This window comes from Bubalus bubalis, chromosome 8, assembly GCF_019923935.1.
Source record: "Bubalus bubalis isolate 160015118507 breed Murrah chromosome 8, NDDB_SH_1, whole genome shotgun sequence".
In the NCBI taxonomy this organism is placed as follows: Eukaryota; Metazoa; Chordata; class Mammalia; order Artiodactyla; family Bovidae; genus Bubalus; species Bubalus bubalis.
Genome location: NC_059164.1, coordinates 21,502,533 through 21,737,362, shown reverse-complemented (window position 1 = coordinate 21,737,362; position 234,830 = coordinate 21,502,533). Strand labels below are relative to the sequence as shown.

The following is a 234,830-nucleotide window of genomic DNA, read 5'->3' as shown; positions in this document are numbered from 1 at the left end:
AGTTATGCCTATAAAAATGCATAAAAATAAAAATTCACACAGCTGACAGTGCAGAGCAGTTTCCTCAAATTATAGAAAGATCTTGGAGGTCATATACTTGAAGCTCCTTTTTACAGATTTTATCAGTTTCATGTTGATGTCATAACAAATTGCCACAAATTTAGTTACTCAAAGCAAGCAGATTTACCCTCTTATCATTCTAGAGATCAGAAGTCCACAGTGAGTCTAAAGGGGCTATAGAAAGATTCAGGGAACAGCCCCACCCTGTTGTCATTTCTGTCTCCTGGCTTTGCCACTCCAGTTTCTGCTTTTGTGGTGACATGTCTTTCTCCTCTGCTGTAGTCAAATCTCCCTCAGCCTGTCTCTTGTAAGGACACCTGTGATTACATTTAGGGCCCACCCAGATAACCCAGGGTTATCTCCCTATCTCAAGATTTTTAACTTAATCACATTTTTCAAGTCCCTTTTGCCAGGTAAGTTATTCACAGGGATCAGGGGGCGGATAAAGGATATGGGGGGAAAAGGGTGGCTGTTATTCACTTTATTACACAGAAGAAGACATGGTGTATTAAAAATACTGATTGACTTAACGTATGGATAAAAATGTTTTATTGATCTAGGATTAGAAATTACTAAAGATCGTTGTTTTTTTTACCATTGAGATAGTCTCACTATACTCTTTATAAAAGATAATGAGAACATCTTAGGTTAAAGTTCACCTACTCTAATAAAGTGTCTGGTAATCACATAGAGCTTTTAGATTATTTAATCCCCTCTTGTGTAAACATTATGTAATGAGAGAGAAAAATTAAAAAGTGATAATTACAGAGTCATAGCAGAATGAATTAGATTGCCCAAGCCAGATCATATTTTTTAATAGAAACTTCTTTTGGTGAGATTATGAGTTATTACTGTACAATCTTAACATTTACAAGCTATTACTGTTTAAGAAATAATAATATATAGAATATATCTATTACTCAAAAGGGCAGTTCTAAAATATGAGTCAACTCATGTTTATTTGACAAGGAAGAAAATCTATTACCTGGTGTATAGCCTTTGGCTAGATCATAGATGTTTCCAAAAGGCATATCCTTATCAGGCAGCATTTTCAGAGCTTATAATGACAAAACATTACAGAAAGGAAGACCACCTGAATGTTTCTTGGTATCTTAAAAGAGAAAAACTTGAATTTGAAAATAAGAAATAAGTGATATTTTCCAGTTGCAGTTTGATATGAGGAAGGGGAAAAACAGAATTGTAAGAAAAAAGAAAAGGTAAAAAATAATAAAAGGAAGTTAAAAAAGGCGAATGAACATATTAAGCAATTGTGATAAGAATTGCATAAAAACTAAGTTTTCCTAAGACACCAGTGTTGGACATGATAATTGGTTCAATTTATTCAGAACTTAACTAGTACTTGTAGGACTTAGCTGTTATTTTTTTTTTCCTTTAATGTGAGATTACTTTAGAAAAATGTATTTATTTTAAAAACCCAGTTTATAGAAAAATATAGCTTAAGAAAAGGAGGATTTGATCAGGGTAGTGGATGCCTTTATAGAAAAAAAATACTGATGATTTTTAGAATGTTCTATTAAAAGTATATATAAAATAGCTATGGTTTATAAACCCATGTAAAGTAGGATTATTTTCTGTTTTTGCATATAGACTCCAATATTCTTATTTAGTTCTATTCTAAAATGTTTCTATGGAGAAGAAAATTTTAATTCACTTGGATGTATTAAAATTACACATACAGTTTGAGAAAACATTCTATGAAATTTATGTGATTATAGCAAATAAATATGCTCAAATTTTAAGTCTAAAATAAAAGCCCAGAAACTGAAAATATTGCACTATCGTGATCACTCTGGAAGGTGGCATATGTAAAACTGATAAATATCATCTGAATGTTTGACTTGCTTTTGAATCATTTTAATCATTTAATTTATGGCCACAACACTTGAATTCTGTAGCTTCAGTCCTGTCCAACTCTTTGCAACCCCATAGACTACAGCCCGTCAGGCTCCTCAGTCAATGGAGTTTTCCAGGCAAGAATACTGGAGTGGGTTGTTATTTCCTCCTCCAGGGGATCTTCCCGACCCAGGGATTGAAACAGATTCTCCTGCATCTCTTGCAGGTGGAGAAGACCAGGGAGGTCCTTAGGTCCTAGGACACCTGATAAATCTTTTTCTTGAACTGTGTTCTATCTCTTTAAATGCATTTTTCTCTTAATCTGTTCAACTATATTAGGAAGAAATTCTGGGAAAGGAGCTGTCTAAATTATTTCAGTGAGTCTCATGTGCCAACCAGCACGCATGCATGACACGTTACAGCTTTCATCACATTGGCTTTGTCTGAGAAGCTGAGGCTAACGAGAAAACCAGAGTCTTTGTGTTAAGATATCACAGGCAAGTGATCCCAGACACGTTTATAAACCCTTCTTTTTTCTGTAATCTTAACCTAGCTACTTTCTTGATTTAAACTTTAAATAACAAAAATGTATGTAACAATGATTCACATTTTGCTGAAACAGGTGTATTTAAAATGTATTTCATTAAACATTTTTCATTAGTCTTTATAGAAAATCTGAAAAAGAAGTCAAGTACTACTTAAACAATAGCAATATCAAAACATGAATTTTTTTTTTTTTTGAGTCTTTAAGCTTTTAGAAATCAAAATGATTGAAGTATCACTTTGGTTTTTCCACTGGAGAAGGATACAGCTTAATGATTCCAAAAGAGACAGGTCAACTTCAGGATGTTGTAAACACTGCCCCCATAACTAATGCCATTAGACATAATTTCTGAAAGTAATAGATTTCCCAGAACACTTTTAAAGCGTGGTAAAAGTCATGTGATTTGGAGTCACGTGATTCAGAAGATGCAACAAATGAGTGGAATGAATTGGGAGATTGAGATTGTAATATACACAATACTATGCATAAAATAGATAACGAATGAGAACCTACTCTATAGCACAGGGAACCCTACTCATTGCTCTGTGGTGGACTAAATGGAAAGGAAAGCCACGAAGGAGGGGATATCTGTATAGGTACGGCTGACTCACTTTGCTGTACAATAGAAACTAGCACAACACTGTAAAGCAACTATGAGAAATGAAAGTGTTAATCGCTCAGTCATGTCTGACTCTTTGTGACCCAGTGGACTATAGCCTGCCAAGTTCCTCTGTCCATGGAATTCTTCAGGCATGAATACTGGAGTGAGTAGCCATTCCCTTCTCCAGGGGATCTTTCCAACCCAGGGATCAAACTCGGGTCTCCTGCATTGCAGGCTGATTCTTTACCATCTGAGCCACCAGAGAAGCCCTAAACTCCAATAAAGACAAAATAAAGTAAATCAATACAACACAATTAAAAAATAAAATAGTAGAACTGAAATCACAGCAACTATTTTTTCAAGGAAATCTGAATTTTTAAAAACTATCATATTGTTTCAGAGGGGACTATGATATCTTATGTGTGTTTAAATTTTATGAACAGCCCATAAAACTATTTGTCCTGTAGAAAACTTTATGTGAATTTAATTGAAAGAAGAAAAATATGGCATCAAAAAAGTGGAGAAAATAACGTAGTACATGTGGTATTACAGTTTAAATTGCAAAATGTTATCTAATTCTCAAGAAATATTTTACTTTATACTTGAAAATATTTTAAAATTTAAAAATTCTTTAAACTTTTTCTGTTTAAAAAAGTTATAGTAAAATATAGGTAACATAAAATTGACCATGTTGAGTCTTCACTTCAGTGATATTAATTGCATTCACAGTGTTGTACAATCATCACCGCTAGTATTTCCAATCCATTTAGATTATTTTATTCCTAAAACATTTTTAAAAAATATAGGAAATACTTTGTTATATATTAAAAATGTAAAAATGCAATCTTATGCTTTCTAATAATTCACATGTTATAGTTCCTTTATTAATATGTTGGCCTTGATTTCATACTGTAGTTTAATAACATTATGAAAGAAAAAAAAAATTTATGTATAAAGACTATTTCTAGTAGCCAGGACATGGAAGCAACCTAAATGTCCATCAACAGAGGAATTGATAAAGAAGATGGAATGAAGGGATAAATGTATACATCTAGCTGATTCACTCAGCTGTAGAGCAGAGACTAACACAACATTGTAAACAAATATATTCCAATAAAAAATAGTATGTCTACAAATTCTCTACGATTGCAGGGAAAAAAAGTTCACTTAGATACTGAGTTTATTAAATGTTTGAAAATAACTCAGTAATTTATCTCTATATTAAGAAGTAAAACAGCCCAGCACTTTAAAACAAACCACATCAAACAGAACTGACAGGTTGCACTCAAGTTTCTTTAGTTTGAATGGACAGATCTGATTAACATCATAAAGACACAAAGATACAAAAGCTACACTTAAACTCTTTAATACAGTGATAGTTTCAGATAACAATTTTTAAGGAAAAAAATCCCAAACAGAAACATGATAGATTTAATAAAAATGTATTTTATTAATGTATAATCAGACTAACACAATACACTGGGCACCATGCCATCATCCTTCACAATATTTTTAGTTTAAACACTAAGAACTTGCTAAATTAAAACAGAAATTGAATATTTTTCTGTGACTTTTGAAATCTCATAGATTCCTTTCAAAACCTGTCTTCTGAAATATGGTACTTAATCACAAGATGACTTGTTTAGAATCATTCACTTATGGATTAAATTTTGCTTTATTATTGAAAGGACAGCATCTGAAGACAGAAGATTCTATTATTCATTTTTTCTCAGATATATAATATCAGGCCCAACTGTGATAACATTCTAAATTTGTTTGTTGATTTTTGTTTCATGAGGAGCTTGCCTTGCAGGTGTAACAAATAACCCATAATATTTCCATTTAAATTATTTCACGAGCTAACCTCTGAAATTCAGTATCAAGAAAATTGTGAAATACAATCAACTGAAAAAGGAATTCTTCCCTAGAATTTACTGTTTAGTTATTTTCATAACAATTTGTGATTGAGTAGAAACTCTGAGGCAGTGTTTCTAAAACCAAAACAAGGAGAAATATGAAAATAAATATTTGGATAATTTCTATCTCAAAGGAGAAATACATCACAAACTGATTTATTCATTGAGTGAATATTAATTCACTCATTAGAACAGATTTTGAGTTATTCATTTCAATTTGTTCTTTGTTGGGAAATCTATTGATTTAATCCCTCAAAATTACCAATTATAAATCTTCTACAAACTGATATTAAACATTGCTATCAAATCAGTTGGGCTTCCCCAGTGGCTCAGTGGTAAAGAATCCACCTGCCAGCACAGGAGACACAGGTTCAATCCTTGGATGAGGGAATGGCAACCCACTCCAGTATTCTTGCTGGGATAATCCCATGGACGGAGGAGCCTGGTGAGCTACAGTCCATGGGGTCACAAAGAGTCAGACAACTGAACATACATGCACACATAAAATCAGTTGGTTTTCTACTTTGTTGTTATTGTTATTCAGTGGTTAGGTCTTGTCCGACTCTTTGTGGCTGCATGGACTGCAGCACACCAGGCTTCCCTGTCCTTCCCTGTTTCCTGGAGTTTGCTCAAACTCATGTCCATTGGGTCAGTGATGCCATTCAACCATCTCATTTTCTACCACATGCAATTTAGGTATACCTCCCCACAGGAAGACTCTATAGAAGATATAGTAGGTTTATCAAAGTGATCCTTTACTTCAAACTAAATAAGACTAACCCACGTGAATCCAACCCATCCTTAGAGAACTGCATATGGTGTATCAATAATCCCTTATTTAATGCCTACACTCTATGGAAAAGGAGTATGATTTTAAAAAGTGGACTTAAGAATGCTTGTGACAATAGAAGCAGGTATACTTTTATTCAAATATAATGTGTACGCGCATGCATGCTAAGTCGCTTCAGTTGTGTCCAACTCTTTGCGACTCTCTGGACCGGAACCCCACCAAGGTTCTCTGTCCACAGGAATCTCCAGGCGAGAACACTGGAGTGAGTTGCTATACCCTCCTCTGGAGGCTCTTCCGACCCAGGAATCAAACCCGTGTCTCCTGCAGCTCCTGCATTGCAAGCAGATTCTTTACCACTGAGCCACTGGGGAAGCCCAAAATATAATGAGTGTTTCAGGTCAACAGTGCCTGTTACTATAAAATGAAGCATTCAATTAATCAGAGACTTGCACGCAGTCTGTGTGGCCCATCATGGAGAAGAATACTGAACATTTAACTAAAAATCAAGGCAGAGCAGACAACTTATTTCATTAACTTCTGGGCTTCCATGACCCTGAACATCTTGATTAACAGCATTTATCAAATGCCCACTTGCTGTTTTATGTGTACATTCCTAGTAGCAAGAAATAATCATCAATCTATTCAGGTCACCATTGCTAAAATCCATGATTACCAACTGTCTTTCCATTCTTGCATTACTTTACCCAAGACTCAGAGTCCAGGAGAGCACAAGGGTTTGCCCTTGGATTGTGTCCTCACTCCTTGCCTGTAAATGGGCACAGATCATACTGTCCCATCAAGCCCCTGAATGCTGGATGAGAAGTAAGTCCCTCAAGTAACTGGCAACTTAAGAAGTGAAACTGCCTGCTGGTGTCGTCTTTCTCAAAGCCCCCCAAAATAATATTATCATCCATCTTCAGAAAGGGAAAACTGCTGAATATAGCTTGTCCTTTTTGTTCTTTCATTTCCTTCAAGAGTATTTTGATTCCTGTGGGTTTTTAAAGCCTGCTGACATGGTAATGTGCATAAAAGCAGTGAGTAACAATTACTGGATGTCTTTACCAAGTTCTCTAAGAATATAAGAGGAATAATGATGAGAGCAAAACAATATGAGTTTAGGATGGGTACTAGTTTACTGGGGCCACCCGAACAATGTATTTAGTACCAACAGGGTGGTTTAAAATGCAGAAACCTATTTTCTCAAGTTCTGAGGCTAGACGTCCCAAATCAAGGGTTTTTGCAGGATTGGTACCTAGGGCTCGATCTGTTCCAGGTCCCTTTCCTTGGCTTGTAGCTGTTCTTCTTTTTCCCATTTTTCTTAATCTTTCCTTTGAATCTGCCTCTGTGTTCACTTTCTCCTTTTTCAGAAGGATACTGATCACACTGAGTTAGGGCTAACCCCAACGACCTTATTACTTACCTCTGTAAAGACCCTGAAACCATGGTTAAATCCATTTCACCTTCCTTCACCAATCAAGGTTCATTAAAATTTGCATGTTCTCCAAGCCGCACATGGCCTAAACTATAAGATGTGTTCCCGTGTTGTTATCTAGGAACTTGGAGTCAGCTCTCCCTAGATCAAACTGCTTCTGTTAAAGCCTGATTAGGACCGCTGACCATACAACTAGGCATGCGCTAGCCGCAGACGCCTTAGCTTAGTGACACCTGCGCAGAACCACACACCTTTCCTCCAATCACCTCTCCTTGCTTTCCTATGGGGCCTCAAACCATCCTGCTTTCTTATTTGTTATCCTATCAGTACCCAGGACCCCTTGCGTTGGGGAAGGTGGCTTTGATACTTTTCTCCTGTCTCCTCACCGGGCTGCCTTGCAGGTAAGCCCTCTCTTACCTGCAAACCTGGGCGTCTCCCCTGCTTTGACTTGACAGGAAAGGCAAACCCGGCTCAGTAGCAACCTCATCTCCAAATAAGGTCACTTTCTGAGCTGTTGCAGTTAGGACTTCAGGTATCTTTTTCAGGGAGGACACAGTTAAACCCATAGCAGGTACTTAAGTTAGGCTTGAACGAAAGAGTCCATTAAAATGAAATGATTATTATCCATTACGTATAAGATTTAAGCTTGAGAGAAATTACAACTGTATGTGTCTTATATTACATGACTAATGTAGACAAAGATATTGCATAAATATAACTGAGGCATTGCCCTTGATTCTCAATGAGAATGTTTAAAATAAATTTTATTCTCAGTCCTCTTCCTTCTACCAATGAACACTTTTCCTAAAAAGATGTTAGAGGGAAATAGAAATGAAGGGATTACTCACATAATATAATGAAAATCTAATAAGGGATTGTAGGATAATAAATGGGAAAAAGAAACCATATAAAAACAAAAAGAAAACAAAAAGGAAAAGTGGCAACCCTAATAATATCAGTACACTGCTTCTGGTCTCTGTTTTTTAGGACCTATAAACTTCCTATGTGCTAGGAGAAAAATCCATGAACAAAAACACTATAGGCTTTTCTGAGCTAAAATGAGAAGTTAGATGAGGAAATTTGCATTGAGCACTACTTATAATTTAAGCACCATTGAGCAATAAGCAGCCTGGGTTTACAAAGAACAAATCATGCCAAACAAACCTGATTGCTTTTTTTATTGAATTACAAGATTAGTGGATGAATGCAATGTGGGAGATGTAATACATTTGGGTTTTAGCAAAACATTTGATAGAGTATCTCATGAACTCTAAAATGAATTTAAAGAGTCAGGAATATTAACACCATGATAAGGAATGGAAATTAATGAAGGATTGCAAAGAAAAGGAAATAATAATCAACCATGATGTGGCAGCCTGGGAACACATCATTATAAGGTGCTACAGTGATCACAGGATTTATTCAGTCCATATTAACATTCACACAGCTTTCTCGGGCTTGATAAAAAGAAATGGAATGAAGAATTCAGAATGCACCTTTTGGTTTCAGGCTGTATATAAAGTCAATGCAGATTTAGGGGAAGGAGAAAATAGACTTGAACTCACGTATTTTTGATAGCTTTAAAAATATGTGTCGCTGGATCATTGAATTCACTTAGTGCTCTGAGATTTTGTCATGATGCTGTTCTTTGATTTTTTTTCTGTGTCTCAAGACTAGCCCATTTTTTATGTCATCCGTCTTCTTATATGGGGTAAATCATACTATAATTTACTGTAAGTCTGCCTGGCCTTATACTAAAGATCACTGAAGACAATGCAAGCTCTCGGTTGTCCAACTTTTTAGTGTTCAAATGACTCGAATCCCACCACTCTGTCTGGACTTCATGGTAGATACTGCCCTTAAGGTGCAAGTTCAAAGGATACCTATTAAATAGAAAGTAGTAGAAGCATTCCCTCTTCCTGTGGGAAGCTGGCTGGTTGGTCTACAGGGTACGATTCTTGCCTGAGGCAACAAGAGGTCCCAGATTCAGGTCCGGGATGAGCCCTTTTCTTTGGGGCTTCCCTGGTGGCTCAGACAGTGAAGAATCTGCCTGCAATGCAAGAGACCTAGGTTTGGTCCCTGGGGTGGGAAGATCCCCTGGCAGAGGGCATGGCAACCCACTCCAGTATTCTTGCCTGGAGAATTCCAGGGACAGATGACCCTGGAGGCTACTGCCCATGGGGTTGCAAAGAGTCCAACACATCCAAGTGATTAACATGGGGCCTCCCAGGTGACTCTAGCAGTAAAGAACCAACCTGCTAATGCAGGAGACAGAAGAGATGCATGTTGGATCCCTGGGTCAGGAAGATCCCCTGGAGTAGGAAATGCAACTCACTCCAGTATTCTTTCCTGAAAAATCCCATGGACAAAGGAGCCTGACAGGCTGCAATCCACAGCGTTGCAAAGAGTCGGACACGACTAACTTAGCACACACAGAAGCATTCCAATAAAATCCGCAGTTGATACTAAATCGGGAGGTGCTGCTAAAAGCAGTAAGACCAGTAAAATTATAACTGGTGCCCTGGCACAACTGGGAAATGTATATGTCAAATGCAAAGTGCAGGAGTCACTTGGAAAGGAGAAAGACTTTCAGCAGTGAGCCGGAGCATGCCAGGAGGCGACAGGAAACAGCAACTTGCATGTGAGTTTACAATATCCGATACCACCCAAGAGACGTAACAGGATGTTTGATCTACTAGATGAGTTTATAAAAGATCCATCAGTTTCTAACACAATGCTCAAGTCCCTTCTGGAAGACTGAGTTTATTCCCTTTGGAAACATCCTTTCCAGAGTAAGAAAAAGGTACAGAGAGAAGTCAGAATACAGCAACAAAAAAATGATTATGAAGTGGAGGATAGCCTCACAATGAAAGAAAAAAATATATATAGCATTATTGAAAGGGAAAGGAATTATATATATATGTATAACAGATGTATAATATCTGTTAGGCTGAGTAGCAAAAGAAAGTATTTTCTAAAGAGGGAGAACACTCAACTGAAAAAACTTAGAATTCTCACAATGAAAGAAAAAAATATATATAGCATTATTGAAAGGGAAAGGAATTATATATATATGTATAACAGATGTATAATATCTGTTAGGCTGAGTAGCAAAAGAAAGTATTTTCTAAAGAGGGAGAACACTCAACTGAAAAAACTTAGAATTAGTAAGTTTATAGCCACATTAATAAAAAATAAAATCCTGAGAAAGGGAGATACTATATGTCTGAGAAAGTCTTTAGATTTTACCCTTTGATTAAATAATTGATTTGAGAATGTACCAAAATGTACCTTTCTTTTCTGTTAATGATTTTTTAAATTGAAGTATAGTTGATTTACAGTGTTGTTAATTTCTGCTGTATAGCAAACTGATTCAGCAATACCTATATAATAAATGTATATACATTATTTTTTTTCTTAATCTTTTTCATTATGGTTTATCATAGGATACTGAACATAGTTCTCTGTGCTATATGGTAGGACTTTGTTGTTCAGCCATTCCACGTATAATAGTTTACATCTGCTAACCCCACCTTCCTTCTCTATCCATCCCCTAGCCCCCTCCCCTTTGGCAGTCACAAGTCTGTTCTTTATATACTTGATTCTGTTTCATAGATAGGTTCATCTGTGTCATATTTTAGGTTCCACATATAAGTGATATCATATGGTATTTGTCTCTTTCTGACTTCACTTCGTATGATAATCCCTAGTTGCATTCCTATTGCTGCAAATGGCATTATGTCTTTTTTATGGCTGACTAATATTCCATTGTATATGTGTATCACCTGTATGTAACACCTCTTCTTTAACTATTCCTCTGTTGATGGGTATTTAGGTTGTTTCCATGTCTTGGCTATTGTGAATAGCACTGCTATGAATGCAGAAGTGCATGTATATTTTTGGATTAGAACTTTGTATATATGCCCAGGAGTGGGATTTCTCGATCATATGAAATTCTATGTTTGGTTTTCTAAGGACCCTCTGTACTGTTTTCTGTAGTGGCTGCATCAACTTACATTCTCACCAACAGTATAAACGAGTTCCCTTTTCTCCACATCCTCTCCAGCGTTTGTTATTTACAGAGGTTTGAATGATGACCATTCTGCCTTGTGTGAGGTGATACCTCATTGTAGTTTTGATTTGCATTTCTCTAATAATTAGTGATGTTGAGCATTTTGTAATTCTTCTTTGAAGAAATGCCTATTTGGATCTGCCCATTTTTCCATTGGGTTGTTTACTTTTGTTGTTGTTGAGCTGTTTGAGCTGTTTGTATATTTTGGAAATTAAGCCCTTGTTGGTCACAACATTTGCAAATATTTTTTCCCATTCTGTAGGCTGTCTTTTCATTTTGTTTATGATCTCCTTTGCTGTGCAAAAACTTATAAGTTTGATTAGGTCTCATTTGTTTATTTTAATTTTTATTTCTCTTGCCTTGGGAGACTGATCTAAGAAAACAGTCGTATGATGTACGTCAGAGTATGTTTCACCTCTATTGTCTTGGAAGAGTTTTATGGTGTCATATTTAAGTCTTTAAGTCATTTTGGGTTAATTTTTGTGTGTGGTGTGTTCTAAGTTCACTGATTTATATGTGGCAGTCCAGCTTCCCCCAACACCACCTACTAAAGAGACTGTCTTTTCTCTATTGTGTATTCTTGTCTCTTTTGTCTAAGATTAATTGATGGTAGGTGTGTGCTTTGTTTCTGAGTTATGTATTCTGTTCCATTGATCCATGTCTGTTTTTGTGCCAATACCATGCTGTTTTGATTACTGTAGAGAAATGCAATGGCTTTCTGAACAAAGGTTTGCCAAGAACTTAAGAATCTTCTTGACAAACTGATATATTCAATAATTTATTTGAATAAAAATTCAAATCCCAGTACATATTTTTTATATATCCATTATGACCGTAACTGTTGGATCTGCATGCCCCTTCCTTCCTTCATTCCTTTTTTTCTTGTATGGTTAACCTGTGTGTTTCTCAGTGGTTTGTCTGGTCCAGTGCTTTCCTAGCAGAACAGTTGGCATTTGGGCCAGACAATTCTTGAGCAAGATTCTCGTGCTTTGTAAGATGTATGGCATCTGCAGGTCCCAGACATTACATGCCAGTATGTCCTCTAGCAACAACAACAGTCAAACCCTTACATACACATACACACAATTTCTAACTGCCCTTAACATCACTCTCTTCCCCAGAAAGTTAAAAAAATAATTTTAAAACACACTCACCATAGAAATCTCAGTAACTAAGTTTTCCATATTTAAGGGTTTTGTCATACTTGCTTGGAGAATTCAAGAGTCTAGTGTCACAGGAATCTTGCATCAGTCAAGATAAATTAGCTTGTGTTGAGTGACTTACAAAAACAAAGTCTATTTTTCTGTTCAGCTGCAGTCTCATCCCAGACTTTTTTTGATGGTGCAGTCTTACGGCAGAACATTGATGGCTCTTATAGGGAAGAAGAACATAGCTCTTGGAACTTCTGCTATGAAGTTACAGTATCATTTCTGTTCATACTCAGCCAAAGAATGTCACTTCCCTAAGTTGAGTTCCAAAGAATAAGAATGTACAACATTTTTTCTGGGGGAGGGAGGGCATTTAATATGAGTAAATAAACTTTCTTTGGCTCTTAATATTCGTTTTGAATTTCAAGGAAAATACCATTGGAATTCATCATAAAATTTCCCAATGGGAAAATGACATCTTTAAACAATGTGATGGTTGCTACACTGATATTCATAGTTAAAATTTTAGGGAGTCATGGAATAAAACTGCTTTGCATCTGGCCACACAGAGTTTTCTAGAGATGAGAGGGTCAAAATTGCCACACTAGAACTGGTCTCACTGACTTCCTTACTACTGTTACCTGAGACACTTGGTTTGTTGTGTCTGTAAAAGAAGAATTCTTAATTACTTCAACATATATTTATTGAATAAGCTCTGAAAATGACAAAAAGAAAGAAGCTTCCTCTCTTGAGGAATTCAGTCTTGCAAGCAAGAAAGACACAGATCACTGACTATAATTCAGTGTGGGAAATTTTGTATATGAATATCTAATAAGTATCTGAGTACAGTTATGAGAGCAGTTAATCTTGCTTGAATGTGGATATGGAGACATCTTTATAGATGAAATGATATATAGCCCAAGCTTATAAATTTGGTGGAAATTTTCACGTAGATAACAGGGACTGGCAAGTGAGAAGAAAGAGAAAATCTGGGAATGTCAGAATCTTCTTGGAAACTTTCTTAAGCCATGCATCCCCATCCCCCAACTCCCACTGACACAACAGACAAAAAGCAGGAGACTTGCTTGTGCTGATAAAGTTTCAAAGATAATTCTAATGAATGCACAACCCATACAAACACCACCACCACTCAATACTTGGCTCTACTCTCTAGTAGGACAGCCACCTACACAACTGAGTTCTTTAACACTGGAGTCACTTGGGACTTTGATTTTAAATAAAGATTCCCAAGTTTCAGATTCAGTAAGACTGGGATTCTTGTTGTTATTCAGTTACTAAGTTGTGTCTGACTCTTTGAGATCCCATGGACTGTAGCACACCAGACTTCCCTGTCCTTCACTATCTCCTGGAGTTTGCTCAAATTCATGTCCATTGAGTCAATGATGCCATTGAACCATCTCATTCTTTGCCACACTCTTCTCCTTTTGCCTTCTATCTTTCCCAGCATCAGAGTCTTTTCCAATGAATCTTAATCCCATGTGATTCTACTGTACAAGGTCCATCAACCTCACTTATATGGGATGGAAAATACAAGGAAATGTACCTAGAGTTGAGGTTATTGGGAGAGGCTGAAGCTAGAGCTTGAAATTCTCCTGTGGAAAGATAAGTGTTCATGCAGTCTGTAAGTATGGGGGTCCACTATTCTGCCTACCACAATATGTAGGCATTGAGCTACATAAAATTCATATAATTACAAACCAGTAGGAAAATTTTTAATTTTACTGTTTGTTAATTTAATTCATAAAATATCAGTCAAATTAAGAGGCTCAAGTGATTATTTTTTTAATGGGTTTTTAAAAAAACATTTATTTATTTGGCTGTGCTAAGTCTTTGTTGTGGCACACAAGATCTTTTTTTAGTTGTGGCATGTAGGATCTAGTTCCCCTACAAGGGATCAAACCCAGGCCCACTGTATTGGGAGTTCAGAGTCTTAGCCACTGGACCACCAAAGAAGGCCTCATATGATTGTTAATATAAAGCAAATTTTAGAAACTCAGCTTTTGGCCAAAGTGAGCCATAAGAGTCCCTAAGCATAAGTATAAAGATGTTGCTGCTGCTGCAGCTAAGTCGCTTCAGTCGTGTCTGACTCTGTGTGACCCCATAGATGGCAGCCCACCAGGGTCCCCCATCCCTGGGATTCTCTAGGCAAGAACACTGGAGTGGGTTGCCATTTCCTTCTCCAATGCATAAAAGTGAAAAGTGAAAGCAAAATCGCTCAGTCGTGCCCGACTCTTGGCAACCCTATGGACTGCAGCCTACCAGGCTCCTCTGTCCATGGGATTTTCCAGGCAAGAGTACTGGAGTGGTTTGCCGTTGTTTTAAAAAATGTTCTTTTATAGATATGTGCAGATATATTTGAGGATACAGCATGGAGACAAGCTCATCAATTGGAATGCAGCTAGCTGAGTCAAGAGATAGATGAGGATCATAATTAGACCCTAGAAGCTCATTTTCTAGGGACTGTGAGCTCCTCTGGGAAAAACAAGAGAAGGGTGCTGGGTTTATCTTCTCCCTTTCCCCTACCCAACAGTTGTGTCTGCTCTCCATGTTAAAAACACAAGAAAATTGTGAAGAATACAAAGTTATCATCTTCACATCTGTTCACAAGAAGCTTAAAATCTGGCATTCCCAAATGATAAAAAGAAATAAACCTAGAAAAAAAAGGTGCAGTGGAATGGAGGTGAAGAAAGGGCGTGGAGAACAGTGATATCCTGCTGTGGAGAGATTGCTTTTAAATATTCAGCACTTTACAGGTAATGCTGGGGAGGTCAGCATCACACTCACATCTGCACAAGTTGGTTAGAAGGTCTTTTAAATTCTGCCCCAAATTGCAGCTCAGTAGTAGCATCCTGCCTCATTTATAAATGACAGAAGAAACTAAAGGAACAAGTCTATCTGAATAATTTTTCAGTGTTGCCACTTGCTGCAGAATACTGTGTGAGCTTCAAGATTGGAAATTGAATGGGTCTTTAACCCTTCAAAATTCCAGGGTGGGTTTTGGGGCTTCCAGCTTGAGAAAGTGAACTTTTATGCATTACTGAATAGAGTGTCTTTGAATGTACTTGAATATATATGTATTTAGGCTAGTGAATCAACCTGGCTTCTATTACCAATGCTCCCACTCACAGGTACTAAAGAGCAAAAGATTGAAAACAGCTAAAAGAGCAAAAATAGCTCTGTCTAGCTCAGGCCTCCATCACTTAAGGCCTGTTAGAATAATTGGCACTGAGAAACAGAGGGTAGTTGAAAACTTTTGATGCCAGTAGAAACCACAGAATAGGTAGACTCTGGTCTGGTAGCATCACAGCGTGAACAGGAGTGGGTGGGGACTGGTCAAGGGCTGAAAGAAAGTGAAAGAAGTAGCTGGGCAAGGCCCATCTTCATGGTGCATGCTAAGTCGCTCAGTTGGATCTACCTCTTTGAGACCCTACATACAGTAGCCTGCCAGGCTCCTCTGTCCATGGGATTCTCCAGATAGATTATTGAAATGTGTTGCCATGCCCTCCTTCAGGGAGTCTTTCCAACCCAGAAATCAAACTGGTGTCTCTTATGGCTCCCACGTAGGCAAGTGGGTTCTTTACCACTAGTACCTCCTGGTAAGCCCTGTCTTTAAGGTGACCAGAAACCAATTCTATAGGAAGGATCTTAACAGGACCTAAAACGTTGAATACAGTCAGAGTCAGCACACATATCAATAGGTAGCTTACACCAAGGAAAACTGGAAGGAATCTTCTTACATGCAGTAGATTCTTCTGATCAGAAGGGGTAGTTTCTCCTGTGCATGTTATAGTGAAAAGAATGCTAGTATTTATAGAAGTTTGAGTTCTAGGTTGTCTTGTAGGGGATTTAGAGACAAATAAAGCCTTTTATTGGTAGTAACACTTGGCCACTATCTCTATCTTTAAGGCATTTCCAGGTATCGTTCTGTCTTGCCTTTGTGGTCATGCCTGTCAGTCCCTAGTGTATTATTCTTGCTCTGCTAGCATGCTTTGCCATTTTATAGTGTCATTTTGTGGATTCTCCGTGGATTCTCTCTTTGAAGCCTATCGTTCCTATCACCTCTTATTCTGATGTATTCTAGAAATCTAATTCACAACTCCAGCTCCAGATCTTAATTTCAAATTTACTACTGGACATCTCAACCTGGATATTCCACAACACTCTTGAATGGAATGTGTCCCAAACCAGCCCAACAACTATCCTGTCACAGGCCCTTTGTTCTCCTGCTGTGGCCCCTTACCTCACCCTATAAACATTTACTCTGGAAAATCTAAAACTTACCCTCCAACTGTATCTCCTTGCTTATTCTATGTATGTTTTGTATTAATGTCTCATGGCTAATTGAAGTAGTATGTTGTTTAAATTTGATCTTGTGTGACTTGTTCAGTTCAGTTCAGTCACACAGTCATGTCTGACTCTTTGCGACCCCATGGACTGCAGCACGCCAGGCTTCCCTGTCCGTCACCAACCCAGAGCTTACTCAAACTCATGTCCATCAAGTCTGTGATGCCATGCAAAACCATCTCATCCTCTGTCATCCCCTTATCCTCCTGCCTTTAATCTTTCCAAGCATCAGAATCTTTTCCAATGAGTCAGTTCTTTGCATCAGATAGCCAAAGTATTGGAGTTTCAGCTTCAGCATCAGTTCTTCCAATGAATATTCAGGACTGATTTCCTTTAGAATGGACTGGTTGGATCTCCCTGCAGTACAAGTGACTCTCAAGAGTCTTCTCTAACATCACAGTTCAAAAGCATCAACTCTTTGGTGCTCAGCTTTCTTTATAGTCCAACTCTTACATTCGTACATGACTATTGGAAAAACCATAGCTTTGACTAGATGGACCTTTGTTAGCAAATGCTGTCTAGGTTGGTCATAACTTCTCTTCCAGGGAGCAAGCTTCTTTTGATTTCATGGCTGTAGTCACCATCTTTAGTGATTTTGGAGCCCAATAATTAAACAAACACTGAATAAATGGGCCTAATTGTTGGTTTGATAAATACTGCAAGGACAATGGGGCAATGGAATTCCAAATATCTTATATCCACAGACATGAAGATAACCATGGATATTCATGAACTGGGCATGAACTAGAGCCAAACTGGGTGACCCATGTGACCCAACAGGGCACTGTCCTCTGTCTCTGTGCTCTAGAAACAGAAGATAGAAGCCATAAAGGTCATGTGCAGAATCATACTGGACTGTGTTGACTGGGTTTGTCAGACCCAGAGTAAGAAATCTATATAAACTCAAGTTTTCCTATCAAATCTGGGAATAATCCTAGAATAATAAGTTTATAACCTGATATATTGAACTGGTTGACTTTCTGTTTCTTGGGTATAGCTGTCTATTATAGCTTTTTAAAGTTATGTAATGCTTAATTGTAGGAGCAACCCCACGTCAAAGGAGCAGTGGCTGCGTGGGCACAGGAGGGCCGAGAGGAGCTACTCCATGTTCAAGGTCAGGAGGGGTGGCCGTGAGGAGATACCCCTCATTCAAGGTAAGGAGCAGCAGCTGCACTTTGCTGGAAGAGCCATGAAGAGATACCCCACCTCCAAGGTAAGAGAAACCCAAGTAAGGTGGTAGTTGTTGCAAGAGGACATCAGAGGGCAGACACATTAAAACCATAATCACAGAAAACTAGCCAATCTGATCACACAGACCACAGCCTTGTCTAACTCAATGAAACTAAGCCATGCCATGTGGGGCCACCAAGACGGACGGGTCATGGTGGAGAGGTCTGACAGAATGTGGTCCACTAGAGAAGGGAATGGCAAACCAGGTCAGTATTCTTGCCTTGAGAACCCCATGAACAGTATGAAAAGGCAAAATGATAGGATACTGAAAGAGGAACTCCCCAGGTCAGTAGGTGCCCCATATGCTACTGGAGATCAGTGAAGAAATAACTTCAGAAAGAATGAAGGGATGGAGCCAAAGCAAAAACAATACCCACTTGTGGATGTGACTGGTAATAGAAGCAAGATCTAGTGCTGTAAAGAGCAATATTGCATAGGAACCTGGAATGTTAGGTCCATGAATCAAGGCAAATTGGAAGTGGTCAAACAGGAGATAGAGTGAACGATGACATTCTAGGAATCAGCGAATTAAAATGGACTAAAATGAGTGAATTTAACTCAGATGACCATTATATCTACTACTGTGGGCAAGAATTCCTTAAAAGAATTAAAGTAGCCATCATGGTCAACAAAAGAGTCTGAAATGCAGTACTTGGATGCAATCTCAAAAATGACAGAATGATCTCTGTTCATTTCCAAGGCAAACCATTCAATATCACAGTAATCCAAACCTATGCCTCAACCAATAATGCTGAAGAAGCTGAAGTTGAACAGTTCTATGAAGACCTACAAGACCTTTTAGAACTAACACCCAAAAAAGATATCCTTTTCATTATAGGGGACTGGAATGAAAAAGTAGGAAGTCAAGAAACACCTGGAGTAACAATTAAATTTGGCCTTGAAGTATGGAATGAAGCAGGGAAAGGCTAATAGAGTTTTGCCAAGAGAACGAACTGGTCATAGCAAACACCCTCTTCCAACAACACAAGAGAAGACTCTACACATGGATATTACCAGATGGTCAACACCGAAATCAGATTGATTATATTCTTTGTAGCCAAAGATGGAGAAGCTCTATACAGTCAGCAAAAACAAGACCGGGAACTGACTGTGGCTCAGATCATGAATTCCTTATTGCCAAATTCAGACTTAAATTGAAGAAAGGGAAAACCACTAGACCATTCAGGTATGACCTAAATCAAAATTCTTGTGATTATACAGTAGAAGTGAGAAATGGATTTAAGGGACTAGATCTGAAAGACAGAGTGCCTGATGAACTATGGAATGAGGTTCATGACATTGTACAGGAGACAGGAATCAAGACCATCCCCATGGAAAAGAAATGCAAAAAAGCAAAATGGCTGTCTGAGGAGGCCTTACAAATAGCTATGAATAGAAAAGAAACAAAAAGCAAAGGAGAAAAAGAAAGATATTCCCATTTGAATGCAGAGTACCAAAGAATAGCAGGAGAGATAAGAAAGCCTTCCTCAATGATCAATGCAAAGATATAGAGGAAAACAAAAGAATGGGAAAGACTAGAGATCTCTGCAAGAAAATTAGAGATACCAAAGGAACATTTCATGCAAAGATGGGCTTGATAAAGGACAGAAATAGTGTTGACCTAACAGAAGCAGAAGATATTAAAAAGAGGTGGCAAGAATACACAGAAGAACTGTACAAAAAAGAGCTTCATGACCCAGATAATCATGATGGTGTGATCACTCACCTAGAGCCAAACATCCTGGAATGTGAAGTCAAGTGCGCCTTAGGAAGCATCACTATGAACAAAGCTGGTGGAGGTGATGGAATTCCAGTTGAGCTATTTCAAATCCTGAAAGATGATGCTGTGAAAGTGCTGCACTCAATATGCCAGCAAATTTGGAAAACTCAGCAGTGGCCACAGGACTGGAAAAGGTCAGTTTTCATTCCAATCCCAAAGAAAGGCAATGCCAAAGAATGCTCAAACTACCACACAATTGCACTCATCTCACATGCTAGTAAAGTAATGCTCAAAATTCTACAAACCAGGCTTCAGCAATACATGAACTGTGAACTTCCAGATGTTCAAGCTGGTTTTAGAAAAGGCAGGAAACCAGAGATTAAATTCCCAGCATCTGATGGATCATCGAAAAAGCAAGAGCATTCCAGAAAAACATCTATTTCTGCTTTATTGACTATGCCTAAGCCTTTGACTACGTGGATCACAATAAACTATGGAAAATTCTGAAAGAGATGGGAATACCAGAGCACCTGACCTGCCTCTTGAGAAACCTATCTGCAGGTCAGGAAGCAACAGTTAGAACTGGACATGGAACAACAGACTGGTTCCAAATAGGAAAAGGAGTACATCAAGGCTGTATATTGTCACCCTGTTTATTTAACTTATATGCAGAGTACATCATGAGAAACTCTGGATAGAGGAAGCACAAGCTAGAATCAAGAGTGCCAGGAGAAATATCAATAACCTCAGATATGCAGATGACACCACCCTTATGGCAGAAAGTGAAGAGGAACTAAAAAGCCTCTTGATGAAAGTGAAAGAAGAGAGTGAAAAAGTTGGCTTAAAGCTCAACATTCAGAAAACCAAGATCATGGCATCCGGTCCCATCACTTCATAGGAAATAGATGGGGAAACAGTGGAAACAGTGTCAGACTTTATTTTTCTGGGCTCCAAAATCACTGCAGATGGTGACTGCAGCCATGAAATTAAAAGACGCTTACTCCTTGGAAGGAAAGTTATGACCAACCTAGATAGCATATTCAAAAGCAGAGATATTACTTTGCCAACAAAGGTCCGTCTAGTCAAGGCTATGGTTTTTCCCGTGGTCATGTATGGATGTGAGAGTTGGACTGTGATGAAAGCTGAGCTCCGAAGAATTGATGCTTTTGAACTGTGGTGTTGGAGAAGACTCTTGAGAGTCCCTTGGACTGCAAGGAGATCCAACCAGTCCATTCTAAAGGAGATCAGTCCTGGGATTTCTTTGGAAGGACTGAAGCTAAAGCTGAAACTGCAATATTTTGGCCTCCTCATGAGAAGAGTTGACTCATTGGAAAAGACCCTGATGCTGGGAGGGATTGGGGGCAGGAGGAGAAGGGGACAACAGAGGATGAGATGGCTGGATGGCATCACTGACTGGATGGACGTGAGTCTGAGCGAACTCCAGGAGTTGGTGATGGACAGGGAGGCCTGGCGTGCTGCAATTCATGGGGTCGCAAAGTGTTGGGCACAACTGAGTGACTGAATTGAACTGAACTGAATGCTTAATTGTATAGGTATTCTATGATGTATTTAGCCAGTTTTTAAATATGGATACTTAGTTGTTTCTAGGGAGTTTTCCCCCCTTGTATTTTAAAAATTTTAGATAGATTTATCTTTGTATGTTTATCTTACAATTTTGTTGTTTAGTTCTTAGGAGTGAAGCACCGGGTTACAGAATGTGTTGTTGTAGCATTATTTTAACTTTTGCTGAATTTTAATCAACCAGTAGGAAATCCATGTCAAGGTCATTTTTGAGAAAATAACAAAGCCATATTCCTGAATAAAAGGTAACCATGCAAAAAAAAAAAATCAATGAAATTTTTTCAGTTAAGGTAAGTGATTGGAAGTTCAGGGTAGTTTATTGAATTTTAGAGTAGTTGACTAGCTACAGGGAGATGTAAATTTTCTTCGGGTTAGGAAGAACATTGGAAAAGACCTAGGAACATTATCTTCTTTTTCTTTCTGAAGAAAAAAAAATTTTTTTATTATAGTGAATAAATCTTATGGCCATTGTATCATAGAATCCTAAAGTATATTCATGCAAACCTAAGGCATAACTGTTGACATCAAAAGGGGATAAACACAGTACTGTAGCTATTTATAGCAAAAGAAAGGAGGAAACACCAACTGCATATTTAGATCTAAAAGATGCAACACAGGGAAGGAATAACAGGAGAAAATAGTAGAAGGCAACAAGACAAAGGAGATACAGAAGATAGATTATCTACCATGGTACACAAAAGTTTAGAAAGTATAGGATTAAAAGGAGTATGGATAGTAAAGAAGATTGTAAATATCCAACATATTTGTTAAAATGGTTAAAAATATTGAGATAATTGATCAAATTTGAATATGGACTATATATTATATAATAGCATTTTATTGACATTAAATTTATTGATCTTGATTATTAGGTTATAATGTATGAAAGAATGTCCTTGTACTTAGAAAATGAGTGCTGAGTAGGGAAAGGCAATGATGTTTGCAACATATTTTGTGATGGGTTAGAAACATAAGTGCATACACACATAATGAACAGTATGATAAATTTTTAAATGTGACCAAATGTTGACAATTAGCAAATTTGAGTGAAGGAAATAATGGAATTCCAATAATTTTTATGAAAATTTGAAGTTATTTCCAAATAAAAAGTTGAAAGAGAAAATAAGAATACTCTCTATTCCCTAAAGTTATTAAAGGATGGCTACAATCCATGGGGTCGCAAAGAGTCAGACACGACTGAACGACTTCTGTGTGTGTGTGTTTATGTTAATTGTTCAAGGATGAATTTATAACCCCAAATGGACCAATCATAACTTTTTAATAGCTCTACTATTCTGATCCAACATCAAAATCTGTCTTTGAGGGTCATATAGCTGGAAGATGGAAGTTTAGAATTTCTTATGTAGTCATATGGCACATTTAATTGGCAACTTCCTCTGCCCATGTGATTTTAGTGGGGCTGTTATCGAGTTAAATATTTCATCCATTTCCAGCCCTCAGTGTTTAATTGAGAGATTAACATGAGACTGAATCCAGGTTAGTCAGAATACTCCCCATATTTTTTATGAAGTACCACTGCACCTGGAGCAATAGGCAAATTTTGGCTGGAGTACAGAATGAAGCAGGGCAAAGGCTAATAGAGTTTTGCCAAGAGAATGCCTTAGTCACAGCAAACACCATCTTCCAACAATACAAGAGAAAACTCTATACACGGAACTCTACACACGGACATCACCAGATGGTCAACACCGAAATCAGATTGATTATATTCTTTGCAGCCAAAGATGGAGAAGCTCTATACAGTCAGCAAAAACAGGACCCGGAGCTGACTGTGGCTCAGATCCTGAACTCCTTATTGCCAAATTCAGACTTAAATTGAAGAAAGTAGGGAAAACCATTAGACCATTCAGGTATGACCAATATCAAATCCCTTATGATTATACAGTGGAAGTGAGAAATAGATTTAAGGGACTAGATCTGATAGACAGAGTGCCTGATGAACTATGGATGGAGGTTCATGACATAGTACAGGAGACAGGGATCAAGACCATTACCAAGAAAAAGAAATGCAAAAAAGCAAAATGGCTGTCTGAGGAGGCCTTACAAATAGCTGTGAATAGAAGAGAAACGAAAAGCAAAGGAGAAAAGGAAAGATATAAACATCTGAATGCAGAGTTCCAAAGAATAGCAAGGAGAGATAAGAAAATCTTCCTCAGTGATCAATGCAAAGAAATAGAGGAAAACAATAGAATGGGAAAAACTAGTGATCTCTTCAAGAAAATTAGAAATATGAAGGGAATATTTCATGCAAAGATGGGCTCAATAAAGAACAGAAATGGTATGGACCTAACAGAAGCAGAAGATATTAAGAAGAGGTGGCAAGAATACACAGAAGAATTTTTAAAAAAGAGCTTCAGGACCCAGATAACCATGATGGTGTGATCACCAGCCTAGAGCCAGACATCCGAAATGTGAAGTCAAGTGGGCCTTAGGAAGCATCAACTATGAACAAAACTAGTGGAGGTGATGGAATATCAGTTGAGCTGTTTCAAATCCTAAAAGATGATGCTGTGAAAGTGCTGCATTCAAAATGTCAGCACATTTGGAAAACAGCTGTGGCCACAGGACTGGAAAAGGTCAGTTTTCATTCCAATCGCAAAGAAAAGAAAATGAAGTCGCTCAGTTGTGTCCGACTCTTTGCAACCCCATGGACTGTTGTCTACCAGGCTTCTCTGTCCATGGGATTTTCCAGGCAAGAATACTAGAGTGGGTTGCCATTTCCTTCTCCAGGAGCTCTTCCCAACTCAGGGATTGAACCTGGGTCTCCCACATTGTAGGCATACGCTTTACCGTCTGAGCCACCAGGGAAGTATAAGAAAAGAATCGCAAAGAAAGGCAATGCCAAAGAATGGTCAAACTAATGCACAGTTGCACTCATCTCACATGCTAGTAATGCTCAAAATTCTCCAAGGCACGCTTCAACAATATGTGAACCATGAACTTCCAGATGTTCAAGCTGGTTTTAGAAAAGGCAAGGGAAACAGACATCAAATTGTCAACATCCACTGGATCATTGAAAAAGCAAGAGACTTCCAGAAAAACATCTATTTCTGCTTTCTTGACCTTGCCAAAGCCTTTGATTGCATGGATCATAATAAACTGTGGAAAATTCTTCAAGAGACTTGCATACCAGACCACCTGACCTGCCTCTTGAGAAACCTTTATGCAGGTCAGGAAGCAACAGTTAGAACTTGACATGGAACAATGGACTGGTTCCAAACAGGAAAAGCAGTACATCAAGGTTATTTGTTGTCACCCTGCTTATTTAACTTATATGCAGAGTACATCATGAGAAACGCTGGTTTGGATGAATTTCAAGCTGGATTCAAGATTGCTGGGAGAAATATCAATAACCTAGATATGCAGATGACACCACCCCTAAGACAGAAAGCATAGAAGAACTAAAGAGCCTCTTGATGAAAGTGAAAGAGGAGAGTGAAAAGTTGGCTTAAAGCTCAATGTTCAGAAAACTAAAATCATGGCATCTGGTTCCATCACTTCATGGCAAATAGATGTGGAAACAGTGGAAATAGTGTCAGACTTTATTTTTTGGGGCTCCAAAATCACTTCACTAGGTGACTGCAAGTGATGAAATTAAAAGATGCTTACTCCTTGGAAGAAAAGTTATGACCACCCTAGATAACATATTAAAAAGCAGAGACATTACTTTGCCAACAAAGTCTAGTCAAGGCTATGGTTTTTCCAGTAGTCATGTATGGGTGTGAGAGTTGGACTATAAAGAAAGCTGATTGCCGAAGAGTTGATGCTTTTGAACTGTGATGTTAGAGAAGACTCTTGAGAGTCCCTTGGACTGCAAGGAGATCCAACCAGTCCATCCTAAAGGAGATCAGTCCTGGGTATTCATTGGAAGGACTGATGTTGAAGCTGAAACTCGAATACTTTGGCCACCTGATGCGAAGAGCTGACTCATTTGAAAAGACCCTGATGCTTGGAAAGACTGCAGGAGGGAGAAGAAGGTTATAACAGAGGATGAGATGGTTGGATGGTATGACTGACTCAATGGACATGAGTTTGAGTGAACTCTGGGAGTTGGTGATGGCCTGGCGTGCTGCAGTCCATGGGGTCACAAAGAGTCAGACACGACTGAGTGACTGAACTGAACTGAACTAGCAATGACTATATCTTGCCTTTGGAATTTTCAGTTCAGTTCAGTCACTGAGTAGTGTCTGACTCTTTGAGACTTCATGAATTGCAGCACGCCAGGCCTCCCCGTCCACCACCAACTTCCGGAGTTTACTCAAACTCATGTCCATTGAGTCAGTGATGGACATCTCATCCTCTGTTGTCCCCTTTTCCTCCTGCCCCCAATCCCTCCCAGCATCAGAGTCTTTTCCAATGAGTCAACTCTTCACATGAGGTGGCCAAAGTATTGGAGTTTCAGCTTTGGCATCAGTCCTTCCAATGAACACCAGAACAGATTTCCTGAATAATATAAATTTAGAATTGCTTGGGTTGCTGTTACTGGGTCTCAAAAAGATTATTTACATCAGGAAATAATGGGATCAAACATGTAAAATTAAGCAGAACTGAGCTAGGAAAAAAATGCAAAACATCCATAGTGTATTTTCAGCCCTTGGTCAATGATGTCTGATTCCTGATGATCCAAGCATAGACTTCCTAGTTATAATAAATTATAGATTCCCTTTACCTTTAGCTTGTGTTGTGCTGTGTAGCTCAGTCATGTCCAACTCTTTGTGACCACATAGACTGTTGCCCACCAGGCTCCTCTGTCCATGGGGATTCTCCAGGCAAAAATACAGGAATAGGTTGCCATGCCCTCCTCCAGGGGATCTTCCTGACCCAGGGATTGGACCCAGGTCTCCTGTATTGCAGGCAGATTCTTTACCAGCTGAACTCCCAGGGAAGATGCCTTTAGTTTAAATTAGTTTATATTATGTGGCCACTGGTTTGGATATTTGTCAATTATGTCAAATTGATTAGTTATGTTGTTCAAGTTTGATCCTTCCTGATTTATCTGCTTGTCCCATCAGTCACTGAGAGAGTTTTTAAAACTTTTTTTAAATATAGTGAAATTGACTATTTTTCTTCTTGTAGAACTGTGAAATATTTCACTATTTATTTTGATGTTATGTTATTATGTATATACATATTTAGAATTATTCTAGTTTTACAGTGCTTTCACTCCTTTATCATTGTGAAATGTATCTTTGATCTTTAATAGTGTATCTTTACTTAGAGTCTGCTTTATGTAATATAAATATAGTTTCAAAAACTTCCTTTTATACTGCTCATTAATTCTTTTATTTTTAACTTTTCTGAAATTAATATTGAAACTATATCTCTTGTTTGAATTGAGTTGTTTTAAAGTATTGAAATTTTCATCCCTTATTTGTAATTTTATTTACATTTAATGATTTTACTTACATATTTGTGTTTAAATCTGCTATCTTGTTATTTGTTTGCTATTTCTTCTATTGTCCTATGTATATAGTTTTCTAAGTCTTCCTTTGTATTTAATTATTAAATTCCTTACACATTAGTTTGTTGGTTACACATTCTCGTACTATTTTTGCTCTTATAACATTCCTTGACATATCAACATCTGCCCTAGAGATCACAACACACTTTTTGACTTAAAAAGTCAAATATAACTTAATACCTTTACTATTCCAGTCAATACGATGACCTTAACAAAATGGTGGGGTAGGACGGAAGCTTAAGAGGGAGGGGATGTATGTATACTTATGGCTGATTTACATTGTTGAATAGGAGAAGCCAATAGGTTTGTCTATGGTTTTCCAAATGCATTGCTCTTTCAAATACTTTTTTGTCATTTTTATGCTTCCCTCTTTTATCAATTTCATCTGCTGAAAATCTCCCTTTAGAATTTATTGAGCAAAACCTATGGATAATGAGAGTGTCTGATCAGAGGTGAAATAGCCTTTCCCTGGAGATGCAGATCAGGATAACTTACAACTGTTAAATTTCAGTTGAAAAGTTGGCAGTAGTATGAAGGAGGTTGTTAGAGCAAACAATCTCATAGACCTCTCCTGGTTTTTGACTCTTCTGTCTTAGAATTTTGGCCTCAGTTCCTGACACTGTCAAACTTCTGGATGTTTCCTTATTTTGGGTACATAGACTGAGAACCATGTTGCTTTCTGTTGGGCAATCTACCTGACTTCTTTATGGGCAAAACATCCCCACAAGGACAAGATAAATCAGATATTAATCTGGTTAAACTCAAACTCATGAGACTGGAAGTTTTACTTAATGGTACTTACTAGCTGATCCATGTTGAACAAAGTTACCACCTAAATGATGTGTACTTCCCAATACCTTGTAAATTACAAAATATTTTTATGCTCATTAATATAATTAATTTTCCATGAAAATACTGAACTATGTATGTTGCTAATGTATAAAATCAAGACGGTTTAATGTATACATGTTCAGGCATGAAAAGTTACTGATGATTGTTCAATGGGTTTTGTATGAGCTATTCAAATATAACATTCCTTTGAGTAAAACAGCACTTCATATTCTCAACATAAAGTTCTTTGTTATGGAGAGTGCATCTTTTACTCATCAGAACAGCATGAATTGAGTTTTATTTTGAATTTTGTGCCTGGTTTAAAGATTATTGGCACACAAGTAAAGCTTTATGAAAATACATGGAGGTTGTAAATACCATTTTTTCTAGTTTTGAAATATATGTCTGTAAATGACATATCTTTATTGATTTATTGGTAGAAAAATACACAAAAACTACCAAGACCTCCCCCAAATCTCCACTCATATGTCTCTTATATTTAACAGAAAAATCACAAATATGATATACTTTTCAATCAGAGCTCTTAACAGTTGATGGTGTCATGGCTTCCATGTGTCTCTCCATTCTGATTCTTCCAACTAGTCTCATAAGTAGGTCCCTTATCAACTCTGCCTCCCTCCCCCCAGACTTTGAACTGGAAACAGGTAAAATGATACTTGAGAAAGGATTATACTCGACAGAAAAAAAACAACAGCAAAACTGTCCTTTAACAAGTTGATCTGCTGAAGGCAAACCAAACGCAACTTGCAGTAAAATACATCTTTATCTCTCTCAGTCCATCAGGGAGAGGAGAAATGGCTATTGTTTATACCTTTACCTAATCAAAAGCTTCAATCCATTCCCAGGCTTTACAGCCCAACCTTGTGCTATCGTATATTGATTGTGCCTGACGGCACCTCCTTGTGGAGAACAATTGATTTTTCTTTGCTAGCAAAGCGATTTTAATAGTCTTGCTACAGGCTGTCATGTTTCAAGGCCCCAGAAGCAAAATGCACCTGTTACTAGAACTTAGTGATCAATTGCTCAACCCACGAAAAATGTGCCTGTCTGCTGAGCTCAAACACCTACATGGCAATTACTCAGAAGGTGACTTTAACTTGTTTTGATAAATATGCAGCCTGGGAGTCTCAGGGAGGGTATCTTAAGCAGTTTTACCCCAAAGCGCTAAGTTAGGTGTTTTGTTAAACTACCATTGAGAGAGGGGAGTTGTAGGATCTGATTTTTGCTGTTTAACGCTACTTTAGCAGCTTCACGCCAAATTTCCTTGCCAAATCAACTAGTCCAAAGTAAAGGTCACTGCTTTGAAGAGTGAGTGATGATAATAGCTCTATTTGTATTTTGCCCTTGATATTTGAAAACAGCTCTTCTGACTAATTGTGCAGGGGCACTGAAAAGTCAAAGGTAGGCTCTGGAGCTTACTTCTGTACAATTGCTGTCTGTTCTCCTTGACCAGTAGTGACCACTGTTTCCTCAAAGTCCTACAAAGTATTCTTTTTTTATTTTTTTAACCTCTTCCTGAATCTGGCTCACAAAGTTTTTCTATGTATGAATGGAGGCCCCTCTGTGATCTATAGTCAGGCTAAGTTTTTTTTTTTTTTTTAATTGGAGGATAATTGCTTTACAATATTATGTTGGTTTCTGCATACAATAACATGTATTGTTGGTTTCTGCATACAATAACATGACCCAGCCACACATATACATATGCCCCTTTCCTCTTGAACCTCCCTCCTATCCCCCATCTATCCCCCACAACCCCACCCCTCTGTACTGTCACAGAGCACTGTGTTGAGCTCCTTGTAGTTATGCCAAATTCTTTAAAAACTTCTTGCAAGTCTTGCAAAATCATTTTAACACTTTAAGCTTGTAGCCTTCCTATATAATAGTATTATTAGCTACCATTGTTTAGAAAGCTGCCTGTAGTATCTGAATCAGTTTTCAGTCAAATTCTTCAAGGGATGGATTACAGGTTATGCTTCATAAAAGAGGACATTTGAGATAAATTTGTGAAAGATTAAGAAATATCATAAGGTTACCTATAATACATACTTAAGTGACAGAAGTGGTATTGAGCCTAGTCCAACCTCTTAATCAGAGTATTATGCTGTCTCTCAACACGATGGTGGAAATGTGACTGGGAGATGGAGAGCTCTTGCCTGGTTTCCAACCACAGAAAAACCCCTGCCTCCCTTAAGGGGGAGAAACAGATTATTCAATTCAGCAAATATTTGGGGGAGGTCTACTACATGTTGCAGAGCATGGTAGACTTTGGGGATAAAATAGCAAACTAAGAAAACTATAATCCCTGATTTCCAGAAACTTGTCGTGAAGTGGGAAGAGGGCTCTTTCCACTTATAATACTTCCTGAGCCTGGAGTCAAGGGAATGTTTAATAAAAGATAACTGCTTTCGTACAGCCTGGAAACACAAATGGAGCTTCCCTGATGGCTCAGCAGGTAAAGAATCTGCCTGCAATGCAGGAGACACAAGAAACTCGGGTTCAATCACTGGATCGAGAAGAGCCCCTGAAGAAGGGAATGACAGCCCACTCCAGTATTCTTACCTGGGAAATCCCATGGACAGAGGAACCTGAGCTACATCACAGAGTCTGACACAACTGAGCAACTAAGCATATACACTTGGAAATGCAAATAGGATTGTTAGGAGTGTAATTTTCCACCCTGCTCCCTTCATATCTTGAAGTCGTAACTCCCAGTACTTCACAACCTGATGTTATATGGAAACAAGGTTTTTGCAGATGTAGCCAAGTTAAGATGAAGTCATTAGGGTGGGTCCTAATCTGAAACGTGGCCTTTTAAAAAGGGAACATTTGGACACAGAAATACAGGGAGAATGCCATGTGGAGACTGGATTTACCTTGCCAAGGAAGGCTGAAGATTGTCAAACAACCAGAACCTATGAGAGTCTCAAAGATTCTCCCTTCCAGCCCTCAAAAATGAACCAGCTCTTTCAGATAGACCCCTAGAAATTTGCTGAGCTTGATTTTGGACTCTTAGCCTCCAGACCTGTGGGCTAATACCTGTCCATGACTTAGGCCCCCCAATCTTATGGCACTTTGTTATAGGCACCCTGGCAAACTGACACAGGGATATGTTATGGACCAGAATAATGGTAGAGGGAAACAGAGAGCTGTTATGTTGTTTTGGTAGTAGACAAAGGTGGAAAATAGCAAAATTTGAAAGTGTCCAGAGAAACAAATTCTATAAGTAAATGTGTTGCAATCACAGCTGTTTAAGGGAAATAAATACAGCAAATGGAAAAATGTCAGCGATTTAAAGGGAAAAAAAAACGAGAAGTTTAGGAACCAAGTGAAATTACAGAAACATCAGTAAAAGGTAGCTTAGAAATAAAAGGGAAAGAGGAAATGGACTGGTACAGGTGTAGAACAAGAGGAGTGTGAATGCAAACATGCAGCGTCTAGGCAATGAACAGGTGCAGCAAAAGAGGTGAAAAGATTAATGATTTATTATGGAAAATTCACATCAAGAGGCTGTTTCTAGCTCTGTTACCAAAGGGGACTATTCTCACCAAGTGAAACTAATCAGTGCTGATTAGGAGCCTGGTAGGCTGCAGTCCATGGACTCGCTAGGAGCTGGACACGACTGAGCGACTTCACTTTCACTTTTCACTTTCATGCATTGGAGAAGGAAATGGCAACCCACTCCAGTGTTCTTGCCTGGAGAATCCCAGGGACAGGGGAGCCTGGTGGGCTGCTGTCTATGGGGTCACACAGAGTCGGACACGGCTGAAGCGACGTAGCAGCAGCAGCAGCAGTAACAGCAGTAGTTTTACGGGGGTTTAGGGTAGAGGAAGAGAAAGAGGTGACATTGTCTTAAATGCTATTTTAATACAAATGCTGTTGTTATATGTGTGTTTTCATGACTGAACAAATCACTTGCCACAGCAGTTACAAGGAGGCAGGGGTCAGCAAACTATGTCCCATAGGCCAAATCTGGCTGATTTCTGTTTTTTGGATATAAGCATTTATTCAGGTATATCCATGGTCATTGTATATGTATTGTCTTTGGCTGCTTTATCACTACAATGGGAAAACTAAGTAGTTTCAACAGAGACCATTAAGCTCCCAAAGCTGAACATATTTACTATCTAACCTTTTACAAAAAAGATCTCTGACCTTTGCACTAAAAGGGTTTTTAACATGTATTTTGGCCTACATATTTTTTATTTGAAATATAGTTGATTTACAATGAGACATTACTTTGCCAACAAAGGTCCGTCTAGTCAAGGCTATGGTTTTTCCAGTGGTCATGTATGGATGTGAGAGTTGGGCTGTGAAAAAAGCTGAGCACCGAAGAATTGATGCTTTTGAACTGTGGTGTTGGAGAAGACTCTTGAGAGTCCCTTGGACTGCAAGGAGATCCAACCAGTCCATTCTAGAGGAGATCAGCCCTGGAATTTCTTTGGAAGGAATGATGCTAAACCTGAAACTCCAGTACTTTGGCCACCTGATGCGAAGAGTTGACTCATTGGAAAAGACTCTGATGCTGGGAGGGATTGGGGGCAAGAGGAGAAGGGGATGACAGAGGATGAGATGGCTGGATGGCATCACTGACTCGATGGATGTGAGTCTGAGTGAACTCTGGGAGTTGGTGATGGACAGGGAGGCCTGGCGTGCTGCGATTCATGGGGTCGCAAAGAGTCAGACACGACTGAGTGACTGAACTGAACTAAACTGAGCAATGTTGTGTTAATTTTGCTGTAACAACCAAGTGATTCATATATATATGTGTGTGTGTGTTTTCTTTTCTTCATATTCTTTTCCATTATGGTTTATCAAAGAATATTGAATGTTTCCCTGTGCTATACAGTAGGACTTATTGTTTATACATTCTGTATATAATAGTTTGCAAATCCTAAACCCAATCTAGCTCTCTCACTTCCCTCTAGCCTATTCTGTTCTTTGTCTATGAGTCTGTTTCATTAAAGTTCATTTGTGTCATACTTCAGATTCCACATTTAAGTGATATTGTATGGTATTTGTCTTTTTCTGACTGACTTCACTTAGTGTGATTATCTCTAGTTCCATTCATGTTGCTGAAAATGGCCTTATTTCATTCTTTTTATGACTGAGTAATATTATATTGTATATGAGTAATATTATATTGTATATATGTAGCACATCTTCTTTACCAGTTCATCTGTCGATGGACATTTGAGTTGTTACCATGTCTTGGCTATTGTGAATTGTGCTGCTCTGGGAACATAAGGGGGTATGTATCTTTTTGAACTAGAGTTTTTTCCAGATTATATGCCCAGGAGTGGCATTACTGGATCATATTGCAACTCTATTTTTAGTTTTTTGAGAAATCTCCACATTCAACATGCATTTTAGAGAATTCTCAGTTCTGGAAATTTGATTACTTGGGTTGAAATTCATTTTCTTATGCCTACTAATTCTGTAGTCTTGGATTGGACATTGCCACTGCTCAACTCTCAGTTTTCCTTCTGTGTAAAATGAGTATAATAAAAACCCTTGTCTACTAGGGTGATTGCTAGGACCAATTAAGTATATTCAGCATTGCAAGCACCACTGCTCCTGACTTTGGCTCCATCTATGCTCTTGTATTCCTTCCCTATTAATGTCTTTCAGGTACAATTTCAGTTTCTGTCACTCATGCTGACCCTTTCCTACATACATTCGTGACTACTAGTTGTCACAAAGGTCTTCAAAGTTTCACAGCTATTTGTAGCAGTTTAGAATAGAATGCCACCATTTTGCTTTAGAATTTTTTAGAGGCATGCCAAAATAATACATGTTGTGCTCCAAAGTTATAAAGTTTCCAGTTAAATTGTCCTTTAGTTTTGATCTCAGAGTCCTGTCTTTCTTTTAACACCCCGAGAGAAATCCATGCTGATAGGCCAGTAACAGCCTGGCATGAGAATCACTTTTCCGTTCTGAAAAGAAACATCTTGTAGGGAATCCAATTGGTCCTTGAAAACTCTTTTCCCTTGGAATGAGTTCATGCCCTGAAGGCTTCCCTGTTCCCCATGCAAATAGTCCTCTTCCTAGTTCCTCTTCATCCTTTTATAGACATTACCAGAATATCTGAACTTCAACAGATGACACAGTTTAGGCTAAAGTTGGTGATTACTTTGTCCTTCCTTACTATTTTACCCTTTATAGTATTCAAAGTAGAGATAGCTGAATATAATGAGAAATAGTTGATACACTTTAATATCAGTTGCTGATATTTACTATCATTCAGGTACTGATATAATCACCTCATATTTTATTTAATCCTCAAAAACTTCCAAGATATTGTCATTATTTCTACTTTATATGTAAAAACCAAGTCTTTTTAGGAAGATTAAATACATTGACTCAGGTCACAGTTAGTGGTGGTGATTTAGTTACTAAGTCATGTCCAACTCTTGTGACCCCATGGACTGTATCGCCCGCCAGGCTCCTCTGTCCATGGCAAGAGTACTGGAGTGGGTTTCCATTTCCTTCCACAGGGGATCTTCCCAACCCAGTGATCAAACCTGGGTCTCCTGCATTGCAGACACATTCTTTACCAACTGAGCCACTAGGGAAAACCCAGTTAATAGGATAGTAGGATACATACTTAGTAGGATAAGGTTTTGAATCCAGATCTCTTTCATTCCAAAGCCCATAATCTTGGGCATCACCCTGTGTCTCAATATTAGTAATTGTTATGCATTTGAATGTGTCTCAGGAAAACAGATGTGTTAAACTCTTAACTACAGAGTGTGACTTTATTTGGATTTAGGGTTGTAGCAGATGTTATTTATTAAGTTGAGTTCATACGGACTTAGGTGGACCCCTGATCCAAGGTGCCCGGTGTCCTTGTAAGAAGTTGGCTGTGGAAAGAGAAAGATACTCCATAGAACCCTATGTGACAAAGAGGGCAGATACTGGCATCCCCTGGCTTGCATTCTATAAATCCAAACATTACTAGCAAACCAAGAGAAGCTAGAAAAGGCAAGGAAGTACTCTACTATAGGTTTCAGGAAATACGTGAAACGCCATCCCGCCAACACCTGGATCTTGGACTTCCAGCCTTCAGAAGTATGAGACAATAGATTTACGTTGTTTTAAACCACGCAGTTTGTGGTACGTTGTTATGACAGCCCTAACAGACCAATAGTGTGATACAGATAGAGAAACTCTCAGGAAAAAGATGTTAGGATGCCATGAATAGAGAATCCAAAATATGATTAAAAAAAAAAAAAAAGAGGGATAACAGAGTTCAAATACAACAACTTTGTAAGGAGGAAGAGACTAAAATATAAGGTGTAAAGTGAAATCTCTGATGATATCTAATTTTAACAGGGCATCCATAAAGAATGAAAGCAGAGATGTAAAACCAGAGTCATCAATACAGATAACTGGTGATTACTAGGTGGCTTAAACTTGGTGGCTTGATGATGGTGACCTGGAATGAGGTAGTTACATGTAACTAAAGACCAAAGCTAAATGCAGTTTGAATTTAATGTAAACTTCTCAAAGTTAAAATGACATCCAAAAGTAGCATTCTGTAAATGGCATACAAAGAATAGAACATATTAGAGCCATAGTTTAGATCTCCAACCATAAACTGCATGATAAAAAAATAGCTAAAATTGCTCTCTATTGAAATAGTCTTATTATTGTTGCCTTTTTTTTAATCTCAGTTGAACTCTCACTTTTCCCAGTATTGGAATACAGCATCAGGGCGCCTCTCTTTTGCAAGAGACTCAAACAAATTACTGTGTTTCCTTGGGGTTGCAAATAACAGACACATCCTAATATGTAGATAGTTTCAACAATTCATAAAAATATAAATCCACTGAAAAACAGGCAGTATTTTTAACTGTACCTAGGTAACTTGAAAATGGTCAATCTGCTTACAGAAATTTGAGTGATGTGTGTAAGAAGCATGTGAAATATCAGATGTGAAGATAGTTTACATCCAAAGTCATGGGCCCTTTTTACTTTTTACCTTGTAGCTGCTTGGATTTCCTTCCCCTGATCTTGTCTACCTGGCCAATCCTGCTCTTCTTTAAGGTAAAGTTAAAGTAAACTTTCCTTTTTCAAGCCTTTGCAAACTGCCTTGCCATGAGCACATGTCACTAATCTCTCCTTTGTGCTAATGGTACACTTTAAAAATATTTTTATTATATTATCTGGCATACTTGTGTGCACGGCTATAGAACGGGGACCCCTTGCAATCATGGCCACCCTTTATTAACATTTATATACCTAACATCTAGTACAGAGTCTGGCAAATAGTAGCCACTCTCTAAGGAATGAGTAGATGAAAAAATGTAATTTGAGAAAAAATATTAGGGAAGATGCAAAAGAATTTATCAATCATATTCAGGTCTAGAGAGGATCAAGAATAGCCTCAGGACTTAGGCAGAGATAACATGAGCGAGAAGGCAAGAAGGCTAAATGCCTACTCTTTTTCCAGCTTGCATTTAAAGATGAATCCTCTTAAAGATGAAGTCAAGATCATAGTTAAGAGGATTTTTTTAAATTGATTTTTACTGGAATATAGTTGTTTTACAATGCTGTGTTGGTGTCTACTCTATAGAATGAGAATGTGAATAAAGTGAAGGTGTATGTGTGTGCATATCTCCCCTCTTTTGGATTTCCTTTCCATTTAGGTCACCACACAGCACTGAGGCGAGTTCCTTGTGCTATATAGCAGGTCCTCATTAGTTATCTCTTTTATATACAGTAGTGTGTATATGTCAATCCCAACTCCCAATTCATCCCACACCTCTAAACCCTCAGTATCCATACCTTTGTTCTGTACATTTGTGTGTCTATTTCTACTTTTCAAATAAGAGGATTTAAAATCGAAGATCAAGAAGGTGGCTATAAAAGGCACTGGACTGCCTTCAGTGAATATAAATCTCTAACATTAGATGAAAGACATTCTCAAGTTTTTTGAAAAAGATTCTTTCCAACTCACTAAGTTACTCTGTTTCTTCACAATGTTGACCATAAATCCTCTTTTGCCCCTTTCAGGGCTATCGCTGCACTTCGAATGTTGATTATCATCACTTTAAATAATACAATGGCCTAGTTTTTACCTTATTTCTGCCTCAGGTTTGTTCCCCCTTCAACTCATCTTGCAAACTGCCTTGTTCATGTCATTCCTCTGTTCAGAAGTCTTCACTTGTTCCCTTCATGCCTACAGACCAAAGTTCATCTTGCTTAGCCTCCAATGGTCTCTCTAAATACATCCAAACCATTGTTCCAATGTCATTCCCCATCATCCACAGGAAAATCTATACTCCATTTCATTTTATTCTTTGGAAAATACAGTTCATTAACTGTATCATTAAATATAACTTGATTGTTTTATTTTTGAATGACTATTGTGATGTGCTTGTTACCACCTGATAATGAAGGTTGTCCCGCCTTTGTGCTTCCAACAGTCTCTATTTTTTTCTCAATAAGCTGTCCATCTTCTGAAAAGTACCTAGCAAGCGGGGTCAATCATAGTTTGAACTGTGTCTGCTACTCTAGGGCATCACAGCTTACCCCAGCTCTGAACTGAATCAGGAGTATGTTTATCTTCTATATCACTGTTCTTCTCTCTACTTAGTCATGTCCAACTTTTTGCAGTCCCCATGGACTGCATGTAACCCACCAGGCTCCTCTGTCCATGGAATTTTCCAGGCAAGACTACTGGAGTGTGTTGCCATTTCCTTCTCCAGGGGATCTTCCTGACCCAGACATAGAACCTGAGTCTCCTGCATCTCCTGCACTGCAGGTGGATTTCGTTGAACCACCAGGATGCCCATCAAACTCATATTACTTACTTCTTAATATCCATATAGAACTTACATAATTATCTTGATAGTTTAATAATCTAATTTGGATAGAATATTTCATATACACTTAGCATCCTAACTATTCCCTTCTTTTACCACAGAAAAGAGGTTGGAACTATATTTACCATAATATTTCATATACACTTAGCATCATAACTACTCCCTTCTTTTACCACAGAAAAGAGGTTGGAACTATATTTACCATAATTTACTTCATTGCATGTCTCTGGGTTCAGTTCAGTTCAGTTCAGTCCCTCAGTCATGTCTGACTGTTTGTGACTCCATGAACCACGGCAGGCCAAGCCTCCCTGTCCATCACCAACTCCCAGAATTTATTCAAACTCATGTCCGTTGAGTCGGTGATGCCATCCAACCATCTCATCCTCTGTCGTCTGCTTCTCCTCCTGCCCTCAATCTTTCCCAGGATCAGGGTCTTTTCAAATGAGTCAGCTCTTCACATCAGGTGGCCAAAGTATTGGAGTTTCAGCTTCAACATCAGTCCTTCCAATGAACACCCAGGACTGATCTCCTTTAGGATGGACTGGTTGGATCTCCTTGCAGTCCAAGGCACTCTCAAGAGTCTTCTCCAATACCACAGTTCAAAGGCATCAATTCTTCTGTGCTCAGCTTTATTTATAGTCCAACTCTCACATCCATACATGACTCCTGGAAAAACCATAACCTTGACTACACAGGCCTTTGTTGACAAAGTAATGTCTCTGCTTTTTAATGTGCTGTCTAGGTTGGTCATAACTTTTCTTTCAAGGAGTAAGCATCTTTTAATTTCATGGCTGCAATCACCATCTGCAGTGATTTTGGAGCCCAGAAAAATAAAGTCTGACACTGTTTCCCCATCTATTTGCCATGAAGTGATGGGACCAGATGCCATGATCTTAGTTTTCTGAATATTGAGCTTTAAGCCAACTTTTTCACTTTCCTCTTTCACTTTCATCAAGAGGCTCTTTAGTTCCTCTTCACTTTCTGCCATAAGGGTGGTGTCATCTGCATATTTGTTATTGCTATTTCTCCTGGCAATCTTGATTCCAGCTTGCAATTCATCCAGCCCAGCATTTCTCATGATGTACTCTGCATATAAGTTAAATAAGCAGGGTGACAATATGCAGCCTTAACATACTCCTTTTCCTATTTGGAAACAGTCTATTGTTCCATGTCCAGTTCTAACTGTTGCTTCCTGACCTGCATACAGGTTTCTCAAGAGGCAGGTCAGGTGGTCTGGTATTCCCATCTCTTGAAGAATTTTCCACAGTTTATTGTGATCCACATAGTCAAAAGCTTTGGCATAGTCAATAAAGCAAAAATAGATGTTTTTCTGGAATTCTCTCACTTTTTTGATGATCCAGCAGATGTTGGCAATTTGATCTCTGGTTCCTCTGCCTTTTCTAAAACCAGCTTGAACATCTGGAAGTTCATGGTTAATGTATTGCTGAAGCCTGACTTGGAGAATTTTGAGCATTACTTTACTATGAGTGCAATAGTTCCCATAATTTACTTCATTGCATGTCTCTGGGTTAGAGTTTCCCAACATGAAACCCTTGCATGAGATATGACATGTGAATGGGGTTAGCTATTCTTCCTAGGCAGAAACAGCCAGACCTATTATTGACAGGCAAGACTCCCCTTTCACCTTGCAGCTCTAAATTGATGTCTTAGACTGCAAAAAAAAAAAAAAAAAAAAAAAAAAGCATAGGTGGCATGACTTAAACAGTAGAAATTTATTTCTCACAGTTTTCAGAACTGGAAAGTCCAAGATCAGAGTTGCCAGCATGATGAGGTTTTGGTGAAAGATTTCTTCTATCTTGCAGACAGCAGCCTTTTTACCATGTCCTCACATGGCTGTAGTTGTGGGATAGGAGTGGGTACTGGGGAGTGGGCATGAGAGGGAGAGTATGGTTGAGAGTAAGCGCTAATCTCTCTTCCTCTTATAGGGGCACTAATTCCATCATGAGGGACCCAGCCTTGTGTCTTCATCTAGTCCTCATTGCCTCCCACATGCCCCACCTCCAAATACCATCCCATTGGATTGGTTAAGTATTAAAATATGAATTTGGGGGGCACATAATTTAGTCCATAGCCATTGAGATATTGACTGGAAACATTCAGGAGATTCTTGAGAACTGCATCACCTTCCTGCAGAGTTACCGAGAGCTATCCACTTTGGAACTTTAGGTTGAGATTGAGAATAGTAATTTCCCTCATCTTAACTCCCAGTCTTCCCAGTGATTTCCTATGCTGAAACCCTTCACATTTGGAATGCAGAAAGTAGCTTGTGTTGAAGGGAGAGAGATTAGACTTTCTCCTTCAACCAACGCACAGCATTAAGAGTATTGAACTCTGAATCCTCTCTGATGTTGTGGGAAAGTCTGTGCACTCCTGCATGTCTTGGTGGTAGACCAAGAATGCAAGACCCTGATTGCTCTCTCTCAGGATTGTGTTCACAGAGAGCAGCTTCAACAGATTAGGTAGAGTCTCCTTCCATGTTGAGCAGCAGGTTTGCTTACTGCTTACTATGAAAGTAATAGATTTCCTAGTTCAGTGTTCCTTTGCTATAAAACAGTCTACTGAGGATACAGATATGTATCTGCAGCCCTCTCCATCACCCCCTGGACTTGGGTGTGGGGCAGAAGGAATTGACATAACCATGCTGATGCTCATGGTGCTTACTATGTCGTGCATGATTAACAAAGTCCTTAGTCTCTGAATCAGGAGTCTCTTGTCTTCTGCTGGTGTCTGTGAAGCAGAAATAGGCTAATGTACTAGTTTTAAATGAAATAGCATTAAATTACAAACTTGACATCTGGGATACAGTTGCATCCCGAATGCTAACTAGAGGCACAGAGCCCACACCTTTCTTCTTCTGCTAGGTGATGACCTTTTGAAGACAGAAATTTCAGTTTTATTCACATTTGTAGCCCCATAGCTCTGTATATTTTGCAATTATATTAGCATTCATAGTTACTGAATTAATTAAAAGATATAACATATTGCTTTTAATTCTTCTCAGCACTTATTAGAATATCTTGGGATCATTGTAGAAGCACAGAATAACATGGCGTCATCTCTGGAATTCTGATTAGAAGAAACTGATTTTTTTTTTTAAAGTGTGAAAATTAAATATTTATATATTGTAGATTCTCAAAATTAGTTATGTATTTCTCTACCTCATTTTTCTAAACCATTCCTTTTTTACCAGTTTTATTGAGATATAACTGACATATGTGCATGCTCACTTCAGTCATATCTGACTCTCTGAGACCCTTTGAACTCTATCTAGTCCATGAGGTTCTTCTGCCCATGGGGATTCTCAAGGCAAGAATACTGGAATGGATTGCCATGACTTCTTTATGTAAATTTAAAGTATACAGCATAATTATTTAACTTACATATATTGTGAAATGATTTCCCCAATAAGTTAACATTTTTCATCTCACATATATATATGTATATATATAATGGGTTTTTTTCTTGTAATAAGAACTCTAAAATTTACTTTCTTAACAATTTTCAAGCTTATTACACATTAGTGTTAACTACAATCATCTTGTCGTGCATTAGCACTTATTTATCTTCTAACTGGAAACTTGTACCTTTTAACCACCTTCAGGCAACTTTTCTTCCTTCCCCCACTTCAACCTAGTTCTGGTAACCACAAACTGATTTCTTTTATGATAAGGCTTTAAAATCACTGCAGATGGTGACTGCAGCCATGAAATTAAAAGACGCTTACTCCTTGGAAGAAAAGTTATGACCAACCTCGACAGCATATTAAAAAGCAGAGACATTACTTTGCCAAAAAGGTCTGTCTAGTCAAGGCTATGGTTTTTCCAGTACTCATGTATGGATGTGAGAGTTGGACTATAAAGAAAGCTGAATGCCGAAGAACTGATGTTTTTGACCTTTGGTGTTGGAGAAGCCTCTTGAGAGTCCCTTTGACTGCAAGGAGATCCAACCAGTCCATTTTAAAGGAAATCAGTCCTGAATGTTCATTGGAAGGACTGATGTTGAAGCTGAAGCTCCAATACTTTGGCCACTTGATACAAAAAGCTGATTCATTTGAAAAGACCCTGATGCTGGGAAAGATTGAAGGTGGGAGGAGAAGGGGACGACAGAGGATGAGATGGTTGGATGGCATCACTGACTCAATGGACCTGAGTTTGAGTAAACTCCGGGAGTTGGTGATGGACAGGGAGGCCTGGTGTGCTGCAGTCCATGGGGTCACAAAGAGTCAGACACGACCGAGCGACTGAACTGACTGACTGACTGACTGACTGTCATTGTTTTGTTTTGGTTTTTTAAATACCACATATGGGTGAGATCATAAAATATTTATCTTCCTTCATCTGACATTTTATTTAGCATAGTGGTCTCAAGATCCTTGGATGTTATTGCAAAAGGCAGAATTGTCTTCTTTCTATGTCTGAGTAATATTCCTGTGTGTGTGTGTATCACATCTTATATCCATTCGTAGTTCAGTGGACACAGAGGATGGTTCCATATCTTGGCTGTTATAAATAACAGTGCTATGAACTTTGGGGTGGAAATATATGGATTATAATTCTTTGAATATATGTATACCCAAGAATGGGATTGCTGGGATCATATCTGAGTTCTATTTTTAATTTTTTGGGTAGCCACCAAACTGTTTACCATAGTGGCTGTAACAATTTGTAATCCCACCAACAGTGCACAAACATTCCCTTTTCTCCACATCCTCACCAGTGTTTGTTGTTTGTTTGATAATAGCCATCCTAATAGGTATAATGGCATCACTGACTAATAGGTATAATGACTAATAGGTATGGAGTTGGTGATGGACAGGGAGGCCTCACGTGCTGCAATTCATGGGGTTGCAAAGAGTCGGACACGACTGAGTGAACTGAACTGAATAGGTATAAAGTGATATCACATAGTGATTTTGATTTATAGTTCTCTACAATTAATGAGATCAAATACCTTTTCATGTACCTCTTGACCATCTGTATAAATTTTTCTTTGGAAAAATGTTTATTCATGTCCTTTACCGATTTTTAAAATTGGATTGTCTGCTTCTTTGCTAAAACAAAAAAGTTACCTAAGTTCTTTGTATATGACTTCCCTGGTGGCTCAGATGGTAAAGTGTCTGCCTACAATGCGGGAGACCTGGGTTCAATCCCTGGGTCAGGAAGATCTCCTGGAGAAGGAAATGGCAACCCACTGCAGAATTCTTGCCTGGAAAATCCCATGGATGGAAGATCCTGGTAGGCTGCAGTCCATGGGATCGCAAAGAGTCGGACACAACTTTGTATATAACCCCTTATATTCTTTTGTATATTACCCCTTACAAATATTTTTTCCATTCCATAGATTGTCTTTTCATTGTGTGATCACTTCGTTTGCGGTGAAGGAGCTTTCTTGTTCGTTTGAGGTAGTTGCACTTGTGCATTTTTTATTTTGTTGCTTGTATTTTAGATGTCGTATCCAAAAAAATCTTTGCCAAGATCTATGTCAAATTGTTTCTTTCCTATCTTTCTTCTAGAAGTTTTATGGCTTCAGATCTTACATCTGGGTCTTTAATTCATTTCAAGTTAGCTTTGCAGAGTGGTATAAAGTAGAGGTCTAGTTTCATTCTTTTAAAAATGAATATCCAATTTTCCCAGCATCATTTATTGACGAGACTGTCTTTTCTCCAGTGAGTTTTCTTGGCTCCTTTATCAAACATAAGTTGACTCTACATGCTTATATTTATTTCTGTACTCTCACAAATGGTTCATTTTTTAAATGAATCATAAACAACCTTTGTTCTCTGGATGTTTTTTTACAAATAAAAAATTTCAGCTTAACAATGCTCAGAAATTGTTGCTTTTTTTTTTTTTTTTTAATTCCTGTCTGTCCTGGTAAAATCTGTGTGGAGGTGGAGTGAATTTAGGCATTTATAAGATAAATTCAAGTAACTCTTAGTTTTTGCTCTCTTAAAGTAAATGTATCATCACTATCAACTACTGTTTGCTGAGAACCTTGTATACTGAGTGATACAGATAGAACTTGTTCCATACCTTTTTTGGCATTACCATCTCTACTGAAATAAAACTACCTTTCACTTTATAATTAATGCTTTTTACACCAACTATGAAGGTTATGAGTTTTCAGATTAATATATTTTCCCAGACAGCCCAAAGATATGCTGTGGTTATCCCCAGAAATTCAGCAACTAAATATCCCTGGAAGTTTCTGGTATCTTCTTAAGCCTAATTACAGCCCAGTTTCTGGTTCCATAGCTGAGAGTCATAATTTCAGAGCTTTGCCTTAGAGAGCTGGCAGGAGGCCATAAGAATAAGCCAGTGGGTAAGAATCAAGTGAAATGGGCCAAGGTGGTGGATTTACCAGCCTTTAAAGTAAGAGCTTAGCTCTTTGGTTTTGGAATGGCAGAATGCATTTTGGTTTTAATTTTCTAATTTGTGGTTCCAAATGCCTCAAGATTTAGTCAAGGATTAAGCCTGTGGTTTAACTTCCTTTTTCCTGGGGGTATGAACTGTTTGAGTCAAGCCACCAACCCATATCCCTGCAAATGAAACATATTTGCATTTCTTGTGTGTGTAAGCCTAGTATAAATGTTGATTGCTTCCAGCTCACTGACACAGCACCCTGTGCTTTCCATTTTGTTACCAAATAATAAAACCTCAAACAGAGGCACCATCTCTGGGCTTAACAGGAAGCATGACTCACACCTCTTAACCACCATAGAAGAGAAACAGCAGTGATGCACTCAGTTGGTTTAAAATGCACATTAGCACTAACTTTGTAACATACATTAGAAACAGTGGTCTTCCCAGCACAATCTTTCTTCCTAAGCATAGTTAATGGCTGAAAGACAATCTTATTTCTATGAGGGAATGTGTGAAATACTATATATGTTCTACTTACCCCAGCAGAAGGACCCCAGCAAGGGGATTTACTAATTATACATTTGCTTTTCTGCATCTCTGCTTATGTATCAGTATTTTTTGTTGTTGTTGAATGCAAGCAACTCATATTGGCTGAAACTATAAAGGCCATATTTTGAATATTTTGGTTCACATCCAGGTTAGTGGACTTAGGCAATATTTGATGATCAGTATTTCTTTGAACCCACCTGCCAATGCAGGAGACATAAGGGACGCGGGTTTTATCCTTGAGTTGGGACGATCCCCTGGAGGAAGGCATGGCAACCCACTCCAGTGTTCTTGCTTGGAGAATCCCATGGACAGAGGAGTCTGGTGGGTTACAGTCCATGGGGTCACAAAGAATTGGACACAACTGAGGTGACTTAGCATGCACTCATGTCTTTTTTGATGACTGTATTTTATTTTTTCAGCTTGCTTCTTGTTTGTTTAGTCATGGTAGGAAAATAGCTGTAGAAAGGTTGGAATGTATATCTCTAACTACATCTCTAATAGTATATTGCATCTTTACTCAACTATTGAAAAAAAAATAGAGGGTAAAGTAGTTCAGTTGTGACCAACTCTTTCCAACCCCATGGACTGTAGCCTACCAGGCTCCTCTGTCCTTGGGATTTTCCAAGCAAGAGTACTAGAGTGGGTTGCCATTTCCTTCTCCAGGGGAAAAATAGTAGGTTTTACTAATTGGGCGAAATTGGATCACATCCCTACGTCTGACCCAACCTGCTTAGGCCTGCTCCCTGACTACCCTGAAGCTGTGGAAGAATGAAGGTGCTTCCTGGACTGTTCGCGGCCACTTAGCACTCTCTACTCATCCCCGGAGCTAAGACAGGGTGTAGCTTACAGGACCAGACAAACCTGGTATACACAGGGAGGAAATCCAGGGTCCACTACAGTGTGGAGCCAAGTTTTGGCCTGAGATTGGTGTTGAAGACTTAACTTTAGCCAATTATCTTGGTAATTTGTGCCAAGTCTTCTGGTCTGACTCCTCAATTGTATATTAATCCCTTTTATTCCTTTTACAGAGGATTTTTTTTTTTTAGAACAAAATTACTCTTGGGCTTTTGGTTGCGTTTTTGACTTTTTTTCTTTTCTTTTTTTTTTAGAAAATTCAAATCTAGTTCATGCAACCTCATTTCAAAACCAAAAATAATTCAGTCACTTTACATGCCATATGGAATAAATAAATGTTTCAAAACAAATCAAACTTAATTCCCTGTAAAAATCATCAGCATTGGTAAGTCTGATTAAATATGTGAGGCCAGCAAAGGCCAAGGTTTTTGGCAGGCCTTTAAAGGAGAAATGAAAGGAATTAGAGAGCAGGAGACTAAAGTCACTTTGTGAATTAGAAAGTGATGGCAGAATTGTTATTTTTATAACTTCCCAGAATAAAAAAAAAAAAAAAATGTGGGCTTGCAGCTGAAAATTGGCTGGTGATCACAGCCTGGCAGACTGAGCAAGGGCACACGAACCGTGTATCTGGATCATCCATTACATTAGCACACACTGAAAATAACCAAAACTGGAGGGAAATCGTACCACCAGTTCAATTCAAGGAACAAATATTGATTCAGCAAGCTTTCTGTCCCAGGCTTAGCCCTGAAGTGATAATAAAGAGGAGAAAGACACGGAGTCTGTCATCAAGGAATTTACTATATGAAAGAAATAAGGCAATCAGCCAACATTAACAAATAATTTTAAAGTGCAAACCCCATTTTAGAAGGATAGAATGGTTGTGTTTCATTGTGTCAGTAGTGATACTGTGTATAAAGAAACCCACCTATGCCAGGCAGAGTCTGGAGGAGGGTTCAGGATGGGGAACACATGTATACCTGTGGCGGATTCATTTTGATATTTGGCAAAACTAATACAATTATGTAAAATTTAAAAATAAAATAAAATTAAAAAAAATAAAAAAAAGTAAGCCATAGTTAAGCTTTATAATTTTAACTTACTGATAAAATAATGGACAAACACAACAGCTTACATACCTTGATCAAAGTCATCCTGCTCCCAAGTGGCAGAGCCAACACATGAACTGAGATTTTCTATGCCTCTAAAGCGAATCCCTTCCCCCAACATCATGTGGCCTTCCTAGGAACCTTCCCCAGCTTAGCAATCTGAGCATATTGGTCAAACATCAATGTCAGGCAGAAGTGAAGGGAAACTAAATTTCTCGCCTCCAAGGAGATGTATATTGTACGATCAATCTCTGACCAGATTTTAGCAATCTGAGAAAAAGAGATCTGTGAGATAGGCACATACAGAGTTTTTTTGGACTCTGTGGGAGAGGGCGAGGGTGGGATGATCTGAGAGAATAGCATTGAAACATGTATATTATCATATGTGAAACAGATCACCAGTCCAGGTTCGATGCATGAGACAGGGTGCTCAGGGCTGGTGCACTGGGATGACCCAGAGAGATGGGATAGGTAGGGAGGTGGGAGGCGGGTTCAGGATGGGGAACACATGTACACCCGTGGCTGATTCATGTCAATGTATGGCAAAAACCACTACAATATTATAAAGTAATTAGCCTCCAACTAAAATAAATAAATTTAAAAAAAAAGAATCACACAAATGTAAAAAATACTATACATACATATGTATTTTATATATAAAACATAAAATATGATATAAATACATGTTAAATGTATGTAAATATTTACCCTTCTTAGATTTTTCTTTTATGTTTTGTTTCTCCTATACCACTCAAGAGGGAAAGAAATCGACCCATCCCTACATCAAGATAGACAAGGAGACCATTCAATATTTATTCCACAGGTAATTCTTGACTACCAGGTTTGGGTTAGCCACCAGGGAGATGAAATTCACTGACTTTTTTTTTTTTACTCTCAAAGAATTAATAATCAAGTAGGAAAAACAAATTCATAATCAATTACAATACAAGATAGTACCAAAAAACAGACCTATGTATATAGTGAGATGGAAATTGCCAGTAGAAGAGAGAGAAATGGGAAGTAAGGGAAAAGAGGAATGGGAAGGTTCACAGTGGTTAAGGTGAGGATTGAAGAACTTAAAAACTTACTAAGCTGGTAAGAGGAGCTAGACGAGAATTTTAGGCAGGAAAAGTTCCTTTTGCTCTATACAGTCAGCAAAAACAAGACTGTGCTGACTGTGCCTCAGATCATGAACTCCTTATTGCCAAATTCAGACTTAAACTGAAGAAAGTAGGGAAAACCACTTGATCATTCATGTATGACCTAAGCCAAATCCCTTATGATTATACAGTGGAAGTGAGAAATAGATTCAAGGGAATAGATCTTATAGACTGAGTCCTGAAGAACTATGGATGGAGGTTCATGACATTGTACAGGAGGCAGGGATCAAGACCATCCCCAAGAAAAAGAAACGCAGAAAGGAAAATGGCTGTCTGAGGAGGATTTGCAAATAGCTTTGAATAGAAGAGAAGCAAAAGGCAAGGAGAAAATGAAAGATATACCCATTTGAATGCAGAGTTCCAGAGAATAGCAAGGAGAGATAAGAAAGCTTTCCTCAGTGATCAATGCAAAGAAATAGAGGAAAACAATAGAATGGGAAAGTCTAGAGATCTCTTCAAGAAAATTAGAGATACCAAGGGATCATTTCATGCAAAGATGGGCACAATAAAGGACAGAAACGGTATGGGCCTAACAGAAGCAAAAGATGTTAGGAAGAGGTGGCAAGAATACAAAGAAGAACTGTATAAAAAAGATATTCATGACACACATAATCATGATGGTGTGATCACCAACCTAGAGCCAGTAATCTTGGAATGCGAAGTCAAGTGAGCCTTAGGAAGCATCACTATGAACAAAGCTAGTGGAGGTGATGGAATTCCAGTTGAGCTATTTCAAATCCTAAAAGATGATGCTGTGAAAGTGCTGCATTCAGTATGCCAGCATATTTGAAAACTCAGCAGTGGCCACAGGACTGGAAAAGGTCAGTTTTCATTCCAATCCCAAAGAGAGGCAATGCCAAAGACTGCTCAAACCACCACATAATTGCACTCATCTCACACACTAGTAAAGTAATGCTCAAAATTCTCTAAGCCAGACTTCAACAATACGTGAACTGTGAACTTCCAGATGTTCAAGCTCATTTTAGAAAAGGCAGAGGACCAGAGATCAAATTGCCAACATCTGCTGGATCATCAAAAAAGCAAGAGAGTTCCAGAAAAATATCTACTTCTGCTTTATTGACTATGCCAAAGCCTTTGATTATGTGGACCACAACAAACTCTGGAAAATTCTTCAAGAGATGGGAATACCAGACCACCTGACCTGCCTCTTGAGAAATCTGTATGCAGGTCAGGAAGCAACAGTTAGAACTGGACATGGAACAACAGACTCGTGGTTCCAAATAGGAAAAGGAGTACGTCAAGGCTGTATGTTGTCAACCTGTTTATTTAACTTCTATGCAGAGTACATCATGAGAAATGCTGGGCTGGATGAAGCACAACCTCGAATCTAGATTGCCAGGAAAAATGTCAATAACCTCAGATATGCAGATGATACCATCTTTATGGCAGGAAGCAAAGAAGAAATAAAGAGCCTCTTGATGAAAGTGAAAGAGGAGACTGAAAAAGTTGACTTAAAACTCAACATTCAGAAAACTAATATCATGGCATCTGGTCCCATCACTTCATGGCAAATAGATGGGGAAACATGACAAACTTTATTTTTGGGGGCTCCAAAATCACTGCAGATGGTGATTGCAGCCATGAAATTAAGAGAAGCATGCTCCTTGGAAGAAAAGTTATGACCAACCTAGACAGCATATTAACAAGCAAAGTCATTACTTTGCCAACAAAGTTCTGTCTAGTCAAGGTTATGGTTTTTCCTGTAGTCATGTATGGATGTGAGAGTTGCACTATAAAGAAAGCTGAGCACCGAAGAATTGATGCTTTTGAACTGTGGTGTTGGAGAAGACTCTTGAGAGTGCCTTGGACTGCAAGGAGATCCAACCAGTCCATCCTAAAGGAAATCAGTCCTGAATATTCATTGGTAGGACTGCTGCTGAAGCTGAAACTCCAACATTTTGGTCACCTGATATGAAGAACTGACTCATCTGAAAAGACCCTGATGCTGGTAAAGATTGAAGGTGAGAGGAGAAGGGGATGACAGAGGATGAGATGGTTGGATGGCATCAGCAACTCAATGGACATGAGTTTGAATAAACTCCAGGAGTTTGCCATGGCAGGGAGACCTGGCATGTTACAGTCCATGGGGTCGCAGTCAGTCAGACACAACTGAGTCACTGAATTGAACTGAACTGAACACAGTTATAGAAAGAGCGTGTCACCTTGCTGAACTTAGGCAATCTCTAGGTAGAAGTGAAATTTAGTCTGGTCTTTTCTTCTGTATGTCAATGATCTCCAATGTGTTGGTTGCAAAACTCATCATTATATATATTTTTGAATATGAAAGTATTAGTCCCTCAGTTGTGTTTCACAGTTTGCCACCCCATGAACTGTAGCCCACCAGTCTCCTCTGTCCATTGGAATTCTCCAGGCAAGAATACTGGAGTGGGTTGCCATTTCCTTCTCCAGGGGATCTTCCTGACCCAGGGATGGAAACTGTGTCTCCTGCATTGCAGGTGGATTCTTAACCCACTGAGCCATCAGGGAATTAGAAAATCATTGACAGCAACAATAATAGTTATAGCAGTAAGTGCTACCATTTATTGGTCAAGGAACTTTTCAAACTATTTTAAGTCATTTTAATGAATTAATTTGTATACCCTTTGCAGCAACCCTATACAGTAGGTACTAGTAAGCCTTTCTCTTTATTAATGATGAAATCCAGGTATGAATAGGTTTTAACTTTTTCTACCATCTGCTTCACGGATCATTTTGCAGTAAATATTAAGAGAGCAGATGTGGTAGTGATATACAAGCCTTGATTGAATATCCCAAAGAATATTAGAAGTGCTTGAAAATGTGTGTGTATGTGTGTGTGTGTGTGTGTGGTGTGTGTGCAAGATTGGTAGGAGTCAATGTTAAAGGTCATTGAATGTTCCTCCCTGCTTTTGATTTTCCACAAAATAGTTTTTGCCATCCTGTGATTAAACAATAACTTTTCTGAACCTTTATTTCCTCTTTTCTAAACTTCACTTTATCTACTCTGATTGGGCAACTCCATATAGTTTTTTTCAGGTATTTTTCAAAATAACTTTTTTTTTTTCAAATTATAAATTTGTCATCTTTCCAATGTAGAAACTTTGGGAAAAAAAGAAAACTTGTGGATAAAATCATGGATGCATATTCCACTAACAAAAGAAAACACTGTTCACATGTTGGTTTGTATCCCTTACCAGTTTCAAGATATCCATCACGGGTTCTTGACGAGCTTAATCCTTCAATGAAGGGCTCCTTCCACCTCCGCACTCCTTCTATGTCAGCGCATTTTTCCTTTATACACGGTAATTTAGTTTACTCTTTGTCAGCTTTAAACACGGTAATTAAGCCAGATTTCATTTAAGACTACTTACTTACTGATCTCTAGATAAGAAGAAATTTCCAGCCCTTTGCAAGAAAATTTCTCATCATTTCCTTTGAAAGCCAACATATTTATGAGAGGGCTTTGCAATAAATCCCCTTCTTTTATATCTTCCAAATTAAACCTACATTGTGTTTTGAAGTCTTTGAAAGTTATAAACACAATGATTATTTCACCCATTCCACTGTACAGAGATGCCTGCCCACAAGAAAGGGAAACCAGTTATGTAAACAGTTAACTGGAGTAAAATGCACTAATATTCTTATAAAAGTGTGTAAGGGCCTCAGCACTGGGATTAGCATTAGAGATGGAAAGACCACCAAGAGAGTATTCAAAGGTCAATAGATGTGAAATGCATCTTCTGATATGTTTGCAAATGTCAGGACTGCAGACAGTACAGTTCTGGGGCCCTGAGTTGGGGCTATCTGGGAGTAGAGCCAGAGGAAGGCAGGGAGGGACACTGGAGACCAAATCTGATTACGGGGAGTCCTGAATGGCACACCAGGAGTGTAGGATTTTAAATGTAGGCACCAGCCGGCAACCCTGGATTGAAATGCTAGTCTATCAACTTCCTTAACTGCAGTTTCTTTATCTGGAATCATAATTATAGGTAACATTTGTAGTTTAGAACAACACAACTAATACTACAGTCAGATTCAAATCTTAGCATTCTAACTCCAGAGACCGTGTACCTGGAGAGTCCACCGTAATAAATCTCTAATGAGGGCGGAGAGTGAGTGTAAAATTAGGGCATGAGTTGTGCAGACAGGGCTTCCCTGGTAGCTCAGTTGGTAAAGAATTCGCATGCAATGCGAGAGACGTGGGCTCGATCCCTGGGTTGGGAAGATCCTCTGGGGAAGGGAAAGGCTACCCACTCCAGTATTCTGGCCTGGAGAATTCCATGGACTGTGTAGTCCATGGGGTTGCAAAGAGTCGGATGTGACTGAACGACTTTCACTTTCACTTTCACTTGTGGAGACAGAATGCCTAGCGTAGCTGTTCTCAAACCATTGTCTGTGGAGTCCTTAGGGTGATTGGAATGATCCCCAACATCCCTTTAAGGAGTTTGCAAAGTCAGAATCTTGTTTATTACTTATTTTCACTATTGGCCTTTGTGTTCATGGTACAGAAGCGATGGCAGGCAAAATTTCTGGTGTTTAGTGCAGCTAGAGGCCTTGGCATTAAATGGAACTAGCAGTCATTATGTTTCTTACCACTGTTTACTTATCTAGGAGGGAAAGCCGTAGAAATAGTGATCTTACTAAATCTCAATCTACGAGTTTGTGTCTGTTTGTTATTATTTTGTGTGATGAAATGAGAAGTACTCAAGGAATATCTGCTAAATATTAAGGTGTGACAGTTATTTCAAAAGCACTTGAGTGACTGTTTCAGGTGCAAGCTGAATTGGCCATCTTTTTCAGAAGCACAGGTTTTACTTGAAAGAAAGGCATATAGACAAAACTGTGGCCCTCCCACTTCAGTGGTAGACACATTTTATTGAAAAATGAACAAGTGTGAGCTTATCACTTGAAGAGAAACAGCTGACAGAGTTTGATGTCAGTGAAAAAATTTAAGTGTTCAAGAGATAATTAAAAATTTGACAAACATATCCACTACTTTGTAGTACAAAGAGGTTTTTCTGATGAGATTAATGGTGATATTAATTAACTTGATTTTTAAAATATTATATGATAAACTGGGTCATTATTTGGAAGATCAACATAATTTAATAAATTACAATTTTTGAACCAGTCTGTGTATGATTACATGATAACAGACACATTCAAAGTGCATAATAAACCAATGATTTTAATGTAACAGATTATAGAAAGTTTACTGATATGATTTCAGATACCACATTACAACTATTTTTTGAGAAACTGCTACCTGCTGAGTTTACTACGATTATCACGTAGGAATATTCACAATTATATGTAAAAGTTATTAAAATACTTCTCCTCTCCATCTTTACAATAATATAATAGTATGAAGCACGGTATCTCTTCACAGCTGCTCCAGCGAAGCGCAGCTGCTGCTCCTTACCTTGGACGAGAGCTGCACTTTGCTGGAGCAGCCATGAAGAGATACCCCACGTCCAAGGTAAGAGAAACCCAAGTAAGACGGTAGGTGTTGCGAGAGGGCATCAGAGGGCAAACACACTGAAACCATAATCACAGAAAACTAGCCAATCTGATCACATGGACCACAGCCTTGTCTAACTCAATGAAACTAAGCCATGCCGTGTGGGGTCACCCAAGACGGGAGGGTCATGGTGGAGAGGTCTGACAGAAGGTGGTCCACTGGAGAAGGGGATGGCAAACCACTTCAGTATTCTTGCCTTGAGAACCCGATGAACAGTATGAAAAGGCAAAATGATAGGATACTGAAAGGGGGACTCCCCGGGTCGGTAGGTGCCAAAAGGCTACTGGAGATAAGAGGAGAAATAACTCCAGAAAGAATGAAGGGATGGAGCCAAAGCAAAAACAATACCCGGTTGAGGATGTGACTGGTGATAGAAGCAAGGTCCGATGCTATAAAAAGCAATATTGCATAGGAACCTGGAATGTCAGGTCCATGAATCAAGGCAAATTGGAAGTGGTCAAACAGGAGATGGCAAGAGTGAACGTCAACATTCTAGGAATCAGTGAACTAAAATGGACTGGAATGGATGAATTTAAATTGGATGACCATTATATCTACTACTGTGGGCAGGAATCCCTTAGAAGAAATGGAGTAGCCATCATGGTCAACAAAAGAGTCCAAAATGCAGTACTTGGATGCAATCTCAAAAGCGACAGAATGATCTCTGTTCATTTCCAAGGTAAACCATTCAACACCACAGTAATCCAGTCTATGCCCCAACCAGTAATGCTGAAGAAGCTGAAGTTGAATGGTTCTATGAAGACCTACAAGACCTTTTAGAACTAACACCAAAAAAAGATATCCTTTTCATTATAGGGGAGTGGCATGCAAAAGTAGGAAGTCAAGAAACATCTGGATTAAGAGGCAAATTTGGCCTTGGAGTACAGAATGAAGCAGGGCAAAGGCTAATACAATTTTGCCAAGAGAACCCACAGGTCATAACAAATACTCTTTTCCAACAACACAAGAGAAGACTCTACACATGGACATCACCAGATGGTCAACACTGAAATCAGACTGATTATATTCTTTGCAGCCAAAGATGGAGAAGCTCTATACAGTCAGCAAAAACAAGACCAGGAGCTGACTGTGGCTCAGATCATGAACTCCTTATTGCCAAATTCAGACGTAAATTTAAGAAAGTGGGGAAAACCACTAGACCATTTAGGTATGACCAATATCAAATCCCTTATGATTATACAGTGGAAGTGAGAAATAGATTTAGGGACTAGATCTGATAGATAGAGCACCTGATGAACTATGGATGGAGGTCCATGACATTGTACAGGAGACAGGGATCAGGACCATCTCCATGGAAAAGAAATGCAAAAAAGCAAAATGGCTGTCTGAGGAGGCCTTACAAATAACTGTGAAAAGAAGAGAAATGAAAAGCAAAGGAGAAAAAGAAAGATATTCCCATTTGAATGCAGAGTTCCAAAGAATAGCAAGGAGAGATAAGAAAGCCATCCTCAGCGATCAGTGGGAAGAAATAGAGGAAAACAACAGAATGGGAAAGACTGGAGATCTCTTCAAGAAAATTAAAGATACCAAGGGAACATTTCATTCAAAGATGGGGTTGATAAAGGACAGAAATGGTATGGACCTGACAGAAGCAGAAGATATTAAGAAGAGGTGGCAAGAATACACAGAAGAACTATACAAAAAAGATCTTCATGACCCAGATAATCACGATGGTGTGATCACTCACCTAGAGCCGACATCCTGGAATGTAAAGTCAAGTGGGCCTTAGAAAGCATCACTATGAACAAAGCTAGTGGAGGTGATGTAATTCCAGTTGAGCTATTTCAAATCCTGAAAGATGATGCTTGAAAGTGCTGCACTCAATATGCCAGCAAATTTGGAAAACTCAGCAGTGGCCACAGGACTGGAAAAGGTCAGTTTTCATTCCAATCCCAAAGAAAGGCAATGCCAAAGAATGCTCAAACTACCGCACCTTTTCAATCATCTCACGCTAGTAAAGTAATGCTCAAAATTCTCCAAGCCAGGCTTCAGCAATACGTGAACCGTGAACTTCCAGATGTTCAAGCTGGTTTTAGGAAAGGCAGAGGAACCAGAGATCAAATTGCCAACATCTGCTGGATCATGGAAAAAGCAAGAGAGTTCCAGAGAAACATGTATTTCTGCTTTATTGACTATGCCAAAGCCTTTGATTGTGTGGATCACCATAAACTGTGGAAAATTCTTCAAGAGATGGGCATACCAGACCACTTGCCCAGCCTCTCGAGAAATCTGTATGCAGGTCAGGAAGCAACAGTTAGAACTGGACATGGAACAACAGACTGGTTCCAGAGAGGAAAAGGAGTACGTCAAGGCTGTATATTGTCACCCTGCTTATTTAACTTATATGCAGAGTACATCATGAGAAACGCTGGGCTGGAAGAAGCACAAGCTGGAATCAAGATTGCTGGGAGAAATATCAGTAACCTCAGATATGCAGATGACACCACCCTTATGGCAGAAAGTGAAGAGGAACTACAAAGCCTCTTGATGAAAGTGAAAGAGGAGAGTGAAAACATTGGCTTAAAGCTCAACATTTGGAAAAGTAAGATCATGGCATCTTGTCCCATCGCTTCATGGGAAATAGATGGGGAAACAGTGGAAGCAGTGTCAAACTTTATTTTTTGGGTTCCAAAATCACTGCAGATGGTGATTGCAGGCATGAAGTTAAAAGATGCTTACTTCTGGAAGGAAAGTTATGACCCACCTAGATAACATATTGAAAAGCGGAGATATTACTTTGCCAACAAAGGTCCATCTAGTCAAGGCTATGGTTTTTCCAGTGGTCATGTATAGATGTGAGAGTTGGACTGTGAAGAAAGCTGAGCTCCGAAGAATTGATGCTTTTGAACTGTGTTGTTGGAGAAGCCTCTTGAGAGTCCCTTGGACTTCAAGGAGATCCAACCAGTCCATCCTAAAGGAGATCAGTCCTGGCTGTTCATTGGAAGGACTGATGCTTAAGCTGAAACTCCAGTACTTTGGCCACCTCATGTGAAGAGTTGACTCATTGGAAAAGACTCTGATGCTGGGAGGGATTTGGGGCAGGAGGAGAAGGGGACGACAGAGGATGAGATGGCTGGATGGCATCACTGACTCGATGGACATGAGTTTGAGTGAACTCCAGGTTTTGGTGATGGACAAGGAGGCCTGGCATGCTGCGATTCATGGGGTCGCAAAGAGTTGGACACAACTGAGCGACTGAACTGCACTGAATGAAGCAGGGTTTTCTTCATTCCCTTCAATCAACACAACATATCAGGTTGATTGCAGGAGCAGATATGAATTCAGTTATATTTTATTAAGCCAGTCATTAATGAGATTCACATACATTTAAAACAATGGCACTTTTCTCAGTAGTTTTTTTCTGTTTGGCTTTGAAAATATAGTTATGTTTCATAAAAATGTTACTTATAAAATAATGAAAAAAAGTTTTAAGAGTAAAATAAGAAAACCTCCAGTTCTAGAAATGGCCTAAAGATCCAGAGTGGGATTCTCATAAGAGAGAAAGAGACATAATCTGAAGAAAGTCTTGATTGACTATATGAAGTATGGAAGGAGGGTGTTCAGTAGGTTGAATGCCAGTTTTCTAAATGTAGTGACTCTAAAAATGATGTTGCATTTTATTATTATAAAGAATATAGGAGGAACAGATTTGGAAATGGTGGGAGGGGAAATGCTAGTTTTAGTTTTGGACATGTTGATTTGAAACTTATGGTGGACATAAATTTAATGATCTTGATTAGAATGTTGGAAATATAAGTCTGTACCTGAGAGGTTTGACTGTGCAAAGGAGATGAGTTTGATATGTGTTAGCACTTCCATGTATGAATTAATGGGATAGAGAGAATTAACGAGGGAAGACATAATAATTAAAGAAGAAAACCAAGAACCAGCCCATTCTTCCAGGGACAGGTAGGGCAAGACAAGAGCAAAAAGAGCACTAAGAATGAGTTATGCGAGGAAGAAAGAGAAATGTTTAGGAGAAGAGAATGTTTTGGCAGAAGACAAGACAATGTGTAAAGAAGAGAATGAATGGATATTTGTGATGAAATTTAGAAGGAGTCTGTTTTATTTTTAAAATTTTTAAATTTTTATTGGAGTATAGTTAATTTAGAATGTTGTGTTAGTTTCTGCTGTCCATCAAAGTGAATCACTTACACATATACTTATATCCACTCTTTTTTAGATTCTGTTCCCACTTAGGCCACTGCAGAGTATTGAATAGAGTTCTCTGTGCTGTACAGTAGGTCCTTGTTATTCATCTATCTTATATAAGTAGTGTGTACATGTTCGTGCCAGTCTCCCAATTTATCCCTCACTCCTTTCCCCCTTGGTAGCCATAGTTCGTTTTCTACATTGTGACTACTTCTGTTTCATAAGTAAGTTCATTTGTACCCTTTCTTTAGATTCCATATATAAGTGATATCATGTGATATTTGTCATTGACTTTGTTCATTCAGTACAACAATCTCTAGGTCCATGCCTGTCACTTAAAATATTTCATTATTTTTTATGGCTGACTAATATTCATCGTATACATGTATCACATCTTCTTTAAAGGAAGAAGAATGCCTCAGAAAGAAAGTTAGACCAAAAAGAGCCCATTAGCTTAGGCCAGTGGTTTTTAATCATGGTGTAAGACAGTGGTTCTCCAACATTAGCAGGCATCAGAATGGCCTAATGGGCTTGTTAAAACAAAGATTATTGGACCTCAGCCCCAGATTTTCAGTAGGTCTATGGAAGGTCCCCGAAATGTGCATTTCTAACAAGATCCCAGTTGGCACTGATGCTGATGATCAAGGTAACACATTTTGAGAATCATTGGCTTAGTCAGTTGGAGCATCTCTGTCAGTCTTTAGAAGAGGAGCATGGTGGGCAAGGGGAACTACAGTGCAATGCAATCAGAAAGTACATTCAACACTTCCTCTTACGGGTTAAGAAACCTGACTCTGAAGAGATATGGCAGTTACTGCTAACGATGAAAGATTTGGGAAGGCCAATTTGGAAAACTCAGCAGTGGTCACAGGACTGCAAAAGGTCAGTTTTCATTCCAATCCCAAAGAAAGGCAGTGCCAAAGAATGCTCAAACTACTGCACAATTGCACTCATTTCACACACTAGTAAAGTAATGCTTAAAATTCTCCAAGCCAGGCTTCAGCAATACGTGAACTGTGAACTTCCAGATGTTCAAGCTAGTTTTAGAAAAGGCAGAGATCAAATTGCCAACATCTGCTGGATCATTGAAAAAACAAGAGAGTTCCAGAAGAACATCTGTTTCTGCTTTATTGACTATGCCAAAGCCTTTGACTGTGTGGATCACCATAAACCGTGGAAAATTCTGAAAGAGATGGGAATACCAGACTACCTGATCTGCCTCTTGAGAAACCTGTATGCAGGTCAGGAAGCAACAGTTAGAACTGGACATGGAACAACGACTGGTTCCAAAGAGGAAAAGGAGTACGTCAAGGCTGTATATTGTCACCCTGCTTATTTTAATTTGTATGCAGAGTACATCATGAGAAACGCTGGGCTGGAGGAGGAACAAGCTGGAATCAAGATTGCCAGGAGAAATATCAATAACCTCAGATATGCAGATGACACCACCCTTATGGCAGAAAGTGAAGAGGAACTAAAGAGCCTCTTGATGAAAGTGAAAGAGTAGAGTGAAAAAGTTGGCTTAAAGCTCAGCATTCAGAAAACGAAGATCATGGCAACCAGTCCCATCACTTCATGGGAAATAGATGGGGAAACAGTGGAAAGAGTGGCTGAGTTTATTTTTCTGGGCTCCAAAATCACTGCAGATGGTGATTGCAGCCATGAAATTTTTAAAAGATGCTTACTCCTTGGAAGGAAAGTTATGACCAATCTAGATAGCATATTAAAAAGCAGAGATATTACTTTGCCAACAAAGGTCTGTCTAGTCAAGGCTATGGTTTTTCTGGTGGTCATGTATGGATATGAGAGTTGGACTATAAAGAAATCTGAGCACTGAAGAATTGATGCTTTTGAACTGTGGTGTTGGAGAAGACTCATGAGAGTCCCTTGGACTACAAGGAGATCCATCCTGTCCATCCTAAAGGAGATTAGTCGTGGGTGTTCATTGGAAGGACTGATGTTGAAGCTGAAATTCCAGTACTTTGGCCACCTGATACGAAGAGCTGACTCATTGGAAAAGACCCTGATAGCAAAAATAAACAAATGGGACCTAATTAAACTTAAAAGCTTCTGCACAACAAAGGAAACTATAAGCAAGGTGAAAAGACAGCCTTCAGAATGGGAGAAAATAATAGCAAATGAAGCAACTGAAAACAACTAATCTCAAAAATATATAAGCAACTCCTACAGCTCAATTCCAGAAAAATAAATGACCCAATCAAAAAATGGGCCAAAGAACTAAATGGACATTTCTCCAAAGAAGACATACAGATGGCTAACAAACACATGAAAAGATGCTCAACATCACTCATTATCAGAGAAATGCAAATCAAAACCACTATGAGGTACCATTTCACACCAGTCAGAATGGCTGCGATCCAAAAGTCTACAAGCAATAAATGCTGGAGAGGGTGTGGAGAAAAGGGAACCCTCTTACACTGTTGGTGGGAATGCAAACTAGTACAGCCACTATGGAGACAAGTATGGAGATTCCTTAAAAAACTGGAAATAGAACTGCCTTATGATCCAGCAATCCCACTGCTGGGCATATGCACTGAGGACCCCGATGTTCATCGCAGCACTTTTTGTAATAGCCAGGACATGGAAGCAACCTAGATGTCCATCAGCAGATGAATGGATAAGAAAGCAGTGGTACATATACACAATGGAGTATTACTCAGCCATTAAAAAGAATACATTTGAATCAGTTCTAATGAGGTGGATGAAACTGGGGCCTATTATACAGAGTGAAGTAAGCCAGAAAGAAAAACACCAATACAGTATACTAATGCATATATATGGAATTTAGAAAAATGGTAACAATAACCCTGTATACGAGACAGCAAAAGAGACACTGATGTATAGAACAGTCTTTTGGACTCTGTGGGAGAGGGAGAGGGTGGGATGATTTGGGAGAATGGCATTGAAATACGTATAATATCATATATGAAACGAGTCGGCAGTCCAGGTTCGATGCACGATACTGGATGCTTGGGGCTGGTGCACTGGGACGACCCAGAGGGATGGTATGGGGAGGGAGGAGGGAGGAGGGTTCAGGATGGGGAACACATGTATACCTGTGGCAGATTCATTTCGATATTTGGCAAAACCAATAGTTTAAAAATAAAATAAAATTTTAAAAAATAAATTAATTAAAAAAATAAAATAAATAAATTAAAAAAAAAAGGAAAAGTCCCTGATGCTGGGAAAGATTGAGTGCAGGAGGAGAAGGAGACGACAGAGGATGAGATGGTTGAATGGCATCACCAACTCAATGGACATGGGTTTGGGTGAACTCTGGGAGTTGGTGATGGACTGGGAGGCCTCACGTGCTGTGGTTCATGGGGTCACAAAGAGTCGGACATGACTGAGCGACTGAACTGAACTGATTTGAAATATAAATGAATGAATAAAGTGGTAGTGACTTGAAATTGTCTATTACTGCTATTGAAGTAGGCAGCAGAGGGGTTATTGAAGCAAGAACTTATAGAAATGGAATCCAGAGTAGAGGTTTAGGAATTAACATTGAGCAATAATGTTGGTAATAAAAGGTGGCCCAATAGGACTACTGTATATCATAGGTGCTTTAGAAGGTGTTAGGTATTCATTATCATAGTTAACATTTTCAATAACCCTATGAGGTAGGTAGGAAAATGGATTTTTTTTCTAAGATCTATGGGAAGAAGGAAAGTATGGCTTACCTGTGGATAAATTAATTGGTATCAGGTCTTGAATGTAGAATAGATTATTGAAATCAGAGTAGAGCAATGTCTTGTAATAAACCAATGAAGAAGGGACTGATGTGGTTTAAGGAGCAATAGTAGGCAGTGATCTCCATTTCCTGATATTTACTCCCTTGTGTAATTTCTTTCCTTTGTGTGTGTGGACAGGAACCTAGTGACTTGCTTCTGATGAATATCTCAGAAGTGATGGGGTGTTATTTTCAAGGTTATATAGTATAAAGACAGTGGCCCTCTGTCTTGTTCTCTCTCAGATTGCTTGCCTAGCCAGAGGAAGAGACCAGTATTTACTGGCAGCCTGTGACCAACCGTTTGTTTCACTCGTTTAAACTACCTCTAGAATGTAATGCTATTTTTCTCAAAATATAAAAGAAAAAAAATCGGTTATCAGATTGTGAAATTTCATTTTGAATACACAAATCTAAGCTTTAAAATATATATGCAATTATATTCACTGCCTTAAGTATATCTGCCGCTTGGCTACTTATATTTACAATTATGAGAAACGCTTGTAAAATCTACTTGCTTACCGCTTTTTATATCCTATTGATAAAGACAACTCTGAATGCAGTTATAATGAAGATATATTTAGCATATTTCTCACCCCTCAGATTCAGAACTTTGAATCAGCTAATTTGATGGCTTAAAACTATATACTTGTTTTTTTCTTAGTTGCAAACCCAGATAAGAAAAGATGTTTTTCTAAGTTTAAAGAGGACTGCTTTTCAGTACAGAAACAGAATTTTACCCTGTTAGCTTTTAATTTAGCTTTAGATAGAATACAGTTAAATATATCTTTCTATCCATCCATCCACTCATCTTTCCATATATGTTCAACATATACCTGCTTCTTGAAATTCAGTTGCATTCAATGCACTTAAAAATGGACAAGTCCTCCTTTACAGTCATTTCTGTACCACTACTATCCTAAGAGAAGAAAAATATTTTTTATGATAAAGCATACATCTTTATGTATCAAATACTATTTAAGCTCTGTGTTTATTGGAAGTTTTCCGTGAAATATAAATATTAGTGAACTTTTCCCCTCTCTTCCTCCTTTTTTTATGGCTGTCAAATACAAGTAAATACTAAAAGTTACATTACAAATGTGTTCCTGAAACAAAGATTGATAGGAAAGTAAAGATAGACACTTTTTAAGAAATAAGTGAAACAAATTGCTATTCAAATGTTGGTAGCATTGAAAATAACATTCACATAAATTGTTTGAACAGGGAAATATATTGAACAAACATGCGTTTTTATCCACTGACTAAACCAAAGGAACTAATTTGTTAAACTGTTTTTTTTTCTTTCTTCAGTTCTTACTTGAGGCATTAAAACATACTAAGAAAAAGTTATAATGATCAAATTTATAGGAGGGGAAAAAATGGACATTTCTCTTGTTTACATCTCTGAAAAACTGCACAGTTACCTATGCAAAGTGGTTTCTCAGTAAATGGATTTACAAGGAGCCTCAGTGAGTAACTGGTAACTGGTAACTTTTGAGATAGCATGTGAAATATAAGGTAAATGATGCTAAAAATACGCTGCAATAGTACCGAGTGTCTTTTCCTATAATAAAGTGATCATAACAGTTCTTCCTTACCATCAAAGCAGATGGCTCTAATGATTTTTCAAGCCATTGTTAATTCATTTGCAAACAACAGAGATCGGTTGGCAAATGTGTACTGAGACTAAGACGTTACTGTTCATAAATGCTGCTAAAGTTTGTTTTGTTCTGTCATTACTGGAAAATGGTGTTTACCTAAGGGAAATTATTTGTGTGAAGCACCCCTGTGACAGTGCTGCTGTGATAATAAATCACCTGTGATGTGAAATGAACATCACCTGGGCAAAGTGGTGGCGGTGCTGAAATTGACCTCATGGAATAAGTGAGCACATCTGTGTCCTTTAAATTCAAATTTCATGAAAGAAACATTAGGTCTTTTCCTATTTTGAGAAGATCTTTACTGGGATATATTTAAGGTATCCTGCACATAACATAGAAAATACTATATACAATGTTAATAAATTCTGAGTTATACATTTTTTAGTATTATCATACAAGTTATTTGAATAGTTTAAATATCAAATAAGAGATTATTGAAAACTTCCAGCACATGTTATACAGAGTAAAGCCAATAAGCAAATTTACTGAGGCTTTTGTGACATACCAAAACATTTGTATATGTTGATTACCCATTTTTTTCCAGGTCATTTGTTAGCTCTGATTTTAACCAGAGCATAAGTCATAAATAAAAACATATTGTTGCTTGTTTGCTAATAAAAGCAATCTTCTGCACCTCAAATAGAGTTTTGAAACTTTTTACAAACTCTGGGTTGTTTTTATCAATATCTGTATGGCCTCAGGTTAGAAGGTGATTGGAGATTTTAATCTTGGCCATATTATACATTACAGACAGATCTGAGGGAAAAATCTTCTTTCCTAGAACAAGCATTTATCACTTATTGATGTGAGTAATGTTTCCAATTAGGGTACACAAGCTTTATTTTCTTTCTTAACTGATCTTACTTGGGTTAAAATATGTTTCATGATTTGTGATTGATGGTTTGCCAGATAAATCATTTAAAAGGTAGCAAGGATAGACAAAGGTGTTGGGATGCCTCTGACTATAATAAATAACATGAGATACGTGTTAAGAAAACTGTGAAATTAGATATTGAAGAGCATTCATGCTTGGGGTAGAAGATGCTTTGATTCAAGCTGGAATTATAAGTGAAATAAAGTTGTATTCCGAATTGCTTAGACCAAAGAAAGTTATAGGTGGTATTGGTGATGGTTTCTCATCTGTGTTTTCCTGTTGCTCTAACCTATTATTCACCAAACTTTCACCACCCAGAAAACGATTGACTGCTTTTAATAATTATTTTCAACTGAAGCTTGTCTATGATCCAAACTTCTAAATGAGCTGAACAAGTCATAGCTAATAGTATGGGCCTTGATTTTAATTTAATTTTACTTAACACATGTAAAGTGTAGTTTCCTGGCATATTGCTACAGCTAAGGAAATCAAAATAACCGCACAAATAACCCTTGTAACACCTCACTGTCCACATCTGGAGAAATATGTTTTACTTTCAATGCTGATCCTTCTTAAGAAGAGTCTCTTTAGGTCGTAAAATATCATTTTAGTAGCTGTATTTACAAAAAACCTGTTCCTAAAAATGTGCCCTATTTAAAGAAAAGTATCTGATTTTACTTAAAGCATAGAAACAAGTGTTTCTACCTGTAACCTTTGAAAAATTATATTGATCATAAATAGAATTTGGAAGTAATAGTTGTTGAAATGGAGGGATCAGTTGTTATTTCACTGTTTGGCTAGTATCTGTATTTTCACCTTGGGTGAGATTCTCTGTAAGAAATATCCTGGTCGTCTAAATAACTTAGAGAATAGATTTTCTTGGAGATTGCTTTCTAACTTTTGTGATTAATTAGTTCATTCAAAATTGTATATCAGACCCTTTATATGTGCCAGGCGTTGTTCTAGGTGTAGGAAGAAAATGGCCAAAAGGACAAAGTCCTGAGGAAATATAGCTCCATCCCTTCTGGTCCACAAAATTTCTATACCATCACATAATTTGAAAAGGTGTGTGGTTTTTTTCAATTTATTAAGCCCCTTTATGTAGCCTCGCATATGAGAGATGACCTACCAGGTTCAAATGCTGTCTGTACCCAACACTGATTGTTCAACACCAAGAATGTTATACAGAATATGATGTATGCAAATTCTGTGCTGTAAAATTGTGTTATTATATTTGAATTGAAGAGAAAACATAACCCTACAGAGAGAACTAGGAAAATGTTTAAAAGAGGGAAAAGAATTCAATATCAATTTAATGTCATGTTGTGCTCTGACCAATATTTTTAAATCTTGACTTTAACACCCATAGTGAAAATTGTAGTTAGGACCTAGGAGGTAGTGCTAGGTAACTTGAGCTCTTAGAATTAAGATTTCCCTCTGAGAATGAAATTAGACAGTCATCACAAAACAACTGAGCTCAGTCAGCCATATAAATAACTGAACTAAAGTAATAATATGTGACTAAGGAGTCTAGAAACAACTAACAACAAATTTCATAACCAGGTTGTTGGGTGGCTACTTTACCATGGCTAAAGCTGTCACATACTCAATTTTGTTTGCCACTATCTGTAAAAAAAAAAAAACAAAAAAGTATATTGTTATAAGAAAACTATAAAAGCAAGCAAAATCTCTGGTAGTTTTGAGTGTCCTCATCTTCACCTACATGTGCCATCCTATTTATTTTTTTCTTGCTCACCAAGGAGTTGCTTGGTTATTAATTTAACTTTTATGCCTATGGTAAGACAGGATGTGACCACATCTTGATCACATCTCTGATAGGTGTATTCTAATAGCTTTAGAGGCTGGATTGGAAGTTATAAATTGGACCTGGTTTAAGACAGGAATTTGTACACGTAAAGTATCAATCTATATACACAGATATATATATATATATATATATAGGCACACACATGTGTTTTATATTCATATCTACATATACATCATACTGCATATTTGTGTGGGTATGAGTTGTTGTTCAGTCATTAAGTTGTGTCTGAGTCTTTGCAACCCCATGGACTGCAGCACTCCAGGCTTCCCTGTCCTCCACTATCTCCCAGAGTTTGCTCAAAGTAATGTCCATTGAGTTGATGATGCCATCCAACCATCTCATCCTCTTGTCCCCTTGTTGCTGCCTTTTCCTCTTGCCTTCAATCTTTCCCAACATCAGGGTCTCTTCCAATGAGTCAGCTCTTCACATCAGGTGGCCAAAGTATATATATGTATATATGAATATATGTATGTGTGAGTACATGTATATATATGAATGTGTATCTATATTTATCCTTATATATTCCTTTGGTAACAACTTTGAAAAAAGCAGGATCATAGTTTACTCTTTTATCCTAGAGATAATATCAATGCTATCTTTTATTTTCTGTCTGACTTTTCACCAAACCAGTTGTTCAGGATAGTTCTGTAAACAGGTTATGTTGTCCTTGTCAACTTGTTCGGGAGATCTTGTACTTTAAAGACTATAAAGTATTTTAGGGCAGCTTGTGATTTCATTTCAGGAGTACTCTGAATGTGGAACAGGAGCTTAGCTTTGTCAGTTCTGAGAAAGCTCATTGATAAAGGTTTGCGTAGTGGGCAAAACTTTTTCAGAGCAAGGTAAAGCCTTTAGTAATTGCTAGGGATATGGAACTTGTGCTTATCTTGCATTTCCCTCAAAATCCCCCTGTATAGGAGCAAAGAGTGAGGGGTTGTTGTGGTACCCCACCTATGAATATGCCCAGAATGGCCCCGTCATGAAGATCTCCCCCCTCCAGCTATGTTGATTGTTTCAGAGAGCTCTAACTCCCCATGCTATCAGAGAAGTCTAGCTTTTCGTGCTATTCCCGTGTCAACTGAGTTGGTTTAAGGCTTCCCTGGTGGCTCAAAGGGTAAAGAATCTGCAAGCAATGCAGGAGACCTGGGTTCAATACCTGGGTCAGGAAGATACCCTAGAGAAGGGAATGGCTACCAATGCCAGTGTTCTTGCCTGGAGAATTCCATGGACAGAGAGCCTGGTGGGCTACAGTCCATGAGGTCACAGAGTTGGATATCCACCCAGGAAACATGGGTGGATGGTGTGCTATTGGGGAAAGAGAGCTCCTCACCTTTCTACGAGAGCTGGCTAGGGTCTGCAGCTGCTGTGTTTCTGCATGGTATGGCTTGTGGACATGGTCTTAGAACTGTGGCAACAACTGAGATCATCTCAGAATGAAGCTGATGCTAGGAAGTCAATGCAGAATGGGGGAAGAGGAAGTGTCTTAATGATACCCTTGAGCTTCTGAGTCAATCCCAAATCTGAAGCCCTATCTACCCCTGCTTGTCCCACATATATATACCAATAGATCCTCTTTTTGTTGAAGTCAGTTTGATTTTTATTTTCTGTTTCTTAAACTGTAGAGTTCTTAGTGGGGTGAGGACTGGTTTCTGGACACAGTATAAGCCTCCCCCTCACCCCATTTTTTAGACTCAGATAAGTGTAGATTAGGGCTTCCCAGATAGCGCTAGTGGTTAAGAACCCGTCTGTCAATGCAGGAGACATGAGAGACTCAGGTTTGATCCCAGGGTTGGGAAGTCCTCTGGAGGAGGGCATGGCAAGCCATTCCAGTATTCTTGCCTGGAGAATTCAATGGACAGAAGAGCCTGACGGTCAGTGGGGTCACAAAGAGTCGGACATGACTGAAGCATCTTAGCACGCAACTGCAGATTGCTTTGCAGTCATTGATCCTGTGCCCAGATACTCTTTCCTGTAGTTCAGCTTTGGCAAAGGACAGTGATCCTTGCTCTGTGGCATCAGCTTCACATTGTAGAGCAGTGAAGGGGTTGTATATTTTTAGCTGTAAAAAGAAGTGAACATTATTTGTCAATAAAACTGAAATATAAAATAAAGAAGTGGACATTGTGAAATACTTTTACTTCTGGAAAAATGGTTATAAAATACACAAAGCTAGTAACCCCCATACACCCGTAATTTACACCGAGGACTGCTTGAAAATCGTTCACAGAGCTCTGCTGTGGTAAAGAGACAGATTTCCAACAATACAGTGCCTTTGGTGTCACCTTGAAGATAAACTATTAATTCTCATTTCTTTGTGATTCGTTGAAGTACATCATTCTCATTATAGGGAATGTCATGAAGAAAAAGGCAACATGCCTCGGCATGAAGAGCTGTGAAATTCATTCCTGAATAATAACAATCAGCTCTTTTATCTGACACAGTGCCCACAAGAATGGCGCAGAGGTACAAGATCCAGGGAAAACTAGAAAAAAATCTAAAATGGGCCCAGAGGAGATGAGCCTTCCAACATAGACTGGTGAAAGAGGTCCGAGTGGTGCGTCTGGCACGATGATACCAGCGATGGTTGGAGCGAGGATAATTCGGCCTTAGTCTTCATGTCTGCTGCCAGAAAAGCAGCTGGCATCATGGAGTGTATCTTCTCCAATGAAGGAGAAAAGGAGATACGGCGGCATTTAGCACAGAAAGGTCTTGGTTAGCAGTTTTGCTATGGAATGAATGCAATGTGGCACTAGCTTGCTGTCTGGCACCCAAATGTTGGCTTCCTATTTAAAACAGCTCTTTGTGTCCCTGTAAACAGGGAATTTCAATGAGAAAAGCCAGAGCAGAATAGAAGCTTAAGAGAGGCAATCTGATCATACAGCTGATGTTTCATTGACTAATATGTGAAAAACCTTATATGAGATAAACATGTTGCATTGAAAATATATTATAAATTATGTTTTGCTGTTGGGAAAACCAGAGCAGGGCGTTTTTTGGTTTTTTTTTTTTTTTTTCAGTTAGGGAAAACTACTAACTGTCACCATAGTAGCTCTTTGGGAACCTTGGTCTCTGGCCAGCTTTCAGGTGATTGTTCTGTGTTTTTCTAAGCTGGGCTCTCCCTCCCTTGCCACACTGTTTCATAATGGCAACAATTTCAATTATAGAGAACTCTCTATATATTTGGCAAAATGGAGTTTTAAAAGCTTATTGCAGAATGTTTGTAAATCTAGAATACACACTGAAACAATGAAAAAAACAAAGGCCAGGAAAAAAAAAAATAGGGCTTAGAAGTATAAGCTAAACCCTTCATGGATGTAGCCTACCTTTAAATAGAAAAGACATGTCAATTATCCATTTAAAGATGAGACTTCTTTATATAATGTGTTTATACATTAATAAGTATATGTGTGTTCAGTTCAGTTCAGTCACTTAGTCGTCTCTGACTCTTTGTGACCCCATGGACTGCAGCACGCCAGGCATCTCTGTCCAACACCAATTCCCAGAGACTGAGCAAACTCATGTCCATTGAGTCGGTGATGCCATTCAACCATCTCATCCTCTGTCATCCCCTTCTCCTACTGCCTTCAATCTTCCCCATCATCAGGGTCTTTTCAAATGAGTCAGATCTTCGCATCAGGTGGCCAAAGTGTTGGAGCTTCAGCATCAGTCCTTCCAGTGAATATTCAGGACTGATGTCCTTTAGGATGAACTGGTTGGATCTCCTTGCAGTCCAAGGAACTCTCAAGAGTCTTCTCCAACACTACAGTTCAATAGCATCAATTCTTTGGTGCTCAGCTTTCTTTATAGTCCAACTCTCACACCCATACATGAACACTGGAATAACCATAGCCTTGACTAGATGGACCTTTGTTGACAAAGACATGTCTCTGCTTTTTAATATTCTGTCCAGGTTTGTCATACCTTTTCTTCTAAGAAGCAAGCATTGTTTAATTTCATGTCTTCAGTTACAATCTACAGTGATTTTGGAGCCCAAGAAAATGAAGTCTGTCACTGTCTCCATTGTTTCCCCATCTATTTGCCATGAAGTGATGGGACCAGATGCCATAATCTTCGTTTTCTGAATGTTGAGCTTTAAGCCAGCTTTTTACTCTCCTCTTTCACTTTCATCAAAAGGCTCTTTAGTTCTTCTTCACTTTCTGCCATAAGGGTGGTGTCATCTGCATATCTGAGTATATATGTGTGTGTATGTATATATACATGCATGTGCACATCTGTATGTGTGTGTGTGTTTGTGTTCAACACTCAGTCATGTCTAACTCTTTGGGACCCCATGGACTGTAGCCCTATCAGGTTCCTCTGTCCATGGAGTTTTCTAGACAAGAGTACTGGAGTGGGTTGCCATTTCCTTCTCCAGTACACACACACACATACATACACGTCTGAATTATACTTTCTATATTATTATTATTTTTTAAATTTATTCTCTCTGGATGAATTCTTGTTCTTAGATATATATATATATATATCCTTTTCTCACTGTTGTCTTCAACAGCCTTATTTTGGAATTTGATTTTGATGATGAATATGGCTCAGATCATGAGATCCTTACTGCAAAATTCAAATTTATGTTGAAGAAAGTAGGGAGAACCATTAAGCCATTCAGGCAGGATCTACATCAAATCCCTTATGATTATACAGTGAAGTTGACAAATAAATTCAAAGGATTAACTCTGATAGATTGCCTGAAGAACTATGGACTGAGACTCATATTATACAGGAGGCAGTGACCAAAACCATCCCAAAGAAAAAGAAATTCAAAAAGGCAAAATGGCTGCCTGAGGAGGCCTTACAAATAGCTGAGAAAAGGAGATGTGAATGGCAAAGATGAAGGGATAGATATACCCAACTGAATGCAGAGTTCCAGAGAAAAGCAAGGAGAAGAAAGACTTCCAAATGAACAACACAAAGAAATAGAGGAAAACAAGAGAATGGGCAAGAATAGAGACCTTTTCAAAAAAACTGGAGTTACCAAGGAACACTTCATACAAATTAGGCACAATAAAGGACAGAAATGCTATGGACCTAACAGAAGCAGAAGACATTAAGAAGAGGTGCCAAGAATACACAGAAGAACTATACAAAAAATGTCTTAATGACCCTGATAATCATGATAGTGTCATCACTCACCTAGCTAGACTTCCTGGAGTGTGAAGTCAAGTGGGCCTTAAGAATCATTACTACCAAGCTAGTGGAGGTGATGGAATTCCAGCTGAGCTATTTCAAATCCTAAAAGATGATGCTGTTGAAGTATGGCACTCAATATGCCAGAAAATTTGGAAAACTCAGCAGTGGCCACAGGACTGGAAAAGGTCAGTCTTCATTCCAGTCCCAAAGAAGGGCAGCGACAAAGAATGTTCAAACTTCTGTACAACTGAGCTCTTTTCACGTGCTAGCAAGTTAATGCTCAAACTCCTTCGAACTAGGCATCAACAGTGCATGAACTGAGAACTTCCAAATGTTCAAGCTGGGTTTAGAAAAGGCATAGGAACCAGAAATCAAATTGGCAGCATCCACTGGATCATAGGAAAAGCAAGAAAATTTCAGAAAAACATTTATTTCTGCTTCATTGACTACACTAAAGCCTTTAACTATGTGGATTACAACAAACTGTAGAAAGTTCTTAAAGTGACAGGAATACCAAATCACCTTATCTGCCTTCTGAGAAACCCACATGCAAGTCAAGAAACAACAGAACTGGACATTTTAACAATGGTTAAAAATTGGGAAAGGAATACATCAAGATTGTATATTGTCACCCTGATTATTTAACTTTTATGTAGAGTGTATCATGTGAAATGATAGGCTGGATGACTCACAAGCAGGAATCAAGATTGCCAGGAGAAATATCAACAACCTCAGATAGGTAGATAATGTCACTCTAATGGCAGAAGATGAAAAGGAACTAAAGAGCCTCTTGATGAAGGTGAAAGAGGAGAGTGAAAAAACTGACTTAAAACTCAACATTCAAAAAACTGAAATCATGGTACACTGTCCCAACACTTCATGACAAATAGATGAGGAAAAAGTGGAAATGATGATAGACTTTATTTTGGGGGGCTCCAATGTCACTGCAGATGGTGACTGTAGCCACAGAATTCAAAGACACTTGCTCCTTGGAAGTAAGGCCATGACAGACCTAGACAGCATGTATTAAAAACATCACTTTGCTGACAAGGTCTGTCTAGTCAAAGCTACGGCTTTTCCAATAGTCATGTATGGATGTGAGTTGGACTATAAAGAAGACTGAGTGTGAAAGAATTTATGCTTTTGAATTGTGGTGCTGGAAAGGACTCTTGAAAATCCCTTGGACAGAAAGAAGATCAAACCAATCAATCTTAAAGGAAATCAGCCCTGAATATCCATTGGAAGGTTTGATGCTGAAGCTCCAATACTTTATATCCACCTATTTCAAATCCTGAAAGATGATGCTATGAAAGTGCTGCACTCAATATGGCAACAAATTTGGAAAACGCAGCAGTGGCCACAGGACTGGAAAAGGTCAGTTTTCATTCCAATCCCAAAGAAAGGCAATGCCAAAGAATGCTCAAACTACCACACAATTGCACTTACCTCACATGCTAGTAAAGTAATGCTCAAAATTCTCCAAGCCAGGCTTCAGCAATACATGAACCATGAACTTCCAGATGTTCAAGCTGGTTTTAGAAAAGGCAGAGGAACCAAAGATCAAATTGCCAACATCCACTGGATCATTGAAAAAGCAAGTGTTCCAGAAAAACATCTACTTCTGCTTTATTGACTATGCCAAAGCCTTTGACTGTGTGGATCACAATAAACTGTGGAAAATTCTTCAAGAGATGGGAATACCAGACCACCTGACCTGCCTCTTGAGAAACCTGTATGCAGGTCAGGAAGCAATAGTTAGAACTGGACATGGAACAACAGACTGGTTCCAAATAGGAAAAGGAGTACATCAAGGCTGTATATTGTCATTGTGCTTTTTTAACTTATACACAGAGTACATCATGAGAAACACTGGGCTGGAAGAAGCACAAGTTGGAATCAAGATTGCCAGGAGAAATATCAATGACTTCAGATATGCAGATGACACCACTCTTATGGCAGAGAGTGAAGAGGAACTACAAAGCTTCTTGATGAAAGTGAGAGAGGAGAGGGAAAAAGTTGGTTTAAAGCTCAACTTTCAGAAAACTAAGATCATGGCATCTGGTTCCATCACTTCATGGGAAATAGATGGGGAAACAGTGGCAGACTTTATTTTTTTGGGCTCCAAAATCACAGCAGATGGTGATTGCAGCCATGAAATTAAAAGACACTTACTCCTTGGAAGGAGGGTCATGACAAACCTAGATAGCATATTGAAAAGCAGAGACATTACTTTGCCAACAAAGGTCCATCTAGTCAAGGCTATGGTTTTTCCAGTAGTCATGTATGGATGTGAGAGTTGGACTGTGAAGAAAGCTGAGTGCCAAATAATTGATGCTTTTGAACTGTGGTGTTGGAGAAGCCTCTTGAGAGTCCCTTGGACTTCAAGGAGATCCAACCAGTCCATTCTGAAGGAGATCAGTCCTGGGTGTTCTTTGGAAGGAATGATGCTGAAGTTGAAATTCCAGTACTTTGGCCACCTCATGTGAAGAGTTGACTCATTGGAAAAGACTCTGATGCTGGGAGGGATTGGGGGCAGGAGGAGAAGGGGACAACAGAGGATGAGATGGCTGGATGGCATCACCAACTTGATGGACATGAGTTTGGGTGAACTCCAGGAGTTGGTGATGGACAAGGAGGCCTGGCGTGCTGCAATTCATGGGGTTGCAAAGAGTCGGACACGACTGAGTGATTGAACTGACTGACTGATGCAAAGAGCCAACTCATTGGAAAAGACCCTGATGCTGGGAAACATTGAGGGCAAGAGGAGAAGTGGGTGGCAGAGGATGAGATGGTTATATAGGAGCACTGACTCAATGAGCATGAGTTTGAGTCAACTCTGGCAGATTGTGAAGGACAGGGAACCCTGCATGTTGCAGTCCATGCGGTAACAAAGTGTCAGGCATAACTTAACAACTGAACAACACTAATGCCATCTTTCAAGGATCTTGGAGCTATCTGGTTTCTGAGAAGATGCCAGTTCAAATTTAGTGATTTATTTCTTTAAAAATAATCAATAAGTTTTAATAACGCAAAGAAGACACTTTTTTTTTCTAAAACAAACTGAAGAGAACATTTTATCTGTGACAGTATCATAAGGAACTAAATTTGAAAATAAAAACAACTGAATTGATGAAAGTAATCAGCTAATTGAGCTTCATAGTAGATATTTGAATCAAATTATTAATGAATTAAAATTATTTCAACTTTATACATGGGAAAAACTGAGCAGTATTTGATTAAGATTAAATATTTGTGACCAGAATAAAGGAGACAGATATTTATGTGCTTTTAGTGTGGGTTGTGCACTATGAAAACTAAACATGTCGTGTTGTTTGATCCTTGTAGCAAACAAGTTCTGGAAGACAGTGGCGTAACTGAGTAGATGGTACATCTTATTTGCATTGCAAATTTGACATATTTCAATAGGGTTGCTTTACACCTATTCAGGAGCCCTTACTGATGAAGGAGCTTTACAGGAGCTTTGACAATTATGGAAACAGGGAAAGAAAACAGAAAGAATTGTCTGCTGGCTCTTTTTATTCCCCCAGGTTTATTGATATATAACTGTCATATAACTCCTTTAAGTTTAATGTGTACAGTGTGATGATTTGATACATGTATACATTAAAGCATGTTTATCAAAATAAGGTTAGCTAACATCTTCATTTCACATAATTTCATTTTTTGTTATTCTTTTGTCAGGGTGAGAACGTTTCAGGTGTTTCATAGCACTGTCAAGGATACAATATGGTATTGTTAACTATAGTCACCATGCTATGCATTAGAGAACTGGAACTTACTCATCGTTTAACTGATAGTTTATGCTCTTTGACCAGCCTCTCCCTATTTACCCAATACTCCAGTTCTTGGTAACCATTAATCCATTTTGTTTCTTTGAGCTCAACTTTGTTAATTTCCACATATAAGTGAAATCATGTAATATTTGTCTTTTGTCTGACTTACTTCACTTAGAATGTTGAAGGCTTTTTTTATTATAAAAGGTTGTTGATTTCCATCATATGATTTTTCTGCATCTCTTGAGATGATAATGACTTTTGTCTTTTATTTTCTTAGTGTGATGTATCACATTTATTTGCATACATTGAACCATCCTTGCATCTCAGTGACTAATATTGCTCAACAATTGTGTGTAGTCCTTTATTCTTTTAATGTGCTGTTGAATTTCATTTTTTAGTGTTTTGTTGAGAAATTTTGCATATACTTTCATGAGGAATATTATCCTGTAGTTTTCTTGTAGCGCCCTTATGTGGCTTTGGTGTCAAGGTAATGCTGGTATTGTAAAATGAGTTTGGGAGTGTTTCTTCCTCTTCAGATATTTGGAAAAGTCTGAGAAGAATTGGTGTTAATTCTTTTTAAAATTTTGGTAGAATCACCTCTGAGGTCATCTGATCTGGAATTTTCTTTGTTGGAATGTTTTTGATAACTGATTCAGTCTCCTTTCAGGTAACTGGTCTGTTCAGATACTGTTTCCTCATGCTTCAGTGTTCGTAGTTTGTGTGTTTTTAAGAATTTATCCATTTCTTCTAGGTTATCCAATTTGTTGGCATATAATTATTTACAGAAGTCTCTTATGATTCTTTGCATTTCTGTTTTTTCTCCTCTTTCATTAATAATTTTATTTATTTGAATCTTCTCTCTTTTTTTGTTTAGTAGTCTAGTTAACGCTTTGTCAATTTTGTTCATCTTTTCAAAAACTCAACTCTGAATGTCTTTGATTTTTTCCCTATCACTTTTCTATTATTTATTTAATTTATCTCTTGTCAGATCTTTCTTATGTACTGCCTTTGCTAACTTTGGGCTTTTGGCTGTTGAAGCTCTCTATTGAAATTGTATTGTATTTTGGTTCAGTCATTATAACTTTCAGTTTAATGTTTCCATTTGGTTCTTTTTTACATTTTCTGTCTCTTTGAACTTCTTATTTTGTTTTGATATTGTTTTCCTGATTTCATTGATTATTTATCCAGGTTCCCTTGTAGCTCTCTGAGCATCTTTAGGACAGTTACTTTGAATTCTTTGTCAGGAAATTCACATGTTCCCCTTTCTTTAGGGTCAGTTACTGGAAGTTTTTTGTGTTCCTATGATGGTGTCCTGTTTCCTTGATTCTGCGCAATCCCAGTAGCCTGGCATAGGTGTCTGCACATCTGAAGAAGCAGTCATCTCTTCTCGGCTTTATGAACTTGCTGCCCAGGAAAGCCCTTCACCTACTGGTGGGGGCATGGTGGAGCATGCTGTGGCCACAGTGACACAGGATGCCAGGTTCAAGAGTATATGTCCTCTCCATAGCTCAGGTCGTGGGAGTCAACAACTGTGTGGTCCTTGGTGAGTTCTATGAGGTTCCACTTGCATTCCTGCAAGGACTGTTGATGTCCTCAGCAGTGTCCCTCAAGGCCAGCAGCTGGGGACCAGGGCAGGTAGCAGGAGTATCTGGGCCAGTGGTGTGATACTCTTGGCTGTGGAGGCCAGCTATAGGTGTCTATGTAGTGACAGGGGCTGAATGCAGACGCTCACATAATGGTGAGGGCCCAGGGTCAGCAGCAAGGGCTGGGCTGGACTGCCTGTGCACTAGCAGCTCTGGGGTGCCCTGGCTGTTAGTGCACACTCCTGTTGCACACTCACACCTGTTGCTGTAGTCTTGCCACAGGGAGAAGCATAGCAGTGGATGCCAGCATTTCGTAACATGAAAACACGACCCCTATGGCCAATGTTATGAAACGCTGGTGCCCAACTGCAAGGGCTGACCTCAAGCAGCGTATGGTGGTTGAGTTCGGCCATAGGGGTCTCATTGTTCAGTCGCTAAGTTGTATCTGACTCTTTGTGACCCCTGAACTTCAGCACGCCTGGCTTCCCTGTCCTTCACTATCTCCCTGAGTTTACTCAAACTCAAGTCCATGGAGTCACTGATGCCATCCAACCATCTCTTCCTCTGTCGTCATCTTCTCCTCCTGCCTTCAGTCTTTCCCATCATTAGGGTCTACTGGCATACAACACTGGTGCAGCCAAAGAGCTACTGGGGATCCTAGAACATGATGGTGGGGGGAAGAAGTGTGGAGGCAACTCAGGCAGCTGACATCTGCAAATGCAATAGCCCATAGGCTGAAATATTGTGATATCTGTAGTGCGTCCATGGCAGCCGTGCTGGCTGGTTTCTTCAGTGAGAGTAGTGGCTGAGATCTTCTGCAGAGCAGATCATTGGGAACTGTGGTCCCTCCTGTAGCTGGTAGGGGTATCCCCTGCCTTTCAGCCTGACTCCTAGCTTTCTCTGTGTCTCAGCTTTGCAAATCTCCAGATATAGTTAAACTAAAGTGGGTTCTGTTTTGAAAGGCTAGGGTAACAAGTTGCTCACCTTACTCTTTTCCAATCCAAGGGAACTCCTTCCAGCTGGGAATTCCCTCTTAGTGTTTAGCAGCGCCAGCAGGGAGAATGAGACGAAGCAGACAAAATGAAGCTAGGCTTCCTTCCCTTTTTATGTGATTATTCCCAGGATTTTTTTTGTACTATGTTGCTGAAGTTTTTTTAAGTGGACTCTTGAGCTCTCCCAGAGCTATTTTAGTTCATGGATAACTGTTTGATTATTGATGCTTTTTCGGGGGTGAAGGCTGGGGTCTCTCATACCACCATCTTGGTGATGTCACTCTCCACTGACTCTTTAATCATCCATTTGTGACACATTTCATTGGCTACATGTAGCCGCACTCAGGGAATTACAATCTTACTGCGTGTTTAAAAGAAAGTCGGACTATATTTGTAGAGTCCTAAAGATCAACACAATCTTTCTAATCCTAAAAACAGTGAGAGTCAGAGGAGTCAGCGCGAACATGTTTTGTCATGTCTGACTCTTTGCCACCCCAAGGACTCTAGCCTGCCAGGCTCCTCTGTCCACGGGATTTTCCTCCAGAATACTGGAGTGGGTTACCATTTCCTCTTCCAGGGATCCTGGAATCCTCTTCCAGGGATTCCTGACCCAGGGATTGAACTCAAGTCTCCTGCATTGGCAGGCAGGTTTTTCTCAATGAGACACTGGGAAAGACCCTCAGAGAGTTTAGATAATTTACCAAAGACTAGTTACATATTCTCTGATGTTTCTCTGTTGTTCTTATCACTACCCAGACCCTCATCCCCTAATGATAGATCTGAAGTATGGCTTGAGGTTTATGTCACCCATAGTTGAAAAGAATAAAATAAGCAAGTTAAAGACAGTCACTGACAAGCCCAAATAAATGGCAACTGTAAGAAATTGGAAAAATAAGTAATTAAAGGATAAGAAAGTAATGGCAATATATTGAGGGAGAAATCCAAAGGCTGACAATCAAACCTCATTGTTGCTCTTCATTTAAAATGAAATTCATGATCCATTTCAATAGGACCTGGGCTGCTGAAGGGCTCTCACCCTTCCTTCCATTGCACAACTCATATTTCTTCAGGTAAAACAAAGGTCAAGGGAGATTTTATCAGAGCAAAGAATTTTGAGAAACAATTAATAGTTTAGTTCAGTTCAGCCGCTCAGTCATGTCCAACTCTTTGGGACCCCATGGACAGCAACATGCCAGGCCTCCCTGTCCATCACCAACTCCCGGAGTTTAATCAAGCTCATGACCATTGAGTTGGTGATGCCATCCAACCATCTCATCTTCTGTCGTCCACTTCTCCTCCTGCCCTCAGTCTTTCCCAGCATCAGGGTCTTTTCCAATGAGTCAGCTCTTCACATCAGGTGACCAAAGTATTGGAGTTTCAGCTTCAGCATCAGCCTTCCAGTGAATATTCAGGACTGATTTCCTTTTGGATGGACTGGTTGGGTCTCCTTGCAGTTGAAGGGACTCTCAAGAGTCTTCTCCAACACCACAGTTCAAAAGCATCAATTCTTCAGCGCTCAGCTTTCTTTATAGTCCAACTCTCATATCTACACATGACTACTGGAAAAACAATAGCCTTGACTAGATGGACCTTTACTGGCAAAGTAATGTCTCTGCTTTTTAATATGCTATCTAGGTTGGTCATAATGTTTCTTCCAAGGAATAAGCATCTTTTAATTTCATGGCTGTAATCACCATCTACAGTGATTTTGGAGCCCCTCAAAAATAAAGTCAGCCACTGTTTCCCCATTTATTTGCCATGAAGTGGTGGGACCTGATGCCATGATCTTAGTTATCTGAATGTTGAGCGTTAAGCCAACTTTTTCACTCTATTCTTTCACTTTCATCAAGAGGCTATTTAATTCTTCTTTATTTTATACCATAAGGATGGTGTCATCTGCATATTTGAGGTTATTGATATTTTTCCCAGCAATCTTGATTCCAGCTTGTGCTTCATCCAGTCCAGCATTTCTCACGATGTACTCTGCATTTTTGTTAAATAAGCAGGGTGACAATATACAGCCTTGATGTACTCCTTTCCCAATTTGGAACCAGTCTGTTGTTCCTTGTCCAGTTCTAACTGTTGCTTCCTGACCTGCATACAGGTTTCTCAAGAGGTAGGTCAGGCGGTCTGGTATTCCCTTCTCTTTCAGAATTTTCCACAGTTTATTGTGATCCACACAGTCAAAGGCTTTGGCATAGTCAATAAAGCAGAAGTAGATGTGTTTCTGGAACTCGCTTGCTTTTTCCATGATCCAGCGGATGTTGGCAATTTGATCTCTGGTTCCTCTGCCTTTTCTAAAACGAGCTTGAACATCAGGAAGTTCACGGTTCACATATTGCTGAAGCCTGGCTTGGAGAATTTTGAGCATTACTTTACTAGCGTGTGAGATGAGTGCAATTGTGCGGTAGTTTGAGCATTCTTTGGCATTGGCTTTCTTTGAGATTGGAATGAAAACTGACCTTTTCCAGTCCTGTGGCCACTGCTGAGTTTTCCCAATTTGCTGGCATATTGAGTGCAGCACTTTCACAGCATCATCTTTGAGAATTTGAAAGAGCTCAACTGGAATTCCATCATCTCCACTAGCTTTGTTTGTAATGATACTTCCTAAGCCCCAACTTCCAGAATGTCTGGTTCTAGCTGAGTGATCACACTATCGTGATTATCTGGGTCGTGAAGATATTTTTTGTATAGTTCTTCTGTGTATTCTTGCCACCTCTTCTTAATATCATCCTCTTCTGTTACATCCTAACTGTTTCTGTCCTTTATTGAGCCCATCTTTGCATGAAATATTCCCTTGGTATCTCTATTTTTCTTGAACAGATCTCTAGTCTTTCCTATTCTATTGTTTTCCTCTATTTCTTTGCATTGATCACTGAGGAAGGCTTTCTTGTCTCTCTTTGCTATTCTTTGGAACTCTGCATTCAAATGGGTATATCTTTCCTTTTTTCCTTGCCTTTTGCTTCTCTTCTTTTCATAACTGTTTGTAAGGCCTCCTCAGACAGCCATTTTGCTTTTTTGCATTTCTTTTTCTTGGGCATGGCCTTGATCCCTGTCTCTTGTACAAAATGTCATGAACCTCGTCCATAGTTCATCAGGCACTCTTTCAGATCTAATCCCTTGAATCTATTTCTCACTTCCACTGTATAAACATAAGGGATTTGATTTAGGTAATACCTGAATTGTCTAGTGATTTTCCCTACTTTCTTCAATTTAAGTCTGAATTTGGCAATGAGGACTTCATGATCTGAGCCACAGTCAGCTCCTGGTCTTGTTTTTGCTGACTGTATAGTGCTTTTCCATCTTTGGCTGCAAAGAATCTAATCAATCTGATTTCAGTAATTGACTGTCTGGTGATGTCCATATGTAGAGTCTTCTCTTGTGTTGTTTTAAGAGGGTGTTTTCTGTGACCAGTGTGTTCTCTTGGCGAAACTCTATTAGCCTTTGCCCTGCTTCATTCTGTACTCCAAGGTCAAGTTTGCCTGTTACTCTAGGTGTTTCTTGACTTCCTACTTTTGCATTCTGGTTCCCTATAATGAGAGGCGGCCTAGAGGAGCAACTCCATGTCCAAGGAGCATTGGCTGCATGGGCACAGGAGGGCCCAGAGGAGCTACTCCACGTTCAAGGTAAGAGAAACCTAAGTAAGATGGTAGGTGTTGTGAGAGGGCATCAGAGGCCAGACACACTGAAACCATAATCACAGAAAACTCATCATTCTGATCACATGGACCACAGCCTTCTCTAACTCAATGAAACTAAGCCATGCCAGGTCGGGCCACCCAAGACGGACAGGTCATGGTGGAGAGGTCTGACAGAATGTGATCCACTGGAGAAGGGAATGGCAAACCACTTCAGTATTCTTGCCTTGGGAACTCACAAACAGTATGAAAAGGCAAAATGATAGGATATTGAAAGAGAAACTCCCCAGGTCGGTAGGTGCCCAATATGATATGTTACTGGAGATCAGTGGAGAAATAACTCCAGAAAGAATGAAGGGATGGAGCCAAAGCAAAAACAATACCCAGCTGTGGATGTGACTGGTGATAGAAGCAAGGTCTGATGCTATAAAGAGCAATCTTGTATAGGAACCTGGAATGTTAGGTCCATGAATCAAGGCAAATTGGAAGTGGTCAAACAGGAGATGGCAAGAGTGAACATCGACATTTTAGGAATCAGCAAACTAAAATGGACAGGAATGGGTGAATTTGACACAGATGACTATTATATCTACTGCTGTGGGCAAGAATCCCTTAGAAGAAATGGAGTAGCCGTCATGGTCAACAAAAGAGGCCGAAATGCAGTACTTGGATGCAATCTCAAAAACGACAGAATGATCTCTGTTCATTTCCAAGGCAAACCATTCAATATCACAGTAATCCAAGCCTATGGCCAACCAGTAACACTGAAGAAGCTGAAGTTGAACGGTTCTATGAAGACCTACAAGACCTTTTAGAAGTAACACCCCAAAATATGTCCTTTTCATTATAGGGGACTGGAATGCAAAAGTAGGAAGTCAAGAAACACCTGGAGTAACAGGCAAATTTGGCCTTGGAGTAAGTAATGAAGCAGGGAAAAGGCTAATAGAGTTTTGCCATAAGAACGCACTGGTCATAGCAAACACCCTCTTCCAACAACACAAGAGAAGACTCTACACGTGGACATCACCAGATGCTCAACACCAAAATCAGATTGATTATATTCTTTGCAGCCAAAGATGGAGAAACTCTATACAGTGAGCAGAAACAAGACTGGTAACTGACTGTGGCTTGGTTCATGAACTCCTTGTTGCTAAATTCAGACTAAAATTGAAAAAAGTAAGGAAAGCCACTAGACCATTCAGGTATGACCTAAATCAAATCCCTTATGATTACACAGTGGAAGTAGAAATAGATTTAAAGGACTAGATCTGATAGATAGAGTGCCTGATGAACTATGGAAGGAGGTTCATGACATTGCACAGAAGACAGGAATCAAGACCATCCCCATGGAAAAGAAATGCGAAAAAGCAAAATAGCTGTCTAAGGAGGCCTTACAAATAACTGCGAAAAGAAGAGAAGTGAAAAGCAAAGGAAAAAAAGAAAGATATAAGCATCTGAATCAGATCAGATCAGATCAGATCAGTCACTCAGTCGTGTCCAACTCTTTGCGACCCCATGAATCACAGCACGCCAGGCCTCCCTGTCCAACGTCAACTCCTGGAGTTCACTGAGACTCACGTCCATTGAGTCAGTGTTGCCATCCAGCCATCTCATCCTCTGTCGTCCCCTTCTCCTCCTGCTCCCAATACCTCCCAGCATCAGAGTCTTTTCCAATAAGTCAACTCTTTGCATGAGGTGGCCAAAGTACTGGAATTTCAGCTTTAGCATCATCAAGGAGAGATAAGAAAGTCTTCCTCAGTGATCAATGCAAAGAAATAGATGAAAACAACAGAATGGGAAAGACTAGAGATCTCTTCAAGAAAATTAGAGATATCAAAGGAACATTTCATGCAAAGATTGGCTCGATAAAGGACAGAAATGGTATGGACCTAAACAGAAGCAGAAGATATTAAGAAGAGATGGCAAGAATACACGGAAGAACTATACAAAAAAGATCTTCATGACCCAGATAATCATGATGGTGTGATCGCGCTCCTAGAGCCAGACATCCTGGAATGTGAAGTCAAGTGGGCCTTAGAAAGCATCACTACGAACAAAGCTAGTGGAGGTGATGGAATTCCAGTGGAGCTCTTTCAAATCCTCAAAGATGATGCTGTGAAAGTGCTGCACTCAATATACCAGCACATTTGGAAAACTCAGCAGTGGCCACAGGACTGGAAAAGGTCAGTTTTCATTCCAGTCCCAAAGAAAGGCAATGCCAAAGAATGCTCAAACTACTGCACAATTGCAGTCATCTCACATGCTAGTAAAGTAATGCTCAAAATTCTCCAAGCCAGGCTTCAGCAATATGTGAACCATGAACTTCCTGATGTTCAAACTGGTTTTAGAAAAGGGAGAGGAACCAGAGATCAAATTGCCAACATCCGCTGGATCATGGAAAAAGCAAGAGAGTTCCAGAAAAACATCTACTTCTGCTTTATTGACTATGCCAAAGCCTTTGACTGTGTGGATCACCATAAACTGTGGAAAATTCTGAAAGAGAAGGGAATACCAGACCACCTGACCTGCCTCTTGAGAAACATGTATGCAGGTTAGGAAGCAACAGTTAGAATTGGACATGGAACAACAGACTGGTTCCAAAAAGGAAGAGGAGTACATCAAGGCTGTATATTGTCACCCTGCTTATTTAACAAAAACACAGAGTACATCATGAGAAATGCTGGGCTGGAAGAAGCACAAGCTGGAATCAAGATTGCCAGGAGAAATACCAATAACCTCAGACATGTCAATCACACCACCCTTATGGCAGAAGGTGAAGAGGAATTAAAGAGCCTCTTGATGAAAGTGAAAGAGGAGAGTGAAAAAGTTGGCTTAAAGCTCAACATTCAGAAAATTAGGATCATGGCATCTGGTCCCATCACTTCATGGGAAGCAGATGGGGAAACAGTGGAAGCAGTGTCAGACTTTATTTTTCGGGGCTTAAAAATCACTGCAGATGGTGATTGCAGCCAGAAATTAAAAGACGCTTACTCCTTGGAAGGAAAGTTATGACCAACCTAGATAGCATATTAAAAAGCAGAGACATTACTTTGCCAACAAAAGTCTGTCTCGTTAAGGCTATGTTTTTTCCAGTGGTCATGTATGGATTTGAGAGTTGGACTGTGAAGAAAGCTGAGCACCAAAGAATTGATGCTTTTGAACTGTGGTGTTGGAGAAGACTTTTGAGAGTCCCTTGCACTACAAGGAGATCCAACCAGTCCATTCTAAAGGAGATCAGCCCTGGGTGTTCATTGGAAGGATTGATGCTAAAGCTGAAAGTCCAATACTTTGTCCACCTCATGTGAAGAGTTGACTCATTGGAAAAAACTCTGATGCTGGGAGGGATTGGGGGCAGGAGGAGAAGGGGACGACAGAGGATGAGATGGCTGGATGGCATCACTGACTGGATGGACATGAATGTGAGTAAACTCCGGGAGTTGGTGATGGACCGGGAGGCCTGGCGTGCTGTGATTCATGGGGTCACAAAGAGTCAGACATGACTGAGTGAGTGAACTGAACTGAACTCCCTATAATGAAAAGGACATCTTTTTTGGGTGTTAGTTCTAGAAGGTCTTGTAGGTCTTCATAGAACCATTCAAGTTCATCTTCTTCAGCATTACTGGTTGGGGCATAGACCTGGATTACGGTGATATTGAATGGTTTTCTTGGAAATGAACAAAGATCATTCTGTTGTTTTTTAGATCACATCCAAGTCGTGCATTTCAGATTCTTTTGTTGACCACGCTGGCTACTCCATTTCTTCTAAGGCATTTTTGCCCACAGTAGTGGATATAATAGTGATCTGAGTTAAATTCACCCATTCCAGTCCATTTTAGATGGCTGATTGCTAAAATGTTGATGTTTGCTCTTGTCATTTCCTGTTTGACCACTTCCAATTTGTCTTGATTCATGGACCTAACATTCCAGGTTCCTATGCAACGTTGTTCTTTACAGCTTTGGACTTTACTTCTATCACCAGTCACATCCACAACCAGGTGTTGTTTTTGCTTTGGCTCCATCTCTTCATTCTTTCAGGAGTTATTTCTCCACTGATATCCAGTAGCATATTGGGCACCTACTGACCTGGAGAGTTCATCTTTCAGTGTCCTATCTTTTTGCCTTTTCATGCTGTTCATGGGTTTCTCAAGGCAGGAATACTGAAATGGTTTGCCATTCCCTTCTCCAGTGGTCCACATTTTGTCAGAACTCTCCACCATGACCCATCTGTCTTGGATGGCCCTACATGGCATGGCTTATGTTTCATTGACTTACACAAGGCTGTGGTCCATGTGATCAGATTGGCTAGTTTTCTGTAATTGGGGTTTACTATGTCTGCCCTCTGATAGAGGAGGATAAGAGGCTTATGGAAGCTTCCTGATGGGAGAGAATAACTTAGGGGGAAACTGGGTCTTTTTCTTATGGGTGGAGCCATGCTCAGTAAATCTTTTATCCAATTTTCTGTTGATTGGGGAGCTATGTTCCCTCCCTGCTATTTACCTGGGGCCAAACTATGGTGGAGGTAATAAAGATATTGACTACCTCCTTTAAAAGATCCTATGCACCCACAATTAATAGACTGAGCAACAACTCATGGTCAGGGGAGAGAGTCAAAGATCTTCTAATTCCTAGGATAAAGACTGTACTTGAATTTTAATTATGAATTTCCTGTGTCCCCCTTCTGAAAGTGAAAGTGTTAGTTATAAATAAAAGCATTTTAATTTTGGTCTTCAGTTCAAAATTTCTGTGGGACAAACTCCTTTCCTCTCCTTCACATTCATGCTCAGTTGCTCAGTCGTGTCTGACACTTTTGCAACACCATGGACTGTAGCCCACCAGGCTTCTCTGTCCATGGGATTTCCCTGGCAAGAATACTTCAGTGGATTACCATTTTCTCCTTCAGGGAATCTTCCTGACCCAGGGATTTAACCTATGTCTCCTGCATCTCCTGCATTGGCAGGCAGATTCTTTACCACTGTGTCACTTGTGAGGCCTTCCTTGCCTTGGTCTATGTGATTTATGTACACTGGTGATCCCCACTCATACCCTCCAGTCTCAGCATAAGCAAAGGACTGAGGCTTGGCCAAAGAGACTGTGCCATCCTCTGACAGAGCAGGTGGTTCAAGGAGGGATATTAATACCAAACAAAGTGATTAGTGTCATCTCTGAAAAACGAGAGGGAGTGTTTGCTGAATAAAACTTGCTCATTTCTATGAAATTCCCTGCTATAAAGACAATATAGAGTTAGAAATTTGAGTGGCTTTTTAAAATTCTAAATATTAAAATTTCTGAAAATATGGTTTCTACCCTGTAAGAGCGTTATGAATATTAAGTGATGTTTTTATAAACATCAACCCATGACTTTGTCTAGTTTACAATAGATATACATTAAGGAGTTGGTGATGGACAGGGAGGCCCTGTGTGCTGCGGTTCATGGGGTTGCAAAGAGTCAGACGTGACTGAGCGACTGAACTGAACTGAAATGTTAGATAAAGCTAAAGTATAAAGGTGCAAAGAATGTAAGAATTTATTATCCAAATAATTATATCTCTATAAAAATATTGCCTATATTGTAAGATTTGACTCTCTATTATTTCCAAGTATAGCTATATTTGGATTACTCAGTATTGAACTAATAAAAAAGTCACTACAAAAATATTCTCTTTGTAACAAAGGGTATGACAAATGCAATTAACTTTGTACATCTCTAGAGTGGTATTACATATGCTCATGATGACTTTGGACTTGCAAGTTTTAAAAGTTGTTCAATACACACTGAGGAAACCAGAATTGAAAGAGACACATGTACCCCGATGTTCATCGCGGCACTGTTTATAATAGCCAGGACATGGAAGCAACCTAGATGTCCATCAGCAGATGAATGGATAAGAAAGCTGTGGGACATATACACAATGGAGTATTACTCAGCCATTAAAAAGAATACATTTGAATCAGTTCTAATGAGGTGGATGAAACTGGAGCCTATTATACAGAGTGAAGTAAGCCAGAAAGAAAAACACCAATCAGATCAGATCAGATCAGTTGCTCAGTCATGTCTGACTCTTTGCGACCCCATGAATCGCAGCACGCCAGGCCTCCCTGGCCGTCACCAACTCCTGGAGATTAGATGCTAGTAATAATTACCAAATGCAAAATGCCTGCTATTAAGCCTATGAGCAATTTTTCTGATACTGATTTGCTTTTCTTCTCTCTTCCCCTAGAAGGCAAGTCTTCACTTAACCCCAAGAGTGACAATTTTACACGAGAGTCATGATTTAAACTGTGATCTCATGGCATGAGGGCTGTCAGCACTGGTGGCAACATTTTGAATATTTTCTTTTGAGTTTTTTCAGGGAGAGTAGGTGAATGATGTTGGAAGCCAGAAATTTTATCAAGTTAATATTCACACGTATTCTATAATTTAAACAGAGTGACTGGAATCCAAAGACTGTATATACTACCCATGAGAATTCTCTGGTTTTAACTCTTCATACACCACCACCATGGATTCTATGCATGCATGCATGCTAAGTCACTTCAGTTGTGTCTGACTCTTTGCAACCCTATTGTAACCCTCCAGGCTCCTCTGTCCATGGGATTTCTCAGGCAAGAATACTGAAGTGGTTTGCCATGCTCTTCTCCAGGCATGGATTCTATATAAACATTCAAATCAAGAACACTTTGTATCTATATACAGATCATCTTCTATCTAGTTCAGGCCCCATTATGACTAAGCATTCAGACTCAGTTTCTTTTGGTTTCTGTATTTTGAAAAGTTAGAAATGAAAGCAGGAGAGATCAAGTGGATGCCCTAAATACTAGGCACCAGATTCTCAAATGTCTCAAACAGAAATCCTTAACTTCAAAATGTGATAAAATAAGTTTTTAAAAAATAATTGCAGATGACATTAATGTTTTCATAGTGGCTGATCTTATGTCAAGCTGGGTCCTACAGCCCAGAAGGAGGACAGGAGGAGAGAGGAGAAGAAAGTAAATGATAGAGATTTTTTTAAAATTTATTTGTTTTCCATTAGGGCTTACTATGGCTTCCCTGGTGGCTCAGACACTAAATAATTGGCCTGCAATGCAGGAAATCCTAGTTCAATTCCTGAGTCAGGAAGATCTCCTGGAGAAGGGAATGGCTCACCTCTCCAGTATTCTTGCCTGGAGAATTCAATGGACAGAGGAGCCTCGCGGGCTACAGTCTATGGGGTTGCAAAGAGTCGGACCTGACCGAGCAACTAATGCTTTCATTTTTTCACTTTATGGCTTACTAGTGGAGAAGGCAATGGCACCCCACTCCAGTACTCTTGCCTGGAAAATCCCATGGATGGAGGAGCCGGGTAGGTTGCAGTTCATGGGGTCGCTAAGAGTCGGACACGACTGAGCGACTTCACTTTCACTTTTCTCTTTCATGCATTGGAGAAGGCAGTGGCAACCCACTCCAGTGTTCTTGCCTGGAGAATCCCAGGGACGGCGGAGCCTGGTGGGCTGCCGTCTATGGGGTCGCACAGAGTCAGACACGACTGAAGCGACTTAGCATAGCATAGAGGATATTGAATATAGTTTCTGGTGCTATACAATAGTGCCTTGCTGTTTATCCATTCTTTATCTAATAGTTTGCATCTGAAAGAGTTTTTTTTAATGGATGGTTCTTCTACAGCTTTTCTTTCCTTTCAGTTTTACCTTTGAGCTTGGCATTTATAGACCTAAATAACAGTATTAGGATTCTCTTGAGAATAATCCACTTTGGATCATCAAAACCACTGGATTCATGAAGACTTAACTAGAAAGATCTGAATTTAGCCAAAGTAAGCATTTTTCAAAGTACTTTTGACTTGGAAAAAGCTCTTCAGTGGAATGTGTAATTCCATCTTGTCTGTAGGGCTTTCCTTTTTAAAATAATTTTTGAATGGCATATAATAAATACATGTAAGTAAATATATATAGATATAGGTAGATAGCTTTCGATTAACACATTATCCAAAAATATAAAATATTTTAATGCTATCTTCAGAAGAGAAATAATACAAAAAATATAAACTGCAATCTTTTCCATTAAAAGTAAAAGCTTTTTATTTTAATTTCATTTAAAGGTCATAATTTATTGAAAAGTAAATTTAACAACCTAAGGGTACATCATATTTGGTTTTGTGAGTAAATAAATATCTATAAAATATTTTTAATGCATGTTATGAGAAAAAAGTGTGATTGTGACCAGATGTGTAGAGTTCTTGCCCTTTATAAAAATAAATGAGCTAATTTTTAATTTTTACATTTGTGCATAACTAAATAGATAAGAAATGAGATTTACAATGTTATTTGAAAAGTCTGTAAATAACATACTCTATGCAGTGTAATTATTTCCCATAATGCTAAGCCATCTTTAATACTCATTAGCTTATGCTTTTCAAATTGATTTTTAAAGTACTAAACATACACAAGAATTTTGGTCTGATGAAGGGAAAATTGAACAAAATTTGCAGAATTATATCATTATGCTTCTAGTTTCCTTATTGCATTTCAACATCTCTGTGCCTTGTGCTTCCTGCCTTTAACGAATAGTTAATTATGGATATAAATTAAACAATATTTGACTGAGAATTTTTTTAAAAAAAGCAATGTGCTGTTTAAAACTAATGTACTAGACAAGATAATCTACTGAATCAGAAATTAAGAGGCTGAGTCATGAGCCAGCTCATCTGACCTCCTCCAAACATCGAAAACCCTCACTTGAGGACACATGAAGAGTCTATTTCTTTTTAAAGGGAACATTTCTTAAATAATGACTCTATTTTTTATTCAAGGAATAGAAATTTCAGTAGAGATCAATAGTGTCTTGAATTTTAGGAACATTATACCTGTGAACCAACGACTAGGAAAACCTATTCTAATCCAAACCCATTAGTTTCTCCAGGAAAAAACCGAAGCCCTAAGAATTTATGTCTTTGCCAAATGTTTAAATGCAGTTAGATAAATACCTGAAAACAACTCAGAGATGTTTGTTTTATATCCTTACTATTGCCATTAATATTTTTAAATCATTTAACATGATTGATATTAATATTGAATTTTATGTCATATTATCTCTAGTATTGTCATTAAGTAGGAAAACAGAGAATATTCAGTTCCTCTCACTAGGATCATTAGATTATTATTAGTATCAAAGTTATAAATAAATTTGAAATTAAAAGGAAAATTACTGGCGTTTTCCATTTATGAAGATTAGAATATTGATTTTCTGCTGTGGAACTGTGCTAGGTTTTACACATAGCCTTTGAATCTTAATTACTTGACTAACTTGTGCCATTCCATGTAAAAAAAAAAAAAAATCTCAGAATTTCCAGCACTGATTTTTCAATAATACACTACTAGTAATTTGGACTCCAGAACTGATCTTAAAGTATAAAAAAGTGAAATAAGAATAGAGATAAATACTAGTAAAGTATCTAATTACTTAATTCTTTGCACATAGAACATCCTAGTTTTGGAGAGAGTTCACATTTTCCATTCTTCCTTTGTTTTGTTTAGTATTATGTGTATCAAAGTCCAAAACAAAATCGGAAATCACAAAGGATTTAAAACAGAGGGAACTCAATATGCAGAATGGGTTACACAGTTGATGGAAGAGCTAAGAAGCCAAACAGGATGGTAGGTAACACAGAGATCAGATAACACAGAGGGCTACTGCCCTCCCTGAAATGGAGGATAAAGGACTCTGAAATTCACGAAACGTGGCGGGACTGACTGGCCTGTGTGGAGCTGTGCAGAGCACATAGCTACTCTTCAAGACGCTGCCCAAGGCAGTGAGGGAAGGACAGAGATAACTGGGCTCCTGTGGCTCCTTCTGCCCTCCAATTTCCCACTGGAAGTTCACCTTGACCCAGCTCAGACAGAAGCACACGGATTTCCTCTTCCCATCCCCCTCCAACCTTTCCCCTGCCCCACCTGCTGCCGCAGCTTTGGGAAATGTTGCCAATGATACAGAGAAGAAATGAAGCCTCATGGAATTCTAATTTATTTTCCTTTTTTTTATGGACAATTGAGACAATGTTAGAGATCTCTTCTTCTAAGATGCCAGTGTACTTTCCACAAAACTTTTTGACACACATTTTGTCATAATTACTTACTTGAACAAGTGCCTTGCTCAATAGGTTGTGACCTTCTTGAGTAGAGAAGCCAGCTTTTCATTTCCATTGCCAGCAATAGCATCTCATACATACCAGGCCACCATGTATACCCAAAGGCATGGAACATTAATCTGCCAGCTCCCATAGTTAATTGCTGCCCAAATGACAAAAGCTAGAAATAGAAGAATAAATGTCTGAGGTAGCAATGCCTGTGCCTCATAGCTACACACCTTCATGCATCGAACATCTCCTTGCAGAGTTTTTGCTAATGTCACCACGGCTATCATATGTAAGGAAACCCTGAATAAGTGTAAATCTCTCCATCTGAAAATTGACACTAAACAGAACAATCTCTGTGGCTGTGATCATGCTGTGTAGGGTAGCTACTTCACACACACACAAACAAATAAAAGCTTTTTCTATATTGTTCATTTTAGATTTAGTTTGACTTTATTGTCTAAGCCAAGAGTTTAACTGCCTGCTCAATTAACATGGCCTAAGAAAGAAAGGGCAAATGTTGGCCCACATTTATATATGATTTATTAGAATCATGGCCTTCACTAGGCAGGCATCATGAGATTATAAGCCAGGGTATACTGAGGTTTCTTTCTTGCCTCAGTCTCAGGAAATATTTGAAAAGTACTAGGAACAAAGGGAGCTTCTCAGCTTCTCTGTCCTGGCTGGCCTGCCTGGGTGTGACAGGTGGAATGGTGACATTGAGGTTATTATTGAAGCGTGTATTCTATTGACTCTGGCTCCTGATTTGGAAGAGCTACAAACACTTTAAAGGCATATATCCTGCAAAAAGTGTCCCAAGTAAGCTCTGTAAATGTACACTGGTCCATATAGTTTTTCTCCCATGTATTTGTTTACCCCTCAAATGTTTTTTTCAGTGCCTGCCCATGCCCCATATTATGTGCTGAGAATACAAAGATGAAAAAATGCTTTTGCATCTGGTCTTCAAGAAGCAGAGGGAGTTCATAGTTTTGTGGAAAGGGAGCCACAAAAACAAGTGTTTAAATGGTTTAAATAGACTCTATATAAGCTATTCTAATGTATGGTGCACAGAAAAGATGGACTAGAGGGTGGGGGAAGACTTCACACAGGAGAATGTGTTTGAGTCAAAAGTGAGAAATATAAAGAAAAGGCAAGGTGAAGATTTACCAAGATGTGTAGGCATGGGAGAGCATGAGAATTTTCAAGGAATTCCATTTACTGCTTTTACTAGATAAGAAGTAGGAGAGGATGTTGAGGGGATGAGACTGAAGGGGGTGAACTGAAATAAGGATGAAGTTCTTTATGTGCCAGCTAAGGACTTAAGAGTTTTATCCTGTAAGTGATGATAAGCCATTGAAAATTTTTGAGCGTGGTAAAAATATTTCAAAGATTTTTCTGTTGTAGTGAAAGAACTGTTTTGAAGTGGAGATTAGGTTTAAAAACAGGAAGTCTAATTAGAAATAAATTTTAATAATCAATGAGGAGGCTTTCACTTGAAACTCATTAAACAGATATTATATTAAGAGCAAGCCAGCATGAGATGAGTCACTATGCATATACTGTGGAATGAAGTGGTCATGGGCCCTGCTTTTGTAGAATCACAGCTCAACAATGATGAAGTATAATGCTCCAAGGGCAATAATGGAGCTGGAGAGAAAGGAGTAAACACAAGAGAGGATTGAAGATGGATGAAACTGGACTTTGACACAGCAGTGTGGAAAGATAGAGACATCTGAGATGTTGAGTTGAATTGTGTCCCCTGCCCACCATCAAATTAGTATGTTGAAATCCTAACCTGTAGTACCTCAGAATGTGATCTTATTTACAAATAGGGTCATGGCTGAAGGAAAGTTACATGGCTCAAAATAGTGTGGAGTTAAAACTCTCCTCCAGGTCCTCCCCACCATTCTATGCAAAACAAAGAACTCTCTCACCCGAAGGAAGAAAAATAGATATTAAGGTTGATTACGCCCAGTTCCCAGCTGGTCCAGCCTCTGGCCTATCTCCAGAATTCTTTGCCCCAGCTGTTTAAGAGATGACTACTCCGAACAACCTTGGAGAAGAACAGGCCCCCTTAAGACAGTAGTTTTCCACATATATGCCTATATATACTTATTCTTTTCTTGGGTTAGTGCAGCAGCTCACTAATCTCACTGCTGCCCCTTCTCGCCTCATTAAAGGTGATCTGTTCCTGTAAAGTGCCAGTCTTGTTCTTTTTTGGAACCTCACCTTCTCTAATTCCCTTACCCTACAATGGGAGGTAATTAGTTAGAATGAGGTCATACTGGAGTGTGGTGAGTATCTAATCTGATATGATTGGTGTCCAGGTCATTAAGATTTTTTTTGTATAGTTCTTCTGTGTATTCTTGCCACATCTTCTTAATATCTTCTGCTTTAAGGTCCATTATTGTGCCCATATTTGCATGAAATATTCCCTTGGTATCTCTAATTTTCTTGAAGAGATCTCTCATCTTTCCCAGTCTATTGTTTTCCTCTATTTCTTTACATTGATCACTTAGGAAGACTTTCTTATCTCCTTGCTATTCTTTGGAACTCTGCATTAAGATGGGTATATCTTTCCTTTTCTCTTTGCCTTTAGCTTCTCTTCTTTGCAAAATTCACACTTAAATTGAAGAAAGTAGAGAAAACCACTAGACCATTCAGGTATGACCTAAATCAAATCCCTTATGATTGTACAGTGGAAGTGAGAAATAGATTCAAGGGACTAGATTTGATAGACAGAATGCCTGAGGAACTATGGATGGAGGTTCATGACATTGTACAAGAGGCACTGATCAAGATCATCCCCAAGAAAAAGAAATGCAAAAAACCAAAATGGTTGTCTAAGGAGGTCTTAGAAATAGCTGAGAAAAGAAGAGACACTAAAGGCAAAGAATAAAGCAAAAATACCCATATTTTTCCAAATATGGGTATATTCCAAATATATATTTTCCAAATATATCCAAATTCTGAATGCAGAGTTCCAAACAAGAGCAAGGAGAAATAAGAAAGACTTCCTAAGTAATCAATGCAAAGAAACAGAGGGAAAAAATAGAATGGGAAAGACTAAACAACCCAGTTTATCGTATTCTGTTCCAGAGTCCTCAGGAATCTAATATAGATGCTTCTTAGGTTCCCAGCTTGACTGATTTTATTTCATAGTGAGGAACATGATATGAACTTGATTTTTTTTCCATTATGTGTCAGCACAAAGGAAGCTTCTTTCTTATCTGCGTCCCTCATAAGTTCTGAGAATGCTGCTTTTATTATCGAATTTGTACTATTCTTATGAATTGTGTTTGAAGTTGGAAATGGATAGAACCATGGTTTCTCATGCCAATGTTGATTCCTTTTTCAGTTACTATAGGTTTAGTAAAGTCTAGCACTGAATCACTTGCAAAGCTAGCCTAAAAATTTGAAAAAGTTAAAAAAAAATAATTCATTTAGATTGTCCTTTTGGCTAGGACTCTTAGTTAGGGAATTAATGGAAGTATAGTATATTCCCTGCTAATACAGTTATACGAACAAAGCTACTTGTATAACCTGTTAAGCAACTCGATGATTTATTGTTTTATGATACTTTAAACTCCACCTTTAAAAAAAACCACCACCAGAGTCTGTTAGCACTTTTGCTTGATCTTTGTGGAATACAATGAAAATAATAATAAACCTCTAGGTAGAATAAACAATCTGTTTGTGACAATTGCCCAAGTGCCTTCTGGCAAGCCTAGTCCTTTCTGCTCTCTTTAAAGTTGCAAAGTGCAAATTGCTTTGCAGCAGTAATACATTCTGGCCAAAATAGGGGGAAAGTATGTACAAGTTTCACTTTAAATTTGAGACTGGTGATTCAATAATCTGAACTTTGTCAGTGGCTTTGTGAAATTGGCTCTTTTTTAAGGAAGCAGTTTTTGCCTACAAATCAGATTTTAAACTATTATTGTCTTGTATTACTGTTCAGTAAAAAATAGAATTGGGGAGAAAAATATGGTGGTATATAACTTATGGTCACATTTTAAAGGACACATTTGCTTAGAATGTAATGTGACTTAATCACTATTACCATTTCCATTCAAAATATTACCTGTCCCCAAAGCTGGCCTCCATTTAGTGTATAAACACGAAGCACTTCCTGCTAAAGTGACAGGTGGATAGAAATTGGTCATATGTGAGAATATAATGTGGACATTAGCCACCCTCCAAGCTCCAATTTTACCTTGTTTATTTTTCCTTTTCACTGCCGTTATTCCTAGGTGTCATTTCTGTTAAGTAGCCGTATGATCTGACTCCTAAAGTTGATATCTATTTGTTTTTCAAGATTCATTTTCTTATAATCAAATGTGCAATAAGCAGAGTCAGAGGTTCAGAAAATTATACCATATTGCCTGGTCTCTAAAAAAAAATAACTAGAAATGATGGCTTTTGTTTTCTTTTTACTGGTATTTGAGAATCTGCCCAGTAATTTTGTCTGATCATTATAATACACCACAGTGTATCATTGTTAGTCAGTCATGTCCAACTCTTTGTGACCCCATGGACTGTAACCCACCAGGCTCCTCTGTCCATGGAATTCTCCAGGCAAGAATACTGGAGTGGATAGCCATTCCCTTCTCCAGAGGATCTTCCCAATCCAGGGATGGAACTGGGATCTCTTGCTTTTCAGGCAGATTCTTTACTGTCTGAAGCACTAGGGAAGCCCTTCTCTCCTATTTAGTCTTTGATCCACTCAAATATCACTTCTAATTATTCCTAATTGCTAAGTGAGGCCTTTCCTATTATTTAGTTGTTTACTTTATCTGCTGTATTTGCCACTGTTGGTCCTTGGGTTTTTGTGATCAGGCACTATCCTGGGTCTTCTATATTGATACTGCTTCTTCATTGTCTTCTTATTAATCTCCTCCTCCACAGCAATTTCTCATGCTCATTGGAGTGTCTCATTTACTCATAGTTTCATATAACAAACAGTAATGTATCGTTTGAACCTCTTCCTGGATTTATATATCTCACAATCTACTCAGTATGATCAAATGATCCATAGGAAACTTACCTGTAATATGTCAAAAAGCAAATTTGTCTCCTCCATACCAAGTTTCTCTCCTTATCCCATATTTTCTAGCTCTATGAATGGAATCATGGCCAGGAAACTTGCCCAGTAATTTGTAATTAATTTATTCTTCCCCTTTATCCACTATCCATATATAATTAATTTTAGATTATTGCTGTGTGTGTGTGTTTTTGATGGCTTTTGGGATATTAGTTCTCAGACAAGGTATTGGACTGGGGCCCTTGGCAGTGAAAGTGTAGAGTCCTGACCCCTGGATTGCCAGGGAATTCCCTGGTTACTGCTGATTTTTAAATCCCAACTCATCCCCATGGTCATTACTTTAGCTCAAGTCCTTATTTTCTCTCTTCTGACTGCTTTCTCTTGATTAGTTTCTTAATTGGTCTCCTTTATCCATCCTTGTATCAGCCAAATCTATCTTCAGTCCATTTGCCAGAATGACCCTTCAGAAAATCAGATTTAAACATTTAAGACTCTTTGTTAAAAGCCTTTCAATTTCTTGCGATTTAGGAGATACATTCTTAAGCATCATAATTCAGGGCAAAAGCTCTCTCATCTGGTCTTGGTCTAATTTCCAGTGTACCTCTGGTTACCCAATGTCTTACACTTTTTACATCAGCAAAACCAAACTACTTGTGTTTTCGTCTGACACCATTCAGTTCCTCTGCCCTGTGTCTTTGCTCTCACTTTTAAGAAGTTGCTCTCCTTTTTCATCCTTGACCTAGCTAATTACTAAGAAATCACTTAGGTGTCATTTTCTTCATAATGCTTTCACTGCAAACTATCTCCTGTTCCCTATAGGGTAGAGGAGGTATTCAGTAAATGTTTGTTGAATGAATTACTCTCCTTCATTTTGTTGATCCAAGTGGAGAATCATCTGAAAACATGTCAACCTTATATTAGAACTACCAATACTAATTTTCAGGTCAATGTAAAATTAGTATTCTTGCATTGATTTATTCCATGTGGGGCTGTGAAAGTGGGACTGAGCTTTTTTCTCCTCTTGGAATAATTGTTTTCCCAAATTTTGTATAATTAGTTCCTCTTTATAGCATCAGAAGTTGGTTTCATATGCTACTATTTGAGTAAATAGAAAATATTTGTATAAAATTCCTATAAAACTACAAATTATGTATATGAAAGTGAAAATGTTAGTCATTCAGTCTTGTCCAGCTCTTTGCAACTCAATGGCCTGTAGGCTGCCAGGCTCCTCTGTGCATGGGATTTCCCAGGCAAGAATACAGGAGTGAGTGGCCATTCCCTTCTCCAGGGAATCTTCCTGACCCAGGGACTGAACCCAGGTCTCCTACATTATAGGCAGATTCTTTACCATCAGAATAGACCACTACAAATGTAAACAGGTAGGCAAATATTGTCAAAGTAAAAGCTAGTCACTCAGTCCAACTCCTTGCGACTCCATGGACTGTAGCCCACCATGCTCTTCTGTCCATGGAATTCTCCAGGCAAGAATACTTTGGTGGGTAGCTTCCCTTCTCTAGGGGAATCTTCCTGACCCAGGGATCGAACCCAGGTGTCCTTCATTGTAGGAAGATTCTTTACCATCTGAGTTATTACATTTGTTTAAATTTGGAGAATCAAAGATTAAATTCTTGCTGCAAGCTATAATTTACATTGTTTTTACTTAGTTCTGCAAGGCAAGTTAATAGCATTTTAGTATGTTCAATCTTGAGATGAAATTATAACCTGTAAACTGAGACAGTGACAGAAGTCACAAAGACACTGATAACTCTGGATTTATCCTCAATTACATTGATAGGTTCAGCAGTTTATTTTCTTACCATAGAAGAAAATGTTGATGGGCATTTGTGTTGTAATTTGCCTTACTACAAAGTTTATTCTTTGGATTATACTCTTGAAAGTCTTGGGTCATATAGACTGAAATGTTTATAGACTATCATTCTTCCAAGAAGAAAAACAAAAATCTTTATAGTTACTATGCCCACTTCAGCAAGAACCATGATCCTGACAAAATTCTTTCAGATTTGTTAAGTGAGTTAAAAGATCCAAATCATCACCTTTCAAAGTATATATATTTTTAAATTTGCCTTTTCCCTGTTCTTACTGTGAAATATTTGGAACACAAAAGAATACATGTAATGTATGTATGTGAGTCATGGTGCATATTATTAAAGCCACCATCCATGGCAAGGTGATTCTAATTGGCAACCAAATCCCTTTAGTACTAGTCCTAATTCCATGGACTCGTACAGTAACATACTTAGGTTTTTGTGTGTGTGTGTCTGCTGAAAAGTTTCAAAGAGAGCAACAAGGAGTTTTTCATTTCCTCAGTGAGTTATGATGTTCTTGTTACTTAACATGAGTGAAAGTGAATGCTGAACTGGAAGAGGACTATACATGTACTACTAATAAGTCCATTAATTTTTTTCACTTTTTCCTTGTCCTATTGTGTAAACTTTTTTTTTCCTGTAGAATGAAATTATCCTCAATATTTCCAACTAGTTGCCATCTGTCAATTATGGTCTCATTCTTTAGGGAGAAAAGTATCTTTGGGTTGAAGTAGAGGAAGACTGGTTGCACAAAAGGAGGAATTCTCATTATCAATGTAATATTGGAAAAAGATGGAAAAAAGTGGTGTTCCTGTGTCTCCTGGTTGTCCCCCTGGCTGATACTGACTTAAAACATAAAACAGGTGAAGCGCTGACTTGTTTCAGAATGATGCATGAAGTGGCAGATGGTGAGATTGTATTGGAACCAGATTTTTCATGCCCAATCTCATGCCCTTGTGCATTTCAGCTGCTATTTTTCATTTGTTATAAAAATGCCATTATCTTGACCAGTAATGCAGTTGCTCAGAGATTTTGAAATCCTTAAAGTCTTATTTTTTCGGAGAGCCTGTGCTGGAACACCACCGACTGTGTGCTGTGTGCGTTGTATTAGGCTAATGTAGGGTGGAAATAGCAAATTGACTTTGATAACGGATTTTCAAGTGTGCTCTTTGTGGATGAAATGCTGTTTCACTTATTATGATTTTTTCAGGCAGTAATTTATTTGTAAATGTCTTGACTGCACTTTAATGCCACTCTGTCTCTGGGGGGTGAGTCTGTGTTACAAACAGTCACAGAGATAACGAAGTTAGGAATACATCCTCAACGTGACATTTGTCTAGGGCCTGAAACTTTTTGTGTCCTAACAGCCTGACAGGAACAAATGATTCAACAAGATTTAGCAGCCTAAGGGTAGGAAGGCTACAGATTAGCATACAGTTGCCCAAAGGCATTATACATAAAAGTCCTTTTTATGAGGAAGTTAGAAGCTGACAGTCAGGCATGAAGAGGCCATCTTAATATATTTTCTCCTAATGCTTATTTGAAATACTGGTGGTGGGGGGTGGTACTGGGTGGTGGAGCCAGAGAAACAACATTGCTTCTGAGTGACCAGGGATTTATATTGAAAAGAACTGTTTTTTTTTTTTTTTTTTTCTAAAAGAGAAAGAAAGTCAAATATATGACTGTGATGCATAGTCAGTCATGTCTGACTCTGTGACCCCATGCACTGTAGCCCACGAGGCTCCTCTGTCCTTGGAATTATCCAGGAAAGAATACTGGAGTGCGTTGCCATTTCTTTCTTCAGGGGATCTTTCCAACCCAGGGATCAAACCTTTGTCTCTTGTGTGTCCTGCATTGGCAGGTGGGTTCTTTACCAGCTGAGACACTGAGGAAGCCCATGCTGTGCTTGGTCGCTCAGTCGTGTCCAACTCTTTGTGACCCCATGGACTGTAGCTTGCCAAGCTCCTCTGTCCATGGGGATTCTCCATGGACAAGAATACTGTCCCTGGACAGTATTCTCCATGGACAAGAATACTGGAGTGGGTTGCCATGCCTTCCTTCAGTGTATCTTCCCAACCCAGGGGTCGAACCCAGGTCTCCCACATTGCAGGCAGATTCTTTACCATCTGAGCCTTCAGGGAAGACCAAGAATACTGGAGTGGGTAGCCTATCTCTTCTCCAGGGGAACCTCCCAACCTAGGAATCGAGGGTCTTCTGCATTGCAGGTGGATTCTTTACCAGCTGAGCTACCCAGGAAGCCCATAGGCTACTCTTATTACAAAGTTTTCATGGACTTCTTGGATTGGGTGAACGTTCATGTTTGTGTGTAGATTATTAGGGTCAAATAGGTTTTAGACCAGAGTTTCTGACCCTTCTCTGTACAGGGTCAGAACAGTAAATATATTTCAAGCTTTGTGGGCTGTATGTTCTCTGCCATAGCTATTAATGCTGCTGCTGCTGCTGCTAAGTCGCTTCAGTCGTGTCCAACTCTGTGCGAACCCATAGACGGCAGCCCACCAGGCTCCCCCGTCCCTGGGATTCTCCAGGCAAGAACACTGGAGTGGGTTGCCATTTCCTTCTCCAATGCATGAAAGTGAAAAGTGAAAGGGAGGTCACTCAGTCGTGTCCGACTCTTAGCAACCCCATGGACTGCAGCCTACCAGGCTCCTCCGTCCATGGGATTTTCCAGGCAAGAGTACTGGAGTGGGGTGCCATTGCCTTCTCCGAACTATTAATACTACCTTCTGCTAATGTTGTGTGCAAGCAGCCATAGGCAGAAAACAAGCGAATCAGTGCAGCGGTATTCCAACAAAACTTTATTTAAAAACACAGGCAGCAGCCAAATTTGCTGCACAAGCCATCATTTGTTAACTTCATTTCTAGGTTAAGTGGCGGAGGACTGCAGATGCTTACACCACTGTATTGCTATCCTCTTAAAATAGCTGTGAGAACACCTTAGCTCACACAATCCAAGTTATTCTGTCCTGGGCCTCTTATCCATAGTTTCAAAAAGTTGCAAATTTCTACTTGTCACTGTCATCCTCCACAGTTGTGCCTTAAAGGTGATTTGAATTTAAGACATATCTTGAAGGACGTGGTATTAGAATAATCTTTTAGTGTTAACAATGATCGGATAACTACACTGCTTCGGAGCAAGAGTTATTACTGTTTTGGGCTAAACATTTGGGATGGAGTTTGATAGTGTTTTCAAATATATTTTGCTTGGTGGCTCAGATGGTGAAGAATCTGCCTGCAATGCAAGAGACCCAGGTTCAAGCCCTGGGTTGGGAAGATCCCCTGGAGAAGGGGATGGCAACCCACTCCAGTATTCTTGCCTGGAGAATTCCATGGACAGAGGAGCCTGATGGACTGTAATCCATGGGGTTCCCAAAGAGTCCAACATGACTGAGGTGACTAGCATGTTCACTTTGATAGTATTTTCGAATACTAGACTTCAAGAACTGAAGGTTTTATTTTGCAAGAAGGTTGACTGATTTTACACGCACTCTCTCTCTCTTTGTCTTTTCCAGTTTTTGCTCGGAATTTCTAGCTGTCCTCCCCTCTCCCTTCACCACTCCACTGCATCATACTGGGTTCCTAGTTGCCGAGGTGCTGCGTCACCTTCTGTAATGTTGCTTGATCTTTGATTTCCTGTGAAGCACAATGAATCTTACATTAGACTATTCTGAGTCAGGTGGTGCACCATCTGTTCCCAGGCCTGAAAAACAGGAGTAGCAGAGAACAACAGTTACCCTAGCTTTCAGCAGAATATTCGTATTCCCACAGTGAGAGAGAAGCAGACGATTCTGATTTTAGGCAGGGTGAACTTTTATTTTCCTTACAATCCCCTAATAGATTTGATATGAAACCTTTCTTAAAATCATTTGACACATTAGTACACTCATGGAATGGAATAGATTTGGACCTATTTGCCTTTGCTGTTCTAGGGTAATGTTAGATTTAAGTGGTTGGGAATGGTTGTGTAATTGTACATAATAGCTTCGTTGCGTGATGCTACCCAGAATACATGAGCGCAGCTGGCAAACCTGGATATTGAAGCTGATAGCAGGTAGCATCTAACAAATTGAAAGAATAGAGGCCAACCAGAGATCTCCTGGCTGCCAACTTGTGATAGCATTTAAAAGCCTGATCTAACCTTCTGTTAAGAAAATGAGAAACCCATTTACCACACAGCTTTAAATCTCTGAGCTAAATAATTAACTAAAGATAGAACTCTTTTAACTATACATTGCTCTGGTAGTAATGTATTCAGATTAAAAGTCAATCACTTTTATAGTACACCCATCAGTTTAAAGGCATGGCATACGCTGAAGTTGCTAAGACATATGTCTGTAATGCATTAAAAGTCCACCCTCGTTAAGGTCACAGATGCTGTCAAAATACTCTAATGACTTCCCTAAACATCACATGGATTATAAACGGGGGAAGGAAAAACAGGACATTTTTAGATCCTATTTAAAAGAGTTCATTGATCTTTCTGCTCAGTTTTTCCCAGGTATTTTTGAGAACTAGCATTTACTAGGAATCTAAAACACTGCCCCCCTCCAAAAAAAATCCTGCTAAATGAGAGACCGAAAGCTACCCAGGTAAATTTTAGGAACTGCTGGCCCCCTCCCTCAAATCTTGGGGAACCACTTGTGGAGTAGAAAGTTCTGTTGTATTCAGTTGTTGGAGGTTTTCCCTTTCAGTATTGACCAGGGCATACCTGATATCACAGTTTAATACAAAACTCGACAGCTTTTGAAAGGGTACTGAACAGTAGGGGCTTATACTGTGATAGGAGATAATGATCCGGTGGATTTTTGTTTCAGGTATAGATAAATAGGTGTCTGGTTATCAGGAACACTTTTGCAGGTCTTCTTGGCTTCAGGAAGATATATACTGAGGCAAATGCTGGACTGAGGCAGTAAGGGAAGGAGATGCAATTCCATATTATGCAAAAAGTGTGGTTTAGTCACTACACTGTGTGGACTTTTAACTCCATGGACTGCAGCCTGCCAGACTCCTCTGTCCATGGGATTTCCCAGGCAAGAATACTGGAGTGGGTTGCCATTCCCTTCTCCAGGGGATCTTCCTCCCCAGAGATCGAACCCACATCTCCTGCATGGCAGGTGGATTCTTTATCACGGAGCCTCCAGGGAAACCCTAGGGAAAAGGGACATGTAACGGTTAATTCAGTCCTGCTAAAACTTAAAAAACATATTTAATAGCACAGATTAGAGCCTTACCATATTTTTCTAGTAGAACTAAGAGAGTGGCAGTCCCAGTGCAGCCAGAGAAGTTTCTGATAATGAGATCAGCCTGCTTCTGGAACCCCAAATATCATCTCGACACATTTATAATCACCTTCAAGAAACTCAGAACACCAGCTCACTGTTGCTATAAACAGCATGTTGTTTATTTTCAGAGGTAGAAGTTTGGTATGGAAGTTTTTAAAAATCCATTCTGCTTGCAATAAGGGTATTTTTAGACTTCCAAAATTCATGCTGCAATTTTACGTGATTAATTTTTAATCTAAGCCTTTTCATTTCCACTTATTCACTAATATATGATCTTTCCAAGGAACTTCTGAACTGAAGGCCTTTGACTTCTCTCTATGCAGCCTTTATGTCAAAATCTATGTGGTTCTTGGACTAGGGAATTTTTCACAACATTAAAATAAAAATAGGCATTCTAACCTTTGATCTACACCCTGGTCTACGCAGCTGTGTTTTTCATGGATCTAACATCCACACTGCCAGTTGGGGCAGTCTGTCAGGCAGTTCCAAACCATTCCAGAGAACACACTGCTGATTTCTCTTTCTGATTTCACTCCTGTTTCCATTTACTTTACATTAATGAAATCCAAGGACTCCAAAATCTACCGAAAACTCACAAAATTGTGTATAGAGATTCAAAAATGAAGAACTGAAGAAATTATCCAAGCAGATCAAACAGGAAGATCACTGTGACCTCAGAATTTATACCCTGGCTCATTTTAAGATTATTTTTGCTTTGCTTTTTGTATGGTTCCACTGGTTTTCCAAATTTCTCTTAATCTGCTTTACTGTAGCAATGAAGAACTCACTGTACAATCTTTATAAATAATGTGATGAATATATTGTCTAATAGTTACCAAACTTTTAATAGTCTATACTACTTTGAAGTCCATCTAATCAGTGATGGATTTGCTTTGAGTACCATTGAATTGCTTGTTGTAGCATCTCTACATTGGTAATGTATAAACATAATTTTTTCTCTTAGTAAAATTTTTTTAACTTCCTTTATGCATTCTTCCAGGGGCTTATTGCTATTTAATATATTTAACTTGGGTCAGTTTGCAATTAGAACAATTGGAGTAATTCTACACAGTAGGCAGGACAAATCTCTATGCTACTCACTGCATAGCTTCAGCTTGTCCATGCCTCATCTCTTCATGCTTGTAAATCCATTGCTTTTTCAATATCTCTTGGTCCAATTTGAATTCTATGATCCATTGTTTCGGTAACTCTCTCACCCATGACCTAGCCTCTCTTACCCCTTTGCCTTTTCATTATATTCAGGCAAATAATCAAATCTGGTTAAACTTTATTGACCTCTTTATCTGTGGTAGTCTCTGGGTAATACAGCAAAGCTAAAGAAAATAATACAAGCTAGCGAACTGGTATCAGAGAAGGCAATAGCAACCCACTCCAGTACTCTTGCCTGGAAAATCCCATGGACGGAGGACCCTGGTAGGCTGCAGTCTACAACTGAGCGACTTCACTTTCACTTTTCACTTTCATGCATTGGAGAAGGAAATGGCAACCCACTCCAGTGTTCTTGCCTGAAGAATCCCAGGGACGGGGGAGCCTGGTGGGCTTCCATCTGTGGGGTCGCATAGAGTCTGACACAACTGAAGTGACTTAGCAGCAGCAGAGAACGGGTATGGTATTGTTTTACCTCACTGCATTCTTGGGGTTCCCATTCATAAACATGTCCTGTCAGTTTAACATGGTAATTAGCTCTTTAATCCAATCATGCATATTCATATGCACTATCATTATAGTTCAAACCATCATTATTTTCTCCTAGACTCCTACAGTTACCACCTGACTGATATTCCAGGATCTATGCTTGACTATCTCTGATATTTTTCCTTCCAAAAATCTTTCAAAAACACGTACCTGGTCAAGTGCCCCACCTTGGAAGTTGTTCATTGGCATTAGAATAAAAACCAACATTTTTAACACGTTCTATATGATTCTTCATAGTGTATTTCCTGTCTGCCTCTCTGCACTGTACTGTATCATCTTCTTGTGCTACCTGGTTACTACTGACCTCTTTCACTGCATATTTTAGGTCCTTTTATTTTCTAAGGTAAACATTATTCAAGCTTTTGATCTCAACTCAGGTATCTTTACAAAAGAAATGTGCTCCTCCAACTACCCCTACTCTATCCTTACCCAATGAGTGATCAGAATTGAAAAAGTATGCCTCCTTGCCTCAATGTGAGACCAACCCGGTGGTGCAGTTCATGCTCCAGAGATCCCTGTGGGGTCAAGCTCAAACTAATCTCCAGCCGAGTACCCATTCTTGCTTAAATTTCTTCCCTGTTGATCCTGCTTCTCTTACATCAGTCTTCCTGAGAACACTCTGTGAATAAGTCACTTAAACAAGAATCCTGATCTCAGGCTCTATTTCTAGGAAACCAACATAAGACAGAACTCTGTATTTTTCCTCTACTACACTATTCAAGCCTTCATTTGTATACTTGTGTCTTGATTATTAGTGCTTGTTTTGCTACTAGATCATAAATTCTTTACGGCAGGGATCATGTATGTTTTGCCCTTCATTGTATACACAGCATACACACAGAGTACCAGAAATATAGTCAACAGACATTCAATAAATAATTGTTGAATGGATGTTAAGTGAATCTAAGTGTCATTATCCTGCCTCATGGATGGGCAGTGTTGAACTGTAGGCTTCTGGCCAATTCCTTTTGGGTACAAGACTGCCCACAGTGAAGGGGAAATAGAGGTCACAGGTTTAACTCTTTAATCTTTTACTTCTGTAACCCTTGCCTAACTATATCTTTGTGCTGTGCTTAGTCGTTCAGTTGGAGAAGGCGATGGCACCCCACTCCAGTACTCTTGCCTGGAAAATCCCATGGACGGAGGAGCCTGGTAGGCTGCAGTCCATGGGGTCGCCAGGAGTCGGACACGACTGAGCAACTTCACTTCACTTTCACTTAGTCATTCAGTCATGAACAGCTCTTGGTGACCCCATGGACTGTAGCCTGTGGGACTCCTCTGTCCATGGGGATTCTCCAGGCAAGAATACTGGAGTGCGTTGCCATGCCCTATGCCCAGTTCCTGTGTCTTAGCTAAACTCAATGCATTTGCTCATTCTCATTGTCAATCCATAACCCAACATCTTCTCCAGGTTTGAAAGCACATGGGATGTTTTATATGCCTGTAATTTATATCACCCAAAACATGTTTATTGCTGTAAAAGTTCATCTTGCCTTGGTTTTTCTAGATTTTTTTTGTTTGTTTCTAACTTCCGCATTTCATTTGTTACTCAATTTTTTTTTAATGTGAGCATATATTTTTATTAAACTTTTCATAAAAATACTAAATAATTGCTACTCAAGATTACTTTCTATAATACTGATTATTATAGTTTCTCAGATTTGACACTCAGCATTTGAAAATAAAATTCTGTGTTTCCCTTAAATCGTATTCTTTGAATATCATTGTATTTGATTTTTCTATATGTTCATCTATATGTAAAGGTGAGAACACTAAATTAGCCCTTGGTTAATATAAACAAATTGCTTTCAGTAAGTACCTTCTCTGAAGTAATAAGTAAAAAACTGAGAGGAGTGTTACGTATTTTATTTTTTGGAGGTGGTGGTAAATTAGAGTTCCTGTGTCATAATTTATACTTCCTCCAAAAAATGTATCTTTTAACAGTATAATTACTGACTAGATGGATGATTGAACTTTGATCAGGGAATAGTTATCAGGGTCACAATCTGGTCCATAGAAAAATTTATATGAGAAAATGTGTGTAAAGATTATGTGAGAAATATCATCTCTTAAATCTGTCTTCAAGTTTGATTGTGAGCTTGATTATATGATAGAAAAGAGAAATAGAATTTCCAAAGGACTAGTGAACTTAGCAATGAAATGAAGCAGATTTTAAGTTCTGAAACAAATGTATTAAACTCAAACAATGCCTCACCTCACTTAAATCACTTTTTAAGACTAATTAGACATGGTTTGAGAAGGAAGATTTTATTCTCAGTTATTGAAAAGAGAGAAGAAACACACTGACTAAATCTGTCTTTGTTTTTTTTAAAGGCTCATAATTGCAGTTATCCTTATATTATGGGTATCACTGTGTGATAATTGATCTTCACTCGGCCCTCACTCATGTTGTGATCAATTATCAGCCAAAGGTAGAAGTTGTTGCTTAATTTCACACAAAAAAATGTCTAACAAATTCTTGGATTTTAATTATTAAAGGGTGGTTAGGACTGACGTAAATTTCCAACTTCCTGGTATCCTTTAGAACTGTTTTTTCAAAATTATATATTGGTAAAAGAAAAAAGTAAAAAGAAATTATGGAAAATTAGAGACATTTATTCAGAGAAGGCAATGGCACCCCACTCCAGTACTCTTGCCTGGAAAATCCCATGGACGGAGGAGCCTGGAAGGCTGTAGTCCATGGGGTCGCTGAGGGTCAGATGCGACTGAGCGACTTCACTTTCACTTTTCACTTTCATGCATTGGAGAAGGAAATGGCAACCCACTCCAGTGTTCTTACCTGAGAATCCCAGGGACGGGGGAGCCTGGTGGGCTGCTGTCTGTGGGGTCACACAGAGTCGGACACGACTGAAGCGACATAACAGCTGCAGCAGCAGTGACATTTATTATAAAAAAATCTAAAACTCCATTTGATTCAGCTTCATCTTTGGATAATTCTTAACTAAAGTGTGACTGAGTGGTCATTAAATGAAGAAAATGGTAAAAATACGTCTTAAGTAGTTGATGGCTATAATAGATAATTGTCTCATGTAAAGTGAGGAATAATCAACAAGACTGATTTCACTTATTGGAAGGAAAATATAATAAATACATAGTCAGAGCTGCTGCTGCGAAGTTGCTTCAGTTGGGTCCGACTCTGTGCGACCCCAGAGACGGCAGCCCACCAGGCTTCCCCATCCCTGGGATTCTCCAGGCAAGAACACTGGAGTGGGTTGCCATTTCCTTCTCCAATGCATGAAAGTGAAAAGTGAAAGTGAAGTCGCTCAGTTGCGTCTGACCCTCAGTGACCCCATGGACTGCAGCCTTCCAGGCTCCTCCATCCATGGGATTTTCCAGGCAAGAATACTGGAGTGGGGTGCCATTGCCTTCTCCGATAGTCATAGCATTTATATGTAAAACAAAGCTCCAGAAGTTTTAAATTTAAGCTTTAATTAATAAAGTGCTAGGGAAGGAAGGAGGCAGTCTGCTGTATTAAAAAAAAAACTTGTTTAATACAGGTGGTGTTGCTTATGTTGTTATGTCTATTAGGAAAATCTTTACTAAAATGCTGACTTGTGTTGGTAAATATGTAAACTCTTTCCTGTGACTCAGTGAAATTATTGATCTGTTCTACCTATATTTTGTAACTCATTGTGGGCTTTTTTGAGTTGTACTAAAATTTCATTTGCATTACTTTTCCACATTCATTTACTGCTTTTTTGTATTGGTGTCATAAAATATTTTGATTTCACTATTTTTATAAACTAGTAGATTCAACATTCAGCAGTTTTGAACCATTAAGGCTGAATCAGGAAACATGATTCTAAAAATAACTCATTCATAGCTAGATTAGATGAGTTGTGGGAAATTGATGAAAACAAATTTTTAAATGAAGACCTAATTAATTTTTAATTAGTGCTACTTTAACACTTTTTAATAATTGACTTTTTTTCCTCTAAGAATTCAAAACAAAACAGATTGTCTTCAAGAAAAACATATTATTTAACTAATTTCCTAATCATACTGACTGTCCCATTTTATATTCCAAATGGAGATTTTTTTCATTGCTATAAAAATAAACATTATTTTTTACTCCAAACAGAACGTTATAGAAAATGACTTCACAGTATGGGAAATCTATAAATTGATCCCAAACTTCAAATTCAGCTTCTCAATGTTGAAAGAAAAAAGAAATCTAGAAGAAGATACATCTGTTCTCAAAAACATGAATAGATCTGGAAGGATTTTCAGAACTGTTATGTAACATGCATGTCAGCATGCTCTGATGTCAGTTCCCCAGGTCGTCATGTTCACGAATGTCACTGGATAGCTAATTCCTCTTTTCTAGCATCCTAAGTCCTGGGTGTTCTTTGGAAGGAATGATGCTAAAGCTGAAACTCCAGTACTTCGGCCACCTCATTCGAAGAGTTGACTCATTGGAAAAGACTCTGATGCTGGGAGGGATTGGGGGCAGGAGGAGAAGGGGACAACAGAGGATGAGATGGCTGGATGGCATCACCCACTCGATGGACGTGAGTTTGAGTGAACTCCGGGAGTTGGTGATGGACAGGGAGGCCTGGTGTGCTGCCTCCCTGGGGAAAGAGGCAAATGGGGTTGCAAAGAGTTGGACAAGACTGAGCGACTGAACTGAACTGAACTGAAGAATATCTAAAATATAAGAAATACTTCCAATAGAGTATCTAAATGGAAACTTTTCCTTGTTTCCTCTCCTTTAGGGCATTTTTCAGACTCTTGCATTTCCTCATGCTCTATTATTTTATTTTAACTGGAACACAGTGACTGTTGGATGTCGTCAGGTACAAAGAAGAGTTGTCTTTTTGGAAAAAAAAATAGGATTTTAGACAGTTTGAATTAATATCTCTGGGCATAAAATGTTCCAATATATAGTATTCCACTTTACATTGATATTGTCAAATATATTGAGTAAATAACGAACAGTCTGTGTGTCTTGACTTATACATTGATTGGTGAAGGCTTTTGTGCCATTGTAACATATTACTGAGGATATAAATGGTAATTAAGTTTAGTTTTGGTCATAAAGTTATTTCTACAGTGATTTGTCAAATAAGATGTTATGGCTTACGGTTTTTAATTGATTAACAAATACACATTGATGACTGAGTATGTGCTGTGTGATTCAGTTCAGTTCAGTCGCTCAGTCGTGTTTGACTCTTTGCAACCCCATGGACTGCAGCAAGCCAGGCTTCCCTGTCCATCCATTACCAACTCCCGGAGCTTGCTCAAATTCATGTCCATTGAATCAGTGATCCCATCCAACCATCTTATCCTCTGTCATCCCCTTCTCCTCCTGGCTTCAATCTTTCCCAGTATTGGGGTCTTTTCCAACGAGTCAGTTTTTTGCCTCAGATGTCCAAAGTATTGGAGTTTCAGTTTCAGCATCAGTCCTGGATTCAATGAATATTCAGGACTGATTTCCTTTAGGATTGACTGCTTTGATCTCCTTGCAGTCCAAGACTCTCAAGAGTCTTCTCCAACATCACAGTTCAAAAGCATCAGTTCTTTGGTGCTCAGCTTTCATTATAGTCCAATTCTCACGACCATACATGACTACTGGAAAAACCATAGCTTTAGTTGACAGACCTTTGTCGATAGAGTAATGTCTCTGTTTTTTAATATGCTGTCTAGATTGGTCATAGTTTTTCTTCCAAGGAGCAAGCGTCTTTTAATTTCATGGCTGAAGTCACCATCTCCAGTGACTTTGGAACCCAAGAAAATAAAGTCTGTCACTGATGTTTTTCTGGACTTCTCTTGCTTTTTCTATGATCCAACACATGTTGGCAATTTGATCTGGTTCCTCTGATTTTTCAAAATCCATCTCAAACATCTGGAAGTTCATGGTTTACATACTGTTGAAGCCTGGCTTAGAGAATTTTGAGCACTACTTTGCTAGCATGTGAGGTGACTGCAATTGTGCAGTATTCTTAACATTCTTTGGCATTGCCCTTTTTTGGGATTGGAATGAAACCTGACCTTTCCCAGTCCTGTGGCCACTGCTGAGTTTTCCAAATCTGCTGGCGTATTGAGTGCAGCACTTTAACAGCATCACTTTTAGGCTTTGAATTAGCTCCACTGGAATTCCATCACCTCCACTAGCTTTTTTCGTAGTGATGCTTCCTAAGGCCTACTTGACTTCGCATTCCAGGATGTCTGGCTCTCGGTGAGTGATCACACCATATGATTATTAGCTGTGCGATTAGAGAGACAGTAGCTCTGTGATTAGAGAGACACAAAAGAAAGAAAAGGTAGGACGCTTAGTCACTCATAACTTGCGATTACCTTCAGGAGACAAGACTAACATAGTTGAGACAGTAACAGGACAACGTTTGCCATAAGGGGATAAATATATTCTGACTAACCAGAAAAGGCTTTAAGAGTGAAATTCTGGTTAGTCCTGTGAGTGCATTGCATTTTTGCAGGTGGACAGAAATGACAGAAGCATGTCATGTATGAAAGAGCAGAAGTATAGAGTCAAAAAGAATTGTGCATGAAGGTAGATTAACTTGTAGACAGTCAGTCATTCTGGTACCTAACTACAAATGGAACTGAAAAAAACAATGAAGAGGAAAAACATCATTGAAATATAACATGGAAGAGAAAATTATGTCTCCTAGAATTTCTTTCAGAGAGAATGAATACTCTGTATTCTTGGAAGAATAGTTTGAAAAAGGCTAGAGTTAACATGGACAGTTGTTAAATTTAATTCTGCAGTGGACAGATTTGGCAAGCATCAAGGCTTGTTTGTGAGAGGTGATACTATAAATTTGATACAGCTAAGTTGCTTGCAACAATAGAGGAGAGTCCTTTTCCTGCCTTTCCTCAAACTGTACATGGCTCTGTTCTAAATGGAAGTCAAAATTTATTATTTTAAAAGATTACTAAATTGCTAGCATGATTGGGGCAACCATAATATTCCTGCTCAGATTTTGCTCTTGATATTTTTCTGGATGGAAGTGTAAGGCTGCTATTGCAAAAGACCAAAACTAATATTAGTATTAAGGGCTTCCTAGGTAGCTCAGTGGTAAAGAATCTGCCTACCAATGCAAAGACACAGGAGACTCGGTTCATACCAGGAAGATCCCTTGGAGAGGGAAATGGCAACCTGATCCAGTTTTCTTGCCTGAAAAATCCCATGGACAGAGGAGCCTGGTGGGCTACATACAGTCCAAAGAGTCACAAAGAGTTGGGCATGGCTGAGTGACTAAGCAAGCATGCATGCAAGCCTAATAAGAGACAGTAAGTATGTACAGTAGAACTCAAGCCAGACAGAATGAGCTGTTGGGATTTATTCTATTAAGTGGTGAGGATAGGCACTTGAAAAGGACAGTGGACGTGTGGTTTGAAAAAGCACTTGAGGTGAGGAGATGACAAGACAGAGAATAGCTATCATGAGATTGGGTGTAAAGTATGTAAGTAATTGAGGTGTAAAGTGATCAATATGTTGATAAGAGTAATGACTATCAGTGTGAAATGTAAGAGAGAGGCAAGAAATTTTTCAAATGAAAAAGTAATGAAGCTTAGACATTATACAGAGTGAAGTAAATCAGAGAAAAAACAAATATCATATATTAACGCATATATATGGAATCTAGAAAGATGGTACTGATGAACCTATTTGTAGAGGAGCAATAGAGATGCAGATATAGAAAACAAGACTTGTAGATACAGTAGGGAAAGGAGAGGGTGAGATGAACTGAGAGAGTACTATTGAAACATATACATTACCATATGTAAAATAGATATAGCCAGTGGGAATTTCCTGTGTAACACAGGGAGCTCAACCCAGTGCTCTGTGATAATCTAGAGGGGTAGGATCCGGTGGGAAGTGGGAGGGAAGTTCCAGAGGGAGGGGATGTATGTATACCTATGGCTGATTCATGCTGATGTATGAAAGAAACCAACACAGCATTGTAAAGCAATTATTCTCCAATTAAAAATAATTAAAAAAAAGAAAAAATATAATGTGGCTTAGAGACAGCTTGCATATAAATAAACTAAAGAACAAGAGATGGTTTTCTGGGTTTTTTTAATTAAAAAGGTTCATAGAAATGGAGTCATTAGAGTGAAGACATTTTAGTGAGCAGGTAATGCTAGACTTTGACTATATGGAATTTAAGATTTAAAAAGGAGTTATCTACATGTTATTTTCTGTCAAACATCGGCTAATTTATCCTAAGACTTTCATAGTTTAGAAATTATGTCATTTAGAGAAGAATGACATTTGACTAGGTGAAAAAACTGCTAGAGATAATTGCCAGATAAGTTAATAATGAATAGCTTTATAAATGTGCACTACTTTTAATTTCTATTTTGGTGAAAACTGATAAACTTTATTACAGGAAGTGTTAAAATCATGACATGCATTGGCTTTTTTTTTTTACTATCTTATTTCTGGCAAGTTTTTTCCTCTGGTAAGTTTAGTGTTTAGTTTGGCCTTAGGGGTTTCTCGAGCACTCGTTCTCTTTATGATGCAGTTGTTCTGTTAAGAGTCTTATCTTTCCACCTACTCCTTCACATTTGCGACCCATAGCCCAAACCGATCAACTTGTCAATTCTTCACAATTTTATTGTTTCTTTGTTTAAAATGCAGAGAAGCTTCCTGACTCTGGGTCTTCCATTCTCTTGTGAAGGCTCCCATATACATACAAAATTTAATTAGGTTTGTGCTTTTTATCCTATTAACCTGTCTTAAATTAGTTTAATAGTCAGCCCAGTCAGGAACTCAAAGAATGTAGAGAAGAATTTCCCCTCTCCTATGATACAGCTTTCTGATAGTCTATAGAATGACTGTACCAGAATGTGGTCAACCATTCATTATTTGATGACCATCCTCTTTGTGTGTGTTATTTTAAACTCAGGAAAATGGAATAAGTACTTTATTGTAAATGTATGATATTCAGTTTAGTTCAGTCACTCAGTCATGTCTAATTCTTTGTGACCTGAATGAACTGCAGCATGTCAGGCCTCCTTGTCCATCACCAACTCCCGGAGTCTACCCAAACTCATGTCCATGGAGTCGGTGATGCCATCCAACCATCTCATCCTCCGTCGTCCCCTTCGCCTCCCACCTTCAATCTTTCCCAGCATCAGGGTCTTTTCCAATGAGTCAGTTCTTTGCATTGGGTGGCCGAAGTATTGGAGTTTCAGCTTCAGCATCAGTCCTTCCAATGAAAATTCAGGACTGATTGCATTTAGGACGGACTGGTTTGATCTCCTTGCAGTCGAAGTTACTCTCAAGAGTCTTCTCCAACACCACAGTTCAAAAGCACCAATACTTTAGCGCTCAGATTTCTTTATAGTCCAACTCTCACATCCATACATGACTACTGGAAAAACCCTAGTTTTGACTAGATGGACCTTTGTTGGCAAAGTAATGTTTCTGCTTTTTAATATGCTATCTAGGTTGGTCATAACTTTCCTTCCAATGAGTAAGTGTTTTTTAATTTCATGGCTGCAATCACCATCTGCAGTGATTTTGGAGCTCCAAAAAATTAAGTCTATCACTGTTTCCACTGTGTCCCCCTCTATTTGCCATGAAGTGATGGGACCTGAAGTCATGATCTTAGTTTTCTGAATGTTGAGCTTTAAGCCAACTTTTTCACTCTCCTCTTTCACTTTCATCAAAAGGCTCTTTAGTTCTTCTTCATTCTCTGACATAACGGTGGTGTCATCTGCATATCTGAGGTTATTGATATTTTTCCCAGCAATCTTGATTCCAGCTTGTGCTTCCTCCAGTCCAGCATTTCTCATGATGTACTCTGCATAAAGGCAGAGGAACCAGATATTAAATCACCAACATCTGCTGGATCATCAAAAAAGCAAGAGAGTTCCAGAAAAACATCTTTTTCTGCTTATTGACTATGCCAAAGCCTTTGACTGTGTGGATCACAATAAACTATGGAAAATTCTGAAAGATATGGGAATACCAGACCATCTGACCTGCCTCTTGAGAAACCTATATGCAGGTCAGGAAACAACAGTTAGAACTGGACATGGAACAACAGACTGATGCCAAATAGGAAAAGGAGTACATCAAGGCTGTATATTGTCACCCTGCTTATTTAACTTATATGCAGAGTTAAAAAGAGTACATATATGCTACGTACTCCTTTCCCAATTTGGAACCAGTGCATTGTTCCATGTCCATTTCTAACTGTTGCCTCTTGACCTGAATATAGATTTCTCAGGAGGTAGGTCAGGTGGTCTGGTGTTCCCATTGCTTGAAGAATTTTCCACAGCTTACTGTGATCCACACAGTCAAAGGCTTTGGCATAGTCAATAAAGCAGAAGTAGATGTTTTTCTGGAACTCTTGCTCTTTCGATGATCCAACAGATGTTGGCAATTTGATCTCTGGTTCCTCTTCCTTTTATAAATCCAGCTTGAACATGTGGAAGTTCACGGTTCATCTACTGTTGAAGCCTGGCTTGCAGAATTTTGAGCATTACTTTGCTAGTGTGTGAGATGACTGCAATTGTGCAGTAGTTTGAGCATTCTCTGGCATTGCCTTTCTTTGGGATTGAAATGAAAACATGAAAACTGACCTTTTCCAGTCCTGTGGCCACTGCTGAGTGTTCCAAATTTGCTGGCATATTGAGTGCAGCACTTTCACAGCATCATCTTTCTTTGGTTTGTTTATATGATATGATAGTACTAAAACTCAAATAAAAATCACTTATGAACTGGTAAATACTAACTGTGTGATAAATATCCAAAAGGAGATGTACTTGTTCAAAGTGCAGCTTTTTAACTCAGTAAACTTTCAAAAAGTTGTGAAGATTTTTAGTCTTATACATAGAATATGAGAGCCTATATCCACATGTAGACCTGTTGAATGTTTTCTTTATGTCTCTGTGAATTTAATGTGTTCAAAATGGTATCTCACTTTTCCTGACCACTAGTTACATTAAGCATCCTTTCTTGTTTATTGGTCATTTGCCACTCTTGTCTTGTGAATTGCCTGCTCAGGTCCTGTGTTTATTTTCTGTTGAGTGCTTTGTCTTTTCCTCATCTTATTATGAATATTAATCTTTTTTTTTTCATATTTTATAGAAAAATTTTCTTCCAATCTCCTTCTTGTCTTTTAATGTTAATAATTGTGTCTGTTAAATAAATATATATATATAAATAGTGTCTGTTAAATAAATATATATATATAAATAGTCAAATGTATATATTTTTTTCTTTTATGGGTTTTTCTTTTCTGATGAAAGTTTATCACCTAAAAGTTACAGGAATATTTTCCAAAATTTTCTTCACTTTTAAATAAACTTTTTTCTTGAACAGTTAAAACTTTGTTTCATCTACATTGTTCATGTATACTGTGAGAAAGTGATCTATATGGTTTACTTTGGGGTGAATAGTGGAGAAGGGCATGGCAACCTACTCTCGTATTCTTGCCTGGAGAATTCCATGGACAGAGAAGCCTGGTGATCTACAGTTCATGGGGTTGCAAAGAGTTGGACACAATTGAGTAACTGACATTCACACAAAGCTACTGTGCAAGAACCAGATTACACGTATACCAGATTGAAGATCTTTTTCTTATTCAATTAAAATGCCAGTTTTATAATATATTATCCTCTCTAATACACTTAAATCACATCTAGACTCTCTCATTTGCTTACAATTTAGCTACTTATTTTTGGGTCAATTTTGTACAGTTTTGAATAAAGAGTTATAGTAAACTTTACCATATGCTTCATGTTTCTCCTCAAACTTTTAAAGCAGCTTTTACAAGATACTTGTTTATAAGAAACTTAAAATTAATTTTGTGATCCTTTCTGCCCACCACATTTTCTAAAAATTTGATTGGAAATGCATTATATTTATGTAATAATTAGAAAAGAACACAGTTTAACTATTTTAAGCATTCTCACCCAAGTCTTTATTATACCTTATTTTATAAATTTCTGTTTGTATTGTACCTATCTTATTGAATTTAGTCCTTGGCATTTTACAATTTTGGCCATGAGATATAAAACCATTAATAGTAATAAATTAATAGGATTAAGTATAAAACTTTACATCAAGGTGATTTTACTATATGATTATCTTCATTAACAGAATATTATTTCCCAGGGAATTTTTGTTCAGGATAATAACACTGAATTTTTGTTCAGGATATAATTATATTGTTTCAAGAATTTTCAGACTATTCATTTATTCAAATAAAACATTTTTAACTTGCTCTCATCAGGATAAACAGATTTCTCATAAAAATTAGTTTGGTCATTTGGGCTTTACTCTTTAAGATTTGCTTCAAAATTCTTATTTCCTTATGTCCATCAATCACAAACTCTTGTAACATTCAGTTCAGTTCAGTTCAGTCGCTCATTCGTGTCTGACTGTTTGCGACCCCATGAATCGCAGCACACCAGGCCTCCCTGTCCATCTCCAACTCCCGGCGTTCACTCAAACACATGTCCATTGAGTCGGTGATGCCATCCAGCCATCTCATCCTCTGTCGTCCCCTTCTCCCCTGCCCCCAATCCCTCCCAGCATCAGAGTCTTTTCCAATGAGTCGATTCTTTGCATGAGGTAGCCAAAGTATTGGAGTTTCAGCTTTTGCATCAGCCCTTCCAATGAACACCCAGGACTGATCTCCTTTAGGATGGACTGATTGGATCTCCTTGCAGTCCAAGGGACTCTCAAGAGTCTTCTCCAACACCACAGTTCAAAAGCATCAATTCTTTGGCACTCAGATTTCTTTATAGTCCAACTCTCACATCCATACATGACCACTGGAAAAGCCATAGCCTTGACTAGATGGACCTTTGTTGGCAAAATAATGTCTCTGCTTTTTAATATGCTCTCTATGTTGGTCATAATGTTTCCTCCAATGAATAAGCATCTTTTAATTTCATGGTTGCAATCACCATCTGCTGTGATTTTGGAGCCCCAAAAAATAAAGTCTGACACTGTTTCCACTGTTTCCCCATCTATTTCCCATGAAGTGATGGGACCAGATGCCATCATCTTCATTTTCTGAATGTTGAGCTTCAAGCCAACTTTTTCACTCTCCACTTTCACTTTCATCAAGAGGCTTTTGAGTTCCTCTTCACTTTCTGCCATAAGGGTGGTGTCATCTGCATATCTGAGGTTATTGATATATCTCCCAGCAATCTTGATTCCAGCTTGTGCTTCTTCCAGCCCAGCCTTTCTCATGATGTACTCTGCATATAAGTTAAATAAGTTTTGTTCTATCCCAATCAAGACCTCCACTCTGTGTGGGAAAATCAACCTTAAATCAACCCCCCCAAACTTTAAACATATCCCTCCTTTGTCTTTCTCCTGCTATGTTTCTACAGAGAATGTATGGAGGTGGTCTTCTCCCTTAATACAGAACAACTAATTTGGCTTCACTTGATAAAAAGATTACTTTGATGGTCTCTTCAGTGAGTTGATAGTCAGCAGTTATTATGACTTTTCTCTTTCTTTCTGTTTTAACTGCATTTTCAAATTATAAAGTAATACTACTGTGTTTGCAGATTTATCCAGCTACAGTGAAAATTCATGTGCATATGCTCAGTTGGTTCTGACTTTTTGTAACAGCATGGACTGTAGCCTGCCAGGCTCTGTCCATGGGATATTTCAGGTAAGAATGCTGGAGTGGGTTGCCATTTTTGACTCCAAAGGATCTCCCCAGCCCAGGGACTGAACCTGCTTCTCCTGTGTCTCTTGCATTCACAGGCAGATTCTTTACCACTGAACCATTTGGGAAGCTGACAGTGCAAATATCTCTTATTAAATACAAAATTTATCAGAAGAATTTTTTGGAGTTTCTAAAACCAATCGTATAATCAGAAAAAAAAAAATACTGGTTTTTCTCAATTTCTAAACTACTTTAAAAAAGCTGTTTTCCCTTTATTATTAAAAGCAAGTTGAATAAATGTAGTGATAGTGGTCATCTTCATGTATTTCTAATTTTATTTGAGCTGTATCATTTCATTGTTTAATAAATATTTTATATAATTTTAAATTTTTTGTACCTTAGTGTCTTTTTTCCTAGTCCAGTTTTTCTTAGAAACTTTGTTAGAAAATGTTAATGAACTTTTGTAAATGTTTTAGCAAATATGTTGGCATTATTGATATAATCTATGAGTTTTCTTTTTTAAAGAATGTTAAACTTTTCTCAGTGGTGAACGATCTTTGCTTTATTGGACTTACAATAAAGTAAAGTTTTGACTTATTTTAAAAATACTTTTAACAGGTATATGCTGACACTTTTGAAATTGCCAATATTTGACTACTTGTGACCTAAAAATGACAGGTGTTTTTTTTTTGTGGTTTACTGTAAATAGCAAGTATGCAGTAACCATCAGATCCAATTAGTCTTTTTTCTTGCCTATGACCTGAATTGCCCTCTGTCTGATATTAATAAGAGCCATGCTACTTTCCTTTTTGTTTGTAGTTCTATGATTTGCTCATTCCTTTGTTCTCAATTTGTCTTTGGTATTTTGTTTTATATGTATCATTTGTAAATGGCATGCCACTAGAGTTTCTTATTTCATTCAATCTGATATTATTTGCCATTGAATAAATAAATTCAGTCCTTCATATTTATTGTGATTAATGACATTTTAAAATATTTTCACCATACTTCATGTTAATTATTGAGTACATTTGTTTCCTTTCCCCCTATTTCTAACTTGTTTTCCCTATGCTGGCTTGATTAAATGTCTTTCTGTTCTGCTTTTACTGTCTACTTTAAATTGGAAATACAATACCATTGCATTTCTTATTCTAGTACTGCTTACATTCTTGCTGTAACCATCTATGTAAAGATATATCTACATCAGAGTTAATTAAGTAATTTCTGAACCTGCACAGGAAATTTCCCATGACTGGTTTTCCAAAATCTTTACTGAGGAAAATGTTTGGAATGCATTTACTTCCCCAACTCCTGGATTTAAGTAGTTTGGAATTTTAGTATATGAATATAATAATATCTATATTTAAAAAATCATTGATTAATATTTTAATTATAATACCTAGTCACATAACTTTGAGTATTTTTATACATATATATATTTAAAAATCATTGCTTGCTGCTCATCAAATTTTGTTTTCCTTTGTTTCGCTGATGGTGTGCTTCAGTTCAGCTCAGTTCAGTCACTCAGTCATGTCCGACTCTGTGATCCCATGGACTGCAGCATGCCAGGCTTCCTGTCCATCACTAGCTTCCAGAGCTCACTAAAACTCATGTCCATCGAGTCATTAATGCCATCCAACCATCTCATTCTCTGTCATCCACATCTCCTCCCGCCTTCAATCTTTCCCAGCATCAGGGTCTTTTCAAATGAGTCAGTTCTTCACATCAGGTGGCCAAAGTATTGGAGTTTCAGCTTCAACATCAGTCCTTCCAATGAATATTCAGGACTGATTTCCTTTAAGATGGACTGGTTGGATGTCCTTGCAGTCGAAAGGACTCTCAAGAGTCTTCTCCAACACCACAGTTCAAAAGCATCAATTCTTCAGTGCTCAGCTTTCTTTATAGTCCAACTCTCACTCCATACATGACTATTGGAAAAACCATAGCTTTGACTAGATGGACCTTTGTTGGCAAAGTAATGTCTCTGCTTTTTAATATGCTGTCTAGGTTTGTCATAGCTTTTCTTCCAAGGAGCAAGCGTCTTTTAATTTCATGGCTTCAGTCACTATCTGCAGTGAATTTGGAGTCCAAGAAAATAAAGTCTCTCACTGTTTCCATTGTTTCCCCATCTATCTGCCATGAAATGATGGGACCAGATGCCATGATCTTTGTTTCCTGAATGTTGAGCTTTAAGCCAAGTTTTTCACTCTCCTCTTTCACTTTCATCAAGAGGCTCCTTAGTTCTTCTTCACTTTCTGCCATAAGGGTGGTGTCATTTGTATATCTAAGGTTATTGATATTTCTCCTGGCAATCTTGATTCCAGCTTGTGCTTCATCTGGGATGGTGTCCTTATAAGTTGTCATTTAGTAGAAGCATGTGTCATATTTTCCTCAAAATTACATGGATCATTATAGAAAAGGTACATATTACTTGCTGCATGTCAGAAAACCTTTGCTGCATGTCTTTCTTTTGCTTTCTGGATTGATGCACCTGACGTTTTGGATAAAAGGAACTGCTCCAATAGTCATGTATGGATGTTAGAGTTGGACTGTGAAGATAGTTGAGTCCCAAAAAATTGATGTTTTTGAACTGTGGTGTTGGAGAAGACTCTTGAGAGTCCCTTGGACTGCAAGGAGATCCAACCAGTCCATTCTGAAGGAGATCAGCCCTGGGATTTCTTTGGAAGGAATGATGCTAAAGCTGAAACTCCAGTACTTTGGCCACCTCATGTGAAGAGTTGACTCATTGGCAAAGATTCTGATGCTGGGAGGGATTGGGGGCAGGAGGAGAAGGGGCTGACAGAGGATGAGATGGCTGGATGGCATCACCGACTCGATGGACGTGAGTCTGAGTGAACTCTGGGAGTTGGTGATGAACAGGGAGGCCTGGCGTGCTGAAATTCATGGGGTCGCAAAGAGTCAGACACGACTGAGTGACTGAACTGAACTGAACTGAACTAACTGAATGTGGTGGTGGAGTGTGAGGAAGGGGAAGTGTGCTCTAGTCCTATGATCAGATGTCACTCTTTTCGTGAGTCTGTGCCTTTCACCTATGGACTTCACCAGTGTTTCTCAGTGTTTTTCTCTCTCTTTGAGTGGGACAGGATGGCTAGAGTAGGTAGTGGGGTATTTCTATCCCCGTCCCCTGCCAGAAGGCTAAAGGGAGCTGGTGCTGTATATTCTCTTCCCCCAGGTCACTTAGGCTCTGATTAAACCCCAGCAGCTTGGGCTCTGGTTAACTAGTTTCCATGATGCAGGCCTCTTTAAAAAGGGCGTGTTCTGACCTATTTAAATGTGGTACCTTTCCCCAGCCCCCTTCCATATGGGTGAGCGGAATTTCTCCTCTAGTTACTCTGGGAAACTGGTGGGGCTCCTGGAGGTAAATCTCACAGTATTGTGGGACCTCTTATACTTGGGTGCCCCTGGGATTTTCAGAGTTGTCCAGATTGAACTGCCAGCAATTCATCAATTACAGTTCAGGTTTTCCCGCCCAGCACTCATTCCTGAGGTGGTTTCCACCACTGAGTCTCTGCCTGTGAGCCTGGACTCTCTCCATTCTCCTTTTTCTCTGCGGTTTGCGCTGTGATCTCCTCTCTGTTATGGGTCCAAGAAGAACTGTTGTTTTTAAGTCTGTTCAGCTTTTCACTTGTTAGGATGGAATGGCATCTTACAAACTCCTTATCTGTGGATCAAGAAACGGGAAGTTCTTTGTTTTCATATAAAAACTAAAAACTATGTCTTTGCTAAGAACAGTATTTTGAAATCATAGTTCTTACATACATAATACATACATAATCATACATAATATATATGATTATGTACATATATATCAGGAGGTGAAGAAGAACTAAAAAGCCTCTTGATGAAAGTGAAACTTGAGAGTGAAAAAGTTGGCTTAAAGCTCAACATTCAGAAAACGAAGATTATGGCATCCGGTCCCATCACTTCATGGGATATAGATGGGGAAACAGTGTCAGACTTTATATTTTTGGGCTCCAAAATCACTGCAGATGGTGACTGCAGCCATAAAACTAAAAGACACTTACTCCTTGGAAGGAAAGTTATGACCAACCTAGATAGCATTTTCAAAAGCAGAGACATTACTTTGCCAACAAAGGTCCGTCCAGTCAAGGCTATGGTTTTTCCTGTGGTCATGTATGGATGTGAGAGTTGGACTGTGAAGAAGGCTGAGCACCGAAGAATTGATGCTTTTGAACTGTGGTGTTGGAGAAGACTCTTGAGAGTCCCTTAGACTGCAAGGAGATCCAACCAGTCCATTCTGAAGGAGATTAGCCCTGGGATTTCTTTGGAAGGAATGATGCTAAAGCTGAAACTCCAGTACTTTGGCCACCTCATGTGAAGAGTTGACTCATTGGCAAAGACTCTGATGCTGGGAGGGATTGGGGGCAGGAGGTGAAGGGGACGACAGAGGATGAGATGGCTGGATGGCATCACTGACTCGATGGACGTGAGTCTGAGTGAACTCGGGGAGTTGGTGATGGACAGGGAGGCCTGGCCTGCTGCGATTCATGGGGTCACAAAGAGTCAGACACAACTGAGTGACTGAACTGAATGATATATATATTTTGCCACCTAGAGTTGAAGATTAGGAATCTGTTTCTAGTCTGACTCTTTTCTTTGTTTTCATTTATTCTGTCTGAAAGTTTGTAAAATTTTGTCTTTATTCTTAGAGTTTAGTTATTTCATCAATTTTATTTATGTGTCTATTTTTCTCTGGTGACTCAGATGGTAAAGAATCTGCCTGCAAATCAGAAGACCTGGGTTTAGTCCCTGGGTTGGGAAGATCCCCTGGTGAAGGAAATGGCAACCCACTCCCATATTCTTGCCTGGATAATCCCATGGACAGGGGAGCCTCGCAGGCTACAGTCTACGTGGTCCCAAAGGGTCAGTCACAACTGAGTGACTAACACTTAAGACTTTCATTGTCATAACAGGGATTCAATGATTTTGTTCTCAATAAAAAGTTGAGTTGTTACTCATCTCTAGGCTAAGATGTTTTATATCCTTGCTTTAAATATTGTATTTTCAGTATATAGAACAAAAAAAAAACAAATAGTAGAATCATATGTGAACACATAACTTAAGTCATAAGTTTTGCCTTATTTTCTTTTTGTTTACTTTACAAATGAAATATTAGAGATTTGAAAGCAATATCTGGATTCACTAAGTTCTCTGGTCATATTTTCTTTTCTTCTTTTCCAAAGTAATCATAATCCCCATTTTGTGAATTTCATTCCATTCCTATATATATGTAAAATATACGCACATAATATCAATGTATTTTAATCCATGTGCTTTTTTTCTCATTATTAAGTTTTTGAGATTTATCCATATTGATTCATGTGTTTCTATTCAATTCACCTTAATTTAGTATTCAAATACATGAATAAACAATAATTTAAGATATAGGTTGTTCCCACTTTACTATAATTTTGAAATCTGTATATCTGTACATGATTCCTTGTATATATGTGCAAGAGTTTTCCCAGGGTGAGTTTTTCTGTACTGTTTTTTCATATTCTTTGGCCATATATTCTTTAGAGTCATTTAACTTTTTCTGTAGGATTTCTTATAATTTGTATTTATTTTAGATACTCAGTTCAGTTCAGTTCAGTCACTCAGTCGTGTCCAACTCTTTGCGACCCCATGAATCACAGCACTCCAGGCCTCCCTGTCCATCACCAACTCCTGGAGTTCACTCAGACTCACATCCATTGAGTCAGTGATGCCATCCAGCCATCTCATCCTCTGTCGTCCCCTTCTCCTCCTGCCCCCAATCCCTCCCAGCATCAGAGTCTTTGCCAATGAGTCAACTCTTCACATGAGGTGGCCAAAGTACTGGAGTTTCAGCTTTAGCATCACTCCTTCCAAAGAAATCCCAGGGCTGATCTCCTTCAGAATGGACTGGTTGCATCTCCTTGCAGTCCAAGGGACTCTTAAGAGTCTTCTCCAACACCACAGTTCAAAAGCATCAAATCTTTGGTGCTCAGCTTTCTTCACAGTCCAACTCTCACATCCATACATGACCACTGGGAAAACCATAGCCTTGACTAGACGGACCTTTGTTGGCAAAGTAATGTCTCTGCTTTTGAAAATGCTATCTAGGTTGGTCATAACTTTCCTTCCAAGGAGTAAGTGTCTTTTAATTTCATGGCTGCAGTCACCATCTGCAGTGATTTTGGAGCCCAAAAAAATAAAGTCTGACCCTGTTTCCACTGTTTCCCCATCCATTCCCCATGAAGTGATGGGACCAGATGCCATGATCTTCGTTTTCTGAAAGTTGAGCTTTAAGCCAACTTTTTTACTCTCCACTTTCACTTTCACCAAGAGGCGCTTTAGTTCCTCTTCACTTTCTGCCATAAGGGTGGTGTCATCTGCATATCTGAGGTTATTGATATTTCTCCTGGCAATCTTGATTCCAGCTTGTGTTTCTTCCAGTCCAGCATTTCTCATGATGTACTCTGCATATAAGTTAAATAAGCAGGGTAACATATATAGCCTTGACATACTCATTTTCCTATTTGGAACCAGTCTGTTGTTCCATGTCCAGTTCTAACTGTTGCTTCCTGGCCTACATACAGATTTCTCAAGAGGCAGATCAGGTGGTCTGGTATTCCCATCTCTTTCAGAATTTTCCACAGTTTATTGTGATCCACACAGTCAAAGGCTTTGACATAGTCAATAAAGCAGAAACAGATGTTTTTCTGGAACTCTCTTGCTTTTTCCATGATCCAGCGGATGTTGGCAATTTGATCTCTGGTTCCTCTGCCTTTTCTAAACCCAGCTTGAACATCAGGAAGTTCATGGTTCACATATTGCTGAAGCCTGGCTTGGAGAATTTTGAGCATTACTTTACTAGCGTGTGAGATGAGTGCAATTGTGCAGTAGTTGGAGCATTTTTTGGCATTGCCTTCCTTTGGCATTGGAATGCAAACTGACCTTTTCCAGTCCTGTGGCCACTGCTGAGTTTTCCAAATTTGCTGGTATATTGAGTGCCGCACTTTCATAGCATCATCTTTCAGGATTTGAAATAGCTCAAGTGGAATTCCATCACCACCACTAGCTTTGTTCGTAGTGATGCTTTCTAAGGCCCACTTGACTTCACATTCCAGGATGTCTGGCTCTAGGTCAGTGATCACACCATCGTGATGATCTGAGTCATGAAGATCTTTTTTGTATAGTTCTGTGTATTCTTGCCACCTCTTCTTAATATCTTCTGCTTCTGTTAGGTCCATACCATTTTGTCCTTTATCGAGCCCATCTTTGCATGAAATGTCCCCTTGGTATCTCTAATTTTCTTGACGAGATCTCTAGTCTTTCCCATTCTGTTGTTTTCCTCTATTTCTTTGCATTGATCACTGAGGAAGGCTTTCTTATCTCTTCTTGCTCTTCTTTGGAACTCTGCATTCAGATGCTTATATCTTTCCTTTTCTCCTTTGCTTTTTGCTTCTCTTCTTTTCACAGCTATTTGTAAGGCCTCCTCAGACAGCCATTTTGCTTTTTTGCATTTCTTTCCCATAGGGATGGTCTTGATCCCTGTCTCCTGTACAGTGTCACGAACCTCATTCCATAGTTCATCAGGCACTCTATCTATCAGATCTAGGCCCTTAAATCTATTTCTCACTTCCATTGTATAATCATAAGGGATTTGATTTTGGTCATACCTGAATGGTCTAGTGGTTTTCCCTACTTTCTTCAATTTAAGTCTGAATTTGGCAATAAGGAGTTCATGGTCTGAGCCACAGTCAGCTCCTGGTCTTGTTTTTGCTGACTGTATAGAGCTTCTCCATCTTTGGCTGCAAAGAATATAATCAATCTGATTTCGGTGTTGACCATCTGGTGATGTCCATGTACTGAGTCTTCTCTTGTGTTTTTGGAAGAGGGTGTTTGCTATGACCAGTGCATTTTCCTGGCAAAACTCTGTTAGTCTTTGCCCTGCTTCATTCCGTATTCCAAGGTCAAATTTGCCTGTTACTCCAGGTGTTTCTTGACTTCCTACTTTTGCATTCCAGTCCCCTATAATGAAAAGGACATCTTTTTTGGGTGTTAGTTCTAAAAGGTCTTGTAGGTCTTCATAGAACCATTCAACTTCAGCTTCTTCAGCATTACTGGCTGGGGCATAGACTTTGATACTGTGATATTGAATGATTTGCCTTGGAAACGAACAGAAATCATTCTGTCATTTTTGAGATTGCATCCAAGTACTGTATTTTGGACTCTTTTGTTGACCATGATGGCTACTTCATTTTATTTATGGAATAAATGTATGATTTTATTTATTCATATAAATATTTATAGAATATTTGTTATCCATGGAATTAAATATTTTTTCCCAGTTGATCTCTTTATAGTGTGTACATTAAAGGTGTGTTAATTTTTCTTTGCCTGCTCACAGGTATAAGTAACTCCAGTACAGCATAGACAGATTTTTGGGAACTCAGTCTACAACAATCCTGGGGAATCTCTGAGAGAATCAGGCAGGAAAAACTGTGAGTTGTCTACTGGGGAATAAGGAGAAGGGCTTCTCAGTTTTAGGGTCAAGGATGAAGCAGAAGAGAAATGGCATCTCTTAACCAATGGACCACATATGATTCAGTTTACGAGTATAGTTTCTTCTAGATTTCTTTTACTAGCTACACAGGTCATCTTCATAAGAAAGGAAATAGCAGAAACACCATTCCCTACCCAAATCCAGTGTCTACCAGTATCTGACACAAAAAGCCTAGGTCAGTAGCCTTAACCTTAAGCTCTCTTGGTATATTGATTATGTCGCGGGCCCACCAACAAGGGCTGTGCTTTTCTCTGGAATTTTTATCATCATTTTTAATTTATTGACTAAATCTTTGGACAGGAAGCTGAGATGAAGACAAAGGGTCAGGAATGTAAGCTCAGGCAGCCATTTCCCCAGAATGTTCTTTCTCTTCCAGACACTTATTTTAACTTAAGAAATAAATATTTATTATAGATGCTTATAAATGTATTATCTCATTGTCTTTAAGCTTATTATTTGTCTTCCTCTGACTTCTTAGCTTTTCCAATATTCAGTGAGATGGAAATTAATCCCAAATAGCTGTATTTATTTTTTCTTGTTTTTTTTTCTCCATTAAAGGTTTGGATTTTAATAAGGTTGCCACACTTGACACAACAGTCCTTCTTATTCATGTGTGCACTCCTGTTCCCTATAGTGACCCTTGACCCCACTGCCCTAGAGAGTCAAAATGATGCACTGTTTCTAAGAATTAGGGAATGTGAGCATGAAGAGGCTGAACTCTATTTTAGTGCTTTTTCCAGGGAAGAATACTGGAGTGGGTTGCCATTTCCTTCTCCAGGAGATCTTCCCAACCCAGGGATTGAACCCAGGTCTCCCGCATTGTAGGCAGATGCTTTGCCATCTGAGCCACCATAGATGACAGAAAAGAAAGCAGCAGCACTTTACTCTCCAACTCGGAGTTGTCCTGTGTTTGCTTGAGTACTTCTGTGCGTGGAGGTTTTGTTCTTTTGTGAATGTCTTTTTCAACTAGAGAGAATAATCTTCATGTTATTATATAATACAGTGAAATTTCATTCAAAAATAGCTTCTGTGATTGTTTATCATAACGACTGTTTACCACTGTTAACCACTGACACCCTGGTTGGTGCCAAAGACCCCAGAACTCTTGCAAGTATAAAAGAGCAGGATAATTCTGAAGTATAGATTTGACGTGAGAGCATGACATCAGCCCTGGTCAAGCTCTCAAATAGACTAATAAACAGTCATTTCATGAATAGCTTAGAAAAGAATGCAGTGATCATAGAATACATTTTTAGAAACTAATGCCAGATCAGAGTCATTTCCTTTTGAGGCAGTGTTTATTACAGGAGAAAATCTGGAGGAATGCCCTTATAGACATATTATAGCTTGATTTTTGGAAAGGAATTTGACAGTTTCTCAGCTTTATGTTTAAAGAAAATATGAAAATAGAATTATGGAAAGAGTGGGACTTATTGGTACTCTTGTGGAGATAAATCAGAAAGAACCTAAAATACAAAATTTCTAATATCTTTTCCATTCTAATGACCTCAAGGTTACTATTTCTACAGTCAAACCTTATGGTTACTATTTCTACAGTCAAACCTTAAACAAGCTCCTACATCTCTGCCTCTTCCTTTTCCACCTCATTCTTCATCCCCTCATTTTGTTCCTTCTGATTTTTCTAGTTACCCTCCCATGTATATTTGGAGTTACTTCTCTTCAGATCTTCTCAATTTGCTCACATCTGTTAAATGTGGAATAGAAAGAAAAGATTCTCTCTTTGATACATTGGAAGTTAGAGCCTTTCAAAGGTATTATAAGACAAGGTCTGTACTTTTGAAAACAAGTTTAATCAAACAGCCCATTCAATTCCTGTTCAATTACCCAAAAAAGTGAAATGTTTCTGAGGGTTATTCATGACCGTTAATCATGTAATAATTTGACCTAGAGTAAATACATTAAAATGTATCATCATATTAATTTTCAAAAATATGTTTATACAGAGAATTCTATTCCCTTGCCCTCTATGAGCAGAGTTAATTACACATATGTGAATTCTAGCTGAAGAAAGCCTAATTTCCCAGAAAGTTGGAGGTTGCTGATATGGGAGTTCTATTCTTGTACTACTAACACTTCTGAAATTCTATTTTTAATCTTTCATGTTTTGGGCATGTAAACTTTAAGAAAATTTAATTTTTTGCCCTTTTTAGGAAATAAATCGGAGAAGGTGATGGCACCCCACTCCAGTACTCTTGCCTGGAAAATCCCATGGACGGAGAAGCCTGGTAGGCTGCAGTCCATGGGGTTGCTAAGAGTCGGACACGACTGAGCGACTTCACTTTCACTTTTCACTTTCATGCATTGGAGAAGGAAATGGCAACCCACTCCAGTGTTCTTGCCTGGAGAGTCTCAGGGACTGGGGAGCCTGGTGGGCTGCTGTCTATGGGGTTGCACAGAGTCATACACAACCGAAGCAACTTAGCAGCAGCAGTAGCAGGAAATAAATTTGATATCATCCTTTAAAAAAGATAGCTAACAATCACTGTAACTAAATTAGAAATGTACACAAAATTCATTCTTGCCTTCTTCTGTCGTGCTTCAGGGATCATTTGACCTTACCTTCTGACACCCTGGACTGAATGAGGTAGCTTCTGTTACGTTGTGTTGACTTAAGAGTATTTGTTCCTACCATACTCAGCTAACCCATTTTTGGTTCTTAATCATTCTTAGGTTCCTGAGGCAGCATAGCACACTGGTAAGAACTCGTCCTAAAGTTAGCAGAGCTGGAGTTTATGCCTCATCTATCTTATTGTTGTTGTTGCCATTTAGTCGTTAAGTCATGTCCAGCTTTTTTGGAACCCTGTGGACTCTAGCCCACCAGGCTCCTCTGTCTGTGGGATTGCCCAGGCAAGAATATGGGAGTGGGTCGCTATGTTTTTCTCTAGCGGATCTTCCAAACCCAGGGACCAAACCTGTGTCTCCTGCATTGGCAGGTGGATTCTTCACCACTGAGCCACCAGGGAAGCCAAGTCCAGCAGAGCTGGGATCATGCCTCATCTCTTGCTTTCCATTTAATTGACTTGGGACATGTAGTTTATACTCTACTCCTCAGTGTTTTCACCTGTGAATATCTGGCACCCTGCTTAGCACTCCACCTATATTCCACGACTGAAGTGCTGATTTTCCAGCTGCTGAGAGTGTTGGAGCTGACTCACAGCTGAGTACCCTCTGGGCTTACCCTCTGCCCTCACCCAAGAACTCAACATTTCCTGGGCAGCCCATAACCAGCGACTGGTCATGGAGCAGGTAAATACCTGACCCCTTATCCCAATTTGTACATCTCTGCAGGGCCCTGTCAGCTCCAGAGCTCCCCAGGGAATGGCTGAGAACATTTTGGGGCTTCACCACAGTCCAGCCTCTCTTCTGTGCAGTCTCCTTCCCCTCCCTTCCCCTTCAGGTGTCAGTGTTGAGGCACGCTTGCCCATAAACCTCCTGCACTCTCATCTCTTGAGTCTACTGCCTGGGGAACCTGCTCAGTCACAGTGAAAGTACCTCCATCATGGGCACGGTCGTGAAGTTGAAATGAGGTTCAGTTCAGTTCAGGCGCTCAGTCGTGTCCAACTCTTTGCAACCCCATGATCCGCAGCACACCAGGCCTCCCTGTCCATCACCAACTTCTGGAGTGTACCCAAACTCATGTCCATTGAGTCAGTGATGCCATCCAACCATCTCATCCTCTGCTGTCCCCTTCTCCTCCTGCCTTCAATCTTTCCCAGCATCAGGATCTTTTCAAATGAGTCAGCTCTTCGCATCAGGTGGCCAAAGTATTGGAGTTTCAACATCAGTCCTTCCAATGAACATCCAGGACTGATCTCCTTTAGGATGAACTGGTTGGATCTCCTTGCAGTTCAAGAGACTCTCGAGTCTTCTCCAACATCACAGTTCAAAAGCATCAATTCTCCTGTGCTCAGCTTTCTTTATAGTCTAACTCTCACATCCATACATGACCACTGGAAAAACCATAGCCTTGACTAGACAGACCTTTGTTGACAAAATAATGCTTCTGCTTTTTAATATGCTGGCTAGGTTGATCATAACTTTCCTTCCAAGGAGTAAGCGTCTTTTAATTTCATGGCTGCAATCCCCCTTATTAAGTGTTAGCTCTTAATATCATCATTTATATAGAGGATATACTTAAAATGGATAGCCAGCAAGACCTAGTGTATAGCACATGGAACTCTGCTCAGTGTTGCGTGGCAGCCTGAATGGGAGGGGAGTTTGGGGAGGAAGGATGTGTGTGTGTGTATGGCTGAGTCCTTCCGCTGTTCACCTGAAACAGACATAGTATTGTCTATTAATCAGCTATATCCCAATATGGAGTTTTAAAAAAATTAAGATCAATGGAATTAATAATGATCCAAAAAGATCTAAAAAGGAAATGAGACTTCCATGTAAAATGGAGCTTTGAGTTAATATCTCATCCCTCTAAAAAAAATGAAATAAAATAACATAAGGATATACTGAACCATACTCTTAGCCCCTAATTTGTGCTGTTTGTTATAGTCAGATACTGAATTCTGGAATCAGACTGGTGAGGTTTGAAATCTGCCTCTACATGTAACAAGTCACTTAACTGGTCTTTGTCTCAGTTTCTTCATTTGGAAATGAGTAATGATAGTTCCACATCATAAGGTTTTGTGGATTGAACGAGATAAACCCATTTAAAGGACTGAAAACAGTGGCTGGATCATAGTAAGCTCTGCTGCCGCTGCTAAGTCACTTCAGTCGTGTCCGACTCTGTGCGACCCCATAGATGGCAGCCCACCAGGCTCCCCTGTCCCTGGGATTCTCCAGGCAAGAACACTGGAGTGGGTTGCCATTTCCTTCTCCAATGCATGAAAGTGAAAAGTGAAAGTGAAGTTGGTCAGTTGTGTCCAACTCTTCGTGACCGCATGGACTGGAGCCTACCAGGTTCCTCCGTCCATGGGATTTTCCAGGCAAGAGTACTGGAGTGGGGTGCCATCGCCTTCTCCGATAGTAAGCTCAGTGAATGCTAAATATTCTTATGGTTGTAACTCATATGATCATCATTCCCCACTTAATCTCAATGATGTGATAAGACATCTTCATCACAGCACATCACAAATTTCAGGACACCCAGAATTTGAAGCCAACATTAATAACAGAACTACGCTAGGTAGATTATTCCTTATTGAAAGTAAAATCCCACAAAAAGAGTTTTAACTATGCAGGAAAGAAGTGGGCAACTGAGAAAAAGTTAGTTGTAGGGATGTTCCTTATCCACAAACTTCTAACTTGTTTTTTTTTTTTAACCTTTTACTTCTTAATTTTAAGCAAGTAATTGAACCTTGTTCTTTATTCTAGATAATTCTGACTTTAATTGAGTTAATGGTATAGATAGGTCAGGCAAGTCACTCTGAGTGGATGATGAGACTGAAGAGAAAATAGGGTAGTGGGGAGGAAATGAGGAACTAGAACTTAGAAGACATGGATTCTGAAGTGGATCCTGTAAGCCCTGTGGCTTTGGTGTGTTTGAATTAACATACACATTGCTTGTAATATATGCTTTGCTCAGTCGCTCAGTGGTGTCTGACTCTTTGTGACCCTATGGACTGTACCCTACTACACTCCTGTGTCCATGGAATTCTCCAGGCAAGAATATTGGAGTGGATTGCCATTTCCTACTCCAAATACATGGTTTACATATAAATAACCCTATATAAAGAATGTATAAATACCTAAAATACATGCATGCATAAAATATAATTATATATATATATATATTTCTAATTATCTTTAGTGGGGGATAATTTTTGATTTACAAAATTTTGCAAGGTAGAGTTACTTACCATCTCCCTTTCCCCTGTTCTCCTAATGATAACCTAAGCATGGTAAATTGTCAAAACTAAGAAATTAACAACACTATTAATTAGAGGCTTTATTCACATTTCATTAAGTTTTCCACAAATGTCCTTTCTCAGCTCCAAGATCCGGCCAAGGATGCAACGTTGCATTTACTCATCTTGTCTTCTGAGGCTCTGCAAGTCTGTGGTAGCTTTTCAGTCTCTCTTGTTTTTCATGACCTTGAATGTTTTGAAGAGTATACTTGAAGTACTTTCTGAAAAGTCCCCATTTGGGTTTGATGTCTTTTCATGATTTGACTAGGGTGATGAGTTTAGGGAAAGGACTTCACAGTGATGAGACGTCCTGCTCATCACGTTGTGCTCAGAGCCCATGGCATTGCTGGTGGCGTGAAACGTGTGGCTTGGTTATGGTGGTGTATTAGTTGCCTGTATCGGCTGTAACAAATTAGCACAAACTTAGTGTCTTGAAACTTCACTGTTGGCTCTGTGATAAAGAACCTGCCTGCCAATGCAGGAGACCCAAGAGATGAAGGTTTGATCCTTGGGTTGGGAAGATCTCCTGGAGAAGGACATGGCAACCCACTCCAGTATTGTTGCTTAGGAAATCCCATGGCCCAAGGAGCCTGGCGGGTTACAGTCCATGGGGTAACAGAAAAGTCAAAAATGACTTAGCAACTAAACTAGTGTCCTAAAACAACAAAAACTTATTTTTTGACAGTTCTGTAGGCTAGAAGTGCAACATGAGTGTCAGCTAAAATTAAGCTCTTTGCAGGCTGCATTTCTTTCCAGAGGCTTCAGAAAAGAGCTTGCTTTCTGTTCCTTTTCTACTTTCTAGAGGATGCTGCACTTCTTGGTTTGTCTTCCTCCATCTTCAAAGCTATCATCTCAGCATCTTTACCTTGGGCCAATAATCTTCAACCTTCCTTTCCTCTTTTAAGGACTCTTATGATTACATCAGGTATACTGGTAAATCTAAGATAATCTACTTATTTTAAGAGCAATTGATTAGCAACCCTAGTTTACCTTTGCTAGATAATATTGCATATTAACAGGTTCTAATGATTAGGATGTAGATACCTTTTTGGTGACTAGTGAGGATCCCTAGTCTGCTAACCATAGATTGTATCTGCAAATATCTTTGCTACTAAAAAGTTACTATTTTTTCATACATACTTTTGACTCTGTTTCTTCTTCTGTGAAAAGGAAGTATGTTTGCACTGTCAGACTACTCAGAGAATTAAATGATCAAAGGTAGTGAAAGTGTCCAGCACTTAGTTCTCATGATGTTAGTTGAACCTGAAGTAAAAGGATAACACCTTCTTTTTATAATTTTTTCCTCTAAGGTAGGGATGTGATTATTCTTTGTGGTAAGATAAACTTAGCTAATTTTACATCAATCATACTAAGTATGAAATGTGAGAAGTCCCCATTAGTACTAGAGAAGAGCGAACTGTCCAAAATGTATCTGAAAAATAGCAAACTCTTCATTAATAAGTCTGTGTAGCTTAGAGACTTACTGTATGGCACTTAAAAGTTGGCTTACTTCTGTGCATGATGGTTTCTGGTAACTTTTTATTATGCTTCTGTTGACCTGATAAATGTATCCGACTCTGTGCGACCCCATAGACAGCAGCCCACCAGGCTCTCCTGTCCCTGGGATTCTCCAGGCAAGAACACTGGAGTGGGTTGCCAGTTCCTTCTCCAATGCATGAAAGTGAAAAGTGAAAGTGAAGTCGCTCAGTCGTGTCCAACTCCTAGCGACCCCATGGACTGCAGCCCACCAGGCTCCTCCATCCATGGGATTTTCCAGGCAAGAGTACTGGAGTGGGGTGCTATTGCCTTCTCCACTAGTAAGCCATAAAGTGAAAAAATGAAAGCATTAGTTGCTCAGTCAGGTCCGACTCTTTGCAACCCCATAGACTGTAGCCCGCGAGGCTCCTCTGTCCATTGAATTCTCCAGGTAAGAATACTGGAGAGGTGAGCCATTCCCTTCTCCAGGAGATCTTCCTGACTCAGGAATTGAACTAGGATTTCCTGCATTGCAGGCCAATTATTTAGTGTCTGAGCCACCAGGGAAGCCATAGTAAGCCCTAATGGAAAACAAATAAATTTTAAAAAAATCTCTATCATTTACTTTCTTCTCCTCTCTCCTCCTGTCCTCCTTCTGGGCTGTAGGACCCAGCTTGACACAAGATCAGCCATTATGAAAACATTAATGTCATCTGCAATTATTTTTTAAAAACTTATTTTATCACATCTTGAAGTTAAGGATTTCTGTTTGAGACATTTGAGAATCTGGTGCCTAGTATTTAGGGTGTCCACTTGATCTCTCCTGCTTTCATTTCTAACTTTTCAAAACACAGAAACCAAAAGAAACTGAGTCTGAATGCTTAGTCATAATGGGGCCTGAACTAGATAGAAGATGATCTGTATATAGATACAAAGTGTTCTTGATTTGAATGTTTATATAGAATCCATGCCTGGAGAAGAGCATGGCAAACCACTTCAGTATTCTTGCCTGGGAAATCCCATGGACAGAGGAGCCTGGAGGGTTACAATAGGGTCGCCAAGAGTCAGACACAACTGAAGTGACTTAGCATGCATGCATGCATAGAATCCATGGTGGTGGTGTATGAAGAGTTAAAACCAGAGAATTCTCATGGGTAGTATATACATTCTTTGGATTCCAGTCACTCTGTTTAAATTATAGAATACCTGTGAATATTTACTTGATAAAATTTCTGGCTTCCAACACCATTCACCTACTCTCCCTGAAAAAACTCAAAAGAAAATATTCAAAATTTTGCCACCTCATGCCATGAGATCACAGTTTAAATCATGACTCTCGTGTAAAATTGTCACTCTTGGGGTTAAGTGAAGACTTGCCCTTCTAGGCGAAGAGAGAAGAAAAGCAAATCGGTATCAGAAAAATTGCTCATAGGCTTAATAGCAGGCATTTTGCATTTGGTAATTATTACTAGCATCTAATCTCCAGGAGTTGGTGACGGCCAGGGAGGCCTGGCGTGCTGCGATTCATGGGGTCGCAAAGAGTCAGACATGACTGAGCAACTGATCTGATCTGATCTGATTGGTGTTTTTCTTTCTGGCTTACTTCACTCTGTATAATAGGCTCCAGTTTCATCCACCTCATTAGAACTGATTCAAATGTATTCTTTTTAATGGCTGAGTAATACTCCATTGTGTATATGTCCCACAGCTTTCTTATCCATTCATCTGCTGATGGACATCTAGGTTGCTTCCATGTCCTGGCTATTATAAACAGTGCCGCGATGAACATCGGGGTACATGTGTCTCTTTCAATTCTGGTTTCCTCAGTGTGTATTGAACAACTTTTAAAACTTGCAAGTCCAAAGTCATCATGAGCATATGTAATACCACTCTAGAGATGTACAAAGTTAATTGCATTTGTCATACCCTTTGTTACAAAGAGAATATTTTTGTAGTGACTTTTTTATTAGTTCAATACTGAGTAATCCAAATATAGCTATACTTGGAAATAATAGAGAGTCAAATCTTACAATATAGGCAATATTTTTATAGAGATATAATTATTTGGATAATAAATTCTTACATTCTTTGCACCTTTATACTTTAGCTTTATCTAACATTTCAGTTCAGTTCAGTCGCTCAGTCACGTCTGACTCTTTGCAACCCCATGAACCGCAGCACACAGGGCCTCCCTGTCCATCACCAACTCCTTAATGTATATCTATTGTAAACTAGACAAAGTCATGGGTTGATGTTTATAAAAACATCACTTAATATTCATAACGCTCTTACAGGGTAGAAACCATATTTTCAGAAATTTTAATATTTAGAATTTTAAAAAGCCACTCAAATTTCTAACTCTATATTGTCTTTATAGCAGGGAATTTCATAGAAATGAGCAAGTTTTATTCAGCAAACACTCCCTCTCGTTTTTCAGAGATGACACTAATCACTTTGTTTGGTATTAATATCCCTCCTTGAACCACCTGCTCTGTCAGAGGATGGCACAGTCTCTTTGGCCAAGCCTCAGTCCTTTGCTTATGCTGAGACTGGAGGGTATGAGTGGGGATCACCAGTGTACATAAATCACATAGACCAAGGCAAGGAAGGCCTCACAAGTGACACAGTGGTAAAGAATCTGCCTGCCAATGCAGGAGATGCAGGAGACATAGGTTAAATCCCTGGGTCAGGAAGATTCCCTGAAGGAGAAAATGGTAATCCACTGAAGTATTCTTGCCAGGGAAATCCCATGGACAGAGAAGCCTGGTGGGCTACAGTCCATGGTGTTGCAAAAGTGTCAGACACGACTGAGCAACTGAGCATGAATGTGAAGGAGAGGAAAGGAGTTTGTCCCACAGAAATTTTGAACTGAAGACCAAAATTAAAATGCTTTTATTTATAACTAACACTTTCACTTTCAGAAGGGGGACACAGGAAATTCATAATTAAAATTCAAGTACAGTCTTTATCCTAGGAATTAGAAGATCTTTGACTCTCTCCCCTGACCATGAGTTGTTGCTCAGTCTATTAATTGTGGGTGCATAGGATCTTTTAAAGGAGGTAGTCAATATCTTTATTACCTCCACCATAGTTTGGCCCCAGGTAAATAGCAGGGAGGGAACATAGCTCCCCAATCAACAGAAAATTGGATAAAAGATTTACTGAGCATGGCTCCACCCATAAGAAAAAGACCCAGTTTCCCCCTAAGTTATTCTCTCCCATCAGGAAGCTTCCATAAGCCTCTTATCCTCCTCTATCAGAGGGCAGACATAGTAAACCCCAATTACAGAAAACTAGCCAATCTGATCACATGGACCACAGCCTTGTGTAAGTCAATGAAACATAAGCCATGCCATGTAGGGCCATCCAAGACAGATGGGTCATGGTGGAGAGTTCTGACAAAATGTGGACCACTGGAGAAGGGAATGGCAAACCATTTCAGTATTCCTGCCTTGAGAAACCCATGAACAGCATGAAAAGGCAAAAAGATAGGACACTGAAAGATGAACTCTCCAGGTCAGTAGGTGCCCAATATGCTACTGGATATCAGTGGAGAAATAACTCCTGAAAGAATGAAGAGATGGAGCCAAAGCAAAAACAACACCCGGTTGTGGATGTGACTGGTGATAGAAGTAAAGTCCAAAGCTGTAAAGAACAACGTTGCATAGGAACCTGGAATGTTAGGTCCATGAATCAAGACAAATTGGAAGTGGTCAAACAGGAAATGACAAGAGCAAACATCAACATTTTAGCAATCAGCCATCTAAAATGGACTGGAATGGGTGAATTTAACTCAGATGACTATTATATCCACTACTGTGGGCAAAAATGCCTTAGAAGAAATGGAGTAGCCAGCGTGGTCAACAAAAGAATCTGAAATGCACGACTTGGATGTGATCTAAAAAACAACAGAATGATCTTTGTTCATTTCCAAGAAAACCATTCAATATCACCGTAATCCAGGTCTATGCCCCAACCAGTAATGCTGAAGAAGATGAACTTGAATGGTTCTATGAAGACCTACAAGACCTTCTAGAACTAACACCCAAAAAAGATGTCCTTTTCATTATAGGGAGTTCAGTTCAGTTCACTCACTCAGTCATGTCTGACTCTTTGTGACCCCATGAATCACAGCACGCCAGGCCTCCCGGTCCATCACCAACTCCCGGAGTTTACTCACATTCATGTCCATCCAGTCAGTGATGCCATCCAGCCATCTCATCCTCTGTCGTCCCCTTCTCCTCCTGCCCCCAATCCCTCCCAGCATCAGAGTTTTTTCCAATGAGTCAACTCTTCACATGAGGTGGACAAAGTATTGGACTTTCAGCTTTAGCATCAATCCTTCCAATGAACACCCAGGGCTGATCTCCTTTAGAATGGACTGGTTGGATCTCCTTGTAGTGCAAGGGACTCTCAAAAGTCTTCTCCAACACCACAGTTCAAAAGCATCAATTCTTTGGTGCTCAGCTTTCTTCACAGTCCAACTCTCAAATCCATACATGACCACTGGAAAAAACATAGCCTTAACGAGACAGACTTTTGTTGGCAAAGTAATGTCTCTGCTTTTTAATATGCTATCTAGGTTGGTCATAACTTTCCTTCCAAGGAGTAAGCGTCTTTTAATTTCTGGCTGCAATCACCATCTGCAGTGATTTTTAAGCCCCGAAAAATAAAGTCTGACACTGCTTCCACTGTTTCCCCATCTGCTTCCCATGAAGTGATGGGACCAGATGCCATGATCCTAATTTTCTGAATGTTGAGCTTTAAGCCAACTTTTTCACTCTCCTCTTTCACTTTCATCAAGAGGCTCTTTAATTCCTCTTCACCTTCTGCCATAAGGGTGGTGTGATTGACATGTCTGAGGTTATTGGTATTTCTCCTGGCAATCTTGATTCCAGCTTGTGCTTCTTCCAGCCCAGCATTTCTCATGATGTACTCTGTGTTTTTGTTAAATAAGCAGGGTGACAATATACAGCCTTGATGTACTCCTCTTCCTTTTTGGAACCAGTCTGTTGTTCCATGTCCAATTCTAACTGTTGCTTCCTAACCTGCATACATGTTTCTCAAGAGGCAGGTCAGGTGGTCTGGTATTCCCTTCTCTTTCAGAATTTTCCACAGTTTATGGTGATCCACACAGTCAAAGGCTTTGGCATAGTCAATAAAGCAGAAGTAGATGTTTTTCTGGAACTCTCTTGCTTTTTCCATGATCCAGCGGATGTTGGCAATTTGATCTCTGGTTCCTCTCCCTTTTCTAAAACCAGTTTGAACATCAGGAAGTTCATGGTTCACATATTGCTGAAGCCTGGCTTGGAGAATTTTGAGCATTACTTTACTAGCATGTGAGATGACTGCAATTGTGCAGTAGTTTGAGCATTCTTTGGCATTGCCTTTCTTTGGGACTGGAATGAAAACTGACCTTTTCCAGTCCTGTGGCCACTGCTGAGTTTTCCAAATGTGCTGGTATATTGAGTGCAGCACTTTCACAGCATCATCTTTGAGGATTTGAAATAGCTCCACTGGAATTCCATCACCTCCACTAGCTTTGTTCGTAGTGATGCTTTCTAAGGCCCACTTGACTTCACATTCCAGGATGTCTGGCTCTAGGAGCGCGATCACACCATCATGATTATCTGGGTCATGAAGATCTTTTTTGTATAGTTCTTCCGTGTATTCTTGCCATCTCTTCTTAATATCTTCTGCTTCTGTTTAGGTCCATACCATTTCTGTCCTTTATCGAGCCAATCTTTGCATGAAATGTTCCTTTGATATCTCTAATTTTCTTGAAGAGATCTCTAGTCTTTCCCATTCTGTTGTTTTCATCTATTTCTTTGCATTGATCACTGAGGAAGACTTTCTTATCTCTCCTTGATGATGCTAAAGCTGAAATTCCAGTACTTTGGCCACCTCATGCAAAGAGTTGACTTATTGGAAAAGACTCTGATGCTGGGAGGTATTGGGAGCAGGAGGAGAAGGGGACGACAGAGGATGAGATGGCTGGATGGCAACACTGACTCAATGGACGTGAGTCTCAGTGAACTCCAGGAGTTGACGTTGGACAGGGAGGCCTGGCGTGCTGTGATTCATGGGGTCGCAAAGAGTTGGACACGACTGAGTGACTGATCTGATCTGATCTGATCTGATTCAGATGCTTATATCTTTCTTTTTTTCCTTTGCTTTTCACTTCTCTTCTTTTCGCAGTTATTTGTAAGGCCTCCTTAGACAGCTATTTTGCTTTTTCGCATTTCTTTTCCATGGGGATGGTCTTGATTCCTGTCTTCTGTGCAATGTCATGAACCTCCTTCCATAGTTCATCAGGCACTCTATCTATCAGATCTAGTCCTTTAAATCTATTTCTACTTCCACTGTGTAATCATAAGGGATTTGATTTAGGTCATACCTGAATGGTCTAGTGGCTTTCCTTACTTTTTTCAATTTTAGTCTGAATTTAGCAACAAGGAGTTCATGAACCAAGCCACAGTCAGTTACCAGTCTTGTTTCTGCTCACTGTATAGAGTTTCTCCATCTTTGGCTGCAAAGAATATAATCAATCTGATTTTGGTGTTGAGCATCTGGTGATGTCCACGTGTAGAGTCTTCTCTTGTGTTGTTGGAAGAGGGTGTTTGCTATGACCAGTGCGTTCTTATGGCAAAACTCTATTAGCCTTTTCCCTGCTTCATTACTTACTCCAAGGCCAAATTTGCCTGTTACTCCAGGTGTTTCTTGACTTCCTACTTTTGCATTCCAGTCCCCTATAATGAAAAGGACATATTTTGGGGTGTTACTTCTAAAAGGTCTTGTAGGTCTTCATAGAACCGTTCAACTTCAGCTTCTTCAGTGTTACTGGTTGGCCATAGGCTTGGATTACTGTGATATTGAATGGTTTGCCTTGGAAATGAACAGAGATCATTCTGTCGTTTTTGAGATTGCATCCAAGTACTGCATTTCGGCCTCTTTTGTTGACCATGACGGCTACTCCATTTCTTCTAAGGGATTCTTGCCCACAGCAGTAGATATAATAGTCATCTGTGTCAAATTCACCCATTCCTGTCCATTTTAGTTTGCTGATTCCTAAAATGTCGATGTTCACTCTTGCCATCTCCTGTTTGACCACTTCCAATTTGCCTTGATTCATGGACCTAACATTCCAGGTTCCTATACAAGATTGCTCTTTATAGCATCAGACCTTGCTTCTATCACCAGTCACATCCACAGCTGGGTATTGTTTTTGCTTTGGCTCCATCCCTTCATTCTTTCTGGAGTTATTTCTCCACTGATCTCCAGTAACATATCATATTGGGCACCTACCGACCTGGGGAGTTTCTCTTTCAATATCCTATCATTTTGCCTTTTCATACTGTTTGTGAGTTCCCAAGGCAAGAATACTGAAGTGGTTTGCCATTCCCTTCTCCAGTGGATCACATTCTGTCAGACCTCTCCACCATGACCTGTCCGTCTTGGGTGGCCCGACCTGGCATGGCTTAGTTTCATTGAGTTAGAGAAGGCTGTGGTCCATGTGATCAGAATGATGAGTTTTCTGTGATTATGGTTTCAGTGATAACTTGTTTGTAAATATTTGCTATTTGTAAGCATCTTTATTTATTCTGCTTTGGGAAATGGGTATGGTAAGCCCTAGTAAAGAATGCTTGATAAAGATGTACCCGGGGTAAACCAGGTGTGGGATTTACGATAAGACTAAGGTATCCTTATGCAAGAATAAGGTTTGTTTTTTTTTAAATCTGTGTATATGGTTTTAATTTATGCAAAAGAGTTATTTCCTTGGACATATTCCATCAGAGAGCTCATTACTTGGTGCAGAGGGGAAGAAAGAGGGAATGCAGTGTACTCATTAGTCTTGACCTCATAAGCAAACACTATTGACTTGTTCTTGATTTGCAAAATGAATGGAGCTTGTTTATAATATTTAAACTCAACCTTAATGGTTGGCAATCCAATATAATGATGGCTTATATTGGGTTAAAGATTAAAGCTAAATTTCCTTATCTTTCTATTGGATTACATAAAAGCAAACACACAATAGTAAAGCTGTGTATATATAGACTGTAAGACCAAAAGGATTGCATATTTTGGGACAAAAAAGGGGGAAGGAGAATCAAATTTTACTTACCTTAATAAACTTCCCCAGTAGCTAATGAAACTTAGAGCTTGGTAGAAATACCACCCTAGTCCTCCTGCTATTTTATAACTCTAGGTTGACTTCCTTCTTCAAAGGGAAACATGTCTAAGGTAGGACCTATATGTAGGTGACAGTGACTGTCATTTAGTAAATATTTGACTGAATTAAAAAAAAAATAAAATCACAGATTCCAAGTCATCTCTTGGCCTGTAGGCACCTGCGGTTGCCAAGACCTCATTCTCCAAATTTGACAATATCAGGAAGTTGTGGGAGATGGAAACCCCAGTTAGGTGAATAGAGAAGAGTTTGGATTCTATCATGCCCATGTTCAGGTTCATGAACTTAAACCACCTTACTTCTCTGGGTCTTGGCTAAAAAATTCTAGTGCAGTTGGATGATTTTAGGGACTTTCACATCTTTATGAAAGTTTATTTTCAGGTGGGCCTTTTCATGAAAACTTTTTCTAAAATGAAAGCCCTATATTTAACACCTGTGGTTCATTAGAATCAGAGTGAAATACTGGACTTTCTTTCACAACAGCCTTTGAAGCTTGTCCTGAAAACCAGGACATCCACAAAACAATTTTTAAACCATTGAAATTAAAATATACTGACAGTGTTTTCAGTTATAGGCTTTAACTGACTGTCACCTAGGCCGTTTATTCTCTGCCATGGAATGTGACATTCTGCTGTGTGACCAGTTGTGTTACTGGTCATATTTGTCAGCAAGAGAAAACCTAGTTGTTGAATCAACTCACAGTCTCAGTAGATTAAGACACTGTGTCAGTTCTCACCAGTTGTTTATCCAGCTACCCCAAACTCAATGGCTTATAATAGAGATTTGTTATTTCTCATGACTTTGTGGGTCTGCTAGGCAGTTAGTCTAGTTGGAACAATGTGGCTGATTTCTGTCATGAGGTGGGTGCCAAACTCAAAAACGAGGTCCTCTACATGGAGAAAAAAGTCTAACGAGTAATAGCAGCATTGTTTCCAAGTCCTTGGTAGACAACTGCTGATCCATTCTCTGTTGTAATGCAGGTGTTCAGGGCTTCCCTAGTGGCCCATCTCCTTTCTATACCTTTCAGCTTCTGCTCTCGTCCATACCCACTTTCCTTTTCCTTTCATCATAATTTAATGAGTTTTGGCAAGAAATGACCTAGCACTCCACTGCTGCTGCTGTTGCTAAGTCACTTCAGTCATGTCCAACTCTGTGCGACCCCATAGACGGCAGCCCACTAGGCTCGCCCATCCCTAGGATTCTCCAGGCAAGAACATTGGAGTGGGTTGCCATTTCCTTCTCCAATGCATGAAAGTGAAAAGTGAAAGTGAAGTCGCTCAATCGTGTCCAACTCCTAGCGACCCCATGGACTGCAGCCTACAGGCTTCTCTGTCCATGGGATTTTCCAGGCAAGAGTACTGGAGTGGGGTGCCATCGCCTTCTCCGCTACTAGGTGTCAATTATTAATACATGATTTTGAATAATCACTGGGCTTTAGTTTAAGATTTATGGAATTAATGTAAGAAAAGCTGAAATAATTTTTAAATTAGAGAAACAAAGTACAAATCCAATTTGACCATGAGCTCTAATCCTAGAGGTAAATGTGATTATCATTTTCTAATGAAATTTGGAAAACTTCTATATAGCAATATAATTATTTTTGAGATGTAATTGACATACAGTATTGTACAAATGTAAGGAGTGCATAGTATACAATGTGCATTTTATACAATGATTTGGTACATTTGGTACATTGTATACAATGATTTGGTACATTTATCTGTTGTAATATGATTACCACTATAGTGTTAGGTAACACCTCTATCATGTCATGTAATTATCATTTTTTTGTGATAAGAATAGTTTAGATCTAATCTCTTAGCAACTTAGAAGTTTATAATACAGTACTGTTGACTGTACTCACCGTAGTTCAGTTGCTCAGTTGGGTCTGACTCTTTGCAGCCCAAGGACTGCAGCATGCCAGGCTCACCGTACTGAGCATCAGATCTCCAGAACTTATGTATCTTGAAGCTGCAAGTTGTAACTTTAAACAACATCTCCCAATTCTTCCATGGCCCAGCCTTTAGTAACCACTATTCTACCCTGCTTCTATGCATCTGATGTTTTAAAGTTCCACATGTAAGTGATAGCACTACAGTATTTGTTTTTTCTGACTCATCTCCCTTAGCACAAAGGCCTCAGGATCCATCCATGTTGCTCCAAATGATAGGTTGTTCTTTCTCATGGTTTGTCCATTCATCAGTTTATGCACATTTAGGTTCTTCCCATATTTTGACTATTGTGAATAATGCTGCAATAAACAAGGATATGCAGATATGTGTTTTTTTAAATTTACTTTTAATTGAAGGGTAATTACTATATTGTATTGGTTTCTGCCGTACATCAACATGGATTAATCATCGGTATGCATAGTTTTCTCCTTTTCAGTCTCTTTCCTTCATCCCACTCTATCACACCCCTCTAGATTGTTTCAGAGCCCTGGGTTGAATTCCCTGAGTCACATAGCAAATTCCCATTGGCTATCTATTTTACATATGTTCAGTTCAGTTCAGTCGCTCAGTTGTGTCTGACTCTGCGACCCCATGAATAGCAGCACGCCAGGCCTCCCTGTCCATCACCAACTTCCGGAGTTCACTCAGACTCACGTCCATCGAGTCAGTGATGTCATCCAGCCATCTCATCCTCTGTAGGCCCCTTCTCCTCCTACCCCCAATCCCTTCCAGCATCACAGTCTTTTCCAATGAGTCAACTCTTCCCATGAGGTGGCCAAAGCACTGGAGTTGCAGCTTTAGCATCATTCCTTCCAAAGAAATCCCAGGGCTGATCTCCTTCAGAATGGACTGGTTGGATCTCCTTGCAGTCCAAGGGACTCTCAAGAGTCTTCTCCAACACCACAGTTCAAAAGCATCAATTCTTCGGTGCTCAGCCTTCTTCACAGTCCAACTCTCACATCCATACATGACCACAGGAAAAACCATAGCCTTGACTAGATGGACCTTTGTTGGCAAAGTAATGTCTCTGCTTTTGACTATGCTATCTAGGTTGGTCATAACTTTCCTTCCAAGGAGTAAGCATCTTTTAACCTATGTTAGCGTATATGTTTTTATGCTATTGATGAACCTATTTGCTGGGTAGCAATGGAGATGTGGGCATAAAGAACAGACTTATGGACACAGTGAGGGGATAAGAAGGAGAGGGTGCTATGTGAAGTGAGTAGCAGATATCTTTTTAATATCCTGTCTTCATTACCTTTGGATATAGACCAGGAGTGGGACTGCTGGATCATATGGTGGTTCTATTCTTACTTTTCTGAGAAACCTCCATACTGGTTTCCATAGTGGTTGAACTAATTTGGATTTCCGTCAAGAATTTACAGAGGTTCCCTTTTCTCCATTCTTACCAACACTTGTTATTTCTTGTTTTGTTGATGCAACCCATTATGTCAGATGTGAGGTGATAACTCATTGTGCCTTTGACTTGAATTTCTCTGGTAATTAGTGACGTTGAGCATCTTTTTTTTTGTACCTGTTGACCATTTGTGTGTCTTTGGAAAATGTCAGTTCATATCCTTTGTCCATTTATTAATTGCATTGTTTTGGGGGGGGAATGGTAATTGAGTTGAAAGAGTTCTTTCTAAGTTTTGTATATTAACTATTTATATAGGGTTCGCGAATATTTTCTTACATTTCATATGTTGCCTTTTTTTTTCTTTTTGTTTTGCTCTGCAGAAGCTTTAACTTTTATGTAGTCTCACTTGTTGATTTTGCTTTTGTTGCTTGTGCTTTTGGAATTATATCTTAAAAATCAGTTTTATATGAAAGAGCTTTACCCCTGTGTTTTCTTCCTGGAGTGTCATGGTAGCAGGTCTTATGTGTAGGTTCATTTTGAATTAATTTTTGTGAGTGGTATAAGATAATGGTTAAATTTTACTTTTATGCATGTGGTTATCCAGTTTTCCTAACACTGTATATTGAAGAGACTCTCCTTATTGGATACTCTATATTCCCTGTCAAAAACTAGTTGAACATATAGTCAGGTGTTTATCTCTGGGCTTTGATTCATTGGTATATGTATCTTTTTTTATGCTAATACTAAACTGCTTTAACTACTGTAGCTTGGGAATATAGTTTGAAATTGTGAAATGTGGTGCCTCTGGCTTTGTTTTTAGGATTGTTTTGGCTCTTTAGGGTCTTTTGTGGTTCCATACAAGTGTTACAATTTTGTTTTCTATTTCTGTGAAAAACACCATTGAAATCTTGATAGGAATTACATTGACTCTATAGATGGCTTTGGGTAGCATGTCCACTTTAATAATATTCATCCTTCTAATCCATGAATATGAGACATCTTTCCATTTGTACCTTCCTTAATTTATTTCATCAAAGAGTTATAGTTCTCCTTTCTCTCACTTTTTTGATTAAATTTATTCTTAAGTATCTCACTGATTTTGTTACTATCATAGACAGAATATACCTTTTTTTTTTTTTCTTTTTCAGATACTTCACTGTCAGTGTATAGAGGCACAACTGAGTTTTATGTGTTGAATTTAACTTCTGTGACTTAACTGAATTTGTTGATGAGTTCCAACAATTTTTTGGTTAAGTGTTTCTGGTATTCTCTAAGTAATATCACATCACTTACAAATAATGACAGTTTTACATCTGCATGTTATTTCCCTTGCTTGCCTGATTGCTCTAGTTAGAACTTGTAGTACCATGTTGAATAAGAATGCTGAGAATGAGTACCCTTGACTTCTCCCTGATGTTAGAGGATAATTTTTTTCAATATTTCATCATTGATATGAGTATGATATTAGTTGTGGGTTTGTTGTGATATATCACCTTTATTATATATTCCTCCTGTACCCTATTTGTAGAGGGCTTTTTATTGTGAAAGGATGTTGTATTTCTGTCAAATTATTTTCCTGCATCTACTGAGATGATCATATGATTTTCATCTTTAATTCTATTAATGCATATATCATATTTGTTTATTTGCATATGATAACAGTTTTGCATTCCTGGAGTAAACTTCATTTGATTATGGTATATGATCCTTTTAATGTGCTGCTGAATTTGGTTTGTTAGCATTTTGTTGATATTTTGCATATATATTCATCAGAGATACTAGTCTGTCATTTTCCCGTAGTATTCATTATCTTGATTTTGTATCAGTGTATTATTGGCCTTGTAAAATGAGTTTGGGAGTATACCTTCCTCTTCAATTTTTGGGAAGAGTTTGAGAAGGATTGGCATTAATTATTCTTTAAAGTTTGGTGGAATTCACTAGTGAAAAACCCATTTGGAAGTGGGCTTTTTGATGTTAGTAGGTTTGTATTGCTGATTAAATCTCTTTATTCATTCAGTTCAGTTCAGTTCAGTTCAGTCGCTCAGTCATGTCTGACTCTTTGCGACCCCATGAATCGCAGCACGGCAGGCCTCCCTGTCCATTACCAACTCCCGGAGTTCACTCAGACTCACGTCCATCGAGTCAGTGATGTCATCCAGCCATCTCATCCTCTGTTGGCCCCTTCTCCTCCTGCCCCCAATCCCTTCCAGCATCACAGTCTTTTCCAATGAGTCAACTCTTCCCATGAGGTGGCCAAAGTACTGGAGTTTCAGCTTTAGCACCATTCCTTCCAAAGAAATCCCAGGACTGATCTCCTTCAGAATGGACTGGTTGGATCTCCTTGCAGTCCAAGGGACTCTCAAGAGTCTTCTCCAACACCACAGTTCAAAAGCATCAATTCTTCGGCACTCAGCTTTCTTCACAGTCCAACTCTCACATCCATACATGACCACTGGTAAAACCATAGCCTTGACTAGATGGACCTTTGTTGGCAAAGTAATGTTCTCTGCTTTTGAATATGCTATCTAGGTTGGTCATAACTTTCCTTCCAAGGAGTAAGCATCTTTTAATTTCATGGCTGCAGTCACCATCTGCAGTGATTTTGGAGCCCCAGAAATAAAGTCTGACACTGTTTCCACTGTTTCCCCATCTATTTCCCATATAGTGATGGGACCATATGCCATTAGCTTAGTTTTCTGAATGTTGAGCTTTAAGCCAACTTTTTCACTCTCCACTTTCACTTTCATCTAGAGGCTTTTTAGTTCCTCTTCACTTTCTGCCATAAGGGTGGTGTCATCTGCATATCTGGAGTTATTGATATTTCTCCCGGCAATCTTGATTCCAGCTTGTGCTTCTTCCAGCCCAGGGTTTCTCATGATGTGCTCTGCATATAAGTTAAATAAACAAACCATTAGCCAGACTCATCAAGAAAAAAAGGGAGAAAAATTAAATCAATAAAATTAGAAATGAAAATGGAGAGATCACAACAGAGAACACAGAAATACAAAGGATCATAAGAGACTACTATCAACAATTATATGCCAATAAAATGGACAACGTGGAAGAAATGGGCAAATTCTTAGAAAAGTACAACTTTCCGAAACTCGACCAGGAAGAAATAGAAAATCTTAACAGACCCATCACAAGCACGGAAATTGAAACTGTAATCAAAAATCTTTCAGCAAACAAAAGCCCAGGTCCAGACGGCTTCACAGCTGAATTCTACCAAAAATTTAGAGAAGAGCTAACACCTATCCTGTTCAAACTCTTCCAGAAAATTGCAGAGGAAGGTAAACTTCCAAACTCATTCTATGAGGCCATCATCACCCTAATACCAAAACCTGACAAAGATCCCACAAAAAAAGAAAACTACAGGCCAATATCACTGATGAACATAGATGCAAAATCCTTAACAAAATTCTAGCAATCAGAATCCAACAACACCTTAAAAAGATCATACACCATGACCAAGTGGGCTTTATCCCAGGGATGCAAGGATTCTTCAATATCCGCAAATCAATCAATGTAATACACCACATTAACAAATTGAAAAATAAAAACCATATGATTATCTCAATAGATGCAGAGAAAGCCTTTGACAAAATTCAACATCCATTTATGATCAAAACTCTCCAGAAAGCAGGAATAGAAGGAACATACCTCAACATAATCAAAGCTATATATGACAAACCCACAGCAAACATTATCCTCAATGGTGAAAAATTGAAAGCATTTCCTCTAAAGTCAGGAACAAGACAAGGGTGCCCACTTTCACCATTACTATTCCACATAGTTTTGGAAGTTTTGGCCACAGCAATCAGAGCAGAAAAAGAAATAAAAGGAATCCAAATTGGAAAAGAAGAAGTAAAACTCTCACTATTTGTAGATGACATGATCCTCTACATAGAAAACCCTAAAGACTCCACCAGAAAATTACTAGAACTAATCAATGACTATAGTAAAGTTGCAGGATATAAAATCAACACCCAGAAATCCCTTGCATTCCTATACACTAATAATGAGAAAACAGAAAGAGAAATTAAGGAAACAATTCCATTCACCATTGCAACGGAAAGAATAAAGTACTTAGGAATATATCTACCTAAAGAAACTAAATTCCTATATATAGAAAACTATAAAACACTGGTGAAAGAAATCAAAGAGGACACTAACAGATGGAGAAATGTTCATGGATTGGAAGAATCAATATAGTGAAAATGAGTATATTACCCAAAGCAATTTATAGATTCAATGCAATCCCTATCAAGCTACCAACGGTATTCTTCACAGAGCTAGAACAAATAATTTCACAATTTGTATGGAAATACAAAAAACCTTGAATAGCCAAAGCGATCTTGAGAAAGAAGAATGGAACTGGAGGAATCAACCTGCCTGACTTCAGGCTCTACTACAAAGCCACAGTTATCAAGACAGTATGGTACTGGCACAAAGACAGAAATATAGATCAATGGAACAAAATAGAAAGCCCAGAGATAAATCCATGCACATATGGACACCTTATCTTTGACAAAGGAGGCAAGAATATACAATGGATTAAAGACAATCTCTTTAACAAGTGGTGCTGGGAAATCTGGTCAACCACTTGTAAAAGAATGAAACTAGAACACTTTCTAACACCATACACAAAAATAAACTCAAAATGGATTAAAGATCTAAACGTAAGACCAGAAACTATAAAACTCCTAGAGGAGAACATAGGCAAAACACTCTCTGACATACATCACAGCAGGATCCTCTATGACCCACCTCCCAGAATATTGGAAATAAAAGCAAAAATAAACAAATGGGACCTAATTAACCTTAAAAGCTTCTGCACATCAAAGGAAACTATTAGCAAGGTGAAGAGACAGCCTTCAGCATGGGAGAAAATAATAGCAAATGAAGCAACTGACAAACAACTAATCTCAAAAATATACAAGCAACTCCTACAGCTCAACTCCAGAAAAATAAATGACCCAATCAAAAAATGGGCCAAAGAACTAAATAGACATTTCTCCAAAGAAGACATACAGATGGCTAACAAACACATGAAAAGATGCTCAACATCACTCATTATCAGAAAAATGCAAATCAAAACCACTATGAGGTACCATTTCACACCAGTCAGAATGGCTGCGATCCAAAAGTCTACAAGTAATAAATGCTGGAGAGGGTGTGGAGAAAAGGGAACCCTCTTATGCTGTTGGTGGGAATGCAAACTAGTACAGCCACTATGGAGAACAGTGTGGAGATTCCTTAAAAAACTGGAAATAGAACTGCCTTATGATCCAGCAATCCCACTGCTGGGCATACACACTGAGGAAACCAGAAGGGAAAGAAACACGTGTACCCCAATGTTCATCGCAGCACTGTTTATAATAGCCAGGACATGGAAGCAACCTAGATGTCGATCAGCAGATGAATGGATAAGAAAGCTGTGGTACATATACACAATGGAGTATTACTCAACCATTAAAAGAATACATTTGAATCAGTTCTAATGAGGTGGATGAAACTGGAGCCTATTATACAGAGTGAAATAAGCCAGAAGGAAAAACACCAATACAGTATACTAATGCATATATATGGAATTTAGAAAGATGGTAACAATAACCCTGTGTACGAGACAGCAAAAGAGACACTGATGTATAGAACAGTCTTAGGGACTCTGTGGGAGAGAGAGAGGGTGGGAAGATTTGGGAGAATGGCACTGAAACATGTAAAATATCATGTATGAAATGAAAAAAAAAAATGTCATTCTACTTTTTCCTGGCCCGTAGTGTTTCTGCTGAGAAATTTGCTCATAAACTAATGAGGATTCCTTTGTAGGTTACCACTTTTTTTTCTTTTGCTGCTTTTAGGATTACGTATTTGTCTTTGATTTTTAATACGTTCATTCTAAGTGTCTTGGAGAAGGTCTTTCCTTTGAGATAATGTGTTGGTTTGCATTGTAAGCTTGGATGTCCTAGAGTCTCCTCAGATTTGGTACATTCTCAGCTATTAATTCTTTAAACTTTCTTCCTTCTCCCGCAACCCTTCTCCTTTCGGAATCCCAGTTAATCTGATATTTGCACATTTGATGATGTCCCCTGGATCATATAGAATGCACTCTTTTTCATTCTTTTTTTATTCATCACTGACTGAGTTATTTCAAAGTATCTATTTATTCTCTGACCATTGATTCTATCTTCTATTTGGTCTAATCTGCCATAGTTGCACTCTACTGCATTTTTCATTTTGTTTACTGAATTCTTCAGATTCAGAATTCTTGTTGGTTCTTTTTAAAGATTTGTATCTCTTTATTAAGTTTCTCATTTTGTTCAGTTGTCCTTATTTCACTGAACTGTGTTTACTTCGTGCTCATTGAGTTTCTTCAGAAGAGCTATTTTGAATTCTTTATTCGCTATACTGCACTGTGTGCTTTGAATTCAGTTATAGAGGATTATTATATTTTTGTGGGTGTGTTTACTTGATACTTTATGTTCCTTGAAGCTTTGCATTGCTGTTTTCACATATGAACCAGCACCTGCTCAAATCTTTGTCATTTGATGGGACATAATCTTCTTTGGTTCTACTTAAATCTAGGGCTTTCTCCAAACTTGTATGGATGCACTTGCTCTATCTTTTTACTTCTTTTTGTATCAGAATTCTTAATCTTCTATATCTTCCCTGGTTGTTACAAGTCACCAGTCTACTACTGGGAACCTCTTCCTCCCTCCCCAGAAGACGGTGCTGCAGCTAATGGTTATAGTTTATCTCTTGCCCATAATTCCCAGCCATTTTGGTTTTTTTTTTTTTGAGGGGACTTCCTGTTTACTGGACCTTGCTGTTGCAGCTGTGCTCTGAATTAAACATCAGGAGCCAGGTGCAAAGTGTGGGGAAGTTTGAGTTTGGCTCTTGGAGCATTGGGGATATCCATGCGGGAGGTGAGGTTCTCCCAGTGGCTCATGGGTAAGATTTCTACTGGAGTCATAAAAACAGTCAGCTGGAACTTCATGCATCAAATGCCCTTTGATATGTACATCTGCCTCCATTTGGATCTCTCTTTCCCCAGTCCTAGAGGTCCTGCCTGGAGTGCTGACATCACTCCCTAAATAAATTAAATAGGTGCTATGTGTGAGTGTGTACGCATCTTCATATTTTAAGTTGTGCTAACTGTTATGATAGTGTTAATTGCTCATCCAACCTGGCAATTCACATGAGGTACCCTGCTTATAAGTTAAATAAGCAGGGTGACAGTATACACCCTTGACATACTCCTTTCCCAATTTTGAACCAATTCATTGTTCCCATGTGCAGTTCTAGATGTTGCTTCTTGACCGGCATACAGGTTTCTCAGGAGGTACATAATGTGGCCTGTTATTTCCATCTCTTTAAAAATTTTCCACAATTTTTTGTGATCCACACAGTTAAAGTCTTTAGCATCATCAAAGAAGCAGAAGTAGATGTTTTTCTGGAATTCTATTGTTTTTTCTATGATCTAATGGATGTTGGCAATTTGATCTCTGATTCTTCTTCCATTTCTAAATCCAGCTTGTACTTCTGGAAGTTCTCGGTTCATGTAATGTTGATGCCTAGATTGAAGAGTTTTGAGCATTGCCTTGCAATCATGTGAAATTAGTGCAATTCTGCAGTAGTTTTGAGCATTCTTTGGCATTGTCCTTCTTTGAAATTGGAATGAAATCTGACCTTTTCCAGTCCCGTGGCCACTGGTGACTTTTCCAAATTTGCTGACATATTGAGTGAAGCATTTTAGCAGCAGCATCTTTTAGGATTTGAAATAGCTCAGCTGAAATTCCATCACCTCCACTAGCTTTGTTTGTAGTAATGCTTCCTAAGGCCCACCGACTTCATACTCCAGGATATGTGGCTCTAGGTGAGTGATCATACCATTGTGGTTATCCAGGTCACTAAGATCTTTTTTGTATAGTTCTGTGTATTCTCGCCACCTCTTCTTAGTATCTTCTGCTTCTATTGTCTCCATACATTTTCTGTCCTTTATTGTACCCACTGTTGCATGAAATATTCCCTTGGTATTTCTGATTTTCTTGAAGAGGTCTCTAGTCTTCCCCATTCCATTGTTTTCCTCTGTTTCTTTGCATTGTTCACTTAAGAAGGGTTTCATATCTCTCCTTGCTTTTCTTTGGAACTCTGCATTCTGATGGGTATATCTTTCCTTTTCTCCTTTGTCTTTCACTTCTCTTTTTTTTCTCAACTGTTTTTAAGGCCTCCTCAGACAACCATTTTGCCTTTTTGCATTTCTTTTTCACCAGGATGGTTCTATAATATAAAATAATATATGATAAAATGAATTCAATATCATATATGTCTATATATACACACACTTCTAGGAATTTCATTGAAAGTATCAAAACATTCATTGATTATCTTGTAAAATGAAAGCTGGATCTACTTCACATACGGAGAAATTTGAGTCAACGTGCTCATCTTATTTCTGAATAAAATGATATTAGCTATGCTTTTTTTTTTTTTTAATTTGGCTGTGCTAGGTCTCATTGCTGCCCAGGTTTTCTCTAGTTTGGTGAGCGTGGACTACTCTCAAGTTGCTCTTCCTGAGCTTCTCGTTGTAGTGGCTGGTTTTCTGGAGCACAGGCTCCAGTTGTAGCACGTGGGCCTAGTTGCTCCAGGGTATGTGGGGTTTTCCAGATCAGGGATCAAACCCATGTCTCCTGCATTGGCAGGCAAAGATTCTTTACCACTGAGCCACCAGGAAAGCCCCTAAATTATAGTTATAACTGGCTAAATTCCTTTCCAAAAAAGAAAATAATGAATCATATATTTTTAAGGCTCTCTTCATGACACATTCTTCCCTTTCCCATGAAATGAAACTTTTTGAGATTTCTCTGTCATTGCTCAGTCTTAAGAGGAGAACCCCAGACCTGACTATTATTAACTGTTGTTGTTGAGTGCTGAGATTAAAAAAAAAAAAGCATATTGTTGCTATTTTATTACATGTTATTATAGAACTGGGCACAGCAAAATCACCATATTTTATGACATATCAAGTGATAAATCCTACTCTCTGAAAGTCAGAAAAAAACTACTCTGAGATGGTTTTTTTCCCCATTTACTGAAAGAAAATTCAAAGGATGAGATAAAATATCCTAGTGACGGGCACAAATACATGGGTTTGTTTGATAGCCTTAATTAGTGATCTTGTAATTGAGTATCATGTCAGTTGTCATGTAGCTGGCAGCGCTCACTGAGAACACATCTAAATCCCTATTTTTTTCACTGCTTCCCAAACATTGTCATTCATTTGGGTGACAATTCATGCATAATATAATAGCCCTAGGGTGCAATTAATTTTAGCAGTTGCACAACTTAGTAAGGAAAAAAAAAAATCCCTGGTATCACGTGTTCTTTGAAGGTCAGATGATGCCACAATTTGCACCTTTGTTGTGAGACATGAAAATTAGCAATTAACATAAATATATTGATTAACATATGTATAGTTTAGTCTGACATATTAATGAAACTAATCATATTTTATTTACCAGATGTAAGCATTTTCTTTCTTCTACAATGAAACATCATTATTTTTTTTTTAAAGTTGAGATTAATTTGGGGTTAATCATACTTGTTTTCTGAGGTATATGCTAGAGATAATTAAGACAGATCCATGCTCTAGGAAGTTTAAACAAAAGACCTTGACAGAGTTTAATTTATTTTGTATCATATATGTTATATCAGCTATCTATTTATATTAGTTTCCATCTTCTTCACATGTCACATGTCTCTCCCATCCTTTATATAATAGCTATGCCTATATTTGGAGAAGGCAATGGCAACCCACTCCAGTGTTCTTGCCTGGAGAATCCCAGGGACGGGGGAGCCTGGTGGGCTACTGTCTATGGGGTCGCACAGAGTCGGACACGACTGAAGTGACTTAGCAGCAGCAGCAGCACCCTATATTTAGATCTTGAACACCTTTCCTTTTGACTCTTGGCATAATCCTGTGTTTGGATTGATTTCAGTTTTGTGTTCAAATATTGCCAGAGGGATCTTTCTGAGCCATACGTTTGATTCTTGACTCTTGGTCACACCTTTAGGATACAGACACAAAGCCTGGCTCTTGGTTAGGTGATACATACATACATGCCATCACTCAGTCGTGTCAACTCTTTGCGACCCTACTAACTGTAGCCCTCCAGGCCCCTCTGTCCATAGGGATTCTCAAGTCAATACTGGAGTGGGTTGCCATGCCCTCCTCCAGGGGATCTTCCCAACCCGGGGATTGAACCCATGTCTCCTGTATTTCAGGCATATTCTTTACTGTCTGAGCCACCAGGGAAGCCCAGATACTAATTAAATTATTGATATACACCAGTGGTTTGATAAGTTACTCTTATCAGCTAGGGATATTTCTGTGATGAGTAGAGTGCATGAAGTTTATTCAGTGCTATTATTATTATTAAAAGTATTAAAACATTTCTAGAGTATTTATTGTATCCCAGCTATTCTTTAAAGAATGCTGCATGAATTATCTTATTTAATCCTCTCAAAAATTATCTATAATTGCCTTTTCCATTTTATAGATGAAGAATTTCAGGTTCAGAGAAATTAACTATCCAAAGAGTAAGTGAGTGTTAAGTAATAGAGCTAGGATTTGTGTTCATATGAATTGAATCAAAGCTTACACTTTTTCCACTCAGTATGAGGGAAGGGAGTGCAAGTAATGGAAGAATTTACACATTGCCATTTGATATCTTGTTCTCTATAGACTTATGAAGTGTTGGACATTTGTGGACTAACTCTTGCTTCGGTGTTTGGCTAATTTAGAAAATTTAGGTTTTCCTTATTTATGAGAATGTGCTTATTTTTTGGGTATTAGTTGAAACTGAAGGGTGTTATCTGATATAAACTAATGTGAATTAGTATAGGTTACTTTGCAGTCAAAGTGAAAGGCAGCTGTCATTTAAAGGCTGATGTCAATCACTGTTGGGTACTGTGCAAAGAAATGTTGTGCTCGTGCCCAGTCGTGTCCAGCTTTTTGCAACTGCATGGACTGTAGCCCACCAGGCTCCTCTGTCCATGGGATTCTCCAAGCAAGAACACTGGAGTGGGTTATCCTTTTCTCCTCCAGGGGATCTTCCTGACCCAGGGATTGAACCTGCATCTCCTGTATGTCCTACCTTGGCAGGCAGATGCTTTAGCACTGAGCCACTGGGGAAGCCCAAAGAGATGTAATGTGCACCATTTCACTTCTCTGAGCAAAGAGTTACCACAGCTAGTTTTTATGTTTTTCAGGGTTATCAGTAAGAATATTATCTCTGACAATAAAGCCTGAGCTAAAATGGGTAGATTTGGAAAGCATTTGTTTTAAAAAATGGATTGTGAAATGATTCAGTAGTTAGCCATTTCTTTATAAGTTAGCACTACTTTCCTAACTGAAAGTCACATGATGTTCCCTAGGCCATGAATTTGGATCAAATTTATTGTTTTCAGTTGATCTGTCCAGTGGTGATGCAAGATAAAACATCTGGCTATTTGGAGGAGAGCTCATTGGAAGAGATTAAAATTGCATAACTTCTGTTGACGAGGCACAACTGCCAGGGTTGATCTGTTTAAAAGGAAATAAGACAATATCCCAGGTATTAGCCTGTATATTTTTGTTACTCTTCTGGAAAGGAAGACCAGGGGAAGAACTGGGGAGATGACAGGGAAAAGAGAATAGTAAAAGTGGAATAAAATTGTTGATCATGAGTAGAAAGTGGAGAAGTCATGATGTTGTTGTCAACTGAGCATTGTAAGTTCTATATAGTCCTCAGGTCACACAGTTAGTTAAGACTGAAGCAAGAATTTAGTCTCAACAGTGAAAGCCAAGGCTTGAGGTTTTCACTGCAATGCCCCATCCACCAATTTCTAGGGTATGTTCTGGGTGTTTAACATGTTTGATTTCATTTAATACTTATACTTGCCCTTCAGTTTTACTACCATTGTGTATATGAGAAAACTAAACATTTTTAAAAATCCTGAGGATTTAAAAAATTAGATAAGTTGTCCAATTTGTTAGAACTGTGTATTTTCAAAGTTAAAAAAAAAAACAAATATAATTTCAAAGGTTTATCAAAGCCATGTTGTTAAAACTATCATCAGCAATAATGCTCTTAGAGATGTTTATTTTAGAGAATCTTTTCTGTAGAAATCCTATCTTCGTATGGGAATCCCTATTTCCAGGATGGGAATCACCCCAACTCCTCTATTCTAGGTAGTTCAACTCTGGCAATTGTTTTTGGTTAGTTGCTCAGTCATGTCTGACTCTTTGTGACCCCATGGACTGTAGCATGCCAGGCCTCCCTGTCACTCACCATCTCTCAGAGTTTGTCCAACTGGCAATTATCTTTCATAATAAATCTTTTAATGTCACCTATGTATTGCTTTGTCTCTCGATTACTAGGAAGTTTAGAAACAAAACACTGCAAAGAAAAAGGCCAAAAACCAACACCTCTTATATAGCTTGGAACTATTCAGAAATTTTAGTTTGGTCATGGAGTAAGTAGCCAACCCAAACATTGGTGACAAAAACATATTATCTTTGTACTTTATTTCAGAAATAGTGGTGAATTTTATCACCTGATTGCAAACAGAAATATTTGCTATCTTTGCTTTATTGAAAAACACATTTCTAATGACTTGATGGATTCTGTCAGGAAACACAATCAATCATATTCATTTAACCATGTTGTAAATAGTAAGCATATTTATTTTAGCCTTATAGTATATATCAACAACAAAAAGGCCACATATAGGACTTTGGTTACCTGCACATAACGAACTGTCACTGAACCCCAGTGTTTCTGGTCTTTTTCCCTCCAGCATACATGGGCCTTTGATGCTTCTGAAACAATATGCACATTGGAAGGCATTTTAAGTTACATGGAATATATATTTTTTCTAACTATCATTAGAAGTACTCAAGCAATAAATGTGCCCCAATAAAGAACACTAAAGGTGAAATATTAACAGGGGAGATTATAATTATGGAATCAAATACTTAAGTAAACACTGAGAACATTATGTGCCCACTAAAGCATTTGAATAACATTTTTCACAGTGGTGCCTGTGGTCGTTGCTTTACAGTGATGCTGGATAAGCACAAACAGTGGGGTAATTAAAAAAATATAATATTGGTTCTGAATCAAAACTAGTTTCACCATCTCTATTTTTAAAATGTGTTCTCTCTCACTTTGAATGGGGGGCTTCCCTGATCGCTCAGTTGGTAAAGAATCCACCTGCAGTGCAGGAGACCCTGGTTCGATTCCTGGGTTGGGAAGATCCCCTGGAGGAGGGCATGGCAACCCACCCCAGTATTCTTGCCTGAAGAATCCTCATGGGCAGAGGAGCCTGGCAGGCTACAGTCCATGGGGTCTCAAAGAGTTGGACATGACTGAGTGACTAAGCATAGCACACACACTTTGAATGTGGGTGTAACTTTTTTGTTGTATATTAGATTTCTGTAAATTTCTTTAATAATATGTTAGTTAGGGAACATGGAGTAAAATGATAATTAATGTGTTTAACTCTGGAGTCACAATGTCAGTGATGAATCTTGGTACCAGAGTAAATTCATAATAGATATGTACTTTTGGGCAGTTTATTTTGCTTTAGTGCCTCAGTTTGTGGCCCAGTCTGTAGAATAGAATAATAGTAGTTACCTAAAAGGGTTGTTGTAAGGATTGCTTTAGAGTTTGTAAAACGTATATTGCCTTCTCTATGAACTTTAGTAATGACGATGATGACTACATAGCATAAAAAATGATGTGTTCTACTTTTCTGAACAGTGTGGAGCCAAGAGAATAAAAACGGGGTCAAATCTGAACATTAAATATTACAAAAATATCTTGTATTCAACTTCTTAATCATACTTAATAGGAAATACATTGTAATTTTTGTTGTTTAGTTGCTAAGTTGTTTCTGACTCTTTGCAACCCCACGGACTGCATCTGGCCAGCCTCCTCTGTCCACGGAATTCTCCAGGCAAGAATACTGGGGTGGGTTGCCATTACTTTATCCAGAGGATCTTTCCTGACCCAGGGACTGAACCTGGGTCTCCTACATTTTTGCCATCTGGGCCACCAGGGAAACCACCTCAAAAGCCCAGAAAATACATTAAATATAATTTAAAATCATAAGAACTTTCCCCATGGCACTAGTGGTAAAGAACCTGCTGGCAATGCAAGAGACCTAAGAGATGCAGGTTTGATCCCTAGGATCCCCTGGAGGAGCGCATGGCAACCTACTCCAGTATTCTTGCCTAGAGGATCCCATGGACAGAGGAGCCTAGTGGGCTATGGTCCATGGGTTGCAAAGAGTTGGACATGACTGAAGTGACTTAGCATGCAGGCAAAATCATAGGAAGTTAGCATAGATAGGGCAAAGATGAAGGAGAGAAGGAGGAGGAAGAACAGGAACTGAGTGTCTTTATAAGTCTTGTATTAATGTTTCTCTTGTTTCTAGATCATGAAAGTATTTGCTGACCTACAAATTGCTCTGGGTGGGGGAAAATTATGTTGATCCTGGGCCAGTGATAAAATCATGCTTTTAACTACCTGCTTGGGGATCTATAGCATAATGTCTTACACTGTATTAGGCACAGAAAAATAAAATGGTGAAACATGTCCCACAATGTATGTGTGTTTTGGGTATGGCGGGGGACAACTAAATTGATTATGACCAAATGGACACAGTTTGAAATATATGTATATCTTGAGCACTTGTAGGGTTACCTAGAAAACACATTGAAAGAAATAGGAAATATTAACACTTGAAATTAGAAGACATAGGGTTAGTTAAATTAACATCTGTAGTTGCTATTATATTGTTTGGGTACTAGTGAAAATAATATATATCTTTTGTATGTTAATAAAAACACGCTAGATCCACAAAGATTTATGTGGATTGAGAGAATCTATGTAACTTTAAACCTAATGCTCTGTATTATCAGGTAGCATTCTGTTTTTCTATTTGCTATGATATTAGTGTGAAAATGAAATAGTAATTTGGCATATTGCTGTTTTGCAAATCTAAATTTTTCTCTTTACTAATAAGCTTATTACTAAGGCATCTACTTCATTTCAGCCAGTTAACTTAGTCCTTCCTTTCTCTGTATGGCTTCCCCACTAGAATCCCCTGCCCCCTAGTTTTCTCCTCTCCTGAGGGCAGAGTGCAGTCATGGGCTCCAGGCTTCATTTTTAGGCAGCCTGGATTTGAATACACACTTCTCTACTTGCTATTTTAATAACCTTTCATGGGTTGTGTTGCTTCCCTGGTCTCAGTCAGTAAAGAATCTGCCAGCAATGCAAGAGACCCAGGTTCAATCCCTGGGTCAAGAAGTTCCCCTGGAGAAGGAAATGGCAACCTATTCCAGTAGTCTTGCCTGGAAAATCCCATGGACAGAGGAGCCTGGAGGGCTATAGTCCATGGGGTCGCAAGTTGAACATAACTTAGCAACTAAATCACCCCCACCACCTCAGGTTGTGTTACTTTCTGGGATTCAGTTTCTTCAACTTCATATGGAGCTAACACTAGATCTTCCTCCACAGGTTGTCAAGGTTATGTGAGTAAATCCATGTAGTACAGTATATAAAAGTATGCCTAGAACAGCCCAGTTAAGTGCTTAGTATGATATTTAATATATTGTTTTGTCAAACACATGTTTCTGATGCCCAGCAAAAACAATGATCCAGAGGTTTATATTGCAACCCACAGTTCCTGAACTTAGAGAAACTGAATTGTCTGCTTTTGTAGAGCTATATGCTTCCATATTTTTGGAGAATGAATGACTTGCCCAAAAGTTCTTGGCACATAATAAAGCCTCAATAGCACTGGTGATCCCTAGTAACTGTTGTTGTAACTCCAAAGAAAGTGCCAGAAACTCTGTAAAAATCTATTCCCCCCTCCCCCCGCAAGACACTTTGCCTACATCTTTGTTAGTCTTTTTTTTTTTTTTCAATGTCTCTTAGATTTATGTATTAGGAAAACTTCGGTGGTCATTTCTATGCTTTCCATTGCCATGATCCTTCCATATGAAGCATGAATTTACAGTTGTTTACTTGACTTTGGGATTTTTAAGCTTCTGAAGGGAGAGGCAACTGTTTTAGGGATATATTACTTTTGTTTTGTAGCACTTGGGAGAGGACTGAATGCATACTTGGAGTTTAAGAAAGATTGGCTATCTGCACAAATACAAATCAAAATGTATATACACATCACTAAAATGTGTTCTCCCTAATAGCATTTTAGATATTCTAATTTGAACAGGAACATATCTGTTTGTACTTTTAACGTTTAATTAACATTGTCTGTTTTCTCTTACTATTAGATTTTAAAGCAAAAATCGGCTGACTTTAAAAATTAATGGTGATAACTGATTTCATGTTGAACAACATAAAAATTAATAGATGAACCTGATAGATGATTTTTGGCCTTCTCACAGCTTTATGTAAATATTGTCTACTTGTTTATTCTTCAATATGAGCATGCAACAGCAATAAAATCTTTGGAGAAAAGCCTAGGGTTTAGTTGATAGTTCAGTTCAGTTCAGTTCAGTTGCTCAGTCGTGCCCGACTCTTTGCGACTCCATGAATCACAGCAGGCCAGGCCTCCCTGTCCATCACCAACTCCCGGAGTTCACTCAGACTCACGTCCATCGAGTTGGTGATGCCATCCAGCCATCTCATCCTCTGTCATCCCCTTTTCCTCCTGCCCCCAATCCCTCCCAGCATCAGAGTCTTTTCCAATGAGTCAGCTCTTCGCATGAGGTGGCCAAAGTACTGGATAGTAGTGTCCTAATATTGCCAATGCAGGAGACCTGGGTTTGATCCCTGTGTCAGGAAGATCCCTGGAGAAGGAAATGGCGACACACTCTAATATTCTTGCCTGGGAAATCCCATGGAACGAGGAACCTGACAAGCTTTAGTCACTGGGATCTCAAAGAGTTGAACACAATAGATTACTATATTCTTAGTTTTGATGAATAAACCATGACGATGTAGAGTGATAACATTAAAAGAAATGGAAAGATGTGATGAGTCTATGGGAGCTTTCTGTACTATTCTTGTAACTTTTCTAAAAATCTAAAATTATTCCCAAATAAATTTATAAATTATTCCTAAACATATTTACAAAGTATTAAAAAATAATTTATAAATAAATTTAAAAGTGAATAATTGGAAACAAGCTAAATGTTAAAAATGAGAAAAAAATTATTATATTTCCAATGACATATTCGCTTAATGGCATGTAATACACTCATTAAAAAGTTTCATTGTAAAAAATAAACTAAATACAAAATGCTTTTGGTATTAAGTAGAAAAAATGTCAAGAATACTATTTGTTCAGTCTGAGTACAACAATAAAAATAAATTAATAAAAGTAAAAATATAAAAATTATCATCTTAGGACCAGGAGATTCTGACTTTTTCTTTTTGTCACAGTTTTCTAAATTTCTATAGCTTTGCAAATTTCTATAGCTTTACTCCAAATAATCATTGATGGTAAAAGGACAGCTCTAAAGAACTAAATTTACTTATCAGGGATGTGAATTAAAGCATGTTAAAAAAGAAAAAAAAAAAAACCAGTATATTTGACCATGACTTCCCCAATTTTAATTAAAAAGTTTTTATCAAACCATTTTGAAAAATTTGATTTTGGGAACTGGTCAAAATAGATGAAGACAGTCAGACAGTAGAAAATTCCAATTATAAAATAAGTCCTGAAGATGTAATGCACAGCATGGTGACTATAATTAACAATACCATATTGCATATTTGAAACTTGCTAAGAGAGTATATCCTTAAAGTTCTCATTTCAAGAAAAACAATATATTACTGTGTAGTAATGAGTGTTAACTAGTCTTATTATGGTGGTTACTTTGCCATACACACACACACACACACACACAAGCATACATACATATTATCATTTTCTGAAACTAGTATGATATACATTCCTTTGTATCTTAATAAAAAACCTAGTTTTAGCAAGCATTTTATCTTAAGGCTATAACGTATTCTTTATTGTTGAATACTGAATTTGTCTCAATTGCAAACACTTTCAGCTTTCAAAGGTCAGCTCTTACAGAACTGACCTGTCATTTTACCATTTTACCTGTACACAGCTGAATACTTTAAAATCCCTCTTCAAAATTTGTTACTTGGATATGTTCACGTAGGAAGAGGTGGAGCCAGGAGTAACTGGTACAAATTCAAAGTGCCACCGTGGCTCAAGAACCCAAAGTACATATTGCTACCAATAAAGCACAATCAAATCAAAAAGCACGCTGTGGTTCTGGAAGTGACCTTGAGAGAATATCCATAGCTTTGCTCTCTTCTTTAGCCTTCACATTCTGGCAGTATTAACAGTCACACTTTGGGGTCCATCTGGAGTCTGACTTCTGTCTCCACACTTGTAAATTTCCACTTCGCTCATCCAGAGATTCCATTCCACGTTTAACTTACTACTTTGGGAGCGCAGGTATCCCTTACTTTTTGAAGTTTGCCTTATGCCACTTCACATTTACAAAATAGCTACATTAGTACCTGTTTGCATTAACTGAAAGAAATCCAAAGAGGACTCTCACTTTTACAAAAATAGGCAAAGAAAGAAAACAGTGGTCAGCATTTGTTTTGAAGCACAATGTGTTTCTTGAGTAGGTAGAGTGGCGCCGCCAAGCTCCCTCCATGGGAACTACACGCAGCTTCTCAGCATCAAGCCCCCATAGCTTTTACTGGATCTGTGAGCTCCTGTGCGTTATTGTGCATCCATTAACAAGATGTGTCCTCAGATAATTGCTGTTTTACTTCACACCATTTTGGCTTAGGAAAGGTTTCATAGGAATGCTCTGTTTTTGGATATTGGGGAACCCTGTATATTATTTGATTAATTGGTGATGGACAGGGAGGCCTGGCGTGCTGCAATTCGTGTCGCAAAGAGTTGGACACGACTGAGCGACTGAACTGAACTGAATTTCATTTAGAATAGGAAGAAATATGTAAAAACTGTTAGAAGCAAACATAAAATATATTTCATGGATTGTTGTGAATGTTCTGCTATATATAGTGAAATGCTATATAATTTTTACCCTGCATTTTAAAATGCTTGAGAGTATTAGAAACATAAATGGTATTTCAAAAGGAAAACTATATGATTGGAATTATTTTGCAGTTAAAACTTTTTCACAACTTTAAGGCTCTTAATTGAAAATATTTCAGTAGCAAAAAGGAGATATGTCTGTAATATATGTGTATGGGAAGATTCTTGATTGAAAGAGACCTTGGAATACTTTCATTCCTTGGGGCTGAAGGAAGATATATATTTAGAAGCAAAGACAGAATCAACTGGAAAATTTCCACCACCAAATGATAGGCAGGATGTGTCCTTGGAAATCATGGTGTTAGGTTCCTTCTCCCTTGGAGGTACTCCATCCTTAAAAATCAAATAGGGTATATTGAATCCTTTATCACTGCTTGGATAGAACTTGGACAAGGTTCAGAAAATGGAAATCATTCCAAAATCCTCTCTCAACTCTTTGAATGGAGGAAATCTTTGATAGGAACTCACTACTTAAAAAGGGTGTGTGTGAAGGGATCCTTGGAAGATGTTCAACTTTTGATGAGATGGCTCCTTGGATGGTTTTCAAGACCTGGAGGGGTCCATAATGAAGAATCATGCTGCTTCCATTAGTGTATTTTTCCTCTTCGTGTTTGCAGACAAAGCTGAGAATCTGTCCAATTTCTTCCTTGGCTAAGGTAGTCTTTATTTTAATAGAAAGGCTAGTCAACTTGGCACATTTGCAGATGAGAAGAGCAAATGAAAGCAAGTAACATTTAGATAATTCTCTTGGCCAATGGAAGATAACTTTGTGTTTGATTGAGCTGCCCTTTTTTTTTTCTCTCCACAGTAGTTTACCAATTTGGGAAATGAAAAAATCATCTCCTGTTTTATACCTGTTAACCCCCAGGTGATTTTTATTGTTTGTGTTGTGAAAAAATTTAGTTGGGGTGTTTGCATTTAAAAGTAGAGTTATGCCTTTATCTAGTTCATAGAACTTAATATGACACTTTTCATAGTTATGTAATTACTTTGAATTTGGTAATTACTTTGAATTACTTTATAATTTGGTATATGAGTGGGTATTATTAATAGTTTTGGGAGTTTCACCAGTAATCATTGATTTGCTTTTAATTTAAAAACCAGAGACTCTCTATGTATCTTAATATCTATTTCATTTTCTCTTGAACTTATAAATGTAGTAATACAACATGCACCAAGTATGTTTGCTAATAACTATTTCATTAGTTAGGGCACTATAATACTTAACTGCAATTTGATGAGTGTTTTACCTAAACTCTGTTGTTTTATTTTTAATGAGGAACATTTTTACTCATTAACAACAATAACAATTTAAAAAATCTGTAGAAGTTGAATTTAAAAAATCACAAATGCAAAATGTCACATTTAAGATTATGTGACTTATGATGACTGATATAGATTACAATATTTCTTGATATTCTGTGATCCCATGTGTGAAAAAGGCTTTAATTTAATTTTATTCTAAATGCTTAAATAAAAATATGTATCTTAATGACAGTGATAAGGAAATATTAAGTTGGTGAAAAAGTTCATTTGGGTTTTTCCATAAGATGTTACAAAAAAACCTGAACAAACATATGGCCACCCAGTATGTTAATTAATGACCTCTTAAAACAATTTATTGAAAATAGTTACTTTTCATACCTAGTCAAATTTAGTACATTAGTATAGATAAATGGCATAACTTGGCTAGTAGGGAAAGCAGATATAGATATGAGAAGTACAAATTTTAAGATAAAATTGTTTTTAAGCCTAATTTTTAAAAAGTCTGTCTGCAATGGATATTGACTCCAATCTTCCATTATCACTTCTATTATCACTTTAGCTTTAGCAGCATGATGAGAATTAAAACTCATTACACATGAATGATTTACTGATATCAAATGTACAAATTCTAGGGTTAGAATTTGTTAAATAGAAGCCCATCTATCTTTGATAGGTGTTACAAAGTCATAAACTCAAGAGAGATTTGTTGTTATTGTTGTTTAGTTGCTCTGACTGTTTGTGACCCCATGGATTATAGCCCACCAGGCTCCTCTGTCCATGGAATTCTCCAGGCAAGAAAAATGGAGTAATCTGCCATTTCCTTCTCCAGGGGATCTTCCTGACCCATGGATTGAACCTGCCTCTCCTGCATTGGGAGGTGGGTTCTTTACCACTAGGAAAGCCCCAAGAGAGATAAAGAACATAGAATACAAAGACTCAAAATTTCCATTCTTTCAGGGAACATCCCTCTTATACTCTAGTTAAAGCCAGACAATCTGTGAAGAGCCTCGTTAATACTACAGTTGGTGAACATCCCTGAACTAGGGATTAGTCTGTGCAGTGTGTTCAGTTATAGCTGTGGCTAAGACTCTGCTCAGCAGGGCAGTTCTAGTGAAACTTCGTTCTTGATTTAAGATGGGTCTTTGTAGGTTCCAAGGGGGGGAAAAAAGTACTTCTGAATAATTAAGTCAGAAAGATCTGTGGGGTTCTATTTCACAACAACAACAACAACAAAAATACATGCTGGCTTCTACAAAATGATTTTTGTGTTTAAGTGAGCCATTCAGTTGAAAAGTGAAATGGGCCATTAACAGCATTTTTGTTGTTTGAAATTTTCATTACAATGGCTCCTGTCCTACTTTTCCCAGTGGAATGTGAATTCTTACACTGTAAAGCCAGAAACAGAAAAGAAAACAAAACACACACACACAAACTGTTTTGTGGCTTTAGAAGTTATTATTTTAAGTGATCTGGCTCTGAGGTGGGGCTGAAATGGAATATTCCTTTAGCCAGTGGCACAGACGGGCATTTCTGGATGAGATTCTGCCCCCTTGTAGTGGAACGTGATGTACATTTTGATTCCCTGGCATGCCTACCCTATCACCCATCTGTTAAGATGGCATTGATCCTAACAAAAAAAAACAAACTGTGGTTTGCCAGGTTCCAGAAGTCCTAGGTGTCTGGCATATGTATACATTTCTAAAGGTATTTTCCAGAATTTAAAAAAAAAAAAAAAAGAGTTTAGCTTAGGGTGTTTTCTTCTAGAGAATAGTTCATTGGTAGGCCACTACAGGCAATTCTGACAGTACTATATATTCATATAATTTTGTACTTATGTTTCATATACTTATATTTCATATACTTATACTTATGTTTCATATCGGGGAATTTGCATGTGGAAAAAATGTCATTGAGACTTAGAGTAATTAATTCATCTTCTACATAAACAGCCCTTATTCATTGCAGCTGATCTCTTTCATGGATACCTGTATCTATGATTCATGTTATTTCTATCAGTTCTACCAAGTATTCCATAAGACGGTGTGTTAAAGAGTGAACTTCTGAGAGGACAGTTGTGACCAATTTTGAGATGGAAATCCATACCCCATAAGCTTGACAAGATAGTATTGATTGCCTGAAGTTGAAAAAGTCCAGAAACGGCTTAACTTAAAGACAGGTGGTGGAAATCCTAGAGAGCGCTGCAGCCCTCAGGGGGCCATGGGATAATTTGGTTACCAAAGAGAAGACATCCTGTTGTTGCTTAGCTACAGGACTCTGGGTGGCAGCTCTTTTCCCTATCACATTTCCTGGTGTTTTGTTTTTGTAAATGTAGCTCCTTGCAAATGAGGGACATTCATGCAGATGTCCACATTGCAGTTGTTTTGTTTTGTAAAATGAAACAGTATTAGAGGAAAAAAAAAAACCCTGGGAGATATAAGATTTTGAGAGGAAGTTTCTCTTTGTGTTTCACTGTTTAAGAAGATTAAATCAAGTAATATAAAATAATATAGACACAGTTTTGATATACATTTTATAAGATTTAGCATTAAGTTATAGCACTAGAAAAAATCTTTTCTGTTTTTAAGAATAATGGCTATGTATTGAAAACATAAGTACCTGTTGCATATACATGTATTGAAAATCATTGATATTCAGTGTACTAAATGGATGGTTTTAAAAAAATCAATTCCAGAAACTCTATGTTCATGTACATATTTGTGAATTTCTGTTTTTGATGATATTTGAGTTAAAGTCTTTATTATTTTTTAGCTTTGTGTACTGTTGTTGTTGTCTTTTAGTTGCTAAGCCACGTCCAACTCTTTGGCCCACGGACTGTAGCCCAGAAGTCTTCTCCGTCCATGGGATTTCCCTGGTAAGAATACTGGAGTGGGTTGCCGTTTCCTTCTCCAGGGGATCTTCCCAACCCAGGGATTGAACCTGAGTCTCCTGCATTGGCAGGCAGATTCTTTTCCATTGAGCCACCGGAGAAGCCAGTGTGTATGCTAATTCCTATATTAAATTCTGAAGTACTAAAGTATAATACAAGTTCCAAATAATATATTTTATAATTATCAGATCCTATTCCGTAAAAATCAAGGCCATCTTACCTACATTTGATAATGTATTTGTTTTGCAGTGTTAAAAGGTTATTGAATTATTGTGATAAGCTAACAAGGGATTTTTAGTGTAGTTCCATGGAAAAGATAGCTATACTTAGAGACTCATTGAGAAGAAAAAGTCATTTTATCACAGTTAGATTTATAAGAGTTAAGAATAAAAGCAAACACAATAAGGGTAGGCATGGGTCTATTTTCACCCTGCTCTTTCACAAAACAAATTAAGAGGTTTTAATCAATATGGAAAAGTTCTTTCCAAATCCAAACAGTTTGTCTGAATAATTTATTCCCATTTTAATTTAAATAATATTTCATTTTTTCCTCATGTATTGTTTCTATTTTAAAAACTACAATACCCCATCTCTAGATTGAGAAACATGGACCTGATTTCCCTGGAGCATCAGGTGAAATAAGTATATATTTGTATGTTGTAAATGAGAAGATATTAAATATTATTAAACTGAAGAGTAAAATTAAGTGTCTATAGAGAATCCCAACTTCCCAGGTGGCTCAATGGTAAAGAATCTGCCTTCAATACAGGAGACATGAGTTCCATCCCTGGGTTGGGAAGATGTCCTGCAGAAGGAAATGGCAACCCACTGTGGTATTCTTATCTGGAAAAGTCCCATGGACAGAGGAACTTGGAGGGCTACTGTCCATGGGGTTGCAAAAGAGTTGGATACGACTTAGTGACTAAATAACAAGAGACGCCCAATAGGACTGGACTATTCAGAACACACACAGTCAAAGGACTGACTGCTGGTTTTGTACATGTTTCAGCTCCAGGCTTTACATTTTTACTTTTCAATTTTTTTCAATAGGTCATGGTCAATGAGCAAAAAGTAGAAGACTCAGTGACACAAAGATACATGCTTTATGCTGTTTGCTCAGAAAAAAAAAAGTTTGTAGCTATTTCCATGACAATTTAGGAAAGACTGGGATAACATGTTGAATGTAGCTGTCTGAGCATCTGTTGGTTTTCAGTCTCTGTTCCAGTAGAGTAAGAGTCTATGTTATGATAGACAAGCTACTCAAGTGAATCATTCTGCCTCCCTCATGATTACTTCAAGTGGATCATTCATTCTTTACTTTCCATTTGAAAACATTGATGTGGAGATAGGCAAAGAATAGAACCAAGACTGCTTTTTAAAGAACTCAGGGCTCTTTCTGTATATACAACATGGGCAGAATGCAGTAAGATCCTTTTTTTTTTTTTTTTTTTTTTAATTTTTTAAGGTGGATACACCACTATAGAGTCATTTGCCCTTCCAGAGCATTAGTATCCTTTCAGGAATAAGTGTAGACTTTCCTGGAGCTGATTTTGAAGGCTGTCACTCATGAAATACTGATGAAAATATTCTCATATCTGATTTTTCTACCCTCCCCCACTACTGCCCCAAGTTTTGTTAATGTTATAGCTAGAATGTATCAGGGTGTACAGTCTAGCCAAGAGGTAACAGAGGATCATGGTGGTATCGAACATAGACTTTGAATTAAAAGATCTTGATTTGAATCTAGGATCTAACACTTATCGGCTATGGGCTCTGGGTTGTGTTAGTTACCTTCTCTAGACCTCAGTTTCCTCTTCAATGAAATGGGATAAAATCAGTACCTACTATCAGATCAGTCGCTCAGTCGTGTCCGACTCTTTGCGACCCCATGAATCGCAGCACACCAGGCCTCCCTGTCCATCACCAACTCCGTCAAACAAAATAACAAGTATGAATTGCTTAACCTTTTACCTGGCATAGAATAAACACTTAAGACATCTTATTTTACCAAGATATTTTCTGGAGGAATGCAACTTCAACTCCCACAAGGACTTTTGATATACACCTTGATAAGTAGCTTTCCCCCCAGTTTAAGACGCAAACTTATGCTATGCTGCTCTAGACTATAAAAAATGTAATATCTTTCTTTTTTAGTCTTTCTCTCTCTGTATGTTTAGATACATAGGCCATACACACTTGTACATATATTTAAGTATAGGCTGTGTGTATATTATGGATTTTTTGATTGCTAGAGGAAGTTCTATGACTTCACACAGCTTGAATTTATGAGACTGTTAAAGGAAACATAGGAACAATCCTGGGATGATGAGAGGAAAAAAAAGAATTGGTCAAAAATCAACTCCTCAATGGAGTACACTAATGAAATTTGTATATGAAACTTGTTATTCTGTCTTCTTCCTGGAAAGCTTTACTTTTTCACCAAGGAAAATATTCTTCCTTCGTCTCCCTTATTAATGTAGTCCCTTGTTGCACACATAGAGGTACAATAGTTTAATAAAACAAAGAGTGACTTGATGTTGGCCGCACGCGGTTGTTTGTGTTCACCTGTGACATTTACAAGTGAAGACGTACAGAGCCTTCTTTTGTTTCCTGGATAATCGCTCAGGTGTTAAATAAGAAGTTGATTCAGTTTTAAATGGCATGATTTTCTCAAGCCTTGGAAAAGTAATTGATGGATTTTCTTCTTCTTTTTTCCATAGCTCAAATATACACACTGCAAAGTCATGTCTAACTGTTTAATTTTACAAGACTGAAAATATTGGATTTAAAGCTTAGGTTTTAGTTGAGGTTTATTCTTGGTGTCCAGCCCTGTCTAAACTTTCACAGGCAAATCGGAAATGAAACACAATTGAAACTAAACCAACCTTTTCTGCCTGCAAAGGGGCCTTAATATTTCATTTTGTGTTTTTCAGACAGAATCTAATGAAAACGTGATTTTATGTATTTTCCTTGTGTCAATTATTCCCTGTACCCCTTCTAAACTCATCTGTGCATTCAACGTGAAGCTTCATTAAGGATCAAGCCAAGTAGTCTTTAAAAAGTACAGGGTTTTGGTGATAGACAGATGGTGGCTTTCATGATGTCAGGAAGTGTCAGATATTATGGTTGGCTGCGGAATGGTGGCTACTATCCAAACAGATTGGGAAACAGACAGAAAGAGCAAGAACACCATTTGTTTTATTTAGATACATTGTGAACAGAAGGAAGCAAGACAGAGCATACTTTTACACATCTTTTTTCCACTCCCTGTGAAAACAGTTTAAGATTTGTTATGTTATATTAGCCCTTTCATTATGCAAAAACATGTGAAAGCCAGAGATGCTGGTTAGAGAATTTGTCTCATTGTTATTTTCTATGAAGTTTGTTTATTTTTATTTTTATGGAATGTGATTCTTTGACAAAAATTCCCTCTCTTTGGGAATATCAAGTGCTTGAAATAGAGAATTGAGATGAAGTCCTTTAAAAGTGCTCTACTGTCAGGAGAGTATGAAGAGAGAATTGACTTCCTGACTCTGATAAGGAACTCTCAGAAAATACTGTCAAAAATTTTTAGTTCCTAATCTGAAGCTGCTTCTCCATGAAGAACTCTAGATCTAGTTCTATTAGGATTTAATTCAAATTGGCAGCCAGAGGGCAGTATTGACTCCAAATATGTTGTGTCTAGTTACAAGGATTAATAAATTCAGGACAAGACACCATTAATGTATCTATCAGTGGGGGTCATCTTGATCTTAATATAAAAGAATATGCAAATTTTCTAGCTTATTCAACAGAGCCAATCCTTTAAACTTCCTTTCTTGCTATTTACCTATATCCGTTTATTAGTGTTAGGTGGTTAGAATAGGAAAAAGGAGTCCAAAATGGCAGTGGCTAAAAGAAAAAGAAAGGAAAACATCCGCGAAAATGGAAAAACAAGAAAATCTGAGAACCAGAGTGAGAATCTCAGGTGAAAAAAAAACCAAAAAAAAAAAACAGCCCTCTTGGCTAGCCCAATTTACATAGGGCAGGCAAGAGGGGTAGGAGACAAATGTATAAAAGGAGGAAGCCAAGATGGATCGGGGCCTCTCCTTTGGGGTCAGCCCACCCTCACACCTCAGTTCAGTTCAGTCACTCAGTCCTGTCTGACTCTTTGTGACCGCATGGACTGGAGCATGTCAGGCTTCCCTGTCCATCGCCAACTCCTGGAGCTTGCTCAAACTCATGTCCAGTGAGTCGGTGATGCCATCAAACCATCTCATCCTCTGTTGCCCCCTTCTCCTCCTGCCTTCAATCTTTCCTAGCATCAGGGTCTTTTCCAGTGAGTCAGTTCTTCCCATCAGGTGGCCAAAGTATTAAAGTTTCAGCTTCAGCATCAGTCCTTCCAATGAATATTCAGGACTGATTTCTTTTAGGATGGACTGGTTGGATCTCCTTGCAGTCCAAGGGACTCTCAAGAGTCTGTTCCAACACCACAGTGCAAAAGCATCAATTCATTGGTGCTCAGCATTCTTTATAGTCCAACTCTCACGTCCATACATGACTACTGGAAAAACCATGATGTACTCTGCATGTAAGTTAAATAAGCAGGATGACAATATACAGCCTTGATGTACTCCTTTCCCAAATTTGAACCAGTCCATTGTTCCATGTCTGGTTCTGTTGCTTCTTGACCTGCAAGAAGGTCATCTGGTATTCCCATCTCTTGGGAATCTGGTATTCTCATTTGGTATTCCTATCTCTTAAAGAATTTTCCACAGTTTGTTGTGATCCACACAGTCAAAGGCTTTGGCATAATCAATAAAGCACAAATAGATGCTATCCTTCTACTTCTAGAAGTAGAAGAAGTACTATCCTTTGCTTGCTGAATAAAACTGAACTGTAACAGAACTGTAACACTGGTCTGCCATTTCAAATTTTTGCTGTGATGAGATAGAACCGAGGAAATTACACACTCCCCTAACATCTCTGGTGCCTTTTCTCAGATTTAATCTGGCTGAAACAACCTCAGCTCAGCCCCTGCGAGGCAGAGGCCAAACACAGCAGAAGCCCAACTCAGCAAAAGCTCCTGCGGTGGAAGCTGAATGTGAAGAAAACCCAGTGCAGTGGAAATGATAAGAAGCCCAGCATGCTGGAAACCGGGACAGAAAAAATAAACTTAGCAGAAAGCTCACGTGGCTGTCTCAGATTCCAGAAGACCTCCAGTTGGGATAGGAAGTCCTCACCCCTATGGCTGGAAGGACATATGGCTAACACAATCTTAATTCCTTTACAATCTCTTGTTTCTTGCTTCCTCGAACCCCCTGGAAACAGGTGAGCAGCAGTGGGTGCAACTGAGGGACTCTGGCAGGGGCTTCTCCTCAGTGTGTCCTGAAGGCTCCACTATCTACTGTGCCCTAGTAGCTGTTGCCCAAGCAGGTGAGGGTTTTTCTGTCCTTAATGTCCTTTGTGCCAAGGATCAGGCCAATGAAAACTGTGAGCACAGGTCAGGTATTTAGCAGATTTTCCAGCAGGTTATGAAGGGGATTCCTTGGCACGTTTTCCCCACTGCTTTTTCCTTCTGTCCTTCAGCTCCTCTCTCCATCTATGCCACCACTTACAAAGTATTGGGCAGGCCATAATCTTTCCATTTCTAAAAGCTGTGTTTAAAACTGTTCACCTAAAATTGGGTTTCAGGACCTAATGAAGCTTGGGTTCGTGATGTCTTTTTGCAAAAAATTCAGTGAGAGACACAGCAATAGTTAAGAGGGTTAAGATTTGTTTGGGTGAAGAAAGAAGCACATTTCAAGAGTTTGGGCCATCACAGAGGGTGAGTGCAGAGGCCATGGAAAGTGGTGTGGTTAGTTTTTGTGAGCTGGGTGATTTCATATGCTAATAAGTGGGAGGATCATTCCAACAATTGGGGAACCACCTCCTTGGTCTTTTGATAGTGTCTTGGAACTGTCATGGCACTTCTGATTGTGTCTTTAGCTTACAGACTGAGGATCAAGGTTTAGTTGAATTTGACTTGTCTGCCATCTTGGACCCATTTGATTTTAATTTTTTTATGTTACACTGCTGCTGCTAAGTCTCGTCAGTTGTGTCCGACTCTGTGTGACCCCATAGACAGCAGCTCACCAGGCTCCCCCGTCCCTGGGATTCTCCAGGCAAGAACACTGGAGTGGGTTGCCATTTCCTTCTCCAGTGCATGAAAGTGAAAAGTGAAAGTGAAGTTGCTCAGTCATGTCCGACTCCTAGCGACCCCATGGACTGCAGCCTACCAGGCTCCTCCACCATGGGATTTTCCGGGCAAGAGTGGTTTATGTTATGCCCTTGGGCTATGCCATTCTTTCAAAAGCTGTGCCCTGCCACCTCAGTTCCTGTTTCATGCTCTTTTCTTGAGCCTTGTCCGGGCCTGCAATGTTGCCTTTACAATCTTCTGACGGAACAACCAGAAAATAGCTGGCCCTTGGGGGGGAAATACTGTGCAACAACAGCCTCTCTCAGTGAGCCAACTAGCGTGTGTGACAGGCACACAATGCTGGCTAGAAGTCCACCTGTTGGTGGCATCCCTTCAAGGGCATTTGGGCTTCCAGGGATAATGTTTACCACTTTAGGAGTTAGTCCTGCAGGCTGTTTGGGCCCAAACCCTTACCACCCTTCTCTTAAAGTTACAAACATACACCTGCATCAAATCTCCACTCCACTTTTATGAAACATCTGATCTGTTGCTTCTTATCAATTTGTTCTTAAGCTACTTACTAACTCCTACAAGGAGGATCCTGCCTTCTTGTAGGCAACATCACTCCACCCCACTTATTATTAAAATACTCTTAATGCCCCTAACAGGACCAGATAACCCACTCCTTTGTGATTACTTCTGTTATTACCTAGAGTGGGTCTGTGACAATGAAATGTTTACCGTTGGAAACACCCTAAACTGCTCTTGTGGAGGACTAGGGGAAGAATCGGTGATTTACATTCCCTCAAAGCAATAAGAGGATAAGGCTTATGACTGTTTCATGAACCTTATGACAGGTTCCCAGTCTCAGGGCACAGACTTGGATTGCTTTACATCATGGTATCTATTCTATTTGTCCATATATAGCTATCTGTCCATCCGCAGTGGACAAACTGGCAATGAGTTAAGATTACAACCCCTTAATCCTTCCCAGCACTAGTCATGCTGGAGACCTTGGGATGCCCAACTCCAGCTTGGGGATTTTAGAAGGTCATCCTGCCTCAACCTGCCTAGGGATCTGGTCCCAAGGCAGTTGTCAGGCCTCAGCCTGCTCAGGGATCCACCAGCCTGGGGTCCAAGGAGGTCAACCTGCCTCGACCTGAGTAGGGATCTGGTCCTCGGAAGGTTGTCATGCCTCAACCTGCTCGGGGATCTGCCAGTCCAGGGGTCCCAGGAGATCTACATGCCTCGACCTTCCCAGGGACCCAATTCTTGGGAGGCTAACATGTCTTGACCTGCCTGGGAATTAAATCTCCAGGAGGTTGTCATGCCTCAGCCTGCCAGGGGATCTGCACCCTGACCCGGGGACACCTGGCTCTCAGGTTGCAACAGGATAAGCTTCAGAAAGACTCACCCCTAAGGAAGTCTACCCATGGAAATAGAAGGAAGCCTATTAATTGTGGGACTGTGCCCAGTCTCAGCAGTAACTCAAGAGCCCAATGAGAACCCCATTGCCTTTCTGGAAAGGCTAAACGAGGCCGTCCAAAAGTTTACTAATCTGGACTTTAGACTCTTTCAAGGGACAGGTGATTTTAAAGGTCAAATTCCTGTCCCAATGTGCATCAGACATCAGGATAAAGTTACAACAGCTACAGCAGCAGGACCCTGCTGCCTTGTTAGATGAGATTGTCCAGACAGCCACCGATACATTTTATAACAGAGAACAGGAGAGGAAAGTCAAGGCCCAGCAAAGGGAGAAAAGGAAAGAGACAGGACATGCCCAGATGCTGGCCACCCTCTAGGGAACCCTTATGGCAAACCCCGAATCCTTAAAGGACAAGGCACAAGGCAAATGCCTAATCTGTAGACAGGCAGGACATTGGGCCACAGAGTGTCCAAACTGTGACAAGTCCCTACAATGGCTTGCTACAAATGCCATCAGCTGGGACATCGGGCCACACTCTGCCCTCAGGATCCAAGAGCCTCAAGGTTAAGTGCCAAGCCTTCCCTTACAATGGCTCAACAGGATGGGAGCGACCTGCTTCAGCCAGCCCGGCTATCACAGATAACCATCATGGAGCTGGAGCCAAGGGTACAACTAGATGTGGCAGGTAGGTCCAAGAATTTATTGGTTGACACAGGGGGTACATACTCTGTCCTGACCTCCTATTCTGGAGCCTTCTCCTCCCAGACCTGTACCATTTTGGGTGCTACAGGAAAAACAATTACAAAAAGATTCACCTGAGCACTTTGTTGCTGGGATGGACAGATATTTTCCCACCAGTTTCTGGTGGTCCCTAAATGTCTTACTCCCTTATTGGGAAGATGTCTCTCCCTGCCTTTAAAACTTTGTAGCTATTGTAGTCCTGATAGAAGATGCTTTAAAACTCTCTTTTGGGAGCAAACTAGCTATTTTTACCACCCACAAAGTGGAACAACTCCTGAATGGGAGAGGCCATTTATGGATGTCTGACCAAAGGATCCTCAGATATCAAGTAGTGCTGATGGAAAATCCAGGCCTGACTATGTTCCCTTGTGAGGTTCCTAGCCCAGCTACCCTCCTGCCTACCCCCGAGGGCTCTCTCCCCTTTCTCTCTTGCCTAGAAACAATCCCCGAGAGGGATTGTCAGAAGATCCTCTGACCAGTCCTGAGGCAATCTGGTACACTGATGGAAGCAGCTTTGTCTTGGATGGAAAAAGAAGAGCTGGGTATGCAGTAGTCTCCAATTTCAAGACCATAGAGGCTAAATCTTTGCCACCAGGTACTTCAGCCTATTTGGCTGAGCTCATAGTTCTGACTCAAGCTTTAGAACTGGGAAAAGGAAAGAGTAGCCATTTGCACTGACTCCAAGTATGCCTTTCTGGCGCTACATGCACAAGCTGCTATTTGAAAAGAAAGAGGCCACTTGATCACCTGAGGGTCCCCAATCAAATATGGTGATCAAATCCTTAGGCTCTTGGAGGCAGTCCATCTACCCACTGAGGTTTCAGTCTCCCACTGTAAAGGCCACCAGAAAGGGAGCACGAAAGTGGCACGAGGGAACCAAGCAGCTGATCAGGCAGCTAAGAGAGCAGCATTACAGAACGATGACCTAATAGGGGTTGCCACCTTAGCTCCACAGACTAATTTGCCAGAAACACCTTCATATACTGAAGGTGAGACTCTTAAAGCTGAGAGTGAGGGCTTTCAAGAAGATCATATGGGTTGATACCAAAAGGAGGGACTCCTTTTTCTGCCTGGGAACTGCCAATGGAAGTTGGTTAACTCCTTACATGCCGCCACTCATTTAGGGGAGAAGGCCCTCCAAAGATTACTAGAAAGGTCCTTCAGAGGAACAGGCTTTCAAATGACTACAAGGCAAGGGGTCTCCTCTTGTCCCACTTGCCAATTAAACAACCCCCAAGGAACTCAAAGACCTCAGCTGACCCAGCCCATCCAATGACATGGAACCTACCCAGGAGAGGACTGGCAGATGGACTTCACCCAGATGCCAGTTTCTCAAGGGTATCAATACTTATTAATCATGATAAATACATTCACAGGGTGGTTTGGAGGCTTTCCCACCCAGACTGAGAAGGCTGAGGAGGTGGTTAAAAAAAACTGCTCCATGAAATCATTCTGAGATTTGGTCTGCCCAGGTCATTACAAAGTGACAATGGGACATCACTTACTTCTAAGGTCACCCAAGGGGTCTCGAAAGCATTGGGCATTTCTTATTATCTCCATTGTGCCTGGAGGCCTCAGTCTTCAGGAAAAGTAGAAAGAGCCAACCATTTCTTGAAATCAGTGATAAAAATGATAACCCAGGAGACCTCCCTGGGAAGGAAGGAGGCTTTACCAATAGCTCTCCTCCAAACTCATATTGCCTCTAAGGAACAGGTTGGTCTTAGTCCTAATGAGATGCTGTATGGGAAACCTTTTGTTTATCTCAATGACCTCTTCCTAGATCCATAGGCTTAGACCCTCCAATCTTACACCACGGCCACTGAACAATTCCAACAGGATATACGCTTGTGGGGTACCAACCAGGACCCAAAAGATTCTAAAGAGCCACCACTATATGTGCCAGGGACTCAAGTCCTAATTAAAGTGTGGAAAGATGGGTCCCCAAAGGCTCAACTCCAACCCACGTGGAAGGGCCCCCATCCTGTAATACTTTCTACCCCCACAGCAGTCAAGGTACCAGGACATGACTCCTGGATTCACTACTCACAAGTCAGGCTGTGGAAGAAAACAGAAGAGGACATTCAATATACTTGTGAGCCCCTGGAGATCTCAGATACCTATTCAGGACTACAATGAGTGCCATTCTAATGAACACCCCCAAAATCAAGTTTCTGGGGGTAAGACTTCTCAGGATAGCTCTAAAGAGCTGACACAGCTTGGCAGGAGTTGTACTCCAAAATAGGCAGGAGATAGATCTCCTGATCCCTGAGCAAGGAGGACCTTGAGCCGTCTTGAATGAGACATGTTGTTTCTGGGTAAATACCTCCTGCTAAGTTAAAAAAAAAAATTTGCACAGTCCTCAAGAACAACATTCAGATCCTACTGGATTTCAAAGAATGAACTGGAGAGTTCTCAGGGTGGCTATAGTCTGTCTTTGGGGTTCCTTCTTCTGGCGAGGGGGGATTTGGAGTTGGCTTATGCCTCTACTAATCCCTGTTATCACCATATTGATGCTGCTTATGATTGCTCCATGTATTATCAACTGCCTAATGCATTTTGTTTCTGCCCAGGTCAACAAGCTACAACATGCAGTGACAGCTCAACAAAGATATATAAAACTACACTGGACCATGAAAAATATCACTCACCCTTAGATAGACACCACTCTAAGGACTCTGAGGCTTGAGACTAGCAAGAGGGGGAGGCCCAATACCCCTCACCATCCCAGTTCAGCAGGATGTAACCAGAGAGACCTGGGCCGCCCCTATTCCCAAAGAATTGGGCCTCCGCTCTCTTGAAGGGGAAATGTTAGATAGTTAGAATAGGAAAAAGGAGTCCAAAAATGGTGGTGGCTAAAAGACAAAGAAAGGAAAAAGCCCACAAAAATGGAACAAAAGAAAATCTGAGGACCAGAGTGAGAACCTCAGGTGAAGCAAACAGCCCTCCTGGCTAGCCCAATTTACATAGGGGGTGGGGGTGGGGGTGGGGGAAGGAGACTAACATATAAAAGGAGGAAGCCAAGACAGATTTAGGCCTCTCCTTTGGGGTCGGCCCACCCTCCTGCCTTGAGGGTAATACTATCCTTTTGCTTGCCAAATAAAACTGAGCTATAACACCAAGATACAATACTGGCCCATCCGTCACTTCAAATAATTGCTATGTCCAGAGAGAACTGAGGAAATTACAAACTCCCCCAACATTAGCGTAGTAGTTTTATCTCCCATCCCTTGGGAGATAACCCAAATCTCAGCATTCTTGACAGATGAGAGAACCAATGTCACTGCTCCACAGCTGTGTCCCCAAATCATGGTAGATGTATTGGACACTTGGTCCCTAATGTAACCACTCACAGTTGAATATGAGGAGCCATATTGAAATCCCAAATAAGGAAAGACATATGTTACCCAAAGAAACTGACTATCTCAAGTTATGTTGAATTCAAGGATTTGGGACCTGGAAAGACTCTGAAAGACCATCCTACACTAGTGGTTTTTCACTCTGTGCTTCATGTAGCCCCGAAATTTCACAGAGGTGCTGTGGGGGCTCCTGTAGAAGGTAAATGAGAGGTCAGGCCTCCAGCCTCCTATCTCTGCTTAATCTAAACAGCTGGGTGAATGAGGAGCCTTTCCAGCCTAGGGACAAACAGGCTGGAATCTTGGCTTAAGAGACAAACATTCCTTTAATAGAAAAGTGTAAAGCATTTAACTCAGGCTGAGAGTTGGGCCTTTTAATTGCTCCCTAAGTTCAAACAGGAGTCACATTCTGGAAAGAGTTATGGGGTAGCTATCATAAGGTTAAAGGAACTCATGGGCATCCCCCTTCCCTTTCACTCCCCCCACCCCCACCATGATTTGAGTCCTGATGTGACTTTTTAAAGTCCTCTTAAAGCCCTCTTTAAGAGGTAGGAGGTCCTAAAAATAAGAAATCTTAGCCATTTTCCCCAGGATCCCTCATTCCTATCTCCTCCCCACCCCCACTCCCCAAAAAAAAACATTGCACATATACTTCAGCCAACAATGTCTAAAGCAGTGCAGGCATATCTTTTGGAAATGAACTAATCCACAGCAGATAAGACATACTGTGATTTTTTAATTGGGAAGTTTTGAAATCACAATATACATGCTGAATAATATTAATAGTTAATGGTTGTAGGTCATCTTTTCATAAAAAAGCAAAACAAAACTTTCAAATGCTTTATCTGTTGAAGCTAGCACACATATCACATTAAAGAGAGGAAACATTAAAATACCTAGTGAGTGGAAAGACCATCCATAGGTTGTAGGTAAGGACTGGAGCAGATGGAGAAGGAAGTATATATAGACCCTTATGATAAGGGCATCTCTGACTCTAGAGTAAGAGAGTGAATCTCATATAATTTCTATGAAGTTTTGGTTGATGCTGTAAATTTTATTGCCTTAAATGAAATTAATCCTTGTTCTACCTTGGTAAGTATCTGAGCCACTTGACAGGTTTAAATTATGTTTCTCCAGAGCATGATTTTAATATCAGCCATGGTTAGGACTCATCGACTGTTGAAAGAACTCTTGTAAGGAGAAATGTAACATTAGAATATTTGCTGAAGCCATTAATTTATATCATGGAATTAAAATATCTGGGAGTCATCTTAAATCTCACTTGGACTTTCAGAGGTAGCACACATTGAATCTATATTAAAGTGTGACCTATCAGAAGAGAAAGCATTTGATATATTATTTATTGCTCAAATGTTATTTTGTTATTAAGTTCCAGAGAACTACATGAGAGTTGTGTGTAAATTAAGATGCCACTTCTTAGCATACAACTTCTTACTTGTAAAGAAATGGGTTTTCTAAATGTAATTTTTTAATGAATTTTAAAATTATTTTTATAGAAGGTTATTTGCTAACTACACACCCACCCCCACTGCCAGGATATATTGAGTGCTTGAAACAGACTGAGCTCATTTTAAGTTGATTTTGACAAGAGGGAAAATTCATTACTTTACAAAAGTGGACAAAATTACTTGCCCATATTGGTTGGTGTTAGATTGCTGGTTAAACCCAGAGCTGCAAACTCCTGCCCCAGGATGATTTTGTCAAGATTATATGGTTAATTCTGTATGTTAACATTCAGAATTTAATAAATATAATCATACTTACTAGTTTAAAACAACATTTTAAAACATGTGCTCTGGAATTATATATAACCTTTGTCAGTTCAGTTCAGTCATTCAGTCATGTCTGACCCTTTGCGACCTCAGGGATTGCAACACGCCAGGGCTCCCTGTCAATCACCAACTCCTGGAATTTACTCAAACTCATGTCTATAGAGTCAGTGATGCCATCCAACCATCTCATCCTCTGTCATCCATTTCTCCTTCCTCCTTCAAACTTTCTGAGCATCAAGGTCTTTTCAAATGAGTAAGTTCTTTGCATCGTTGGCCAAAGTATTGGAGTTTCAGCTTCAGCATCAGTCCTTCCAATGAATACCCAGGACTGATCTCCTTTAGGATGGACTGGTTGGATCTCCTTGCTGTCCAGGGAACTCTCAAGAGTCTTCTGCAACACCATAGTTCAAAAGCATCAATTCTTCGGCACTCAGCTTTCTTTATAGTCCAACTCTCACATCCATACATGACTACTGGAAAAACCATAGCTTTGACTAGATGGACGTTTGTTGGCAAAGTAATGTCTCTGCTTTTATAAGCAATCTAGGTTGGTCATAACTTTTCTTCCAAGGAGCAAGTGTCTTTTAACTTCCTGAATGCAGTCACCATCTGCAGTGATTTTGGAGCCCCCCCACCACCCCAAAATAAAGTCTCTCACTGTTTCCACTCTTTCCCTATCTATTTGCCATGAAATGATGGGACTGGATGCCATGACTTAGTTTTCTGAATGTTGACTTTTAAGCCAGTTTTTTCACTTTCCTCTTTTACTTTTATCAAGAGACTCTTTAGTTCTTCACTTTCTGCCATAAGGGTGGTGTCATCTTCATATCTGAGGTTATTGATATTTCTCCCAGCAATCTTGATTCCAGCTTGTGCTTCATCCAGTCCAGCATTTCTCATGATGTACTCTGCATATAAGTTAAATAAGCAGGGTGACAATATACAGCTTTGATGTACTCCTTTTCCTATTTGGAACCAGTCTGTTGTTCCATATCCAGTTCTAACTGTTGCTTCTTGACCTGCATTTAGGTTTTTCAAGAGGCACGACAGGTGGTCTGGTATTCCCATCTCTTTCAGAATTTTCCACAGTTTACAGTGATCCACAAAGTCAAAGGTTTTAGCATAGTCAATAAAGAAGAAATAGATATTTTTCTGAAACTCTCTTGCTTTTTTGATGATCCAATGGATGTTGGCAATTTGATCTCTGGTTCTTCTGCCTTTTCTAAATCCAGCATGAATATCTGGAAGTTCATGGTTCACATACTGTTGAAGCCTGGCTTGGAGAATTTTGAGCATTACTTTACTAGCGTGTGAGATGAGTGCAGTTGTGCGGTAGTTTGAGCATTCTTTGGCATTGCCTTTCTTTGGGATTGGAATGAAAACTGACCTTTTCCAGTCCTGTGGCCACTGCTGAGTTTTCCAAATTTGCTGGCATATTGAGTACAGCACTTTCACAGGATCATCTTTTAGGATTTGAAATAGCTCAACTGGAATTCCATCACCTCCACTAATTTTGTTTGTAGTGATGCTTCCTAAGGCCCACTTGACTTCACATTACAGGATGTCTGGCTCTAGGTGAATGATCACACCGTCGTGATTATCTGGCTCATTAAGATCTTTTTTTGTACAGTTCTTCTGTGTATTCTTGCCATCTGTTCTTAATATCTTCTGCTTCTGTTAGATCCATACTAGTTGTCTCTTTTTTTGTGCCCATCTTTGCATGAAAGGTTCCCTTAGTATCTCTAATTTCTTGAAGAGATCTCTAGACTTTCCCCTTCTATTATTTTCCTCTATTTCTTCGCACTGATCACTGAGGAAAGCTTTCTTATCTCTCCTTGCTATTCTTTGAAACTCTGCATTCAAAAGGGTATATCTTTCCTTTCTCCTTTGATTTCACTTCTCTTCTTTTCATAGCTCTTTTTTAAGGCCTCCTCAGACAGCCATTTTGCTTTTTTGCATTTTTCTTAGGGGTGGTCTTGCTCGCTGTCTCTTGTACAATGTCACAAACCTCTGTCCATAGTTCATCAGGCACTCTATCAGTCGAGTCCCTTAAATCTATTTCTCACTTCCACTGTATAATCATAAGGGATCTGATATTGGTCATACCTGAATGGTTTAGTGGTTTTCCCCACTTTCTTCAATTTAAGTCTGAATTTGGCAATAAGGAGTTCATGATCTGAGCCACAGTAAGCTCCCGGTCTTGTTTTTGCTGACTGTATAAAGCTTCTTCCTCTTTGGCTGCAAAGAGTATAATCAATCTGATTTTGGTATTGACTGTCTGGTGATGTCCATGTGTAGAGTCTCCTTTTGTGTTGTTGGACGAGGGTGTTTGCTATGACCAGTGTGTTCTCTTGGCAAAACTATTAGCCTTTGCCCTGCTTCATTCTGTACTCCAAGGCCAAATTTGCCTGTTACTCCAGGTGTTTCTTGACTTCCTACTTTTGCATTCCAGTCCCCTATAATGAAAAGGACATCTTTTCTGGGTGTTAGTTCTAAAAGGTTTTGTACGTATTCATAGAACTGTTCAACTTCAGCTTCTTCAGCATTACTGGTTGGGGCATAGACTTGGATTACTGTGATATTGAATGGTTTGCCTTGGAAGCAAACAGAGATCATACTGCCGTTTTTGAGATTGCATCCAAGTCCTGCATTTTGACTCTTTTGTTGACTATGATGGCCACTCCATTTCTTCTAAGGGATTCCTGCCCACAGTAGTTGATGTAATGGTCATCTGAGTTATATATAGTGTTCTTGTTTTATTTTTATGACACCCACCTCTTCTTGAAGGGCTTGTAATCAATCACAGAATTTTTACCTATTCAGGGAGAAAGGGAGAATTATAAATGCTGACTGTCTCGAATCTGGATCCCCCAGTTCATGGTAGGGAGAGCTGAACCACTGTCAGTTGGGCAGAAGGGGGAAAAAAAATCTGTGAAGATCCTTTACATAAAGATAGTGTACAGAAATGCCATATTAATTCTCACAGGGAGAAGACGAAATTCTTCATTCTTGCATATTCAAAATATCCTGAATTGATATTTTAACACATTCCCTTATAGTCTTTTTCTTTTTTTGACAGTTTTTCTTTAATTATATCATATACAATCTCTATGTTGAGATTTAAACAGTTGGTATCCTTGAGTAGTGTGATTAGTGCTAATTTTTATGATCTTCATTGTAATTTCTCCATTTCTCCATATGCACTTTTCTCATGACTTTAAATTTCTTTTATAATCAGAAGAAACTGCTTTAAAAAAAACAAAAATAATAAAGTTAACATGGCAAAAGCTTCTAGGTAATTTTGAGTACAAGAAAAGAGAAAACATGGGACTATTTAGGCTATAGAGACTCTTGGTAGGAAGATGGGGAAGATGAACTTCAAACTGTAACCTGCTTCTGATTAAGAGCTCCTGTGATGTTAGTAGGATCCATCTTCCTTGCCTATCTTTGGGTTGGCTCCCTTCTCAGACTCTATGGAGAAAAGTTATAGATTCAACTTCATAGAATGACCATACTTATTCAACAGAAGAATCTTTTTCCTAAGTAACTCAGCATGCAATCATGGTACCTATTGACACTGACTGATTGATTAGAGGTGTGTGCCCTGCCCTTTCCATGAAACAATCATTGTAGACAGGAAGGGGCTAAATAGGCTAACTGGTTTTGTTTATTTTATGTATTCACCTCCTGGAACCTAGGGGTGAAGTCCTGCATCTGAAGAACATGGTTGAGACGGAATAAAGAGTCAACCCAAATCAAAGTTAAGATAGCCTTCCCATAAGAAGAGGGAATGGATACTGGAAATAAAAATACACAGTTGCTATTAGAGCCTTTGTGACAACACACTCATATAATGTTTTCCCATCTCATCTGCATACTTTGTTGTGCCTTCACGTACCTTCTGTCACTTCTCATCACTCATAAGGTTTCAAACACTTAGCTGACTTCTTGGTTCATTTCTCTTATCTCTTCTCTTTTCACTATACCCACTAGGGAATTTGATCCCCTTTGAGTGCTTTAATCAGCATATGTGTTCAGATATTTACTAAGACTTTATTTCTATCCCAGCCTTTTCTCCTCAGCATGAAGCCTCTGCATCCACACATCTAACAGACATTTCTACTTGGATGTCCCCTAAAATTTCACTCTCTCCACAGGGAAAGAGAGAGTTTTTGAAATTTTCCTTTTCACCTTCTCTTAGGGAATGTCACCTCCTACTTCCTCATTATTTTGTAATAATCTCAATGCTTCCCCTTTCCCCCTGCCACCGTCATCTCTTGTCTACATTGGAAGACTGGTTTTCCAAACAACAGTGCTGAGGCTGAGCTCCACCATGATTCCCTCTGGTCACATTTAGTTTTCTAAATCTGACCATGTCAGCTCTTCACTTTAAACTCAGATGACCCTGCCATTTCCTTTAGGGTAAGCCCTGCTAATGTTTACATCAGATGATTAAGCTCTTTGTTTTTATTCACTATTTGCAACCTCATGGACTGCAGCATGCCAGCCTTTCCTGTGCTTCATTTCGTTATGTCCTGGAGTTGATTTAAACTCATGTCCATTAGGTTGATAATGCCATCCAACAATCTCATCCTCTGTTGTCCCCTTCCCCTCTTGCCCTCAATCTTTCCCAGCATCAGGGTCTTTTCCAATGAGTCAGCTCTTCACATCAGGTGCCCAAAATATTGAAGCTTCAGTATAAGTCCTTCCAATGAATATTCAAGGTTGATTTCCTTTAGGATTGACTGGTTCCTTCTTGCTATCCAAGGGATGTTCAGAGTCTTCTCCAGCACGAGTTCAAAAGCATCAATTTTTGGTGCTCAGCCTTCTTTATGGTCCAAATCTCACATCCATACATAACTACTGGAAAAGCCATAGATTTGACTATACAGACCTTTGTTGGCAAAGTAATGTCTCTACTTTTAACATGCTGCCTAGGTTTGTCATAGTTTTTCTTCCAAGGAGCAAGCATCTTTTAATTTAATGGCTGCTGTCACCATCTGCAGTGATTTTGGAGCCCAAGAAAATGAAATCTGTCACTGTTTCCACTTTTCTCCATCTACTTGCCATGAAATGGTGGGACCAGATGCCATGATCTTTGTTTTTTGAATGCTGAGTTTTAAGGCAGGTTTTCACTCTCCTCTTTCACCTTCATCAACAGGCTCTTTAGTTCCACTTCACTTTCTGCCATCAAAGTCATATCATTTGCCTATCTGAGGTTGCTGGTATTTCTCCTGGCAATCTTGATTCCAGCTTGTGCTTCTTCTAGTCCTTGTCTGGCATTTCGTATGATGTACTCTGCATATGTTAAATAAGCAGGTGACAATATACAAGCCCTGATGTACTTCTTTCCTGATTTTGAATCAGTTTGTTGTTCCATGTTCAGTTCTAACTGTTGCTTCTTGTCCAGCATACAGGTTTCTCAAGAGGCCAGTAAGGTGGTCTGGTATTCCCATCTCTTTAAGAATATTCCATAGTTTGTTGTGATCCACACAGTCAAAGGCTTCATTGTAGTCAATGAAGCAGAAGTAGATTTTTTTTTTAATTCCCTTGCTTTTTCTATGATCCAGTATATGTTGGCATTTTGATCTCTTATTCCTCTGCCTTTTCTAAATCCAGCTGTACATCTGGAAGTTCTCAATTCACATACTGCTGAAGCCTAGCTTGAAGGATTTTGAGCATAATCTTGCTAGCATGTGAAATGAGTGCAATTGTACAGTAATTGAACATTCTTTGGCATTGTATTTCTTTGGGATTGAAATGAAAACTGACCTTTTCTAGTCTTGTGGCCACTGCTGAGTTTTCAAACTTTGCTGACATATTGAGTGCAACACTTAACACCATCATCTGTTATGATTTGAAACGGCTCAGCTGGAATTCCATCACCTCCACTAGCTTTGTTTGTAGTGATGCTTCCTAAGGCCCACTTGACTTCACCTTCCAGGATGTCTGGCTCTAGGTGAGTGATGACACCATCATGGTTATCACCTCCTCCTGTGCAACGTTATGAACTTCCATCCACAGTTCTTCAGGCACTCTTTCTATCAGATCTAATCCCTTGAACCTATTTGTTACTTCCACTGTATAATTATAAGGGATTTGATTTAGGTCATACCTGAATGGTCTAGTGGTTTTCCCTACTTTCTTCAATTTGAGTCTGAATTTGGCAATAAGGAGCTGATGATCTGAGCCACAGTCAGCTGCAGGTCTTTGTTTTCACTGACTGTATAGAACTTCTCCATCTTCACTTGCAAAGAATGTAATCAATCTGATTTTGGTATTGGCCATCTTGTGATGTCCATGTATAGAGTTGTCGCTTGTGTTTTTGGAAGAGGATGTTTGCTCTGACCAGTGTGTTCTCTTGGCAAAACACTGTTAGCCTTTGCCCTGCTTCATGTTGTACTCCAAGGCCAAACTTGCCTGTCACTCCAGGTATCTCTTGACTTCCTACTTTTGCATTCCAGTCCCCTGTGATGAAAAGGTGGAGAAGGCAATGGCACCCCACTCCAGTACTCTTGCCTGGAAAATCCCATGGACAGAGGAGCCTGGTGGGCTGCAGTCCATGGGGTCGCGAAAAGTCGGACAAGACTGAGAGACTTCACTTTCACTTTTCCCTTTCATGCATTGGAGAACGAAATGGCAACCCACTCCAGTGTTCTTGCCTGGAGAATCCCAGGGGGAGCCAGGTGGGCTGCCATCTATGGGGTCACACAGAGTCGGACACGACTGAAGTGACTTAGCAGCATGATGAAAAGGGCATCTTGTTTTGGTGTTAATTCTAGGAGGTCTTGTAGCTCTTCACAGAATCATTCAACTTCATCTTCTCCATCATTAGTGATTGGAGCATAGTCTTGGATTATTTTGATATGGTTTGCCTTGGATGCAAACAGAGATCATTCTGTCATTTTTAAGACTGCAACCAAGTACTGCATTTTTGACCCTTTTGTTGGCTATGAGGGCTACTCCATTCCTTCTAAGTTATTCTTACCCACAATAGATATAATGGTCACCTGAATTAAATTCGCCCATTCCTGAACACTTTAGTTCACTGATTTCTAAAATGTCAATGTTCGCTCTTGCCATCTCCTGTTTGACCACTTCCAATTTACCTTGATTCATGGACCTAACATTCCAGGTTCCTATGCAATATTGTTCTTTATAGCATTGGATTTTACTTTCACCACCAGATACAACCACACCTGGACATTGTTTCCACTTCAGCTCAGCCTTTTCATTCTTTCTGTAACTATTTCTCAACTTTTCCCCAGTAGTATATTGGACACCTACCAACATGGGGGCTCATCTTTCAGTGTCATATCTTTTTTTGGTTTTTCATACTGTTCATGGGTTTCTCAAGACAAGAATGCTGAAGTGGTTTGCCATTCCCTTCTCCAGTGGACCACATTTTGTCAGGCCTTAACTAGCAGGGACATGCCCTTCAGCTGCTCCATGTGGCTGGATGACATGCTTGGAGCCCTAATGGTCCTACTGCTGGTCCTTGTTGAGTGTGTTATCCATCACAGGCCATAGGGTGTCAGTCAACATGCGGCCTGGGGTTGAGGCAAAGGCCCCGCTGGAGTGGCTGGGAAGGGGGTCTGAGGAAGGCTGGAACCAATGTTGTAGGATGCCCAGGAGTGAAAGGTACCCCAACTCCCTGCTGGTTCTGGTCGCCTTGGGGCCATCCCACTGCCATTGCCAAGCTTTGGCCCCAGCCTTTCCTCTCCTCTGACTCTGCACTAGGAATTGGGGGTGCTGGTCACTACACTGCTCCCACCTCCATCTTCACTGTGATCTCTGCAAGGCTGCTTCCCAGGCCACCAATGCCTCTTCAGGTTGCTGCTGCCATATTATTTTCTTGGAGCCCAAGAAAATAAGCTGTTAGCTACTCTTAATTCTCTAGCCACATCTCTCATCACCCAGGCCCTGAATTATTGGGTCAAACTGTGACAGCTTACAGTGGCTTGAATGTGTTGCTTTTTTCTTTAATCGTCTCCAGGCATTTGCATATTTTATAACCACTACTTGCAGATCCACTTTTTAGCCCAATTATTTGCTGTTTGAAGGTCATTTTATGTGGATAAACTTTTCTAATGCCCTCCTATTGTTGTTGTTGTTCAGTTGCTCAGTCGTGACTGACTCTTTGTGACCCCATGGGCTGCAGCACACCAGGCTTCCCTGTCCTTCACCATCTCCCAGAACTTGCTCAAGCTCAAGTCCATTGAGTCATTAATGCTATACAAACATCTCATCCTCTGTTGTCTCCTTCTCCTCCTGCCTACAATCTTTCCCAGCATCGGGGTCTTTCCATGAGTTGGCTCTTCACACCAGGTGGCCTAAGTATTGCAGCTTCAGCCTCAGCATCAGTTCCTCCAATGAATATTCAGTGTTAATTTCCTTTAGAATTGACTGGTTTGATCTCCTTGCTGTCCAAGGGACTCTCAAGTGTCTTCTCCAACACCACAGTTCAAAAGCATCAATTCTTCAGCGCTCAGACTTCTTTATGGTCCAACTCTCAACTCTATATATACCTACTGGAAAAACCATAACTTTTACTAGATGGACTTTTGTTGACAAAGTAATGTCTCTGCTTTTTAATATACTATCTATGTTGGTCATAGCTTTTCTTCCAAGGAGCAAGGATCTTTTAATTTCATGGCTTCAGTCACCATCTGCAGTGATTTTGGAGCCTCCAAAATAAAGTCTGTCACTGTTTCAATTGTTTCCCCATCTATTTGCCATGAAGTGATGAGACTGAATGCCATGGTCTTCATTTTTTGCTTTTTGATCCTCTTTCACCTTCAGCAAGAGGCTCCTCATTTCAAATCCCCTCCTCTGGAGAACTGCATTACATATTCCTACCACTGGATACCAGCCATAGTAGAGTTTTGCAGTTTATTTTGAAATTCCTTTATCACTTGACTATTTTTCCCAGTGGACTAAAAATCCCTTAAGGGCAGGCGCTATGTATGCCTTATTAGTCATATAGTTGTATTTCTAGCTCCTGTGACAGTGACTGCTACTTATTCTCTCCCCAAATAAAGTTTATTTAGTGAGTAAAAACTCTTGTTACCCATATTACAAATGACTCTCATAGCTACAGAGAAGTTGTGGCTTCGAGTTCAATCAGTGACTTACTATGAATGTGGCTATGGGCAAGTGTTATATATATGGGCAAGTGTTATATATATATATATTATATATATTTATTATATAATATATAATAAATATATATTATTTATTTTTGGTTTAACACCCTTTGTGTGGTAAGTCACTTTAGTCAAGTCTTACTCTCTGTGACTCTATGAACCATGGCTCACCAGGGTCCTCTGTCCATGGGATTCTCCAGGCAAGAATACTGGAGTGGGTTGCTATGCCCTCCTCTGGGGGATTTTTCCCAACCCGGGGATTGAACCGCAGTCTCTTACATCTCCTGCATTGGCAGGTGGGTTCTTTACCACTAGCACCACCTGAGAAGCTATACTCAGTTCTTTCTTTTTAAGAGAAGCACTTGTTAACATGTAATGATATGTGGCTTCAGTCTACCAGGACTCAAGCCCTTCCCCCCTCTTAATCTTCTCCTCAGCTCTTCTGCTGAAGAAGTTGGCCTTCAGGATGACAGGCTGCTTTGGAATCTTGAATACTGGAGTGGGTTGCCATTTCCTACTCCACCTTTCCCCAGAAATTTGTAGTAACCCAATCCACTACATCTTGGAGCCAGGGAAGGCATGTTTCTGACCTGGGCACTTCTGGGGGCTGATTGCTCTCACCAGTGCATCAAGACCAGCAGATTCTTTGTGGGGACTCTAGCACACCCTGACAAGAGCTGTCAGGATGTGACTCTAGTGTTGGGTGTGTGCATGCGTGTTCAGTCGCTTCCGTCATGTCCGACTTTTTGCAACCCCATGAACTGCAGCCCAGCATGCTTCTCTGTCCATAGGATTCTCCAGGCAGGAATACTAGCGTGGGTTGCCATGCCCTCCTCCAGGGGATCTTCCTGACCCAGGGATCAAATCCATGTCTCTTGTGTCTCCTGCATTGGCAGGCAGGTTCTTGATCACTAGCTTGGGAAGTCCTAGTCTTGGGTAGGCAAGTATTTTAGTTTTCTAGTCAGACTATTAAATTTCTCTGCATATTTTTGGAACAAAATCAGTCAGAATGGTCCTGCTAAAGAGGGCTATGTTCCTTTATCTTCAGGAGTTTATTGGCATCAAATGAGATAGTTTTTTTTTTTTTTAAGTACCTATATAACATCAGCTCAATAATGACAGATTGATTAGGTTTCATCTCTGAAGGGAGTTGATGGCCTAACACGAGGGCAGGAATTATTACCTTCAGGTGGTCATTAATCCCCATGAAATATCCGTCCCTACAGTAATTGCTCTTATAAATTGAAAAGTGGAAATATACTCATGCAAGGCTGAAGATTTCTGTTTTCTGCCATTTCAGTTGTATGTGTAAGACATTTCTAGAGACTTAATGTTCTGTACTTAGGCTTCTCAGATTGCTTAATATAGGTTTCCACACTCAGCTTATGTGGTGGATAAGATTTCCTACTTCATCATTTCTAACCCTATGATCAAAGCAACAATCAAAATCCATTTCATGTGAATGTTATTCTGAAGGACATTTGTACATTTTCTGGGAGCCAATCTTTCTTATTACAGCATGGTTCAGTTAAAATTTGTGGTTGCCTGTTTGTAAATCATAGTTTGTTTGTTTGCTTGTTTTTTAAGATTCTTTTTCCTTTCTTTTTTTTTTAAATTTTATTTTATTTTTAAACCTCAAACACTGTTATTAGTTTTGCCAAACATTAAAACGAATCCACCACAGGTATACATGTGCTCCCCATCCTGAACCCTCCTCCCTCCTCCCTCCCCACACCATCCCTCTGGGTCGTCCCAGTGCACCAGCCCCAAGCATCCAGTATCATGCATCGAACCTGGACTGGCAACTCATTTCATACATGATATTACACATGTTTCAATGCCATTCTCCCAAATCTTCCCACCCTCTCCCTCTCCAACAGAGTCCATAAGACCGTTCTCTACATCAGTGTCTCTTTTGCTGTCTCGTACACAGGGTTATTGTTACCATCTTTCTAAATTCCATATATATACGTTAGTATACTGTATTGGTGTTTTTCTTTCTGGCTTACTTCACTCTGTATAATAGGCTTCAGAAGACAAAGCTATATACTGAGAGCAAAAAACACTCGTATTCCAAACTGAGTATCTACTTGCAAGTTTGAAGAATGGTTTGTTTTAAAATTACTACTTTTATTTGCTATGAAGGCAAATGTGATTTATTTATATAAATGTATATATATATATATATATATGGAAATGAACAGGTACATGTTTGATAACTTAAATTATCAGAGTTTCTATAGAGTTGTTATCAGGTTTGCTTTCTCATGTAATGGGAGATAACTGAAGATTGCATGTTTTAACTTATTTTTTAGCCAGTTAGATTCTTATATCTGATCCCACTTGTGATCAGTAGCAAACTTTGGTGACATAGGTGGCCATGTGATGTGGTGCATAAGACTAAACTCACTCTATGCCTGAATGATTGGATAATTAACTTGGTCACATTTGAGGTAAGTTCTAAGCAACTCAGCCAACATTCTTTGATCATGGAATGTGAGGAAGGTGATGACCTGTGGAAAAGACAGTCTGTCTTTGGAAGTGACCTCCATTTGACAAGAAATCACATTTCCTACAGGTATCTTTCTTAGCCTTTATACTTGAGTAGAAGTGTGAATAGAGTTAGTGAATCTGGTATGCAGTTGATTATTGTCTCTTAGGAAATGAACATAAACCAAGTTGATCCACCTTTCTTTCATATCTGATAGGCTTTTTAAAATTGGAGTATAGTTTTACAATGTTGGGTTATATATTATATATATTCCCTCCCTCTTGGACATCCTTCCCACCCCCCCCCCCGCCCCCACCCCCCACCATCCCACCCATCTAGGTCACCACAGAGTACCAAACAGCTCCCTATGTTATATAGCAGTTTCCCATTAGTTATCTTTTGTACACATGGTAGTATATATATCGGAGAAGGCAATGGCACCCCACTCCAGTACTCTTGCCTGGAAAATCCCATGGACGGAGGAGCCTGTTAGGCTGCAGTCCATGGGGTCGCGAAGAGTCGGACATGACTGAGCAACTTCACTTTCACTTTTCACTTTCATGCACTGGAGAAGGAAATGGCAACCCACTCCAGTGTTCTTGCCTGGAGAATCCCAGGGATGGGGGAGCCTGGTGGGCTACCGTCTATGGGGTCACACAGAGTCGGACACGACTGAAGTGACTTAGCAGCAGCAGCAGAAGCAGCAGTATATATATGCCAATCTGAATCTCCCAATTCATTCCACCCTCCCCTTCCCCTATTATGTCCATACGTCCACTCTATGTTTGTGTCTCTATTTTTGCTTTGCAAATAAGTTCACCTATAGCTTTTTCTAGAGTCCACATATATGCGTTGATACATGATATTTGTTTTTCTTTTTCTGACTTCACTCTGTATGTTCATCTCTAGGTCCATCCAAATCTCTGCAAATGACACAATTTCATTGCCTTTTATGGCTGAACAATATTCTACTGCATATATGTACCACATCTTCTTTATCCATTCTTCTGTTGATGGACATTTAGGTTGCTTCCGTATCCTGGCTGTTGTAAACTGTGCTGCAATGAACATTGGAGTACATGTGTCTTTCTGAAGTATGGTTTTCTCAGAATATGTGCCTGGTAGTGGATTCCTGGGTCACATGATAGTTCTATTTTTAGTTTTGTAAGGCACCTCCATACTGTTCTCCATAGTGATTATATACATTTACATTCCAACCAACAGTGCAAGAAGGTTCCCTTGTTGCCACACCCTCTCCAGCTCTCCAGTAATTATTGTTTGTAGATTTTTTTTGATGGCCATTTTGACCGGTGTGAAGTCATACATAATTGTCTTGATTTTCCTTTCTCTAATAATTAGCCACACCTTTTAGGAACACCTTTTCATGTTCCTCTTGGCCATCTAAATGTCTTCTTTGGAGAAATGTCTATTTAGGTCTTGGGAGGAATATGAAGATTTCTAGATTATCCTGATTTAAAAATTATTAAAATGTGTATTTTAATTATACAGCCTTGCCTTTGCCCATGCTATTACCACTGAGGCAACTCAACTGACTTATGAACAGAATGAATTATTGCCCCTTTGCCATCAAGCCAGCCATGATGACATGGGATAATCATTCATTATTTCTTACTGTGCACCAAAATCACTTATGTGAAAACCATTCTCCTTTATATTTTGCTTTTATATAGGTTTCAATTTGTTTAGTGAATGTACTGAAAGTGTTTTACGTTTCAGCTTTTGAAGTCTATTATATAGATTTTTATATTCTTAAAAGCTACTAGAGAAACTATATACATATTTTAAAATATCAGTGATGATGGTAAGAAGAAAATTTGGAATAGTTCTGGGTATGGAGTCAGTCAGCTTGTGTTTGAATTTTGACTCTGCCAGAGTTCAGCTACTTGATCTTCTTGATTTCATATAGATCACACATTTTTCTAGGATTCAGGTTCTCAGAAATAACAATAGTCTCAGAGATGTCAATGAGTATGAACTCTTTGTAAAAATCCTTAACGTAGTGTCTGGCTCCTGGTAGGTGGGCAAGAAACAAATCTTTTAAAATTAATAAAATAAAAATAGTAATTAATTCACAAATTAAATAGATGTTATTTGAAAAGACCAAAGTAAGAAAACACATATATTGAAGATTGATCTACAGATGAAGTTAATGTTAGTTAATCACAAATAATGGAGTTCTAAAGAGTCTAATTTCAAATTAAGATCAGCTACAACCTAGATAGCATATTCAAAAGCAGAGACATTACTTTGCCAACAAAGGTCCATCTAGTCAAGGCTATAGTTTTTCCAGTGGTCATGTATGGATGTGAGAGTTGGACTGTGAAGAAAGCCGAGCACGGAAGAATTGATGCTTTTGAACTGTGGTGTTGGAGAAGACTCTTGAGAGTCCCTTGGACTGCAAGGAGATCCAACCAGTCCATTCTGAAGGAGATCAGTCCTGGGTGTTCTTTGGAAGGACTGATGCTAAAGCTGAAACTCCAATACTTTGGCCACCTCATGCGAAGAGTTGACTCATTGGAAAAGACTCTGATGCTGGGAGGGATTGAGGGCAGGAGGCGAATGGGACAACAGAGGATGAGATGGCTGGATGGCATCACCGACTTGATGGACATGAGTTTGAGTGAAATCCAGGAGTTGGTGATGGACAGGGAGGCCTGGCGTGCAGCAATTCATGGGGTCGCAAAGAGTCAGACATGACTGAGCGACTGAACTGAACTGAACTGAACACTGAATTCCAGAGATTTTTATCATCCTTCTTCCTAAGTTAGTGATTGCCTTTAAATACGTTTTTGTATCACAGTAAGGAAAGGATTAAAACTTTAAATACCCTCGATGAGTTGGAAAAATAAACTGCCTGATGACAAGCTGAATTTTTTGACTACAGACTTCTTTGTACAGCAAATACTCTATAGGGAAGATGCATATAATGGTAAGATTTATAAATAGCAGAGAGTATAGTATTCTTTCTATTAGTTAACATAATGGTTTTGAAATGTTATGAAGGGCATTGCAGAATGATACAAAGTAAACAAACAACTGATGAGAATTTGTAATTCTAAATCGTCAGTTCTTGTATCACTTCTATGTATTAATTCATTTAATATTGAGAACATACAGAATGTCAGACACTTAGCTAGGTTCAGTTCAGTTCATTTCAGTCACTCAGTCATGTCTGACTCTGCGACCCCATGGACCGCAGCACACCAGACTTCCTTGTCCATCAACTCCCAGAGTTTACCCAAACTCATGTCCATTGAGTCAGTGATGCCATCCAACCATTTCATCGTCGGTCATCCCCTTCTCCTCCTGCTTTCAGTCTTTCAAAGCATCAAGGTATTTTCAAATGAGTCAGCTCTTCACATCAGGCGGCCAAAGTATTGGAGTTTCAGCTTCAACATCAGTCCTTCCAAAGAACACTCAGGACTGATCTTTAGAATGGACTGGTTGGATCTCCTTGCAGTTCAAGAGACTCTCAAGAGTCTTCTCCAACACCATAGTTCAATAGGAATGCAAAAGCCTAGACAGAAATCAGTTTCCTGCCTTTACAGAGCCATGATCCAATGAAAAACATAGCTATTAAATACATTTTACATATGTAGTCAGTTTTATGGAAGGAAAATCAAAAGATCTAACAGAAAGAAGCCAAGAACTCAGGAGTATAGTGTGACATCTAAAGAAAGGAATTAACAATGTTAAAGATGTGCATAGGTGTACACAAATGTGCATGTGTATTGGTGTGTGAAGGGAGGGGATTTAGAGAGAGAGAGAGAGGGAGACAGGGTGAGAGAAGGGTGACATAGAGAGAGTAAACATAACTGGAGGTCTGGCAATGAGAGCATGTGTCTGTGGTCTGCTTGGAGGGGAAGAGAATGGGGACTAGAGAGGAGATGAGCTTGTGATTACTAAATCACAGGCCAATCTTGGAGCATATTTTAAGCCTTTGAAAGCATTAAAGATATGCGTTTCATATCTTCAGAGAAGTCGTTGAAGCATTTGAAGCAGGAAAGTAATGTGATCAGATAGCTTGTTGTTAAACTCAGTTTTGACAACTCTGTGGCTTCTTAAAGTAGTATCTGCTTTGCATCCACATAAATAATAACTGGAATGTGGTACCCAGAGATTAAACAATGGAGTAGTACAAGTTATTTAATAAGTTAAAATACTTGTTTTTGTTCTTTTAGCTTTCTAAGAAACTGCAAGGAGGAAAGATCATAATATTCTAGGAGAGTGCTTCTCAAGCTATTTGTGGTTTGAGAAGTTTCTAGTTCTCAAACTAACTAGTTTCTTTTCCCAATTTGATGAAATGCAATAAAGATGCATTACTTATAAAATAAACTTAATATGTACACAATGCAAGCCTAAATTTTATTTATTTTTATTTGAAGGGTAATTTGCTTTACAGAATTTTGTTGTTTTCTGTCAAGTATAATCAGAACAGACATAAGAGAGAGAGACAACAAAGAGTCACAGAACTGGTATACACTGCTCTTTGAAAGTGTTTATGAGGGCGATTAAAATTTCTGTACTTATCTCACACAGATTAATTAAAAAGCAGGACAGAAACCCTGAGAGAGTTCTGCTTCAGAAATACTTTATATACTGATCCTGAGGTCAAAAATTTGTTCTCCAAATTTTTTAGGGGTAAGAAAAATGGAACAAGATTGAGTTCAGCAAGAAGGATATGGATACCATATAGAGAGGTATGGAACTAAAAAAAAAAAAACTAAACTCTTTGCCTTTGTTGTTTTTTGTGTGTGTGTGTGTTTTAATTTATTTATTTTAGTTGGAGGCCAATTACTTTACAATATTGTATTGGTTTTGCCATACATCAACATGAATCTGCCACGGGTGTACACGTGTTCCCCATCCTGAACCCCCCTCCCACCTCTCTCCCCGTACCATCCCTCTGGGTCATCCCAGTGCACCAGCCCCAAGCATCCTGTATCCTGCATTGAACCTGGACTGGTGACTTGTTTCTTATATGATATTATACCTGTTTCAATGCCATTCTCCCAAATCATCCCCCGCTCCCTCTCCCACAGAGTCCAAAAGACTGTTCTATACATCTGTGTCTCTTTTGCTGTCTCGCATACAGGGTTATCATTACCATCTTTCTAAATTCCATATATGCGTTAGTACACTGTATTGGTGTTTTTCTTTCTGGCTTACTTCACTCTGTATAATCGGCTTCAGTTTCATCCACCTCATTAGTAAGTTTCTTATTATCAAGGAATATTAAATTCCTTTCTATGGATACAAAATGACTTTGCTGTCATTTTGCCTGTCACACAACCCACCCAACCCAGGAGCATTACATTGATATTTTTGCAGACAATAAGAACCAGTAAGTTTGACTTTTCTAATTTTCAGAACATTATGTTATAGTGATCATGTTGAAAAGTCTAGTATTACTCAGTTTATGCCTGTGTTCTGCATCCTGAGAAACACAGCGTGAAAAATGTGTGATTGACTTGTTCAATTTATTAATATATTTTCTTTTAATGTTATATAATAGACAAAGTAGGGAGGAGCTTTTCAAACATGCAGCTAAATAGATATATGTATGCCAATGGGAGTCTATAAAGTTAATTAAATGGACAAATGGATAGCAATGGATGCTGGGCTGTGCTGTCACTCAGCTGTATCTGACTCTTTGCGACCCCATGGATTGTAGCCCCCTAGGCTTTGGAAGGAATGATGCTAAAGCTGAAACTCCAGTACTTTGGCCACCTCGTACGAAGACTTGACTCATTGGAAAAGACTCTGATGCTGGGAGGGATTGGAGGCAGGAGGAGGAGGGGACGACAGAGGATGAGCTGGCTGGATGGCATCACTGGCTTGATGGACGTGAGTCTGAGTGAACTCCAGGAGTTGGTGATGGACAGGGAGGCCTGGCGTGCAGCGATTCATGGGGTCGCAAAGAGTCGGACACGACTGAGTGACTGAACCGACTGACCGACCAAGGCTCCTCTGTCCATGAGGTTTCCCAGGCAAGATTACTGGAGTGGGTTGCCATGCCCTCCTCCAGGGGATCTTCCCAACCCAAGGATCGAATCCAGATCTCTTGCATTGCAGGCAGATTCCTTTTTCTGAGCCACCAGATGGTAGCCCAAGAATACTGGAGTGGGTAACCTATCCCTTCTCCAGGGGATTTTCCCAACCCAGGAATCAAACTGGGGTCTCCTGAAGTGCAGGTAGATTCTTTACCAGCTGAGCTACCAGGGAAGCCCATAATAATGGATGTACAACACTAGCTCGATATAGACCAGCAATGTTTCATTAATTGGAAAATTTTCTGTTTTTCTTTAGGCATATGTTAAATTTCTTATTAGTTTAACCCATCTTTACTGAGCAGCTATTAAAAACTTATAATTATGTTAGGAGCCAAGATCATAGAAAATATGACCCACTGTTTGAAAACTGCTCATAATTTAGGTAAAAGTGGACAAAAGCATAAGTAATTGTATTGTGATGGGCTACCCAGTGAAGAAGCAATATTTATAATGAAAGTTCAGTTTCAGGAAAGACTCAGACTCTTCTATTTACTTTCCCAGGACCAGGCAGATGGCACTGTATAATGTAAAATGATCAGCATATATATTTTAGAAATTAATACAATTTCCCAAGTTCATATCAGTTCCATCAAGGCAGTATTCTTAAACTGGCCTTCCCAGGTTTGCTTTATTTCTTCTTTTGTTGAAACTGTTCGCTATCATTAGAATGTAATGATAATCAACTGGTTGTAATCAACTAGTGTTAATTATAATAATAACATTAATGAAAATAACTGATTTATTATCTATTATGGGCTGTTCACTTTATAATTTTTATTTAATTAATTCAGCAACTGAGAGGTATGCCCATTTTTCAGATGATAAAATGAAGGTATCTTGCCTAAACTTACATAGCATTTATGTGTCAATGTAAGAACTCAAGCCCAGACACTTCTGCTGCAGTATGCTCTAGTATTAGACTATCACTGTGAGTTTTCTTAGACTTCTGCCTTGATGTCCAAATCTTATATTGGTGCCTACCTGTATTTCAACCCTTTATCTTCAAAGAACAGAAAAATGCATAACTTCTCCTCCAGGTCTTTATTTCTCTGTGTTGTCTGCTTTCCACAAAGAATCAGTCTATTACATTATGTTATAGAACTGATGAACTAGGCTTCTTTAAATCTGAGAGTGTATTTTTTAAGGTTGTAGCCCAATTCAGATCTCTTTTTGAAAGAAGGTGAGATAAATCTTAAGTATATCAATTTTATTTTATCATTGAAAGAACACAGTATAAATAAAATTGATGTGTTCTGGTTGGTCTATAGCAAAATATTAGAGACAAGTACTTTAAAAAACTGTTGGTTAAATCCTATTTTCCTTAATATCATAAATTTGCATGAATACTTGCATTCTCTACCTTGTGTTTGGTGAGCTTTGGGCATTTTAAATTAATGAATTTCTCAACCACTTAGAGGGGAGATTTAAAACCAAGTTTACTCTCAAGATGTAACTTGAGACTGAGTTATACCACTGTTTTATTATTCTTAATGGCACTGAGTCAATCCACAGATATTTCATCCTGCAATTTTCTAGTGTTATGAAAATGCATAATGTTAATCATTGTAGTACTTTATAATCTGACCATAAACCAATGTTTATAGTCAGTTAATCATTGTATTACTTTGCTTTAGGTAATTTAGTACATTACCATAATGTAGCAGTCTACTTAATATAAATTTTAAAGTGAAGACAATAAAGTTGTATAGGATTAATATATTATGCATCCTAACCTGAAATTTTAAAATGCAGCTGAAATTTGGACAGAGTTCAGATGTTCTGTGACTTTGGTTTCTTCCACCTTGGCTGGGGAAAGGGTGAAAATTTAATGAAGAGCACAGAAGTAAATGATTTTCTACCTCTAATTATTTATGCATCCCTTTCACAGCCTTCTTCATTTGGCAAGAATAGGTTTGGATATACTCAGGCCAGGAATCAACAACTACTCATTTTGAAAAAGTGAACTCCAATTAAGGGAAACATATCCAAAGCTTAAAAAGAAAATCAGTAAGTTTGGTAGTAGTTGGTATTAATTTCATTGAAGTGAGACCATGCTTGTCTTATAAAAGATCTTAAGGAATATTTTATGAACACTTTAACTCAATCATTTTTGGAATTGGATACTATCTTTGTTTTGAAAACAAACATTTATTGACTGGCTCCTATATCCCAGGTACAATGTTAAGTGCTTTCTTTTACATCATCATCGGCCTGATGGAGAGACTGCATTCTTGGGACACAAAACTTAGAAATTTTATATTAATGCCAAATTGTTGTGTTAGATGGGATTTGTTGTTGTTGTTATTGGAGTATAGTTGCTTTACAATGTTGTGTGAATTTCTGCTGAACAGAAAATTGATCAGCAATATTTATACATAAATGCCTCCCTTTTTCGGAGAAGGCAATGGCACCCCACTCCAGTACTCTTGCCTGGAAAATCCCATGGACGGAGGAGCCTGGTGGGCTGCTGTCTATGGGGTCGCACAGAGTCGGACACAACTGAAGTGACTTAGCAGCAGCAGCAGCAGCCTTCCTTTTTGGATTTCCTTCTAACTTAGGTCACCACAGAGCCCTGAACAGAGTTTCCTGTGCTATACAGTAGGTTCTCACTAGTTCAGGTCAGTTTAGTCGCTCAGTCATGTCTGACTCGTTGCGACCCCATCAACTGCAGCACACCAGGCCTCCCTGTCCATCACCAACTCCCAGAGCTTGCTCAAACTCATGCCTATCGAGTCAGTGATGCCATCCAACTATCTCATCCTCTGTCATCCCCTTCTCTTCCTGCCTTCAATCTTTCCCAGAATCAGGGTCTTTTCCAGTGAGTCAGTTCTTCACATCAGGTGGCCAAAATGTTGGAGTTTCTTCTTCAGCATCAGTCCTTCCAATGAATATTTGAGACTGATGTCCTTTAGGATTGACTGGTTTCATCTCCTTGCTGTCCAAGGGACTCTCAAGTGTCTTCTCCAACACTAGGTTCTCATTAGTTATCTATTTTATGCATAGTTGTGTATATATGTCAGTGCCAGTTGCCCAATCGCTACTCCCCCCATGCCCCATTGGTATCCATTTGTTCTTTGTTTCTGTGTCTCTATTTCTGCTTCACAAATAAGTTCATCTATAGCATTTTCCTAGATTCCATATATGTATTTTAATATACAAATCTGTTTTTCTCTTTCTGACTTCACTCTGTATGATAGTCTCTAGGTCCATTCACATCTCTTGAAATGTCAGAATTTCATTTCTTTTTATAGCTGAGTAATATTCCACTGTGTATATGTACCATATCTTCTTTATTCATTCCTCTACTGATATACATTTAGGTTGCTTCTATGTCCTGAAGCAGTGAGCATAGTGCTGCAGTGAACATTTTGAATTATGATTTTCTCCAGTCAAATGCCCAGGAGTGAGATTACTGGATCATATGGTAGTTCTATTTTTATTTTTTAAGGCACTTCTATACTATTCTACTTTTTTTTTAATTTTTATTTTATTTTTAAACTTTACATAATTGTATTAGTTTTGCCAAATATCAAGATGAATCCACCACAGGTATACATGTGTTCCCCATCCTGAACCCTCCTCCCTCCTCCCTCCCCATTCCATCCCTCTGGGTCGTCCCAGTGCACCAGCCCCAAGCATCCAGTATCGTGAGTTCCAGAAAACACCTATTTCTGTTTTATTGACTATGCCAAAGCCTTTGATTGTGTGGATCACAATAAACTGTGGAAAATTCTGAAAGAGATGGGAATACCAGACCACCTGTCCTGCCTCTTGAGAAACCTGTATGCAGGCCAGGAAGTAACAGTTAGAAATGGACATGGAACAACAGACTGATTCCAAATAGGAAAAGGAGTACGTCAAGGCTGTATATTGTCACCCTGCTTATTTAACTTATATGTGGAGTACATCATGAGAAACGCTGGGCTGGATGAAGCACAAGCTGGAATCAAGATTGCTGGGAGAAATATCAGTAATCTCAGATATGCAGATGACACCACTCTTATGGCAGAAAGTGAATAAGAACTAAAGAGCCTGTTGAAGAAAGTGAAAGAGGAGAGTGAAAAAGTTGGCTTAAAGCTCAACATTCAGGAAACTAAGATCATGGCATCCATGATGGAATCAAGATCATTCCAGCTTGGCAAATAGATGGGGAAACAGTGGAAACGGTGACAGACTTTTTTTTTTGGGCTCCAAAATCACTGCAGATGGTGACTGCAGCCATGAAATTAAAAGACGCTTACTCCTTGGAAGGAAAGTTATGACTACGCTAGATAGCATATTGAAAAGCAGAGACATTACTTCGCCAACAAAGGTCCATCTAGTCAAAGGTATGGTTTTTCCAGTGGTCATGTATGGATGTGAGAGTTGGACTATAAAGAAAGCTGAGTGCTGAAGAACTGTTGCTTTTGAACTGTGGTGTTGGAGAAGACTCTTGAGAGTCCCTTGGACTACAAGGAGATCCAACCAGTCCATCCTAAAGGAGATTAGTCCCTGGTGTTCATTGGGAGGACTGATGTTGAAGCTGAAACTCCAATACTTTGGCCACCTGATGTGAAGAACTGATTCATTTGAAAAGACCCTGATGCTGGGAAAGATTGAGGGCAGGAGGAGAAGGGGACGACGGAGGATGAGATGGTTGGATGGCATCACCAACTCAATGGACATACGTTTGGGTAAACTCTGGGATTTGGTGGTGGACAGAGAGGCTTAGCGTGCTGCAGTCCATGGGGTCGCAAAGAGTCAGACATGACTGAGCAAATGAACTTAACTGAACTGATACTATTCTACTTACAGTAACTACTTAGTAGTTATATTAATTTACATTCCCTCCAGCAGTGTAAGAGGGTTCCCTTTTCTCCACACCTGCTCCAGTGTTTATTGTTTGTAGATTTTTTGATGATGGCCATTCTGATCAGTGTGAGATGATGACTAATTGTAGTTTTGATTTCTCTAATAATTAGTGATGCTGAGTATCTTTTCATGTGTTTGTTGACCATCTGTATGTCTTCTTTGGAGAAATGTCTATTTAGGGCTACTGCCCATTTTTAATTTTTATTTTTTTTTCATATTGAGCTGTATGAGCTGTTTGTATATTTTGGAGATTAATCCTGTGTCAGTTGCTTTATTAGCAAATATTTTCTCCTATTCTGAGGGTTGTTTTTCATTTTGTCTGTGGTTTCCTTTGTTGTGCAAAAGCATTTTAAGTTTAGTTAATTCCCATTCTCACTAATATAGGAGGTGGGTCAAAAATGATCTTGTGATTTATGTCAAAGAGTATGCTGCCTATGTTTTCCTCTAAGAGTTTTATAGTGCCTGGCCTTACTTTTTGGTCTTTAATCCACTTTAAATTTATTTTTGTGTATGGTGTTAGTACGTGTTCTAATTTCATTCTTTTATATGTAGCTGTCTAGTTTTCCCAGCACCATTTACTGAAGAGACTATCATTTCTCCTCTTTTGACATAGATTGGATGCCCATATGTGTATGGGTTTATCTCTGGGTTTTTAAAATCCTGTTCCATTGATACGTATTTCTGTATTTGTGCCAGTACAATACTGTCTTGATTACTGTAGCCCTGTAGTATAGGCTGAAGTCAAGGAGCCCAATTTCTCCAGTTCTGATTTTTTTTTTTTCCTCAAAATTGCTTTGCTGTTTCAGGTCATTTGTATTTCCATACAAATGGTAAAAGTTTTTGTTCTAGTTCTGTGAAAAATGCTATTGGTAATTTAATAGGAATTGCAATGAATCTGTAGATTGCTTTGGGTAGTATAGTCATTTTCATAATATTGACTTTTCAAATCCAAGTACATGGTATATCTCTCCATCTGTTTATGTTGTCTTACATTTCTTTCATCAGTATCTTATAGTTTTCCAATTACAGGTGTTTTGCCTCCTTCAGTTCAGTTCAGTTCAGTCACTCAGTCGTGTCCGGCTCTTTGTGACCCCATGAATTGCAGCACGCCAGGCCTCCCTGTCCATCACCATCTCCCGGAGTTCACTCAGACTCATGTCCATCGAGTCGGTGATGCCGTCAAGCCATCTCATCCTCTGTCGTCCCCTTCACCTCCTGCCCCCAATCCCTCCCAGCATCAGAGTCTTTTCCAACGAGTCAACTCTTCGCATGAGGTGGCCAAAGTACTGGAGTTTCAGCTTTAGCATCATTCCTTCCAAAGAACACCCGGGGCTGATCTCCTTCAGAATGGACTGGTTGGATCTCCTTGCAATCCAAGGGACTCTCAAGAGTATTCTCCAACACCACAGTTCAAATGCATCAATTCTTTGGCACTCAGCTTTCTTCACAGTCCAACTCTCACATCCATACATGACCACTGGAAAAACCATAGCCTTGACTAGATGGACCTTTGTTGGCAAAGTAATGTCTCTGTTTTTGAATATGCTATCTAGGTTGGTCATAACTTTCCTTCCAAGGAGTAAGCGTCTTTTGATTTCATGGCTGCAATCACCATCTGCAGTGATTTTGGAGCCCAGAAAAATAAAGTCTGATACTGTTTCCACTGTTTCCCCATCTATTTCCCATGAAGTGATGGGACCAGATGCCATGATCTTAGTTTTCTGAATGTTGAGCTTTAAGCCAACTTTTTCACTCTCCTCTTTCACCTTCATCGAGAGGCTTTTTAATTCCTCTTCACTTTCTGCCATAAGGGTGGTGTCATCTGCATATCTGAGGTTATTGATATTTCTCCCGGCAATCTTGACTCCAGCTTGTGCTTCCTCCAGCCCAGTGTTTCTCTTGATGTACTCTGCATATAAGTTATATAAGCAGGGTGACCATATACAGCCTTGATGTACTCCTTTTCCTATTTGGAACCAGTCTGTTGCCTCCTTAGGTAGGTTTATTCCTAAGTATTTTATTCTTTTTGTTACAGTGGTAAATGGGATAGTTTCCTTAATTTCTCTTTTTGATATTTCATTGTTAGTATATAGAAATGCAAGAGATTTCTGTGTGTTAATTTTGTATCCTATTAGTAAATTCATTGATTAGCTTTCTGGTGGTATTTTTAGGATTTTCTATGTTTAGTATCATGTCATCTATAAACAGAGACAAAGTTTTATTTCTTCTTTGCCAGTTTGGATTCCTTTTTTTTTTTTTTTCTTCCCTGATTGCTTTGGCTAGGACTTTCAAAACTATTTTGAGTAACAGTAGTGAGAGTGGGCACCTGTGTCTTATTCCTGATTTTAGAGTAAATGCTTTCAAATTTTCACCTTTGAGAATAATGTGTTGTAGGTTTTAATATATGGCCTTTATTATGTTGATGCAGGTTCCCTCTTTGCCCACTTTATAGATAGCTTTTATCATAAATGGGTGTTGAATTTTGTCAGAAGCTTTTTCTATATCTATTGAGATGATCATATGGTTTTTATTCTTCACTTTCTTAATAGAGTATATCACATCAATTGATTTCCCTATATTGGAGAATCCTTGCATCCCTAGGATCTATCCCACTTAGTCAGGGTATATGATCCCTTTACTGTGTTGTTGGATTCAGTTTACTAGTATTATTGTGTTGAGGATTTTTGCATCTGTGTTCATCAGTGATATTGGCCTGTAATTTTTGTATTGTGTGTCTTATATTTCAGATGGTTTTGGTATAAGGGTGGTGGTAGCCTCATAGTATGAACTTGTGAGTGATCCTTCTGTGATTTTCCTAAGAGTTTGAAAAAGGTAGGTGTTAGCTCTTCTTTTGGAGAAGGCAATGGCACCTGACTCCAGTACTCTTGCCTGGAAAATCCCATGGATGGAGGAGCCTGGTGGGCCACAGTCCATGAGGTCGCTAAGAGTCAGATACGTCTGAGCGACTTCACTTTCACTTTTTACTTTCATGCATTGGAGAAGGAAATGGCCACCCACTCCAGTGTTCTTGCCTTGAGAATCCCAGGGACGGGGGAGCCTGGTGGGCTGCTATCTCTGGGGTTGCACAGAGTCGGACATGACTGAAGCAACTTAGCAGCAGCAGCAGCTCTTCTTTAAATGTTTGATAGAATTTATCTGTGAAGCCTTTTGGTCCTGGACTTTTGTTTGTTGGAAGATTTTGAATCACAGTTTCAATTGCATTACTTGTTATTTGTCTGTTCATATTGTCTATTTCTTCCTGATTCAGTCTTGGAAGGTTGTACCTTTCTAAGCAGTTGTCCATTTCTTCCAGGTTGTTCATTTTATTGGCATGTAGTTGCTTGCAGTAGTCTACTTCCCTGGTGGCTCAGATGGTAAAGAATCTGCCTGCAGTGCCAGAGACCAGGTTCAATCTCTGGGTTGGGAAGATCCCCTGGAGAAAGAAATGGCAGCCCACTCCAGTATTCTTGCCTGGAGAATCAGCATGGACAGAGGAGCCGGATGGGCTACAGTTCATGGGGTCACAAAGAGTTGGGCATGACTGACTGACACTTTCATGATTCTTTGTATTTCTGTGGTGTCAGTTATAAATCCTTTTTCATTTCTAATTTTATTGATTTGAGTCCTTTTCTTTTTTTTTCTTGAGTCTGGCTAAAGATTTATCAATTTTGTTTATCTTCTCACATAACCAAGAAGCTTCTAGATATCAGACTTAATTTTAACAAAAAAGGTGTATAAGGAAAATTAGGACTTCCCTGGTGACTCAGTGGTAAAGAATCTGCCTGCCAGTGCAGAGGTCACAGATTTCATCCCTGGGTTGGGAAGATCTGCTGGAAAAGGAGATGGCAACCAACTTCAGTATTCTTGCCTGGGGAATCCCATGGACAGAGAAGCCTGGTGGGCTGCAGTCCATAGGGTCACACAGAAAACAACATGAGGAAGATTATCTGGGAATTCCTCTACGATGGCTGGCATTAAGTACTTCACTTAGATTTTTTAAAAAAATGTTTTCACTGTCTTTAAGTGATTTATTCCTTTCAGGATTATTATTCATGAAGAGACATTTAGAATCTTAATATTTTATGTGTATTTGTTTTATTATGTGAACTATATTGTAAACATTTTATGAAAGAATTTGTATCTTGTATCTTTTTCCTTACTCTTTAGTCCCTACCAGAGTATATTGACTATTGGAGATTGAAACATTAATTCAAAAATCTAGTTTTTAAGAGTTTTTTTCCTATGAAAGTTCTTTTAATGAATGGTTGGACTTAGAGGAAAATAAATGAAACAAAAACTTTTTAAGCAATGATGAGAATAGCATGGAAGCTAATCCAGTTTTTCCTAAATTTGCTGCATATTAGAATCACTATGGAGAAAGCAATGGCACCCCACTCCAGTACTCTTGCCTGGAAAATCCCATGGACGGAGGAGCCTGGTAGGCTGCAGTCCATGGGGTCGCTGGGAGTCGGACACGACTGAGCGACTTCACTTTCACTTTTCACTTTCATGCATTGGAGAAGGAAATGGCAACCCACTCCAGTGTCTTGCCTGGAGAATCCCAGGGATGGGGGAGCCTGGTGGGCTGCAGTCTATGGGGTCGCAGAGAGTCGGACACGACTGAAGCGACTTGGCAGCAGCAGCAGCAGAATCACTATGTGATCTTTTACATATTGCAAAGCCAAGATCACGCCCCAGACAATTAAATGATGTATCTAGCAGGTGGATGGGAAGTGAAACTCAGTACTTTTTCAAATTTCCCAGGGATTGCAAAGAGCAAAAGGGTTTGGGAACCTACTGAGCTCTTTTATCATATATAATGGACATCACTTTAAAGCTTGGCTTTACTCTGCTTAAAATAAATCCTTCTCAGTTTAAATATTTTCATATAATAATTTTGTCCAAGTATATACCTAACAACTATTGAGTAGAAGTTATATAAGTACTTAGTGTTTTATGAGTGAGTGTAATGTAGCTGGCTTATAAGACACAAATAGCTCTCACAATAGTTTAGAAAACAAAAGGCAAATAAAAATAGTATTAGAAAAAAGATGAAAAGAATCTCTGAAAAAAATCACAATATTTAATGTTTGCAGTAATGACATACTTCACCATTACATTTTCAACTATTAGTTTTGATTGCTAGTGCCTTTAGAAGAAGCTTATTGTGAATATTCAGAAAAATAAAATTAGTAAATAAGTTTAGCTTTTTTCTTTGTCATATGCTTTTTCTAGTGTTTTAGTTAACAGAAGTATATGCAGACTTAATAATAGTTTTATTAGTTAAAAGCTATAATGACAGCAACACCTGCCATATAACTGAGCAATTGTTTTAGTTTATTTTCATAGATTATCCCCAATCTTGGAATTGACTATGGTATTCCTATTTTGTATTGAAAAGGAAATGAGGATTCAGGGAGACCAAGCAATTTATATAAGTGATAAGTGCAAAGCTGGGACAACTTGAAAGCATATGTTATTGGACTTATTTCATTCTGTTTCTTATCACAATAACTAAGTTTGTTATGACTTCCTCCAAATTTATACTATTTTTTCCAATATGTCTACCACTTATCAGCAGAGTAAGATGATGGAATTCAAAGAGAAATTACTTCTTGGCCTGAATGTGGTCATGTTAAAAGCAGGTAAGTGTGTGTGCATTTGTGTGCTTCCTTAAGTGTGCAAATTTTGTCCAGTTTTACACATATAAGGGTGAGATAAAAACAAAAATTGCTTGCTGGTGGGGATTAAAGCTGCTGAGCTTTTGTAAATTGGCTCATTCCTGTGTTTGCTGCAACCAGTCTGGTGCTTTGTGTCACACTTCCCTGCCATATGCAGGCACATTGGCTCTTTTCCTAGGGAAATTGTTTATTTTAAAACACACTCAGAAGACACTATTGGCTAAACAGTGGTTGTCCCTGTTTTTTTGCCATAAGGAACTTAATATTTTGTAATTGTTGTACAGGTCTAATGGCTTCTTGTGTTCAAGTGACAAAAATCCAACTCACACTAGCTCAAGCCAAAATAGCAACAGTAAAAACAAAACTCAACAACCAGTACAGGTTTCTTAGAAGGTTGCTGAAGTAGATCAGACAGTGAAGGAAAGCCTGTAGGAATGGCACTGGGTTGGGGATTTTAGGAATGGATAAGCAGGTTGCATCTACTCTTGGATTTCTGCTTCTTGTGTCTGTTTCTTTGTGTGTTCACCTCATTCTTTTCTATTCCTTCAAGTACAGAAGTGTGTGTATTCACCATTTTTTTTTTCCAGTCCAAATGGAAAAATATTCCAGGGAATGTCTCTGCTTGTCATAGGGAACCCAAGTTCCCTACTCTCTCCAGAATGTGTCACTGTGGCCAACCCTCAGTTACTTGTCTAATTTCCAGAGTTCTAGCATTGGTACCCTCCCCTCAACTCCACAGATGGAGCAGAAAGACAGCTGAGCCTGAATGGAAAGGGAGGAGTTTATTCTAGACCAGGGAGAAGAAAAAGTACCTGATGGACTAAAGCAACAGGTGACAATCACACAGGTATTCCTTGATTCCTTGGTTTTAACTTACTTTCTGCATTACTTGGCAGATAAGTAGCAGATTTAGTTAAAGGTAGGTGACTTACCTACTAGTTAAAAGCTGATTGAATTCATAGTTATATTATTTAAAACATAGTAAAACTGCAAGTAATTGGGGTGTCTACCTGTCATTTTGGTTTGGAGTGATAGATAAAAGTACAATATTTTGAATTAGAATTGAAGTTAAAACAAAGCCACTCACTCTTACTGAAACTAATTCTCTGAGTGTCATATGTCTCATTAGTTAAATGGGAGAATATAGTATCTATGAGGTAGCATTTTGCATGGATTCAATAAAATAGTTTATAAAAGCTTTTAGTCAAGAATTGCCACACAGTAAATACTCAACGAATGTTAATAGTGAAGACAGCTAAACAAGTTTAATGATAACAACAAAAAGAACTCTGTAGTTAGTCATAAGTTGGCAATCAGAGTGAAATCATGTATTAACATATTCATACGAGGCCTCATTTTATAATGTATATGTGTGCATATATATTTATATAATATATGTGTATATGTTTGTATATATATTCAGTATACCAGTTTCAAAGATGAACAGATTGTTTTAATTCTGCATGAACAAGGCATGGAGCATTTCATTATTATTAATGTCAGCTCTGTTTTGATGTTTTCCATGTCACAGGCAAGAACTTGAACCTTTATAGTTTTTATGTTTTAATCTTGTCTTTTAAAATACTATTCCACATCTGTACATATTCATGGAAATCCCGAACCTATGTTTCTAAACTAGCCCTTCATAAAGAATATTCTTTAAAACAAATGTATGGCAAAAACCCCTACAATATTGTAAAGTAATTAGCCTCCAATTAAAAGAAATAAATTAATTAAAAAAATAAAAAAAGTTTTATTTTAAAAAAACTACGAAAACCTAAATATTATAAAACTTTTAACAATATATTTATATTTTCTCAGATTCTTGCATAATTTAAAGCACTTTTGTAAATGCATGAAATACATGGAAAATAGTATGGAAATATATGGAAAAGTAAAAAATGGCATGTCCAGTGAAAAAGGAGTATTTGAAAAATTAGTTTCACTGTTCAGAATCCATTTAACTAGGTGTATGGGAGTGAAGAATTAGTGCCTTTGTTAAAATGTTTCTACTTAAGAGAACAAAAGCGTACATATTTTAAAATAGAATGACACTTTATTTTACAATACACAAAATTGTTTTTATTTTTAAGAAAAATAATATAATTGTTGACCACCAGATGGCTCCCATATTTTTAAAAAGTCAGCAGAAAGAGTGGAAATTCTATTCAAAATATAGAAACATAGATTTAAAAGGAATGAAGTTAAAGACAGTGAGATAACCTGTGAACATCATAAGCATACAAAAATAATTGACGTTCCATAACTTTTGGAAATTTCTTTCTCCCTTAAAAAAAAGTATGATGTCTATGTGAACAGCATGATACAATGTATTCATACCTTTCAGGTGTTTACTCCACTTTTGGAAAATAACCATGCTCTTCGTATTTCAAGATGGAAGAATAAATATTATGTAGGATAAAAATTCAGAGAAGGCAATGGCACCCGACTTCAGTACTCTTGCCTCGAAAATCCCATGGACGGAGGAGCCTGGTAGGTTGCAGACTATGGGGTCGCGAAGAGTGGGACACGACTGAGTGACTTCACTTTCACTTTCATGCATTGGAAAAGGAAATGGCAACCCACTCCAGTGTTCTTGCCTGGAGAATCCCAGGGACGGGGGAGCCTGGTGGGCTGCCATCTATGGGGTTGCACAGAGTCCGACATGACTGAAGCGACTTAGCAGCAGCAGCAGCAGGATAAAAATTTCTCAAAATGTCAATGCTAGAATGGCTTTAGTATTTTCCTTCTATGTTTTAAGTAACACAAATGGTGTGTCTTGCAGTTAATATAGGGACAAATCCTAACGCTTTTGTGCTCACAGATTTTTGTCCTGAGACTATATATTATTGACAGGGCATCTTTAATGACACCTCCTCTTAACATAAGTATCATTCTACAAGACATTTAACACTAATGTCACATTACAAATCACAGTCTCCATAAAAGCAAAATTATTTTGACCCATGTCAAAAATAGAGCCAATAGGTGATGAGAGATGTATTATGCATCACAGCTCAACTGAGGACATTGCTGTTCCCACAGTGTTTTATACTAGTCTTAATATGTAAGCTATTAAGATAAAAGACTGTGTACTTGTCACTCTGACAGCTTTTATAAAGGCTAAGCTGTCTAATCTGTCTTTCATTAAAAGCTTTGTGTAGTTTTGTGATTTGCAGTCACTGAGCTATTGTGCTTTCAGAGCATACAATTCTATTTTGAGAATTTTTTTTTTTTTTTTTGCCACTAAAAAAGGCATATGCTTCAGTGAGTCATCCTCACAGAGCAGACTCATAAGAAGGAGTTGACCTGCGCTTCTGCCCCACTCCTGAATTTTCCCTACCTTGTCTTGCTAACACAAAGCTTGCCCCTGTGCCGTTCACCACGGAAAAACCAGCAATGTAGCTACAAGGTCTCCTTAGCCCATATGGTTTTATTTGTGTTCTGCTGGCACAGTTATAGTCATACAGTAACCAACATAAATTTTTAGTTTTATTATCACCTCTAAAAAGAGACAGAAATGTGAAAATTGAAGCCAGAAGGTTTGTATCACAGGATTAATTAGGCAGGGCCAACTGGAGTCTCACTCCTCCTGGCAGTGAGTGCCTCAAGAAGGTGCCTGCCTTCAATTACAGAGCGCACAAAGCAATTAAAAACCCTGTTTCTTTTTCCTGAGGTGTTACTTGTTACTTGATAAATCTCTTTTTTAAAATTCTCTGGGGAGCTGAACTGGCTTGAGGTGCAATCTACCAGGGTAGATATTCATGAAAAATTGATTTAGCTCTAGCCTAACTGCAATAGGTTTAAAATAAACCTGAAAGGAATGAACAGTGTGTTTCTTGGCTGACATTTTATTGGCCATTTTTTTAAAATGCACAAAAGACTAGATAATTAAGAATTGAGACATTATGGATCTCCACCAGCAGATATGAATCGAATTGGTCAGCCATCCCAGGCATTTTCTCCTAAGTCACGCTATACATTGGATGAACCTTTTTTCACGGGGTGATTTGTACAGTTCTGTGGGCCAAAATGTGGTGTGCATAAGTCAGAATTAAGTGCCTGCCTCCCAGAACCCACATCCCCTTTCTAATAGAGAATCAGCTCTGTATGAAATTATATCTTTCTACCTGATTTATGTCCCAGTCCACTGGGACTGGAAAGTTGAGTCTGCTGTTCTCTTTTTCCAAAAGGAACTTCTCTTGCATTTTCAATGTTAGGTGCAGAATTAGGATAATAATGTAATTCTCAAAAATAGCTATAAATATTCAGAAGTAAGCTTCAGTTGTCTTCTGTATAGCTCATTTTGTGGACTGGGATTTTAACACTGGTACATAAATCACCTAGCTAACTCTTTCGTCTGAAATATAAATAATTTAAAATATGCAATAAGTACAGGGTATAACTGGTTGAGAGAACATTGCTCTATCAAGACATATGGGCTTAAGCTCTATCAGTGATCTCATACTTCCTGTTGAAAGAGAAGCAAAATATTTTTTAAATCAATAGGCTAAAAATCATGATTGTAAATACAGGCATAAGACTCTACTTTCACTTAAAAAGCATGTTATGTATAGTTTAATAAAACAACAAAGACAGACTTCAGTTTATGCTATTTTTATACTTTGTGTTTCTAAATTAAAAATGTGATTTATTTGAGAAAGATGATAAAAATATTTTATCTTCTCACTTTTTCTGGTGTTTTCTTTCTTCCTCTTATGTTTGAATACAATGTAAAGTTTAGGTAAATCTTTAAAAAGGCTTATTTAATGTCAAGATAGGAAAAATATGTTATAAGTGATTATAATCAGAAAGAAATTTTCATTCTTTTAGTGAAGATAAACTGACAAAATATGACTTTTGAAATCTAGATTCCGGTCACTAGAAATTAATTCTGACAAATTCTATTGAGCTTGTATCATAGCTTATCTATCCATTGATCTGTCTTTCCATTTCTTATGAAAACCTTGGTAATTTTTTTCACTACCTGCCAGATTTGACACAGTATGTTTTTTCTACTTTGTCTTCTGACTTAGTGGGTCTAAATATTTATTAGGGTTTCCCAGCTGATACATCTATAAAGAATCTGCCTGCCAATGCAGAAGACACAGGAGATGTGGGTTCGATCCCTGGGTTGGGAAGATTCCCTGGAGTAGGAAATGGCAGCCCACTCCAGTATTGTTGCCTGGGAAATTCCAAGGACAGAGGAGTGGGTGAGCTATAGTCCATGGGATCACAAACAGTCAGACACAATGGAGTGACTCAATATGCACACAGGTAAATGTTTATTCGAAGAAAATGCCAGAACATTTTAGAAAATTCGAAAACATTTGAAAAAAATCTAAAATTTCAAATTTTAAAAAGTTTGAAATGGTGCTAGAAAACATTTGCTATTTCCTTGTATTTTTATTTTAGGCCTGGCTTAAAACTTTTCGCAATAGATACCTGAATAGAAACATGATCTGTTTTGCTATTAGTCTTAGGAAAACTACTTTGTCTTTTAAGTGAGGCAGTCTGAAGATTGCAGTCTGTGACATGGTAATAATGTTTCTATTGGAACATTGGCCATGTGTATGCCTTTGGTAAATTGGCTAATCATGGGTCTAAGATTCTTTGACAACCTTTTGTCTTCTCCTTTGGCTATCTACTATGTTTACAGCTTTTCTTCAAGTTTCCCAGTGTAGTAGGCTGGATTCTCAAAAGGATCCATGATTCCTGTCTTCTGGAATCCAAGTGCTCGTATAACCCACCCTTGAATGTAGGTGGGACTTCTTAATATGAGGTCCCATGATTAGACTATGTATTAAGGCAAAAATGAAGGGATTTTGTAGATGCAATTAAGGTTCACAAACAATTGATTTAATTTACCAAAAGGGAGATGATCCTGGACAGGCCTGATCTAATCAGGTGAATACTTTAAAGCGGGGGACTAGAGGCCAGAGACTTGAAGCACCACAGACTCTCCCCTCTTGCCACCCTGAAGATGCAAGGCACTATGAATCCATTAGCTACAAGGAAATGAATTATGTCAACTACCATTTAAACTTGAAAGAGGCTCTTGAGCTTCAGATATGATTCAGGCCCTAGTCTACTCTTGTTTTCAGTCTTATGAAACCCTGAACAATAACTCCAGTTAAATTGTTCCTTGACCCGTTTCCCCTTGACCCCTAGTGGAAACTAGGATAAAATAAATTTTGTTACATAGAATTGATAGCTAATACAACCAACATCCAACATTTACAATTCATGTCTTAGATATCTCTTTCCTAAATTTTACTCAGAAAATTAACTCCTTAACACCTTAATTGGTGTTAACACCACACTGAGTAACCGAACAAAACAACTGATAATTTGTAACTGGCTAGAAACAGTTAACTAGGTTTCTCAAAGGCTCTTCTAATACATACTTCTCAAGGCTTCTTTAATCTCAAAGAAGAATTAATCTAAGTATGTTCCAAACCTCCAAGGTATCATAATTTTCCATGTGGCAACTTAAGAAAATAATGTTCTAAGGATTCCCCTTTAGAAAAGAAATTTTGGGGTTAATTCATCATCCTAGGTTAAAAATCATTACCCTTTTCTTTTCTAAATTAGGAATCTGTTACTAGCACTTACTGAATAATTCAAGTTATGGTTTTAATGGCTATTGGAAGTATACAGCATTGAAAACAATAATGTTTTGACCAGAAGAAATGCATTTCTCTCAATGGAGATTTTAATGTATTTCAAAACAATGAGTCCATCTACTCGAGTTGTTAAAATTAAAAAAATATAAAGATAATTGAAATTTTGTATTCTGGTTACACTCTTGCTAAAGCTAAATACAGATGAACCCTTGGCCTGTCATTTGGATTACTAAAGTAGGTGTCTACATATGGTGAAACATATAGGTTATAGACTTTGTTCCCCAAATTTTAATCATGGCATTTGTTTTAAATAAAATGTTTAGAAAGGAAAAGCAAATGTTGCTAGGGAAAATTTTTCTTCTTTTCAGCACAGGGCTATTTTTTAAGCCTGTCTGCCTCTTGCCTAATAAAGTTCCCAGAGAGTCAATTTGCTTCCCTCACCTCCTTAAATTTGCTGTTCCCATTGGGCCATTTGACCTCACTGCCCCAGAATCTATGTGAAAACTTTCTATATCCTTTTCCTCATTTTTACTGCTTCTGAAAACTAGCATATAAGCCTGACTGGTTGGAAAAATAAAATAAGTGAAAGTGGATACTGATTATAATGTTTAACTGAATTAATTTAAATAGTATGCTTTTAATTAAACCTTGTTAATTTTCTTCATAACTTTAAGTAACCATTGTAATGTTAGAGTCACTTTATAGAAATCTAAGGCCACTTTGCTTCTCAGTACCTTCATTGTTGTATGGCATTTGTATGAGAAAAATAAATGCTTAAAACCTTCTAGAAAGTTTCTTGTAAACTCAAAATACTTGAGAGTTTATTCATATTTTAAAGCATTGCTGAACTTTATCTGAAAGATAAATTTGTACAACAATTCCAGTCTGCTGGATACTTTTTCTTAAATACTTAATGATCTGGTATTGTGTTCAGATATAGCAACAGTCATTTCCCTCTGCATTCCCTAAAAGCCATAATGAATTGAAACCTATATTTCTTCTTACATGCCTGTGTTATGATTTTATTGTCATAAAGCAGAGGGGACTTCTTAAATAAAGAAGGTGAAATTGAACTTTATGATAACCCTAATTCAGGATTTCTCAAATCTGGCATCAACCTGTCAGTTGAGAATTATTGCTCTAATTATATACCTTCTACAATTTGGAAGTTGGACGGCTTCAGTTTAAAAATTTTTTTGTTCTATAGTTGACCTACAATACTGCATTAGTTTCAGATATACAGCAAAGTGAATCAGTTATACATACACATATACACTTTTTTAGATTCTTTTTCCATATAGGCCATTACAGAGTATTGACCTATAAAGCAGATCCTTAATAGTTATTTATTTTATGTATAGTAGTGATACAGATCAATCCCAATCTCCCAAGTATCCCCCCACTTCCCATACTGTAAACCATAGTTTTGTTTTCTACATACGTGACTCTATTTCTGTTTTGTAAATAAGTTCATTTGTACCATTTTTCTTAGATTCCACTTAGTGTAAGTGGTATCTTGTGATACTTGGTTTCTCTGTCTGACTCATTTCACTCAGTGTAACAATCTATAGGTCCATCCATATTGCTACAAATGGTCTTATTTCATTCCTTTTTATGGCTGAGTAATGTTCCATTGTATATATGTATGACTTCTTCTTTATCTGATCTAATGGACATTTAATGGTTGCATCCATGTCTTGGCTATTGTAAATAATGCCACAGTGAACATTGGCTTGCATGTATTTTTCCAAATTATGGTTTTCTCCAGATACATGCCCAACAGTGGAATTGCTGGATCACACAGTAGTTCTATATTTGGGAACCTTTAAGGAGATTCCTTTAAGGAACCTTCATATTGTTCTCCATAATGGTTGTACCAATTTACATTCCCACCGGCAGTGTAGGAGGGTTTCCTTTATAACACGACCTCTCTAGCATTTACTGTTTGTAGCTTTTTGCTGATGGCCATTCTAATCTGCATAAGGTGATAACTCATTGTAGTTTTGATTTGCATTTCTCTAATAATTAGTGATGTTTGAGGCTCTTTTCATGTTGTTGGTACCATTTTAGTTTGAAAGTGGACAATATTTTAAAATTTCTACTCATTATTGGTGATTTGGTGCTAAGTAAACCAAATGGTGTTTTTAGTATTCTAATTTTGTTTATTTGCTTTTAATTTGTTGTCTTCGATCCATGTTAACAATTAGGACACAAAACTAGAATCTTACAGCACTTAGTGAAAGGTGTTCAACTATTGTGATTCAGTTCAATTCAGTTCAGTCACTCAGTCATGTCCGACTCTTCGTGACCCCATGGACTATAGCACACCAGGCCTTCCTGTCCATCACCAACTCCCAGAGTTTACTCAAACCTCATGCCCATTGAGTCAGTGATGCCATCCAACCATCTCATCCTCTGGCAAGAATACACAGAAGAACTGTATAAAAAAGATCTTCATGACTCAGATCATCACAATGGTGTGATCACTCACCTAGAACCAGACCTCCTGGAATGTGAAGTCAAGTGGGCCTTAGGAAGCATCATTACAAACAAAGCTAGTGGAGGTGATGGAATTCCAGTTGAGCTATTTTAAATCCTAAAAGATTATTCTGTGAATAATTCTGCACTCAATATGCCAGCAAATTTGGAAAACTCAACTGTGGCCACAGGACTGGAAAAAGTCAGTTTTCCTTATAGCATTATGGCACATAATTTTTGATGCATGTAGTTTTATAACTTTGAAAACATCTACAATTATTATCAAAATATTGAGAATGCTTAGAAAGAGTGATAGTTGGCTGGACTTGAGCCAGCACAGAGGCATATTCTGGAAACACATTGAGCTTATAGAAACTTCCTGATTAGGGGAACTAGAAATCAATGAAAGTATATTTGATTGTTGGAAGAATTCCATTGCCCATGTTCCTGTTGCTTACTTTTCTTCACTGAAGCAGGTGGCATTGAATAGTTGATGCTTTATTGTTGTTCGGTCACTAAGTCATGTCCAACTCTTTGCTACCCCATGGACTCTAGCATGCCAGGCTTCCCTGTCCATCACCATCTTCTCCCAAAGACTGCTCAAACACATACCCACTGAGTAAGTGATGCCATCCAACTGTCTCATCCCCTGTCATCCTCTTCTCCTGCCTTCAGTCTTTCTCGGCATCAGGGCCTTTTTCAGTGAGTTAGTCCTTCACATCAGGTGGTCAAAGTATTGGATTTCAGCTTCAGCATCAGTCCTTTCAGTAAATATACAAGGTTGATTTCCTTCAGGATTGACTGATTTGATCTCCATGCAGTCCAAGGGAATCCCAAGAGTCTTCTCCAATACCACAGTTCAAAAGCATCAATTTTTTGGCACTCAGCCTTCATTATGGTCCAACTCTCACATTCATACATGACTACTGGAAAAACCATAGCTTTGACTAGAGAGAAATTTGTTGGCAAAGTAACGTCTTTAGTTTTTAATATGCTGTCTGGATTTGTCATAGCTTTTCTTCCAAGAAGCAAGCATCTTTTAATTTCATGACTGCAATCACCATCTGCAGTGATTTTAGAGCCCAAGAAAATAAAAGTCTGTCACTGTTTCCATTGTTTCCCCATCTATTTGCCATGAAGTGATGGGACTGGATGTGATGATCATTTTTTGAATGTTGAGTTTTAAGCCAGCTTTTTTCATTATTCTCTTTCACCTTCATCAAGAGACTCCTTGCTTTCCGCCATAAGAGTGGTGTTATCTGCGTATCTAAAGTTATTGATATGTCTCGTGGCAACCTTGATTCCATCTTGTGCTTCATCCTGCCCTGCATTTCACATGTGGTACTCTATATATATGTAAAATAAGCAGGGTGACAATATACAGCCTTGATGCACTCCTTTCCCAATTTGGAACCAGTCCGTTCTTCCATGTCCAGTTCTAACTGTTGCTTTTTGCCTCCTATGGCCTGCATACAGGTTTCTCAGGAGGCAGGTAAGGTGGCCTAGTACTCCCATCTCTTTAAGAATTTTCCACAGTTTGCTGTGATATACACAGTCAAAGGCATTAGCGTAGTCAATGAAACAGAAGTAGATATTTTTCTGGAATTCTCTTGATTTTTCTATGATTCAGTGGATTTTGGCAATTTGGTCTCTGTTTCCTCTGCCTTTTCTAAATCTAGCTTGATCTGGGAGTTCTCGGTTCATATATTGTTACAGCCTAGCTTGGAGGATTTTGAGCATAACCTTGCTAGCATGTGAAATGAATGCAATTGTATAGTAGTTTGAATATGAAAACTGATCTTTTCCAGTCCTGTGGCCACTGCTGAGTTTTCCAAATTTGCTGGCAAATTGAGTGCATCACTTTAACATCATCTTTTAGGATTTGAAATAGCTCAACTGGAATTCCATCACCTCCACTAGCTTTGTTTGTAGTGCTGCTTCCTAAAGGCCCACTTGACTTCACACTCCAGAATGTCTGTCTATGTGATTGATCGCATCATTGTGGTTATCCGGGTCATTGAGATCTTTTATGTATAGTTCTTCTGTGTATTCCTGCCACCTCTTCTTAATATATTCTGCTTCTGTTAGGTCCATACAATTTATGACCAACCTAGACAGCATATTCAAAAGCAGAGACATTACTTTGCCAACAAAGGTTCGTCTAGTCAAGGCTATGGTTTTTCCTGTAGTCATGTATGGATGTGAGAGTTGGACTGTGAAGAAGGCTGAGCGCCAAAAAATTGATGCTTTTGAACTGTGGTGTTGGAGAAGACTCTTGAGAGTCCCTTGGACTGCAAGGAGATCCAACCAGTCCATTCTGAAGGAGATCAGCCCTGGGATTTCTTTGGAAGGACTGATGCTAAAGCTGAAACTCCAGTACTTTGGCCACCTCATGCGAAGAGTTGATTCATTGGAAAAGACCCTGATGCTGGGAACGATTGGGGGCAGGAGGAGAAGGGGATGGCAGAGGATGAGATGGCTGGATGGCATCACTGACTCGATGGACGTGAGTCTGAGTGAACTCCGGGAGTTGGTGATGGACAGGGAGGCCTGGCGTGGTGCGATTCATGGGGTCGCAAAGAGTCAGACACGACTGAGCGACTGATCTGATCTGATCTGATGCATGAAATATTCCCTTGATAACTCTAATTTTCTTGAAGAGATCTCTAGTCTTTCCCATTCTATTATTTTCCTCTATTTCTTTGCAATGTTCACTTAGGAAGTCTTTCTTATCTCTCCTTGCTATTCTTTGGAACTCTGCATTCAGATGGGTATATCTTTCCTTTTCTCCTTTTCCTTTCATTCTCCTTTTTTCTCAGCTATTTGTAAGGCTTCCTCAGACAATTATTTTACCTTTTTGTATTTCTTTTTCTTGGATATATTTTTGATTACTGTCTCTTGTACAATGTTACGAACCTCTGTCCATAGTTCTTCAGGCACTCTGAATAAGTAATGTGTAAGTTGTTGCTTGTGTATTATGAAAAATTCTGCTCTGGTTTGTGCTTTTGTCTCATAAGATTATCTTAGAAACAAATAACCCTATATGGTCTTGTTAACGGATCTTAGAGTTTTACTTATGCCATGCTTCATGGTGTCCTGAAAATGGCAAGTTCCAAGTTCTGGAAAAGGGAAGAGAACAGGAGGAAAATTCCCTGTTTGGCTAATTTCTTGTATGGCTAATTTCTGGAGAAAATGAGTTGGCAAAGAAAATTCAGATCAAGGGAAGAAGTGTAAATTAGGCAGTCAGAATAAGCGTGTGCATGTATGCTCAGCTGCTCACTTGTGTCCAGCTCTTTTGCGACCCCACGGACAATAGCCTTCCTGTCCATGGGAAGTGGGCTCCCATTTCCTCCTTGAGGGTATCTTCCTGACCCAGGGATCAAACCTACATCGCCTGAATTGCAGGCCTATTCTTTACCACTGAGCCACCAGGGAAACCCATAGAATAGAGGTGGAATGTAGAAGAAAAAAAGTTGGATCAGTGGCCTGACTCACCCAACTTTCCCAGTTCAAGCATTCAGATTTCCTCAGACTACAAGGATTGGGGGAGAATGGATGTTTAGCTCCAGGAAAATTTCTCCAGGAAAACTGCCTTCACCCTGAAGAATGACTTTCTGATTTTTAGTATGATATTATCTTTTACCTCACATCCTCAAAGTACTTTCCCCAAGATCCCTGCCCCTGGTAGGGAACCGGGATCAAGATAGCTTCTGGAATCAAGCCACATGCTCTTCTCAGGAAATTCTATTCCAGTGTTAATCCCGAGTCACTGGTCTAGAATCTTCCGTTTCTTGTATCCTTTTTCAGTGTCATTGTTCTTTGCTATTCTTTAATATTACTTAAGTATAGTGACTCATTCCATCAGACAGGTTTTCACATCTTTGAAACACGTAGAGAAAGAACCAAAGTACAAGCCATTCTACTCTCAGGAGTCTTCTTCTTCTATGTAAGTTTACAGATGAACAGACATACTTTGGGGAAGGGCATTATCTAACTTTAAGCACAATCTTATGTACCCACACTCTTACTCTGAAGGCTGTTAAGCAACAAATTTTATATATTCTTTTTCATACCAGTAAGTAGACATTTTTCCTATTTTGAATATCACTCCAGTAATTATTCCCCTCCAAAACTCAAAAGGTAAATTTCACTGCTTGTCTTAGAGGAATGAACTTGCCTAAAATTTAAAAAGATAGTCTTTTGAGTTATACAATCTTAAGGTTAAATCTCCACTCTGGATTTCATTACATGATTTTTCACAAGGTCATTTGGATATGTCAGTGAACAATTTTGTTTGGATCCATGATACAACTAAGTTATTACAAAGTCTGCTTTGTAGCAAATGTTCTTTTTAGGTTACTGTATGTTTGGACAGTGGGCATAGATAGTGCCTAAATGGATGTTCTGTGATTTGAGGATCCTTTCTGGAAAGAGTAAAATATTACTCACCTATATTTTTTTCTTACCCTGACATGTATTCTCTTTTGTTTTCTCACTAGCATTTTAAAGGTAATTTAAATCTTTATATATGTTTCCTGTCTATGCATTTGCTGTTCATTCCACACCTAACTCTACCTCTAATAATCTGGCTTCTTCCCTGTCACCTTGCAAATATAGATTTTTAAAAATTTAATTTCTTTATATTTTAATTGAAGGATAATTGCTTTACAGAATTTTGTTGTTTTCTGTCAAACCTCAACATGAATCAGCCATGCTGCTGCTGCTGTAAGTCGCTTCAGTCGTGTCCGACTCCGTGCGACCCCACAGATGGCAGCCCACCAGGCATCCCCGTCCCTGGGATTCTCCAGGCAAGAACACTGGAGTTGGTTGCCATTTCCTTCTCCAATGCATGAAAATGAAAAGTGAAAGGGAAGTCACTCAGTCGTGTCTGACTCTTAGCGACCCCGTGGACTGCAACCCACCAGGCTCCTCTGTCCGTGGGATTTTCCAGATAAGAGTACTGGAGGAATCAGCCATAGGTATACATATATCCCCTCCCTTTTGAACCTCCCTCCCATTCTGTCCCCATGCCACCCCCTCTAGGTTGATACAGAGCCCCTGTTTGAGTTTCCTGAGCCATATGGCAAATTCCCATTGACTATCTATCTTACATATGGAATGTAAGTTTCCATGTGACTCTTTGCATACATTCATCCTCTCCTTCCCTCTACCCATGTCCATAAGTGTATTCTCTATGTCTGTTTCTCCATTGCTGCCCTGTGAATAAATTCGTCAGTACCATTTTTCTAGATTCTGTGTATATGTGTTAGAATACAGTGTTTATCTTTCTCTTTCTGATTTACTTCAGTCTGTATAATCGGCTCTAGTTTCATCCACCTCATTAGAACCAACTCAAATGTGTTCCTTTTTATGGCTGAATAATGGCACCCCCACTCCAGTACTCTTGCCTGGAAAATCCCATGGACGGAGGAGCCTGGGGTTGCTAAGAGTTGGGCATGACAGAGCGACTTCACTTTTACTTTTCACTTTCATGCATTGGAGAAGGAAATGGCAACCCACTCCAGTGTTCTTGCCTGGAGGATCCCAGGAACGGGGGAACTTGGTGGGCTGCCGTCTATGGGGTCACACAGAGTCGGACACGACTGAAGCGACTTAGCAGTATTCCACTGTGTATGTGTACCACAACCTATTTACTCATTCATCTGTTGATGGACATCTGGGTTGCTTTATGTTCTAGCTGTTGTAAATAGTGCTGCAGTGAACAATGGGATACATGTGTCTTTTTCAGTTTTGGTTTCCTTGGGGTGTATTGCAAAGCTATTTTTGCTAAGGTCACCTTTGACTTCCATGTCATTAAATGTAACAAGCAATTCTCAGTTGTGTCTTACTTGATCTCTCATTAGCAGTGGCCTCTTCCACTGGCTTACAGGTCATGGAAAGTCTCCTGTGTTCCCTTCTACCTTTATGAACATATTCACAGACTTTGTTACTATCTTCTATTCTTCTATTTTGAAGTTTCCAGGATTCCATTCTAAACCTCCTTTCTTTCATGTGACAAACTTGCCTATTAGGTCACATCCACTGGCTATGCATTCCAGTATTTTAGCCTGGAGAATTCTATGGACTGTATAGACCATGGGGTTGCAAAGAGTGGGACAGGACTGAGCAACTTTCACTTTCACTCTAACGGCTTCATTACTTCTCACACAGCAAAGACTCCTATTTCAGTTACCTATTGTTGTATAATAAACCACTCCAAAATTTAATGGCTTACATCAACAATTTTGTTTTTTCTCACTAGCCTTGGTGTTGACTGAGCTAATCTGCATGACATTTTCACTTAATAGCATCAGCTTTGGCTACGTCATGTGTAGGGTCAATTGTGATCAAGAGCCAAGATGGCTGGTTTACATGGTTGGTTGGCATTTGGTGCTGACTGGAGTTTATCTGAGATTTTCAATTAAACATTAATAGACTTCCCATACAGGTAGCTTGGGCTTTTGCACAGCATAGTGGCCGAATTCCAATTCTAAGAGTCAAAAATCCTAGAGGGAGGAAATAGATGCTGTAAATTCTCTTTATAAAGTATATCTGTGATTGGCACACTGTCATTTCCACCACAGTCTGTTTGTTAAGTTGTCACAGGACCAACTCAGATTCAAGTATGAAGGGAATAAACTCCACATATTCATGGGAAGAATAATAAGAAGTGTTTGGCTCTCTTTATTCCAGATTCATATTACATAAATTCATTCTATGTGCAGAATACACTCACCAATCCCAAGATCATCAAAGTCTCATCTCATCATGGCATCAGGCTCATAGTTCAGCATCTTATTATCTAAATCAGATCCTGGTATAGATGAGGCTCTTCAGGCTCCTCTGGATATAGGACTTCCCTGGTGGCTCAGAGGGTAAAGCGTCTGTCTACAATGTGAGAGAGCTGGGTTCAATCCCTGGGTTGGGAAGATTCCCTGGAGAAGGAAATGGCAACCCACTCCAGTACTTCTTGCCTTGAAAATCCCATGGACGGAGGATCCTGGTGTAGATGAGTCTCCTCTGGATGTGAAGATCTGTAAACATCTGAGAGATGTTACCTGATTCCCAGTGTAATGCTGAGACAAGGGCTGTAGAATGGACATTTGGTTCAAAAAGCAGGGAAGCAAATAGCAGTCACTGGTCCATAGAAATCTTCAAATTTAGCTGAGCATATGCTAGTTCCTTAAAGGGCTCCTTCTGGCTCTCTTGAATTGATTCTCCATGCCTCTTGACTTTACCCCTGGGCTTCCATACCCTAAATGGGTCATCCTTGTCTGTAATAGTGGTCCTGTGTGTAACTGACTGTTTTTTTCAGGCTGTGTCCTACTCGCAAAAGGTTGGGAGTCTCAAAGGCCTGTTTTAATTTTGAATGATCATTTTTCCATTTAGTACAAGCTGGTATAATCCCTTAGAAACTTTGTGGACTTCCTGAGTATAAAAATAGAGTCCAATCTACTAGCCAGAAGAGATGGAAATTTCTTTGAAAAACACCCCTCTCTACCTTGGACTGATAATTAGAACGCTTGTTGTCTAAAAGGAAGTTTTAATGAGGCACACTCTTAAATCTTTCTCAGTTCTTAACAAAGGATTTTATATCCACACCCTTGAGATCTTAATTCTGATTGCATTTTTATTGGGTGTGTCTTGTGGGCCAGACTAATTTTGAAGATAATTTTAATAATAATTACTGACCAATTATTTATAATTTTTATTTTCTTGGCAAACATGAAAAGGGTTTGACACAAACAACCAGTCCTAGTCAACAGTGACCTAGTGGCAACAGTTCTCTTGCTTAGAAAAAAGCAAGATGAGTTTTAGGATTAGAATAGTCTATTTCTATAGGTGGATTTCTCTAAGAATATAGTTAAGCATTTTATTTATTTAGAGGATATTATTTAGAGATACACCCCCCTAGTCCTTCAGTCTTTAGTAACAAATCAATGGGTGAAGTTTAAAGTATCTTATAATTGCCTAAAGTATGAAGCAGCGTTTTTGAAATTTCTTCACATCTGCTGGTTTGGAAGGATATAATCAAATGAAATGATCTGCTATTTCTCCAACTGCTCATCAATTATTAATTTAAGCTAGAGCTATATTTTTATGACAATTACCATAGACTAACATTTGTAAATAAGATAATATTATCTATAACTTGATCAAAATTCAGTGTGCAAAGTGTTGACAAAATAACCTTAAGAAATATGACATTACTAATTATATTTGATAGCATTAGATTCTAAATGCTTTTAATCAACTTAGTAACATCAAAGTAAAAGTAAGCAGGTTAAATGGAAATTAGAATATATTTAATGTAAAAAACTTTTGAAGCTATAAATAAGATGAGCCTATGAGAAGGGGAAAATAAGTATATTGAGAGCTACTGAGATACTTAGTTTTAGAGATTGCCTTCTAGAATTACCTATTCTCATTTCTGTTTAAGACAAGCTCTATACGAAGTATTATATAATTGATTCAATGTATAATATGCTTTCTAATGCAATAGTTGACCTCAAGTTTTTATTCCTTAAAAACTTCATTTTTCTCCTTTGGGTTTAGAAAGTACTTTGCATTTTTAAATTTATTTTAAATTAATTTAAAAAGATTATTGTGTATTGGGAGTGTAGTTGATTTATAATGTGTTAGTTTCAGGTATATAGTGCTGCTGCTGCTGCTAAGTCAGTACAGTGATTTAATTACACATATATCTATTCCTTTTTAGATTTTTCCACATTATTTTTAATAATTAAAGAAATATTTTTAATTGGAAGATAATTGCTTTACAGTGTTGTGTTGGCTTCCATTGTTTCCCCATCTATTTGCTGTGAAGTAATGGCGCCAGATGCCATGATCTTAGTTTTCTGAATGTTGAGTTTTAAGCCAACTTTTTCACTCTCCTCTTTCACCTTTATCAAGAGGCTCTTTAGTTCTTCTTTGATTTCTGCCATAAGGATGCTGTCATCTGCATATCTGAAGTTACTGATATTTCTCCTGGCAATCTTGATTCCAGCTTGTGCTTCATCCAGCCTGCCATTTTGCATGATATACTCTGCATATAGGTTAAATAAGCAGGGTGACAATAGCCTTGACGTACTCCTTTCCTGATTTGGAACCAGTCCTTGATCCATGTCATTTCTAACTGTTGCTTCTTGACCTGTATACAGGTTTCTCAGGAGGCAGATAAGGTGGTCTGGTATTTCCATCTCTTGAAGAATTTCCCACAGTTTCTTGTGATCCACACAGTCAAAGACATTAGTGTAGTCAGTGAAGCACAAGTAGATATTTTTCTGAATTCTTTTGCTTTTACTATGATCCAGTGGATGTTGGCAATTTGGTCTCTGATTCCTCTGCCTTTTCTAAAACCAGCTTGAACATCTGGAAGTTCACGGTTCATGTATTGCTGAAGCCTGGCTTGGGGAATTTTGAGCGTTACTTTGCTAGCGTGTGAGATGAGTGCAATTGTGCAGTAGTTTGAGCATTCTTTGGCATTGCCTTTCTTTGGACTGTAATGAAAACTGACCTTTCCAGTCCTGTGACCACTGCTGAGTTTTCCAAATCTGCTGGAACATTGAGTGCATCACTTTAACAGCATCATCTTTTCAGATTTGAGATAGCTCAGCTGGAAGTGCATCACCTCTGCTAGCTTTGCTCATAGTGATGCTGCTTAAGGCCCACTTGACTTCACATTCCAGGATGTCTGTCTTTAGGTGAGTGATCACACCATCATGGTTATCTGCATCATTAAGGTCTTTTTTGTATCATTCTTCTGTGTATTCTTGCCACCTCTTCTTAATAGCTTCTGCTTCTGTTAGGTTCATACAATTTGTCTTTTTTTGTGCCCATCTTTGCATGAAATATTTCCTTGGTATCTCTAATTTTTTTCAAGAGATCTCTAGTTTCCTCTATTTTTTTGCATTGATCATTTAGGAAGGGTTTCTTATCTCTCCTTGTAGGAGAGATAAAGTTGTGTGGTTCTAGGAATTTCTCTCTTTCTTCTAGATTATCCAATATGTGCATGTGTGCTAAGTTGCTTCACTCGTGTCCAACTCTTTGTGACCCTGTGGACTGAAGCCTGCCAGGCTCCTCTGTCCGTGAGATTCTCCGGGCAAGAATCCTGGAGTGACTTGCCAAGCCCTTTTCCAAGACATCTTCCTGACCTAAGGGTCCAACCCACATCTCTTATGTCCCCTGCATTGGCAGATGGGTTCTTTACCACTAGCACCACCTGGGAAGCCCAGGTTATCCAGTATATTGGCATATAATTGTTAAAAGTAACCCCTTATGATCTTTTTTATTTTTACAGTATCAGTTGTAATGTCTCCTCTTTTCATTTTTGATGTTATATATTGAGTCACTTTTTTTCCTGGTTAGTCTTGCTAGAGTATAGTGAATTTTGTTTTACACCTAGTTTTTCAAATACTTAGTTTTTTTCCTATTTTTTTTCTCATTTATTTTATTTTTTCCACTCTAATTTTTGTTATTTCCTTCTCTCTGCTCACTTTGGACTGAGTTTTATCTTTATCTAGTTCCTTGAAGTATAATTTTAGGTTGCTTCTTTGAGTTCTGTTTTCTTAATATTTGCATTTATCACTGTAAACTTCCCTCTAAGAACCGAATTTTCAGCAGTGCAAAAATTTTGGTATGTTATGCTTTCATATCATTAATTTTGAGATTTTTTTTATATCTTTTGATTTCTCCTTTGACTCATTGGTTATATAAGAGTGTATTATTTAATTTCTATATATTTGTACATTTTCCCAACATTTTGCTTATGTTCATATCTATTTTCATACCGTTGTGGTTAGAAAATATCCTTGGTATGCCTTGTGTTCTTAAATTTATGAAGACCTGGTTTTTTGTTCTATCATATGGTCTGTCCTGGTGAATGCTCTGTATGTACTTCAGAAGATTGTATACTCTCCTTCTTTTGGATGGAGTTGTCTATAAATGTATGTTGTACCAGGTACATGAACAACATTTCCTTGTTGATTTCTGCCTAGTTGATTTATTCATTGCTAAATTGGGGTATCAAAGTCCTCTTCTATTATTGCTGTCTATTTCTCCTTTCAAATCTGTTTGCATTCCCTTAATATATTTATGTACTCCATTGTTGATCCATGTATTTTTAGGATTATTATATCTTCTTGATGAGTTGAGTTCCTTGATCATTTTCTATTGACCTATTTGTAGGTTAAAGTCTATTTTGTCTGATAAGTGTAGCTGTTCCCCATTTGGCTTGCACTTTCATGAAATATCTTTTTCCATCACTCTTAAGTGTCCTGAAAGTTGAAGTGAGCCTCTTGTAGACATGAGATAAGTGGGTCTTGGTTTTTTATCTATTTAAACATTCTGTGCCTTTTGACATGAACACATCTATTAATATTTACATTTAGTATTGTTATTGCTATGTACCAACTTACTGTTTTCTGTTTATTTTGTATTACAATTGTTTTTCTCTGTTTCTACCTACATTTGTAAATCGGCGATTTTCCTTGCAGCTGTGCTTTCTTTCCCTTTCTTTCTTCTTCTTCTTCTTTTTCTTTTTTTGTGTGCATCTACTCTAGATTTTTGCTTTGCTGTTAACTTGAGGCTTACATAAGATACTACATAGGTAAAATGGTTCATTTTAGGCTGATAACAACTGTAACCATCTACAAAATTTCACCATTTTATTTCCCATCTTTTATATTTTTAATATTATTATTTACCTTTTTCCATATTTGTATACTTGTTAAAAAATAGTATCTATTGTTGTTCAGTTGCTAAGTTGTGACTGACTTTTTCTGACCCCATGAACTGTGGCATGCCAGGCTTCCCTATCCTTCATTATCTCCCAGAGTTTGCTTAAATTCATGTCCATTGAGTCAGTGATGCCATACAACCATCTTATCCTTTACCGCCCCCTTTTCCTCTTGCCCTCAATTTTGCCTAGCATCAGGTCTTTTCCAGTGATTCAGCTCTTTATATCAGGTGGCCAAAGCACTGGAGTTTCAGTTTCAGCATCAGTCCTTTCAATGAATATTTAGGGTTGATTTCCTTTGGGATTGACTGCTTTGATCTTTTTGCTGCCCAAGAGATTCTCAGGGGTTTTCCCCAGCATCACAGCTCAAAAGCCTCAATTTTCGGTGCTCAGCCTTCATTATTGTCCAACTCTCACAACCATACATGACTATTGGAAAAACTATAGCTTTGATTATATGAACCTTTGTCAGCAAAGTGATGTCTCTACTTTTTAATATGCTGTCTAGGTTTGTTATAGCTTTTCTTCTAAGAAGCAAGAGTCTTTTAATTTTGTGACTGCAGTCACCATCTGCAGTGATTTTGGAGCCTAAGAAAATAAAATCTGTCATCATTTCCACTTTTTCCCTATCTATTTGCCATAAAGTGATGGGACCAGATGCTATGGTCCTCATTATCATACTATAAATGATTATAGTATCTATAATTATTTTTAATACTCTTTTTCATTGACTTTTATACTACTGTTAGTGGTTAACTTACCATCATCTAACAGAATTAGCTTTCTAAGTCTTGTGCTAAGTTGCTTTAGTCATGTCCAATTCTTTGCAACCCTATGGACTGTGGCCCGCCAGGCTCCTCTGTTTATGGGCTTCTCCAAGGAAGAATACTTGAGTGGGTTGCCATCTCCTTCTCCAGGGATCTTCCTGAGTCTTTAGCTAAGATTAAACACCACTAATCAGTGACATGAAAACATGGAAAAATATCCAACACTGTGGTAAATTAAATATATAGTAGTAAGACTCAGAAGGGCTTTCCAGGGGGCGATAGTGCTGAAGAACCTGATTGTCAAGGCAGGAGAAAGTCACAGATTTGTTTGATCCTTGGGTCAATTTATGTTTGATGACAGTGTCATTACAATGTGTCTTAGAGAAGGTTACTTTAAGATAATGGGTGATCTTTTGTTGTTCAGTTGCTAAGTTGTGTCCAACTCTTGCAACCCCATGGACTGCAGCATGGCAGACTTTTCTGGGTGATCTATTAGCTTTGTAAACTTAGATGTCCAGCTTTAAGCCACACTGGGGATGTTCTCAGCTATTATTTATTTAGATAAACTTTCTGCTCCTTTCGCCCTCTCTTCTCTTTCTGGAACTTCAGTTATCCAACTATTTGTGCATGTGATGATATCTTACAGATCATGTAGACTGTCTTAACTCCTTTTCACTCTTTTTTTTTCTTTATTCTCCTCTGACTGGCTCATTTCAAAGTTTGTATCCTCTGATCAGTGACTCTGTCTTCTGTTTATTCTGCTCTATCATAAAAGAAAGAAAGTGAAATCGCTCAGTCGTGTATGACCCTTTGTGACACTACGGACTGTAGCCTACCAGGTTCCTCTGTCCATGGGATTTTTCCAGGCAAGAATACTGGAGTGGGTTGCCATTTCCTTCTCCAGGAGACCTTCCTGACCCAGGGATTGAATGCGGGTCTCTTCTATCATAGATGTTCTCTACTGCGTTTTTCCTTTTTTAAATGAATTCTTTGCCTACAGATTTTTTTTTTTTTGCTTCTTTTTTTGTAATTTCTGTCTCTGTTAAATTTCTCATTTTTTTCATGAATTTTTTCCTGGATTTTGTTTACTTTCTATGTTTTCCTGCAGCGTGTTTTCTTAAAAAAAAAAAAAAAAGCTATTTTGAATAATTTACCAGCTAATTTGCCAAATTGCATGATTTTGAGTTTGGTTACTGGAGGGTTGTTATCATTTCGTGATAACAGATTTCCATGATTTTTCATGTCCTTGGAGCTTTGCATTGCTGTTCTCACATTTGAAGCTGTGGACTCCTCAAATCTTTAATTCTTGTCTTCTTGTGGGAGACAGTCTTCATTTGTCCTGTTTATACATGGTACTTGTATGCATACACCTTCTCCATACATTGTGTGGCAGAATTTTTAACCTTGTATGTCCCCTCTGGTTCTCCCCAGTCTGGCTACTGTAAACCTTTCTTTTTTGTTTCCTGGAAGGTGGTAATACAACTCAAGTTTATAGTTTCTCCTTTGCCCAAAGACCCTGGCCTGTTTTCTGAGCTAACTCCCTGTCTACCAGAATTTGTTTTCACAGTGTCACTTCAAAGTACACCCCAGGAGCTGGCCACAGAGTGGTGAGAGGTGTGGGTTTAGCACTTGTGGCACTGAGGTGTTTGCCATCCCAGTAGGGAGATCTCTAGATATGGATCTGCCAGAATCTCATGGGTGTAGTTCCTGCTTAATGCAGTAAACAGGGACTATGTCCCTTTAATGCCCTTTGAAACTCTTACTTGCTTCTTTCTAGCTTTAACCCCTCCATCCAATACTGAGTGTCCCACCTCAGTACTTCAGTGCTTCTGAAGAGAAATGGATTTCTCCAGATGCATCCGGTACCACTGCATAGCCAGGCACTCATTCATGGCTGTTCTTTTCCCTTATGAGAGAGGTTATCACCCCACATAGACACTCCATGCAGTGTTGCTTTGGTGATGGCTGAGGAGGGGGGGTTGCTGGTAAAATTTTTATGATCTTCACTATGTCAAAATTTGTGGGCTTTTATCCTCCAATGGGGAGAAGGCAATGGCACCCCACTCCAGTACTCTTGCCTGGAAAATCCCATGGATGGAGGAGCCTGGTAGGCTGCAGTCCATGGGGTCGCTAAGAGTCAGACACAACTGAGTGACTTCACTTTCACTTTTCACTTTCATGCATTGGAGAAGGAAATGGCAACCCACTCCAGTGTTCTTGCCTGGAGAATCCCAGGGACGGCGGAGCCTGGTGGGCTGCCGTCAATGGGGTCTCACAGAATCGGACATGACTGAAGCGACTTAGCAGCAGGAGCAGCAGCATCCTCCAATGGTGTGCTTGAATTTCCCTTTGGGAAGCTGAACTTTTGTTTCTTTCTTGTTTAGTTTTCTGTGCAGGTCACGTGGGATTGAGTGGTTGCTATGCTTTTGCAACAGCAGATACCAAGATCTGTCTGCCTATTGCCATTTGCACATGAGGGCAAGACTCTTTCTGAGTCCCTTGGCATGTGTTTCACACAGACATTTTAGTTTGTGGATGGATGTCTAATTCTTTATTGAATAGGAGGACAAATGGACAGCTGTCTTATGCCACCTGATGCTGATACTGTGTTCCAAATATAACTGATCTTAATTACCAACAGTCACAAGTTTTCAGGCAAGGGATATGCATCATTCAGAATTCTAAATA

General features: G+C 38.8%; 1 long non-coding RNA gene and 1 other non-coding gene across 2 annotated transcripts; one reads left to right on the top strand and one right to left on the bottom strand.

Annotated features, from left to right (window-relative positions):
• Positions 1–17,963: 17,963 nt before the first annotated feature.
• LOC123334665 lies at positions 17,964–174,093 on the top strand. Its single transcript, XR_006552671.2, has 3 exons — positions 17,964–17,995; positions 35,639–35,696; positions 173,804–174,093. It is a non-coding gene; the product is annotated as an uncharacterized LOC123334665 (long non-coding RNA).
• Positions 174,094–192,014: 17,921 nt separating this feature from the next.
• On the bottom strand, positions 192,015–192,136 carry LOC112586691. Its single transcript, XR_003111184.1, has one exon. It is a non-coding gene; the product is annotated as a small nucleolar RNA SNORA3/SNORA45 family (small nucleolar RNA).
• Between the last annotated feature and the right edge of the window lie 42,694 nt (positions 192,137–234,830).